This window comes from Amphiura filiformis, chromosome 1 (genome assembly GCF_039555335.1).
Source record: "Amphiura filiformis chromosome 1, Afil_fr2py, whole genome shotgun sequence".
In the NCBI taxonomy this organism is placed as follows: Eukaryota; Metazoa; Echinodermata; class Ophiuroidea; order Amphilepidida; family Amphiuridae; genus Amphiura; species Amphiura filiformis.
Window position 1 is genome coordinate 35,704,873 of NC_092628.1, and position 229,105 is coordinate 35,933,977.

General features: G+C 37.4%; 2 protein-coding genes across 2 annotated transcripts in view; both read left to right on the forward strand.

Moving 5' to 3' along the window:
• Nucleotides 1–8,393: 8,393 nt before the first annotated feature.
• Nucleotides 8,394–172,593, forward strand: LOC140158722 (phosphatidylinositol 4-kinase alpha-like). The gene is given in 42 exon segments (XM_072181918.1): nt 8,394–8,522; nt 46,812–46,937; nt 52,072–52,165; nt 56,082–56,167; nt 65,885–65,957; nt 67,343–67,404; nt 67,406–67,792; nt 68,883–69,045; nt 74,372–74,667; nt 83,884–84,134; nt 85,194–85,473; nt 89,489–89,595; nt 96,889–97,099; nt 100,260–100,368; nt 101,748–101,789; nt 101,792–101,883; nt 102,561–102,732; nt 102,735–102,844; nt 105,249–105,373; nt 107,528–107,903; nt 109,386–109,436; nt 113,375–113,455; nt 115,262–115,454; nt 120,625–120,752; nt 124,306–124,467; nt 126,060–126,319; nt 129,060–129,187; nt 134,749–134,981; nt 136,261–136,442; nt 137,341–137,473; nt 138,441–138,620; nt 140,192–140,312; nt 140,621–140,750; nt 143,068–143,211; nt 143,683–143,878; nt 145,660–145,764; nt 149,470–149,595; nt 155,650–155,770; nt 158,326–158,485; nt 169,110–169,199; nt 169,850–169,933; nt 171,568–172,593. Coding segments are annotated over 41 exon segments (6,210 nt in total). The 5' UTR covers nt 8,394–8,522; nt 46,812–46,823; the 3' UTR covers nt 171,620–172,593.
• Nucleotides 172,594–189,162: 16,569 nt separating this feature from the next.
• LOC140158732 (uncharacterized) overlaps nt 189,163–229,105 on the forward strand; it is a 72,911-nt gene continuing 32,968 nt past the window's right edge. Inside the window, exons 1-5 of the mRNA XM_072181930.1 lie at nt 189,163–189,269; nt 211,929–212,196; nt 215,330–215,441; nt 223,573–224,423; nt 226,631–226,816. Of these exons, the coding sequence (XP_072038031.1) occupies nt 212,137–212,196; nt 215,330–215,441; nt 223,573–224,423; nt 226,631–226,816 (1,209 nt within the window). The 5' untranslated portion in view covers nt 189,163–189,269; nt 211,929–212,136. The remainder of the gene's footprint in view (nt 189,270–211,928; nt 212,197–215,329; nt 215,442–223,572; nt 224,424–226,630; nt 226,817–229,105) is intronic.

Genomic DNA, 229,105 nt, shown 5'->3' on the forward strand with positions numbered 1-229,105 from the left:
TTTTTATTTCCCAGTAGAACTTATGATGTAGAACACATTGACAAGAAAAAAATTAACATTTTTGCAATCAATTGTTCCGTTAGCAGTAATTCGGACAGGGCCTACTTTTCTTGTGAAATCGATTTGTATAATTTCATATCTATCTAGCGTCTTTCATTAAAATCAGAACATGTCAACCTCACGAAGAACATGGTCCCTAAGAGGGCGCAACACTAAATCACTCCGCATTTTATGTAACAACGAAATTCGGAGAATATAGTCCATAGTGAATATGAGATTGTAGCGACCATATCTACCGACATGTTCACTTTAAATCACTCAATATTGGCTCATATGAATTCGACAAGTGTCTTTAATGATAACATGCAGAAAAAAACTGGACAATTGATCTCAAAAGCAATTCTCTGTGGCGGATTAAGAGAAAAGCCGATTTTGAAATGTGAGTGGTGAGTTTAGTATATTTTTAGCTATTTTTTTTTGCACCGCAAAATAGCGAAAAAAGTCAATGGTCATCGATATATGCCGACAAAAGTTTTGGAAACTAGAGAAACAGAGCTTTAATTTGATACCAAATTTATTTTGCCAAGTATTGCAGGGACGCCAGAAATGGCGCTTGAAGTAGGCCGAATTCACACGTTATCCTATGGGACGCTGAATTAGTGCTGCGCCCCCCTAAGGACACCACGCTGTCTCCAGTAGCCAGCCATATACTTTTAACCGGAACTATGCACCTTTCGCGCAGTGATTTAGTGTAATACGCCCTGAACATACTAGACTGGCCCCCAGTCTCGGTTCGGTTCCATCTCTGGATAATGTAACAATAAATAATTACATAATGCCCTATGAAAAAAAATGCCAAAGTCCTCTACCCCCCCCCTTATTTTCTTCAATGCCAAAAACCCATTCCTCTTCATCCACAAATCGACGCAACTAATTACACCCACCACAGTCAACCATGCAGCAATATAGAAATATACTCGTATTATAAGTGAACGCGAAAGTCCATTGAGCGCTGATTCCTCGACTGGTCCAATCTGTTAGAGATCTCACTTCCAAATATTCGTTCAACGAAGCACAGTGATTCCGATGTCAATTACGAAAGCCCCGCCCCAGTTTCAATTCAAATATGGTAGCACAAAGCTATGCCGCGGGATGTTACGCAAGATCGGATGGGACACTTGTCAACAACTGAGAGGTATTGAGCTCAAGTGGCACGCGTCTGATAGACCCATGGTACGCGCAATAATAAAAGGCAACCACTCCACTCGGACTTAGGCCTATTGTCCATATTGCGTATATTATCGCGTGCGGTTTGCAAATGTTTGCACATTATTTAGCTAGGGAAGCCTTTTCAAATATTCCCGCGCTGCCAAGCTGCGTTGATTGGTCGGATACAATATCGTTGTTTAGTCGCTTACACAAACGTTAATATAGTGAAAACATGGACGTGGTATATAGAAAGATTGCGTGACTCAAATCCGTAAAAGTGAACTCCCAGCATTTTGTGGGAACTGGAAGTCAAATTGCTTACAGACTGGGAGGGTCCATGTATTGGGTTGATTTTTAATGCTATGTAATCTACATTACCAGTCGTTCTCCATGGACCCGAGGGAGGGTCTATGAACATACTAGCCTGAATCCTTCCAGGCCCAGAATTGCGGCGCCTTTTATTACTCACAATCCTTCACGTTGCCTTATTTATGACCGTACGAACATACATACTCCACTCTGGTAATCGCTGATTTCCAACCGCCGGAGCGACTTATGAATAATTAATTAAATGACGTATATACAAGCGTTCTAGGTATTCTGTGCAGTCAGGTGGTGTATGACGTGCAGTCCCTAAATTCAGTAAATTTTCATCGTCAACCGTGTAATTGAATGGGATTATTTTGAAATTTTGAAACGCTTGAAATATCACAAACAAATAGGCCTATGTTGATAAATAATATAAATACAAGCTAAAACCGTTGGGGTTCGATAATGAACCCCACAAAACTAACTGAGTATATGGAAAATGCCATACGGCCGGGCGGTTTCACGAGTTGCCGGCTCGATCATGTCATCCGCCGCCTGTGTGCAGTATTAAAATACCGAGATACACGTACACCAGTACATACAGTGTGCATGAACTACCACATGGCACGGGCAATTGTTTATTTGATTGTTTAATGGTCTGTTATTACTTATTAATTATTTTAATTATTTGTTTATATTTGGTTTGTTTATTTGTTTGATTCTTGTTTACTTGTTTGTTTATTTTTTATAACTTTGTTGACTTGTTTGTTTCAACGTTTCTTTATTTATTTGTTTAAAATTTGTATATTTATTGGTTTGTTTGTTAGCCTAATTAGTTTGTTTATAAGTTTGTTAATTTGTTCATTTATTTGTTTATTTTTTGTTAATCATATTGTTTATTTATTTGTTTATAAGTTTGTTAATTTATTGGTTTGTTTGTTTAAAAGTTTATTTGTTTATAAGTTTATTTGTTTGTTAATAAGTTTGTTGTTAATTTGTTTGTTGTTAATTATATTGTTGATTTGTTTGTTTATAAGTTTGTTTATTTGTTTGTTATTTTATATTATTTTGTTTATTTGTTTATTTTGTGTATGTTGACTTGTTTGTTTATTTTTTAAAGTTTGTTGACTTGTTTATTGAAACGTTTTTTTACTTATTTGTTTATAAGTTTGTTTATTTATTTGTTTGTTAATTAGTTTGTTTATAAGTTTGTTAATTTGTTTATTTTTTGTTAATCATATTGTTTATTTGTTTACCTTTTTGTTAATTATATTGTTTATTTATTTGTTTGTTAATTATTTTACTCACTCAATCACTCACTCACTTTTTATAATTTTGTTTATTGGTTTATTATTTTATGTTAATTATTATGTTTATCTTTTATAAGTTTGTTAAATGTTTATTTATTTGTTTATTTTTTTTTAATTATGTTGTTTGTTTGTTTGAAAGTTTGTTAATTTATTTGTTTGTTTGCTTGTTTGTTTATCTTTAGTTAATGGCTTTGTTTATTTGTCTGTATTTTGTTTATAATTTGTTATTTTTTGTCTACTTGTGTTTTTTTTGGATAAGTTTGTTTACTTGTTTGTTTAAACACGATTTTATTAATTTGTTTATAAGTTTGTTTATTTGTTTGTTAATTAGTTTGTTTATGAGTTTGTTAATTTGTTTATTTATTTGTTTATTTTTTGTTATTTATAATGTTTACTTTTTTTTATAAGTGTGTTTGTTTGTTTGCTTGTATGTTTGTTTTGTTAATGACTTTGTTTATTTGTTTGTATTTTGTTTTTTTATATGTTTGTTTAGATGTTGTTTGCAAGTTTATTGCTCATTTGTTTATTTATTTATTTATTTATTTTTGTTAATTATATTGTTGATTTGTTTGTTATATTATGTTAATTATTTTGTTTATTTGTTTTTTTTATAACTTTGTTAATTTGTTTATTTATTTGTTTATTTTTGTTAATCATATTGTTTGTTTGTTTGTTTATAAGCTTTGTTGTTAATTTGTTTGTTTATTTGTTTATCTTTTGTTAATTAAATTATTTATTTGTTTCTTTATAAGTTTGTTTATTTGTTTGTTATTTTATGTTAATTACTTTGTTTATCTGTTTATTTTTATAAGTAAAGTTTGTTTATTTGTTAATTTGTTTATTTATTTATTCCTTTATAGTTACTTTGGAGTGGTGTAAATCGTTTTTATTTAATAAATTAATTGATAACTGTTGCTTGCTTGCTTATTTATGTAGGGCTGTGCAGTAATTATGGGCCTGCCTCGCCCGGAGGGTAAAATTTCAAACGGCTCGCCATAAATTGCCCCCCTCGGCCTGCCAAAATCGCTTGTCCCCCCGGCCCCCTCCCTCTCGGCCCGCCAAAAAATATTTGCCCCCCCCCTTGTACATGCCAAATTTTTGGGATCCCAATTTGCTAACCTAAAATGGTCTATATACATGTTGCGAGCACAGCGAGTAGGAAAATTTGCATATTTAAGCGTTTCCGTACGGTTTTCCTAAGCCTTTTAGAGCGTTTTATATCCGAAAGGCACCCCAAGAATGTGTGCCAAAATCGCATGCCCCCCCTCTTGGCTTGTCAAAATTGCTTGCCCCCTTTTGGCTCGCCAAAATATCTTACCCTCCCCCAGGGCTCATAATTATTGCATAGCCCCTTATTTATTTATTTATTTATTTATTTATTTATTTATTTATTTATTTATTTATTTATTTATTTATTTATTTATTTATTTATTTATTTATTTATTTATTTATTTATTTTATAAATATTTATTTATTTATTTATTTATTTATTTATTTATTTATTTATTTATGAGAAGAGGTGAGCGAGCGAGTGAGTGAATGAGTGAGGGGGTGAGTGAGTGAGTGGTGAGTGAGTGTGTGAGCGAGCGAGTGGTGAGTGAGTGAGTGATTGATTGATGATTGATTGACTGAGTGAGTGAGTGTGGGGGGGTGGGGGTGAGTGAGTGAGTGAGGACTATCTTTTATGTGCAATGATAGTGATTGTTTGATTGATTGATTGAGTGATTGAGTGAGTGAGTGGGGGGTGAGTGAGTGAGTGAGTGAGTGATTGAGTGAGTGAGCGAGCGAGTGAGTGAGTGTGGGGTGTGAGAAGGTGAGTGAGTGGTGAGTGAGTGAGTGAGTGAGGACTATCTTTTATGTGTAATAATAGTTATTGAGTGAGTGATTGAGTGATTGAATGAGTGAGTGAGCGAGTGAGCGGGTGAGTGTGTGACTGAGTGTGTGAGTGGTGAATGAGTGAGTGGTAAGTGAATGAGTGAATGAGTGAGTGATGGTAGAGTGATTGATTGAGTGATTAATTGAGTGATCGACTGATTGAGTGAGTGAATGATAGTGGAGTGATTAATTGAGTGATTGATTGAATGAATTAGTGAGTGAGTGAGCGAGTGAGTGTGTGAGTGAATTAGTGAGTGAGTGATGGATGAGTGAGTCTTGCAATATGTTTGCTTGTTTCACAGATGTGATTTTATAATTGATTGATCTTTCTTGATTGCTCGCTTACATGCTTGCTTGATTCATATAGTTCGAGATGTGATAGGTGATTAAACAAAAATAAATAAATAAATAAATACACGCACAAACAAATAAATACAAAATGTAGATACATAAGTACCATAAGTATTAGACTGGCCCCCAGTCTCGGTTCGGTTCCATCTCTGGAAGCTTCTGGATAATGTAACAATAAATAATTACGTAATGCCCTATGAAAAAAAAATGCCAACTCCCCCCCCCCCCTTATTTTCTTCAATGCCAAAAACCCATTCCTCTTCATCCACAAATCGACGCCACTAATTACACCCACCACAGTCAACCATGCAGCAATATAGAAATATACTCGTATTATAAGTGAACGCGAAAGTCCATTGAGTATGGATGGCGGAAACCTTTAAAATACGCCTAAGAATACGCCTAAGAATACGTTTAACCTTAGACGTCTAAGATGCAATCTTAGACGTCTAAGATGCATTCTTAGGCGTCTAAGATGCAATCTTAGGCGTCTAAGAAATTCGCGGTAGACTTAAATCAACGAATCACAGGACTAGAAATCCCAAACAACCAATCATCTTAGGCGTATTCAATTATTGACCAATGAAATCTTAGACGCCTAAGATTGTACACGCCTAAGAATTCTTACACGTCTAAGATTGACCATTTGACCGTGACTAGTGATGGACGGTATCGCAAATTCGATCAAAACGTACAACGGACGCTGTGCGTTAGAGAATATTTCGAACAATGGCTGGGTGGCGTGTTTTTAATAAACTCCTTTTCTCTCCATAGCCACCCGCGTCAATCCCAAAGAGAAAGGGGTGATGGGATGGGAGGGGGATAACACGTATGCTATGACTGAGCCAAAATACAGTGTTAAGAGACCTCGATACCTCCATTCAACAAGAAAATTAACCTGACGGTGTAGGGTATGATGTGTTTATATCCAATACGTTCAGAGGTCAAGTTATTACTGCACACACATTATAAGGTCAACCAACTATGTCTTTGTAATTCGAACAGCGTGTGACATATTTTCGCCAAGGTCAAATCGTCTTTTATATTATTGAAGGGATCAGATATGCATAATTTCAGTCCGCAAAGTGCAAGAAGACAAGAGGTCAAATTTTCCATGTTAAAAATAGAATCATGGCGGTATATAAATATATGCTAGGCATGTTTGTTCCTCTTTGTTGTTTGTGTATTAATTTTCATCATCATCATCATCATCATCATCATCATCATCATCATCATCATCATCATCATCATCATCATCGTCGTCGTCGTCGTCGTCGTCGCCGTCATCATGCTCATCAACATTAATACCTGACTACTACTAGCCACACCAAAACAGCACACCAAACCAACGAAAATAAAATCAAACCAATTAATCAATTTTGCTGCAAGTCCTCAGAGAAAACCACATTGGTGATACCGTCCATCACTAAAATATCAATCTTAGACGTGTAAGAATTCTTAGGCGTGTAAAATCTTAGGCGTCTAAGATTTCATTGGTCAATAATTGAATACGCCTAAGATGATTGGTTGTTTGGGATTTCTGGTCCTGTGATTCGTTGATTTAAGTCTACCGCGAATTTCTTATACGCCTAAGATTGCATCTTAGACGCCTAAGAATGCATCTTAGACGTCTAAGATTGCATCTTAGACGTCTAAGGTTAGGCGTATTCTTAGGCGTATTCTTAGGCGTATTTTGAAGGTTTCCGCCATCCATAATTGAGCGCTGATTCCGTGTATTGGGTTGATTTAAGCTATGTAATCTACATTACCAGTCGTTCTCCACGGACCCGAGGGAGGGTCTACATAAGTACAGGGTGTCCCAGAATGATTTGTACCGTGTTTGCAAAAATAACTAAAAATAGAAGACGGGCAGTGTATCTATTTTTGATACATGCATTATAATGCTGGACATGTCTCCTACTTATTCTGTGAATTTCAGCACGCTACCTTTATTTGTTTTGGCGTGGCATGCAATAATGTAAAATCAATGAAAAACTGCTTTTCATTTTCAGCGCAAACGACTCGCATCCCCTTGAAAATGGCACGATACGATTAAATAAAGAACGTGGGATGTTTGGCACAGCATTTCGACGACAACTACTGTTGGGGTTGGGCCTTAAAGCTTGCCAGACAGCTGCAATCTTCGCTCTAGTTCTTACAGTCTTACGAGCACCTGAAGCTTCACTCTGCCGATTCCTGACAGTTCTGTGCTCGTCAAACTTCTTTACGTTATACACTATCGCTCCTTTGACTGGAACGCGTGCTCGCGGAAATCGTCCAATGAATCTTCTTTGCGTCTCAACATAGCTGCCGGTTTGCCAGTAAGTTTTTGAAAGGAATCTACGCTGCTGCACAATAAATTGAGGAGCCATCTTTTCTGTACCACAACCAGTTCGACCTCTGCAAGCATTTCAAATTACATGGACCTCACACCACAATAACTAAAACTACCGCCAAAGAGAGAATGGGATTAGGCCGCAAATCCTTAATTCCATGTAATGATTGCTTCATAAATAATAGATAGATATCGGCTATTTAGTGGAAATATGAACAGGGCACAACTAAAATACCTGCATAACTTTTTCCAAATAACTTTGTGCTGAACGGTTAGTAATGTTACAGATTTTCAAAATAGGTTGCGTTGTCAAAACTTAGAATTCACCATTTTTACGCAATCTTCTATAACTTCTACTAGAAACGTCCAATTTTAAAATCTAAAAATCTGAGAAAGCTAAATATATGTAAAACTTAAAATGTAAAACAATATGAACATTTAACATGCCCTTCATACCTAAAAAATTCCATCTTTCCCGGTACAGATCATTCTGGGACACCCTGTATAGGCCTAGGCCCTATAACTTAAATAAATAAATAAATAAATAAATTAATAACTTAATAAATAAATTAATAAATTAATAAATAAATAAATAAATTAATTAATTAATTAATTAAATTAATCAATAAATTAATAAATTAATGAATAGATTAATAAATTAATAAATAGATTAATAAATTAATAAATAAATTAATAAATTGATAAATAAATAAATTAAATGATAAATAAATAAATTAATTAATTAATGTACATCTAGGCCCTAGAATTAATGAAATAAATAGTTAAGAGTTACTCCAGCAGACTATCATGATTGCATGATTCCTGGGGCATGATTGCAACAACACCACCGAGCACCACATCCCCAATAAAGAGTATTTCCCCACTATGCGTTTGATAATACTCGAAAACCTGTTATGTACGTCATCAGATTAATTATTCATGAAGTCGGTCCGGCGGTTGGAAATCAGCGATTACCACAAACTCTTCGGAGGTGCTCTTAATAGATAGGAGGAATATCCATAAACAACAACAACAATAATGGCGTCTAAAGTAGGAGTAGGAAATGTCTTTTCCAGTACACTTTTACACTTATCGCGATCCTCGCGAGGATTAAAGAACCACCATGGGAAAAGGTAAAGATTGGCATGTATGACTGATGTATTATAGCTGTAGGATAAGACGTAGATATTCGTTTGGTCGAGGTTGTTCCATCTAAATTATAATAATATACATGTATAATTAGAAGCATTGGAAGGGGGGCACACTCCCTGTGTGGGCAAGTCCAGTTCCAATAAATGAAACTCCCCGCTCCGACGGGGAGTTCCAACAGGAACAGGTGTATGTATTTGTATGTGTTTAATGTGCATTCACATACACACTTAGCCGTCGGTACGAAGAAATCGTTGCTCCAAAAATGATTGCAAATTACACATTTGTAATCATTTTTCACCACAAAAATCAAAATATGATATGAAAACACAGTCACAGGTGAGCAATGTATGAATATATGGAGAGGTGCAGTTGTAGTAACTACAAATTTCGAACGTTTGAGGACTTGTTCTCAAGTTGTAGCAGGTTCCAAAATGGTGCCCAGTACGTAAATATGTGGGCAAGTTTGCATTAATATATCTAGTAAAATACTCACTTTAGAAACCTGTGGCACTGATGTATAATGTTATCTGTGATTCCTGAACTTATTCTACGTATCAGCTTTTGTCCAAAGAAATAATTACAAAAGATGATTTTTGAGTGATTCTTTGCTCAGCGAAAAGTCCATGGCCATGCCATGACTATGTCGCCGTAGACCAGTTGTCGACCCACTTACGGAGCTGCTTGAGCTTAAACTGGCCCGAGTTGTTTATTATTAAAATCCACATGCAACACATGTGCACTCAGTCACACGGCCGGTTGATGAATTCTTAGAAAAATCTATAAAAAAAAATTTAGATGTGGATAAATTTCCTCAAACTCGATCCACTTATAGGTTTTTATTGTTTTTAAAATATTCTAACTTAAGAATGTACCATTTTCAGGTTGTATATTTAAAGGGTAATGAACATTATTGAAATTTTTATCAAACGTTTTCTAAGACATAAATGAAGATGGCGCTGGATGGTACCTGCAAGTACTGCAACAACTTTCTCTAAAATCCACTCAAAATTAACCATCAAAATTAAAAATTAAATCAAAAATTTCTTTTTTAAATATCAGCATAACCGAGGTTAGTTGAGATACTATATATTTGCTTTTTACAATAAATATTAATTTTAATGCATCAAGTCATTCGATGTCAGTGGATGGAGTTTTTGTATTTTGTTTCAAGGCAGAATGACAGATTACATCAATTCTGCTGGCGCACATGGCAGTCTCTTCAACAGCACTACTACCGTAATTCGAATGGTGATCTGTATTACACATGTAGCGCCCTAAGCTAGGGCTGAGTCTAGGATTCATCCACCAGTCCTTCAACTGCTTACGCACGGTCATCGGGTTGTGCCATGTTTATTGTTTTGAGATCGAGGCCGAGGGACTCAGGCTAGGCTGGGTAATCCGGTAATGTGTCAAAATACATCCGGGAATACATCGCGGATTTGCAACATTAAAATGGTGGAACGTTTGAAGCGATGCTATGCTAGAGGATTTCAAATGTGTGGAATTTTTTTATATTCTGTTACCATTTTAACTGGAAATCATACGGAATCGATGAATGCATATGAATCTTGTGATACTTAAGTTTCATTCCATGCCAGTGTTGGTGAGTACTGACCGATTGGGAAGTCACAGGTACTGTTGGCAAAAATTGGTAATTTGCAAAAATCAGTGAATATGGCGAATACGCTGAATAAACGAATATTAGCATGTACATTCTACCTGAGGTGTGAGTTCCAATTATTGGAACTGGGAGAGGTGAAACAGGTTGTTAATTATTGTCAATATTATTATTTTGCTACATTAATATAATGAAAATAATTAACACTGAAGACACCCTATGGCACCTTCTACAACTTGAGAACAAGTCCTCAAACGTTCGAAATTTGTAGTTACTACAACTGGGGCAAGTCATACTTCAGTATGACTTAGTACAAGGAACTTATATGATGTCCTCATTCACAAACTGATACTATCTGTCCATCGAGACTGTTACCGTACGGCAGTGTGGTAAAGGAATATTACACAGTCAAGAATAGGCTCCATCATTTTTTTATTATGATCCCTCCCTGTCTCCCGAAACATCAAAACATCAAAAGCGTTGCACTTATACTTACTTAACTTAAGACCAGTTGTAGTAACTACAAATTTCGAACGCTTGAGGACTTGTTCTCAAGTTGTAGAAGGTGCCATAGGGTGTCTTCAGTGTTAATTATTTTCATTATAAATGTCGCAAAATATTAATATTGACAATAATTAACAACCTGTTTCGCCTCTCCATATATTCATATTGCTCACCTGTGTTTTCATATCATATTTTGTGGTGAAAAATGATTACAAATGTGTAATTTGCAATCATTTTTGGAGCAACGATTTCTTCGTACCGACGGCTAAGTGTGTATGTGAATGCACATTAAACACATACAAACACATACACAGCACCTGTTGGAACTCCCAGTCGGAGCGGGGAGTTTCAATTATTGGAACTGACTTTTAGGATCTAAAATGGGCGTTTATTGCATTTCGACAGTATTTTTTGGGACATGAGAGCACCTCAGACCTGTCGAATTGCATTCTGAATACGAGCATGTCTTTCTGATATCAAATAATTTTCATTTTTGAAAATCACAATATAATACAAATTTTATGACAAATTATAAAAATTTGATATTTTTCAAATTTTTGATATATAACAGTCCTCGGTAAATTATATAAATCTAATGACATATTCTTAAAGTGTATGTAGCAGGAGGAAAAGCCGACGGTCAATTGAAAATTTTGACCTTTCATATTGAAGATATGGATTTTTTTCCAAAAAGACCTAATTTTTTTTTTTTGTGTTTTTGGGAAAAAAATCCATATCTTTAATACAAAAGGTCAAAATTTTCAATTGATCATCGGCTTTTCATCCCACCTACATACACTTCAAGTATAAATCATCAGATTTATAAAGTTTACTTCAAGTACTGTTAAATATTAAAATATCAATTTTAATGATTTGCCATAAAATGTGTATTAAATTGCGAATTTCAAAAATCAAAATTATTTGATATCAGAATGACATTCTTCGTATTCAGAATGCAATTGATATGTCTGATGTGCTCTAATGTCCCACAATAAATACTGTCCAAACGCTCATACCCCAGCCCTTAAGACTATCCTTTTTCACATAACGCAGACAAAGTAGGGCCAACTTGCCTAGAAATAGTCAAATTTTGACAAGAAATATCTCTGTGTAATCCTATGTAAGTCCCATATCACATCGTTATCGGCGATCGAGGTTTTTTTTTTTGTTGGTACCCACCAGCGTCATGCATGTGACGTGACACAGCTAAAATAATCGACCGGGAATCGGGGATCGTTAAAACGTCAACAAATTTCAAAACACAGAAAGCAGTAAACTTATGGCGAGCGGTCCGAATTTTGAGCCATACAAGTTTACGTGGTGAACTAAGTATGACTTGCCCTGAACTTCCATATATGTTCGGAAGAGACGGATACATTGCATGAGAGCCTGCCAATTTAAGGTGGTATTGGATGCATTTTCTAGAAATTAGGAAATGCTTTGAGCATGTTTTAAACAGATTCATTTAGTAGGGTAAAGTACACTGATCAATATGCCTTTTGTTTGGAGCAGATCGGACATACGGTTTTCAAAATACACCGTTTTATATGTTCTTTGTATCCTATTGTTTTTGTCAATTTTTGTAAATACCCATACTTAGAGCTGTTTTAGCGTATACAATAATGCCTAGAAAAAGGAGAGGCCCTTTTTTATTTCTTGTTCTGGGAGTTACACCAACTCTAATGATCACAAAACCTTCCTAAAATGTTTCTTGTATCTTAACAAGGCTATAGAAAGCATCCCAACTTCCTAGACATATTTTTTGAAAAGTTATAGCTGAATTTCAAAAAATAAAAATATATTTGAGGAAACCTCAAAAAAGGAAGCGGGAGGGGACATGAAACATGATTATTTTTTTATTTGGCCTAACCCGTATTGTGATTGGTTGCAAAAGCCAATCTTTGAAATCGTAAGCCAATCAGTAAACGCGACAGCCTTTTACGGTATTAATTAATGTGACTCGCCAGTAAAGTACGTCTAACCTGATTGGTTTACAAAACTACTTTGATAATTGCTAAGCCAGTCAGTGTGTTTCGATGCAACAACCTCGTGAGAGGTTTTCGAGAGGCGAATTCATGTGGCGTGGTGATCCAGCGATCGAGTATAAATTCAGCTTGACAACTGCTCTCGCGTGAGATCGCAGGTGCAATAACAATACATGGACACAATCACTGTCATTTACACAATGGCATAATGAATTATATATGACATGCATCGGCTGGATTTGTACGAAATATACATTTTGTTATAGGCCTAAAATGTTTACAAAAATATATTGGTCCGTACGTTGTGCTTGTATTCGGTTGTTCGACGTATAGGGGCACACCACCATTGCATTACGCTTCCCATTGAAATGCTATAGCTTACGTCGAACAACTGAATACTTGATCGAGAAATCTATCTACTATCCACGACGACACGATAGTTAATGTGTGAATAGAAGATAGAGATTGCTAGTATAACACGGTCAGTCATCGTAGCGTCTTCAGTTTTAAAACGCAGCAAAACAATTTTTAGATTGTCCAGTTTGGCTTCAATTTAGCTTGTCTAACATTTATGTATCTTAGCTGAAGTGTTTGCTTACTTTTAACCGGAAACACAGGCGCTGAAGTACAAATTCCGACCATATTATGAGTCTGTTTAATTCTGCAACCTTGCTTGATCAAAGATGTTTTGATAACTGCCAACTGCGTCGGTGATTAAAGATTTGAGAAAATCCAGTGCTGGGCAAATCAATCCATCTCCCGATTTGCAAAGGTTGACTTGTCATTGCAAACTGATGGTGATACCCTTCCGGTTCTTGAACAATTACATGTGAGCCCAGCACTACACATGTTGATCACCTATTTACAATGGGGACTGTGCGATGTCTGGCAATCACTCGAGAAAAATTGGCACAAAATGATGTTTTTCGTGAGTAAAGTCATGATGAATTGATGAAGGAATATAGCACATGGTGTCACTAATATGTCAAGAATAATATCCTCATATTTTTGAGACAATAATTAACTTGAGGAAGAAGTTTTTATTCATATGCATATGCATGATATTGGGACCTGCATGCCAACCGTGTACATGTGCCAAACAAGGTACGTTACATGAGCGCAAATCCTTCCACGTTCTAACTTTCGTATCACAAGCTATCGGTTGTTCATACGAAAGTTAGAAATTTTCGAACAACTGAATACAAGCACAACTTATGGACCAATATATTTTTGTAAACATTTTAGGCCTGTAACAAAATGTATATTTCGTACAAATTGTACAACTATAGTTTCTACCCTATGACCTATAAAAGTTACCTGTTATCAAAGTGTCCGCAAAAAACTGGTCATCGCAAGTATCTTTGATGCTGAAAACTAAGGATATTCACGCAGGGACAGGCCAAAAACCTTACCTCGATCGTAAAATCCAGCCGATGCATGTCATAAATAATTCATTATGCCATTGTGTAAATGTCACTGATTGTGTCCATATATTGTTATTGCACCTGCGATCTCGCGCGAGAGCAGTTGTCAACCTGAATTTATACTCGATCGCTGGATCACCACACAAATTCGCCTCTCGAAAACCTCTACGAGGTTGTTGCATCGAGCACGCTGACTGGCTTAGCAATTGTCAAAGTAGTTTTGTAAACCAATCAGGTTAGACGTACTTTACTGGCGAGTCTCATTAATTAATACCGTAAAAGGCCGTTGCGTTCATTGATTGGCTTACGATTTCAAAGAATGGCTTTTGCAACCAATCACAATACGGGTTATATGACGCCCGTCGAAATTTTGCATACGTCAACGATGACGCCATGCCCTAGTGCCACGAGGCTGGCTTTTTCAAGCGGCGAGCGAGTGGTATAAAGTCAGTTTCACACCTGTGATTTAATGGAGCACATCCACAGCGCATTTGACAGATAAAAATGAAATTGGCAATTCTGAGCAACGGGATTCCATGAAATGGACGATTATGTAAGTTATTCTACAGGATCGGTAATAATTAGCAGCTGGTCTGCTGTATTTGAAGTGCATATTGAAGTTGGTAAGTTTGTGACTTCGTATGTTATGTGCAATTGATATTATAGGAAGCTTAAATTGGCAGGCTCTCATGCAATGTATCCGTCTCTTCCGAACATATATGGATTCAGGGCAAGTCATACTGAAGTATGACTTGCCCACACAAATATATTGAAATATGTGCAAAAAAGCCTCTCAGAAATCTCTTCTAATTATTTCCCTGCAATAGATAGAGCAATGAAACTGGGCATGGTTATGATCCTTTTGCACATAGATCGCCAATGTCAGTTTTTTGCAAATTGGACATTTTTACCCCATCCCGTGATTTCAAAGCTGTTGAAAGCGCAATTCTTGGGATTTTACATCGATACATGATATGCACGATTAGTCCGCCAGAACACATTTAAAATCATTTTTTCTACATGTAATTTCATCAAAACCGTTTCAGCTTTAGAATGTCATCAAACAAACGTATCTCAGACACATTATTTGCTGGAAAATGTAACAAAAGCTCAATTTCTACGTTTGATGAGGACTATTTTGCGGGTTACACATTTGGCCGCGGAATCTTATGGTGGTGTGCTCCCTTATATTGCAGATCATTTTTTGCACATATCCACCCTCTGCGACTTGCCCACACAGGGTATACCTTGCTCGAGAACTCTAGCCAAGAATTTGCTCACCGATAGCTTCACATTCTAGGCTAGAGACCTTAGCATTCAAAATCTAGTCGGATTCGCTGAAGCATGACACCGTGTAAAGCAATGGAAGGTCAGAAGTAAACACAGCCGATCACGACAGGCGATTGCATCAAAAATGTTGCTAAAATTACACTTCAGCAAAATTTTAGACTGTCGAAAATACGCAAATCTTGCTCAAAAGATACAGTTGACTCATCGAAATAACTTTCATTCAAATTTCAACTTAAGAATAAATAACCTCCAGTGTAAAAAATTGAACCGCTGTCCGACCGAAAAACCATAGTAAAGTACTCTAGCATCGAATGCGTAACTATCGTGTGCAAATTTGAAGCTAGAGTTCTCGAGCAAGGTATACCTGAGACCATTGTCTCAGTATCCACCATTGTGTCCACACAAGCGGTTAACACACTGTAGGTATCAAAGGCAATATCACAATCAAATTGGTCATCAAACCACATCATTTTATTATCAAATCAAAACCCTTGAGTAAAAAAAGCCAAAACTGAAAACCATTTTGACATACACTTGTACCTTGTAGTTGTACCTTGTTAGTTCCAATAATTGGAACTCACAGCTCCGACCGTGAGTTCCAAGGAGCTACATGTACAAAAAATGTATGTGTATGTGTCGCTGTGATTTAGCGTGTATTCATCACCATATTCACATGTACATATAGTCGTGGAGTGGACTTTTCGTTTCTCATCAAAATCGCTCAAAAATCATCTTTTTAAATATTTCATGAGACAAAAAAGCTGATGCATAGAATAAGGTTTGCAATCACAGATAACATACATCAGTGACACAGGTTTCTAAAGTGAGTATTTTACCAGATATTCTAATGCTAACTTGCCAAAATAAAACCCTAGAGACACCCTACGGGAGTACCTACAACTTGAGAACAAGTCCTCAAACGTTCTAAAGTGAGTATTTTACCAGATATTCTAATGCTAACTTGCCAAAATAAAACCCTAGAGACATCCTACGGGAGTACCTACAACTTGAGAACAAGTCCTCAAACGTTCGAAATTTGTAGTTACTACAACTAATACCATGTAGAAATTCTCCCCGTAGACCTCCTTGTGGAAGTGAAACACAGGGCTGACGAGAGTGTGGGACGCTAATGTTTACTTCTGGTCGTCGTTGAGGTCTGGTCCACTTCTGAAATAGCTTGTGTAAAGGGTTCAGTTGTTTTGATGTCTACAGTCGATTGGGGTAATTGGTTCCAAGATGAAATTGTAAGGGGGAAAAATGATGTAGTGAACTTGCTTGTTGTGATGAAATTAGAGTTGCTCTGGTATTGTTGGTTGTGCGTCCGTCTTGGTCTGTCAACTTTCTTGGTGGTGTATCTATTCAATTCAAGCTCTAATCCACCATGAATTATTTTGTGAAAAGCATATAAACGTTGCTTTTCATGTCTCTGCTCCAAAGTGTTCCAATTTAAGGTTTGAAGCATATTGTTCACACTTGATTTTCTTCCATAGTCTCCTAAGACAAAGCGTGCAGCGCGTCTTTGTTTATTTTATTTATTTATTTATTTATTACACTTTATCACTGGCACAGAATTACAAAAAAATATATAATATTGCACATAAGTTACATAAAAATTACACAATATTATGAAAGGAACAATATTTGTTTTAAAAAGTCCAGTGAATGGCTGGAGCGAACAGGTGCCAGGCACCTCTAAGACCGCCCCACCAAAACCAAAAAAGAAGGGAAGGGAAATATAAATTAGAGGTGGAAAATGCAGGTTATTTACATTTGCCTGCAATTTGGACAATTACAAAAAGAGGTCCAAGTGCAAAAAGAAGTTGCATCAAAGGTGCGAGCAAATTTGGACTGGTAAAACTCCAAAACTTGTTGCTTAAATGAAGCAACAGAATTTGTAGATCTGATAATACAGGGAGCTGGTTCTAAATGGGCACCAAACGCTGAAAAAAGCCCATCTTGTGGCACTCAGTTTTAGAAAGCTGATTTACCAGCAACAAAGGATCAGAGGAAAATCTGGTGGTGGGACGGTCTTTGTTAATACCATTAAAAACTACATAATCATCTAGATTGATGTCATATAATCCCAGATTGCACTTGAAAAATATATTGAGATCAACATATTCTCTTCTAAAACTTAATGGAAGAAGAGTTAGCTCGGTTAACCTTTCTTTGTACTCAGCCTCGGGATAATCTAAAATGAATTTAGTTGCCCTTCTCTGGACCCCCTCAACTTTCTGGATGTTGCGCTTTGAGGTACCACTCCAGAGAGGACTGCAATATTCCAAATCACTACGAACCAAGGCTGAGTACAAAGTCCTGGATACATTACGAGGGGCATTGAAGCCAATGGTGCGTTTAATCATACCAAGTTTTTGTTACACTTTTTAACAACCCTGTTAATGTGATCATCCCAAGTGAAAGATGAGGAAATATCAAGACCAAGATCTTTGATGGAACTAACATGGTCTAGAACGGCACCATTCATTTTATAATCATGACAAATTGCATTCCTACGTCTGGTGATTGATATGATCTGGCATTTAGAGGGATGAAAATGGAGATCCCAAGTTTTGCTCCAATTAAATAATGCATCAATATCACTTTGGAGCATGTGACAATCAGAGACATCAGAGATGTTTTTATAACATTTAGAGTCATCTGCAAACAAAGCTAAAGAAGAATTCTGGGCAACACTGGGCATGTCGTTAATGTATAAAGGAAAAAGCATAGGCCTCAATATTGACCCTTGGGGTACCCCTGAAACAACAGGAAGCCAGTCAGAATTAACCCCATCAATAACAACCCTCTGCCTCCTCCCTGTTAAATAAGCGTGAAACCAATTGAGGAGGTCAGAATGAATGCCAATAGATTGCAATTTGTGAAGCAACAAGCTATGACAAACACTGTCAAAAGCTTTCGAGAAATCAAGATAGATCATACCAACTTGCCCAGCGTTGTCCAGAGTAGAACTAACTTCATGAAAAACTGATAAAAGCTGTGTCACAGAGGAGCGACCCTTGATAAAACCATGTTACAGATGGTATAATTGGTCTTTAATTGCGGGGAACACTTGATCAAAAATAGCTCTCTCCATCACTTTTCCACATATACACAATAATGACACAGGTCTATAATTTTCAGCACATTGCCTGTCAGATTTTTTAAAAACAGGAACAACATTGGCTTTTAACCAGGCCTCAGGCATAATACCAGAACTCAAAGATAAGTTAAAAATGTGGCACAAAGGAAAAACAATTTCATGAGCGCATTCTTTCAAGACCCTGGGAGATATCCCATCAGGGCCAATAGCTTTGGAAACATTTAAATTGCACAAGATCTTGAGGACATCACATTCGTTGATCAGTGAAGGATGTTGAAACCCATGTATTTTTGGCAACTGAGTGTTGGAAGTTGGTTGAGTAAAAACAGAATAAAAATAGTTGTTAAAAAGGGAAGCTTTTTCTCTAGCTGTTGTAGCTGTAATGTTATCCCAGCTGATAACTTTTGGAAGAGATTTGGATTTTGTTTTTGATCTAAAAAATGACCAGAATCTCTTGGTGTTATCAACAACACTTTCACCAAGACTATCAATATACTCATTAAACTTGATAGAAAGCAAATTTTTTAAACGATTACGTAACTTCCGAAAATTGGCCCAGTGGCTAGAGAGATTTGCTTTTTTAGCACGCCTCCACGCAGTTTCCTTTTTGTTTTGGAGATGCCTAACTTCTGCGTCCAATCCACGCTGGGGCGAAGAGTCTTTGATCTTAATTTTTGGTATGTAATCGTCTAAAACCTTGGTGAATATTTCAGAAAATAAATTCCATGATGAATTAACATCTATTGCACAATACTTCACTAATATCAGTCTTTTGCAGCTCACAACGTATGTCATTAAAATTAAAATTAGCTGCTTTAAAATTGCACCATTTCGAGGAGTTTTGTGTTTTCTTTTGTGACTGGATTACATGCTATCGAGGCATCCTCGAGGTGTGGTCTACCCAAGGTTAGATACAGCTTCTCTTTAACACCTTTGGAGCAGTTATAAAAGTTCCTCCTGATGAACTTGAGCACTTTTGTTGCCTTAGTAGAAGAATGTTTTGTCTGCTTGTTCCACTTGAGATTGTTTTCAATATGCACGCCTAAATACTGATGATTTGTAACTTCTTGAAGATGTTCCCCCATCATGGTGTAGTTTGCACTCCCTGGAGTTCTTTGTCTTGATATTCTCATGACATTGCATTTTGCGGCATTGAACTTCATACCCCATTTATCAGCCCAATTTACCAGGCTATTCAGGTCTTGTTGAAGAAACTCTTCATCCTGATGGTCTGAGATGGTACGGTAGATAATGCAATCATCAGCTGAATAATATTGCCTTCGCTTTTACCGAGTCTGTGATGTCATTTAGAGCATGAACAGGTGAGGCCCCACTACTGTGCCTTGTGGGATACCATTCAATACAGGCATCCAATCTGATGTTTTTCCACTCACAACAGTCCTTTGGTGACGGTTTGTGAAAAAGATCAATCCAGGTGAGCGTTTTATTTCTAACCCCATAGTAGTTTAGCTTCTGTAATAGCCTCACGGTGCGGAACTACATCGAATGCTTTGCTAAAATCAAGTATAGCAATATCACTCTTTGAGCCCTTTTTAAAGATGGAAGCTATATTTGCTCTGCGCCAGTCTTCTGGTAAAATACCCTGGTTGTATGATTGTCTAAAGATGAAGCTAAGAACAGGTGCAATTTGTTCAGCAGCCAGCTTTAAAGCTCTGTTCGGGATTTTGTCAGGTCCTGTGGCTTTTGAAATGTCTATGTCTTTTAGCAGGTTAGCGATTCCACTCACAGAAAAGTCAATATCAGGCATGTCCGGAATGGGCTTTATTGCATACTAGGAATATTATTGTCCTCCCTTGTGAAGACACTTTGGAATTGATTCGCTAAGGCTTCAGCTTTCCCTTGGTCGTCAGTCACAGTCTGGTTGTTAATCTTCAAGCTTTGAACACCAACATTATCTTTGCGACGGGTCTTGATGTATTTCCAAAAGTCTTTGTTTCTTGCTTCAGAAATATCTGCAATATGTGCATGCTTGGCTTTCCTTAGTTCTTTGTTAACCTCGGTTTTGGTCTTCTTGTATTTTTCCCATCTTCCAACACCTCCAAGTTTCTTTTGCTTTATTATAATACCTCTCTTTCTTCCTACAAAGTTTTAGGAGTCTTGTTGTGAGCCATGGGACACGAGGATTGCCAGACACCATTTTAGTTGGAACATTTTCATCAATCAAGTTGCACATAGAGTCTCTGAAGGAGCACCAATTTTCCTCAACGGACTTGGACTGTGGTTGAGAATTCAGAAATTTGTCTGCAAAGTCATGGGCGTCCTTCTGAAATTTCTCTTCATCCATTTTCTTCCACAGATGTATCTCTCTTGGTGGTTTTGATGGAATGGGTGCCTTAATATTGAATTCAGCAACAACTGCACCGTGATCAGAAAAGCCTGAGTGCGGCTGGATATTCCTCACAAGTCCCAGAACAAAATATTAATTTCTGACATGATCGAGTTCTGAGTCTGAACTGTTTCCATATGAAAGCTTGATGGCAAATTGGACAAAAGAAGCACATGGACGGTTCTACTTGACAGCTTTTTAATCCCTATTCATGTTATGTGAATCACGCTATTTGGTCACTCCATATTCACATAACATGAATAGGGATTAAAAAGCTGTCAAGTAGAACCGTCCATGTGCTTCTTTTGTCCAATTTGCCATCAAGATTTCATATGGAAACAGTTCAGACCCAGAACTCAATCATGTCAGAAATTAATATTTTGTTCTGGGACTGATTATTCGGACTAGCTAGGTTTTAAAGCATGAAAGACTCACTAGGCTGGGGTCACTTGCAAAAAAAAAATATGCATGCTTGTCGGTGTAGAAAATTTTCCCCCATATTGGCGTAAGGCTTTGTAAATCTTACCCCTAAAATATGGCGTAATTTGGCATTACAAGAAACTAAAATGGACCCCAAATGGCGTAAACTCTAAAACAAACCCATTGAAGTTGAAAAAAGATACCCTAAAAATATCTACGACACCACAAGCCCAAAATTGGCCCTTTTTAGGGGACAAGCATGCATACTACTTTGGTATGCGAGTGACCCCCCCCCCTCGGAAGACAGCATTGTGTCCTATTGTTATTGCATTGGATTATAGAGTATTAGCTGACTACCACAACAATTTCTTTCAAGTCCAAAGAGCTTATTTAAATCTTATTGATGTGTAATATTGATAGAGATTGGATTCAATTACTATAGATGAGTTGACATGTGTTTACATTTGATACGCACTCTGTTGGTATGAGATCAAAACTGTCAGGCAAAAAACACTATAGTTTACATGGAAGAAGTTGGTTTTTCTTCATTAACCTTGGTTTCAAAGCAAATACTATTAAAAATTTTATCAAACTTGTTTACAAATGAATCAAGCTATATACATAGTATCACACAAAACTTCAAAGGTGTTTAAAAGTCGAGTTTTGAAGAGATTTATGTGGTCTGTCATAGACACTCCTGTGTTATTTTGCCTGACTTGAAACAACAGAGGGCGGTCTGAATGTAAACATGTGACATCATAGGTCACCTCATCTATACAGGCCTCCTTTGGGTATTTTTTGACATTCACATGTATGCATTATGAAGAATTCTATTACCCCTGCGACCCATTATTCAAAATTGTGCACTGTGATTTGTTGAAACGCGTCACGTGAAAGACCATTAATTAGCAATAAAGTGGCCAGGGCAACGAACTTTATGTTCTTTTCGCATTACAGCGCAGTATACTGAGATGTGTGGAAGAAAACGTGCAGGTATTATTAGAAATATTAAGGTATAATTTATATTTTCGAGTCATTTTTAAAAAGTCGATTCGGCCACAGTGACTCGAGTCACAAGCCTCGAGTCATCGAGTCGAGTCATTAAATTTCGAGTCGAGTCGAGTCATCGATTCATCAACCCTCGAGTCGAGTCGAGTCGTTGAGTCACCTTGCCTCGAGTCGAGTCATCGAGTCACCAAAACTCGAGTCGAGTCGAGTCATTTCGAGTCGAGTCACTACAAGTCTGTCACTTACGCTTTGGCTATATGCGTAGGCGCTCCACCTTGAGGTAAACAACTTGAAATATTTGGGCAAAAAATGTGATATTTTCTCTTTAAAGCCATAATGTACAATTTTATAATGGTCGCATGTCATAAGGTGGTGTAATTTGTGTTACATGGTCAAAATTGTCAAAAAAGTACAGTAACCACTTTCGGGTATAAGCCCACCCCCTAGAATGGGCAATTTCACTTCAAAAATTGGGGTGGGCTTATAACCGAGGAGGGAATTAATAGTTGAATTTAAAAATAAGAAAAATCTTCCCCATTTGTATATGTCCAATGTATCAGTAATTTCTATCATCTTTTTCAATTTTTTTTAAATTTTAAGTATGGAATGTTAATTTTTAACTGATATTTTTTAAATATTTGTTCTTAAATGTGAAAGAAAAGCATTGATGATTTAAAAACTTAGCCAAAATGACTACTGGGCTTATACCCGAGTGCACCCTTGTTTCCCGAATGGTTTGAGAAATACATATGTAGGGGGTGGGCTTATAGCCGAAAGTGGGCTTATACCCGAGTGGTTACGGTATTTTTTGATATGTTGTAGGCAATGTTACACTCTAATCATTTATACCGATTTTTAGTTACAAATGCCTTTTGGTTTGGCATAATTAATTTTAATGATATTTCAAATGCGTTTTTCTCAAATTGGACCTTCTTCACATAAAATACCCCACAACAAATGTCTGAAGTTGGATTTTGTCCAATGTGCCAGGATATGTTCACAACATAGTGATGCACCAGTCTCACCCTTCAAAAAAAATTATGTAATCATGTTCACGATATACAGGGTGCGCCAAAAAATTTGATATTTTTAATTAAATTTTAATTAATCATTCATATTTTCCAAACACTACCTCCTTACCATTTTCAAAATGCAAAAATTAGTTTCCTTGTGCAATTTCCTTTCAGAAAATGTATCATGATACAGTGGGAGATATGGACCTTTGCAGCTTTTGCACGTGACTGCATTGAAGAACTGTGCATTTAGAGGCAACCCGTGGTACGAAATGTAATGAGAAGTTTTAACTATATTTCATATATCCCAATTAAAATTGGGATATATGAAATTGATCAATTTTGAAGTAAATCTTGTTTTTTTTTGAGTAATTGGCTCTAAAATGAGACAATGAAGAGCTCTATATGACAAGGGGTTATGATACAATAATTTATTCAAACCAACACTACGGAAATCAACCACCTGAGCCTCCACCCCTGATTTTTCAGATTCAAGCTGCTGTTATTATATTATAAATTTTCAAGAGTTTGGATTTGACATGAAACAATGCATACAACATGTTTTGGTGACTAACTTTCAAGTAAAAAAATAATGCTTAAGCTTACATGCACTGCAGTATGCTTCAGTGAAGTTACCGTATCCCTACACTTTGATCGGAGATCCAAAAAGTCATTTCCTGTTCAACTTCATAAAAATATCCAGTTCTGAAGTTGGGGAAATTCCATGGCCAACTGCGGAAATGCCGCAAATTGTTATTGTATTAAAAACATGATGAATAAATCACATGGCAGTGACGGGTTTCCTAAGTAATTTCAGGGCAGGCGGTCTAATCGGGATATTCCATTGAGTCAGAGGGAGGGATACTACATGTATATTATATTGGTTTTAATATTATTTTTTTAAATAATAATAATGTACATTTTAAATGTGAATAAAAAACAGTTTTTTTTCTTGCCGCTTAATGGTCTTACGATCATGCACAAAATAAAAAGTAATTGGGAACATTTGTTCGCTACAAGAAGTAACTGAATATATTACAGAGCAAAGAGTGAACCAGTCCAAAGTGTTACAATTAAACGAGACAACAAAGTCGGTCCCGGTGCACAACCCAACAAAAACAAAGTACATGTAATGTGCCTGGATGAAATTTGAACCTACAAATTTCAGTCTTCTAATTGGACACCTTATTATTAGACTCCTAGCTTTCCCTGATAAATGGTGGTTAGATCTGCAATCTGGGAGGAAATTTGTTGCCACACCAGCATTGGCAAGCCGAGAACGTACTAATTGAGGCATTTTGAGTAAAACAATACACACAGTGGATTGAGATTACGTAATTACACAGTACTAGAACTGGCTCAGTTACCTCTGATGGCAATGTCCAAATAGTGAGTGCAGGGCTCAGTGAGATTCGTGAGCGAAGCCCCTTAAATTGAGGCCTATTGACCCTTGAGGCCTATTGACCTTTACCTATTTTGATGCATTAAAATGAAACATCGTAGATTGTGCATCCCTATCTTTATTTGAATTGTATTGTCAAATTATGAGCATTTTGATTTTTATTCATTCTCCAAACGACAGAAAATTTCAAATATTCAAAACATATAATGATAAGTTGCAAATGCTCATTAGAAAATCAAAATGCAAATACTTCTTTTCCAAGCTTGAGCATGCTAAAAATAATATGACACAAACATGGGAAACAATTAATAATATTATTGGACGAGGAAAGAAACAATCTGCACAGAGCAAATTTAAAGCTGAAGATGGCAGTTCTATTACCAATCCTAAAGAAATATCAAATCAGTTATATGACTTTTTCATAAACATACATTTTGTAGGCCCTAAGCTTGCATCAAGTATCCACGGGATAGTTAGGTCAAAAATGGCAGTTCTATTACCAATCCTAAAGAAATATCAAATCAGTTCAATGACTTTTTCATAAACATACATTTTGTAGGCCCTAAGCTTGCATCAAGTATCCACAGGATAGTTAGGTCAAAAACTTCAATTTGGTGACCACTCTCTGGCTAGTAAGGTTTGATGATTGATTCGACTTCTATGGACCATTTAGAAAAAAATAGCCCCCATGTCCCTCGCGAAAATCCCGGCATTTTTCGCTAGAGGCCAAAATCCAAAATGGCCGCCACCACCATTTTTAAAATTTAAGTTTTGAACCAGAGCACCTATAATCATGCACAAAGACACTCTTTCAGCTATGTCGAGTACAAGGATTCCGATTCTGACATTAGTTTGACATTACGGTATCATTTTCACCCAGAAATCCAAGATGGTGGCCAGCACCATCTTGAAAAATTTAGTTTTGAACCAGAGGACCTAAAATCGTGTACAAAGAGACTTTTTTGGATAAGTCAACCACAAGGATTTCAAATTTGACATTACTTTGACATTACGACCTCATTTTTACCCAGAAATTCAAGATGGTGGCCGCCGGCGCCATCTTGAAAAAATTAGTTTTGAACCAGAGTACCTAAAATCGTGTACAAAGACACTTTTTCCGGTAAGTCGACCCCAAGAAATCCGAATCTGACATTAATTTGACATTATAACATAATTTTTGCCCAGAAATCCAAGATGGCCCCCATTTGGTAGAGCGTAAATGTGATTTTTGAATGAGAGCAGAAGCATAAGTGTGTCATTTCCACCTTATCTGGGGTTCATGTCCCTTATATGGGGTTTAAACTGCCTTATCTTGGGTTTACATCCCTTATCTAGGGATAAGTCGCCTTATCTGTGGTTTAGACGGCCTTATCCTGGGTTTACGTTCCTTACCTGTGGCTTAGATGCCTTAACCTTAGCATATCGCAGTCTAAACCCAGATAAGGCATCTAAACCCCAGATATTTATTTATTTATTTATTTATTTATTTATTTATTAGATCTATCTTATTTTGCCTGGGGAAACCCAATCAGTGTGAACACTGTTTTTCATGGGTGCCCAGGGGTCAAACAAAATACATCAAAATGGTTAACAATTTACAAGAATAATAAATATTATATATTAAAATACATTCAAAATTACAAACTCTGGAACTAAAAGACACTTAGGTACAGATAGCAAATATATATTAAAAATATAAAAATAGCATTAAGATACAATTCTTTTAAAGTTCCAAGCTTGGCTGGAAGTGGTGCTTTAGCAGCAGTTGGAAGGTTGTTGAATGCTAAAGCCCCCCTATAACTAAATTTTTTACTGTCCGATGTGTTGCGACAGAGAGATAGGGCCAAATTTCCCTGAGAACCAGCTCTTGTCCTGTAGCTATGAATGTCAGAAACAGTATTAAAAATATTGCACAGATTTGTGGGTAGACTGCCAGTAAGACTTTTGTAAACCATAATATTAAGGTGTTTCAAACGACGATCACAAAGTTTTTCCCAGCTCAGTCTTCCTAATAAGACATCAGTTGGAAAACGACGTGGAAGACCGAGAATAACTTTACCAGCAGTATTTTGAAGTACTTTCATTTTAGACAAAAGAGTATTCTTGGCATTACCCCATACTACATCGCAATAATCAAAATGTGGAATAATTAAAGATTTGTACAACATGACAAGAGTTTTTGTTGGCAATACATTACGTACCCTTCTTATAAGACCAATACGCTTGTTGACTTTTAAGACCACTTTGTCAATATTTATACACCAGGTAAGTGATGGGTCAAACCAAACACCAAGATATTTAAATTGGTCAATTTGTTCTATTGCCTCACCTCTAATTTGAATGTTGAGCTTATCTTGGGTGCGGGCAAGTTTTTGTTGAGTGCCAAAAAGCATGGATTTTGTTTTTTTGACGTTGAGAGTGAGATAGTTGATTTCAAGCCACTGAGCAACATAAGAAAATTTAGAATTCAAGATTCTGTTAAGTGTATCAACTGTCTTTCCCCTGACGAAGATAGCAGTATCATCTGCATATAAATCTACTCTACAATCAACACTCTTTAGGATGGTTGGCAAGTCATTGATATAAAGGGTAAAATAGAGGGGCCAAGGATGGAGCCCTGGAGGACCCCAAACTTGACAGGGGCCTTACTAGATAAGTGATTATTAACTCTGGTGACTTGAAACCGGTCAGATAAATAGGATGAGAACCATCCGAGTTCCAAACCAAGCACTCCGACACTTGCAAGCTTGTTAATAAGCACTTCATGGTTGACCGTATCGAAGGCTTTTTTCAGGTCGAGGAAAACAGCACCAGTTAAATAGCCTTTACTCATATTATCTAGGAGGTAGTCGCAGACATCAACGAGACAAGTTTGTGTTGAGTGCTTAGGTCTGAAACCAGATTGGTTAGGAGACAGGATTTGATAATAATCAATATATTGATACAACTGATTATGAACAATTTTTTCGAAAACTTTCATACAAGCTGGGATGACCGATATAGGCCTGTAGTTACTTGTGTCCATTGGATCACCTTCCTTAAAGATAGGTGAGACACGACTTAGCTTCCATGCCGATGGAACTATGCCAGAGGAGAGACTCAAATTCATTATATAGGCCAATGGCTGAGCCAGGTGATCGTGACCAATCTTGAGGAGCTTAGGGCTGATGTTGTCGAGCCCTGTGGCCTTACTACCATCAAGATTACTTAGAATGTTAGATACTTCCTTGGCGTAGATTTCACAGAACCCGAACCGGTCCCTATTTGGCATTTGGTTCCATCAGCAAGGTTGGCCTGGTTCGTTGTCACTGGGATGGCATCAGCAAGCTTTTTACCTATGTTTGAAAAGAAAGTATTGAATTCATTAGCAATGTCATCACCATCATTAATTACATCATCATTCATTCATTCATTCATTCATATTTTATTTCCATAAAAATCAAAGACAATACAAAAAAATATATAAAAACACGGTACATATGGAGGAAAAGGCTGGAAGACCAAAAAGGTCTGAAAGTTAGCCTTTCCCTGAAATCAAATGAAATTAACAAAATAAATCAACATTACATAACATAACCAAAAGACAAGGGAAGGGGAGACGGGGGGGGGGGGGGGTGCTCACGAAAAAGATTAATTATATTTAGAGATCAGTTTTGTTTTGAATTGATTACGGAAATGTTTAACAGATTTTGAAGCTTTCAGATTTTTATCTAAAGAATTCCAAAGAATGGGACCTCTTGTACGTATAGCATGATCAGAAAAGACTTTCTTATTTTTGGTTAGATTTAGGTCATTTACATATCGTGTCTTGTAGTTATGTATGTCAGAACGTTTGGTAAAATAATTATCAAATGAACAGGGCAGCTCATTTATAGAGTGCCTGTACATGAATGTACCTAATTCCAGTGTGTACATATCTTCAACTTTTAATATGTTATAATTAGCAAACAATGGCACTGTGTGGTCTCTATAGTGAACGTTTGCCACCGTTCTAATAGCCCATTTTTGAATTTTTACAATTTTATTTAAGTAAGTTTTACATGTATTTCCCCATAAAAGTACTCCATAATTCAAATAAGGCAATATTAACGTAAAATAAAGTGTAAATAAAATACGACTTGGAACAAAATGTTTCAATTTATTCATGACACCGACATTTCTTGAAATTGTTCTAGATACGCAATCTATGTGACATTTCCAAGTGAGACATTCGTCTATTAGTACACCAAGGAATTTAGTTTGATGCACTCTTTCTAAAGCCGTGTGATCTAGTGTGATTTGCAGGTCTTGATTCATCGATGTCATTTTGGGTGTGCCAAGTATCATGTAATTTGTTTTGGTAGCATTAATTGACAATTTATTAGCTTTAAACCAATTGCTTACTTCCTTTAACTCTTCATTAACAAGGTTTGTCTGGCGTTCTACGCTTTTATGGGAGTATAAAATGGTGGTATCGCCTCCAAAAAGGACGAATTCGAGTACTTTAGATGCATTAGTTATATCATTAACATAGAGTATAAATAGAAGTGGCCCCAGGATTGATCCTTGTGGAACACCACATATAATATCGTGTGATTCTGATTCATAAGAATTATAATAAACATATTGTTTTCTGTTACTTAGATAATTTCTGAACCATTCTAACACAATACCACGAAAGCCATAGTGTTCTAATTTATGTAAGAGTATGTTATGATCGATTGTATCAAAGGCTTTTGATAAGTCCAGAAATATTCCAATAGTTGTTCGTTTCTTTCAACTGCTGCAGTAACTTTGTCTACCATTTGCTCTATAGCCATAAAGGTGGAATGTTTTGACCGAAAAGCCAAATTGTTTGGGGTTAAGGATTTGCTTATTGTCAATGTAATCCGTACATCTGTTAAAAACCAACCTTTCAAGAATTTTTGAAAAACACGGTAGGAGAGAAACTGGACGATAGTTTGAGAATGCCTCGCATCATCTTTTTTGTATAATGGTATGACTTTTGCTATTTTTAATTTATCAGGAACAATCCCAGTAGATATAGACAAATTAAATATCATATTAAGAGGTTTGGCAATTTCATTACACACTTTTTAATGATTAGATTGCCAATATTGTCATGGCCTCCACCTTTGTTTATGTCTAATTTATCAATTATTTTTACAATATCGGATTCAACAATAGGCTTCATATACATATTTCTGGTCTTGTTTTCATTGAGATAAGCGAAATATTGCTTTCCTGTGTTTTGGATATTTGATGCAAGCTTAGGGCCTACGCTTACGAAAAAGTCATTGAACTGATTTGATATTTCTTTAGGATTGGTAATAGAACTGCCATCTTCAGCTTTAAATTTGCTCTGTGCAGATTGTTTCTTTCCTCGTCCAATAATATTATTAATTGTTTTCCATGTTTGCTTCATATTATTTTTAGCATGCTCAAACTTGGTAAAGAAGTATTTGCGTTTTGATTTTCGAATAAGCATTTGCAACTTATTTTTATATGTTTTTGAATATTTGAAATTGTTTGTCGTTTGGAGATTGAATGTATTGTTTATATAACATATTCTTTTTGTTAATACTTTTTTAACAATTCCTTCAGTAATCCATGGCGATATTGGTTCTTTTCTTCTATTACCAGTACATTTCTTTAACGGAATACATTCGTCGTAAAAGCGTATTAAAGGTGTCAATGAATTTATTATAGTCATCATTTGCATCAATATTATCAAGAATTTCACCCCATTTAACGTCGGATAGTTTTGTTTTAAATTTATCAATATTCTTATTATTATGATTTCTTTTATATATAACGCTTTCGTTTTACACTTTTGATTTTCTACTTGAGGTTGGTTGATAAAGTAGTTGGAAAGTGGTCACTTATGTCAGTAATCATAATTGTTGATTTGATAATATTGTCATTATTTGTAAGGATATTATCAATAATTGTAGCAGTTGATTCTGTGATTCTTGTTGGTTTATAAATAGTAGGTATTAATGAATAGGAGTAAAGAAGTTCAAGGTAATCATGAGTAGGTCTGTCACTGTCTACTTTAAGTAAATCGATGTTAAAATCACCCATAATATAAATATGTTTTTTATCCAAAGTTAACTTCTTTAAAATAGGGTCAATGTCTGTAATGAAATTATCGATTGAAGTGTGTGCTCTATATAATACTCCCACTAACACATTCTGATTAGATTTACATTCAATTTCAATAAAACAAGATTCAAAATTTGAATTGGCATGACAAAGATCATTTCTGAGTTCATCTACTTTGACACTGTGAATGGGGGTTTGTTGACTACCAGGAATAATAGTTTTAATTGTTTTCCATAATTTACGAGAGTCGGTGCCAGCATCTTTAATTGAGGACTCAAAATATTCCCTCTTCAGTTTCTTTGCCATGTTGTTCAGATTGTTTCTAGCTGCCTTAAAAACCTCCCAGTCTTTTGCCAATTGGGATTTTTGGGCTGTAGATTTAAAATGACGAACATCTTTTCTAAGGGACAGGTACTCATCATCAAACCAGGGTGGAGGTTGGTTTGGAATTTTCATATTTGTGAATGGAGCATGTTTGTCACAGATGGGAGCAAAAAGACCTTCAAAAATACTCCAGGCAGTATCGGGGTTATCAGATACCTCAATGGTGTCCCATGGCACTTTTGAAAGATCATCAAGGAAATTGTTACTATCAAACTTGCGATATGACCTGGCAGTGATATTACGAGCCAGACCCCTAGCACATTTTGCAGCCTTCCTCACAGCATAAACCAAGGAGTGGTCACTGAAAGAGAAAATAGTAGCACCATGATTAGCAAACAATTCAGGTCGGGAAGTCCAAACATGATCAATACAGGTTTTGGAAAATTGAGTTATTCTGGTAGGTACCTTTATGATTTGGGTTAAATGGTGTGTGAACATGATGGAGTTAAGTTTTTTCCAGCTCCATTCATTTGGCTTTAGACCATCACAGTTGAAGTCACCAATACACAGAATTTCAACAGGTGTCTTTGATGTTACACCGATACCATCTACTTCAGTTAGTACTGATTCTAGATCTTCAAAGAATTCAGTACACACATCAGGTCCATACACAATACCAGCAAGGATTGGGCGGGAGCCAGGCAGGGTCAGTTTCACCCATTGGGTCTCTATTTTACCGTGGGTGGACTGAGATAAAGTGACCAAATTGGTCTCGAGCCTGGTGTGAACATACAACAAAACACCACCATAGCCGTCCGCACGATCCCTGCGGTACATGTACATGTTATATTCTGGAATATGGAGATAATGCGCCGTAACCCCAGATAAGGGACGTAGACCCCGATAAAGCAGTCCAAACCCCAAATAAGGCGCCTTAACCCTTAATGAGGAACATAAACCCCAGATAAGGCATCTAAACCCCACATAAGGTGCCTTAACTCTAGATAAGGGTCGTTAACCCCAGATAAGGGTCGTAAACCTCAGATTAAGGCATCTAAACCCAAGATAAGGCGCCTAAACCCCAGATAAGAGACGTAAACTCAGATATGGCAGTCTAAACCCCAGATAAGGCGCTGTAACCCCAGATAAGGGACGTACACCTCAGATAAAGCAGTTCCAACCCCAAATAAGGCGCCTTAACCCTAAATAAGGAACATAAACCTAAGATAAGAGAAGTAAACCTGGGAGAGGTGGATTTAAAAGATCACTTATGGTCGCATGTCATGAATTGGTCATCTTTTGTGTAACATAATGTTTTGTGATAAAAATATCACCGATCTTGATTCACTTCAACACAACTTTTAATGAATACAATTTAGAACATTAAACGTATACATTTCTGGAAAGCTTATATTACAAGGATGCCAAATCAACAAAGTATCATATCATAATACAGGGTGGGTAAGAAATATACAGGGTGGAACATCAACAAAATTAGCATCTTTCGTGTCATGGTAAACCCCCATATTTTCTTTTTCTGAATGCTATGCAGCTCAAAATAAATATGGATTCAGAAAGACATTGCATGGGCCCTTCCAACAAATTAGGAAGAAAGAGTTTGGTATCCCTTGCGTTAAACATACAGGGTGGTCAAAAATTGTAGAATAATTTTACAATTTGTATGACATTATCAATCAAAACTTTTTTCCTCCATGTCTGGCACTAAAACTAATAGCATAATTGAATTCCTCATCAAATTTCCTTGAAAATATGTGTACTTTTGAATAAGCAGGGTGACTCGGGCAAGAGATAGGCCATTTAGAAATGTTGGAGCATTACGTGCACACTTTGTACAGTAACATATAGGGAAAACTGTCTTAATTAGCATTTAATTAGGCAACTAATTAGTTACATCTTTTGATACAGTTGATCTACTATGAGGTAGATTAACAATCCAGGATGATATATGTGCAATTTGTGGTCCATGCTAGTTGTACTTCTTAAGATACAAAGGTTTGAAGTTTGCCATATTTTCACAATTTTGTGTACAACCCTATGGGGCTCACCCGCCCCGGCTCCTCCATTGACACATCTTACATATAATTGAAGTATAACTCTCAAAGTAGTTGTCCAATTGACTTGGGTTTTTTTGCATAAATTGACAAAGAACATAATTATCTATAAAACGACACCAAACTTTCTAAAATAGGTATTATACTTCTAGAATAAATTAAACTTGAAGTGGGAAGAAAGCATTTTCATGTTACCGCTCCTCCATTTTTGGGTGACCTATTTGTGACATGCGACCTTATACACAATACCTTTGTCACACCAATCCTCATAAAGAAAGAACTTCTTAGTTTTGGACTTAATATTTCTATTAAACCATAGACACTGGAAATATCCCAAATCAGAAAAACTTTTATTATAAATATCATGACATGCCCTATCACGATAAATATACCAAGTCCTGAGAGAGTCGGCTAATTGGATATTATCAAGCTTGTTAAGAAAACTCTCAGGAGCATATGATTTCCATAACAAATCACCAAAATGATGATCTATATCAGATAATCAAAAGCTTTTAAAATCCAGTAACAATTTAACCCAAGTCATTTTTTGAGCCAAACAAAAATTATAAGGGTCAATCATATGAAGGCCAGAATGAACAAAATTGTTACGAACAAAAACTCTTTTGACCCTGTCATAACCACCATTCAAATAAATTTATAAAACATCTTATCCAGGAAAAAATGCTAAGGGATTTTAATGCACAAAACTGAAAAGAAATAAAGAAGTTGTGGCAAGAGAAGAGTTTTAATAACACAAATTTTACTGACCATAGAAAGATTCCTTGCACGCCAACAATTTAAAATACCTTCAATTTGTTTTAGTTTAACTTTATAATTAGTATCAAACATGCATGTAGACCGAGTATTCAAAGAAAAGAGGCTATGGCAATATTGGCAATCTAATCATTAAAAAAGTGTGTAACGAAATTGCTAAACCTCTAAATATGATATTTAATTTGTCTATATCTACTGGGATTGTTCTTGATAAATTAAAAATAGCAAAAGTCTTACCATTATACAAAAAAGATGATGCTGAGGCATGCAGGGTATATTCCCATCCTGTGGTTTCTTCTCCTCCTCCTCCTTCTCCCATCAAACACATCATTCTGTCAAGGCTAGCGCTAAAACTACAAGGGCCCAGGGCCCATGTGGTATGCTTATGGGCCCTACCCCGTAGATGTGCCCTTTGTCCATCTCGGCCCCAGAGGTCAAAGGTCATGGGCCCCAGGGGCCCAAATGTAAAAACACAAACCATGCCGTTTCTCATCAGATGAAGCAGCCTCAGGGCCGTGAGTTGGTACACTGATAGCCCCAGGGGTACTCTATAAATACAAGTATACATGAGCCCAGTGTTCGAAATAGGGCCGGTCAGCCTTTCCTGACTAGCAGTCTAGTTGCCGGCCCGACTGGCTGGTAACTTTTTAAAGGTCATTAGTTTAAAAATTTATTCAAACACATAATTCATGAATGCATCTTCAATCTGTCATTATTTTTATGCCTCCACCGCGAGGCATACTGTTTTTGCAATGTCCGTCCTTCCGTGCTTCCGTCCTTCCGTTCGGATGCTATATCTCGGGCATGGATGGGCGGATTGACTTCAGATTTTCAGGATAGGTGGGTCATGGTCAGAAACTCTGGCTACTTTTTTTTGGGTGAGGTTCAAGGTTGTATACTGAGGTCAAAGGTCATTTGAGGTCAGGGGCCCATTTTCCTTATTTACCTCTTTTCTCGGAGACTAGGGGTCGCACGTTCCTCAAACTTGGTGGGTGGGTGCATCTTGACCCCAGGCAGAACAAGTTTGTATTGGTTAGTGGGTCAAGGTCACTTGAGGTCAAATTAGCAAAAACTGTCATATGGCCATGAAACTTGGTATGTACAGTCAACATTTAGAGCTTAATTTTTGGAAGGTCATTTTTGGAAGGTCATTTTTGGGTCATCCAGGGTCACCCAGGGGTCATCTGAGGTCAAATTAGTAAAAACTGTCGTATGGGCATGAAATTTGGTGGGTACAGTCAACATTTAGAGCCAAATTTTTGGAAGGTCATTACGGGGTCATCCAAGGTCATCCAGGGGTCATCTGAGGTCGAATTAGTAAAAACTGTTGGATGGGCATGAAACTTGGTGGGTACAGTCAACATTTAGAGCCAAATTTTTGGAAGGTCATTTCGTCCAAATGTCCGTCACATATTTGAGAAGGCTATTTCTCGGAAGTGGTATGGCATGTTGTGATGCACTTTGGTGGAATACAATTGTTATGCAGTAGATTTCGGCGCAAAATATGCAAATGAAGTATTAGCTAATTTGCATAATGTACAGTGATGGGACTTGGTGAAAAGGTGTATAGGGGTCAGGAAATTCTATGCTTTTTTGAAAGGTCATTTTTGGGTCATCTTAGGTCAAATTCTAATATTTGTCCCATGGGCATGAAACTTGGTGGGTATTGTTACCATGTATAGCCAAAATTTTTTTTTGTCATCCAGCAGGGTCACCCAGGAGTCATTGGAAGGTTGTTTTGGGGTCATCCAGGTGTCATCTAAGGTCAAATTCAGTCTCCTCTTTTAGGCTTGAAGCTTTGTATCAACTTGTGAGTGCCACATCGCTCCCTTTGGTGGATGCATCTCGGTTGACGCTATGCGTCGAAAACCGCGACATCCGAGAACCGCGGTCCATCTAGTTTTAATCACACTACGAAGCACGGTAGAAAATTAATTTAATTTCGATCCAAACATAATCCCGGTCTTGCCAGAAACATTCCAACGGTTCAACGACCGCTTCGACCAGCCTAAGTTCTATTCTGTGTATTACATTTAGTGCCTTCGTATTTTTAGCATTAAGTACTTGATTTGTAGTAACCAACGAGATGCCCGTTTTGAACAGTTGAGTTGGACTCTGACATCAGTGATGTGGATTATGATGATATAGAAGAAGTTACGATCCCGTGGGAGGAGGTGGCGGGTACTCGAATTACATTTTGACAGGGTTGTGCCGCGGAAACTCTGAAACTCCTAAAAATTTAGAGATGTTTTTACCTAAAAAACGCTGATTTGAGAGTTTTTGGCCATTTTTTTACGGCTGATTTGACGACTATTTTTACTGATTTTTCGCAAATCAGGACGCATGTTTAGGAATTTTTTTTCAAATCGGAGCCCATGTTTAGGGATTTTTTGCCAAAAAAGCAACTCGTTCACGCCCCGTATACCTTGCATGCGTGGGTGGTTACGGTGTATATAGGCAGCAGTTTAGACTTTATAACTTCTCTGTTAGTTACAAACTTACAGCTGGGAAAAATTCCCAGAAACGGGGGTAAAACTACACGTAGTAATCTACACGTCCCTGTTCAGAATTAAAATAAATATTATCTGTTTATCATTATAATTTGCTGTTTATTTTAAATATGACAAATATTTCCTTGGTTTAAAACGTCACTATTGAACTTGTTGTAACTTGTAATTGACAGACATTGTGTTGTTATGTGTCCCGGCTTAAAGCCATATTTAGACAATAATAACTGCGCACCATCTATTTTGAGGTCATTGTGTGAAATCGGAGGGTTTTGTTTTGGGCTGAGGTATTTTTTTCCGAGGAGCGGTAGCTCCCAGGAAAAATACTCGAGGCCCAAAACAAAACCCGGCTAATTCTGGCACAATAACCTCAAAATAGATGGTGCAAAGTTATTATTGTCATTCATTACCGTCGTATCTTATTGTGAACAAATCAAAATGGCATTTTATGTTATTTTATGCCATAAAAGCGCTGTTAAATATAACCAGTTTTAATTATTGTTGTAACCTACCCAACAAAAAAATCGACCAGGCGAATATAACATTCCCGCTGACAACAAGAGCTGCCAATCACAGAAGCGCGACGGCATCGCGTAGGCGTGTGTGTTAAGCCATAACGCTTAGCTTATACACACACGCGCGCGCAGAAGTCATTGTTGCGCGTCCGGAGTCATTGTGAGTTTTTAATGACCGCGCACTCATTGTGCGGTGAGGTAATCAATCGTGTGTGTGTCCCCCGCACGCCCGTGTACGTGGTATGTGTTATGAACATCGCATACGCGTTCGACTAATATTTCTATCGTAATAATAAAACGACGGTTCCGGCGGTTTATTCAAAATCTGGATTTTGACAAAACTACAGCACCTAAAGTCTTGATTTTTGCAGAGAATCTTTGTTTACTAAAGTACATGTACATTACAATCGTGTAAAAACCTGAATTAAAAATTTGTTGAGGGCGTTCAAAAAGTTACAGGTATCTGGCCTGTAACTTTTTGAAGCATATTTCTAACACTTTCAGGTGCGGGCTGGTATTTAACCAGAGTGAGGGTATGAGCGCCCTCTGCCTCCCTAGCTCAGTTGCTGAACATGCCAGCTTTAGGGCGGAGGAAACCAGCAGGTTCAACGGCCAGTATGTTCAAATGTCTTGGCCATTTGTTTTTGCTACTGTAACGATGTAGACAGTACAGCCAGCGACAAAATCATGATGAGATATTGCTCCGTTCTTTCTCCTTCTAGTTACTCATATTATGGTGTTCATGGCATTTGTTAGGTTAGGTTTAATACCAGGTCTTTCAAGAGCACTTGTGAGTTATGTTCCGGCCGGCCTTTGTCCTTAAACTGCTGGAGAACAGTGCGGTAAGATCGGGTGCTGTTTTTCTGGTAGGGCTAGTTTAGTTCCAAGGTCCCTTGCCATGAACATCAAAACTCCATCTTCATTTTCTTGAGTATTCTAAGGGGTCAAGGACGGTAGTGATTCTCTTCATATTGGAGTAGCCTATCCCAATGGCTCTAAATCTTCATCATGGGCCAAAGAGCGGAAGAGGAAGATTTACTTCTCAACGGTCATTAGGCTGGTGTTGAACATGTCATCATTTGTCAATCTTCCAACACTGGCCAACATGTTCCAGATCAGGGGCGAACTACTACATATTGGTAGATCTCGGCTGCTGTGTGTCCAGAAATAAGCTGAAACAGGGCTGATCACCCGTAAAGCTGCTGGGACTGGACCAAAATAATTCCCAGCAAAATTCATGATTACGAAAACTACAAGCAAATCTTCGAAAATACCGAGGGTAGATGAGCGGCAGTCTACTGTTGACTTCATGACGGACCAGCGGGAACTTGGCACACCATCACAAACTGTTGGCCCTGATTATTGTCGCCTGTCTACCTTCAAACCTCTTGTAATATCTACTTATAATGTCCGTACTGTAAATCAACAAGGGAAAATGCATCAGCTATTCATGGGCTGTGCTGATGCAGGTATTGACATTGCCGGAATTCAAGAACATCGTCTCATTACACCAAGCCCAACCGATGAACTTTGGTCAGATGATAGGAACTGGGTTTTATTATTCAGTTCTGCTACCAAGCAAAGGCACGGAGGAGTTGGTCTGGTCATTTCAAGCACATTCACAGATGTCTTAAGAGTGTTGAAGCTGTTTCCGAGAGGATACTATTTGTAACATTCCATGGCAACCCTCAGCTCAGCATCACTGTTGTATATGCACCCACTGAGTGTGCAACATCTTCTGACAAGGAGGAATTCTATTCATCTCTATCTGACCACGTGGATGGTATGAAAAGGCACAACATTCATCTCATCCTCTGCGATTTTAATGCCAGAATAGGAACAGACAGTCATCTTTCCCATCCTTGGGTCATTGGTCCACATTGCTACCATGATTCAACAAATGACAATGGTGAGCGTCTGGTCAACACCTGCCAGGAGTACAATCTCAGACCGGCCCAGATGAGATTCCCGCAACCCAGGAACCGCCTCTGGACTTGGACCCATCCAGCTTGATCAACCCATGCACAGTTAGATCACATACTAATAAACAGCAAGTGGGTAAATTCTCTCCGCAACTGTCGAGCATACAACTCAGTAGAAGTGGACTCCGATCAATTATCGTATTGTGAGCATCCGTCTAGCTGCCAATCTGCGAACTAGCAAAGGAAAACCTTGCAAGAGCCCAAAATTCAACTGGAAGAAGTTGCAAGATCCTGATACAAAGGAGAAATTTCAGCTGGAGCTATCAAACAGATTCCAGGTCTTGAGCATGGATGACACCACACCCATCTCTGATAGGTATGAGACCTTCGAAACAGCGGTCTGTGATGTTGCTGAGAAAGTTATTGGAAAGCAAGAGCCATGCGGACTACCAAGTTGGTTATCAGATACAACCATCAGACTTAAACTTGAAAGGGATGAGGCCAAAAAGCGTTACTCCATTTCAATGTCTCGTCAATCTAGAGAAAGATGGAGGAACTTGAACACCAGCCTTAACAACTCTTATAAATCTGACGAGCTTGCTACCCTCAATCCCGGGGGTGCCACTGTAATGGTGAAGGGGGGGTATCAGGCGCGTCCGTGGACTCACAAAAAGCACCCTAAACAAGTATTGCTGAGACTGAAATTTGCACCCCTAAACAAGTATAAGTAGCGTGATTTGCTACCCTAAACAAGTAGTTGTCTTTTCTCTACCCCTATACAATTGATGCAATTATAAACAACACTAAGAAACATGTGCTTTTAACCATAAAATAAGTAAGAAGCTGTTGCCTTGGTCAATTTTGGAAATAACTTGACCACAAACGTGTTTTTGCTTCCTTTATTAAATAAATGCATGTTATGAAAAGCTTGAACACGTTGAATGTAAAAGTGTCAACTTCAAAGGTTCATAACTTGAAAACTGAGCCCCTACGTACATATGAACTGTATCAAGAGATAGAGCTCTTTAAAATAAAGCTTTTCTGAAAAAATTGGACAGAGCTCCGCCGTCTGACAGAGAAATTTAAGGTTTCCAAGAGCTTGCTTTTTAATCACAAGTCACTTATTCACAGAGCTTACCTATAGTACTAGTAGTAGCCTCCATTAAAACAATAGTTTAAGGATGCCAACTATGTTTTCTCAAAATTTGAGTTGGCAAAATCCCTAAAAAAGTAAGTCCTAAATTTATTAATTTATTCAATTTGGCAACTGGCTAAATTGCGAAAAAAACAAACAACCAGGTTTTATATTTGGAGTTAATAGGACATCAGTAAAATGGTCAAACATCGTTTTTTGGTCATTTATCAATTATTAATTTAAATGAATAGGACTGGCAACCCACTAATTTCAGAAAATCATTGATCAATACATCATTAAAACAGTCAAGTGTCAATGTCAATTAGAATACTATGATAAGCAGTTGTCTATGCATGGATAAAGAAAATATGTTAATGTGCCCGTGCTGCACCATGAGAAAGTCACGACAAAACAAAGTCGAAAACCATCTTGTAGGCTTATTCTTTTGCACAAATAGACCTAAATAGTTAACTAAATACCTTCAGAAGACAAAGCATGTGTAGCAGTTAGATAGTTAATAAAAATATTAATGTGCATGAAAAATCGGCAAGTTGGAAGAAAATCATTTCGGAAACCATCTTGTAGGCCTACAAAATCTAGATAGTTTTTTTAATGTGCATGCATCATGCGAAAGTCGGGAGAAAAACAAAGTCCGAAACCATCTTGTAGGCTTTTTTTTTTTTTGGCACTGATAGAGCTAAATAGTTAACTAAATACTTTCAGAAGACATAGCATTAGATGGTTGAGTAAAATATTAATGTGCATGAAAAATCAGCAACTCGGAAGAACATTATTTCGGAAACCATCTTGTAGGCCTAGGCATATAATTTTTTAATGTGCATGCATCATGCGAAAGTCGGGAGAATAACGCAGTCGGAAACCATCTTGTACTTATTCTATTGCACCAATAGAGCTAAATAGTTAACTGAATACCTTCAGAAGACATATAGTATTAGATGGTTGAGTAAAATATTAATGTGCATGAAAAATCAGCAAGTCGGAAGAACATTATTTCGGAAACCATCTTGTAGTCCTAGCCATATAATTTTTTTAATGTGCATGCACGATCATGCGAAAGTCGGGAGAATAACGCAGTCGGAAACCATCTTGTAGGCTTATTCTTTTGCACCACTTGAGCTAAATTGTTAACTGAATACCTTCAGAAGACATAGTATTAGATGGTTATTAAAATATTAATGTGCAGGAGAAAATTATTTCGGAAACCATCTTGTTGTAGGCTACAACAAGATGGTTTCCGTAGGCCTATTAAATAATTTTTTAATGTGCATGCATCAACGAAAGTCGGGAGAAAAATGATGTATATTTTTTCCAGTTTGGTATGGGTTAAGTGTCTAGCGTCGAAAGAATTTAGTCCGTTGGCAAAACCCCCGGGCAAAACTACCCTAAGTACGTAAGAGCTCCAAAAACATACCCTTTTACACCAATTTTACATGGATTTGATACCCTATTCGCGTTACGCGAGTAACGTGCCCTAGTCTGAAAAAATACCCTTTTTACGTGAATTTACGGACGCGCCTGATACCCCCCTTTACCATTCGAGTGGCCCCCCCGGGCCCTCAATAAGCAGATGGAAGACCTGAAGCTGGCCGACGAGATGGGGAACTATACCACCACCTGGAACATTATACACTCGCTACAAAAGCCTTCGACTCCATCAACAGGTCCGTCATGTTTTCAGTGCTGCGGCATTATGGAATACCAAAGGTTGTGGTCAATGCCATCCAGGTGCTCTACAAAGACTCCAATAGTGCCGTTATGGTAGATGGCAGTATCTCAGAGCCTTTCCAAGTAACAAAATGGAGTGCTTCAGGGTGATGTGTTGGCACCATTCCTGTTCATTATCCTGGTAGACTACCTTCTGATGAAATCAACTTCTGGAATTGACGCTGGAATTGTTACCTACCCACGTCGGTCAAGCAGGTATCCTGCCAAGATGCTGAATGACCTGGATTTTGCTGATGATATTGCCCTGCTGGAATCTTCCATAGACCGGGCCCAGTCACAGCTCACTAGGACTGCAACTGCAGCAGCAGATCTAGGCCTTGTCATCAGCGCACCTAAGACAGAATATATGACTGCAAACTGTAACGCCCAACCAGCACTTGAAGTCTATGGTAGTACCATCAACCATGTCACAGACTTCAAGTATTTGGGTTCCAAGATGGGCTCTAGTGTTGGAGACCTAAAAAGAAGAAAAGCACTAACCTGGGCAGCTTTCTGGAAACTGGGCGCCTTTGGAGAAGCCCGTCTTTGCCAATCGAAACAAAAATCAAGCTGTTTCAGACAACGTTTGTTACTGTCTTTCTGTCGGTGCGAGTCATGGGTAATCACCAAGGACATGGAAAACAAGATCAATGCATTTGCAACATCTTGCTACAGAGTCATGTTAAACATCAAGCGTGTGGATCGGATTCCAAATGAAAGCATCTACAACCTGACCAACACCACTCCACTGGTTGCCAGAGTCAAGATTCATCAACTCAAATTTCTCGGCCATATACTGCGTCTTGAAGATGGCGAGCCTGTGAAAGAATATGCGCTTTATATTCCACCACATGGGAAGAGGAAACCGGGACGGCCACGCACACTGTACTTACAGTATGTCCAACACCTCCTGGGAGATACTGAAGGGATGCTGCAGCCAAACAAAATTGTTTCGCTTGCCCAAGATCGCATTAGTTGGAGAAAGCTTGTAGTTGCCTGCTCCGCAGCCGACTGATGATGATTTCTAACACTGCATGAGCCCCATATGTTATATATTATGGGCCCAGGGCCCCAAATGTTAAAAATAAGGGGCAACAGATTGACAAGGCTAGCTCTAAACCTACAAGGGCACTAGGGCTTATATGTGGCACATGTATAAGCCCTAAATTGTAGATGTGATTTTGGCCCTAGATGTTCAAGGCTAGGGGCCCCAAAGACCCAAATGTTAAAAAAAAAGGGCTGGCCGTTTCTCAGCAAATGAAGTAGCTACAGGGTTCAGATTTGGTACACTAATATGTCTCAAGCGTTATATTGTTATATGTATATATGAGCCCCATGTGTCACACAACATGGGCCCCAGGGCCCCAAACGCTAAAAAATAGGGCCGGCCGTTACTCGGTAAATAAAGCAGCTACAGTGCCCAGCTTGAGTCTACTGATAACACTAGAGAATTATACTTCAACATATGTACATGGGCCTCATAAGTCCAATATTATGGGCCCCAGGGCCCCAAATGTTAAAACAAAGGGCCGGCCGTTTCTCATCAAATAAAGCAGCTTCCAGGCTCAGAATTTGTACACAGATAGCACCTGAGAATTATATTGTTACTAACAACACATACCCACCCACCCCACACACGTAGGACTGAACAGACAGATCCAGTATTATAATATAATAATTGGAAATACCAGTGTGAAGCGTTTAGGCTGTTCCAGTTAAATTACATACCCATTGGCTGTTCCATTTAATTTACATACTCCCTCTGAAATGGCCCCAAAATAGGCTGTTCCATTTAATTTACATACTCCCTCTGAAAGGCTGTTCCTTTTAATTTACATACTCCCTCTGGAATAGTTTTCCCCTAATCATATTGCATAGCCTCGCTGTGAATAAGAGAGACTGACAACAGCAATCTATGGAGAGTAAGAGAGACGACTCCCCTGGGAGGGGACGTTTTACAATTTCTTTATTTTAAGTGCTACGAGAGTGCAACCTACATTAAATTAAAGCTTGTGACTTGGACTTTCACTTTTTATACATTTTCGGCCCAATTGGGCGACTTTTTACAATTTCTTTATTTTCAAGTCCTCAGCAAATAAGGACTGTAAGTATGGGTACACCGATAACATGCGGGTATAGCCGTATTTGTGTACAAATATAAGGCCCTCTGGTTTCTCTCTTATGGTGCTTTTCAAAAATTCTTGAAAGATTGGTTTGTAACACTAAACAGATGTACGGATTACATTGACAATAAGCGGATCGTTATTCGTTAACCAAACAATTTGGCTTTGAGTCAAAACATTCAACCTTTATGGCTATAGAGCAAATGGTAGACAAAGTTACTGCTGCAGTTGAAAGAAAAAATGACTATTGGAATATTTGTGGAATTATCAAAAGCCTTTGGTACTATCGATCATAACATACATGTACCCTGTACATAAATTAAAACATTATGGATTTCGTGGTATTGTGTTAGAATGGTTCAGAAATTATCTAAGCAACAGAAAACAATACAGTATGTTTATTATAATTCTTATGAATCAGAATCACACAATATTATGTGGTGTTCCTCAAGGATCAATCCTGGGTCCATTTATACTCTAGGCATGTTCATAAAATTTTGAAATTTAATAAATTCATCTAAAATTGCTTTCATTAAAAAGAGAATAATTTAACTTAAAAAATGAGGGGTCAATCATGTATGTAGGCCTATAATTGGCAATGTTATGAGGAAAAGTATGCTTGCCTGAATGTCCGAAAATGGGCCAAATTGTGTGTCCCAGCATTATCAATGGCTTCCTATGTCATAACATGTGTGTATGTATTTTATGGCTGAATTTTTGAGCACGAAGGGCCATTTTACAAAACTTTCGCAAATGTTTCATGAAATGTGGCTTTCATTACATGATAGTATCAAATATTATTCAAATGCAGTTTTTTAAAAATCATGCTAGGTTGGAGTTTTGAGGGTCAAAATCCAAATTTTGTTCATTTTCCTATTGGATTACACAGTTAAGACAGGATCTTGGTGCACAACTAAGCTTAATGAAGCCCGCCCTCACATGTTCAAAATGTGATCATGTCTATCTATGTCAATGATGCATACTTATTACACATTATGTGTAGTCGATCAGCAAGACCATTCAGTTTATTTAAATGAAGTGCCTAAAGTCAGATGGGTGATAAAGAAGTGTACATCGACAGCAAAGCCTCCTTTATATACTTCAGACATTGGGATAGATGAGAACAATGGTACCACTTAAGTGATTTGTTTACACATGAATTTATTGTGCTCACTTGTTGATACTAGCCTGTTGTGTAAAGCGTTAATATGCTGCCGGATCAGTGACCAATTTAATGGCGGAACCCCTTTATTCGAAACAATGGTACCACTTTTATCAATAGCCTGTCGGAAAATTAAATTGGTATCAAAGGAACAAAGCATTACGTAATCTATTGCCGCTCCTTTCTATATCTAACCTCCTTGTTTTTAACTCCCTAGATATATATCCTTGACCCTGTACAAAGTTCTGTGCCTACATTTTTGTGTGGGGCTAGATTATTATATTATCTAGTCTGTTTGCTCATTGTACTCAAGTGATTACATTTATAAATATAAGATTTGTATTTTGTGCACAATCCCACAATTGGTAGATTTTCCACATCTGATCATTTCAGTGACATTTATTTCAGCGCTGTGGAAGTGACGTAGTAAATCGGATTAACTACCATAGCAATAGATGAATACAATTTTGACTATATCGCCCTGCACTACAAGCAGGTTGCACTCATCACCTGTGTATGCAACCATAGATTGATTACAATACCGCTCTTTTCAATGATACTGATCTTACAGGTCCGAGTGATCGACATGATATGATTCAGTGCATAGGTTCCGTGTGGACGTTGTAGTTCAGGGCGATATAGTCAAAAATTGTATTCATCTATTGCTATGGTAGTTAATCTGATTATTACGTCACTTCTACAGCGAATACTCCCTTTGTTTGCTAGCTCCCCAAGTGTAGTACTGATTTTTAATTGTGCACATGTATGTAAGTAGTAAGTACATATCATACTCCCATGCTTGGTGCTTGCAGTTAGTTCAGTGAGTTAGATTGGATTGATACAAAATGGATGGCAAGTATGATTGATAGCGTCAGTGTGTGATAGGGACAGTGTTAGTGCTCTGTGGTGTCAGTATTTGTTCTAAAGGGACAAAGTTGCTGGGCAAAGTTCTGCTCAAAATTCAAAGTACATAATCATTTTTTTACTGGGGGGGAGGAGGTCGCAATTAACCCTAACAGAACTAGGACTCACTAAAGCTCACTATTAAAACCGCTCTGCGTGCATGCATTCCACGGGACTTGATGACGCAACCAGACCAAGTCATATATACCCAGGGAATCGCTGGCGGGCCAACGTCACCTGTGTAGCTACATGCTGGGGATCTTCTGCGTGGCATGCGAGGGGTCCGAGGTTCAATCCAGGGGTGCCAAGTGACTTTCTTCTTCATCTTCTCTCCTTTTTCGTTCCTTCTTTCCCTACAAAAAAAAAAAAACCACGGGTAGGGTTAGGGTTAGTGACCATGCATATTTTCCCTATATGCCTTCTTAACCCTAACAGAACTAGGACTCAATAAAGCTCACTATTAAAACCGCTCTGCGTGCATGCATTCCACGGGACTTGATGACGTAACCAGACCAAGTCATATATACCCAGGGAATCGTTGGCCGGGCCAACGTCACCTGTGTAGCTACATGCTGGGGATCTTCTGCGTGGCATGCGAGGGGTCCGAGGTTCGAATCCGGGGGTGCCAAGTGACTTTCTTCTTCATCTTCTCTCCTTTTTTCGTTCCTTCTTTCCCTTCCGATAGCCAAAAAACCACGGGTAGGGTTAGGGTTAAACTGGTCATCCCAAAATCAGAATTGTTCAATAAGTGAACCCTCATTATAATTGTGCCAAGATAACTTTTTTATGACCGTTTATTGAAAACATCTGTATAATTTTGAGTTCAACTAAATGCATTCATTATGATTAATTATAAATATTGATAATAAATCTTGTATTGTTTTGTTTTCTTTCATTTCTGTATGTTTTGCAGGTGCAGCAATTAATGCAGATGTGTCCTCAGATATCAGTCCTAGGTAATGGTGGTTATCACATTGATTTCAGACGTCAAAATGCTGTAGTTGCGCTGGGCATTTTTTTGTTGGAATCAAACTTAAAAGTAAGTCCACTCAAAACTAACAATTTTAGTTTATGTTCCTATCTTTGTGATGATTCTTCAGAGTTTGTCATAAGTTGAAATTATGCAGCATGCAATGCTGAAGGCTTAGAAAATTGTATCACAAAAATTTAGATTAGTGGTAGAACAAAGGCAGTAAATATCCTTTCCGATTTTAAGGAAATTGATATTGTTGTCCCTCAAGTGTCAATATTGGGACCATTAGTATTTATCGTTTTTCACCCCCCCTAGCAACGGTCCTGCCTTTTCCCCGATGTCTGAGTCCGTCCAATCAATCGATCAATCAAGCAAATCACATTCAAGCACAAGCCTTACATTAGACAGGCACCAGGCGATTTTTTTACCCAGTGGTTCCACCATTTTAGCTCCTGGTTCAAGTGAAAAATGCATAGACCAGGCGTCACTAAAAACCAGTGTTTGGCTCCTAATACAAAAGCTTAAATTGACCAGTATAAACTATAATTGACTGTTTTTGTGCTCAGTTGGCAGCTCAGCATACATGGCAAACCACTATAGCAGTTTAATAATTCATCTTGCAAGCAACTAAAATGCCCTTTCAGCACATGAAGTATTAATAGTCCATGCAAAACTAATTTACCACTTTGACCTTGTTGAGTCCCAGAATCCCAATACACTTGTTCATTGAAGTTATTGCACTCTTGATCTCAATTTTCTTATCTGGTTCATTTCATGAAAAGAGTGGGTTGCCAGTTTTATTCATTTGTATTATAAATTTAATATATGGATGTTTATATCCTCCTACGATTCTTGAATTTGTATGTGGCCACGAGCTTGCTTCATTTTCAGTGAAATAGTGTGAGTGCTTGGGTACATGGTATTAGGTTTCGATAAATTGTGGTGTAGTAATTAATGGATATTGATTATGCCTCCACCATGAGGCATACCACCGCGAGGCATACTGTTTTTGCAATGTCCGTGCTTCCGTCCTTCCTTCCGTCCGGATGCTGTATCTCGGGCATGGATGGGCCGATTGACTTCAGATTTTCAGGATAGGTGGGTCATGGTCAAAAACTCTGGCTACTTTTTTTTGGTGGGGTTCAGGGTCATATACTGAGGTCAAAGGTCATTTAAGGTCAAATTACTAAAAACTGCGGTGTGGGCATGAAACTTGGTCATATGGGCATGGAACTTGGTATGTACAGTCAACATTTAGAGCCAAATTTTTGGAAGGTCATTTCAGGGTCATCAGAGGTCACCCAGGGGTCATCTGAGGTCAAATTACTAAATATTGTCTTATGGGCATGAAATTTGGTGAGTACAGTCAACATTTAGAGCCAAATTTTTGGAAGGTCATTTCGGGGTTACCCAGGGGTCATCTCAGGTCAAATTAATAAATTTGGTCGTATGGGCTTGAAACTTGGTGGGTACAGTCAACATTTAGAGCCAAATTTTTGAGAGGTCATTTTGGGGTCATCCAGGGTCATCTAAGGTCAAATTAATAAAATTGGTCGTATAGGCATGAAACTTGGTATGTACAGTCAACATTTAGAGCCAAATTTTTGGAAGGTCATTTCAGGGTCATCAGAGGTCACCCAGGGTCATCTGAGGTCAAATTACTAAATATTGTCTTATGGGCATGAAATTTGGTGGGTACAGTCAACATTTAGAGCTTAATTTTTGAAAGGTCATGTTGGGGTCATCCGGAGTCACCCAGGGTCATCTCAGGTCAATTTAATAAATTTGGACGTATGGGCATGAAACTTGGTGGGTACAGTCAACATTTAAAGCCAAATTTTGAGAGGTCATTTTAGGGTCACCCAGGGTCATCTAAGGTCAAATTAATCAAATTGGTCGTATGGGCATGACACTTGGTATGTACATTCAACATTTAGAGCCAAATTTTTGGAAGGTCATTTCGGGTTCATCCGAGGTCAAATTACTAAATATTGTCTTATGGGCATGAAACTTGGTGGGTATACAGTCAACATTTAGAGCCAGATATTTGGAAGGTCATTTCAGGGTCATCAGAGGTCACCCAGGGGTCATCTGAGGTCAAATTACTAAATATTGTCTTCTGGGCATGAAACTGTTGTATGGGCATGAAATTTGGTGGGTACAGTCAACATTTAAAGCCAAATTTTAGGAAGATAGGCCTACCATGTTAAACCAGAAAAGATGCATCTACTCTGGTTAAACATGTCATTGTTCAATTTTGATCCTTGACAAATTGGTTGCCTACTGCATAACATTCATAGCTACCCTGATTACCCAGGATAGCTACATGTGAACAGGGTTGCCAAAAGATTTCAGCCTGAATCGTGGGTCAAATAATCGAAAAGTCACCCAATTTTTCTCTTTACCATTGGTTTCTATGGGTCAGCAAACTATCGGAAGTCGTGGGAGCCAATGTTGAAAAGTCAAACAAATTTTTCTTTAACCATTGGTCTCTATGGGACAGGAAATTGTCATAAGTCGTGGGAAAAATCTTCAAAAGTCGCCCAATTGGGCTACTAAATCGCGAGTTTGGCAACCCTGCATGTGAACTTAAAAAAGACCCTTGATGATCAAAACTGCCTACCCCATTTTCTTTCTCATTAGCATAACAAACATTTCAAGTACCTCTTAGCCAATAAACAGTTCATTTTTACCTGGGTAGAGATGTGCCCCATGTGCAATCAGTACACAACACATCTATTCAGGACTCTGCAGGTATGTCAAAACAGCATTGTTTTTATGCCTCCACCGCGAGGCATACTGTTTTTGCAATGTCCGTGCTTCCGTCCTTCCGTCCATCCGTCCTTCCGTCCGGAGGCTATATCTCTGGCATGGATGGGCGGATTAACTTCAGATTTTCAGGATAGGTGGGTCATGGTCAAAAACTGTGGCTACTTTTTTTTGGGTGAGGTTCAAGGTCATCTACTGAGGTAAAAGGTCATTTGAGGTCAAGGGGCCCATTTTCCTTATTTACCTCTTTTTTCGGAGACTAGGGGTTGCACGTTCCTCAAACTTGGTGGGTGGATGCATCTTGACCCCAGACAGAACAAGTTTGAATTGGTTAGTGGGTCAAGGTCTCCTGAGGTCATGCAGGGGTCATTTGAGGTCAAATTAGCAAAAATAGTCATATGGCCATGAAACATGGTAGGTAATAATAATAATAATAATATTTATTTCAATTGCCGTACAGTCCACATTTAGAGCCACATTTTTGGAAGGGCATTTTTGGGTCATTTTGGGGTCACCTAGGGGTCATCTGAGGTCAAATTAGTAAAAATTGTCATATGGCCATGAAATTTGATGGGTACAGTCAATATTTAGAGCCAAATTTTTGAAAGGTCATCTGAGGTCATCCAGGGGTCATCTGAGGTCAAATTAGTAAAAACTGTCATATGGGCATGAAACTTAGTGGGTACACTCAACATTTAGAGCCAAATTTTTGGAAGGTCATTTTGGGGTCACCAGGGGTCATCTGAGGTCAAATTAGTAAAACTACTATATGGGCATGAAACTTGGTGGGCACAGTCAACATTTAGAGCCAAATTTTTGGGCGGTCATTTTGGGGTCATCCGGGTCACCCAGAAGTCATTGGAAGGTTGTTTTGGGGTCATCCAGGTGTTGTCAAAAGGTCAAAGTCAGTCTCCTCTTTTAGGCCACATCACACCCTTTGGTGGAGGCATCACGGTCGACGCTGTGCGTCGAAAACCGCGACATCCGAGAACCGCGGTCCATCTAGTTTCTATTGCGATTTGTGTAGTGGAGCGTGACAGGGTAGAAAAATGTGTTTTGGGAAGAGTTGATGATTTAATGAATGTGGTGTTAATGAATGTTTGGACTGGTTTTTGTGGAGTTTCAAGGGTTAATATTAATTGGAATTTGCAGTGGGAATTGTTAAAGTTTGTTTAGTTGAACTTGGCCAAATTGTTTGTTTTCAGTTGATGGAGATTAATGGAGAGTGTATTAACATATGGATTGATGAGGTTGTGAATGCACAATGATCCCTTGGGAGTAGTAAAAGGTGTTTACTAGAAGTGAAATACCAGTAGTGATTTTAGGAGTTGTAAGTGCAGCAAGTAATATGATATTGATTGAATGCACTTGAACCGAAGTTCAAGGTTGTAGGAGGTTGTAACCAAATAATTTAGTTACTTTGAACTCAGAAAGTTTTGTAGATGACTTGTGTGATGTAGCTGCTGTAAGGTGAGTGGGTGCTGTTTGTGTTATTCTTAATTGTGCGTAATATGGGACGTTTGTTTTAAAGGAGCTGTTATATTAGTGGCAGGATTGGTGTGGCTGTTTTGTAATGAAGGGAGTGGTGTTCACACTAGCTAAGGGGTGTTCAGTTGTAAGTATGCTGAAGGTACTTTCACACTAGCTGTATTGCGAGAGGGGGGTATTTAACTTTCGAGTAAACTGGGTATTTATACCTCGAGTAAAGTGCCCAGTTGTGGTAAGCGTAATGGTACTGTAGGCTTACCCCATTGACTCATTACAAAACGTTTGTTTAAGAGCTTTAAAGACAGATATTACTAGTACTTGAGGAACATGTCACTAACCATTTGCTTGCCTCATCAGGGTATAGATAGTACCCGGGAGATAGTAAACCTTAGAGGAGAAGGCCCTGTAAGAATGGTTAACCATTGGGAGAGTCTGTTTAATATTCAGTAGTAACACTAACATCAATCCCCATCGCACCAGTTCTTTTGCCCAATATTTCTGTACAATAATTGAATGACCTTTGAATGTGCTAGGTACAAAAACTCTGAGCAATGATTTGAGCAAATTTGAGCAATGATTGGTATTATGCTGGTGAACGATAGCCTTTACGGAGATGGTGTCACTGTACATACCCACAGATTATAGGGACTGTGGTATATATTAACTTGACTTTCTCTGTCAAAACATGTGATATCCGATCTGATCCGATATCGGTAAAAAAAACACCCAAAAAATTAAAATTTAAAAAAGAAAATTTGTTTTTGGTGACTATGGAGAACTACTGGACCTATTCGGACCTATTCGGAAGTGCTATGATCATTCACAGTTAATTTGAAAAAAAGAAAGAAAAAAAAATACAGTTTGTTTATGTTTACCTCTTCAAGCATCAGATATTATAGATGCATAAAAATTAAATCAACTTTCTACTGTTATTTTTCCACAGTATGAGAAAAAGATAATACCCTACCTGATGGAGTTATTACAAGGCTTACCTAATGCACAGTGGACAGATCAGACAGGTTATAAATCAAATGATTGTAAGTATACATTGTAAGTATAGGTATAGATTGATTTTTAAAAAAAATTAAAAAAATCAGATCAATGTAAATTGATTTAATTTTTTTTTATTCCAAGAACTGCTACACCCCATGATAAAGTCAAAAGAGAACAGTGGAATACTGGACATATGTGGAATCATATCAGGTATTTACAAAAAATCAAAACATGTTTTTACATGTGAAATTTTAGGTTGTGCGTCATGAATTGGGGTATTGGAAAAGGTGGAGGCGTTACATTTTTTCATTTTATTCAGGACGTTTTGTCCTAGATCTCAAGAATGGAGAGGGGTACTGAACTAGTTTTGGTCTCATTTTGTTGCTTATTTATCTAGCTCAAATTGTGGAAAGAAAGAACATCACAATTTATTTACTTCTTGAGATATTGCAGTTCAAATGATGTGAAGTCAGGGGTGGAGGATCCTACGGTTGAGGATCCTACGGTTGAGGCATGTGTTAAAGTATAGGGAATGTTGATTTTTAGCGCCTCACAAATATATTTTTTTACTGTAACTTCATAACCCAGTAAGGTATTGGGATGGATTATGTACCATTGTTTTGGTATTTATGTCTAGTTTGAAATGTGACCAGTTTTACTCCAAGCCAAGTTAATTTGTTGCAAGTGTGCTGCATTCTGTGTCATGGGTTCTAGGCTTTTCCTATTCGTTACTGTGTTAAGTATTCATTTATGCTCCGAAATGTTTCAAAGGTCATATTTCTTGAAGGAGTTACCCTACTGCTGTAAATGTTTACATTTTTTGGATGGAAATTTGATGAGGAATTCAAATATGCCATTGGTTTTTGTGTAGGTCATGAAGGAAAAAAAGTTTTGATTGATTATGTAATAAAAATCATAAAAATTATGTACGACTTTTGAACACCCTGTATCTCAGTTGGGCAACATAACTCATCATTACAAGTTTGCTTTTTTGGAAGTCTACAATGTTATTAGCACATCTAAAAAGGTTTCAGCAGAACAGGAATTTTTGCTAGTAAATAAGAGAGGAACAAAATTATATACTTTTTGAACCAAAATTTAACTTTTCCACCCTATATGACATTTGTGGCACCCTGTATATTGACCAATTGTTTGTACATGTGTATTCCTGGTACCCTAAGCTTTACAGTGATATATAATTTTATAGGGTTTTGATGAACAGTTTATGAATTAGATCAGTCTAAGCACAAAAACATGCAAATTGTTCAATTTTTTAGTATGTAACGCATTTGGCCCCCAATTCATGGCGCACGACCTTTAAAGAAAAATGTTTTTGTGCTGATATTACTGATATTTCAGCACAATACTAGTATGTACCCCAGTAAAATTCTCCGAGAGTTCCAAGTCGATCCGAGAAAAAAGTGTTTTTTTGACCACCCTAATATACGTTCATATTAATATATTTGAGAACATGATTTTAAGCTCATCAGTAGACTAAAATGAGTTTATGCTTAATAATGTTTGTGGTGCTAACTGATGATATCCAGGGGATGTAGTACTTACATATATTATAATGAGCTAATTTGCATATTTATATTTTGCAATTTTTTAAGGAAAATACCTTAACCTTTGGTGTTAGAAAGGACAGAATAATTCTGATATACCCTGTGCACAAGTATAACCCTAACCCTAATCAATATAGCTACGGAAAGTTGCTTTTGTAGCATTTCCTTCACATCCAGGGTTTTCTTAAACGCACAAAACACATGTATTTACGCGTTCAGGCACTTTTCTGACTCCTTCATACCCATAGTCCCAAAGTCCAATGCGTACAAAATCTTAAAAACGTACGCGTTCAGATATTGCAAGATTTGAATAGAGAAACACCTGATATTGTGCATTTATTCTCGGCTTTTGGCATTTAGGACCTACTCCCGATATGTAGGGCCCATCACATTTTGTTAGCATCGATCCATGTATGTTTTAGTGATTGCAAGTCTGTAAAATTGTATATAGTGTCAGTTTGAAATCTTGCAAATTGGGTTGGGTCCTTTTTCTGTATAAATGATGCACCAAATATGTCTACAACTGGACTTTAATTTTGCAAAATTTTCCCTCTCAGGGGGGGTGGAACATCCCCCTCAGACACCCCCATGCGTTATGGATAAACAAGTGACCATTTTCGCTTCTGCTTTCGACATTTGCCAATTTTAGGACCTCTTTTTAATACATGTACAATTTATAGGTCTAGTGGGGAAAACATGACAACGAAAGGCTTTATGGACCGTCATTTCACAATTTTCGGCTTTTCAACTGTTCAAACTTTACACAGCAATAGTGCCAAAATGGTCCACCAAATCGCTTCAATTAGGGCTTCATTTTGCAAAAATTTCCAAGTTCTAAGGGGGAACATCACCCTGCGTAGTTGATAAACAAATGGCCACTTTCACTTCTGCTCTCGACATTTGCCAATTTATGTTAAACACAATTTATCAGTTTATAGGCCTACCATAATAGAGAAAACTTGCCGTCCACGAAAGACTCCATGGACTACTCATTTCACAAATGTTCGGCTTTTTAAACTAAAATTGTACAAAATGATCCACCAAATTGCTTCAATTTATTAGGTCTTCATTTTGCAAAAGTTTCTTACTTCTCAGGGGGCATTTTTAAATATTATTATTTTCTTCAAAAATTGCCCCACCCCTTCTGACTGCTCTAGATCCGCCACTGCTCCAAACAGTGGCGTGAGATTTCTTTTTAACTCGGGGAAGAATAAGTTTATGGTACAAAAAAATGTTGCCATTTTGAAGCTAAACTGTTGACATATGGTGCAAAAGTGGAATAACTTCGTGCGAAGCGCGCAAAAATTTGCACTTTGGGGGCTAAAATGGCCAAATATAAAGTTAATTTGGTCAGAAACCCACATACAGGGGTTAACATTGGGGGATGATTGTATGGACCACTCCCTTTGTAGGGAGATCCCCCCACCCCCTCCGGATCTACGCCTATGGCTTCAAAAAACACACATGTTGTTTAAAATGTCTTCAAAAATAATATTATAAAAATACCCCTGGGGCAATGTTTTTGACTCGTTCAGAGGAACAATTCACAATTGAAAGGGTAAAAAAATTTGAAAATACCCCTTCAGCAAAATGCTTAAAGAAAACCCTGTTCACATCTTACAATAAAAGGGAATTCCCCAATTCTTTTTGCATACTTATGAACTTAAATATTTGAAGACCAATGTTCGATAACCACTCAAATCATCTTTCATATTGTTTGTGTGAGTTTTCTTCACATTTGAGAAATAGCCTTGGTGTCCTTCTCAAATTTTAAACAGTTGGATGCCCTTTTGAAATATTACAAATGACTTCAATGGAAGGAAGTCATAATATGTGACATGATTAAGGGAAATGAGTCGGATGTTGCTAATATTGATTTTGAAATATTGGCAAAGAAAGTGTTCAAATTCTTTTGTTTTATATTGCTTTCAGCGATTCATAAATTGATATAACGTTGCAAAGAAAAGTTGAATCAACATGGGGTTTTCAGTTTCTGAAAGCTCTAAATGTCTTCTTTAGAAATATACAGACCTGAAACTTTCCTCTTTTTAGCGGATTTCAGCTTTTTATGTTGATCAAATTTACCATTTTAGCTTTTTTTTTAATTTTTAAACTCATTTCCAAGCAGGGTCGACATGTGACTCATTCCCTTGCCTTGATCATGTCACATACGGGCAGTTTTACTGCTGTGTCACCATTGAATGATTTTTTTAAACAATTCTTCAAGAAAACATTAAATTTTGTACTGAAAACGCTAAAAGGTTTTGTAAAAGTATTGGGATGTATTATTTAGAAAATAAGGGAAACACAACATTTGTTTTTGCCTAATAAAATTTTGAATTAGCTTTACAGATGCAAGGACTAATATTGCCATGTTTGTTGTATTTTTCGTCAGGGCTTCCAATGAGTGAGCAGTTTAGTTTTTGCTTGACTACACTTCTGTCAGACATTATTACCAAAGACTCCTGCTATAGGGACCAGGTATGTATTGCCGGCTTCTATAGTGCAAATCTGCCATATGTGCACTTTTGAAGTTTGAACTTGTACCTGAGTTAGGTGCAAGTTCACTTTTCAGAGAGCTTGCACATTTTCAACAATGCATACAGTCCTACCAGAAAGGACCTGTTTTTTTCTTCCATTTCAGAAGGAAGTAATTGCTGATAACCAACCCTCTAGATTAACACAGAGTTGTAGACTCAAGTCTTGTGGTTTTGACTCAAGTCATAACTTGAGTCACTCACTATTTTTGAAAGCTGTGACTTGACTTGCAATTTTTGCCAAATTCAGGGATGTGAGAGTTCCTCTTTTCAGCTGATTACCTCTTTTTTGTTGCCAAAATTTACGCATTTTTCTTTTATTTTCAGCCCATATTTGGCGTTTTTACCCTGATTTTACGCTGTTTTTAGTGATTTTCCTCGTTTTTTGTCTGTGGCCTCTCACACCCCTGCAAATTACCCGACTTACTTGTGACTTGGACAAAATGACTTGTGACTTGGACTTGCAGAAAATGACTTGTTACTAATGTGTGATGTGCCCTGAGTAATTTCATGAGAGATTGGTTCATGAGTAGACATAGGACAAACGCACGGCGCATGCGCGGCCCGGGAACTTTAAACAAACCGGAAATGTCACTTTTTGATGTAAACAGAGTTCGTACATGGAAACTATATGCTGAAATTTCACCTTTTACTGTCTATAAATAACGCGATCGGATGAAACTAACTTGACGAATATAATCATTACAGTCATGACTTTTATCAGCATTAATGGTTTGGCTTGGTTTGAAAAAATAATATCGAAAAACATCGTTTTACATTCCGCAAAAAAAAAAAAAAAATGAACGTAAATTTTCTCGTAATTTTAGTATAAAAATGTTACCAAAACCATGCCAATGGCAAGCTGAGTTTTTCATTTTAAGACCTGAAACTTAGAAATAATGTTTGGAGGGATGTTTTCTGATTAAAAACTTTTGAGACGGAGGATTGGTTCACTGAAAGTGAAGTTACAAAGCAAAATATGGCGGGCAAGACCTGCGAACAGTGCAATGATTTGCCTTCAATTGTACAGGTAAGCTTAAAAGTTAAAACTGTATGGGACCGTTCACAAACACTTGTTCAGGGGGCCTGATGCAAAAATTTCATCACAAAATTTTTGCTCCCCCTCTTTCGGATCTCAAAAATTTCAGCCTCCCCTTTTGACATGAAAATTATGGGTCAACCCCATAGAAAGGCAAAAACACAATTTTCCCAGGAACATTTGTGGTCAATTTTTCAGGGCCCCCCCCTTAAAGAGGGTCAAAACTTTTAAGGCGCCCATTTTGCATCAGGTCCCCCTAACAAGTGTTTGTGAATGGTCCTTATAATAATGCTATGAAGTATTTGAAACCTTTTCAGTATTTTGGTACAGCAGCTCTATCCAGAGCAGGATTCAGTTAATATTGGGCCAGATGAGCCCGGGCCCAGGGCCCTCAAATTGCACTGTACCCCTGGGGTGGTGAATTATAGGGGAGATTTTTTGGCAGGCCAATAGGTGGGCAAGCATTTTTTGGCAGGTCGAAATGGGGGGGGGGGGGTCAAGCGATTTTTGGCTTACACCCTAAAAAGTGTAGGAAAAGGTTAGGATTAGGAACACATTCAAATATGCAAAATTTCCAGCTCACTGCTAGCTTTCGTACTATGATAAGACAATTTAAGGTTCCCCAAAATCTTGCATGTGTAAGGGGGGGGCAAAGATTTTTTGCACGACAAAAGGGGGAAGGTTTTGGCACGTCAAAAGGGGGCAAAGATTTTTGGCGGGGGGGGCAAGCAGCCAAAAAATTCTGCTTGTGTTGACGGTTTCTTGCACACTGTCACTGGCCCTTCAAATAGCATAGTCCTATCGAAACAAAATATGCCCGTCCTCCTGAAAGTTTTTCCGACGCCACTCAATCTTATATGGAAACCAAAACTTGACCACTTGAGTGCACATCATCAGGGGTTACAATGAGTTTGAAAATTTATACAGGCTTGGCGTGCTACAAATCACACTTCTGGGGCTTGTCAGCTTGGCTATTGGGTGTGCTGTTAAATTGCTCTCTGTAAATTTAGAAATTTTAGCTGTGCTATAAATCACACTCGGGCAGGTGAATTAAGATGTGTGATCACACTGGCATGCCTTAAAACTCAATCCCTGGCACATGCCTTCCTCACGGTGAGGGGCCCAAAAAGGGTAACTCCGGCCCTAAGCCCCGGGAAGGGGAGGCACACCAACTTTGTGGAGGTGATGTGTATGTAGGGCTATTAAGACCCCCTTTTTCAGCGTCTCTGTCACCCAAAGACCCCATATTAATTGTTTTCGAACACATGCCCTGTCACCCAAAGACCCCCTATTTTTCCATTTGATCTGTCACCCAAAGACCCTTAAATTGTTCAATTTGAAGAGCAACTTGGCATTTAGGCAAAATCAACCAGTCAGTACTCTTTCCCCCCAGTAAAAACCCAAAATTACAAAAATTATCACAATTATATTTTACAGGTGAAAATATGTTTTTACAGGTGAAAATTTCAAAAATTTTTTAAAATCATGGAAAAATTTCCAGAAAAAAATACCTGTTGAATTCTGCACCTTAAGATGAATTTTTAGCAATAGATAAAATGACATGATAGAGGCACTGGTAATTTAATTGTAATCAAAAAGTGAGAAGCATTTAATAGTATATATAGTAAAACAGTCAATTTAAGGAAGAAATTAACTTAAATTGATCAAAAATGGTAAAAATGAACTGAAATTGATTAAATCAGTGACTTAAAAAATGATTTTAAATCATGAAAATGATTTAAATCTTGATTTAAATCAATTGAATCAAGCTAACCCTGTAGGGATACAATGTAAAATTTTAAACCAACTCAGTAGTACTCCAACCTTCACTGATCCAACTTGGAATTAGCAGATTGGCTTGCAGACAATTTGCCCCTCAATATAATTGGGTGTGGTCTGTGCCCCAGGCACTCTTATAATATGTTTTAATGTTCACCTTTTAAAATTGTGTGTGTAACATAATATGTTTATCTATAAGTAAAAGAGTCCAAGAGCAGAAATATTTGGTGTCAAACTACATTTGTATAAATTTATTTGCGTAGCAAAATTAAACACGAATTTTCGGTCATAGACCTATCTATATAATATGTCCCTCCCCAACATTTGTATCTCAAACTCACACACACAAGTATGTGAAAGCCATTTTAGCACATAGCCCTACAGTGAGGTAAACATGGTAAATAAGAATTGAAATTCTTGTTGTTGCACACACAGTTAAAAAGATCTCATTTTTACTTACCTGTAGCACTATATGCTGTGCCTTTTGTACAGGCCCTTTAAAAAAAAAGTTATATACATACACCCACCCATAAAACACACCCAGTAGTAGTACTTAGCTTGTTTTTCTAGAAAACAATAGCTTTTGCGCAAAATATTTATTAAGTTAAAAAGTTTTTTTAATGTATTGATGGGACAGGGGGAAATTTTGAAAATGTATTTTCCTTTCACTGCCTACATGTGCATTTAAAGTCTGGTTAACAGCGCGATGCGATGCTATAAACACTGAAATCTGAGCCAGGGTTTTACAAGCTTGGCGGTAAAAATTCTCATCGCGCTGTAGAAATTTCGGTCCGCGATGGAGTTGGATTTTGTTCAACTTTATAGCATCTCGCTGCGATATCGCAGCCGTGCACGCCTGTGATTGGCTGCTGATGGGAGGGGGGGGCATATTATGGACTACCAATTAATGCTACAGTGGAAACTCATTAACACAAAGTTGTGCGAATTCAAATTTTACTTCTTGTTATCAGGAGTTCGTGTTATCCAGTTCTAATAACATGTGAAATGTATGCTTGGGAATGTATACATGTGTTATCAGGAACTTCATGTTAAGAGGGTTCGTGTTGCCACTGTATCTTTACTGCTGACAGGGGCATATTGAAGAGTGTTGGAAACATGGCAGGACCTTGGGCAAGTGTAGTGAAAATTATTACAGGCCAATATGTACACCAACCTACAGGTGATGAGGTTGGTATTTTTTTTTTTGGTGGGGGAGGCAAGTCCATGTTGAGGGGTGGGACAAAGTTAGTGTTCAAAACTGACAAACAAAACTGCATTGGGATTACCAAATCTATATGGTACACACCCGGTGGGGTCACTCAACTTGCAATACTGACCGCACGACCGTTACCAAAATCACGGAAAAAGGGGTCATTTTTAGGGCTTGTCCGTGGATAAAATTGTCTGTGAAATTGGAAAAATAGGGGTGTTTTATCGCACTAATGTCCGCGAAATTGGAAAAAAAAAAGGGTTCTTATTATTTTCTCTCAATCCCGTGGCTGGCCACTATGTATCACTGATATATATGCAACGGTACTACTTGAATTCTGTGATGCCTTGTTAATTACTGAAAAAAAACATTCATAAAAGCCTCGTCCTTGAGATGTTGAAATAGGTCAAAATTGCAAATGCGTCTCAGAATCTAAAAAAATAGGGGTGTTTCAGAGTACCATTTTGTCCTTGTTTTGGAGTAAAAAAGGGGGTAAAATTTCATGATTTGTCCTTGAAATCGACTGCAAAAGGGGGTAATTTGTACTTCTGGTAACGGTCCTATGCGTCCCCCCTGCCAGAGAGTGACCCCACCGGGGGTACACATGGAAGACATGACCTTAAGCTCCCACAAAGGGATTGTAGATTTCAAATGTAGTCACCCATTTAGGGTTCCCTTTTGAAATTCACACTCCCTGTGTGGAAGATTAAGGTCATGTCTTCCATAGGGGGTACTAGTGTATGAAATTCAACTGAATAGCCCATATGATTACTTGGTTTTAAGATCAATGTAATCCTCAGGTACCATGTTGAATGCAACTTTGCAACTATGTTTCATTGTGTGACCTGTGACCCTGTGAATAGCACATGACCCTTGTTCAGTTCATCATGTCATATTAAAGCTATCAAACCAATTGTAGTGCAGGATAACAATAATATGTAGTGCCTGTTATAGTGCGGAGTAAATTTTGAGCAGAAATCTAGAGAACTGTATAGTCTACTTACAGCACCTGGATGGTTTTTTGGAAGCTTAAAAAAAGGCTACTTTACAGGGACTGTCTTTTGTAATTTGCAGGAGAGCATTAAATAGCTCTTCTGGGGCCTTCAAGGAGAGATGTTTAGATCATTTACAATAGAATGTAAGGAGAGAATGGTCAATTAAGGAGAGCTAAAATCACTCTCCTATACCAGATTTAAGGAGAGCAGTGGAGAGCGATCGCTCTTGCTCTCTTCAAAAGGCAGTCCCTGACTTGAGACTCCTTTACTGCTGCCTGGCGAGCCAATATGCCACCCCTTAATGCTGAAAAGTTTTGGCAACACTACTTAAGTCCAGTTTCAAGTCCAAGTCCATGGCTCAAGCTCTACAGCACTGCTAGTGTAATGCCCTGTCAGACTTTCAATCAAGGCTTGTCAATGGTTCATACGTCATGCCGCTTGTCGCAGCGGCAAGACATATCAACCAATGACAAGCCTTGATTGTGTCCGCTTGTCTTACATTATATGTGTGCACCACGCCGCTCAGCGGCATGGTACAAAACCAGCATTAGGCCTATAAATTGCTGTGGTGCATCCATGTTTTTTTTCTCCCAAGCAGTGCATGGAGGATCATCCTGCCACTTTGTTTATGTTGTCATATGGCAATGCATGTGACTTTAACTTTGTGCTTCTCTTGTTGTCTCGAATCATGTACCTTTTAAAATTGAATCAGTGGAATTGTAAAATTGTGTGTAAGGGGCTGTGCAATAAAGTATGGGGGTAATTTTTTTAATTGCCCCCCCCCCTTTGGCCTGCCAACAAACATTGCTTTCCCCCAATCTTGGCCTGCCAAAATAAAATCTTTGCAGCCCCCCCCCCACTTTGCACTGCCCAATTTGCAAACTTTAACAGGCTATCATATTCCTCGAAGGGGTCCCAAATATAGGGAGGGGGTCATAAAATTTTGATGACCACAATGTAGGAGTCACAAGATGACCACAAATAGTGTGTTTATTTTATTCAAAAGACTGATTTCAATACAATTTTAGCCTGTTTAGGGGATGTGTATTGGTGGTGTGGGCTGTGGGGGTCATAAAATTTTTGTTCCCGAAATACAGGTGGTTGTAATTTTATTAACGCCGACCTTTAAAAAAAAAAAAAAATTGGGACCCCCCTTCCGAAGAAAATGATAGCCCCTAAATGTGCTAGAATATGATGGGAGTGTAGCGAGCAGGAAATTTGCATATTTAATATTTCTGCAAGTGTTTTCCAAAAGGTGCCAGTAAATATGTGCCATAAATTGCTTCCCTCCCTCAACCCCTCTCGTCCTGCCAAAAATTGCTTGTGCCCCTTCTCAGCTTGCTAAAAACTTATCCCCCCAATTTTACCCTCCCGAGGGCTCATAATTATTGTACATAGCTCATATAATACACCATAGGCCTACAATATCTCCAAGGACTCTTCAAAGATGCAAAGTTGACATTCAAACTTATTGAAAATGGAGAAAAAATTGCTTATGCCCTTCTCGGCTTGCCAAAAATCTCCCACCCTCCAATTTTACCCTCCTGAGGGCTCATAATTTATATTGTACAGACCCAAGAGGCTCAAAGATGCAAACTTGGCATTCAAACTTATTAAAATGGAGGCTTGCCAAAATCTTTTCCCTAATTTTACCCTTCCAATCCAAAGGCTCATAATTATTGTACAGACCCGTATATATAAAATAGGCCTACAATATCTCCAAAAGACTCCAATGACAATGTCCGACTGCCCAGACTCAAATAGGCAAACTTTCGGACTTCAAACCTATTGAAAATGGAGAAATGTAAAATGCACTGAATTTATTCACATTTTGCAAGATGCAAAGTCATGTAAATAAAAAAAAATCTATGAGTAAACAGGGTCCTTGTAAAATTTGAAGCTTCACTACAAGCTACTAGTGAGTACTACATTTTGATAATTTGTGAGACGTTTAACTTAAGCTTACCTACTGTGCACTGAGCAAATACGGGTCGTTTTGGGAAAATCATGCCCGGCCGTATTTTGCTTTGTAACTTCACTTTTAGTGAACCAATCCTCCGCCTCAGAATTTTTTAATAAGAAAACACCACTCCAAACATTATTTCTTAGTTTCAGGTCCTAAAATGAAAAACTCAGCTTGCCACTGGCATGGTTTTGGCAACATTTTTACACTAAAATTATGAGGAAATTTACGTTCATTTTTTTGACATGAAGGCGGAATGCAAAACGATGTTTTTCGATATTATTTTTTCAAACCAAGCCAAACCATTAATGCTGATAAAAGTCATGACTGTAGTGATTATATTCGACAAGTTAGTTTCATCCGATCACGTTATTTATAGACAGTAAAAAGGTGAAATGTCAGTATAGTTTCCATGTACGAACTCTTTGTTTACATCAAAAAGTGACATTTCCGATTTGTTCAAAGTTCCCGGTCCGCGCATGCGCCGTGCGTTTGTCCTATGTCAAGTTCATGAGTGATGTGAACCCCCTTTCAAGTAATCATGCAATTGTTTGTGTATAATGACATTTCTGGGGAAATCCCCTTTGATCAGAATAACAAATTCAATCATCTGTTATTTGCATATTTATGAATATTGATGAGCTGATTTGCATATTTTGCAAACATTTTCATTAATCCACTCTGCAGCTTAAAGGGCAGGTCTATAGCAAAAACAAGTTTATCTCTATTTGAAGAGAATAATTATTACATTACAAGTTGACACTTGTTGCTATTTTTTGTGTGTATTTCTCCTGAAATTGTGTGGGTAATGTTCAGCCTCATACGTGTCCTTCCCCCGTTTGAAGCGTATGTGTTCTCCCCCGTTTGACTGATGACGTAGGTAAATGAAGCGGACACTTTATCATGCTCTCATCATACAATCAGAATCACTTTGACAAGTTTGACATTAGCAACAATGCATAACAATATGCACGCTATTGTTCTCTTGCGGGAACAAAGCCCACACAGTAATTGTTACTATGCGTTTGCTTTGTAATATTTCATCCAACTGAAACTATAGCATTGCAATATACAGGGAAATTAGATACATGAGTTTGTGGACTAACACGGTTTATATGATAGTCTCAGATAAAATTCTAAGCTCAAATTATGTATTTATTTTTTAGGCCTAATATTTCTCATGATATTGATATACATATGAATTGTAATATCACAATTGTCTAATATATAAAAAAGAAGCGGCTGATTTTATCCATATGTTTAAAAACCATGAAATTTGTAATACTTAATTTGGAATTTTTTTCTGTGAACAGCAACAGTATACATTCTGTCCATTGAGAGCGTTTATAGTCCCTTTTCTCACAGCGGGCACATCTCATTTCATGACGTCACCGGTTTTCTAGGCCAAATCTGTCTCGTTCGAAGGAACTCACCGCTTAAGTTGTTTTTTTATGAATATCAATTTTAAACGTCTTATTTTCTCCAAAAGGAGTCATTTTCATTGTCCTCATAATATTAGCTTGCCAATGATATGATGTTGTTTTTCGCTATAGACCTGCCCTTTAAAGGCAAAAACCAGTCATCTTCAAACTTTGTATTGTGATAGGATATGGTGGGCTGATGTGCTGTATAGTTTAGCGTCATGTTATTTGCATATTTATGAATATTAATGAGCTGATTTGCATATTGAATATTATTTGTATTTACAAACCTTTGTTCATTACACACCATTGTTTGGGCTACCTTAATTAAGAATCACATAATTCTAGTTTTATACAAGAATCGCCTTTTGTCAGCGCATTTGTGCATGTTCAGGGTCCAGCTCATTATGTATTCAATGTCGTCTGTATGACAGACTCAGCTCTTACACAAGGCCCTGAGCTCACACTGTCGTCAGTTTTGTGGTCAAAGTCGTGCTTCTCTTAATTTAGTACTTTCAGGTGCAGCCAAGTGTGGTAGGCCAACACAGGTACCGGGTGTGATTTGTCTGATTTTCCTATTTTTAACAATTTCCATGTGACAATAAAATAACTGGGAAATGAGATTAACAAAGCTTGAATGGTCATGAAATGCAGGTCATAACATCATCACAACGTTGTGAAGTAAAGGGCACATGTTCTTTATTCCTTATACGTACTCATTGTGTAATATGTTTGTTTACAACTGCACCCATCAGAGATATTAAATGATGACTTGGTGCATGGTGGTTTCCCTGTGTGGCGATCCACGATTGTCCGGAAGATATTTTCAATCCAAACCATCCATCGAAAGTGTAACATCTAATTTATTAAAAATCATATTGGAATTAAGAGAAGATACATCATGGCTTGGATCAGATCTTGGATCAAAAACTGAGACAGTCAAAGGAATCTCATCAGATCATCAGCCATTCAAGATCTCCAGGCTTAGATAAGTAACCTTAGCAAAAGGAAATCCTTGCAGTAATTTTAGGTTTAACTCTTGTATGATTTTGTACCTGTGATTTGATTGACAACCATACTGCACTAACTAATAAAATAATCACAAGTTGTTTGATATCATAAACACTCAGTGTGTTGAGTGAACTCAGTAGCAGGTGATTTTGACCTGGGTCATTTTAGTGACCGTTACATAATAATTTATTCATAATGAATATGTTTGGTAGTGTTTGATACTCATTTGCTTTGTCTTTTCAGATTTTGTCAGTTCAATTGGAGGCTTTCCAGACTCTTGCCAGACAGTGTCACCAAATTACTGAACAACCTCAAAGTAAGGCATTGGGGAACAATTTACATCCAATATGTCAGTTGCATCACATACTATTCCATTCGATGCAATACGCTTTTTGAAAAAAATTGCAATTGAAAATTCTGTCACTGGATTTGGCTTAAAAGGGCATTTTGTGATCCATAGCCTCATCCCCCCACTTTTCTCAAAAAAAGTTGAGATTTTTATACCACTGGAAACCTCTGGCTACATAATGTTTATGTACCAAAAATTTCTTGCAGATTAATTCGTTTAGCAAAAATATCATCAAATTTTAAATTACAACAGTGGCCTATGGAGCAGTGTAATACACATAATCATGCATAACTCACAAACGCAAAATCAGAATCAATTGAAATTTTAGCAATAAGCTTTTCTCATGGATATCTACTGAAAAATGTCATAAAAAGAGGATGCTAGGATCACGAAATCCTCCTTTAATCTTATTTATTTCTCAATAGAATATCCTTGACACTGTATTTATATAAAGAAGAAACTGTTGGAAGTTTTATTTTGTGAAATTGATATGTCCATCTTTAAATTAAAATTGTTATCTTACAGTATGGAATAGAGTAAGACAGTAGTTTTACCGGCACCACTGTCTGTGTGTAACATGAAAAATTCTCAATTTTGGTATACTAGTATTGTGAACTGTGACGTTTTTGTTCAAGTTTGTTACGCATAAAATGACATAGGATTATGTTTTAGTTTTTTTTTGTTATAATCATTTTGTTAATTAATTATTTTAAAAAAAAGCAAATAGACCAAATTACATCTCATTAATTAAAAAGAATTGAAGTATGTAAGCTGGTGGATTTGAAGAGCTACACAAAAATGCTCAAAAAATCATAGAACAGTATGTGATGGGACCGACGATTTAACAGTCAGGGACATACCAGGTAAATTTTATAAGTGGAAAAATTGCAAGTTAACTTGGTGAGTTACTCCCAAAACTCCCCAAATTAAATAAATTAAATAAATGCATGAGCTATCTTGTCAAGAATGGTAATAGTGGTATGGAATATCAATTAGTATGAATATGAACTGGGGCAAACTGGTTGTCTTTGGTATGGCGAAACATCCTGTTTCCATTGGGACATGCACTCTAACAGGAATATGGCACACAGTACTAGTGTTGTTTTGGGATGCCGGACCAGACTGCAATTCATACATACCAATTGGCTTGCTAATTGTGCTAATTGTTCAAATTTATGTTGGAATTTTTGTTTTGTTTTCTCACATAGATGCATTAAGGGGACAATTAATATTTGACATTGTATGTAAGTTTGAAGACAATCCATATCCTAGGTGTTACCCCCCTGAATAAATAATAAATAAATAATGATTATGTAACCAGATTATTATCTTTTTCTTCATTTTCATTTTAGTCAAACTGTGCAAATGCACAATACCTGCCTTCCTTGGTATCACCCGAGCTTTAGGTCGCCAGTAGCCACATTGATGATGCCTCTCTGCTCTGTCAAATGTTTCCTCCTTCTCAACATCATGTTAATGATGCTGAGAAAACACCGTTACCCAGACAACTTACAGCACATTCCGCCCAATTATATCGCCTGCAATGTCACATCACTTCCGCCAGTCAATATGAACAAAGACCAGCCAGATAGCATAAGTTATCCGAACAACTGACATATTCACTTAAGACACCTTCTAGAGAAGATCTGACCAAAATGTATGGGTTTGATCCAACTACACACATGTTTTCCACTGTGTGTTCAAGTTTCAGTGAGAACTTGGGACTGGATGCAAGCAAAGATACAAAGCGACACCCGCAGTTGGAATTCAGTATTACTCATCTGCAGGCAATATTGACTGTGGTAAGAATTGGGTCATGTAACTTTACTAGACATTTGTAGTTTCAATAAACATATAGATAGATCTATACCTATAGCTATGTAGATGTATGGTACTATTAAGAGTAGATATGCAGGGTGCTCAAAAATATGTCAATCAACCACAAATGGCATAGACTTTTGTGTGAGTGAATACACAAAAGTATCCTCACTTGTGGCAAATTACCTTGGTTATAACTCATTTAATACATGTATTTAGAAAAGTACAGGTAATGATCTAATCAAGAAAGGTGAGTACATTGTTGTCAAAGCTATCAGCAATTCAGCAACTCTTCCTATACCTTTGTACAGGAGCTAAACATTGTTAATTGCTAAAAATTAGAAAGTGTCTACTCTATAATAAATCACATCGATCATACAGGCCTACATATGCACAATTTTTGGATCGTGGGTTTAGGAAGCTTCAAGCTTGTCAACACTGGCAGGCCAAGCGTTTGCGGCGGTCCACAGGGCTGGCCCCCTGGCGGGGGCCCCTTACATAAGAAAATTTTGTATTTGGTGAACTAAAAATGCATAATTTCAGGCCCTCTTTTAGTCTAAATTCACCAAATTATCAAGAAAAAAAGGGTATATTCGATTTTTTTTTTTTTTTTTCAGGGCAAAAGGATACCCCAGTTCTCTTCCACCCCCACTTACAATGTTGGGGGCATATCTCCTCCATTCCCTGGATTACCTGCGTCTATTCTGATGTATCATAGGCCTGTAATATGGCGGCATACCGGGTACTCTAAATCCATTAAGTGGGGAAAGGGGGGGGGGGCTCAAATATCGTTGGCTATCATTGGCTTTCTTTGTTTCCTTTTCCTTTACTTCTTCCTTTCTTTCCTTTTCTTTCTTCCTTTCTTTCTTTTCTTTTGTTTCTTCCTTTCTTTCTCCTCTTCTTTTTTTTTCGGGGTCCGTGCGTGCGGGGGGCTGAAGCCCCCAAAGCCCCCCTGGACACGCTATATTGCCCCTTTGGACTAAGGAGCTGTAACCAAACTTTCAACATGTAATTTCAGTATTGTTATACTAATGAAAACAGTTATCTGATGTGGATTTGTGTTTCTGTTCACAGGCTAAAAGGCTGATTAACAAGGACACTCTGCATGAGTTGGATAAAGTGGCAATACAGTTCGGCAGTATCCCTGGCTCAAAGAATTATCCCTACAGGTCCTATACTGAGTCTATCACAGTCTGCATAGTGAGTCTGCTAGAACACCTATTGCAACATCATAAAGGTAATACATATAATGTATTCAATGGTTGGTTCATTCATGGAAATAGTAGATGAGAAGGAATCACAACAAAATCGCCCGCCTGTGACTAATCCCTCTTATCTATTCTTCATTACAAAGGAAGAGGACTCAACAAATTCCCTTATGAGGACACTCATATTGTCGCCATCAGTGTGATTTAGTAGCATAACTGGAAATTCATAGTGATAAATCTTTGCGAACAAACAAATTTTGAACCGGTTGTTGTGACCATGGTTGATAAAGCGCACTTTTAACGTTCATTTAGACTGGATTCTATAAACATTTGCAACAAGTTTCTGCATTTTCAGATGCAGAGAAGTCAAAACAATACAAATATTGGGAAATTTAATCAAAACATGTTGTATTTTCGACTAAAGGCACTTTAAAAATAGTTTTACATTTTGTAAGGATAATCGTATTTTTGCTGACCCCAAATTTAATTAAAATGTAAAGGTATAAAACAAGTTATTCCGGTTGTTTCCAAAAAATGGGAACAGATTCTATCATAAGACAAACGGAAAACCAATTTTATCAAATTGTTTTCATATGTGCCCCAGACCTCCCCTATAGGTAAATTTGCCCCCAAATGTTTCAAATATATGACTTTCTACTTCCGATTTTGGTAATACATCCTTCCCACAAGGCAATATTTTTGGCTATGTTATCCCATCTGTCCCATAATGCATTCATATTTCCTGCCCTTTCCTGCTCACAAGGCCTCATTTAGTCCATAAGCAATGGTCGCTTGACTGCAGCCTTAGAATTGAAAATGTCATGTCATAGAAATGTTACGTCACCGATGACCATCGTGTTGGGATATAATCCCGAGGATTATATGATATAACAATAGCTGTTGAAGTGTTTAGAAACGTGAATGTACATGTCGGCAATGTGTTTGGAACTTTGATGATGGTTTGTTGTGATTCCTTCTCATCTACTACAGTAAGCCAAATAATTAAGGTACCAGTTACGTTCACCCCTGTATATCCTAAACAAAGGCAAATATGTCATAATTGGAACCAACAGCCAATAGCTGCATCTTTTAGCTCGAATTTAAGACCTCATTCGTTGAAATTGTTCAAGAAATAAAGACACGACGATCAAAAAACCTAAGGAAGATTCAAATTTAAAAGTTGCAGTTTGTCACATTGCATGCCCTACTGATTTGTACACAAAGCACTTTCGCGAACAAGATGACTAGCGCCGTGCTTTCATTGATTAACACGAAATCTAGCGTCGTGCTTTCATTGATTAGAACACAAAAGTGCAACTTTTTATTTCGTATCTTTATTAGGGTTTGGATCACCGTTTCTTTAATTCTCAACCATTTTCAACAAATAAGGTCTTAAATCAGAGCTAAAGAGTACAGGCATTGGCTGCTTGTTTTAATTTTGACACATTTGTCTTTATTAAGGATATACAGGGGTGTACACAACTGGTACCTTAATTCTTTTGCTTACTGTATTTCCATGGTTCATTCTACATGTATGCAGATGGGTTTTGGTACTAACCACTTTGACAAATAATTGTATAAAGCGCATTTACATGTATAGTGGAAGCAGATGTACCGTACTTTGGCAGATAAATTCTGTTCACTTAGTCATTGTTCAGAAACGGCTGACTACATGTGTAAACACCACCCATATCAGGAATGTACCGTACATCAATGTTCTTCTAAACAGGTGGATATCGGTGCACTATAATAGTTTAGTTGGAAGAAGGGTAATCGTGCACCCTTGGAAATGAACTTCTAAGTGGTCTCTATCAGAAATGATAAGTTACATGTATAGTATGTTGACAAGAGTGTAGTCTACAGGGGTCAAATTTTATACAACGATTAAAATTTCAAAATTGTTCAGATTTTTATCAAAATGATTCAGAAAAAGTATATCATACAATATTCTCGCTAACGCCCAACCTGGTTTTAGAAAAAGAAGGGGGTGTGACACTCAACTTGTCACAACAATCAGTGACGTGGCAAATTCTTTTGAAAAAAATAAGCAAGTCGACGCTGTTTTACTTGACTTTTCAAAAGCGTTCGACCGTGTTCCGCATACTCGTCTGCTTAGGAAAATTTATCACAACTGTATAAGAGGGAAGGAACTTGGTTGGATAAATACTTCCCTTACCAATAGGAAGCAACGTGTTACGCTTGATGGAAAATTTACCTCAGCTGTTGATGTCACGTCAAGTGTGCCTCAAGGCACCGTCATTGGTCCTCTGTGTTTCCCAATTTATATCAACAACATGCCTGAGTGTGTCTCAAATGGCACTAAGATCCGCCTTTTTGCGGACAACGCTCTCATTTATCGGGAAATAAATTCTGTTCAAGATACACAGATTTTCCAGAGTGACCTAGACAACTTCCGGGACAACTTATCCAATTGGGGTCTGATTGGCTGATGTCTTTAACACAGAAAAGTGTTACACCATGCATTTTACATCTAAAAAGTTACCTTCCATCACCCCTTATAAGTTGTGTGGAAACACTCTTCAAGTGACACAAAGCCATCCTTATCTTGGTGTCACCTTTATAGTGACTTAAAATGGAACTCACACATCAGTAAAGTCACAAATGGAGGCAAAAAGGCTTTGGGTGTTATCCGACCTAATTTCAAATCATGTACCCCCGACGTGAAATCAAGACTTTACTTGTCCCTTGTTCAACCTAAATTGGAGTACGGCACCACTGCGTGGTACCCTAGCACCAAGAAAGCTAAATACCAGCTCGACATAGTTCAACGGTCGGCTGCAAGAATGTGCCTTAACGACTACTCAAGAGACTCCAGTGTGACATCCATGATCTCTTCCCTTCAATGGACGGATCTGGAGACTAGACAGATCATCGTAAGACTTGCCATGATGTACAAAATCAACTGTGGCTTAGTGGACGTCGACTGTGAACCATACCTGACCCGACCTACACGACAACTGAAACGCACTCATCCATTTTCTATTCTTCAACCAAGAACCAGAACGACCATCTACTCAGACAGCTTTTTCCCCTGGACTGTTAAACATTGCCCAGAATAATTTACCCCACCACACATTAGACGCTCCGAACTCAAAAATATTTAAATCAAGGCTCCGCGACCTTTTTGACGACACCGACACTACAAGTTATCTGCAGGTCATCCACCTCTGACGTGATGTGGGAACCCGTTTTGTTGGGAGTATTGTACCAGAAACCAGAACCTCCAATAAGGTTGCAGTATTTTGACTTGCAGGTCAATTTTTTTGTCTGATATCCGGTCATTATACACAGGAGCTCACTGGTAATCAGTATTGTTTATTCAAATTTATGGTTAGCCACCATCTTCAGCTTATTATAGTGGCTGTAATCTTATTTACATAATGATGACAATGATAGGGGTCAGGGTTGCCAAACCCACGATTTGGTAGCCCAATTTGGGTGCAATTGGGTGACTTTTGAAGACTTTTCCCGCGACTTTCGACAATTTCCTGTCCCATAGAAACCAATGGTTAAGAAAAAAAATGGGCAACTTCTCAACATTTGCTCCCGCAAGGGACATGCGTTAACATGTAATCGTTAACATGTAATTGTATTGGGGGCCGGAGGAGTTTTTTCTCTTTTTTACTGTGTTGTCCTACAAGTATGAGGATAAAAGTAGTCCATCAGGGCAAATTTGTTTTACTCTATACTCCTACTAGTGGAGGAGGAGGTCATTGTTACGGTCAATGTAATCCTGCAGTAGAAAAGCCCTACGGTTAGTCGTACAGTGAGGAGATTTTACAGTTGTCTTATAGGGGAGATGTTATTCAATGAAGTCCTACTGAGGGACATGCGTTAACATGTAATCGTATAGGGGGCTGGAGGAGTTTTTTCTCTTTTTTACTGTGTTGTCCTACAAGTATGAGGATAAAAGTAGTCCAAGTCCAACAGGGCAAGTTTGTTTTACTCTATACTCCTACTAGTGGAGGTGGAGGTCATTGTTACGGTCAATGTAGTCCTGCAGTAGAATAGGCCTACTGTTAGTCGTACAGGGAGGAGATTTTACAGTTGTCTTATAGGGGAGATGTTATTCAATGAAGTCCTACTGAGGGACATGCGTTAACATGTAATCGTATAGGGGGCCGGAGGAGTTTTTTCTCTTTTTTACTGTGTTGTCCTACAAGTATGAGGATAAAAGTAGTCCAACAGGGCAAGTTTGTTTTACTCTATACTCCTACTAGTGGAGGTGGAGGTCATTGTTACGGTCAATGTAGTCCTGCAGTAGAATAGGCCTACTGTTAGTCGTACAGGGAGGAGATTTTACAGTTGTCTTATAGGGGAGATGTTATTCAATGAAGTCCTACTGAGGGACATGTGTTAACATGTAATCGTATAGGGGGCTGGAGGAGTTTTTTCTCTTTTTTACTGTGTTGTCCTACAAGTATGAGGATAAAAGTAGTCCAACAGGGAAAGTTTGTTTTACTCTATACTCCTACTAGTGGAGGTGGAGGTCATTGTTACGGTCAATGTAGTCCTGCAGTAGAATAGGCCCACTGTTAGTCGTACAGTGAGGAGATTTTACAGTTGTCTTATTTTAGTCACATTTTTTTAGTCGCTGTACAATTGGGGGGCTTTTATTCTTAACGGGAGGGGATTTCTCCCCTCATGTCTTCAGCAATTTCATCTTCATGGCTACAACGTGCAAAGATTTCAAGTAACAACTGACAAATAAAGTCTAAAAATCTATGCATTTACGAACCGCGAAAGATGGGTGATCTGCTAGTTTAGTCAGATATTTTTGGAAATGTGTAATAAAATGTGTTTTTGATTAAAGAATACTAAAAAAACACTTGTGGCTCGAAATCTCACTCTCAAGTTTCTACTACATTAACCTTCCTATCAAACTTTAAAAAAAATCTTTTCAATGACACCAATTGCGTCATTGTCATGTATTGACATAGAAAGTTGACAATGACAGCAAGAGAATAAATGAGGTGTACTTAGTTTGAACACATGTTGCAATGGAAGCCTGTTTTTGAGATATGACCCTTTGATTATGAGTGCACAGTAAGCTTCCACTTCATATTATAGGGCAATAGGGCATGAGATGGAACAGGCAAAAACAACCAATGTGACAGAGTGATATATCGTGTGTGATGTTATGCTGACTGACTGAATGTATGTTATGAATTTGATCATCTGGCAACTATTGTCTATTTTTTTAATTTGTTCTGCTTATTACCAAGTCAAGATCTTTCATTTAGAAATAAAATTATAGTATGTGAAATATGAAATTATGCCACCAAGTTATTACCTTGATTCTGGTAGTGCATTTTTGTATTATTTTATTTTCAGGACTCCCAGAGAGGTTCATGAATGATGTACGCTCATTTATAAGGGAATTATTCTTATCTGGTCAAACCGAGCTCCAAGATAAGAACTTTGATACTGCATATCAAGGTTCATGTAGCTTCAACTCATTTGAGTTAGCGGTGATAGCTAATGCCAAGTGTGTAGAGCTGTTGGTGTGGGCTGCAATGGATGACACTGGGGCAGATAGTCTGATTGGGAGGCTCACAGAAAAGCTGAATGCTGGAAGTGCTGGGCGTAAACTTTTAGCACATATGCCTCTACTTATGTGCTCCCTTCAAGTAAGTGATAAAAAACAAGATGTACATGTAAATATTTCCATTTTGCTTGACAAAACCAAGTGAATTTTTACTCACTACAATATTTCGTCCTTCACAGTGGAGGACTTAACAGATATGATGATACGAGGCGTATCAAAGTTTTGAAATGCCCAGAAGTGAAAGAGCTATTTATCGATGATATTTTGTCAGTGTATAATCACTGGTCCTTATGTACATTTTGGTCCAAATATGGTCTCATAAGAATGTTTACTTTCTTTACAGGTGGGCAGTAGGCGCATAACCTTTTCATGATAAGATCCTCCACTTTCTTGAGTTTCTTCACTGTGGCCGCATCATCCGTAAATGATAGACGTCCACTTCTTGGCTCATCTGTGAGAGACATGTGGCCAGTTTGGAAATTCCTTTTTCAAGAAGCAACAGTGCCATATGATGGGCAATCATCACCGTAGATAGCTTTCATTTCATCATAAATTTTCTGAGCATTGTAGGCCTAACCCTTCAAATGCAGGAACTTAATCACGCTGCGTGCCTCAATTTTCACCATCTTACGGGTTATGCGCCTACTGCCCATCTTGCACCACCTGTAAAGAGAGTAAACATACTTATGAGACCATTTTTGGACCATAATGTACATAAGGACCAGTAATTACACTGACAAAATTTCATTGATATAGCTCCTTCACTTCTGGGTGATTTCAAAAACTTTTGGATCCCCCTCGTATGGTCATCTGATCCACTTTCCCGGGAAACTGGTTTCCGGTACTTCTTAGTCTCTTTTCCAGTCTTTAAAAGAGGATCGTAAACATGACTTAGGAAATAGTCTTGTCCCCTCTTCAACTGATTTCCATGGCTTCCGCACTTCTCTATATTTTTGTCATGCTCCCGCCTAAGGATCTTGGATTCGTCCCAGTTTATCACATGATTTTCTCTGGCGACGGTATCTAAAATGGCTGATTTCGTCTGTTCTTTTTCTGAAGCTTTGCGTTCTGAGCGCATGTATTTTTTATCATTTACTTTTTTCACTTCAGCTTGGTGTTCGACCAGTCTGGTCCCAAACATACGCAAAGTTTAACCTACATATGGCTATGACAGGTCACAGTTTTGGCATTCTATTTCATAGATGCAGTTGTCGCTTTTTTCTTTCACACGTTTGTCTTTTGGATGGCCTAGGATTTTTCTAAGCATTTGGTGGGGCTTCATTGCTGTATTAACCTTGTGTTTCTTGTAAATCCTCTGGATGCTCTCCGAGAGGCCACTGACATAAGGGATCACCACCATACCTTTGCTTTTGTCTTCGGTGGTCGAGATTTGTTTGATCTCAGTTTTTCAGCATTTTGAGTTTTATTTTGCATTTGATCTTTCACCTTATCCATAGCCCAGTCTGGGTAGCCACAAGTTTTGAGGGCTGTACGGATTCTCTCTTCGCTTTGAATTTTGTCTTCAGGTTACGTAACAACAGAGTTCATGCGATTAAAGAGAGTTCTGATAACTCTTTGATGGAGAGGGTGCTCAGAATTGAAATTTAGATACTGGTCTGTATGTGTCAGCTTACCTTACTTGGTACAACAAGAGTTTTATGGTGCCATCTGGTTTCCAGATAATAATAATAATAATAATACGACTCTTGTATAGCGCTTTACACCGAAATCCCTTTCGCTTAAACATGAAAAACAAATTACGAACAATACCTACACAATACATCCTACAAATAATTTGTGCATGTGATGTAAATGAACAAAGTAAACATGAGGTAAATCAATTGTCACAAAATGCTAGAGTAAACAAATGTGTTTTTAAGGTAGATTTAAATTGTACAAGTCTTAAAGTTTTTCACATTATTGATTATAAGGTAAATCGTTCCAAAGTTCAGGAACAGCGAAATAGAAAGATCTCTGTCCATATGATATAGTAGCAACTGATGTAGAGATAGCGTTTTAAGGATGAACATAGATTTCGAGAAGGTTTGTATACCTGAATCAAATCAGCAAGGTAGTCTGGAGCAAGTCCATGAAAACATTTATAAGTCAGGAGAAGAATTTTGTACATAATACTATATTTAACAGGAAGCCAATGAGGTTTGCGCAGTACAGGAGTGATGTGATCATGGAAGCGAGTACGCGAAACAAGTCTAGCGGCAGAATTTTGAATTCGTTGAAGCTTTGAGATGAGAGAGTCAGGAAGGCCATATAAAAGGCTGTTGCACCGATCAAAATGACATGTGATAAAATCATGAACTAAAGTCTCAGTTGATTTTTCATCCAGATAATTTCTAATGCAACCAATTTTGTACAGAGCGTAGGAGGCAGATAGACATATCTCTGCAACAATGGCTCATTTATTTATTTGTTTGTTTGTTTGTTTGTTTATTTGTTTGTTTGTTTGTTTATTTATTTATTTGATTGATTGATTGATTGATTGATTGATTGATTGATTTTGATTGATTGATTGATTGATTGATTTTGGGGTGACCAAACAATGCACTGGCACTGTTCTCCCTTGGTTCCCAGGTGGCACAAGGCCATACATATAATACACAATAAAAACGGCATATAAAACATTATATCATACGACTGCACACATTACAAAAATAACATCAAGAGCAATACAATAAAAAAACATCATTCAAGACATAGGTCACACGATTGCATATTATACCAAAAACATCAAAGAAATATACATAACAACAATAGAGAAAATGGATTTTTTTTTATGACAAAACACAATGGATTAAGGTATCTGGGAGCCAGAGCTGGAGCAACGTCAGGTCTAACCCAGCATATCCAAAAACCAGAACACAAGCACAGGGACAGAACTGAATGGAAAAGAACATCCCTGCCCCCAAGATATGCTACCAGCAGGCAAACATTACGGGCAGATTTCACAGGTTCTACTGGTACACTCGCAATATTAACAGAAGATAAGGACGATGATTTTCTGAACTTCGATGTGATGTGAAGGACCTCTGTTTATCTTCATTTAGCTTCAAGTCATTTGCAGTAGACCATGCTTTTATATCAGAAATGCAGCGTTCAAGTTTGGGAATGAGAGACGCATATCATCATGTTTCAAAATGACATAAACTTGCGCATCATTGGCGTAAATCATCCTTCCAAGAATGTGAGAAGCAATTATGTCCTCAAGAGGAGAAGTCGATCAAGAAAAATTGTGTGATTTATAGTGTCAAAAGCAGCGAGGTAGTCGAGACGAATGAGTATGGCTTCATTACCTGTATCAATAGCAAGCTTTCTTTTTCTTATTTCTCTCTTTCTTATTTCTTTCTTTCTTTCTCTCAGCCTTTCTTTCTTTCCTTCTTTTTCTCAGCCTTTCTTTCTTTCTTTCTTTCTTTTTTCTTTCTTTCTTTTTCTTTTTCTTCCTTTCTTTCTTAATCTTTCTTTCTTTCTTTTTCTTTCTTTTTTCTTTCTTTCTTTCTTTCTTTCTTTCCTTCTTTCCTTCTTTCTTTCTTTCTTTCTTTCTTTCTTTCTTATAGCACGGGTTTATGACATTTTCGTGACACTAGTTTTTGGTTATACTGTCCGTGATTTCATTATTGTGACCTTTTCAAACATTATGCTTTTTACTGAGACCAGTAATTACTCCATTATATAAAATGCGCTTAAGCAACGCAACATAATGGATTTAATTAAATGGACTAAAAGTAGCATAATCATAAAGGCCTACTTATTGATTCACTATGAAGGCACTTAAATTATAGAGCCTACTCCTCAGTTTATACCAAATACAAACTTTATACCTATTGTACCAACTAGATTTTCATTATCATGATCATATGTATAGGCCTAGTAATAGGTCTACTCTTTTCTAATAAAGAAAAGACATCAATTTTAATGAAATCAAAACCACTCATGCTTAATTTTCATAGTACAACATGATTTCTGCCACTAAATATTAGCATAGGCCTACACAATGTCATAATAGACATTGCATTTGCCATTTTTAGAGAAAAACGCTGTCACTAAAAATGGACCAAACTGCAAATGTCAAAAGTTAGGCACTTTAGACCTAAGTTAATTAGGTATGCAGATCCATGTTTCTACTGTGAACAAATATACCAAAATACTAGGTGATCTTAAAATTAAGCTGAGCAAAATGTAGCTGATGAGATTAATAAAAAGATCAACTAAGCCTTGATCACCATTAATCAAACGCGCCCTCGATAACTTTCTATAAGTTTCTCAAAAATAGAGAAACTCAAGTGTCTATTTTCCTATCACGGAATTAATGGCCATTTGGTTGGAATTTCTTCACAACCACCCATATTACAACCTCTATACGCATTTTTGCATAGCAAAAACATAGTTTCTTTTACCTAAAACTTAGCAATGAATTTGCACGAAGGTAAAATATATAGCTATACCTATCTATTCGCTTAAAATATAGGCCTACCGATATCTGAACATTAGATTGCGTAACTCTATCACCCCCCTCACCAAGTAGACATGGAGTAATGCCGTCTCACTACTATAGCAGGGCCTGTATGCATATTGCATTTTTCCACGAAGATCTTCACTTACAAGAGACTCCTGTATTTGAGATGCACAGGCTCTCTCAATTGAAAGAAATTTTACCATTTTTTCTCTTCTTCGGGGGTGAATTTTATGCTATCAGTTTGGTCGATTGTATTGAGGTGATCTGTAAGATTTTGCACTTGTCCTTTGCTAATAATTTTGAGCACATCATCGACATAATGGCATCAGTAAAGTGGCTTGCACTCAATGGGGGCGGTCGCGATGGCTTGTTGTTCAAGAAATTCCATAAATAAATTAGCAATTATTGGGTTGACCGGACTGCCCATCGCGGCACCAAAACGTTGCCTGTATATCGTGCCTCGGAATTCAAAATAAGTGGTGGTCAAATTAAATTGCAACAGTTCAATAATATCGTCGACTTTGAGTTTAGTGCGCCTTTTGAGATCTTTGTCTGTGGCTAGTCTTTGTTTGATATCAGTGAGAGTTTCTTTGATGGGTGTGTCGGTAAAAAGAGAAACAACAACGTGGGAATTTAAAATTTCATTATTTTCTATAATGACACCACTAAGTTCCTCTGCCAAGTCTTAAGAATTGTTTACATTCTTACATTTGTGTTCTGTGTTACCCATGAGTGGATTAAACAAGTGGATGTTTCATAGCCAAGTGAATCAGTGTAATCCACTATGGGTCATATGGGATTACCCTGTTTATGAATTTTGGTAGTGCAGTATAATGTAGGAGTATTGGCCGTGGTGGGATATAAGAGCCTGTACTGCGCTTCATCTATTTTTTTGTTCTTCTTTAGTCTGGAGAGGATTGTGATTATATACTTTGCGTTTGTACTTTGCTGTGGGGACGGCTTTCAAAGTTTTTTCATCTTTCAACATATCCTGTACCGTATCCTTATAATTTTCTTTTTCAAGTACAACTTTGACCTGCCTTTATCTGCGCCCATCATGAGGATTGAATCAAATCATTTTTCTTTAAAGAATTTAAACCCACCCTCTCTTCTTTCGATATGTTTGACTGAGGAGGCTTTGCATTTCTGAGCACACCTACGACTTCTGCTCTCAAGGCTGGTCTATCATTCGCGGAGATGAAGCTACACGCTTTTTTCGGTGCCTACAATGAATTCTTCATTGGGTACATGATCACAACTTACCGCTAAATTCAAGCCTCTTTGCAACAGTTTCTCCTCCGTACTGTTAGTTTATGCTTTGAAAGGTTCGTCACCCATTTCTTCAATTGGTTTCCTGACAGATCTACATTGTCATGGCACTTTAAAGGCGGTATTTTTCTCACATTTTTGTCTTTTAAACGCTCCAACATCTCTATTTGATGGCTCTTGCATTTCTTATTCTCCGTAACACGAGTGTTGTTTACATGGAAATCAATTTGCGATTTTACTTCCGGGTCAACAAGCGTTGCTAGGTCGCCATTGATAGTATTGTGTTTCTTGTCTAGGGAAAATAATTTATTACTGATCATGTGATTGGGCTCCCGTGAACAGAGAGGAGACCATGAACAGAGAGGAGGGGACATATTTCCTAATGTCTACAATCCTCTTTTAAAGACTGGAAAAGAGACTTAAGAAGTATCGGAAACCAGTTTCCTGGGAAAGTGGATCAGATGACCATATTAGTCATACCTGTTGAAGTCCACCGATGTGAAGGATGAAATATTTTAGTGAGTAAAAATTCACTTGGTTTTGTCAAGCAAAATGGAAATATTTGTTTATATCAATAAAAATATGTACATGTATTTTGAAATGGCCATTTTTCTTTCCTGTTTGTCCTAGCTCTGTATCCTGTCTCAATATTGATTTGATAACAAATTTATACAGCACCTATCACATGTGTACATGTACCAAAGTGCTTTACATTTATTCCGCTGTCGTTAGAATATGTCAGCTACCATATAATGGACAATATTCATAACAGCTCCCCATTTCACCCCTGGGTAGAGAGAGGTAAGGTAAAGCGCCTTGCCCAAGAGCACAACATGATGGCACCGCCGCACAGTGGGCCAGAATCGCCTCAAAGTGTGCCAAAATTATAAACGGACAATCAAACGCATAAACACACGGTAAAATGACTATATTAGGGGTTTTTGAGGCTGTAGAATTCAATGGAGGCATTTTCAAAAATGTATGACGTCATCAAAATGCTGAACGGTGATTGGTCGATTATTTTTACAACAGTATTTCAAATGACATATGTAAAAATTTTAATTGAAAAAAGCAAAATAGGGGTTCAAGGGTGCGAAATTCAGTGATGACATTTTGAAAAGCGTGACGTCATTAATATGCTGATATGTGATTGGTCAATTATTCCTCCCACAGTTATTCAAATGCCTGTGTAATAATTATTATAAAAACATTCAAATTGGGGGTTTTAAGGACTGTGGAATCCAATAGAGCCATTTTCCAAGGCATATGACGTCATTAAAATACCGAACCGTGATTGGCTAATTACTCTTACAACAGTAATTCAAATGTCCGATTGGAAAAGTATTAGCAAATAGCATATTCAAGGTTATACGGACTGCAAAATTCACTGACGGCATTTTCTAATACGTATGACATCAATATTAATGCGGACATTTTAATTGTCTAATATAAGCAAGCAAACAAACAACCAACCAGACTAGATGTTGGGGTGGTTTCTCTTCCAAAATTTGTACGTGATTCTTCCTGTCGGACTCCAAAACGTCGCCATTATCTTAAACATAATTTTGGCCTTAATTTTCAACCCATCACTATATACCAATTTCCTTGAAAAAGCATTATTAAAAAACTTATTAATTTAATTCACGAATTTAATATTTAATTAGTCTCTAGTATAATATATAATTCGCAGAATATTAAATTCGTAGATTTAATATTTAATTTATTTAATATTAAATTCACAGATATAACATTGAATTCGCAGATTTGAAATCTAATTACGAAATTTATATTAAATTCATATATTTTATATTTAATTACATAGATTTGATATTTAATTTACAAATGTTATATTTAATTCTTGAATTTAATATTAAATTCATAGATTTGATATTAAATCTCATGTAATTATATATTTCATCTGCAAATTTAATATTTGCTAATTTAATATTCAATTTATGCAATTAAATATTCAATTTGCGAATTTAATATTAAATCTGCAATTAGATATTAAATCTGCGTAATTAAATATTAAATTCAAGAATTAAATATGAAAATTTCAATTAAATATAACATTTGCAAAATAAATTTTAAATCTGCCAATTTAATATTAAATCTGTGAATTAATTAATTATAAATTTAAAATTACTTGAGATTTGATATTTAATTCATGAGATTTAATATTAAATCGGTGAATTCAATGTTAAATTTACTTAATTAAATATTAAATTCTAGGCCTACTAGTGTATTTAAAAGTTTGTTAAACTTTATCCATCTCTATACGGAGGTTGTACGGAGTTTTGTCTCCCACCAAGCTATTAATAGAACACTGTGCATCTCCAGATGTTTGTACACGCTGCAGCGCGGTACATCTCTTTTCACCTGAATTTACGATTTTGTGGCCACTTTTACTGGCACAGGGCCTCATAAAACTGACTCCACTGCAGAAGACTGCAAAAAGCTGCAACTGAATTTGGTACCACCACAAAGATGAAACTTTTCTGAATGTGCCTGTATAAGTTTTAAGGCGGAATCGACGGAATCTAATCTTTCGAGATCAAATTTGTTAAAATGTAATATTTCCTTAGTTTCGAGGACGTTTAAGCCAAAATATTTAATTCCGTGAAGGTTTTCACATTCTTCATATCCTATTGTTATATTCTACAAATAGTTTCTCAAATAGCTGTGAAAGCACAAATGAATCAGAAATGTCAAAACAAAATTATAGAATTTTACCCCCAAATCATGATTTTTCTAATAAGAAGCAGATTGTGGCGATTTCAGCGTGTTTATTATAAAAAATACCAGCTTTAAGAACAAACCAGTGGTGAAATATTTTCAGAAAATATTCTTAGGTTCATTATCTTTCCAAATCACATAAAAAAAATTCGAACATTGAAAGTCACTAAAGTAGGGTTTTGGCACACTTTGACTTTGACCTGGCCCACTGTGCGCCGGGGCTCAAACTCGCAATCCACTTATTACAAGGCAGAGCCTGTACCGCTTCTGTCCTCTCTCTCTCTTAATTGGCTTAGATATAATCATTAGAATTGAACTGAATACTATTATAATGGATGAAACATCATTTGCTTATAAAAATACCATTAATTGTGATTTGGGGTACATTAAGGGGTCTGGTAGCAACGTTTGGACAGTATTTTTTGTGAGAGCACATCAGACATATCGAATTGCATGAAGAATGTCCTTCTGATATCAAATATTTTTGAATTTTTGAAATTTGCGATATAATACACATTTTATGGCAACTGATTAAAACTTTTATAAAGTTTACTTCGAGGACGGTTAAATATCAAAAATTTTAAAAATATCAAATTTTAATCATTTGTCATAAAATTTGGATTATATTGTGAATTTCAAAAAATCAAAATTATTTGATATCATCAGGACATTCCTCATATTTGGAATGCAATTCGATAGGTCTAGTGTACTCTCAGCTCCCACAAAAAATACTGTGTAAATGTTAATATCTGATTCCTTAAAAGCTTGCAAAAATTAATAATTTGTAAAGTGTCATATTATTTACTGCATTTTCATCAAAAACAGGGTTTGGGGACATTGTCAGAGAAGTTTCCAGCATTAGCACACAGTACCATCAGTTCTCTGAGGGACTTCTTGATGGGACCATCTCGTGTCTTGGCTATGCTGCATAAATTGCACTCCAGTGAATGGAACAAGAATACCAACATTAACATCAAAATAAACGAGCAGGGAGGACCATGGGAAGCCCGCAAAGTGGAGTGCACATTGTCGGCTTTTGAGAAACTGAGGGACACTGCTATCTATAATTTATGCAGGTATGAGTATATATTCCTGATGTAATCGTATAATTAAGTCAGTACTGTATGAATGAGAAACTATTTATAGGTTAATGAACGCGTATTACTTGTTGGAAGAGAATTTAGATAAAATTATGCACACACGCTGATGTTGATGCGTCTAATGCATGAGCCCCGAAGAGGGGATTGCGTGTCTAATGCATGAGCCCTGAAGGGGGGAGTGCATTAGATGCATCAACATCAGTACAAGTGCATTATTTTGTGTAATTTCTCTCCCAACAAGTAATATGCGTTCATTAACCTATTTCATACACGAGAAGAAAATACATGATTTTTGCTGTTTTTATAACAAAATCGTCACTTACATGTTGGCAAAATACAAGCAAATGTATATGCATCAACCCGCAAAAAAAATGAACGCGTCCAACAGCACGCGGTACAGTACGCGGATTAGACACAATCAATGCATGGTTTGCCTTTTTGTAACGCTTGCTCTGATTGGTTCTCGCAATCTAAGAGTGTATGAAAGAATAATAACCACATTGTCAAAAACAAAATGGGAATTTAACCCAATGCTAATTAATGTACAGATCATATTGCATTTCAATACGAGCACTTCTGACTGCAACAGGGGCCTCCAGGGTTTGACCATCTCTAAATTCCACCCACTGATTGCACTTTCTTTACTCATATAATTCCATCAAGTTGTGATCACTGTCACTTCATAAAAAATTCTTAAAAAGGCAAAAGTAAATGAAAAATCTGTAAATTGTTGGCATGTATAAATTGGTATTGGGAGTGCTATAAAGCAACATGTTTTTGTTATAATTACTAACTTGGTTACGGTCATAATGGTAATATTGTTGCTATCAGCATTTGTATTAATGGAGTTTTGTAATAAGAGGAGATTTGGAAATTTTTTCTCTGGTTACTTTCAGGGCAAGGCTTTCTAAATGACATGTTATTGTTACTAGAGATAAGGAATATTAGCGTAACTTCAGGGTTGTATTAATCATTGTTAGTGTTAAATTTAAAGTTAAATTTACCATTATTTTGCTATTGTTTTCTAATCTTCAGATGTTTAAAAGCTGGTATAGATGAGGACTCCAATTGTGTTCAAGCATTCCTGGCATCTGTTTCCAATACTCTGTATCTGGCTGAAAATAGTGACCATTCATCTACACTGACCTCAAACAATGCCATACTGACTTTGGGTCATGTGGCTGTAGCACTCAAGGACATTCCACTGACCATGGAGAGTGTGCAACAGATCTTCCAGCAGAGGTTTGGGAGACCTGCTTCACCATTGGATGTGCTTATTGTGGATATGATGGGATGTATGGTACTTACTGGAGAGGTAGGTTTCATTATAGAGACTTAAAAGGGCATTTCATGATCCACAGCCTCATCCCCCACATTTCTCAACAAAAAAATTGAGATTTTTATACCATTAGAAACCTCTGGCTACATAATGTTTATGTACCAACAATTTCTTGCAGATTAATTCGTTCAGCAAAAATATAGTCAAATTTGAATTTTGTTCTGGTATACCAGAACGAAATTACAACAGTGGCCTATGGAGCAGTGTAATACACATAATTAGAGGTTAATAACTGCGCATCGGTTAGTGGGAGGGCATTGTGAAAAATCTAAACATTTTGCCTTTGGAACCGAGGAATATTCCGAGGTCCAAAGCAAAATGTTTAGATTTTTCTCAATGCCCGACATGTTACCGATACAAAGTTATTAACCTCATTCATTACCGTCACTTTCATCTTTTCACTTTACAAAATAACACACAATTTTCCTCAAAAAATAAACAATTTTTACGTTTTGCCTTTCCAAAAATCGATCAGGCTAAAACAGGATGCAGTGGCGGATTTAGAGGGGGGCGCACGCGGCGCGCGCCCCCTCTATTTTGTGCAGATCGGCGCCTGACTCTGTGTATTTTTGCAGAGTGGCGCCTGACTTTGTGTGGGCGCCGAGCCGCGGCGGCGGTGGCGGTGGCTCGGCGCCCCCTCTATTGAGAATTCCTGGATCCGCCCCTGGGATGACCAATAACAAAAGTGCGAATCACAATCTGTGCAAATATGGTAGCGCGCAATCCAAATACGGCGACCGGCGCTCTACCAATTTGTTCGACGCACAACACGGCGCACGTGGAGGTTACTAATATTTACGCTGACGGCGCTGAGGTCCACTGTTGTTTATTAGTGACCGCGTTCAGTGTTTGCGTTTTGCCAAATAAATAAAAATGATTGGATCGCATGTATCGCGTATGAGGTTATACATGAATCATGAATAACTCGCAAACACAAAATCGGACTCAACTGAAATTTTGGCGACTAGGAGTCGCACGTTCCTCAAACTTGGTGAGTGGGTGCATCTTGACCCGAGACAGGCTAACAAGTTTGTATTGGTTAGTGGGTCAAGGTCACCTGGGGTCATCTAGGGGTCATATAAGGTCAAATTATTAAAAACTGTCATATGGGCATAAAACTTGGTGGGTACAGTCAACATTTAGAGCCAAATTTTGGAATGTCATTTTGGAGTCACCAGGAGTCATCTGAGGTCAAATTAGTAAAAAGTGTCAGATGGGCATAAAACTTGGTGGGTACAGTCAGGGTACAGTCTACAATTTTTTTTAGTTTGTGTGGGAGATGTTCAAAGTTAGTCCAGGGTGGGTGGGGGTTGTACTCCAACTGGGTGGTGGGTGGGTTGAGTAGGTATGGGTACTAGGAGGATCGTGTGGTTCGCAAACCGCTATTTTTATTGTTTGTATTGCCTATACAGGGTGTCCCAGAAAAATTTACCTGTTAATTAAATTGGACATAACTTCTCACCTTCAAATGTCTTCTGAAAACTTATTTATTTTGTGTGTAATGGTTTTTATTTGTGCCGGTCACATCTTTGCTTTTTCAATCATTGTGCAATCTTTACACCCAACCCAACCAAAGTTTTGTTTTATAATATATGGGGTGCAATATTGATGATATTGTTGAGAGTGTTGCTTGTAACATTCACACTTTTTGATTTGTCACCATTTAGTGCCTGCAAATCTCTGATTGTATTATTTTGATTATTTATTGTATAATTACTACAATGTTATAGCTTACCTGATTGGTCTCGCTTTTATATTTCTCAGGCCATGGGAATGAAAGTTTCAAATTTGCGTCCACCGCCCGCATGCTCCAAATCTTCCCGCGTGAAAAATTCATTATTTCAGAAAAATTTCATTATTTGTCTTAAAACATAAAAATATGTATATTGTAGGTAGAAATGGACTACAAATGCATTTTTGCAGTTAATATCAAAAGTCACACTGAATCCTCCGGTAACGTGCCAATACCTCTGCAGCCCTCTGACGCACTTTGGACGACACCGGTACAAGGTCTGCCCTATGTGCAACGTTTTTACACACCGCTGCGATATCTACTTCAATAACGTGTTAAAATGTATCCACCACCGCAATATCACAAACAAACTATTCCCATTCACGATGTAGAAATTTAGAGCCTCTATAGCTGCCAGGCACCACTAAACATCACTTCTTACTGCATCCAAATTTTGATGATCCCCGTCGTCTTTTATGAGCATGATGACCTCAGTATACATATCGCTGCTCATTAAATATTCATGAACCCGATCATGATGATCACATGGTCTGTATTCGGTAGATCGGAGTGGTGGGAATTGACCCAACATGCTTTATGAATGGATTTATGACCTTAATATTGATATTGCACTTGTCAAGCTGTGCTCTCTCCCGCGATGTGATTGGAACAATTTATGTGTTCAGCATTTACTGTGGAACCATCCAGTAGGGATCAATAGTCACTTCCATGTAATGCACACCATAAAGACCATACTTGCATAAAATAATGAATAATGAAAAATGGCCGCATGAGATTTGAAAAAACGGCCGAACGCAAATCTGAAACTTTCATTCCCATGGCCTTTTGTACTTGTTTATAATGTTTTGTTTAACCATAGTGTACATTTAAGTGTATTTAAGTATTTTACTGTATTCTATCTTTAATTTTGGTATAATATTTTCTTGTATCAAATGTTAGTTGTAATTTTAAGCTTGCTTTTGGTGTTCTGTATGTAAAGTATAGAAATTACTCTTAATCATTATATTATTCTAACTAGTGCAGCTGTGTCTTGGTGCAGCTACCCAAATTGTGCAAGAAGAGTTGTGATGCCACCACACAAGCAATAGTGGGAAGCTAAACCTAAATGCCATGACAAATGAGATGACACTGTAGCATGTGATCATAGCCAGCGAAGCCACTTTGTCTCACGTAATATTGAAAAAGATCTCAGTTTGACCAATGAATTTGTGCATTGGATTAACAGCGTCCAATTTGATATCAAACTTGGTCATAGCTGGACTATGTATGGTGTTCCCTAACCATACAGACTGATTCAAAAAGAAGTAAACTCAAGCTTGAGGGGCTGTAACTACAGATCTATAAGGAATCCGCTTTAAGGGGGGGAAATGTCATGGGAAAGAGGAGATTGTCAATATTTGGATAAAAGAATTGTTGTTTTTGCTCATAACAAACCTGAGTTACACCCATTTGAATAAAAACACTCATTTTAGTTGCTGCACATGGCTGATTGATTTTTATCATTTCTATTTTGCTGATTCAATAAAAAGTTAACATGATTTATTGTTAAAATGACAACTTTTGCTAAATAATTGATATTCAACAAACAATGCAAATAAACTTCTAAAAACACAAGTAGGCCTACCAACAACATTAAATGAATAAAATTGGTTTCTCTTTATAAAAGAAATGACTTAATGTAATGATGCAGTTCTTGTAACAAATATCGCTCAGTTGGCTAGAGCGTCATGCTAGCATTACAAAGGTTGCCGGTTCAAATCCGCCAGATGCACTGTTTTTCCCCCAACGCTTATGTGTGTTGGCTACTCTGGGGAAAGATTAAAATTTGTTCATCCTATAGCATTTATATACCTTTCACTCTTCTCCAGTGTACCTCTGTGGCTCAGTTGGCTATAAAGCGTTGTACTAGTATTACGAAGGTCACCGGTTCTAATCTGGACAGATGCACTGGTTGCTCTGGGAAAAGGTTAAAATTTGTTCACCTGCAAAATAGTTCATAACAATTATATTAAGATAATATTGCACTGTTTGATTTAAATTGATACAACTAATAACTTAGTGAGCAATTACAACAATTCTTTTTTTTTATTTAGACTTTTAGAATTTGCTCTTTCCAATGATATTTTCATTTACAGCAGATTCCTTATAGATCTGTAATTATAGCCCCTCAAACATGAGTTTACTTCTTTTTGAAGTGACATGTATGTTCACACAACCTATATTTCTGTTTGTTTTTAGTCAACAATCTACAATGAAGTTATGAACATGTTCATACAAATCAGTGTTGAGGCAGGTTCTGCTGCATATACACCTAATGGGGAGTCTGACAAGTCCAACAGATACAGGTAATTGATACATTAACAACATACTTTGTCATAGATGCAGTAACATGATTGACTCAAGCGAGCAACAGCCAATATTACTGGAAAGACTCATTTATCCTGACTTTGCTTTTGAAGGCATTCTTATAATAATATTTACTTGAATTACTTGCAAAAAGCTACAGGGTTTTTTCATATCTGTAACCTCTTCATAGAGTGCATAGTTCATATACTTTATGTGCAGAAGTCGCCATGTATAACCAAAAATCACAATTTTGACCAACAATCACATATTTGTCACAGTCAAGTTAGCTCAATCGTTAAGGCGTTCGACTATGGTGCGAGAGGTTGCGGGTTCGAACCCTGGCGGTGCCTAGTACGCTCTCGTGGAAAAATTGAGCTAGCTTGAAATTCCCTTGGACAAGGAACTCACTGCTAATTTGTCTCGTTGTAACCCGTCATGAAACTCGGGAGCTGATCCTGGTTGCGATGGTTATTTGTGGAATGTCTAGGGTGTGCGCTCTTGAAGCAGCAAAGTCCCTGAATTGTTGTTTAATGGTTTATGGAATGATGTGGGGCCATAGTGGTCAGCAACAACCTGTAAAGTGTGCTGAGGCTTGTGGATCAACGTCTAGGCGTTGTGCCTGTGCGTAGCGCACTATAAATCACTGCGCTTTTTTTTTTTTTTTTTTTTATTTGACCAAAAATCACATTTTGACCAAAAATCTCATTTTTGACCAAAAATCACATGTTGAAAGATGGGGAGTGGGGAAGGGTGAGATATAGGGGGCAGTGTTTACTCAGAGGCTGTATGTCTCAATTTTGGCCCAGTGAAAATTATTTTTGTCTCACAAGAATTTGTAATGCTGTATTACAATAAGTGAATTTGGGGAATTACTGGGCCAAAATTGGGCCAATTTGGGAAGAAAATGTTTCATTTGGCGCACCCAATTTCCAGAGAGAGTAAACACTGATAGGGGGTAGTCTGTACTTCACATATACTGCATGTATGTTTCACTCGCCTCTCAATTTTGATAGAGCACGATTTCAACTGTTTAGTGCAAGTGTGCCAACTATTTTTTTCCTGGATTGTGGGTGATGATTCCCATATATAGGCCTATCACCTAAAACCAATGTTTTTTTCTCCGTGATTATGTACAGACGGGCCATTTTGGATCCTAGCTCCCGCGTTATATGGGTGGCGAAGACAGATTATAATGTAAAATCAAATCAAACCGAATCAAAATTATTTGATATCAGAAGGACATTCCTCGTATTCAGAATGCAATTCGGTATGTCTCATGTGCTCTCATGTCCCATAAAATATACTGTGCAAAGGTTGCTATCCAAGCCCTTAAGGAATTTTTCTTTGCTATGAAACAAAGACAGGAAGCGGATACATGTAATCCTTACAGACCAAGGAGTACAGTACTTGCAATCCTCACAAGAGCAATCTCATCCTTGAATTCTTCTTGGAGAAGATCAACACTAAATCAAATTTGACAAACATGTGGACAATCTCAGGCGGCGAAGTGACATGATGGTCAGAGAGAGCCGCCAAATCGCTTCGGCCGGATGGCATTTTCCATATACTGGTTAGTTTTGTGGGTTCATTATCGAACCCCAACAGTTTTAGCTTGTATTTATATTATTTATTAACATAGGCCTATTTGTTTGTGATAATTCAAGCGTTTTAAAATTTCAAAATAATCCCATTCAATTACACGGTTGTTGATGGAAATTTACTGAATTTAGAGAATGCATGGCGCATACCACCTGGACAATCTCTTTGTTTTCTTCGCACTCATTATAAACTGTCAGCTCACAGACACAAACGTATATAAACATTATGATGTCAATGACGTCAGCTAGCCATGCATTTACACATGTACATCGAGATTGAGACATAGTGGTTGGCAAAAATCTGTAAATCGTGTGATGTAACTGACAAAGTTTGAGAAACAAGAAACTTACAGTAGTGAATGAAATGTTCATTTTTTATAATTGCTTTCCATGAATACTCATTTATGTATCAACTTAAAACTGAGAAAAGTATGGGATTTGTGTAAGCATGAAACTGCCAAATTTGGCCTACTTTACCATGATGAGTATGTGACTATTGCCTGCCTGATTGGGCACACTAAAAAATAAAAATTGTCATGGCCTGATGCATGTTATTCACTTCCTATGTCTTCAGACCTATTTGGGACCGCCATCCATAGTTTTTAGGTCGTCCGAAGGAAAAGACCTTATGGCATCACAAGTCATGTGTCAGTCAGTCCATGTGTCCGTCAACAATTATGTAAGGCTTTTTGCTTTTTGGTCTCATATGATCAGTTCAAATCATATTGCATCCATTATTATGTTTTGATGAATCCAAGTCACGGTTGTTTGATGTATATCTACCAAAAAAACGTTGACAACGTAAAGAAATCAGCAAGTTTAAAAAACCCACCTCGGCTCACTTTTTGAAACTTGGTCCCATTTGTAAAAGGTACTGATTTAAACTTTATCATATTTATATAAATTGAAAACATTTCTAGAAGTGTTATGTATCTTTAATGTGCAAATGCGATATTAATTTGTAAGCTTTCTAAACCGACCTGAAAGGTTATTATCTTGTTCTTGTATGGTAAACCAATATAACCAATATCCTATTGTGTTTTGTTTTATAATAATCATGATTGATGATTAATTAAACGAATAACAAGTTGGCCTGTAATCTTGTTGGAAACGCTGTATTCTGTTGAAATAAAATAAAAACACTGATTTGCTGTTGGTGTTCAAAATGGGACCAAGTTTCAAAAAGTGAGCCGAGGTGGGTTTTTTAAACTTGCTGATTTCTTTACGTTGTCAACGCTTTTTTGGTAGATTTCTTTTCTTTTTATGAATGTAGCCAATCAGCTCCAAGCTTGGAAAGTAATCAGGTTACGAAGTGCTCCATAAAACGAATAAAACGAAAAATTGATGTTTGAGATTGCTATTCTTGATTCATGACAATAAAAAATAAATTAAACAAAACTTTATCAGTCGTTTATTTTTAAAACTTGCTCGTCACGCTGACTGTAATGTTAATATACATTTTAATACACTTTAATTATTCAGGGCAACGTAAATATGTAAAGAAAATGTAAATTATGAACAACACACACCCAATGTTGACAATGCCAGAGAGGCACAGAGAGTAAGTCCGATTTAGGCCTACTTCAAGTCGGAACTGATAAATGCGCATAAGCGCCTAAATGCCCCGACTAGGCAAGATAATCGTGTTTTAATGTTTGTGGTTCTTTGTAGCCCTCGGGCAATTTACTTGGCTATCCGAATTTCGCGGTTTGTGGTTCTTTATGGCCCTGCGGCGGGCAATTTAGTTGGATATCAATATTGAGCGGCAGTTGTTGTTGATCTTTCGCGGTTTGTGGTCTTAATTTGTTGGATATCCATATTTCACGGCTTGTGGTTCTTTATAATCGTTCGCAATCTAGTTGGATATCCACATTTTGCGGTTTGTGGTTCTTTGTAGCCCTGCGGGGCAATCTAGTTGGATATCCCTATTAAGCAGTGGTTATCGGCGATCTTTTGTGGTTTGTGGTTTTAATTTACCTCATCAAGGCCTGTCCTCTATCGGGAGCTAATTTATAGTTTAAGCTTGTTGGATATCCATATTTCGTGGTGTGTGGTTCTTTGAAGCCCTATGGGGCAATAATTGCATATCCAAATTTCGCGGTTTGTGGTTCTTTATAGCCCTGCGGGGTTATCTAGTTGGATATCAATATTGAGCGGCAGTTGTTGGCGATCTTTCGTGGTCTTAATTTGTTGGATATCCATATTTCGCGGTTTGTGGTTCTTTAAATTCGATAGGCCTACGGGCAATCTGGTTGGATATCCAAATTTCGCGGTTTGTGGTTCTTTGTAGCCCTGCGGGGCAATCTAGTTGGATATCCATATTAAAAGGCAGTTGTCGGCGATCTTTCGCGGTTTGTGATTTGAATTTCCCTTATCAAGCCCTGCCCTCTATCGGGAGCTAATTTATAATTTAAGCTTGTTGGATATCCATATTCCGTGGTGTGTGATTCTTTGCAGCCTTCCGGGGCAACCTAGTTGGATATCCAAATTTAGCGGTTTGTGGTTCTTTATAGCCCTGTGGGGAAATCTAGTTGGATATCAACATTTAGCGGCAGTTGTTGGCGATCTTTCGCGGTTTGTGATTTTAATTTGTGACAATTTATAATATTTATTCCAAATATAATTTCAGTCTGAGCTGTGAACAGAGCCACTGATAAATTGTTTGTTTGATGAAAAAAAAATAATAGCACCATAGCAATGGGTGTTCAAAATGGTGTTATTCTTGATTCATGACAATAAATTGGTTAATAAAACATTGAAAAAAAAAGTGGTGGGAAGTTTCGAACTTGAGCAAAAAATCATAACTGGATTAGAAGTCCATGGCCTTAACCGCTTCACGGTGACGCCTCGATATAACGACGTGTAAAAGTGGAGTATTTATTAATATGAATGTATGCTGTGGTCCGGAAAGAATAAAAGAATTGTGAAAAACTTGATTTTTTGGCGAATGGGATCCAGAATTTGTATGGAGGGTATCCAGGAAAATGCTAGGGTATATTTGGAAGTGAATCTCAAAAAGTAGTGTGACATTGAAAGCCATGTATGGCTGTAGCAGTGTCAAAAGATTCTGGATATCAGTATGATTAGCTATGATTTGCCACTAATTTTGGCTATTTAATACCGCGTGAAATGAAGCAAGAATGTTTGTTTATTATCAAACAATCGGATTGACTGTAAGATTAGTGTAACTTTTTGAATTAATGAGTTATTAAAATATTACACTTTGGACAGTAAATAAGATTTAGCATGGTTTTAGATATATTTTGTACCCAGCGAAAAATATCATAGAACAATAGCGTTTTGTTTCGTGTAAATATAGTCCCGCGGTGCATCTGTTTATTCTTCTTTATCAGTCGTTTTTTTTTTAACTTGCTGGTCAAGCTACCGCGTGACTCTAATAGAATTGGCTTCATTATTAACTAAATGCAAACTATAGATGGCGCTATTTATCATAAATCATATTTCTTTATTTGCAAGGATTTGGTGATTAATACCGCCATTAAAACAGCTGGAATAGGTGAAACAAGCAACAAGGAAATTTTATAAACATATTTTATCAAACAATAAAAGGAATTATTTGTATTAAAAGCTTGAAAGGGTAATTTCCAGTAACTAAATAGCGCCACCAATTTTGTCATTTAAGGATACATTTTATATCCGAAAAAGCTTTAAAAATACTATAAAGGTGAATAATTTTGTAAAAGAGGGGAAATTAAAGTTGAGAATGACTCAAAAGCATCTGAATAAATTAGCATGATATCACTTTTAGCTGTTTAGGCCTAAAATTTGGTTGTGCATGATGTTTTGTTTGAAAAATTAATAAATGATCCAATCAAACAACCGTGAAGTGTGTGAAAATATTGGATCCAAAACATAGTAATGATTGGATGCTTTATGCCCAATATTTATTTGTGTCGCTGTGAGTTTAAAATATTTGACTCGACTATGTCTTGTCCAATATTTTTAAACTTGTAGCTCGATCGATCCAATTTTATATCAAAACTTGGGTCATAGCTGCACTATGGGAACCCTCATCTATTGGTGGTGTTCAAGGTCATATACTGATGTCAACTTGTAAATGGGTCATTATGTAAGGCTTTTTGCATTTTGCTTTTTGGTCTCATATGAAGAGTTCAAATCCTATTACAACCATTAATATGTTTTGATGAATCCAAGTGTGTAAAAATATTGGATCTAACACATAATAATGATGATAAAATTGGATGCTTTAGGCCCAATATTTATTGGTCTCGACTGCGCCTTGTCCAATAAACATGGTCTCAATTTATCCAATTTTATATCAAACTTGAGCCAAATCTACATTATAGAAGGTGGTGGTCAATGTCATAATGAGGTCAAAGGTCATCTGAGGTCAACTTATAAATAGGCTATAAATAGGCTGAAAATACAAAATCTGTTCTCACACAAACAGTTCACATCTGATTGTAACCAAACTTGAGTCAAAGCTGCATTATATGAGCTTCCTTGTAATGATGGTGTTCAAGGTCATGAGGTCAAAGGTCATTTGAGGTCAACTTGTCAAATTGGCTGAAAATGAAATTGAAAGGGTTGCACAAAAATGCAAAAATAATGTTCCACATGAATATTTACTTTGTGTAGTGTTCCCTACCCATATTTTTCAACGACCTATCTGGGACCGCCATCCCAATTTTTTACTTCTATTACAAAATGCAATCATGAAAGCAGGCGGTCATGAAAACAGGCGCAACTTGTTACCTTAATTTGTTTGCTATATAACTCCACAATTACGAAAGTAGTTCATACAGTGGAGCCAGAAATGTCAGAAGTCGGCTGTCATTGATACAGCTTATACAGCCGTGTGGCTATAAGTTTTCCTAGACCCCGTCACACGTACATAATTGTGTCATCCGACCAGCGTTTTATTTACCATGGTCCAACTATAGTTGACTAAACAACGTACGGTCACACTGCAGTGTACTGTAGTTGGATAATGATTACTCGCAGTCATACCCACATGTATGCTAATTACACTGCCATTCAAAAGTATTGCTGAAATGCATGATCGGATGACGCATTGTGGTCACACAGGTGTTTTTTTGTACCAATTATGGTCCGACCATAGTAACTTGGGCACTAATGATGCTAATTAGCATAGTTGGGGAAAGATGATCTGACTATAGTCTGACCATGGTCCAGTGCGGTCACACACTACCCGTACCATGGTTCTACCATCTTTATTTGGTAAAAACATCCACGTGTGACTGGTGTTCTAGACATTAGACTAATTTGATTTGTTTAGGGACATTGAAAAGGGTGCTTATTAGAGGGACGATAATATAAGGTAAGTATAGTAGAGTCAGTCTATGGAAACAAAAATCGCTCACTAATTGATAATAGCCCCTCCTAGCCAGATTCACAGCTGGGTATAATCCATGTGTAAATCAAATGTCACTAATCCCCTCTTACTGATAAACTTGCCTTGTACACCAGGGCTGTTAATTGGTCAGTGTCTCAAAGGGGATTTGTGGTAAGACATGTCAGTTTTATCACAGCAGTATTCACACCTCTGTAATTAGGCAGAATTATTTCTCTGTTTAGATACACTGACTCTACTATACATGTAATAACTCTGTTTAAAAACACATTTTCCTGTAAAATCCTGACTAAGTTTAAACTAACCAGAGATTTGCCTTTGATTTGTGCACCATACAGACATTGTTCTATGGCAGTAATGAATGCACTAGCTAATATAGCTGGCTGTATTCATGGACATGAAGAGCAGCAAGAATTATTGATTCGTTGACTTGAGTTATTTGTGCAATTGGGCCTGGAAGGGAAACGTGCAAGTGAGAGAGCATCATCCGCCATCAAGGCATCTAGTAGTGCAGGCAATCTTGGTATTCTCATTCCTGTGCTGGCCACAGTAAGTATTTAAAAAAGGAAAGTAATGATGCAGGGAGGCAATGCTTGCATTCTGTGTATTGTTATTCCTATACTAAGCTGATTTACTGATAAATGAGAGGGTAGCATGTGCCTTCATAGGATATTATGATTGACATTAATGTGATGTTTCAAACATGGCTCACATTTCAATCCAGATGAACAAATGACCAATTTCATTCACATTTCATTGTGAATTGCATGGAAAAACTCAAACTATAATTTTGCGGAGCAAATGAAATTGCACAGAGAAATGGTTGACCCTGGATATGGGTAACAAGTAATACAAGGATAAATAATGTAATGATCAATCAAGATTATAATGTAAACCATAGAGTTCTAGAACTGCAATGGGGCCAATACAAAACCACTAGGACAAGTAGACAGAATGGCACACATTGACACTATGTTGGAACTCTTCAATGCCGCTCTGATAGTTCATTGAATTTAGAATAACTACATGTATGTTTTATGAGAAGTACAAACCTTCCCCTTTCCTCCCTCATTCCCCCTCAATCAATGTTTGGGAGACTTGAGAGCCGAATGGCATAAGTGCTTTCATCAACATTGAACTGGGGGAGAGGGGTGGCTCACAAATGTGCTTTCATCAACATTGAACTGGGGGAGAGGGGCTCACAAATGTGCTTTCATCAACATTGAACTGGGGGAGAGGGGCTCACAAATGTGCTTTCATCAACATTGAACTGGGGAGAGGGGCTCACAAATGTGCTTTCATCAACATTGAACTGGGGGAGAGGGGTGGCTCACAAATGTGAGTGAAGTACATGATTGTTTCATTGCTTGAGAGGTACCAATGCCTTGATTCAGTAATACACATTGTCTGTGAAAGAATATGCATATATTATATACTGTTGAAATAATTCAATCTTTGTTTAGCAAAGTGAAAATTGTGACATTGAGGCATCCAGTGGTGCCTGCAATCTTGGTATTCTAATTCCTGTTATAAATATAGTAAGTATAAGTGCATCTTTGTATTACTTGCATATTACATGCATGGTTATGTATTAATACTGAAAGATTGTGATGTCCCTTATGCCTTGAGCATACAACATGCTGCCGTATGACTACCACTTTATAACTCAATAATGACAACAGCCAGCATTTGATGCAAATCAAATGAAAACTTCTTCCTTAGGCAAATTAAAGATCCTTGTACGTAAAGGCGTATGTAATGCCGATATGTATTATGAATCACAGCGTATGGAATTGCAACCGCTCTATTAATAGATTGACTGCATCTGAATTCAGCATCATGCCGATATGTCTTATGAATCACAGCGTATGGAATTGCAACCGCTCTATAAATAGATTGACTGCATCTGAATTCAGCATCATGCCGATATGTCTTATGAATCACAGCGTATGGAATTGCAACCGCTCTATAAATAGATTGACTGCATCTGAATTCAGCATCATGCCGATATGTATTATGAATCACAGCGTATGGAATTGCAACTGCTCTATTAATAGATTGACTGAATTCAGCATCATGCCGATATGTCCAGGAAGAAGAACAGCAGCAATTATAAACCAATCTATGCAAGACTCAACACATACAAGTACAGCTATTTTCCAAGATCAATTAGGGAGTGGAACGCAACAGGAGAAGAAACAATCAAGGCAAGCACAATTGACAGCTTCAAGAACCGGCTCAACAATACAACCAAACAGAACAATTAGATAGAGACACGCACCATATATCCACGACCATGACCCAAAAAGTTGGTGAACTGCAGCTTAATAATCTGTATCTACCGACTCAACCAAGAAGAAGAAGTAGAAGAATCACAGCGTATGGAATTGCAACCGCTCTATAAATAGATTGACTGCATCTGAATTCAGCATCATGCTGATATGTCTTATGAATCACAGCGTATGGAATTGCAACCGCTCTATTAATAGATTGACTGCATCTGAATTCAGCATCATGCCGATATGTATTATGAATCACAGCGTATGGAATTGCAACCGCTCTATTAATAGATTGACTGCATCTGAATTCAGCATCATGCCGATATGTATTATGAATCACAGCGTATGGAATTGCAACCGCTCTATTAATAGATTGACTGCATCTGAATTCAGCATCATGCGGATATGTCTTATGAATCACAGCGTATGGAATTGCAACCGCTCTATTAATAGATTGACTGCATCTGAATTCAGCATCATGCCGATATGTCTTATGAATCACAGCGTATGGAATTGCAACCACTCTATAAATAGATTGACTGCATCTGAATTCAGCATCATGCCGATATGTATTATGAATCACAGCGTATGGAATTGCAACCGCTCTATTAATAGATTAACTACATCTGAATTCAGCATCATGCCGATATGTCTTATGAATCACAGCGTATGGAATTGCAACCGCTCTATTAATAGATTGACTGCATCTGAATTCAGCATCATGCCGATATGTCTTATGAATCACAGCGTATGGAATTGCAACCGCTCTATTAATAGATTGACTGCATCTGAATTCAGCATCATGCCGATATGTCTTATGAATCACAGCGTATGGAATTGCAACCGCTCTATTAATAGATTGACTGCATCTGAATTCAGCATCATGCCGATATGTCTTATGAATCACAGCGTATGGAATTGCAACCGCTCTATTAATAGATTGACTGCATCTGAATTCAGCATCATGCTGATATGTCTTATGAATCACAGCGTATGGAATTGCAACCGCTCTATTAATAGATTGACTGCATCTGAATTCAGCATCATGCCGATATGTCTTATGAATCACAGCGTATGGAATTGCAACCGCTCTATAAATAGATTGACTGCATCTGAATTCAGCATCATGCCGATATGTCTTATGAATCACAGCGTATGGAATTGCAACCGCTCTATTAATAGCATGTCAAAGAGAGAGAACTGGTGTGTTGTCAGACCTTCACTGACTTCAGATGCCAGTGTTAGTGATGATACCTCAACTTCATCTAAGGCTTTACGAATTTTGTCAGTTTTGGTCTTGAAGAAACCAGCAAACTTACCACACAGATCATTTGCTGAATCATGAACAGAAAGTGATTTGTTACCCCTGTTAAGGTGTTCACAGTAGAATAAAGCTGCTTATAATATTTCCCTTTGTATTTATGTTACAGTTGATGAGGAGACTACCTCCAATTGAAGCCCCTAAGCCAAGGCTACACAAGCTATTCAGAGACTTCTGGCTCTATTGTGTTGTCATGGGATTTGCTGTTGAAGATTCAGGTATTAAAAGAAAAAAAATTACTAATTAAAACCAGGGTATGTTGCATGACTAAGTTTATTGTGTTCTCTAAAAGCTTAAAGAGGAACAAGTGAATTTATTCCAAAAGGCAATACAATACGTGGATTTAGGGTTTCTCTACCGGAAGTCAATTTGTGCTGAAATTCCTTCCCATAATGCAATATGCATATTGCATAACAAAGAATATTGATTAACCTCCGAACTGTATCTATTGTTATGCAAAACGCTTATTGCATTGTGGGAAGGAATTTCAGCACAAATTGACTTCCGGTAGAGAAACCCTAAATCCGCGTATTACACTACAAATTGTTTTACCTCTGTGTAAATGTGACAAGTTGTTGAAATTGGTCTATATTGAACAGGTTTATTTGTTAGCAGAATTTAACAGTGCTTTGTGTACTACATTGCATGTACCACCTCTTCCAATACCCAAATGTGTTTATAGGCCACTGAAAAAATTATTTCACATTTATTTCTTAATATCTCAAAAACAGTTTTGATGGAGTTGGGCCCTTCTTCCACTCAGGTATTCAATTTCCTGCCAAGGCTGCATCATTTCACATTTCAGGTGGGATGGAACCCAGCAATGTCTGTCATTGAATTGAAGTGTAGGAATGTGTGAAATTTGATTTGCTATAGGTTACCTTAACGCACCTTTAGGGTTCCTCTACCGGATGTCTATTTGTACCGAGATTTCTTCGCACAATACCATATGTAAAACAAAGGAGATGGATTAACCTCTGAACTGTATTTATTGTTATGCAATATGCCTATTACCTTTTGGGAAGGAATTTCAGTATAAATCAACATCTGAGAAACTCTAAAGGTGCGTATTGGACATCCAAAAACTAAGTATTTTTTGGTTCACATCAAGTTTGGTCAATATCAATGCTTTTCCATGGTTGCACTGCAAAGCCGACGATCAATTGAAAATTTTGAACTTTTCAGATTGAAGATATGGATTTTTTTCCCAAAACACCAAAAATTTTTGGTCTTTTTGGGAAAAAAAATCCATATCTTCAATATAAAAGGTCAAAATTTTCAATTGATCGTCGGCTTTTCCTCCCAGCTACATACACTTTAAGAATATATCATTAGATTTATAAAATTTACTTGAGGACTGTTATATATCAAAAATTTGACAAATATCAAATTTTAATAATTTGTCATAAAATTTGTATTATATCGTGAATTTCAAAAATGAATATTATTTGATATCAGAAAGACATTCTTCGTATTCAGAATGCAATTCGATATGTCTGAGGTGCTCTCATGTCCCACAAAAAAATACTGTCGAAACACCATAAACGCTCATTCTAGATCCCTTAATAAACTTAAAAAGTTGCCTAATGTTTTGTAGGTTTATGGCCTCGTGAATGGTATGAGGGTGTATGCCAAATAGCGTCAAGTCACCAGTGTTGACTTCCTCATCAGGAGAACATCTCAGCTCAGAGCTGGAGTTTAACTCTGCTTTAAGAAATGACAGCGTCTCTTATGTAAGTAATACATACTAATACTAAACTTGTACCTACAATGTCTGAGAAAACTAATAAAAAGTGCAATGTGATAGTAGAAATGTGTATATGCAATTGTGTGCAAAACGTAGATGCAGACAATTCACATTGAGGTGGGCTTCGATATTCAGGACAAATGCCTAACTTATGACGGCATTGAAAAGTCCTTCAGGCTGAATCTATAGTTTGAGAAGAAAATGGTAAAAAATAATAGTAGACCCTCTAGACTAGTAGTGATCTTACTATGACATAAACAACAAGTTGATAACAATTGAGTACAGAGTTTAAAAAAGCTCAATCAAATGAATACACTAATTGATGATCTATCAGCTAGTATCTTAATTGTACATAGTTGAACATGATAAAATATGATAAATAAACCTATATGCAAATGCTCTTGGCTAATTTATTTGATCATGTGCAATAGATGCAAGAAACAGTATATGTTGGCAAGACAACCACATCTCTCTACACCAGGTTCAACAACACATGTTCAGAAATTAAAGGCAAGAACTCCAAAGTTGGCAAAAGTCTGTCCTCCTTGGTTTTCATGCTCTCTTGCATTTGAAGCAACCGGGTTGATCTTCGCTGGTGTTGTGATCTTTAATTAATTTGACTTGTTACTGTTTTCACCATGGTTGGGTTCTTTTTATTTTCAGAATGAGCTAAATGACCTGAGACAAACCATTTTAACTCTTCTAAGACATCCAACAGATATAACACCAACTGTCAACAAACTCACTTTCGCCCAATGCACTTATCTCCTCTCAGTTTACCGACTGGAAGTGTTATGGGTTAAACAGAAGTCGGACTGTAGTTTCATTGACATGTTTTTTATTTAGAAGACAAGGCAATAATGAAGGATAAGGCAGGGATGTGGCAATGCTTATTGGCCGTGTCTGATGAGGTGGTTAATATGTATGTGGACATCATGGCTAATTCTGTAAGTGTCACAATGTTTATGTGTGTGTGGGTGTATATTGCAGGGGTGCACATGTCAGTATAAAAGTATGTGTTACAAGACTTACAGAATGTTATATGGGCAATGATGCAAAATGCCTCCATACATATTTCTTTTTAATGCAGCAGCCAAACATGTTTTAACAGCACAAGGTGAATAGCGTAATGGTAAACAGTTTTTGGTAAATGAATAATTAAAGTAGGAAAGACTTTTCCAAACCACCCTAATTTCCTAATTTGCATGTGCAAACTTGGCATTGTGGAATGATGCGCATGGGAGTAGTATTTTTTTCACCAAAACATTTTTGACAAACTCTCTGAGTTTAGTAATCTGGGATATTAAATTTGCCACTTAATGTAAAGCTTAGAATCAGTATCCATTTGAAAAAAATCATAGCCATTGTCTATCTCTTTATGCCAAATTTTCCAAAATTAGGTCAAATTGCGGAATGATGCAGTGTGTCATCACATAGAAAATGAAAAGCAGTCCATTTTTGTGAAAGAAAAATATGAATACATTTGAGTAAATTGTGTTTCATATACTTAGCTTATTATGTTAGCTGACAAATATCACTATTCATCCAAAAATATTTATCACAATTTTTTTTATCCGAGAATTTGTTTTGCAAGGTCACATTCCTGAATGTCAACATCTTACAAGTGTAAAATTCTTGGAAGTGAAATGTAGCACTGAATGTTAGCCATAGGATGTAACATAACAACTATCACCATTTATCAAGAAATATTCATCAACGTTTTTATTATGCCTCCACCGGAGGTATTATGTTTCCTGGTTGTCCGTCCGTCTGTCCGTATGTCTGGGTGTCTGTCCGTCCGTCTGTCCGAGTGTCCGTCCGAGCTTGCGAGTGCAATTTCTCGGAACTGGTAAGGCATATAGTGATGCAATATGGGAGGGGTGGCAATTGGTGGTCTCCAAATTTTAGCAGGTTTTTGTCGCAAAATATGGTAATTAAGTACCTAATTTGCATAATTTATGCATATCAAGCAAATTAACCTTGTGCACAGATTATCTGGAGATCTGTACGAGTTACAGTGATGAAACTTGGCGGAGAGTAGCACAGCCAGAGCTTCTTGACCTGATTTGCTTTTCAGCGCAAAATATGCATAATCGCAAGGTCATTGTGAGGTCATTTGGGGTCATCCAAGGTCAAATCGCCATATATTGTTGCAAGTTCATGAAATTAGGTGGGAACGACCACTGTAGGAAGAAAAAAAATTTCAAGGTCATTTTGGGGTCATCCAAGGTCATCCAAGGTCAAATCGCCATAGATTGTTGCAGGTTCATGAAATTTTGTGGGGACGACCACTGAAACAAGGCAAAAATGTCAAGGTCATTTTGGGGTCATCTGGGGTCAAATTGACAGACTGCTGCAGGTTCATGAAATTTGGTGGGAACGGCCACCTGAGTGAGGCAAATAATGTGAAGGTCATTTTGGGGTCAAGTGAAATTACATTGGTTAAAATGGGCATCAAGGGGAAGGCATTGCGGCCGACGCTTTGTGTCGAGAACCGCGCAGGTCGAGAACCGCGAAATTCTAGTTTTATCGTAAATTGTTAAAAAAAATCCTTGCAATCCTGAATCCATGAATTCTTAACGCATTGCAGAATGATGCAAGGGGTTTTATGGGGAAAATGTCACTTTACAATGGTTCAGTTAGTGCTGAAATATCAATAACTGTAAAAATTGTTCTATGCAATGCATTTTAACCCAAAATTGTGTAGGCCTATAATTTTTTCAAACTGGTACATTATGAATTATGCATCATTCTACAACATTGCGGAATGACGCAACTTTAATTGCTTGTTACCACCACAAATTAGACTTCTTGAAAATTATTTTTGTTTCATTGGATAGGGATGAATAAATTTGCTTTGCATTCTAGTTTCAATGAAAATCAACCTTAGTTTAAAATTGCAGTGCTAATAAATAATACTTTTGCATTACGGAATGATGCTTTTAATCGTGAAATTGGTAATCAAACAATGATGATGAAGATACAAGTTATAAAATGTGAAAATTTCATTTCCACATGCATAATTCTTTTCCAAAATTTTACAGTACAGAGGAGCTGCTGTGTTTTAGTTTTGTTGCTTTTACCAGTCAAGAATATGCAAATTAGGATATTTTTCTAACAATGAACACAATTTACTCAGAAAAACGTTTGTTTTCAGAAAATATAGCATCTTAGCAATATGAGACCAAAATCACATACTTGACATGACTTTTCAATTTTGACAATTTGGGCGAGTTTGCTTGTAATTGCCCATTATGATGTACATCTAATGTTAAATTTTATATATAAATGAACGCAGTTACAATTTCAACCAAGAAATGATTAACTGTAACTTTCTGTATTTTACTTTAGGCTCGGACCAAGGCAAGAGAAACAGATCTAGTGAGGCATGCACAATTTTTGTTGGTGAAATTCAACCATGTCTTAAAACAGATAAGAAAAGTAGCTGACAAGTACTTGTCTAAATTAGTTGACAGGTAAGTTTATTTTTGGCACATTTGTTAATCTTTGTGAATTCACTTTTTGAGATTAGAAGTAAAACATAATTATTTGTTATATTTCAGGTATATTTTATTAAAAACACTCAATCAAAGAATTAATAAATAGCTGTAGCTGATACTCAACCGAACTCACCCCAACACCATATCTCAAACACATCCCTGCACACACCCCCCACACACCCCCCCTCCCATACCCATACACACCCACCAACATCAACTGATGCACTCCCACACTTACCTTTGCACAAAAACTCAACCTAATAGAATATCAATGTGACGGCATAATAAAAGATATGATAATATGACAATATGACAGGAGAGGGAATTGCACTTAAGGGCATGGGCTTCCAAATCACACCAGCCCCTCCCATCCATCCATTCGCACACAAAATGATTCAAACCAAATCACTAGATGGACAGGAGAACACTAAGCATGATTCAGGGGTTCAGCCATGTATGGAACTGGGCTTTCCTTGAATCTTTTGGTTTTCCACCTGTAACTATTGACTTTAGGGGGCTTTCTTAGGGTCATTGAGGATGAATAGTCAGTGGCAGGGAACCATCTGGAGAATTTTTCAGATGCATGTGCTTTGGAGGCAAACTCCTTGCAAATCTGCCGTCTCACGGGAGTGTAGAGGCTCAAGATCCAGAGTTGCAAGGAGTCGGAGTAAGATTTATACTCCTTTCCAAGGAGCAGCATACATACACGTTTCTAAATTCTCTCCAAACGGTCCTCCTGGCTCTGAGCGAGACCTGCATGCCATAAGGGGGCTGCATACTCTAACACTGGTCTCATATACTAATAACCTTTGTAGACACAGAGGATTTCACCTGCGTTGAGACCTTCTTTAAGTTTGCGTAACATGAACATTTTTCCATTAGCTTTGGAATGCATATTGTCTACCTGGTCTTGCCATTTCAAATCATTTTGGATGATAACTCCCAGCAACTTGACTTTCTGGACTACTGCCAGGGAGTGCTCAGAGATGTGTAGATCAACATCCAGGGGATTGTTTTTACCAAAGTACACACTCATGGCTTGGCATTTACTTGGATTCAACTTAAGTTTGTTACTGACAGACCACTCATGGAGAGATTCCAAGCACTGCTGTACCTCAGTGACATCATCAATGGCTCTATTTTCACCTATTGTAAGGTCGTCAACATACTTCCAAACCTTCATTCTGTTGTCATCAAACTCAGTGAGCACATCATTGATCATGCCTAAAAAGGCAATAGGGCCAATGATAGTGCCCTGAAGTACACCACCATGTAATTCTACCCACTCAGAGTAAGTGTTTTTGTACTTCACTCTTTGTTTCCTCCCAGAAAGGAAGTCCACCACCCACTGCACAAGGGAAGGAGAAACACCAAGCTTGAGAAGCTTTGTGACTGTGATCTTATGGTCAATTAAATTGAAAGCCTTTGAAAAATCTGTTAGCACAAGTGTGCCAACATTTTTTGATTTCTCGGCCCCTGACATCAAGTGGTGATAGACATCAACAAGGCAGTGGGTGGTAGACAATCCTTTCTGGTTTCCAAACTGTCTTTGGTCTACATGGGGCTGAATGGCATCCACAATCCATTTGCAAACTCTTCCTTCAGCGACTTTCGCAAGGCGTAAACCTGAGGTCCTGGGTTCGATTCCCAGGCGGGATCACTTTTTCTACTTGTCTCCTTTATTATTTGCGATGGCGAACCTGATGAAAAAATAATGTTTATTTATATAATTCCCGTCGATCATGCCACCGTTTTTTCCGTGTTATATTTCCTCACAGGGAGGATGGCAATTTATTTCTCGCATTTACGGCCCTAGCTACTATGGGCTATTTGCGGGGAGGAGATAAGTTAAAGTGACCGCTTATGGGTTCGAATTTCAACCAGCCTAATCATGAAGCTCCCGTGGCCAAGTGGTTAAGGCGTAGGTCTCGTAAACCTGAGGTCCTGGGTTCGATTCCCAGACGGGATCACTTTTTCTACTTGTCTCCTTTATTATTTGCGACGGCGAACCTGATGAAAAAATAATGTTTATTTATATAATTCCCGTCGATCATGCCACTGTTTTTCCGTGTAATAAAGAGTGATTTGATGATGTAGGTAAACATGGTATATTTTCTTTTCTTTGCATAGATTCCCTCAGTTACTTTGGAATGGTGACGTCTTATGGAGCATGTTAGACATTCTTCAGATTTTGTCTCGTCCCATCCAAGAGGACAGTTTCCAGGAAGCATCCAGCTATCATGTCCCAAACACAGACTACACCTTGACTGTGATGGATACCAAAGAGGCACGGGAGAGCATCATGACAGATTTCTCAGCCCGATGTGGAGGTATCTTTCAAGAAGCTGTCAAATGGGCACCTGGAATTACCAGATCACATATACAACAGTACTTGACTCATCTGGAAGGCATGACAGATGGGTATTCAAAGAGAAGTGGTCTGGAGTTTGCCACAGAGAGTGCACTTCATTGTACTGGCTTCACTAAACCTCAGACAGTGTCAGTGGTACGTACACTATCAACATTTTGATATATTTGAGTGTGTGCTTGTGTCACTTATACACATTTAGTTGTCATCTATATGTGACAGACCAAAGTTTGAAATTTTGGAAATTGAGATATTCCTATTGACCTTTTCGGTAAATCCCATAAGCCTTTGCGAGTACACCTGAGAAGTCGTTATTTGACGTCATGCCGACATGCAATGCGCAGTAATGATGTTCGCTAAACGATGTGCGCATCGACGGGATGTGTACGTCAAATGACGACATCTCAGGTGTACTCGCAAAGGCTTATGGGATTTTCTGAAAAGGTCAATTATGTGACAGGAAAAAGAAACCCTGTTCTAAGGGCTGGACCGACCCAGATCTTGTATTTTCTAATTTTTATTTCAAGCATTGATATTTCAGATTATTGCCTGCAATTGTCACAGTGCTCATCAAGGCAAGGATGAGTGGCATTGATCAGGGGCACAACTTTGCATGAATATTTTGATCATGTTGAATGCTATATAAATATTGTGATATGTGCCAGGATATAATTGAAATTCAATTCAATATACTTTTGGAGTTGTTAAATATGCAAAAGTGAAAAACTAAAATTAGTTGTTGGCTAGGTTTCGGTGCATATCTCAACTTGATTGCATGTGTAGGTAATTTTGAATGACAGACTAGTAATTAAGTATATTCCAAAGTAACACAATTAGATGTGTTTCAACCATGTCTCACTTCTTTTGCCGTGCTATTTAAAGACACTTTATGTCATTTCTAAATTCTCATAAATCAAAGTCTCATAAACATGGTTGGAGTGATTGATCTTATTCAGTTAAAGCCATAATGTGTGATTTCGGCCAATTTGGTTAATTTGTTGCCACAATTTATGAATACGTTTTCTGATCATTTTACGCCTAATTATTAAGGTAAAGTGAAAGAAAACCCATTTCCTATCTTGGCCGCTATTTGGACCTTTATGGGGGATCTAATGTCTTGACTTCAATTCAAAATTGTTCTGTTATCCTACAAACAACAAACGTGGCTGCTTCAAATTAGGTGTCATTGTGGACATGTGTAAACATTACAAACGCAGCAAACACAAAACATTTTATAGAAAATGATTAAATGTAGGATTATATAGAGGGTAAAAACATTTTAATATCATTCAGAAGAGATTGTTGAAAACTTGATACAAAACATTTTGGTATTAAGATTTGACAAAATATTTGACAATAATATTTTGAAAACATTTTAAAAATGTTATTATAGTGTTTTAAAAAACGTTTTCATGGCTCATTTATGACATATTTAATGTTTAAAAAATATTTTTGTGTCTGCTGGCAATATGCCCAAAAAATCAGGTTTGAAAAAAAGAACCATATTCATTTAAAAGATTGTACAATATGGCTGTAATGACATATGACCTTGATTAACCTTTGTTTTTTATATCTGTGTTCATTCTTATAAGTATGCACTTTATATATGTACATATATAGTCACGTGATATGCCTTCAGCTCTTCATTCTGTCTTGGGGCTTTATTTGTTTGTAAGTATGTATTCTGTTGAAATAATTTTATCTAATCATGTTCTTAATAGCCTTTCTTGTTTATATTGGACAATGCATTTTTTGGTCTTTGATCAACTACCGTAAAAATTTGTAAATAAGCATATGTGCCTGTTAATGAGTTGCTCGGTCAAGAATTAATTTTTAGGGTAGTTCGTGAAACTTTTTAACAACACATATGTGGGCTTATGTTATCATCCAAATGGTTGCTCGGTTGTTTGTTTCTTTGTTTGGCTGTCCGTGTCCGGGCAGAAGCAAATTCATTAATCCACTGTGCAGCTCCATCGCAATAACCGATAAACTTCAAACTTTGGTATGGTGATAGGATATGGTGGCTTGATGTGCTGTATAGTTTTGTGTCATTTTATTTGCATATTTATGAATATTAATGAGCTTATTTGCATATTTTGCCTAGATTTTCATTAATCCACTCTGCAGCTTAAACGCAATAACCGATCAACTTCATTATTATGTTTTCAGGGTTATTAGGAGTGAAGAAAACCTAATAATGACAATATTGGATGGCTTATTTCGCATGATACCATAACATATCGGATTTGTCATACAAATATCGAACTCGCCGTTGGCTCGTCCGATATTTTTATGACTCATCCGATATGTTATGGTATCATGCTCAGCCATCCAATATTATATCAAACTTGGTTATAATTGAAGACAGAGATAAAAAGACTAGTTTGCGTGTGATGTCACTGTCAATCAAATTCGCTACGATCCTTGATTGGTTAATAGCGCGTAAAAGGAAGGTCGATTTATCTGGTGCTGATCGGAGAAAAGGAATAGCAAAACATGGCGAAAAATCACGTACATTTACAAGGCAAAAAGCAACTTTTCTAGGCATTATTGTTGACATGGTGCCTTCAGGAATAAAAGTTTCCTACTATAAAGACCTAACTTTTGAGACGGTTTGTATGTTTGAAAGTGCAAAATGAACAATAAGGCGCCCGGTTTTACCGCCATGTTCAGCAACTCATATCATCACAACATTTGTAAACAAACCGTACTCGAGTTTGTTTGACAGATGACGTCAGACGCAAACTAGTCTTTTTATCTCTGTCTTCCAGTATAAATGATTAGATATGGTGGCATCATGTGCTGTATAGTTTTGTGTCATGTTAATTGCATATTAATGAATATTGATGAGCTGATTTGCATATTTTGCTTATATTTTCATTAATCCACTCTGCAGCTTAATCTCAAAGACTGATCAACTTCAAACTTGGTATAGGGATTGGATATGGTGGCCTGATGTGGTGTATAGTTTTGTGTCATGTTATTTGCATATTTTTGGATATTTGCATAATTTGCCATTTGCTTTTGTCATGGCTTGTCATGTTATATCCAGGAAACAATTATTTAATTCATTCATTCAATTCATCAGTGATTTCACATTTAATTACAATATTTTCAAAATCATATAGATATAGACAAAATTTAAGCAACAAAACAAATAATGTAATTAAGTAGGTACATAATGAAATGCATCTGAAGCATAAGGCAAAATTATATATGGTATATATTATATTTGCATTATAATGATATTGATATATCGAACATACATTGCATGGACTTCTTAATTAGCCATCATTGCATAGAAAGTTCCTTTTCAGTAGAACTTTATCAACAGGCAGTTTCAATGTCAAAACGTTTCTTTACAAACTGAGAGTAATGTGGAATAAGAGTTCGCAAACGGAATACACATTCCTCAAGAAGAACAAGGATAATGGCTCGATGGATAACTGACCTTTTCTGATGAGGTTAGCAACTTTTTAACACAAAAAGAAACTCAAGGCACACAAGAACCCGTGGTCTGCCAGTTTTAAACGTGATATCTAGATTTGGTATTACGTCTACTTTAATAAAATTCTAATTCACATTTCAGTATATGGCCTATTAGTGAACGGCCAAATAACATGCCGTAACTGTATCATCACTGATCATGTGTCTGTAATGAAGAATTGCAATTTGAATCAGATTATTTTAGTGTCGTTTGTGATGATGTTGAGGGTTAATAAGTTGTAACATCCAGGGTGGGAGTCTCCCATTGACATGGTATATAGATGTTGCCTTTTGGGGTGCTTTTTCGCCAATATTGGTATACAGATGGGTGGGTTTTCACCACAGACAAAAACGCCCAGTATCATTGTGTATTTTGAGAAACATGTTGGTAAAAACACCAAATTTGTTCAAAATTGGTTGCTTTTTCAAGGATATTGGTACATTGATGGGTTGCAAAATGCAAATTAGAGTCAAAGTTAAGTTAAGAGAGTTTTGGAGTCCAGCAGGAACAATCACATATACATCTAGTCTGGCTTGTTATTTGTTTACTTATATTAAACACTTTTGTCATCATTTTATTGATGTCAAATATACTTTATTCGAAAATGCTGTCAGTGAATTTTGCAGTCCGTATAACATTAAATATGCTATTTGATAATAATTTTCCAATCAGACATTTGAATTACTGTTGTACGAGTAATTAGCCAATCACGGCTCGGTATTTTAATGACGTCATATGCCTTGGAAAATGGCTCTATTGTATTCCGCATTCCTTAAAACCCCCGATTTGCTAGTTTTGATAATAATTCTTACACAGCCATTTGAATAACTGTGGGAGGAATAATTGACCAATCACAGATCAGCATATTAATGACGTTATACGCTTTCCAAAAAGTCATCATTGAATTTCGCACCACTTGGAACCCCTATTTTGCTTTTTCAATTACAATTATAATATATGTCATTTGAAATACTGTTGTAAAAGTAATCGACCAATCACCGTTCATCATTGTGATGACGTCATACATTTTAAAAATGCCTCCATTGAATTCTGCAGCCTCAAAAACCCCTAATAATGTCATTTTACCATGTTTATATGCGTTTGATTGTCCGTTTATTTGAGGCGATTCTGGTCCACTGTGCGGCGTCAGCTGAATTCTAATACGCCTAGGGGGCACAGGATGGAAAATTCCTATCTGCTTATTTATTCATCTATGCCTTGAACAATCCATACATGTGCAAATGGCTTCATAAGCTGTGGCATTTGTAGCAGAAGAGGCATTTTAAGGTTGCTCTCGACCTTACATGTGCAGGTGGCATCAATGCGCTGTGTGTTTATGGTAGAAAAGTCATTTGAAAGTATTTGGTATCCAACTGGAAATGACTTTTTACTAACCTTTGACCAAGAATCCTTGAACACCTTGTACACCTTGACATAAAACAGTACACATTGTAAGTGGTGCCATTGTACTATGTTTTTTCTTGACAGACAGAAAAGGTACTTTGAAGATATTTGGTCTAAGCCCAGAAATAACATTTGTCCCCAAATATGTGGCAACTGGCTAATCACATGTGCAACTGACTTTGCCATATTATTTGTGACAGAAGCATTTTTTTGGTCTGTGACTGTAAATTACCCCTGCATGACCTTTGACTCCAAATCTTTGAACACCCCATATGCCGGCACACCATCATGTTGAGTTCACCAAAGCAACTCCCAGAAATTTCATGCTTTCTTAGTGATTGATAGGTGAGCTGTAATTGCAGATTTCCCATTGCTATTCCTGGGAGAAGAGGCATGCTGAGTTGAAATCATGTTTTGACACCCATGACCCCTATGTGACCTTTGACCCCATAAGTGTCACATAACATTACATATGTGGTCATGGTCAGTAATGGATGTGACCAAGTTAGAAAGAACCTGCAAGAAAAAAGACAGCAGTGATTGGGTCATGGCTGTTTAAGAATCTGAAAGAAAAAGGTACAGGTGTATGTGACAGCTGTTAAAAGGAATCTGCAAAACTCAGCTGTGTGAAGTCATGGCTTGGTAATCAGATGGTTTTGAATTTATTATTATTTTCATGAAAAGTAATTCTGTATGTCAATGGTTTTTCTTGTTGCAGGGAACAGTTACAGATAGTGTCACAGCTGATTCCACTAACTTTGTGTCAACTATGCACATCAGGAGCAGATATACTGGAGAGGTTGGTATATATGTAGGCTTAGAGAAAAAACACAATTTTTTGACCAAAAATGCAAGATGACAACTGCAATATGCAAGAAAAAGTGAGATTTATATCCCAAATCAAAAAAATTTATTGATTTATATATTAAATAAAAAATATTGCGCTCTATTGACTCAATTTAAGCATTGCATTGCATGAGCAGACCTGACACCGGAATAACCAAGAATAGACAATATTTTGCTCATAAATCAGCTTTTAAGGTAGGAAACTCGGTTCCTACATGTCAGCAAGGAAAAATTTTTAAAAAAATATTCCCCCCTTCTAGTGTAGTGCACACCTTGAATTTCATGAGTAAACTACACATCCCAATACTTGAAACCACAAAATCTCTCGTCAGCTTTTTCGCCTAAATCTATTAATTATAGTCGGATAGAACTTGCTTATGAATGTAAAGTTGGGTATGACCAACATGTTTTGCTTTAATATTGACATATCGTCAGCCTGCTACGCTAATTGCCTAAGTCATTTTTTGTAATTTTGAGAACAAAGAACAAAATGTGGTTCAAGCATGCATCAGTTATGTAATCACCCTAATTATTTTGGAGTATCCCCTTTCATTTGTATCATCATCATTTGTTCTTGTGCAAAGATTTGTGAATAAATATGTTCAAATGCATTCTTGAACCATATTTTGTACTTTGTTCTCAAAATTACAAGAAATGAAGATATGAGGTATATTGAATAAGAATATAACAGAGCATTCCGAGAAATAGGGTCAAAACTCAAAATTGTTCTGATTTTGTTAAAACCTATTGCAAAATATTTCCCATATTACAAGGATTCAGAAAATATATGGTTTGACCTACCTACGACAAGGTCAAAGGTTGCAATTTGGGCTCCATAGCCTAGGGGTCAAACACAGAAAAGTTACCCAATTTTGTCGAATCTGGTCTCAAAATGTTTGTATTGTTATAATCATTTAGAAAAGAAATAGTTTGCACCATCTACAATGTTTCCATGGTAACACACTAAAAGGAATTACTGAGGTCAAAGGTTATTTGAGGTCAACTTGTAAAATACCATTAAGACTTTTGGTTAAAATTAGGTCTCATATGAACAGTTTAAATCCTAATGCAACCATTGTTATGTTTTGATGAATCCAAGTGTGTGAACATATTGGATCCAAAACATAATAATGATAAAATTGGACTCTTTACACCCAATATTTATTGGTCTCACTATGAGATTATGAGAATATTGGACTTGACTGCGCCTCGTCCAATATTTTAAAACTCATAGCTCGACCAATAAATATGGGCTCAACCGATCCAAATTTATATCAAACTTGGGTCACAGCTGCACTATGGGAACCCTTGTCTATTAGTGGTGTTCAAGGTCATATACTGAGGTCAAAGGTCATTTGAGGTCAACTTGTAAAATAACATTATTTTAGACTTTTGGTTAAAATTTGGTCTCATATGAACAGATTAGATCCTAATGCAACCAAAATTAAGTCGTAGCTGCATTATGGGTACCGTCAAGTATTGGTAGTATTCAAAGTCACACATGGAGGTCAAAGGTCATGAGGTTAGCGATTATAATATATTTCCGAAATTAAATTGGCCCATGGTGGAGGCATCCCAATTGAAGCCTTGCATTGAAAACTGTGACGTTTCTAGTTTGGAAACAAAAGCAGATTTTCCCCATTATTTATTGACAGCTAAAAAAGGGTTGTTTAGGGTTATGTGGAAATCAAATTAAGTCCCCCCAGAAAAGATTGGTGGATTTTTGTGAAAAAAATTGGTTGAAATTGTAATAATAAAGCATTCAAGGCCAGCTGTTTTTTTTTTTTTTTTTGTTTTTGGGATGAAAGCTATTTACTCAGATGCTGGTCCAGGTGGACTAAGTCTTTCCAAAGTCTTAAATGACCAACTCAAGAGAGCATGTGATATGCAGAAAGAAGATGCATTAACAAGTTGTATGTTCAGAGTGTGTGCTCTACTCATTTGTACTGAGGGTAAGGTCACCAGTTTTTATCGCTTTCTATAATGAATAAATATTGTTCACATTTAATCATAACTTTGCTGCGAATGCAGTATTGTTCTGTTTTTGTCCTACGCTATGAAAATTTTTAGATTCACCCTGGTCTGTGTGGGTGTGTGTAAAATAAAAATTATTTTGTTTTTGGTCCCTATTAAACGTGAATAAATGTAATAAAGTACACATAGTTTGAAGTTGTATCATTGTGTGATGTTTTTATTGAAGTTTGTAAAATATAAAAATTATATAGAATTGTTTTATTTTTGATGTTATAATAATTTTTGTTAATTATTTTATTATTTTCTTTAAGTTTAGAAACACTGTATATAATTGTTCCTTGTTTTTTATTTATAATTGAAGACCGAATTAAAAAGATTAGTTTGCGTATGACGTACTGTCAATCAGACCAAAATGCCATACTACGCAGGTCAGTAACCAATCACATCATGTCTTTGCTCTGACGTCAGACGCAAACTAGTCTTTTTAATTCGGTCTTCAATTATCACCCATTTTCTGCTACAACATTCAATGGTTCATTGTTTCTAGTGTTTCAATTATCCCATTGACTGCTACAACATTCAACATTTTGTACAGATGGACGGCTGGACGCCCCCTTCCTTATCGGCCTTCCATAATAGCCCCTTGCAAAATTTGTTTTTCTACACCTCCGTGTTTCCTGCCAATATGGCCAAAGTACTTTTAAGCTTTCTCTCCATTATACTATATCTGTTGGTTAAATCTTGTCTAGGATCCAGGAATTTGTTCTCCTGTCTTTCCATGTCACTTGTAGAAGCTTCTGTAATACCAATCTGAAAAACATCAACTCTTTTTCTGTCATTCTTAGTCATAACCCGCATCGGTAAGTAGAAATGGAAAACTCAGTTGCAAATAGTAGGCGTACCTTGAGGTCATTGGATAAGCCTCTGCTTTTCCATATGCTTGACATGCCATAGTTGTCCTTGCTAAAGACAGTCATCTCTTAATTTCAGTTGTGCTATCACCGATGTTGTTATCATTGAACCCAGGTATTAAATTGCTTCACCTGTTCAATCTATCACAAACTGAGCACTTTTTCGCTATCTGTTTACAACCATTACTTATGTCTTCAGGAGAAGAAGACTTTTTCTTCACTGGCCTCTTTGATGTGCTTCAAAAGGTTAATCAGCTCTACTGCTACAAATAAAAGTGGTATCATCAGTGTACCTCAGGTTATTGATCCTTATACCGCCAAATTTCACTCCACCTTCAAACCTCTCCAAAGAATAGGTTTGGTGATAGTACGCAGCTCTGATGTAAGCCTCTTCCTATCTTGAACAACCTGTGTCCCCACTACTTGTTCTAACTGCAGATTCTTGGTCTTCATATAAGCTGCTAATCAGGCCCACAAGATGGATTGAGAAATCCACCTTCTTTATAGTTTCCCACATTAGGTTAGCTAACACAGTCAAAAGCTTTACTGTAATCTATGAAGCACATGTAAAGAGGAAGTCTATGCTCTTTGCATTTCTCTCATAACCTTCCTGATGTTGACAATTTGTTTCCTAGTCCCCTTCACAAAATCGGTCCCCCTTCACAAAATCCTACCTGCTCATCAGATATTTCTTGCTCCAGTTTGTTCTCCATTCTCTTGATGATGATCTTCACAAACACTTTACTTGCATGGCAAATCAGGCTGATGGTCTGGTGATTGGCACACTCTTAAAAGTTTGCTGCCTTCGGCAGTGGAATAGATACTGGCTTGCACCAGATTCTTGGCCATTTCTTCTTTTTCCAGATGATACAACATAGATGCCACATTAGGTCTATCATAATAATACAAAATACCTCCAGCCTGTCTCCATGTTCATTTCTGATCTCAAGTCCATGTTGGCATATACACCCAGTTTTCTCCTTCATTTTTCCAATCTTACCATTCCAATCCTCCAATACGATCAGCAAGCCTCTTCTAGGTATGTTATCCACAACTCCTTGTACCATCAGATAGAAGTCTGTCATCTCACTCTCTGATGCATCTGATGTTGGTGCATAAATTTGTATGATAGAAATATTTAAAGGATGTCCTTGCAGTGTTACAGTCACCACTCTCTCATTTATTGGATTATATCCCAAAAACACACATGGCTGTGGTTCTTTCTATTGTGAACCCACACCTCATTTCATTCCACTATCTTTTCCAGAATAGATGAACATACTTCCATCATCTGTGGTGAACCTCTCTTGTCCAAGCCACCACAACTCATAGGATCTTAAAGCCATGTTATAACATTTCCATAAAAAAATAGATTAGTTAACAGGGTTGTTTGATTTAAATCACGCCGATTTAAATCATTGATTTAAATCGCGCCGATTTAAATCATTGATTTAAATCATGCCGATTTAAATCACTTGGTTTTTTTTTTTTAATCACTGATTTAAATCAACTTTTTCATTTTTAACCATTTTTGATAAATGTAAGTTAATTTCTTTCTTAAATTGTCTGTTTTACTTCATTCTTGATGTTTCTACAACTTTTGGATACAATTAAAATACCTCTATGATGTCATTTTATCTATTGCTAAAAAATCATTTTCAGGGTGCAGATTTCAACAGGTTTTCCCCCATGATTTTTGCCAAATTTTTCTTTGAAATTTTCGCATGTAAAAACATGTTTTGAATTTTTGTAAATACCTGATAGGATTGCGCATATGTCTAGCATTCCACTGGTCTCTTTTGAATTTATTATGTGGTATAGCAGTTCTTGGAATATAACAAAATCGATTAAAATAAAAAAAATCTGATTTTAAATTTTAAAAATCTGATTTTAAAAATCTGACGCATTAGGGTGACCCTCTGCAATACTTTATTAGGCATTAGGGTGACAATACGCATTAGGGTGACCCTCTGCAATACTTTATTAGGCATTGGGGTGACAATACGCATTAGGGTGACCCTCTTCAATACTTTATTAGGCATTAGGGTGACAATACGCATTAGGGTGACCCTCTGCAATACTTTATTAGGCATTGGGGTGACAATATGCATTAGGGTGACCCTCTGCAATACTTTATTAGGCATTGGGGTGACAATACGCATTAGGGTGACCCTCTGCAATACTTTATTAGGCATTGGGGTGACAATATGCATTAGGGTGACCCTCTGCAATACTTTATTAGGCATTGGGGTGACAATACGCATTAGGGTGACCCTCTGCAGTACTTTATTAGGCATTAGGGTGACAATACGCATTAGGGTGACCCTCTGCAATACTTTATTAGGCATTGGGGTGACAATACGCATTAGGGTGACCCTCTTCAATACTTTATTAGGCATTAGGGTGACAATACGCATTAGGGTGACCCTCTGCAATACTTTATTAGGCATTAGGGTGACAATACGCATTAGGGTGACCCTCTGCAGTACTTTATTAGGCATTAGGGTGACAATACGCATTAGGGTGACCCTCTGCAATACTTAATTAGGCATTGGGGTGACAATACGCATTAGGGTGACCCTCTGCAATACTTTATTAGGCATTGGGGTGAAAATACGCATTAGGGTGACCTCTGCAATACTTTATTAGGCATTAGGGTGACAATACGCATTAGGGTGACCCTCTGCAATACTTTATTAGGCATTGGGGTGACAATACGCATTAGGGTGACCCTCTGCAATACTTTATTAGGCATTGGGGTGACAATATGCATTAGGGTGACCCTCTGCAATACTTTATTAGGCATTAGGGTGACAATACGCATTAGGGTGACCCTCTGCAATACTTTATTAGGCATTGGGGTGACAATATGCATTAGGGTGACCCTCTGCAATACTTTATTAGGCATTGGGGTGACAATACGCATTAGGGTGACCCTCTGCAATACTTTATTAGGGTGACAATATGCATTAGGGTGACCCTCTGCAATACTTTATTAGGCATTAGGGTGACAATACACATTAGGGTGACCCTCTGCAATACTTTATTAGGGTGACAATACGCATTAGGGTGACCCTCTGCAATACTTTATTAGGCATTGGGGTGACAATATGCATTAGGGTGACCCTCTGCAATACTTTATTAGGCATTAGGGTGACAATATGCATTAGGGTGACCCTCTGCAATACTTTATTAGGTATGAGGGTGACCCTCTGCAATACTTTTCTGCAATCATTTCGACCCGATTGTTGTACCTTAGTACTTGATTGTCTAGCACTGTGCCAAACCTGTCTATATAGTGTGTTGTGCCAAACCTGTCTATAGTGTGTTCGCCCCAAATTCTGTCCAGCCGTTAGAAAATTGCAGGATACAATATCCATTGTATTTTGATCCTGCTAGGTAACTGGCTGGCTCACAATTCCCTCCCTTTGTGGTATACAAGGGACCAAAGCGCTCTTGGGACCGGTCCCTCTAGGTGATTGAGATAAGCTACAGTCTTAATTATCGTCACTTACAATTTGGATGCTTTTTTTTCTCCGTTTAGCGGCAAGCAACACTGAACATTTCCCTGTATAGAGTACCGAAGTGTCACGTCATAAAATTTTCTTTTTTGCATTTCAGCATTTTCATGACCATATTTCAGTAGAACACGATGAAAAACATCCACAGTTCAAATTTGGTAAATTGGCCTGGATCATAACCGTTAGAACCAGGCCAATTTACACTGATTTCAATGGGGCTAATTAGGTATCATACGCCATATCTTGGCCCTCATGATCCGATTCCCACCAAATTTGACTGTGGATGTTTTTCATCGTGTCCACCGATACATGGTATTCAAAACGCTGAAATGCAAAAAAAAGTTTTCTGTGGCGTCATCACTTCGGTACTCTATTTAGATGGCATATTCGCAAGTTTTTTTTGTTCCAAAGGCCTGCTTCATACTGATTGATTCATGCTCCCCATCCTGTTGAGGTATCTGTTGTAATCTAATCTCTATCACACATTTTGTGGTAGACCACTGATTCCAGTTTAACAGTGTAGCCTACCATGAAATTATTTTTTAAAGATAATATTACTTGGAATGTGTAACAATATTTTTAAATGTGCTTTCTAAACTACGACAAACTAACCTTTGAATGTGTGTTAGCAGGTTTTTGGACAACATTGTACAATGACTTAATGATACCATATGATATCACATTACTTTATTAGATCTCTTCTTTTTATTTTCTAGGTGTTCAGAGACATTTATTACACAGCATCTGCTGGGCTCCTGTCAATATGTTTACTACTGCTGTCATGGATACTGCAGTGATTTGTTGGGAATGGCTGTTGGCAGCTAGACCAGACTTGGAATTACAAGTAAGACTTCTTAATAACCAATTTTTTCCATAAGTATTTGCATGAAAGTTCAATCTTCGTACAATAATGTTCACTTCCATAATTTTCAGCCATTACTATAATACAGCCTTCTTCAGTGGAATGACCTGATCAAGCACGCTTGAAGTGTGACGTAAAGAATGAATGAAACTCTATTTATGGTCAGGTCATAGACCTTTGGTAACTTGTAGTCCCCATCCTTATTCTGAGAGGGTTGGGTGGCCCTGATGGCTTTCTTAACTCCTCTCTCGGACCAACGGCGCTCCCTATCCAAAATTTGCACTTTGTTCAGGTCAACGTGATGGCCCAGTGACTCAATATGGATGTGTTTGGAAATCTTGGATGAAGTGGTGCTTGGACATCTATGTTCTAGTAATCTGATCTTAAGAGAAAGTTCAGTATTTCTGATGTATGATTCTTGGCAGGTTCCTCTTGGGGTCTGCATGGCATGGAATCATATACACCGGACCAGTGATGTTCTTTTTCCCAGTCCTTTGTCCTTAAAAATAGGCGCAATGTCCTTGTAGGTTTAGATCCCATTCTTATACCAAATTTCTGGAAATTTCTGTGATGTTCTTCCGAAATTCCTTTGATGTAAGATAGCACAATCTGTCCGTTAAATGTAACGGTACTGTCCCTGATCGAGTTGGATTTAAGGTAGGTGACTCGGATAGGCCTACTAAAAATAAGATTTTTGTTTTCGGTAACATACTCTGAAAATATTGGAGCGGAAGGAAGGAAAAAAGTATAATTTTTTTTGAAAAATTTCATATGCACATACTGAAATTTCAACCCCATTTTACGCTTGAATTAAGCCAAAAACGGTGTATGACTCGGGTCTCACAAAAGCTCTTCTCATACTTCACGAGTACTGATCAATATAATTTGGCAACTAGGCTTGTATTATTATCCCTTACATTTTATGTAACATGCATCATACTACATGCATGTACACGTAGAGAGCTTGCGATTTCCAAACTTACATATCATACGCCTGTGCATCTATTCGAAATCACTCTCATATGATGGGAGTTTGTAAGCAAGTATTAATCTATTTAAATTCAACTGTGTTTCTTAATGGTAGAAAGTCATGGAGGAAAAATAAAATAAATGTGATTTCCAACAACTTCATATCAGAATTTCGGCACGGACGACTATTGAAAATTTTTATTTTTTCTCCAAGTGGCATAATTTTTTTTATGGCACCAAAAAACGGGGATGTGCAGGTTAACGGAAACATGAATTTATTTTATTTTGGGCATATTAAACCCTTGCCATCAAATTAATCAGGTTAATCATAACAAAGAAAAGTATTTTTTCCACTCCTGAAAGAAGGTGTATGTCACACTTCAAGAGTGCACGACAGGTCATTCCGCTGATGAAGGCTGTAGTAGTAACAGCTGAAAAATATGGAGTTAAATATATTTGTAAGTATGATAAATCATATATCAGATACTGATGATAGGTTCAGACAGGGAAACAGTTTTACCCAGGTTTTGTCTCGCTGAAGGTAAGAGACTGTGTAATCCCAAGGAATGTCGAGTACTATATACTATAGGATAAGCCACACGTTTGCGCAAATGAAGTCAGTCACACACTCAATGTACTTTCATGCATGTGATGGCGTTCGCTGTGTTAGAGGTTGACCTGTGGAAGAGGTGATGCATGTTTACGTTGTCGTATCAAAAAAAAATTTAAATGGCGAAAAACAACGAACATTTGTTTGTTTCTTTCCATTACTATCATATTGTGAAAAACCAAGTAGCTGAGAAGTTTTGAAGCAGTAGGTTAAAGACCACTAATAGGCCTGGGCGATACATTGAAATACGATGAGGAACTATTTGTTTTCATGGCATTCGAAAAGACTGCCTAGGCTAGGCATTTTGCTTAAGCTTTAAGGTGTAAGGCCTATAGTCACGTGTAAAATAAAACCTAGTCTTTGTGTACACGTTGTCTATGGGCCTCTACAGCATCCTGTGTGGCCTCACTCTATCCTAACTCAAGCCGGAACCCTAACTTGATCTAAGAACTCTATTTTAAACCCATATCTAATCCTCGGACCTAGCCGTATCTCTATCCCTATCCATGAGCCTATATATAAAAACCCTATTCCTAATGCGAACCTGACCCTAATCAACAATTCTAACACTAAACAGCAAGCCTAAATCGGAACACTAACCCTAAATCAATCTTAATCTGATCTGATCGTGCTAGGGCAGGCTACAGATACGAATCTCCAGATATAGTCCTAGGTTGAAGCAAAAACAGCTGAAACAGTCATCATACAGGGTGTCCGAAAATCATTGATATTTTACTCGTCATGCTGTTTTCCAGAAATTTTCTTGTTAAAACATGTATTGCAAATGTCAATGTTTACATTCATGGCATTTTACCCGAGATTGGAGCACCTTTGTGCTTATATAGGTTAAAGACCACTAATAGGCCTGGGCGATACATTGAAATACGATGAGGAACTATTTGTTTTCATGGCATTCAAAAGACTGCATTAAAATCGCTGAAATTGATCAAGTTATATAGCCAAAAAGTACTTTTTAGAGTTTGATGCTTCATAATGGTACATTTTCTCTCATTATATGACATTTTTGATGTAATAGTACCAAAATTCATACGCACGGCTTCGGTTTTTAGTAAATAGTCGCCCTATCTTATTGTAACTTTCAGCTTCGAGGGCGCACTGTCATTTTAAGGTGTTTACGGTTCAGTGCGTTAAAACAAGAAAAGTCTCGGGTCAACCTATGTTGAATTTTTGATCATTTGGCATCTAAATCATATAGTTTCACCTGATATTGGTGGCATTGAACTGTGAGAGTTCTGAATATGAGAAAATTCCACCCGAAATTAGGCATTTTCCCATTAAAACCTGTGTAATACATAATTAGTGGTATTTAACCAGTATGCACAACGTTCGTAGTGCACACATACGTAACTTTTAGCCTTTAAGTAACTGTAAGCGTTACTATGTGTACTGAAAATGCCTAGCAACTATCACTCAAACTGCCGATGTGTCAATCAAACTGCCGTAAAGTGACTTCACTTTTATACAGGGTTTGAATACGAGTGTCACGGCCCTGGTAATCCCCTTTGTGTGGCTGTAAGTAGGGGTGTATGTATATGAAAGTTTTGATTTAATGCTCTCAGGTGAACAGTTCAAATCCTATTACAACCATTATTATGTTTTGATGAATCCAAGTGTGTGAAAATATTGGATCTAAAACATAATAATGATAAAATTGGATGCTTTACGCCCAATATTTATTGGTCTCGCTATGAGTTGTAAAATATTGGATGAGACAAAGTCGAGCATTTGCCACCCAAATATTTTTCTTGCCCCCCCCCCAGTTTGCCCCCCACCCACTTTTGAGGCGAAACCTCCAAAATTTGGTAAATTCCACTTTTGCAGAAATTTTATGCAAAAATTGATGATTTTGTGGTTTGAGAACCGCCTTGTTGTTAATTTAATTTTGTGTCGTCACACTAGTCTTACCAAGATATATTATGTGATCATTCTATGTAGTTCATGCGTGAGATGTCAGCAGCATGGCAGATGACCATTGATAAGAGACTTGGCATGTTTTCTGTTGATAAGAGAGCTCCTAGTCCGTTAGCAGCAGCTAGTGACCAAGACGTACCTCTGCCAAACCCTCCAAATACAGTGCCACATGATATATGGACTCAGGTAAGAGTTTGTGAAGGGGAGCATAAAATCCCACCATAATCTTTCCTTTTAAGTAAACTTTTGATGAGAGCGTAGTGCAAGTGTACATCACAAATTTACTGCATTGATATGCACTTGTCTCTGATTGGCTGTTGAGGTGATCTGCTGTTACTGAGTGGAAATTTATGAATGAACTTTGGGCCGTACGCATCATTAGCTCTGACTTTGCAACATTATGGTTCCGCGTTAGTATGTACTCGTCAAAGGTTTACAGCAAAATATGAGGACAATATGTGACTCAAAGTCTGTACAGCAATTCAAAAATTCTTTCAAAAAACTGATCATAATGAAATTTTTGAAGTAAAGACTAACTCAGAAGATAAAAATTATGCAGAATTTCACTCCTTAGAGGGAGCATTAGCATTTTACTTTAGTGGAAGCATACAGGGGGGGGGGTAATCTGTACAAGTGACCCCATAGAAGACCATGGATAATTAACAAGGATATCCTTTATTTTAAAGACAATCAACCAGGTATTAAAATTTTATTATAAGGTAAGTCCAGTAGGTATTTTTGTAACTATGCCACCACTATCAAACCTTGTAAGTTGTCAAATTTTGAAGTTGAACATTATCATGTGAATTCACGCTTAACAACAGCCTTACCTGTCTTTTCCTTCTCTTTATTATTTCCCCAGTCATTTTCCTTAATATCGGTTTTCAGAAAAATACATGGCAATTGCGGAAACCCTATCTGAGACTCACTGGCTGAATTTGATAACCTATACAAGACTTTGGGAGGCTTTTGCGGCTTGTTTACCCGACCAGTATACCAGGGTCCCCCTTGGAGCAACTCGCCAAATTCTTCCATATTTAGTGTAACCCTTGCATAGCTCCAGTAAAACATAAGATCTGCTGCAAGCAAGTTGGTGTCCTTTGGACACTAGATGATCAGCCATTATTGTTTTTAGTCCCCTGCCTAGAATTGATGAAAGAGGCTATATAAATGCTAGGCAGTGTGTTCAGGGGGACTAGCCCCTGCCAGGAGGGTTACAATGCTTTGCCATCAAGCAAGCATCATGACTCCCCTTGTTTTTGCATTGGGTTTGTCTTTCAAGTGATCTGCCAGTAGTCATTTTGTAGCCACCCAAGTTGTGGCTTTCAGGAGTGTTACATGTAGGGTGAAAACAAATAAGTGCGAAGAAACAGAGAATCTGGCTCAGTGTTGCCATATATATTAATTTTATCTGTTAGTCCATAAACATGTTTGATTTAAAGATGTTATAGGAAGATAAAATTGGATGCTTTACGCCCACTATTTATTGGTCTCGCTATGAGTTTTAAAATATTGGACGAGACGGAGTTGAGCATTTGCCACCCAAATATTTTTGAGGCAAAACCTCCAAAATTCGGTAAATTCCACTTTTTGCGGCAATTTTGGGCAAAATTTGATGATTTTGCCCCCCCCCCCCAAAAAAAATTCTGGTGCCACCACCAATGACCGGCTCAGTGTTGCCATATATATTAATTTTATCTGTTAGTCCATAAACATGTTTGATTTAAAGATGTTATAGGAAGTCATGCATAGTCTTTTGTGTCTGTTCTATTTAACAGTTTTTGTCCCAAAGATTGGAAGGAATCAAGTACAGTAGCATCGACATTATTGAGATCTTCACAGCATTACTGAATCGTTCCATCTCAGCTAGAGCTGAAGCTGAGCACAGTATCATCAGTAGGCATGTTGCTGCTATAGGCCCACGCTTCAGACTACTTAATATGGCATTATCTTTGCTACAAGGAGATATATTGCCTAATACTGCTGGTAAAAATGCACTCAGGGAAAGAATTTATAGCTCTGTGTTTGATTACTTCAGGTAAGAATTACTGGCAGGCAAGATAACATCTTTGGAGATTAATATTGGGTTATAGTTTAGTTGGAAGAAGGGGCTATCACGCACCCTCGCAAATCAACTTCTAACATATGGAATACCGCAGTCAGCACATCCGTTGTCCACCCAAGCATTTGCAAGATTTTGTGAGGGAATAGTAATATTTGTTGCTACAGCTGTAAATAGACTATGAACAATTTCAAAAATTAATATAGAAATCAATACCTTTAAAAGCATATACTAAAAGTAAGTCAAAACCATGTCTAAATGATTGTTTTAAAAGATTGTGTTGACTTGTGTGTACTAAGTCAAAAATTTGAGCGTCAGTTACTGTATCAATAACCTAAACTGACTTAAGAACTTTTCATACTAAGCAAGCTTGTGTACTTTTACTTTACACAAGAGATAGACTAAAGAACTTTTTATGCTAACTGTCTTACGCCTGGCCTTAAGCCAAGAGTAAGATTTTAGTATCAGCCGTGTCTGAAGATCCGTCCGTCCGTCCTTCCTTCAGTATGTGTTTTAAAGAGTTTAAAGAGGAATAAATGTAATAAAGTTGGTATTATTGTGTGACATTGTTGTTAAAATTTCTTTAACATAAAAATGATAGTGGATTATTTTAATTTTGATGTTATAATCGTTTTTGTTAATTGGGTTTAATGTTTTTTGTGGTAGGAAAACACTTCCATTGATACACATATAGCTAGCATTGATACACATATAATAGCTATACTCGCCGTTTGTGTTAGAGAAGTGTGTGTGATAGATGAAAGAAGAAATTGTTTCTAGTTCATGTTGTGTTTAAGGAAAGGACAATGTTACTTTGAATTCAGGAGTGTACGGTGGAAACAATATAAAGAAGGGGACAATCATGTTTCATGTAATTATGTTTTATTATAAAATAGTTTAGTTACAACAATTCTGTTTGGTGATATTAGGATGGCAGTAATACCATACCTGCCAACTGTTCCGCTTAACTCATTTGCATGTGGTCAAATTAGAACACCTTTTCATGCCCAAAATTGATGCATTTTGGTCGATTATCAGACCAGCTTGTTTATACTGATTGTGTCGGTTTTACGTTCAAAAACTCATCTCTTTTTCATCAATGAATATTACCCAAGTAAGAAGTATGTAATGTGTATTAATGAACGATGAACTATTTTAGTCCCAATTTGTAGTGACATCACTCTGTATGTTTAACATACCGAATTTTACAAATTATTCTTATCATACAATGTATTCTTCATGCACATTAGTACCCCCCCCCCATGTGGGCCCCCTCCCATGTGGGCCCCTCCCACATACCCAAGAGTTGGGTGGTCAAAATTTGATGAATCATCGTTTTATATTATGCATTATATATATCAATTTCAGTCATGTAGGCCATGTTATTAGGCAAAAAAAAAAACTTTGAAGAATGTCTCTCATGTACAAAAGTATAGGAAACTGAACATTTAAAACCCCTTTTTTAGGATAAAGGAAGCATTTTTTCAAAAGAGTCTAAAACAGGTTTTTATGTAATAAATGGTCTCTTTTGGGGTGCTTATTGTTAAATCTGCTAAAATCGCCTGGGCTTAGGTACCTAATTTGCATATTTTACGGTATAATTTTGAGAAAACAAGCCAAGATAACAGCCTTGAAGAATATTATATGTATAATAGGTATTCTTCAAGGCTGTTATCTAGGCTGTTTAAAAAAATGGCTTCAAAATCGAAATTTAAAAAAATAAAAACACTTCCATTTCTCAAGATACTCTCTCAAGCCACCAATCTCCTTCCGATACAAACTGCACAACAGTGCATTGCGCAAGCCAGATATCTCCCCCACAATACCAACCGCCGCAAATGGCGTAAGACCCGTTAGGCGGTCTACTTGTTTGACTAATGAACCTTTTTGTGCTAAGCCAGCATGAAGAATTTGGTCACTTTAAAATGACTTCATAAAAGTCAGTGTGCAAATATCATTTCAAGCTTTGAAGTTTCATGAATGAGCAGTTTTCTTGAACATTTTGAGCTCCAGGAGATAGTTCAGAATCAATGTCTTGTAAAAGTTGTTCAATTAGTTGTTGCAATGTTCCAGGTAATATGAACTCTATGTGAATCGGAGAATTGACACCTATATTACACATCCCGTTCAGTGTTCAAAACTTGGTCATGTTTAAATGTCTTTTGTATCATCAAGACTGATCTACAAATCACCACTAGCGCACCATATGCTATAATGTCCACTTGTTCAGCATGTTCTGTTTTTAATTAACCATTTCACTGAGTTAACTGATGGTGCCAGTGTTCAAAATCGGCATGATCAGAATGGTGAATTTGGAAGCAAGTATAGGTTTTCCTGTACTAGCTTCAAAAAACACTAAACAAATATGGTTTATCCTTAGTGTAAGAGAGCATGAAATACTAATAGGATTAGAGTTAGGGTTAGGATTTAGGGTTAGGATTAGAGTTTGGATTTGTTTGGTGTTCTCTTACACAAAGGATACACCACAAATTTGATATTTTGCACTAAAAAATTTCACACGTTTTTTGGACAACTGAAATATTTTGAGGACAAGCAGAATCTATGCTTAGGTTGTCCTCAGGTTGTCCTCAGGTTGTCCTCCAATTTTTCCTTATTCAGACACTGATCCCTTGATAACTAATGTAATTGTTCGAAGGATTATTATACTTCTGCATTACTTATTTCTTATGTATCTGTTTCTGTTGTTGTTTAACAGTATGGGTCCCATGTGTCCAACCCAAACACTGACTGATCTGAAGGAAGCGATCACAGTCCTCATCAAGTTTTGGCATTCCATGTTGACAGAAAAGAAGTACCTCAAGACCACCTCTCCTATTGTGACAGGTAAAAATTGAGTGGTTTGTGAGAATAAGTATGTATGCATCAATAGGGATTCATACACTCTTTGATATATTGATTGTGTATAATGCGTGGGCACGCACTCTGTGTACTACGCACAGTGCTTTCAGATGTGTTCATTTTTCTTTGTATTTATCAACATTTGTAGTGACAATTTGGTTATAAAAATAGCAATAATCATGGAATTTTTTTTCTGGTTTAAGAAATAGGTTAATAAATGTGTGTCACTTGTATTGAGATGTTGATGCGTCTAATGCACTACCCTTTGCGGGGATCATGCATTAGACGATCATGCATTGATGCGTCTAATGCACTCCCCCTTGTGGAGATCATGCATTAGACGCATCAACATCTCGGTATGCATGCATTATTTTGTAAAATTTCACTCTCAACAAGCAATACACATTAACATATAATATATGTGCAATGCTTAGCTTTAATAACAAATAGGCCAAAACACCATTAAATAATGTTTTTGCTGTACAGATCATAGCTATAATTAGGGATGACCATCATAATTTCATGTTGCCCCTATTGCTACAAAAGATTGGTTTTTTTCCACAACAATATACACTACACATAAGAAAAATACTAATGTACTACAAGGGATTTTCAACATAGAAATCCAAACAATCAAGTACCAACATGCACAGCTTTGTCCTGATATCACTTCTGGTGTTTTAACAAAATGTTTAACCTCTATTGTGATTGGCAGCAGCATAAGGTATCTCTTTGATAGCTGATAATGCCCAGCCATTCAGCAAGTGGCTAATAACTGACCTTGATAGGCTTGAATGAATACTGTCATCTGCTACAAAACCATCACACTCTAGGACCCGGTCACTCCATATGCTACAGGGAGCACAGTAGGGTCAGTCCATGTCGAAACAGATTGAGTGTACACCCACCCTCTTGGATTTTGCTCTCCTTTGGCTCAGGGGTACCTTTCATGGATCCCTAGGTGAGGTCACAAGAAAAAATTCAAATTCCATTTCGTTTGTGAATGGCGGGCAATCAAAGTTTGACGACCTCGACCAAAATTGTGAATTTAAGGGGTCCAAATGACAAAGTGCTCTCTTTGAGGGCACTTTCTTCTTAATTGAATCAGTTGTGATCCTCTTTTTGAATGTGGTCACTCACTGGCTGTGTCTGAAATACCTAATGCCAAAAAGATAGATTTCGAATTTCGTTGGGATTTCAGAGGGGTCAAAATCAGCACTTCGTACTGTTCAATCAAATTATCTTGATCTTGAAGGACCCATGATAATGTCACAGTGCACTTATAGGTCCTAATTATGTTCAGAATGGATTAACCATATGCCAATGTCTATGAGCAATTCAAAAAAAGAGAAATTTCTAGACCCTACAGAATTTTAGGCCACCCCTAAAGTGGTTCAGCCACAAATGGCACTTAAAGTCGGCAAATTTTGACCCCTAATAACTTTAGGTGTACACCAGATATGAATTTCTAGTCTTTTGCATCTGAAAGAATGTAGTTTAATGTTACTAGGAACATAAGATTTGTTTTGTATTTTTTGTGTTTTAGTATTAAGTTGACGCTTTCAAAAATAGTCATTTTTGCCTAACATACCATGCATACAGGATACGGTACAAAATGCCAATTTTAGTATGATATTTTTTATATTTTTGATCACTTTATAGCCATTTGTATTATTTATCCTGATATTTCAAGTTGCTCTTGAGTCAAGTAATAAGAAAAACTACTTTCTAATCCTCTGTATGGATTTTTAAGGGGTCAAAATGCACTTCCTGGCAACGATGCACATGCAAAGTACAGGTTATGGGGTCAAATTTTCAGAATGCTCCCAATTATGTCAAGTAATATATCAAATTACTCAGTATGGTCATGAGGATTCCAAAATGTATAGTTTGTTATGTGTCAGACCTTTCAGGAGGGCGCTATGACGAAAAATGTTCATAGGTCAACGACCTTTTTGAAAGTATCAAAACACAAAAAATACAAAACAAATCTTATGTTCCTAGTAACATTAGACTACATTCTTTCAGATGCAAAAGACTAGAAATTCATATCTGGTGTACACCTAAAGTTATTAGGTGTCAAAATTTGCCGATTTTAAGCGCCATTTGTGGCTGAACCACTTTAGGGGGCCTAAAATTCTGTAGGGGGTCAAGAAATTTCTCTTTTTGAATTGTTCATAGACATTGGCACATGGTTAATCCATTCTGAACATAATTAGGACCTATAAGTGCACTGTGGCATTATCATGGGTCCTTCAAAATCAAAGATAATTTGATTGAACAGTATGAAGTGCTGATTTTGACCCCCTCTGAAATCCCAACGAAATTCAAATCAATCTTTTTGGCATTAGGCATTTCAGACACAGCCAGTGAGTGACCACATTCAAAAAGAGGGTCACAACTGATTTAATTAAGAAGAAAATGCCTCTCAAAGAGAGCGCTTTGTCATTTGGACACCTTAAATTCCCAATTTTGGTCAAGGTCGCCAAACTTAGATGGCCCGCCATTCGAAACTAAATTGAATTTGAATTTTTTCTTGTGACCTCACCTAGGGGTCCATGAAAGGTACCCCTGAGCCAAAGGAGAGCATAATCCAAGAGGGTGGGTGTACACTCAGTCTGTTTTGACATGGACTGACCCAGTACTTTAACAATGGAGTGAAAGACTCATTATTGATTAGGCGCGTATTTTAAAAGTACAGCTCCTGTGCGTGTATAGCAGCAAGTCAGTGTAGATGGTATAAATATAAGAAAATGTTTAGGGTTGAGATCAGGTGAAAAATACAACAAATGAGCATGAAACTTCACATTTATGTTCAGAAAGGTGTCTATTTAACATGATTCGAAAGGTGTATGGAAATTCCAAAGGGAAGCTGGTGATTTAATATTTAAAATACACGCCTAATCTTGAGGGCACGGTGGCTCAGTGGTTACGGCCTTGGACTCATAATCTGAGAGCTTGCTTGACGTGCGTGGGTTCGAGTCCCCGGCCACCGTGTTGCGCCCTTGGGCAAGGCGCTTTGTCACGCTTGCCTCACCCCACCCAGGTGCAATGGGAAGCTGTTAGGGGTAGTCACAGTCGTTGTACTGATGAACCCTGCGCCATTTGTAGGCAGCAAACGTGGTTCCGACATATTCTAATAACGGCGGAATAAATGTAAAGCGCTTTGAGGCTGTTTACGGCATAAAGCGCTATATAAATATCTACATTTATTTATTTTATTTATTTAACTCGAGATCTACTTGTCCATTTTTGTAACCTTTTTACAGAGGGTATGATAGAGGTAATAACGACAACTCTGCCAAATTACAGCTCAGTAGGTCAAGGTGTTCACCTGATATTCATCTGAATATTTTGTGCCATTCTGAGCAGTGCTGCACTTGGCCACTGGCAATTAAGCGCACTGTGGCGATAGACCAATTTTGACTCACACTTACAGAAAAACCAAATAAGTTATGTTGCTGTAATTTACAGGATAGTTACAAAACATAATTGGCATTAACATCTCCAATTTTTACAGAACAAATTTGAAAAATAAAAGAATGAGCTCGATTTAGAAATGTCTGTGCAAGCCGTGCACAGTTGAGCTCCCTGCATGTCTATGGGAGTGTTCTAATCAAGTTGATGGTTCATGATGGTCATCCCTACTATAATTGATCATTGACATTTGCATCCAGATAATCGGTGACACGGTATGCCACAGAAATTATAACGTTACTGTTCTACTCAAAACTCTCCTCATTTCAATCAGTACCATGGAATACCACTTTGTTCTTCACTTTACATCCACAATTAGGGTCTGAATTTTGAGAATGCCATAGAATACCAATTTTCTCATTGCCATTATTAGTAGAGGGCACACCTCACTAATGAGTGCATAAACCCCACAAGGCCACAAGATTTCAAGTTTTACTTTAAGTTACTTCTAGAAAATACATTTTAAATTTTGGTTGGTCTAAATAATATTTTTAGAAGTTTGTAGGCTTACTTTTTGGCAGTTAAAGTATGGAGGTATAATATGAATTTGAGTGACAAGTCTCTTAATCTGAAAGATTAAACTTTCTTCATTTTTGTGGTAAAACACAATGATAAGACTTACTGTTTAGCCTCCCAATTTATAGGTCAATATCTTATTTACTTTCAGTTTCATAGCAAAGTTACATGATTTTTTAAAATATTTTAGAGGCAATATATATACTCGTCAAAAGTTATGAGGTCATCTATAGAAAAACGTCACCATATTATGGCCTTATTTCCATTATTTTAGCATGCTGAAATATCGCTTTCTTTGGTTTCAATGTTAGAGGCGTGTATGATATGAGCAATATTGCGAAATTTTACCATTTTTAGGAATAATATAATACAAATTGAGGGTATTTATGTAGGGATTTTTTAGGGGGTCATAGACTAGTAAATATTACCTGTTCTCGAAAACCAAAAGATGGTCATACATGCATGATATCATGATGGTTAAAATTCACATTTCAAGTACACTTTTACAAAAGCACCCCATATGATTCTCTACGTAACTCTTGTGTTTTCTAATCCATAATGTGATAAACTACTTTGTTCTATTTTTGGAGTATTTTATTATACATTAAACTTAAATGACCTTTTTAAATTTTATCCCTTAAAATTAATAAAAAGTATTGAGGGTCAGTATATTTAGGGTAGGTTAGATTACTCCAATAAAACAATTATGTTACATGTAGGCCTTTCCATTTGATGAGCATTATACTGAATGATTATGTTACATGTAGGCCTTTCCATATGATGAGCATTATACTGAATGATTATGTTACATGTAGGCCTTTCCATTTGATGAGCATTATACTGAATGATTATGTTACATGTAGGCCTTTCCATATGATGAGCATTATACTGAATGATTATGTTACATGTAGGCCTTTCCATTTGATGAGCATTATACTGAATGATTATGTTACATGTAGGCCTTTCCATTTGATGAGCATTATACTGAATGATTATGTTACATGATGAGCATTATACTGAATGATTATGTTACATGTAGTCCTTTCCATTTGATGAGCATTATACTGAATGATTATGTTACATGTAGGCCTTTCCATTTGATGAGCATTATACTGAATGATTATGTTACATGATGAGCATTATACTGAATGATTATGTCACATGATGAGCATTATACTGAATGATTATGTTACATGTAGTCCTTTCCATTTGATGAGCATTATACTGAATGATTATGTTACATGTAGGCCTTTCCATTTGATGAGCATTATACTGAATGATTATGTTACATGATGAGCATTATACTGAATGATTATGTTACATGTAGGCCTTTTGAGCATTATACTGATATAGTTGCAATGTCTTACCTGCTACTATTGGTGCTACTATTTCTAATCCATAATATGCACCGATCAAAGTCATTGAATTCTTCACTGTTCAAGATGTATGGCTGATCAATTAATTTCTCACAGATGCCTCATTAATTTTGTCCAAACAATATCACATGAAAGTGTTAACAATCAACCATACATTCTTATCACATTTTCTTCCAGAACCACAGACAGACCGCCATCTGACCATAATGCCAGCAGACCTGAGATCCAGTTCTGAGTTCTCCACAGGTCGATCCAGTGCGCAGTACCAAGGAGGCTGGATGAACACAGTACCGCTAACTTCAATGTCTGCTGCTTCTAAAAGGTCATCAGTGACACAGAAGAGTGGTGAAGTTAGCATTAAGTATCAAAGACAGTACATGAGGAGGAGGAATCTTATCCTGTCATTACTTGTGAGTTATCTTGTCTTCATTTCTGCATCATCAGTGATTTGCCAAACCAAAACATTATTATTCATCCAAATTCAGATTTTCCCCCCATTTTTGGAGCAAGCATCAGATGTGCTACTAGAACAGACAAATGACAAAGATGAAATTTGGCATGGTACAGTACAGATATACGCTAGTAGTGGGCACATTGGACAGCAGTTTACACTTACAGAGCTTGTTATCCATGATTTTATTATGATCAATGGACCAGTACGTAATTGTGGATCATTTGGTGCTGCGGTGGACAAAATATTTTGACCAGAATATATCTGAAAATCCTAGTATTGCTATTTTTTGCTTTCTTGAGAATACTTGTGGTGGATCGATCAGTTCTAGTCATCTCAATATAAAAATAAGGATTGTTTTATTTGTTTGTTGAGAGAACTGTTTCCCTTCCACTATAGATAAGGTATATCGATATAAGTAGTCTGCCTGCCATCAGAATATCAATTCATCACAAATTAAGCTTCTTCAGCTTCCTGGAGCCTTTGGAACTAGTGTCATCAGCATTTATGAATTTTTAAAAGCAATGGTCATTTTATATTGCATGTTCTAATGTTTCTAAATAAGGACAATGCAAAGCTGAGCTCCCCTCCCCCCATCTAATCACCTCCCATCTTTTGTCAAAGAAAAAGTGACCGAATTGCAGACATTTCCATGGCTTGTTATGATCGTGAAATCGCATAGACAAATCCTATTCTAACTTACATTTCCATCTAGTTTATAGTTTACATTATAGTACAAAATCACATTCTTGCATAAAAATGCACTTACATATCTACTTTTGTAGTATTTTCCAATTATATGTGATCCTCGTACAGGTACCGCCGTGTTGTATTTCAAACCGGAAGTCGTATTTTGCAAGCTTTCTGAAAATGTTACCCTTGGGAACATTAATTAGATCGATTACTTCACTGCTACCGACTGTAAATTTGGATTTCTGGAATATAAATTGTTATTTACATTATAAATGTTGCATGCATATAATATTAACAGTTATCATTGTGGTTATATACTCATACATACCTGTCTTTGTTATGTGAAGGCTTTATACTGTCTGATTGTTCAGGAAAAAAATGAAAAATCTAATCGTCTGACCCCCAATTTACAAAACATAGCCACCATGAATAAACTAAGTAGAAAAATGAAACATGTAAACTTGAATAATGAAAGAATTGTAGTTTTTAATATATGAATCTGAAATTATATGAACAAACTTGTTTGTAATTGTTTTCTTAACAAGGCCAATGAAATAGAAAGACTATGCTGTTGGTACAATCCCATGGATGCACCAGAACAGAAAATCCCTCTTGAAGAACAGGTGGCTGGCTGGAGAGTACAACAGAGTAGTGAGAGAACATGGAGGGATTATGTGAGGTTGGCGTGGGATATATCACCATTCCTAGCATGCCATCTACCTATAAGGTACTACACTTTCAGATATTGGAAGTAGTGATTATATTGGTTACTTTGTACTGTGTGCGTATTCCGATCTTTGAATCATCAGGAGTACTTACCGTGACGCGTATACCATATGTCAATTTGTACAAATTGCTCTATTTACTTCATACACCACCTTAGGTGATCTACATATAGTGAAACCCAAAGTGGTACATAATGTCAGTTGAGCAACCTCAAGTGGTAAATGTGCTTGACATTTTACAACATCTACATGTCTATAGCAGCATGAAACATAGAAAAACAGCATTCTGTACAGGACAAGCAGGCTGTATATGAACAATACAGTTGTTATTTTGTCAAAATACATGCAACCACTTCAAGTGACACCACTTCAAGTGATGTCATTTTAAGTGGAAAGTGAGCATATCCATGTCTGCATATTGATATGTATACAGCACTTCACCCTTCAGATGACATGAAGTATATATGCATTAGTCAAGGATAGAGACGACCCAGAATGACTGTGAAGTTGCTTACTAATGGAGGAGGGTATTAGTTTAAAATTCCACCAGGAGCCACAAGGGCACCCTTGAGGAAATTAGGTGATCACAAGGTCACTCACACAAGGGGATTAAATTTGTTTAATTTTGCCATTGACCATTTAAAATTTGTGACCCCTTGTGTGACCTTTGACCTTCAGCGACATCAGCAACACACTTTGAGTCCAAGTTTATCGGGTGCATATCAAAATTATCTGGAGGTACACTATTTGAGACACCACTCTTTGGCTCTACCTCACTGGGGCCTGTATGCGCTGATTTACAAATCATTCAAATTTAATTTAAAAAGTTAGTAAACATTTGAAAGATATTGACATTATGTGGATACTATTTTTAGTTTACTTTTTCCCTTTTGCTTATAGGTTCAAGAATTCCGAGACTCTGATCAAGGAAGTGACAAGATTAGTTCGACTCAATCCTATCATTGTAGCCAACCTTCCTACGGCTATCCATTACTTGGTCAATGAGCACAGTGTGGAGGCAGATGTACCAGAGGTAACTATGGAAACATTAAAACAATGCAGTACTTGTCTGTGGAATGACTTTTGAAATAATGAAAGGAAAAGTGATACTTACCTGGGGCAAATTATGTAGGCAAACTTATTAAACTATAAATATTGGGAAGAACAGTGTTTCAAATAGTCATTACAGAGAACACACTTCTCCTGAATTACCATATAATGAAATAAAACAAATAATCAATGCAGTCAGCTAAGCATTCAAATAGAAAGAGAGAGAGAGAGAGAGAAATGAAAAAAGAAAGAGCAAGAGTGAAAGAAAGAAAGAAAAAAATGAAAGAAAGAAAAGATGTCACAAAGGAAACAGAAAAAGAAGGAAAGAAAGAAATTCAACAACACAGACTCAAACCCATCATATTTTATGTTATAAAGTGATATAAACAACATCCGCAACTTGGCTATTATAATAAACAAACTTGTTGGTCTGCAATTGAACACATATCGATGACGACTTGAACGTCAGAAGCCTCTGTTTCTGCAATATAGTAGCTTCAAGTTAAAGTGAAATTGAAGTGGGATAGCAAGTGGCAGAATGTTGAGATATAATCAAGATGTTGAACGTCAAATTTCAGAATGGTTATGAGAAAAATATGATTTATTATATGATAACAAAAATCTCATCAAATTGAGGGGATGAGGCTGTTGATCAGGTCATACTGTAAAACCTTGTCTACAAGCATATAGAGTGTTTATGAAGAAAGCTCAATTAATCAAGGTGCCCTCCATAAACAAAATTATAACATTATGGAGTTTAAGCAAATAAATTACCGATACAAGCGTATACAAACAAGTATTATTGAAAGACCAATTTGTTGTATTGGCATATTTACGGCTGTTTCGTATTTATTTGGCTTTCATCAAAGGTTTTATGGTAGGTTTTAAGAGGAAATATGTCAAGGAATGTTGTTGCTTATGGGCCTTTACATGTTTTTATCTCACCACAGTTAAGTCACATCCTGTGTTGGTCGCCAGCTCCACCTGTCACAGCATTATCCTACTTTTCCAACCAGTACTCTCCTAACCCATTGACAGCACAGTATGCAACGAGGATGCTCCATTTTTATCCACCTGAAGCGCTCTTGTTTTATGTACCACAACTAGTACAGGCAGTCAGATATGATACAGTAAGTAAATCTTATCTCAAAGCTTTTGAGGACATTGTGAGTGTAAAGTAACCATGTAGTGAAGTTTGTAGCACCCCTTTAGTGGGGTGGGGTGGGGAACACATAAGGCCCTTCCTCCCCCAGGACCCCTTGTGGACTAGAATAAAAGTTAGTTTTCGGCATGATAAGTGATACATTATATGAAAGTAAGAAAACGGCTTGAATAAGATCGTTTTGTTCAACAATTTTGTTGATACATCGATAACCTCCATGTGGGAATCTGTATGTGCATCACAAAGAACAATCCCAATTTCATGTGAGTGGTGTTTTTTTCTACTTGCTTGTGTGAATCAGATAAAATTTACACTAATAACAATCCCAATAGTTTGTTAGTTAATTCATGTACAAACAGACACAGGTTATTTGATCCAACCAGCTTTCAAAATAGACAGGGACCCCACCCAATTTCGGCTTATCAGGTTTGCTGCTGAAGAATGGCTCATGGAGCAATCAAAGGATTTCCATTTTGTTGACATAGATGGTTTCAAGGAAAATTTTGACAGGTGCATTAAGGCAGCTGTGTACTCTAGACATTGTTTCTTTCGCAAAATTGAGTTTTTTGATATGTTTGTACTTTGTTATGTTTTTTTTATAAATACAAGGAATGAAAATCCACATTTGTAAACTCCAACTGCAATATTTTAAGGATTTTATTCCACTATTCCACTCGTGTTTGAAATTGAAAAGGAAAGAAAATCTTTGTTGTACCAGCAGGGTGCATGCGCATAACAACGCATTATGCGTTGTGATCGCGCAATTTGTTGACGCTTACAAATATGCTACGCATACGCCGACGTTTATCTGCCCTCATGTTTCCAATTCCCAAATGTTGGCATATCTGGTCATTGACCCATTCACTTTAATGATCAATTTCAACAGAACAAAATAACGGCCCGAGGGTGGTTGGTTAGAGGTGCACAATGTATTGCCCACCCTTCCTGCTGAAGGGCAGGCCATGTTCATTGTTGCTCCATGTCACTTCTCCTTTGAATATACATACAGGATTGTCTAATTATCACCTATTACCTATGGACACTGTAGCCCGGTTTAAGTACCCATTGTGATGGCTGGATATTAACATTATTGTGGATATATTGCCCATTTTCAGAGGGATATTTTAACCCTTTAGGGTACGGCAGGAGGTGTCAGTTTTCTGTATAGTACCATCTTAAACATCATGGCTTCTTGATGCCTTATACGATTTTGGTCAAATTTTAATTTGGTTATTCTTTGCCAAATATTATAAAATATTATTTGTAACTGTCAGGAAAGTATTTACTATTTTAGCCACTTAAATGTGGTGGTTTTTTTGAGGGGGATTTAAAGTAATTATGACTTTAATTCAAACCCTCTGTTGTCTTCAAAACCCAATTAATTTGGCTGAATCATAGTAGGTGTAAGTTGGGACATGTGTAAACATTACAAATCATGCGAAAAAAAATTGACCAAACTAATTTTAAAAGATCATTATATTATGGCTTTAAATTTGACATTGTAGTAATTGTTAATCAAGTCATTTTGTGTCATTGCAGTTTGGTTATGTGACAGAGTTAATGTTACAACTTGCCAACAAATCCCAGATCCTATCTCACCAGTTGATATGGAATATGAAGACAAATATCTACAAGGATGAAGATGGATTGAATAGAGACGGTAAGGCACATTGGCACTCACCCAAACCTATCTCTAGGTTGTAATGATGATGTGATTCAATTAGCCATTTAATTATGTTATGTACTTGCAGTGCCTGCTTGGAAATCAGTGCTTTGTCATTGAAGGTGCTACCCTGCGTAAAGAAATGTTAAATAAAATAAATTAATACATCGGTGTTAACCCAACCTTAAAGTCATTAAAGTCATAATTACCCCAGCCCTAACTGTATGCTTAACACAGGGCACATCCTTAATACAGTAAGCCCCACTTTCATAATACTCATTTTTGTATAATTTTTGTGCTTGTAGGGGAGTTTGCGGACAACTTAGAAGCCATCATTGAAGGCATTTTTGGCAACCTGTCTGGCCATGCCAAAGCTTTCTATGAGAGAGAATTTGATTTCTTTGGAAAAATCACTGCCATATCAGGAGAGATCAGGTAAGATACAAGCTGTCACATATTACTGTAAAAGTAGAAATTTTCGCGAGGTTCTTATTTTCGCGAATTTCACGAGTGGACATAAAATCGCAAAAATAAAAACTGGTGAAAATAACCTTTTGCATTAGGTTTCTATTGTATCAATATCAAAACCGCGAAATTTAATTCTCGAGCTATTTACAAAATCGTCAAAATCGCGAAAATATCTTCTCGCGAAAATATTGACTTTTACAGTAGTAAAGTTGTTCCTTAAACAATTGAGCTTCTTAAAAGCAATAATTTGTTTCTCCATATTATGAGCTACTTTATTACACATAAAGAATGGCCTAATGATAGTTGTTATAGATCTAAATTTATGTGCAGCGTATGTATGATATCATTGATTATCCAACATTTTGTGCGCTGCCCGTCTAATACTAACTGCAAATTTATTGCAAATAGGGCCTACCCTCAGTTGGCTTAAATCAAACCTTACTAATTGAACAAGTCATGTTTGTGCTATGTCAGACCCCCCTAACACAGAGCTGAACACTTGCTCATGCTTTTAATAACTAAAATAATATTATTTGCTGTTTTAACATGCAATATCACCTGTATGCAGAGAACGCCCAACATAGACTTTTAAGTGTTAGTTAAGTTCCGTATTGATGCCTAATGACCAGCTCTTTTCAAGAATGCATTAAGGAACTCAATATCTAGGCTAAATGAAATAAAGTAATCTCAAATGAACGAACAGAAAACCGATTCTTTATTGACGCTTCTAGACAAAACATTCGGAACCTGAAAACGGGAACCTGTTGTAACCATACTGCGGGAGATAGGCATGTTGCCTATGGGGATCGACGACAAGTGTGGGGTACAATATTGAACTAATAAAATAGGGTAAATAGTATTAGCGTACACAAAAGAGAGTTTATGCGTAAGGGCTTACAAGTTGAACATTCTGTGTACAGTTAGATGAGCGATGTCGCCAGGTCTGAACACTGTACCAGCGTCAGCTGAATTCAAGTACGCTTAGATGGCACAGGCATGGAACATTCCAATCTATAATTTGTAACCATTCAATGCAGGGTTGTCAACTTTTTGGAATTGCTTGGCGTGAGACAGAGGCGTACCGGGATTTGCCGACTACAATGTTAATTTTGACCCGTGATTATTTGAGCCACGGCCCTCGAGAATCTGAAAAGCAGGGGGGGGGGAGGGACAACAAATATTTTTACGATGCGTGAAAATTCACTCATTTTCCAGCTTTTTGGGTGAGATTTACTACCTATGCGTGAGATTATACTACCTTGGCGTGAGACCGTGAGAAAGTGACCCATTGCGTGAGACTCACGACCAATGCGTGAGAGTTGACAGCCCTGATTCAATGTGTCTGTTACCTGTTAACTTTTGGCATTGTCTTTGACCCTGTTCACATTAGAAAATTTCTTGCTTCAACAAAAATGAGTAAATCTTGATTAACTAATGCGTACACATTATGCTGAACGAAGATCGAATGAAGACATTTCATGAAAATTAACGAAGATGAAACAAAGCTTATTATACAGCGATATACTGTTGACCTTCGCTTGTATTCACCAAGGCCAATTCTTCATCTTCTGTGTACGTCATACCGTGTGTATCGTCGGCCATCACTAATTATAACTGAACAAAACAATTTCTAAATGGGTAAAATCCAATGAAAATGTTGAAATTAATACGATGCAAGATAGATTGATACCTTGACGCATGTGATAGAGACTGCTGTGATGCATATGAACTTTGACATTAGCTAGCGAGGGTCACTTGTCACATGATCACTTATTTATTTATTTATTTATTTACTTCATTCTTATTTAACCTGGGTTAACCTTTCAATGCACTGGCATTGTTCTCCCAAAGTGCCCAGGTGGCGTGAGGCAGTACAAATAATATTGCTGTAACACAGTGCATAATTTGTTAAGTCATGCGGTTTGATATTTTGTACCACAGGCAAACATGATGGAAATATAACAATAAGCAATTTACTTTCCAATGACACCAACATTTTTATATTATGGCACTCTAAAAGCAGCGAAACCTGTCATATTGTATAATATTGGATTGCTTTTATTATGTGATACCGCATTTCCCATGAAAATACCTTCGGCTTGGTTTGTATTTCCATGGCTTGTACGGTATATGCTCATATCACACTCAAAGCCTTTCAATATTATATGATATACTTTACTATGCTAATTGATATAGTAATGATATATGACTATGTTGAGAACAACAGAAGAATTGTCAAAATTAGATTTTTTTTTAATGAGAATATTACAACTTCATTTTTCAGAGAATTTCCTAAAGGTGAAAAGCGTAAGAAGGCATGCCTGAAGGCATTGGGTGAGATAGAGTTGCAACCTGGATGTTACTTGCCAAGCAGCCCTGATGCAGTCATAGTAGATATTGACTACAAGTCAGGAACTCCCATGCAAAGGTATAGTACTCACTGATGAAATCCGCTTATTGTGTTATAGTTATTGGTACATAAACATCAGTTAAAATGTGTCCAAATATATACTTTCACTTATAAATTGAACTTAAAAGAAAGTAATCAGTTGCAGCTTTTTCTATTTCAGCTCCAGTGACACCTCATTAATTTCCCTGGACCTTTGAATGCATTGAAATAGGCATTAGCATTTTACAGGGCACTAACATAGCTTTCATGCCCCCAGTGAACATTGGCCTAATCCTACCCAGGAAAATATGCATGAGGTGTCACTGGAGTTGGAACAGATAATGATATTGCTTCACTTAAGAAACTGATGCATCACTGTCAGAACATGATTGCTATGGATGATTCAGTTCTTGACCCTATGATTTTTTATATAGTCTCATCTCAAGTTGAGAGTAACACCATGTTTGATTTCGAAATGGCCGATTTGAATCATGTTTCCTTTTCTTTCAGTGCTGCTAAAGCCCCATTCCTGGCACGGTTCAAAGTCCAACGGTGTGGTATTCAAGGTTTGGAGAACTTGGGTATGCTTGGTGGGGGTGATGACAAAAAGGATGAAAGTTGTGACTATAGCAGTAAATTAGAACGGAAAAGTAACAAGCCAGAATGGCAGGCGTGTATCTTCAAAGTGGGAGATGACGTTAGACAGGTAAGCCCTATCTTTGAACAAGTTCATTTGGATTGTTAGATTTAACTGTTAACATATTTCTTTTTATACAAATCCAATATAAATGAAGATGTTAAACTCACATTTTTAGTGATGTTTCACCATTACACTAGTGGTTTCATCAGACTGGCAAATCATCACATCTGACTGCTTCCTTTTATAGGCAACAGGAACCTCTATTGAGGGTGTGATGAGTTGGGCAAAGATGTTGTGAAAAAGAGATGGAGAAATAGGTGGCTGAAAGAAGCCATCTGGATATGCCGAAAAGGAAAAGACACTCTAAACCAGGATGAGGGGACCTACTCACTCAACAACATCTTTGACCAACTCAACACACCCTCTATAGCGGTTCCTGTTGCCTATAAAAGGAAGCAGTCAGATGTGATGAGTTGCTAGTCTGATGAAACCACTAGTGTAATGGTGAAATGTCACTAAAAACGTGAGTTTAACATCTTCATTTATATTGGATTTGCATAAAAAGAAATATGTTAACAAGGTCAAAGAAGGTTGGTTCTTTGAATAAGGATGGGGGGGCTACAACTTAGCAAGAGTCTACGATCCAGTTCTGATGTCACAAGTCAAGAATCGTCAAATCGATCAACGAACTGGATCATTGTGCTGAAGAAGGTTGTAGTCTTAACAACCAAAAATTTCAGGTGAGCAACTTTATGTGTTGTGAACAAAAGTTCAATTCTTCATTTATTTTATGTTCTAAATTATTGTGATCACGCCCAAATATCTTGTACACGATTTAATTGATTCATTTTGGGCTTATTACTGAAAGCCAGAAGTCGTCAAAAATGGCAACCAGTAACTGCGAAGTATGGATATCCAACTAGTTTGTCCCGCAGGGCTACCAGGAACCACTAACCATGCAATATGGATATCCAACTAGTTTGCCCCGCAGGGCTACAAAGGCTGCAGAGAACCACTAACCGCGAAATATGAATATCCAACAACTATAAATTAGCACCTGAGAGAGGGTAGTGCCAGAAGAATGAGGGAAATTATTGAGAAACAAGTAAAAAGTATGAAATGGGTGACGGGCTGTCGCTAAGTATGAAATGAAAACATCAGGGCTGGTATTCCTGAGGCTGGCGACTCCCATACGACAAGTAAACACTCCAGCAAGAGTAACCTTAATTTCAAAAATAGCAAAAATATCTTACAAAAAAAAAACACGTTTCAAAACGGGGCCAAAGTTTAAAAAATCGTTCCTGTGTGGCTTTTAAACCTTTTTTAAACTTAGTCCCATTTGTGAAAGTTTCTTAAGACCTATACAAAGTCATCTATACTTGTTGGTTTTCTTAGTTGGCAGTATTTATTTCGTAGAGTAAATGAATTAATGTTCGTGCTTGACTGAAGTTTTTCCGTTTAGACGTTATAATGTATTTTGATTTACGAAAAAGTAGTAAAGACTCATTTTGATAAAATACTCATAGTCATGTGGGTTGACAGACAGTCAATTTGCCAAGTATATATAATACTCTACTACTCTTTATACACATGCAGTATAATAAAACACAAACTTTCAAATTCATATGTTTTTGATAATACATAGCCTACTGCATATTGCAAATTGTTGCATGTAAAAATAACATTTATGACCTGTTCTTCATGTTCTTGTGACTTTACTTAATGGGACCAAGTTTTAAAAAGGGTGAAAAGCCACACAGGAAAGATTTTTAAACTTTGGCCACTTTTTATGCTTTGAAACAGGTTTTTTTGGTAGATAAATAGTTTCTTTGTATTTTTTACTCCAGGACATGTTGGCCCTCCAAGTGATTGGATTATTCAAGAATATCTTCCGTCAAGTTGGATTGGATTTATATCTTTTTCCTTACAGAGTTGTGGCTACATCACCAGGGGTAGGTTTCTAGAAACACCCTAAAATACAATGTGCATCAAAATTCAGATTTGTGCATTTTTGGAAAAGCACAGATGTGCTACTGAGATGGACAAATGGCAAATGTGAAAACAATCTGATAAAGGCAAAAACAGACATCAAAATGAAGATAGAGTAAAAGTACAACTTTACAAGTACAAGTGCATTGACTACTTAAATTAATTCTGGTTCGCAATTTCCTTTCTTTGAAGGAATTGGACTGTAAGCATATTAGCTAGCTAGCCCAGATCAACACTACAAACTGTCAATAATTGTGTTTACATTTTCTTATATATCAAGCAGTGGGAAATCCCAAATATAAATATCCAAATGTGATCTTGGAAATTCCCAAGCCTTAATTATAACATTAACCTTTCACATGACATCATTTCCTGAGGGGAATCCCGTGCTGTCATCTTCACTTTACAACCTCAGGGGGGTTTCCAAATATTCCAAATTAGATATGATTCAACTTGTTTTGCTCAATTTGCCCAAAATGTCATCACTCATGTAACTTTGTAAACAAAGATAAATCATCAAATTAAATTACTCAGGGCACATCACAGTAATCTGAAGTTTAACTTCTGTATGATTTTGTTATATGACTTGATTGACAGCCATACTGCACTAATTAATAAATAATCATAAGTTGTTCTATATAATAAACAGTGAGGGAATAAGTTCAATCTATTCAACCAGATTCACGTACCTTGGAGCAACCAACGTTGCGGCCAGTACCACTGACCTTCAGCTGGGTTGTGATGTTAAACACCTTGAGAACCGATGACGTCACCCTGTGACGTCATTTGGCGAGGTAGAGTTCTGGTGGTTCTGTCCCAGGCGTGTGAGAGGTTGTTCCTGAGTCCTCCACCACGGTTGAGGGATGGTTGTTCTGCTCGCACCCAGATGGCTTCTTTCACTCCCGTTCAGTACCACCGTGCTTGGATCGAGGACTTTGACGCGTCCTCTAGGTCCACCTCGTGTTTGCTGGCTTTAAGGTGAGTATAAACCGCTGATTCAGCCGGGCCCGAACTAGAGCGCTGATGTTGTTTTAGCCGTTTCTTAAGGGGTTGAGATGTTTCTCCAATATAAGTGTCAGTACAATTGAAACTCTCCGCGCACTGAATACCATATACAAGTCCACTCTGCCTGCCTTTGGGTTGCTTGTCCTTGGGGTGGACTAAGGCTTGGCGTATGGTATTGACTGGCTTAAAGTGAGTTGTGATATTATACTCTCTGAATATGCGCTTAAGTTTCTCTGATAAATCACCGTGGTAAGGAATTGTAGCACTTGCAGTTCTACCAGAATTACTGTTGGAATGTTTGGTGGGCTCTTTACCGTCTTTTCCACCTGAGTTCAGGGCTTTATCAATTGCCCAGTTCTTGAAGCCACAATGGTGGAGAGCTTTACGCAGGTGATCTTGTTCCGCTTTCTTTTTGGATTCCTTGGTGACAATGGTCTCCGCTCTATGGAAAAGAGTCTTTACCACACCGAGTTTCTGGATTAGCGGATGGTTTGAGTCGAACTGCAAATACTGGTCAGTATGAGTCTGTTTTCGATAAACAGATACTGACAGGGAAAGGTCTTCCTCTACGTGAACGAGACAATCAAGAAAGGCGAGCTTGTTGTCTGATAAGCCTTCTTGGGTGAACTTGATATTGGGGTCAACTTGGTTTATGTGGTTGAAAAACCGATCTAGTTCACAGGCTTTAATTAACACCCAGGTATCATCGACATAACGATACCACTTGGATGGACCGATACCGTCAAACGTCGACAATGCTACGCGTTCAAAGTTCTCCATATAAAGGTTGGAAATGATCGGAGAAATTGAGGACGGTGCAATTGATGTGAAGCTTAAACTTCAATTAAACCCCACAGCGGAAACCATCCCAACATTCTATGGTCTTCCTAAGGTTCACAAAGCTAATGTTCCTTTACGGCCCATTGTGAGCAGCATCGGTGCTGTTACTTACGACATCGCAAAGTTTTTAGCAAAGATCCTAGGGCCGTTAGTCGGTAAATCTGAGCACCATATTCTTAATCCCAAAGACTTCGCTGATAAGATTAGTGACTTATCGCTGGAACCCGACGAGACAATCACATCATTTGATGTTACGGCACTCTTCACCAGTATCCCCCCGGTTGATGCGGTGAAAGCGATACGTGAAGTGTTGAGACAAGATACAAGTTTGCACGAACGCACTGACTTGTCTCCGGATCAGTTGTGTGATTTGCTTCAATTATGCCTGGATAACACCTATTTTAGCTATGGCGGTCAATTTTACAAACAATCGCATGGTTGCAGTATGGGTTCACCAATTTCTCCGATCATTTCCAACCTTTATATGGAGAACTTTGAACGCGTAGCATTGTCGACGCTTGACGGTATCGGTCCATCCAAGTGGTATCGTTATGTCGATGATACCTGGGTGTTAATTAAAGCCTGTGAACTAGATCGGTTTTTCAACCACATAAACCAAGTTGACCCCAATATCAAGTTCACCCAAGAAGGCTTATCAGACAACAAGCTCGCCTTTCTTGATTGTCTCGCTCACGAGAGGAAGACCTTTCCTGTCAGTATCTGTTTATCGAAAACAGACTCATACTGACCAGTATTTGCAGTTCGACTCAAACCATCCGCTAATCCAGAAACTCGGTGTGGTAAAGACTCTTTTTCATAGAGCGGAGACCATTGTCACCAAGGAATCCGAAAAGAAAGCGGAACAAGATCACCTGCGTAAAGCTCTCCACCATTGTGGCTTCAAGAACTGGGCAATTGATAAAGCCCTGAACTCAGGTGGAAAAGACGGTAAAGAGCCCACCAAACATTCCAACAGTAATTCTGGTAGAACTGCAAGTGCTACAATTCCTTACCACGGTGATTTATCAGAGAAACTTAAGCGCATATTCAGAGAGTATAATATCACAACTCACTTTAAGCCAGTCAATACCATACGCCAAGCCTTAGTCCACCCCAAGGACAAGCAACCCAAAGGCAGGCAGAGTGGACTTGTATATGGTATTCAGTGCGTGGAGAGTTTCAATTGTACTGACACTTATATTGGAGAAACATCTCAACCCCTTAAGAAACGGCTAAAACAACATCAGCGCTCTAGTTCGGGCCCAGCTGAATCAGCGGTTTATACTCACCTTAAAGCCAGCAAACACGAGGTGGACCTAGAGGACGCCAAAGTCCTCGACCATGGCACGGTGGTACGAACGGGAGTGAAAGAAGCCATCTGGGTGCGAGCAGAACAACCAGCCCTCAACCGTGGTGGAGGACTCAGGAACAACCTCTCACACGCCTGGGACAGAACCATCAGAACTCTACTCGCCAAATGATGTCACAGGGTGACGTCATCGGTTCTCAAGGTGTTTAACATCACAACCCAGCTGAAGGTCAGTGGTACTGGCCGCAACGTTGGTTGCTCCAAGGTATGTGAATCTGGTTGAATAGATTGAACTTATTCCCTCATTGTATGATTCCCAGATGATTGAGAGTATTCACAAAAAAAAAAATATAATAAACAGTGTGTTTGCATGTGTTATATGGTGTTATATAAATGGTGATCGTTTGGTAGTGAAGTTTGTCAAAATCTCTGATAAGCCTAAGTGGTATCATTAGGCTGTTGTGTGCTAGTATGTTTGCAAATATGTTGATTTTGGCTTATTCTGTTTTCTCAGTGCGGTGTTATTCAGTGTGTCCCAGACACAAAATCTCGTGATCAGCTAGGCAGACAGACAGACACAGACTTACATGAGTACTTCTGTACCACATATGGGGATGAGACTACACAGGCATATCAAAAGGTAACATATTATCAAGATTTCGACATAAAACCATATAAGAAACCTTTGTTATTAAATAAACAATTCAACAACTCTTACGATACATTTGTATAGGAGTCAACTGTTATCAAGCGATGATGTATCCACACTTTTTACTGTAGCATATAAAATTTGTCATGCCTGAACTTGTGTGCGATACACGCTACATATTGAATTCATTATTTTGGAGGAAGCGGCTAAACTTCGCTGTTTTATTCTGTAGTTTTTGCTGATAGATCTTCTTGTAATGTTGAGTGGCAACAACCATCCAACATTCCTCATGAAATAATTATGTGAATTAAACAATCTTTGACTTATTTCCATCCACATAATTTTTATAGCACTCAGGCAGCAAAAGCTGCCCTCGCTATATCTGATGAACCACTGTTTAAGATGATTGAATCCTTAAATCAAAAATTGTCTTTGTTATATAAATAAATAATCTTGTACAGTCATGTGATTGATGTCCTGGCATCTTTTAAGGACTGAGCAATTGCGTGGTTCATTTTCCCAAATTTAAATGTGCTATTATTTGAGGGTAGTAGAAAGTTGTATTGTTACTATATATTATCTACCATATGTGACATGATCTGGTCCATGGGGGCCAAAGGAGGCATTTTTGAAAATTGAGTTACTGTAATTATTACATTATACATACAATAGGCTATCATTTACTGAAAACACCAAAGGTCTAGCATACTTGGTTCTAAACTTATGAAATTTTTTGATGTCTATTTTCTTATGTATTTTATTGTTTTTTACTCCATATTTATACCTTTATCTCAGTTTCAAATTTGCCGCTTTTGGCCCCCATAGACCAGATTATGTCACATATTTACTATATTAAGGTTTTTCCTGTCGTTAGCTGATTCAACTTGATTTAAGCGCCTGTTTTCAATGTGTGCATGGCCTGTTTTCAATGTGTGCATACTCCGCGTCGTGCTCGGCTTTCTTTTGAAGACATGGCAGAGAACTATGTATCGCGCTTCCACTGATAACGGACCCCTACAGATAACAACAGTCATGTCTAGTAGATGGTTATACCCAGCAAACACTAAAATGGGTTTTTTTTAACATTAAATGTTTGTTGGTTTTGGTCAATTCGTTTTATATAACATTTAGGCTTGAATATCGGGTTATCATTATGATTATGTAAAGGTCATGAAAACTTTCCTAAAACATTTCATATGTAAATTGTAAAAATGTTATTGTTTACTATTTTTGGCAACATAGTTTGGCAACACATTATGTTAGAATGTTTTGCAGCATGTTTTCAATGTTCTTTAATGTTATTAAAACATTTTATATCTTTTATATAACCTGACAATTAAACATATTCTGCAAATCATTTTGTGTTTGCTGGTTAGACCTACATGCACTGACTTCGTAATGCATAATTATGATAGACAATACCATCAAAACCATTCAGATTCAAAAAATGTGTCATATATTCACAAAAATGATATAATAATATTGGCCAAATGCTTTTCTACAGAGTAGTCAATCCAGGGCTCATTTCACAAAGATTACCTTGACCTACCTTGACCTATGCCGTTCACTCCAACTGGGGGTTGAGTGGTGGCATCCGCATCACAATGTCCCGCCAAACTGTTCTGTCATCTGCTGTACGGCTGGCATTTACTATGGAGTTTAGGTCGGTTCTTTTGCAGTCAGCTAGCAGGCAGTCTCTCCACCTCTTTGGCGGTCTTCCTCTAGGTCTGACTCCCTGGATGTGACATTCAAAGGCCATCTTTGGAAGGCGTGAGGGAGGCATTCTCTGGACGTGGCCAAAATAATGCAGTCTCTTCCGGGTTATTCTGTCCAAGATGGAAAATTCAACACCCAGGGTTTTGCGGATGATGGTGTTTCTGATCCTGTCTCTCCGTGTTACTCCCATTATTTTCCTAAGGCACATCATCTCGAAAGTGAGCAGTCGATTCTCATCCTCTCTTTTCAATGTCCAGGTTTCTGCTCCGTATAGCAATATTGACAAAACAAGGACCTTGTAAAGCTCAATCTTGGTGTTGGTTTGGATGTCCTTAGCACTCCAGATACTCTGTAGTCTCTGCACAGCTCCTAGGGCTTTGCCTATTCAAGTTTAATATCTTCTGAGCAGGATCCTTTTGGGTGATCTTTCCTCCCAGGTATGTGAACTCCTCTACCTGCAGAAGCTGGGTATTGTCAATTGTGATGTTCAGATGGGTGTCTTCTTTGCATATGGCCTGGACTTCTGTTTTAGCGATATTTATTTTGAGTCCAAAAGCTGAGCTGCTTTGATGAATGAGGCTAACCAGTGTCTGGAGGTCTTCTTCACTGTTAGCAATTAGTGCAATGTCGCCTGCAAATCGTAAGTTGTTCACCACTTGTCCTTGGATGTTTACTCCTATGTTGGTATCGTGCAGGGCATACAACATAGTCATCTCCAGTAGGATGTTAAAAAGTTGGGGTGAGATTACACATCCTTGGCGAACTCCAACCAGGGTTGTAAACCAGTCTGTTAGTTCCCCATTTACTCTGACAGTACTTGCAGATTTATTGTAGAGAGCTTTCAGGAGACAGGTGATTTTGTTTGGGAAACCAAAGAAGCCAAGTGCCTTCCAAAGTCCTTCCTGCCACACTGAGTCGAAGGCTTTTTTCAAGTCGATGTAGCAACAGAAAAGGGCCTTCCTCATTTCAAGATGCTTCTCAACTATTTGCCTGAGGGTGAAGAGTTGGTCTATGGTTGAACGTCCTGGTCTAAATCCTGCTTGGGACTCTGATAGAATTTCTTCAGTTCTTTTCATGATTCGGCGTTGTAGAATAAGTGTAATTACTTTGCATGCATGGCTAAGCAAGCTGATCCTCGGTAGTTGCCGCAATCAAGCTTGTCTTTCTTCTTGTAAATTGGTGTGATGATAGCCTCCCCAGTCATCTGGGAAGATTTCGCTGTCCCATATTTTGGTGCATAGCATATGTAGGATTTCGATCCCTGTGCTCCCAGCTGCTTTGAGTTCTTCAGCTGTGATATTGTCATATCCCGGGCTTTGCCATCTGACATCTTTTTAACAGCACTTTCAATTTCCTCTCGTAGGATGGCTGGTTCTATCTTGCAGCTGGGCATCTGGGGAACACTTTGCGTTAGCTCCTCATCTGTTGGGTTCTTTTTATTATATAGTTCTTGAAAGCTTTCTTTCCACCTATCCTTTACTTCCTCTGATTCAGTAAGAATCTGTCCATCTTTACTTTTGACGGTTTGCATTCTGATAGAGGCTTTTCTTGTAATTTTCTTGATGGTTGAGTACACTTCTTTTGACTTTGCTGCCTGATGTGCATTGTCAACTTTTTTGCAAAGGTCTTTGAGCCACTGATCTCGCATCCCTTGACTTTTCTTTTTTTATTTCACGACTTAAGAAGTTGTATCTACTTCTCTTGGTTGGGTCCTTTATTTTTCTTGCTTTGCTCTACTTCGCTTCGCTTGCCAGTTGGATGACTTCCTCGCTAATCCATGGCTTTTCTTTGTGTCCTTTTTTTAGCCAAGGACTTTTTTGGATGTTTCATTGAATGCTGTCTTGATTCCTTCCCACATAGTTTCAGTATCTGTGTCTGGTTGCTCCAGCAGTGGGGCAAATCTACCCCCTATTTCCACCTCATAGTTTTTCCTGTGTTCTGGGCTTTTTAGCCTGAAGATATCATATTGTTTCGGGTAATTTGGTTTCTTTTTGGCATGGAATTTCAAGCGTAGATTTGTTATCACGAGTTGATGATCTGATCCTACATCTGCGCTAGGCAAGCTCCTCGCATTGGTTACAGAGGTCTTCCATCGGTTGCTGATAATAATGTAGTCTATTTTGTTGTGGGTCTTTTGGTCTGGCGACTCCCATGTCCACTGTCGGCTGTCCTTCTTTTGCTTGAACATTGTGTTGGTTATAAAAGGTTGTTTACTGCACAGAAGTTGAGCAGCTTTTCTCCTCTGTCGTTCCTTTGCCCATAACCATGGTTTCCTATAACGTTCTCCCATTGTGTGCAATCACATCCAACTTTTATGCGTTTAGGTCTCCCATAACAAGTAGGATGTCATTTTTTTTTTCTTATTGATAGTAGTTTGTAGTAGGTCGTAGAATTCTTCTACCATCTCTTCTGAGTCGGCTGAATTGGGTGCATAAACCTGTAATACAGTCATGGCGCCATTTTGGGTCTGGAATCTAGCTGATAAGAGTCTTGCAGAAATTGGGTTGTACCCTAAGAGGGCATTTTGTGCCTTCTTGTTAAGTAGAATTGCAACTCCGCACGATGTATGGAGTCGCTTTCGAGCACAGAATTTTGAATCCTTTTGAAATGAATTCTCCAGAATCAATCCAGTGAGTTTCGGCGATTCCCAGTATTTCCCATTTGTACTTCTCTATCTGGTTCAATAGAATTTCAAAGTTGCCAGTCTGGTACAAAGTTCGAACATTCCATGTTCCAATACCTATAGTTTCTTTGGCAGATAGTAGTGCCGCCGTTCCCAATGGTTTATCAACACCAGCCCGCTAATTGGGGGTCGACTTGGTGCTAGTCCCGCTTTGGTCTTAACTTTGGGAAGACCATCAAATCTTCCAATTGGATTTAGGGTTGCTGCGTCATTCTGTTCTACATGTTGTAGATCCATTGGTAGAAGTGGCTGGTTAATAGCAGGGCTTTAACCCTGGTGCTGTAAAGGCTCTTCATTGTGATGCAGTTTTGCTCAAAAGTAAGCTAGGCGGATGAGCGATCCTCTCCTAGCCACCCTGATCTGTCCGTAACTTCCTGCACTAGTCAGAAAGTTAACAACCCCCGCCAACTAGAAGGTAGATCAGGACGCTTTACTCAGATTCGCACAAGTCGGTCGTCCCCTCACACTATGCTAAACTACATGCTATATGCTACATACTATGCTACACTACATGCTACATGCACTATGCTACCAGGGACGGTCTCCTCCTTGTTGTCCGTCATCATGCGATGATAAGAGAATACAGGTTTAGGGGGTCAAAGATTACAACTTTGATTTAATTGGACTTTACAATTGATGAATCCACTTTGAGATTACGGTTTTTGTGACCCAAGTTCCTATGCAAAAAGGGTAGGTTTCCTCTCGGCACTGAGTACAATGTATAATCTTTTGGGCCTATGCAGGCAAAAATTTCTGCATCTCCCCTTTTTTGTTCAGTCAGGTGAAAGTTGAAAATTCCTCACTTATGTGTAACTTACTTGATAACCTCTTTGGCTCAATTTTTGACGAAAAATTGCAGTATGGGTTTCTTTCTTAGACCCGGTTATGACCACCAAATTAGCATTAAACCTAGAAAAGGTTTCAAAATCATCATTGGGTATTATTATCAATGATATGATTTTATCCCTATATCATGTCATTGGGTTGGTTTAATTATAGTAGACCGACCTCCATCCTACCCCACCCTATCCTCCCATCCCCAATGTCAAACAGAAATATCTTTGTCAATAACATTGATGAATTTGATAGACTAAATCCAGAAATTATTTAAATTATTTTTTCATAGATGTGTGTCATGGCTAGCTGCCAGAGCTGCAAAACACCACTCAATTTGGTCGAGTGTTTTTTAAGACGGAAAAACCGTAAACACCTCCCTTTGATAAACACCCCATATTTTATGAAAAGTGACTTAAATACAGAAATTTCCATTTCATATTATGTAAGTAAGCTTAAAACTTGCACTTACCATGTTTGTAGGGCAAACGAAATTGCTTGGACTAACCCTATTATGAACATCAATGTGAATCCAGTAATTGATTCCCAAGTTATAGTAGAACTTTAATTGAAAACTATTTTGTGTGAAAATACACATACAATGCAAATTCAGAGTTAAAATGTTCCATATTCTACCAATAAACCACTGCAAGCGATTAAATAAATAAGATTTATATCAGCCTACATTTTCAAAATGGTGGACCTGGAAGTAAATTTTATTTCTTCTGTGGATAATCCATGTTAATATTACCAGCAGGATGCCTGCCTGTGCTTTTACGTTATTATTATGATGATGATGTTGTTATTTTCAGGCAAGAAAGAACTTCATTCGAAGTATGGCAGCATACAGTGTTATTGGTTTTCTATTGCAAATCAAAGACAGGCATAATGGTAATATTATGTTGGATACAGTAGGACACATAGTACACATTGGTAAGTGTTACCCCTGCCTGCAGGCAGAATACCAGTGTTGCCAAAACTTGGCAACACCAATGCCCACTGCAACTGTGCAATCTCAAATATGGCAACTGGGTAATTTGAATGAATTATAATCTCCACATGGGTAGAAAAGCACTTTAATGAATATGCTTCTGCGTGTAGCATTTTGTGGCTGATCGATTAAGTTACAAAATGTTTGGACAAAATCTGTCCTCAAATTTGATGCAGGCAGCCATATTGAAAAAAAAATATTGTGGGAAGAAAATTCACATTGCAATTGTATCTTAGAGATAAAGGTCTAAGGATTCTCATTTTATTCTTGTTTTATTGTGAGCTAAATGGAAACTTTTGTTGCTCTATGTGTAATTTTGTACAAGCACCATGTCTTTTTTCAAATTCACTTTATTTTGGAAAGCTTGCTATTAACAGATTTTGGATACACATTGTTAATTCATTTGAGAAATAAAGTTGATATGTAAAATGGCAATAATTGGTTCCTGATTTCTTTACTTGGGGATTTTCAATGCTTCACACCTATCAAAAAACTAATTGGTTAAAATACTTCTATTTTCAGTATTGAGCTATATTTTGTATTTTTAACTAACCACATTATTTACTAAAACCTAATTAAGCCTAATTAAGCCATAGTAAAAATATTCCATGACAAAACTGCAGCAATGTTGAAAAAAAAAAAAGCATTTGCCGTCATGCACCAATACCACAGATTAGGTAGTTTTCATAAGGTTCACTTTGTAATTTTGGTACTTATTCTACCTTTGTTTGTCAAATCCATTTCAACTAGTCATTCTAAAATGTACTCACCATTTACATCCCAATGTATATTGTTATATGCATCATTTGCCATTTGAATATGTATCCAATAAATGACACACTAGACATAATATCAAAATGGATGCCTCATGATATCACATGTTGTTCAAAATGGAGGCCTAAATTTGACCCTGATGCAGGTGACCTATAGCCTGACCTATCATGACCTATCACCTTATAAGTCCAATTCATAACCTCATTAATATACGCAGCAAGTGCGATCCAATCACAGATAATAACTTTCAAATACGCGGATGCAAATGCAGGTCATTGAAAAAGTATAATGACCTCGTCTCGTGACGTAGCTAAAATTTCGCTCTACAATGACCGTGTTACATGAGGTTGACCGCCGTATTTGGACATCGCATGATTGCATGCTGGTGTGATTGGTCGCTAGCGATATTTCCTTATTGGGCTATTCGATTTTTTACAGGGAAAACAACAGATAAAGTTAAAATTGTGTTCTGTTTTCAAATTAAAAGAAAAATGTTACGTAAATTGAATTTAAAAAAAGTGAAAAGTGACGGTTATGAATGAGGTTAATGACTTTGCATCAGTTATTTTTTCGGTATTGTGAAATATCTAAACATTGTGCTTTGGACCTCGGGATATTCCTCGGTTCCAAAGCACAATGTTTAGATATTTAACAATACCCTCAAAACAACTGATGCGCAGTCATTAACCTCTAAACAACACCCCTCATAATAGAAACTACAGAGTATTACAATTGCTAGCATCCATTGTTGAAGAGATTATTTTAGCTTGCATGAGTCAGCACAGAATGGCTGCAGTTTGTAAAGCTCTTAAGCAGTATTCAGACTTTTTATTATGCGTACAATATTGTATGCAACATATCTACGTTGTTTAATCTATTGCCATTCTATTTCCAGTAATGTTTAAGTTCTAACGAATGTTTGATGACGTAAAATCGATAATATATTTCTACTAGATATTACATGTAACATATTATCGATTTTTCGTCATCAAACATTCGTTAGAACTTAAACATTACTGGAAATAGAATGGCAATAGATAAAATAACGTAGATATGTTGCATACAATATTGTACGTACAATACTCGGAGTCTGTGGAGCGCTTTATTCTATCTAGTGCATCATGTGCTATGTAAATTAGTATGTTCAGTGAAGTACAGCATTGGCTCTGAAGGACAATGGGTATATTTTGGGATGCCATGAGCTAACCTACTATTTTTATATACACAAAAATAGAAACTTATATATACAAAATAATCAAAAATGTTGAGCACATATTTTTCAAAGGTTGGGCACATGTTTAAACTATTATTAGAGCCAGAGATAAAAATACTAGTTTGCATCTGACATCACCTGTCAATCAAACTTAGAAATGAGTTGTTTATGAGTTGTTGTGACAAGCCTGGTCAAAAAGTGTAGCTTTTAGAAATAGGACACTTTTTTCCCTAAAAGCACCATGTCAACAATGCCTAGAAAAGGTGCTTTTTGCCTTGTAAAAGTACCATAATTTTTCACAGTTTTCTATTACAAACCTTTGTTATTTACACACCTTTGTGTTGGGGCCACCTTAATTACGAACTGCATAATTCTAGTTGTAATAGGGGATAGATATTTCTCACATAATCACTCCCTGTACTTTTTGTATCAGTTGACATGCATAAATCCTGTAGTTTCAAACTATTTGAAGAAGCTGTTGCTTGTAACTATTCTTGTTTAATGTTGTAGACTTTGGATTCATGTTTGAAAGTTCTCCTGGTGGTAACCTTGGGTTTGAACCAGACATCAAACTGACCAATGAGATGCTGATGATTATGGGAGGCAGAATGGATGCCGCTCCATTCAAGTGGTTTATGGAACAATGCATCCAAGCCTATCTGGCTGTCAGGTAAATATTGTGGATATTATTTTTTCAAAAAAATCAGGGTTATGGCTAGCCCACGTTAAGTGCCAGCTAATCTTTCTATCCAATTAGAGCACTGGCTTGGGGCACACTCTTTGTAGGCAATGGGAGGGATTGGGGAATAGGCTAGGTTTGTATCACCCCCAAGAGATTTTTTGCTCTTCTCATGATTAAAATTCATTTTTTTTTCTCAAAGGTCAATTGAGGTGTTTTATAGTGCGCTACACACAGGCACAACGCCTAGATGTTGATCCACAAGCCTTAGCACACTTTACAGGTGGTTTTCAGAAAGAACAGCAATATCTCATCATGATTGTGTCGCTGGCTGTACTGTCTACATTGTTACAGTAGCAAAAACAAATGGCCAAGACATTTGAACATACTGACCATTGAACCTGATGGTTTCCTCCCCCTAAAGCTGGCATATTCAGCAACTGAGCTAGGGAGGCAGAGGGCGCTCATTTCCTCACTCTGGTAAAATACCAGCCTGCACCTGGGAGCACCTAGTGGGAAATCCAACACCAGAAACAGCATGTTAAAGGTGAAACTCATTGAAAAAAAAATTATATATCAATGGAAAGCTTATGATGTCAGGATACTAAAAACAATTTTTCCGATTTTTTTGATGGTCAATAAAGCTGAAAAATTAAAAAAATGAATGAATTTTTGGTCTTTTTTAAGGCGCCCAAAAAGCACCCAAATCGATCGTCTATGACCTTGGGAATGCTCGTGACGTAAGCTCAGGGTTCACAGTCACGTGATCCTACTCGGAAACATGTAAACAAGACTTGCTTCCTGTACTTTGCAAGCTGCCCGGCAAGTCTGCTTTTGTATGCATTTTCACAATAACGCTTGAAATTAGAGGAATCTTCAAGTTGCTGGTTCCTTCTATATATATTAGAAATAATAGAATTATTGTCAACACATTTATTTTCCATAAATTTTTGACAAAATCACTCGAAACTGGTTGCATATAATTGGGTAACTGAGTTTGAATTTCGCGCTGGGATCAATTCCATGCGCAAATGATTGCTACTGCCATTCATGTCATGGACTGAATATACATGATCGAATAACAAATTAAATACTTGTTTGTGACATTCCCTATTAATAGCAGTAATCAGAAAATTAATAAATTTCATCAAATCCAGCCCATATAAAGGTTTTCATATTTAGCGCATTGCTGTAAAACATTCTTTCCACGCAATCACGATTGAAAGAAACAAATACTTTATTAGATAAATAAATACAATTTAGGCTTGGTAGACAGTTATTTGATGGAATTCTGAAATCTGAATAAAATTAAAATATAGTCACATGTGTCACGATTCTTTAATGATAGTACAATCAGTGTACTGAAAAAGTGAAACATTCATGTTTTATGGATTAGCGAACGTGATGCGTAAATTGCTGATGAATAAATTGCAGGGAGCCAATCAAGGTGGTTATGCACAAATACAGCAACTCGCTTCATCTTCCGGTACTTTGCGCTGTGTGTTTCAGCTGATTTGATCAATCGTTCCTTGATATTTGGAACATTTACAGGAATAAATTTTGCTGATAAAGTAGCAATACCGTAAAATTCCGTCTACAAGCATATATATGCCTCTAAACGAGGTTTTTTTGACACAAGAGACAAGAGGCAGACACTCTTAACAAAAACGTTATTTGGAGTTTGAACAACTATATTACTGATAAAGGCGGCTGTACAAACATGTATATTTGTAAGACCAATCTATTGCAATGTTTTTGAGAAGGGTATTGGCCTTTCATATCTTTCGTTAAAAAAAACCTCGTTTAGAGGCATATATGCTTCTAGACAGAATTCTACGGTATTAAGTTGGAAATATCAGAATGTGAATATCAAATCGGTCATTATTTTTGTCTGCAAGTACAGTACGGTCGCGGATACCGAACACTCGGCGACTGAGTTCATCCCGTACGTATCTACGAGTTAGCCTATCATACATGACCGGTTGTAAAGTTAAGAAAATGTACCTTATTCTATTCCTTCATTTTCTCATTGTGATAAGTTCATCTCAACTTGGTGTGACAATCTGAACTGGTAGCACAGCAGTTATTTTTTGCAGCCTGTTTTCATTTGTGCTGTACTGTAATATTCCCTATGCATATCGTGGATGGCTTGGCCTATCCCAAATCACCCCGGCCAGCACTTTTCCCATTTTTAAATCCACACACTTTATTCAGGAACTTCATTCTTGATTTGATCATGTTTCCTTCATGTTATTCTTATTTTAATGAAGATATTTTTCATGTAAAGTAAGTTGATATTGACTGAGTTCGTGCATTTCCCCGATGCATGCCACAGTAATGCATGGACATTGTGTTTGCAATCAAACCCGGAAGAAACTGTGTGTCCCTGCACTGACGTCATCAACGAAAGCGCCTAATTTGAACGATTTCGCTTTTGTAATTTAGGGGGGTTCCAATATCCAATCTTTGCTTGGAGATTATGTCTAGCCTGGTATGTTTGGCAAATAAAGAATATTCTTTTCTGCTTCCTGACATTATAAGCTTTCCAACGATATATAATTCACTTTCCAATGTGTGTCACCTTTAAGGGCAGAGTAATGGGAGAGAACATGGACCTTTTCGAGCATCATTATTTTTGAATTGTATGTCTAAAGTATATAAAACTATACATTTTTGGAAAGGAAATGAGTCAAGGAATCCCATGGTGACGCTCAGATTTGTTCAAAAATCTCGAGTTTTTGAAAAAATCACAAAATGCACTTTTTACCCCAATTTTTTTGTGACAACTTAAAAAAATTCCGCTCGAGTAAAAAAAATTTAGTTACTTTTTCATGGAGAAGAGACATGAACTTAGGGAAGGTTTTTTATTTTTTTGAAATTAAGTCTTATTTTTCAAATATTGCAAAAACATGTGAAAAAAGCAATTTTCTCACTCTATTAAGCTAAAATTGCACATAATGGTGTATATTTTTGTTTACAACAATAATTTTGAAAAAATGAGAAAACCTTCCCTAGACTTTGATTTGCCCTAAACGATAGTGCAAAAAGTTTACCTTTTTCTTTCATATTTTTCGAGTTATCTTGTCACAAAAATCGTATAATATTGTCAAAAATGAACTCTGAGAAATCGACGTTTTAGTAACAAAATGTCAAATTTATGCACAAATCGTCCTTATATTTTTAAACGGCAAGACTTTCACGCTTGTAAAAGCTGTATCTTGTGCGTGGTCTAAATATGCATCTTTTGCACCAATGAATCTATAATGTCTGCTTTTAGTGCGCCTAAATCCAAAATAATTAAAAAATCTAAGTGGCTTTTTCACTGCAAATTTTTGTTTTGTTTACATCACATTTGCTGGCGTTAACAACATACCGAATGCGCCTTTGACTCGTTGGACATACGCGCAGAGTTGCGCCACACACGCCGACGCGGATCTCGCAGAATCACAATATTTCGCATTCGCGATTTGTGACTCATTATTTCCGCCAATTTACAAAGCTGTCTTGAGCCATGTGACTTTTTAGAGTTAAAAAGAGTGAAATAAACTCAAGCAAAAATACGAATAAATATTAGCAAGTTGTATTTTATCAGTTTCAAGTGAAAGAATACATCTTAGTGTTGATAAATATCGAGAAATCTCAAATTCGGGCGTGGACGAATGTTTCTTCCATTACTCTGGCCTTAAACACTGATTCTTTGCAACCGGGGTTGCAGGTGTTGGCAAAGATAATTTTTAGCTCCCTGACATTGCAGCAGTGTCTCCCTTTCAATTTTGGTCATCTTGTTAAAATACCATTGTTATTTGTTTCTGAAATATTTGCTTTGATAATACAAATGGTAAACGGCTTGCCCCAGGACCCCACCTGCAAGAGATCGCTTGCTACCACCGCTTCGATTCACTCTCCCTGATTTGAAAATAAATTTTTGAAATTTCCAAAATCCAATATTGGAAGCCCTGCAACATGCTGGGGTTCATGGGAAATCCATTGTCCAGACCTATGCAAAATGCACAAACCTGACTAGTTTGATAACTTATTGAAGCTAAATTATATCTGTACATTTTACACTGAACTATATCATACTTGATGTCATATTCAGTGATTTTACCTTTTCATTTGTGAGAGTGAAAATCAAACTTTGTTGTGTGATTGACACTGGCCATACTGATACACTAATAGTAGGGATGACCAGCACAACAGCCCACTCATTTGGACCATGGACATCTTTTGTGTTTACCATGCAGCACTGAACACACACACAATCTGAATGGGGTTGTCCATGCAGAGACTATCTCACTGGACTGACCAATGGATCTAGGTTGAGTGCACACACAGTGAATCCAGTATTATTATTATCAGGCTTTTTGTCAGATAGGCAAAAACATGTTTTGAAAAAGTCCCAATATGCACCCCTAAATATTTATCAATCAATATGTCTATAACTTGGCTAATCAGCTGACAGGAAGTCCCCCTCGAGTTTATGCTCTCAACTACCCATAATTTTTCGTCCATAGCTAGCTAAAGTGAAATCTACAGGTTATTTGTATAAAAGAGTGATTTTACTGTAAATTTTCTCCAAATTCCAAGATATATTAGGTGAGTAAACTTTTTGTATACTATACTATATATATGTATCTAATTCCATGTGCAATTTCATAAAATTTCATTACTATTTAGGGGTGCATATTGGATGATGAAATTTAGACCCTCTCTAATCGGATTCAGAATTATGCAGTACCGTAGGCCTACATGCACAATGTACTCTGCAATGACCATGGTAATCTTAATATTGCACATGAAATTGGTTCAGTATTATTATTATAATATACAAAACTTGACTCATCCAATATAACTTGAATTTAGAGAAAATTTGCAGTAAAATCAAATTTTGATGCAGATATACTGTGTATTTCACTTCAGCTAGCGGTCATTAACAGTCACATAGTTCATATGTCTAACACTCCATGAGAAACTGAGCGCATGGATGAGTCTCATGTGTAAAAAATGTATCACCAAATTTTGACAACTTGTTATTTCAGTAAAAAAACATGTAATTAAGTTGATCTGTAGTGACAAATTTTTAGGCAAGGTTTCCGAATTTTGCACTTTTTTTGGACTGATAATTTTTGGGCCTTGGATGCAAAATTCGGAAACCTCGTCACTACAAACTTTATTACATGTTTTGTGACTTAAATAATAACAAGTTGTCAAAATTTGGTGATACATTTTTTTGGTCAAATTTGTGAGTTATGTACGTCATCCACCAGTGGAGCTCCTGCGCCCCTCCGCAGAACTTCCGGTAGTGGATGTTCTGCGCTCGGGGGCGCAGAGAATCCACTGTCGGAGTTGCTGCGCCGGAAGCAAAATAATAGATTTTCGTATTATAATAACGGTGGATCATTTCTGCGCTCGGGCGCAGAACATCCACTATCGGAGTTCATGCGTCCGGGCGCAGTCCCTTATATGTAACGGTGGATCATTGCTGCGCTCGGGCGCAGAACATCCACTGTCGGAGTTGCTGCGCTCGGAAGCAAAATAATAGATTTTCGTATTATAATAACGGTGGATCATTTCTGCGCTCGGGCGCAGAACATCCACTATCGGAGTTCATGCGCCCGGGCGCAGTCCCTTATATGTAACGGTGGATCATTGCTGCGCTCGGGCGCAGAGAATCCACTGTCGGAGTTGCTGCGCTCGGAAGCAATATAATACATTTTCTTATTATAATAACGGTGGATCATTTCTGCGCGAGCGCAGTTACTCCAACAGTGGATGTTCTGCGCCCGGGCGCAGTCCCTTATATGTAACGGTGGATCATTGCTGCGCCGGGCGCAGAACATCCACTGTCGGAGTTACTAAGCGCCGGAAGCAAAATAATAGATTTTCGTATTATAATAACGGTGGATCATTTCAGCGCCGGGCGCAGAACATCCACTATCGGAGTTCATGCGCCCGGGCGCAGTCCCTTATATGTAACGGTGGATCATTGCTGCGCTCGGGCAGAGAATCCACTGTCGGAGTTAAGCTTTCGCCGGAAGCAATATAATACATTTTCTTATTATAATACTGGTGGATCATTTCTGCGCTCGGGGCGCAGAACATCCACTGTCGGAGTTGATGCGCCGGAAGCAAAATAATACATTTTCTTATTAGGCCTATATTAATAAATATACATGCGTATAATAACTAGTATTAGGCCTATTATAACTCCAAATTGAAAGCAAAATAATACATTTTCTTATTGAAATTACGGCGGATCATTGCTGCCGCCGGGGCAGAAAATCCACTGTCGGAGCTTCTGCGCTCGGAAGTCAAATAAATTATGTTCTTATTTTATTAATAAAATATAATTATGCATGCGTATAATAACTAAACTCGGGCGCAGAACATCCACTGTCGGAGTTGATGCGCCCGGGCTCGGTCCCTTATATGTAACGGTGGATCATTGCTGCGCTCGGGCGCAGAACATCCACTGTTGGAGTAACTGCGCCGGAAGCAAAATAATGGATTTTCTTATTAAAATAACGGTGGATCATTTTCATGCGTTCGAGCGCAGAATCCACTGTCGGAGTTGATGCGCCGGAAGCAAAATAAATTATTTTCTTATTATATTAATAATATATTTTTTATTGTAATAGCTCTACGGAGAAGTTTATTTCTATTAGGCCTATGCATGCGTATAATAATAACTATAATGAAAATTGATAGTGATACCGTGTATAACATTTCATTTGTATCATTTTTTTATAGGAACAAATATTAATATATTAGTAACGCTAATAACGCCGATAAATTGCTTGAATTGCATATCGCCAGGTTCTAAGTTTATTGCAATACGGAAGTCTTATTCTGGCCGTATCCATGTTAAACTAAATGGCAAAAGAAACAAGCGGACAAACGTCATGTAAACATTTAATTAATTAATTAATTAATTAATTAATTAATTAATTTATTAATTTATTAATTAATTAATTAATTAATTAATTAATTAATTAATTAATTAATTATGTATTTATTAATATTTTATTATTTATTTATTTAACCAGCGTATGCGTTCAAAACAACAGCATACATAATTATATACAAAAAGGAATAAAACACAATTAAATGAAGAATGCACAATTATGTCACAAAAACAATTAAAGGAGGATTTCGTGATCCTAGCATCCTCTTTTTATGAAATTTTTCAATAGATATCCACGAAAGTAGGTTATTCCCAAAATTTAAGTTGATTCCGAGTTTGCGTTTGTGATTTCCTTTTCGTATATATCGTAGGCCTTGGTGTAGCCTAGATACCGGCGACATGAAACCACGCTTATCGGTTCCTTTAATCTATAACCACAAAATGACGGCGCATAATTATCCTCATTGATATTGTTCTGTATAATTAACTTATCTGTTGACTAACAAAGGCCGAATTGCAAGTGGTCATGTGTCAATCAGAATTATATTTGAATAGGAATTATCTGAGAGAGCAATTGCGGTTACATGAAAAGTACCGACAAGGAAACGTGAACGGAAAAAAAAGGGAAAGAAAAAAAAGACAAAAGAAGAAAAGAATGAAGATGAAAGAAAACAGAAAATAAATGTAAAATGAGAAAAAAAAAACCATATTATATTATATTAGACTCTAGACTCTTTTTTTTTTTACTACCGAGCGCAGTTACTCCAATAGTGGATGTTCTGCGCCCGAGCGCAGCAATGATCCACCGTTACATATAAGGGACTGCGCCCGGGCGCATGGCAACTCCGACAGTGGATGTTCTGCGCCCGAGCGCATCAATGATCCACCGTTATTATAATAAGAAAATCTATATATTATTTTGCTTCCGAGCGCATCAACTCCGACAGTGGATGTTCTGCGCCCGAGCGCAGCAATGATCCACCGTTGTTATAATAAGAAAATCTATTATTTTGCTGTCAATTCGGTTATACTAATAGCAATAAACTTCTCGGAGTTTAGTTATGCATATTATATTTTATTAACATAATAAGAAAATAGCGTTTATGATTTCCTTATTCGTCTATATATCGTAGGCCTTGGTGTAGCCTAGATGCGGCGACATGAAACCACGCTTATCGGTTCCTTTAATCTCTAACCACAAAAGGACGGCGCATAATTATCCTCTGCCGTGGATTTAAAATTGACATTGATCTTCGCTTATGCTAATATTTTTGGACCCCCTCCGCTTGTTTGGGAATCCAATGGATTACACGGTACACCTACTTATCTGTTGACTAACAAAGGCCGAATTGCAAGTGGTCATGTGTCAATCAGAATTAGGCCTATATTTGAATAGGAATTATCTGAGAAAGCATTTGCGGTTACATGAAAAGTACCGACAAGGAAACGTGAACGGAAAAAAAAAAAAAAGGAAAGAAAAAAAAAGACAAAAGAAGAAAAGAATGAAGATGAAAGAAAACAGAAAATAAATGTAAAATGAGAAAAAAAACCCAAAACAAAACAAAAAAACATATATTATATTAGACTCTAGACTTTTTTTTTTCTTCCGAGCGCAGTTACTCAAAAAAAAAAAAAAAACATATTCAATTGTGTTATAATTTTGTTTCTTGTTTTATATAATGTATATTTGTTGTTTTTGAACGCATCATTGGTTAGGCGTGTGCCACTGATACAAAAGTGTATGTTCCAATGAATAAATAAAATAAATATACTAAATAGCAATAAACTTCTCGGAGTTAAGTTATTATACGCATGCATATTATATTTTATTAACATAATAAGAAAATAGCGTTTGTGATTTCCTTATTCGTCTATAATTATATCGTAGGCCTTGGTGTAGCCTAGATGCCGGCGACATGAAACCACGTTTATCGGTTCCTTTAATCTAAAACCACAAAATGACGGCGCATAATTATCCTCTGCCGTGGATTTAAAATTGACATTGATCTTCGCTTATGCTAATTTTTGGACCCCCTCCGCTTGTTTGGGAATCCAATGGATTACACCTACTTATCTGTTGACTAACAAAGGCGAATTGCAAGTGGTCATGTGTCAATCAGAATTATATTTGAATAGGAATTATCTGAGAGAGCAATTGCGGTTACATGAAAAGTACCGACAAGGAAACGTGAACGAAAAAAAAAGGAAAGAAAAAAAAGACAAAAGAAGAAAAGAATGTAGATGAAAGAAAACAGAAAATAAATGTAAAATGAGAAAAAAAAAAAAAAAAACATATTATATTATATTAGACTCTAGACTCTTTTTTACTTCCGAAAGCGCATCAACTCCGACAGTGGATGTTCTGCGCCCCCCGAGCGCAGCAATGATCCACCGTTATTATAATAAGAAAATCTATTATTTTGATTATATTTTATTAATATAATAAGAAAATATTAGTTATTGTACGCATGCATATTGTATTTTATTAATAAAATAAGAAAATAATTTATTTGACTTCCGAGCGCAGAAGCTCCGACAGTGGATTTTCTGCGCCCGAGCGCAGTAATGATCCGCCGTAATTTCAATAAGAAAATGCATTATTTTACTGTCAATTTGGAGTTATAGTTATTATAATAGGCCTAATACTAGTTATTATACGCATGTATATTTATTAATATAGGCCTAATAAGAAAATCTATTATTTTACTTCCGAGCGCAGTTACTCCAACATTGGATGTTCTGCGCCCGAGCGCAGAAATGATCCACCAGTATTATAATAAGAAAATGTGTTATATTGCTTCCGCGCCCAGTTACTCCAAAAGTGGATGTTCTGCGCCTGAGCGCAGCAATTTTCTGCGCCCGAGCGCAGCAATGATCCGCCGTAATTTCAATAAGAAAATGCATTATTTTACTGTCAATTTGGAGTTATAGTTATTATAATAGGCCTAATTATACTAGTTATTATACGCATGTATATTTATTAATATAGGCCTAATAAGAAAATCTATTATTTTACTTCCGAGCGCAGTTACTCCAACATTGGATGTTCTGCGCCCGAGCGCAGAAATGATCCACCAGTATTATAATAAGAAAATGTGTTATATTGCTTCCGAGCGCAGTTACTCCAAAAGTGGATGTTCTGCGCCCGAGAGCAAATGATCCACCGTTATTATAATACTGAAAAAATCTAGGAGGGCGCAGGAGCTCCACTGGTGGATGACGTACATACATGAATTTGTTCATAATTTTTCTTCCATGACTGCCATCTTGGATTTGTACAAAGAAATATAGAACAAAAAGGCAATTTCACAAGACCAGATCTCCGAATGCATTTATGAAAACCCATATTTATAAATGATTTCTTCTTGTGAGTATTTAAATTATGTAATCCATTTTCAAGGGTTACTGAAAAGGTGTTTTTTAAAAATACTGAATTAAAAACGGGAAATTATTCAATTTTGTGCCATTTTTCCTTAGTGTCCATAATCTGTCCAAACTGCCTATTCAAAACACGCATATAAAATTGGCCATAACTTCAGAACCATTTATCCTATTGAGGTCATTCTCAATGCTCCATTTAATGAGCTCTTTAATATAAGGTTTGTTTCTACAATACAGGAGAAACTTAAAATTTTCATGGTCATCCCTACTAATAGTTCATATTCATTTTCTTATTTGTCAATACCTACAAATTCTGTTTTTTCATTACAGACCATATCAAGAAGCCATAGTGTCTCTTGTAGCACTGATGTTGGATACTGGTTTGCCATGCTTCAGAGGACAAACTCTAAAATTATTAAGGTAAGATTCAAGCATTTAATGTCCCTCAACCAGAGCTTGAACATCCACATTTGTAGACATTCAATAACACATGACAAGGCTAGAATTGCTATGAGAATCTGTGATTAGATTCTTGCAAATATTCTCATGAACATGTTTGAGTGAATTAAACTTGATTCCTGTAAACTTTTGATGTAAACACATTACGGATTAGGTGATAATCAAATGATTCTTGTAAAGAACTAAATAGCAAATTGCACTGTGCAACAAAATTCTACCCCAGGATTATTATTCCCCTCTGGTGTAAGTCATCTCAACCTATACAACTTGTCATAAGCACCAAGATTCCTTGCACTGTCAGAAGAAGATATGATTAATTAATTGATTGATTGATTGATTGATTGATTGAAGCACTTGGGAGAGTGCCCTTTAATGAATGAAGAATGAAAGAGGAGAAACTTAGTTTTTGCATCATTTAAAACAAGCACATTAGAAACAGTACACAAATTTTATATATTTAAGGCAAGCTTTCATTTTTGTCTCTTTCTGCAGTTGATCTATTTCAATTGACAAATTTGATACATGTATTTTAAATGGCTAAAGCTAGCAGAAATTATTTCTAATAAGGTTGAATAGATTTTTTATTTTTATTTTTCATTGATAAATTGCAGGTCCAGATTTTATCCTAATCATACAGAAAGAGATGCGGCTAATTTCATGATCAAAGTGATTAGAGACTCCTGCCTCAATGTCAGGTAAGATTAGTTTACAAGTTATATTATGGAGGTAGCATCCAAAGATGCAAGACTTTCTGCCCATGTTGCATTCACTAATCTACAATCTATCTCTGCAGCAAATCCAATAGTGCAGTTTGAGTTAAATAGTAAGGAATGGGTACGTACATACACCACAGTGGGCGTATGTCAAGGATGCGTAATTTTGCTCAATATTCTCCTTGAACTGGTTTTGCTTCATGCAACTCACAAGATCACCATAGGAGCACATATCCAAGGCCAGCTTATTTAAAACATCCGCTTTGCCGACGACATTGTTCTTATAGTAGAAACACCCAGGGATCTCCCAACTTTTGTGTACAAAGATGTCAAAAATAGCTCCAACGTAGGGCTCAAGATCAACATCTCTAAACCAAGAAGTTCAAGTCATTGGTAGACTTCTCAGGATCAATATTATTGGACAAAACCTTAATCAAGTAAATGAGTTCATCTTCCACGGAGGTCCTATGTCTAACAAACAGAGGAACATGCAGAATTGGTAAAGGATGCAAAGGATATTCGCCGCAATAGTGCTAGTATGATGATCCCGGAGGTATTCACTGGGAGAGGTGACATGGACCCATTGGTCGCTACCCATGCCATAACTGACAATTGGCAGGGTTGCCAAAAGATTTCAGCCCGAATCGCTGGTCAAATAATCGAAAAGTCTCCCAATTTTTCTCTTTATCATTGGTTTCAATGGGGCAGAAAACTACCGGAAGTCGCGGGAGCCAATGTTGAAAAGTCGCCCAAATATTTTCTTAACCATTGGTTTCTATGGGACAGGAAATAGTCAAAAGTCGCGGGGAAAATCTTCAAAAGTCGCCCAATTGGGCTACCAAATCGCGGGTTTGGCAACCCTGACAATTGGCAATCCTTCCCTGGTCCACAGTGCTTGTCAGTGTCCCTCAGCATGCATGCATGCCTGCCATCTCTTTTTTCCCCAACCACACCCATGGTGCTTGAGCATGAAGCACCCTCCTGTTCATCATGCTCATTTAATCCTAAGGCTGGGTGCCTAACACATATGGCACCTGTGATCAACCCCCATGGTGTTATTAGGGCTAATAAAGTGGCAACAGAAAGAAAACCACTTTATTAAAGGAAGGTGACCTGATATATTTGCAAAATCAAATTCTTTAAAACTTGGGTAAGTATAAAATAAAATGTCATCCCTTTCAAGCAAACATGTAAATGTTTTTAGTAAATGTGACTTATTTCTTATGGAATTACTGACATTTATACAGCGTGATGTTGGTAGTCTATGGTGTTTTTATTGATGATAATCATCATGATCATGTAATATATTGATTTCAAGTGAAAGACCCTATTTTTCTCAGTACCATATTGAAATACTCTAATTAGTCTCAAATGTTGTATACCACAGTTGAGACTAATTCAACAGTTTTTTGATGATTTCTTCGGAAATATACCGATTTGGAATGCCTAATTTCAACATGTTAATGAGAAAAATATGAACTTTCACTTGATACCAAAATATTCATTTTGATGGGGTAAAGTGTGGAGGGGGAATCCTTTATGCAATCAGGATAAATGCACTAACAGTGCTCTAATCATTCACAAATATTCTTTCAACTTTTTGTAATCTTTTACAGGACTCGGACCTATGACATGATTCAGTACTATCAGAATCAAATACCATACTAGAGAGCAAATCACTGTGGAGGGATGGATCAAAATAGCAATCAGAATGGAAATGTATTTCTTAAGATATTATTATATGCAACTGGGATGTGTTCAGGCAAAGTGAGTCCCCATAGTAAACACAAAACATTTAACAGAAAACGTTTTTAAACATTTAAAAATGTTGGGTTAAAGGGTATACAATGTTTTAATAACCTCCCAAAACATTTTTGAAAACTTGATGCCAACCATTCTAACCAAAGGAGGATTTTGTGATCCCAGCATCCTCTTTTTATGACATTTTTAGTAGATATCCACGAAAAAAGATTACTCCCCAATTTTCAGTTGTGAGTTATGCATGATTATGTATGTGTATTACACTGCTCTATAGGCCAGTGTTGTAATTTCGTTCTGGTATACCAGAATGAAATTCAAATTTGATGATAATCTGCAAGATATTTTTGGTACATAAACATTATGTAGCAGAGGTTTCCAGTGGTATAAAAAACTTTTTTAGAGAAAAGTGAGGGGATGAGGTTGTGGATCACGAAATGCCCCTGTAAGTGTTAACAAAATATTTTGCAAAAATGTTGTATTCCTTCCACAAGGCTTTTTAAAGTAAAATCCAATTTTGTGATTTATTCAAAAACTGCTCAATTTGGCAGGAACCAGTCATGTCCTTTCTGAAAATGTATACTTTACTTATCATCATTACATATAGAGATTAAATACAAACAATATGTAAATTACTGCCAGTGCCTCAAGGAAGGCATACAGACTATAGCAATAAATATTTTGCAATAACATTTGGACAATATTTTTGAAATGACCTTTATATACATTGTAACCTGACATTTAAACGTTATTAAAACGTTATTAAAATGTTTTTACAACATTACAACATGTGTTTGCTAGGTCATCCATTAAGGGGGTACTACACCCCTCAATAAATTTGTGACTATTTTTGCATTTTTCTCAAAAACTAAGAACACCCTGGTAACAAAAGTTATGTATATTATAGGGGCAAGGAATCAATTACTACACTGGAATTTCAGTGACCCAAGACAAGCGATTCGATACTTGTGATAGAAAATGAGGTACCGCTAGGATGTACCTCATTTCCTATCATATTTACTGAACCGCTTGTCTTGATTCACTGAAATTTCAGTGTAGTAATTGGATTCCTTGCCCCAATAATATACATAACTTTTGTTACCAGTATGTTATTAATTTTTGAGAAAAATGCAAAAATAGTCACAAATTTACCACAGGGGTGTAGTACCCCCTTAAGCAAAGCATTTTCCTGTCAATCACCAGTTTGAAGGCTGCAGAATGCCCTAATTTGGATGATAATGCAGTTTAGAACATATGGCAAGTTTTAATTCAATATGTTCATTCACTACAATCCATTGTGGTAGAGTTTGTCACCAACATCTTAGCTTTTACATCGTACTAAAATGTGTGCAAATTGTGCCAATGTTTGGTGTTTTTAAGGAGTTTATCAATAGTTGGGATGCACTTCTGGTTTTCTTACAGTTTTTGTGCAGATCCTAAGTTATGAACACCTCTCCATATTGCCATAACAGGCAAATAAAATACATATTATTGAAGCATGCCTTAGACATGCTTTAAAATTAGTTTCTAAGCTGAAATTTATGCTGCAGTCAATAGGGACATGTGATTGATGTATGACCAGATTTCAATTGTTTAGGACAAAAGTGACATTTTAGCGGAATGATTGTCTTGTTTTGCTTGATCTCACCACAAAACCATGTTGAGGGTCCAAATGTATGTCAAATATATATGTGTCATTAATGGTGCTAAAAGAAACTCATGGTTCCTCTTTCAAAAAATTGTATAAATTTAATCAAAACATGATTATGAGGGGGGGGGCAAAGTTTTGTAAAAGCAGTTTCCACTCATGTATAAGCTTGGGATAACTCAATTGTGTACAGCAATAGAGAAAATGATATTTTAGTATATAGAGATTCTATAAGCAGTCATTAGCCATTGGCACAATTATTCTTATATATAGGTTGGTTAATATTAATAATATGATAAGGTGGTATTTCATTATGATACCATCAGTAGAGCATCTTCAGTATGACTGCGATTGTATAGTGCAGTTGTTAGCAGTGAGACATACATAAATAACCTGCGAGAGACACAATGTGAGGTAGTGACAAGTAAGAATTAGTTTATTTGCCATTTTTCCATAACAGTAAGTGAATTACAAATTCAAGGATGTGTACACTGAGATTTTATGTACAAAGTATTTGATCAATTAAATTGATCATTTATCATTTAAGGTAGGTAGGTGAATTCATAATAAAAGCTTATGTTATATTAAGTAATTGCTATTGGCATTCTGAATTATATATAACTCTGCAAACTGTGACTGTGTCACATAATCAAAACATTCATCAGAAAACTTGTTTAGTGGTGATATTAACTTCAGAAATCTATCCATGGATTTGGTTTTAATGATGGTTGTCAAATTATTCATCTTGAGGGTAAATTCCTGACCAGTTCGCTGTATTCCATTGGCAGACATGAATTTCAGCGAGTCACATGGTTTCTTTTCTCAATAAATATACTAATAACTTAGATTTCCGTTTATCATTTAGTATGATCTGATTTCTGAAAAACCTTGGGCACATTTACCCATCACCAAGTGCATTTTAAAAACATCAGTTACATCACCAGCATGTTTGAAATAAATAATTTAATGTTATTCAATGATTAATTGTACCAAATTTCGTTAATGAACCGGAAAAAAAAAATCACAAAAAATACCACAAAATCGGGGAATGGCAAGAAATCGGGTAATCTGAGAATGGTCCGCACTGATTAATGGAATGGATTTGAACATAAATTTTGAACTCTCTTTGTATTTACTATTTCTACATGTGTCTTAGTGAGAACACATAACAACTGGGTGAGTTGGAAAATATTTATGATTTTATTACAGTTATATTGTTATTGCCTATTATATTCAAAATTATATTAAGTGAATCATGTATTTAACATAATGCCTGCCCTTTTTAGTTTTGCCTGATCTTTATTGTCTCGCCTGATTAAAGCAGGAGAATATGTAATCACTTTTCCCCGGAATGTATATAGGATCAATCACTGCCCTCTGAAAGGTGATGATACAGCTGCTGATCCATAAGACAGCCTAGTTTAGGCACATTACAGAGTGTCAATATAAGTAATTGGATTGTTTGTACTATGCTTCATCCACTCTCCACATGCAATTCAGTTTGCCTCATCAAGGGAACTTTGAACTTACATAACAAATTGTAGGCATTGTTTACTTGCAATTTATTTTCAGGTATGTTTGGATAGAGTTGGATCAAGTATGAAATTGCCTGAATACTTTCTTACCATACCCCCTCCTTTAACAAGATACAAAATAATGCACATGAATGATATTTTTTTTTAAAAGCACATTGAAGTGGAAAGATGTAATTAGTGTTAATTTAATAAAACATGGGTGAAAGGTAAGGACAAACAGGTGCAAGCACATGTGCCACCAATAGCCAAAAATTAAAGGAACCCCATTCTACCAAAAGCCAGAAATATAATGATAAATGGAAAAGAAGAAGCTTTTAATGCATGCAGTTGGTACAATGACAAAATGAAATCCAGGTACACTAATGATCAAAATTTTGATCAGACTTTTTAAAGATCTTGCGTGGTGGCTGTAATAACAACTTCATGAAGTTGATTGCAGATAGGGACAATACAATGCTTTTTGACCAAAATACCTGCATCTGCAAAGTCCCTGTGCTTTGCATGCTGGACAACTTCCAGATTCATGAGTTTCAATTGTGCATGTCTAACAAATTACGCCAGCGTTGTGTGCCTTCACGATAGACCGTTGCACGTCTTTGTGTTTACGCAAATGACCATAGAACAATTGGCCCCATTAACAGCTGATGCTGGGACTTTACCTGTTGGTGGGTAGTCTGTATAATTTCTCATCTGTGCTTCCAACATTCTGTTGAAGGACAAAGTACAAACTATATATCCCATATTAAATATGAAATTCATATATAGTGATTATTTTATCTGATTATATATTACATTATATACATTATTATATTATATATTTAATGAAGATAATTCCGCATTTTCTATTTGTGCAACTATAGGTTTGGGTGTCATTCTAATAGTTGAAGGGTCCTATCTCAGGAGTGAAAAGATATTAGTTATATGGATTCTATGGATGTTGTTTACCATGTAAGCATAGTGCAAATAAAATCAAGGGATATTTACTGTTGAGAGAATGTTAGTGACTTATGGTGGCAATTCTATTTATCATGTTGACTATGTTATAAGATGTAAAACATGTATATGCAAACGATATTACTATATTCCATGTAAATGTTTCTGCCCAAGAGTGTTTATTTCCATGTAAACCATAGCAAAAGTTCTATATATCTTGTATTATAGGGGAAAACTAGATAAAGCAATATAACTGTACAGTACTTTTGTAATAGATTCTTATAGACAGAGATTATTACTTAGTAGCAATTTTTGATGGACAATGCATTCCTGGTAGATAACTTACTGCAATAGGGTTTATTTCACAAATAACACTGTATTATTGATTGATTATCTATATTATCGGTATGCTTGCTATCATGCATATATATGTAAGGCTTTTTGATAAGGGGAGACACATTTGTCCATGCTCAAATTTGGGCCGATACCAGTTACCAAGAGTCTATGACCAAGCGTTGGGGTCAAGTGTCCAAAAGGTCATTGATCCCAAACTTGGGTTGCCAGTCTCCCGATGAAGGTCGAAGTTACGACCGAAAATTTGAGGTATGTCTAATCTTGTGTTGAGATCAAAAGCTTAAAATCATAAATTATGATGTCTACCAACACAGATGAACTTTCATGCTAGTATCATAAATAATTGTTTGGGCCAAATTTTCTACCCCTTCTAATTTGGTCATATATACCCCATTGCACCCTCAACCTCCACAACACTTGGGGTTTGGGAACTGCCTTGGGTAAATGGCATTGTAAATCAGCCAATTGTCTATAATAGATTTGGCACTTTCAATGAATTGAACAGATTTACTTCCTTGTTAAAAATTAAGATGAATAATGAACTTTTGTGAAATAAACCCTGGATGTGAAAGAGAAAGTGTAATGAAAATGTTTATGTAATATTCCTTTTATCTAGACTTCTTGGTTATTGTAGACAAAAGTGTAATGTGTATTCTTCATTTGTCTATATCATATGAAAAGGGAACATTGTGAATAAAGAGAGAATGAATGTATCATATACAACATACAATTATTTGTGTCATTTTTGGTGGTCTTACCCTGGAACTACAGACACTTTTGGCTTCATAACTGCTTAATTGTTGGTCTAAAGTATATGAAAGTTTACATATTTACAATGGCAAAGACTTGATGAATTTATCTGTGAGGTCATATTTGGGCATAAATGCTCATTTTTGAAGAAAATCCCGAAACTTTTTTGGGGGTGGCCCAAATTTTGTCGGACCACATAACAATTTTTTTTTTCATTGATTTTTAAAAACTAGATAAAAATATCTAGGACCCGAATTTTCATTTTTTTTTTAAATTTTGACCAACAAAATGATAAATTTTGCTCCAAAATCATAAATCATAAAAAAGCCTGATTTTTGCCCAAATTTCAAATATTTTTGGCGAATTTTTTTTTGGTGAAAAAATTTGGGCCAAAAAAACTTTTATTTTCTCCAAAAATTAGCATTTTTGCCCAAATTTGACCTCGCAGATAAATTCAACAAGTCTTTCCCATTCTAAATATGTATATTTTTATATACTTTTAACCAATAATTTAGCAGGTATGGAGGCCCAAAAATGTTCACAATTCCAGGGTTAAGGGTAGACTACATGTAGGTATTGTTGGTCGAAGCCATGCATGCTGTTTAATAGTTTTGAGACTGGGCATGCTATGGGCAGAGGGACCTCCGATAGCCTGGTCACTGGCCTTTGTAGAGGTCAGTGAGTCTGGTACGTCATCTGCTTTAGAACTCCAGCAGTCGTATACACTGCGCAAGTATGCTCCATAACCTTGAAGGTTGACGAATGAGAGCTGCAGTCAATAAAATCTGAATTTTTTTTCTCGTTTTTTTTAATTTCAAAACGCAAGCTTGGTTTTCAATACGCACACTAAAGATTATCATGTTTTTTCACCACATATAATACAAGTGCAAGACATTGGTTTTTATAGAAACCTAAAATAATAGGAGATATTCATTATTTTCTACCCCGATATTCAAAATGCTATCGTCTGAATATCAAATGGCAGATACACCACTATACGCCAGTGCACAACTCGGCTGCCCAATTATTCCCTAGCCCACCTGGAAAGGACAAGAGATGATACTTCAAATTATCTCATTGTCACCATGTGGTTTAGCGTTCAGGAATTCTATAGAGACTGTGAGACACTGCAAATGTGATGCGGGTACCCGTTTATTCAGAGGATAACGTCCAGATCCAGATTTTATTGTCCTCAACAATGTAGGCTTTTTATTCTGTTATTAACAATAGGGTAGTTATCATTGATTAGGAGAGAATCTACTCGATTTGTATATTGTGATATAGCGGCGTGCATAGCAGATACATGTGTATTGATTTAGTATCACACCTGTACAATATAATTATTTACCTGGTGTTGTTGCTGTGGCTCATATATTTACCATCTTAACCTTTGGTGAAACCTCGGCATACCAACTGCACAGATTGTATACAGAATGCGGAAAGACCAATATATCTGGTTCAAGCAGAGGTGATTTTGGGTTGTCTGTTTCATTCTCTGTTTTCCGCTATATTCAATTGAGATATTTGACAAATCAGATTCTGACTTGGTTGAGAAGCTTGGAAACATCCCATACTTCAATTGGATACCAGAAATTAGGTATACAAATGGTGCCATGTTGTAATGCTTTGAGATAAATGGTCAAAATACGTAGAAAAGCTGAAAAACGCAGATCTCAGGCAGAGAACAAAGTATTTTTAATAGGTGAAGGTAAATAAAAATGATTTGCGAGTGAACAATATCATCTACATTTTGTTTTGGTATATGGACTTGTGATTTTAGTAATATGTGACCGTCCACAGCTTAATGAGCCGTAAATTCCTCCCCAGTCAATTTTGTTTTATTTCGTCAAAAAAAAAAAAATAAACATCATAAACTTAAAAATGGTATATCATTTGACTTCAAACGACATCCAGAAGCGGGGTTATGGTTTGTTAAACTTTGCTCCTTCAGCAAAACTATAGCTTTTTACGTTTTTACATGTGTCTCTTTTTCCACATTGTTGGCAATAAATATCAAACAGTCATAATTGGCGGTCATTTCAAATCATCCCCAAGTCAACGAGGTTTAAGAAAGTTCTCTCATTGTTAATTGTTGGTTATGCATACCTGTACAAAATACAATGCCTGGTAACCCACCACTTGAACAGGATTTAGCAATATAAGCAAACAAAGACCAGAGCTATTAAAAGTTCTATAGCCATCTAAGGTAGAAGCTTATTATCCACTTCAACAATAGGATTATTGATTAGTTTTTGAGACGGATGTCGGGCCAGCTTAAGTTACCGATGAATATGACCTTCGTACACATTTTACACCGTATCTCAGAATACAATTTAGGGAATTTACGGCTCATTTGTGCTGCCGGGTCACATATAAATGTTTTGAAAAAACATCTGATTTTCGTCGATATCAGTGGATAGTTACGGTTGTTAATGGAATGAAATAAGAAAACGATCAATGGCGCTTAGGGTACCCTAACGTTTTGATATGGTATTCATTGGTAATATACTAGTAATAATATGTTGTGTGTAAAGTCTAGCATTATCTGGAACATTCTACTTGCTTATAACCACATGAAATAATAAGATCATCCTGAAAATTTAAACGATTTTGTTGACATACAACAATAAATATAAGACCTCAAAACCTATGGTTTGTTTGGTGGAACCTCAAGTATGATCATAGATGGCTGCCATGGAAAATATCTCCATAGAGGAGCTGAACAATAAGTGCCTTTTTTCAAATGAATAGCGGCAGTCTTAAACATTGTTCAATCTTATTAAGGTCAGCACATTTTATCTTCAAAAATGATTATCTACCAAAACATGTTTCAAAACGTAAAAAGGGGCCAAGTTTAAAAAATCTTTCCTGTGTGGCTTTTCACCCTTTTTTAAACTTGGTCCCATTCAGTAAAGTGGTACCGTAATAACATGGAAAATGAGTCCTAATTTCTACATGCAACAATTAGGTTCAAGACTGTTCGAACATGTCGAAAGCGGTGCAATATGACGTAGGCTATGTATTAGCAAAAACATTTGAAGGTTTATGTTTCATTATATTGCGTGTTCATAAAGAGTAGTAGAGTATTATATATACTTAGCAAATTGACTGTCTGTCAACCTGTTACATATTATAGGCCCTACATCTGTACATAAGGCGGAGGATCGCACAAGACGATGAAGAATTGAACAAAGTTAGTATTTGCTACTTTTGCTTAAATCAAAATACATAACGCCTTTTCGGAAAAACTTCAATCAAGCACTAACATTAATTAATTTACTCTACAAAATGAACACTGACAACTAAGAAAACAAACAAGTAGATTAAAGATGACTTCGTATGAGTATTTAGAAACTTTCATAAATGGAACCAAGTTTAAAAAAGGGTGAAAAGCCACACAGGAAAGATTTTTTAAGCTTGGCCCTCTGTTACGGTTGGATAAGTGAAAAGGTAGATATTAATTCTTTTTTTGAGGTAAAAAGATATTGCGCGTAAGTGGTTATTTGTAGCCATGCGAGGGGAAGTAGTTGGATATCAAAATTTAGCGGTTAATGGTTCTTTGTAGCCCTGCGGGGCAAACTAGTTGGATATCCATATTTCGCGATGAGTGGTTTTTTGAAGCTTTGAGGGGCAAACTTGTTGGATATCCATATTTCGCGGTTAGCAGTTCTTTTTAGCCCTGCAGGGCAAACTTGTTGGATATCCATATTTCACGGTTTGTGGTTCTTTGTAGCCCTGCGGGGCAAACTAGTTGGATATCCATATTTCGCGATGAGTGGTTTTTTGCAGCTTCGAGGGGCAAACTTGTTGGATATCCATATTTCATGTTAATGGTTCTTTGTAGCCCTTTCAAGGGCAAACTAGTTGGATATCCATATTTCGCGATGAGTGGTTTTTGAAGCTTCGAGGGCAAACTAGTTGGATATCCATATTTCATGTTAGCAGTTCTTTTTAGCCCTGCAGGGCAAACTTGTTGGATATCCATATTTCACGGTTTGTGGTTCTTTGTAGCCCTCTGCAAGGGCAAACTAGTTGGATATCCATATTTCGCGATGAGTGGTTTTTACAGCTGCGAGGGCAAACTAGTTGGATATCCATATTTCATGTTAGCAGTTTTTTGTAGACCCTCATGGGGCCTATGTTCGATATCCTCATTTCAAGCGGTTAGTGGTTTTAAACGACCCGTAACCACCCCAATCAGCTGCATGGGGTAAAAGAATTATTTAAAAAAATAATAGCTGAACCCTATAGTTCAGCCAGGGACTGGAAACGACATATTGATGACTATATAAAGAGTGTATTCAATAAATAGAGGTTGAAAGAGTCAACAAGCGTCAGAAATTATAATTTGCCAAGGAACTTCGGTCATATTTTATTTGAAATATAACTGGATGTTAGGGTCTGCATGCATGGTATGCATAGTATGATGATATACAGACACTGACCTTTCCCTAAAACTATTAAGCAGCAAGTTGTGTATCACACCCATCATGGGTTCGAACCCCTTTATTGTATTTTATTGTTAAACCTAAATAGCGTGATTACTTTTGAATGAGCGGCAGCACACATATTTTGTTTGAGGATAGCTGGATCTATCTCCTTTTCCTCACATCTTCTCTGCAGTACAAAGCTGTCTTTTTATCTATTGTTTAGACAATGTTTACTCAACCATTGCTACAATGGATGTTGCCATTTTTGACGACTTCTAACTTTTGAAATGCCCAAAATGAATCAATAAAACCGTGTATAAGATATTTGCGGGGATATTTGGGCGCGATTACAAAAAATTAGAAAATAAATGGGCACTTCTGGGTTGGGTATCTATAGAGGCCCTGCATGAAATTATTGATTGACTCCAAACAAAGAATTTGAACCGGTGTCCTTCACCGTAGTTATGGCGGAGTACAGTCCATTCAATCAAATGTTGTCATCAACCTATTTGATCGTAGTGCAGGTTATGTGTGTGAGACGAACTGTCACGGTAGATTGCAATCATGCTTTTGTTGAATGCATTTGAGTAGTCTGCCATATTTACGGGATGATACGTCACATGCAATGCCTTTATAGATTCTATAGAATTTAAGTATGATATATATTTTCGATGGTAATATATTTTCACTTTCAAAGTTTGTAGTTTTCATAATTACAATTTCTGAATATTATATAAAAAGCGGAATAAGTCTATAAATGTAAGAGTATCGGATCATTTTGAATGTTAATAAATACGAAAGCCAAGCGGTGTAGACACCAGCGATATCAGGGATTGCCGCGATTCTTGCAGTAGCTTTTATGAATAGAATACAATAGTGGATACAATAGCGGATACAATAGCGGAACAATAGAGCTCTCTTACGGGTAAATAAACCTCGTCGCGTTTTGCTAAATTTCACTTCTTCTTTTTCATGAACTAACCGTTATTTCTTTAAGTAACCGTTATTTTTAAAACTTGGCAAAACCTCGACGCGAGGTTTTTAATATTTCATCATGATATAAGTTTGGTAACATTAATCACTACCAATTTTGAGAAATTTGCTCCAACTCAAAGGTTACCTTTACTACATTGAGCAATATACTGTGTGTGCATGGAAGCCATGATGTAGCATATTTAAAATGGACTTGGAGGTCAGAAGTGCATAATTTGAGATGGGTTTCGGCAGGCTTAAACATTCTTCAATTTCTTAACATCCTGTACATTTTGTCTTCAAAAATATTTAAATTTTATGAGTATGTAAGTTTGCTTGTCTGAATCAATTCAAATTCGGAGATAATTGCGTTTCAACACCTGATGCACAGAATGGTGTCACTTCAACCTGTTGTAGTTCTCATCTCAGTAAATTTTTCTTTAAAAAAGTTGATCTCTTCATAAAGGAAGGTCCTCTCTATTTACTGACCAATCAGGAAAAAGTTTGGTTAATGTTTTCTGGTGTAATCAGAAATATCTTGAAACACCCTGATATAGGCCTACATTTGGATCACAATAAGTATGTACGCCATTTAACAGGCCTGGAATTTTCTGTATCGATCAGTTTCTCCATAGACAATACATGTGTGAGTGCACGCACACAGTAAATGGGAAATCGTTCTAGTGGCAACTGTATACGCCGTAGAAGTGATGTAGATAATCGGATTAACTACCATAGCAATAGATGAATACAATTTTGACTATACCACCCTGCACTACAACGTTCACGCGGTACCGATGCATATAACCATAGATGTCAAAGAAAGGCTGATCACTCGCACCTGTAAGATAAGTATCTTTGAAAAGAACGGTGTTGTATTTAATCTATGTTTGCTGACATACATGATACACAGGTGATTAGTGCAATCTGTGTGTAGTGCAGGGCGGTTTATTCAAAAATTGTATTCATCTATTGCTATGGTAGTTAATCCGATTATGACGGGGATTATGACGTCACTTCTACGGCGTATTTATTGACAGTGGGCATCCCTAATAATAGTAAATAGTGAGCTTGCAATTTCCAAATGTATGTCTCAAACACCTGTGCATCTATTCAAAATCATTCTCATATGACGGGATTTTGAATGGATGCACAGGCATATCTTAAATGTAATCTCCAACGCAACGTCATCCTACGTCATCAGCCAAACGGAGGAAGAACATGTACGCTTCAAACGGGGGAAGAACACGTACGAGGCTGAACTTTACCCACACAATTTCTCCTTTTTCAGGAGAAATATGCATAAAAAAATTGTAACAAGTGTCAACATGTAATGTAATAATTATTCTCTTCGAATAGTGATAAACTTGTTTTTGCAATAGACCTGACCTTTAATGCAAAATAATTTTGAAACATGATCTTCATCCATGCGTTGTCTTTTTTGAAAGACAAGAAACCATGTTTATCGATGAAAATCATGATTCTTGGTTCCTTGATTGACATAGCAGCTTTTTGGATCAAGAATTCTTTTTTTTTTAAATCAAGACACCAGACTGGAGGATTCATCACTGTGCACGTTAAAGTGTCAGAGCTATTCGAAAAGAGAAGGGGGATAATATCTGCACTCATCTACTCTAGGTTCCTGAGTCCTTTTCGCTTGGCCCTAAAGGTGTTGAGCAGTAGCATAGCCAGCGGGGGCACACTGACAAAAAAATGAAAGAAAAAGTGCCCCTCTGACAAAAAAATGAAAGAGAAAATCAGGAGGGCAAAGGAAAAGAAAAAGGGCAAGGAGCCCTTTTCTAGCAAAATTCAGGGCCAAAATAGTGTAAAATACAAAATTTTTCCGCCACACGAGAGTACATTGTAACAATAAAGCCCTTTTTTTTCCGGATAATGGGCCAAAAAAGTGTAAAATACCATTTTTTTTCGAGCTACGCGCGCACATCATCCCAATAAGGCCCTTTTCGGAAAGCTCGAAGACATACAGTCTCTATGTATTGTATGATGTATGATGTGCCCTGAGTAATTTAATGTGATGATTTATCTTTGTTTACAAAGTTACATGAGTGATGACATTTTGGGGGAATTCCCCTCTCAAATTGAGCAAAACAAGTTGAATCATATCTAATTTGGAATATTTGGAAACCCCCTGAGGTTGTAAAGTGAAAATGATGTAATGGAATTCCCCTAAGGAAGTGATGTAATGAGAAAGGTTAATGTTATAATTAAGGCTTGGGAATTCCCAAGATCACATTTGTCTATTAATACTTGGGATTTCCCATTGCTTGATATATAAGAAAATGTAAACACAATTATTGTCACAGTTGATAGTGTTGATCTGGGCTAGCTAGCTAATATGCTTACAGTCCAATTCCTTCAAAGAAAGGAAATTGCTAACCAGAATTAATTTAAGTAGTCAATGCACTACTACCTGCCGGTGTTGTCGGAGAAGATCTAGCATACGTCACAGACCGTACTTCTTCCAAGATAGGAATATATATTCTTCTGCTGATTTGCTGAAGTCTGGTTAAAGGAGCAACATAACTGTCAAAATAAGTGGGGACAACTGCATCGCAGTCCTGCTTCCTGACGATATTGTGTGAAAGGTGGAAATAGCACCAATTTTGGTGAAAGCAGCGCAAGGAGTTAATTGTGGAGAAAGCAGCGCAAGGAGTTAATTTTGGAGAAAGCAGCGCAAGGAGATTTGTGTGAGGATTTCATACGCAAGGATATTTATAAACTCAAGTGTACACTGGACTTAGCTGATTTTCGCATGACACGTAAATAATGATATATTCAGTCAGTCGTCCAGAACATTGCAAGAACTTTATGATCACCAAGAAGAAGAAGAATGCTGGCTAAGTACTAAATAGATTTGTGATTATATTTGATTATTGTGTATGTGCATTTGTTGTCATATATTATACCAATCATAACGTGCTTTCAATTAAAGACTTAGATTTTGTTAGCTTAACCAAACAGTGTATTTGTGTTGTGCATTCGTGTGAGTTCGGGTAAAAGGTGATTTTGGCCTTGAGTCAAGTACGACTGGTAACAGATGCAACTGCAATTTTTTTCGTCTGTGCCCCAAAATTTTATTTTGCCCCCCTCGACCAAGAAAGCTGGCTACGCCCCTGGTGTTGAGAAGTATTCGACTCAAGGGCGTAAATCCGTTTTTGAAAGTGAGGGGGACACTATGACAATTATTAGTCATCGATGTTTCCGCGCAACAGCGCAGACAGTCGCGCCATAGTGGGGTGTCTGAGGGGAGATGTGACCCCCTGAGAAGTGAGAAACTTTTGCAAAATGAAGACCTAATTGAAGCCATTTGGTGGACAGTTTTGGCATTTATATTATTGTGTAAATTTTTAGTTTGAAAAGCTGAAAATTGTTTCGTGGACAAGTCTTTACTATTATTGTATGAATTATTGCTTTTAAAAACAAAGGGCCAGATATCCAAAGCAGAAGCAAAAAGGGCAACTTCTATATGCATAAGCAGGGGGTGTGTATGTCTGAGGGGGTATTCCCATGTTTGCAAAAAGAAGGCCCAATAGAAGCCATTTGCCGGGGCCATTTGGTGTACGATTTTGACACTAGATCAGTAGCGTAGCCAGCGATGGGGCAGTAGGGGGGGGGGAGGGCAGAGTGCCCCCTGACAAAAGATGAAAGAGAAAATCAGGAGGGAAAAGAAAAAGGGCAAGGAGCCCCTTTTCTAGCAAAATTCAGGGCCAAATATTGTAAGGCCTTTTTCAGGAAGCTCGAAGACATACAGTCTCTATGTATTGTATGATGCAACTGCAATTTTTTTCGTCTGTGCCCCCGAAATTTTATTTTGCCCCCCGACCAAGAAAGCTGGCTACGCCCCTGCACTATATTATTTTATTCATAAAATGTTAGGAAATGTGTGAAATTGAAGGCCCAATTAAAACCTTTTGTAGACCACTTGTTTATGTATACACCAGTGGCGGATCTGAGCAGTCAGAGGCCCAATTTTCGAAAAATATGTTATTAATCATGATGAAAGCATTCAGTTGAACTCGAAATTATACTGATATTTATGACATCAAAATACTAGTATAAAATTGTTATGAAAAAGTTCATATTATTATATTAGTGACAGCAAAATATCATAATGTCATAATTATATTGGGACTTCAATACTGAACAATTCTGATTTTAGAATCTACCAGTTTAAACAAAAAAAATAAAATGTTTGAAATTGCCCATACTTTCAGCCCTTGCAATTTCAAGGCAGTCAATATGAAGAATATTGCCCAATTTGAGTTCCAACATGAGGCTTTACCACAGGGTTCAATGGGAGATTCAAACTTTAAATGATTTTTTCCGGAATTTCAAGTGCTTTTTTCTTGCGACAAAAATTAAATTTGACGTTCAATTCAAGTTTCTATTCGAGGGACCCCATATTACTTTTGAGTTTGGAGATAAAAAAATAAAAAGCGAGAAAAAATTCAAATCAAATTTTGCTCCACAGCCTGTGTACTGTACATACGTGCGTCCGGGGCACTCCCTATCTGAAATGGCAGGGGTGTGCCTCGCCATGTTAAAAGTAGGGGGCATTCAGGTCAAATGTACAATTACAAAAATATGGGGTCATTCAGTACACAACCTGAATAAAATGGGGTCATTCGGTATGAAACTTTGAAAAAAGGATGGTCATTGGGGTAACAAAAAGTAAAATGGGAGTCATTGAGTACAGGATTGCCAAAAGATTTTTTTTAAAGGGGGTCATTGGGTAATAGGTAGGACCATAACACAAAAAGGGGGTCATTGGGTACAAGCCGGTTTGAAAAGGGGTCTATCCCGAGGCACATGATGCATAGCTGTCATGGAAGTGCCCCCCCCCCCGGGCTCATGTGTTGCTAGCTGATACAGTGTGAAATTTGACTGCCACACGCTTGGGCTATTCCATTTGACATGCATACACCCCTAGGAGGTCATGACCTCAATCGCGCACACAGGGGTGTAGATATCAAATGGAATCACCTGTTCAGGTAACTTCATTTGAAATTCACACTGCCTGTGTGGAAGATTAAGGGTATTCCCTATATAGGGTGTATGGATTTCAACTGGAATAGCCCAATGGTTTAATCACCTGTGTGAGTTTCTGCATATAAAATCATCGGCAAGTAAAGAGCCCCCATGTCACTTCGGAAAACGCGGTAAATCACACATTATTTGCAGAATCTCTCCTCTTTTTGCACTATTTTCAAGATTTTAAGCTTATCTGCCAGATTTTGTAGTCATCTTTGAGATTTGGCGATTTTAGCTTTTTTGAGCGATTCTCTCATTTTACCGCGTTTTCCGAAGTGACATGGGGCCTTATTTCAAAGTTCGTTTTATTGGTACAAAACGAAACCTTACACTATTTTCAAGATTTTAAGCTTATCTGCCAGACACCTTACAATGTTATGACAACATGTTCAGAGGGGGACTTATTTCTTTTGATGTGTTTATTTGGTCTTCCCTGCCAGGGCATGTCTCGTTCTTGTTCGTCCCTGTGTTCTTGACTTACATCCTGTTCATCTACACACCTCACCCAAATGCCCCCCCCCCCCTTTTTCTTTTAAATTTAATGATTGTATTTAATTTAAAATCAATTCCCCTCACTATTTTAATTTTTTAATTTTTAATGTATTTTATCATGATTGTATTGTACTTTTATATTGTATGAATTTTGTTTTGTATTGTGTGTTTTTTCTGGCAAATAAAATGAAATGAAATAACAAGCTTATCATCGGGGGCAAGGACCCGCATTCAAGCAATGCCTAAAATAAGGTAAGGGTGGGGCAAAGATTTTTTGGCAGGCCAAATAGGGGGGGGGCAAGCATTTTTTGGTAGGTCGAAAGGGGGGTCAAGCGATTTTTGGCAGGTCGAAAGGGGGGGGCAAGTGATTTTTGGCACAGATATTCTGGGCACCGTTTCTATAATACCCTAAAAAAGGTAGGAAAACATTAGGAACATGATATGCAAAATGTCATGCTCACGCTCGCACTAGTACTAGGTAGGCCTATATGATAATACAATTTAAGGTTTTAAATTCTGGTTCCCCAAAATCTTAGTGTGTAAAGGGGGGGGGGGGGAGGGGGCAAAGATTTTTTGACACGTCAATACTTTTTTGGGGGGGGGCAAAGATATTTTTGGCACGGCCAAACTAAAAAGGGTAAGCGATTTTGGCAGACCACTTTGAGAATTCACCACCCTGGGGGTACACATAATTATTGCACACAATTGACACAATTGGTGGGGGGAGAGGGGGTTGGAAAATATTGGGGGGGTCAATAAAATGTGGCGGGGGGCATTTGATCAAGTTGTGTTCCCCCCCACTTTGAAAGGTGAGAGGTACGTGTCCCCTGTCCCCACCCGATTTACGTCCTTGATTGGAAATTGGAGAAAATAGTAGACCTACACTGTATGATGAGCGGTTTTGCCGTGTCTGTTTAGTCCAGTAAATCATCATCATGTCGAACACCACCTGATCAGATGCGATATCGCTATTTTTGACGTCGCCATTGGATTAACACATAATCATGAAATCTTCACAAACAATTCTAAATTTGTTATGTGGTGTCAAAGCAAAATTATCTTACTCTAAAACCGTTGGGGTTCTGCAAAGTACCCCACTGCAAGTATGTTAATTGTCCATTTATAATCGCTAACCGTGTATTGTGAATGGGGCTGTCAGCCCTGTATCTTCGCCAGCCTCGTACGTCCGTGTTGCGTGTCCTATGCCGCCTGCACCTGATACCTGATAGAGAAAGTGAATAGCGCCCTCTATGAAAGTTTTAACTGGTCCGTCCGAAAAAACAACAACCACAACATGGAGATAAGAGGTGTCTGTGGAGAGGTATCAAAGTAACCATTTTTGTCATTGAAATTGGTTTATCGAATATGTCGTGCAAAAGGAAAGACTCCGGAATGTAAGTAGCAAAGTTATTTAATTCATCACTGAATCTAATTTGAACTACAGATAGATAGATGCCCGGAATATAAAATCGACTCAAGCAGTGCAAGCATGAAATGATGTAGCCCGAAACATAATGGCCGGCCCTGTTCCTTCCTCACTAGGCTTCGTACGGAGAAGGACAGTGGAAATGGTAGTGACGGAGGTGTGAGTACCTCGGGGGCCTCGGGCTAGAAATGATGAACTTATCATAATCATGAAGCCACTCTCTTAACATGTACGGTAAAGCTTCCTTAGTCTTGCCAGCAAGACGTCAGTTAGGGATTCATTCATATATTTTCATGACTATAAAGCGGTTGTTTATGCGGGCCGAGGGGCCGCTTATGCCCGAGGGCATAAACAACCGCTTAGTCATGAAAATATATGAATGAACCCCGCTCACATCCCAGAACATTTTGTGATTCTTATTTCACCAAAATAATAACAAAAAAGTTATTAAAATACACGATTTCCTAGTCACGATTATCGCACTTTCAGTTTCCCACGCGTTTGAACGGGAATTGGATTGCCTACTTTTTCGATGTCTAGTGAGCAAATTTTTTCAATATTTTGAGAAAATGATGTCAAATTTTCTATTCTGTAATCTGTATTGTTTGGTAATAATGTCTTTTGCCAATAGTATGTTTAAAGTTGTAATTTTGTGTTTTTGATCGCAAAGATCGGATATTTTCGTTCCTGATTCAATTCTGAACCCTTCAAGGGTGCCGATTTCGACAGAACTTTGACGATAATTTTGCCTTTTGGACACTAAAATGCTTTTGATCCTTAATTTTGTTTCAACCGAGTCTTAAATTAGCAAGCACAATACGGTTGGTACCACTTTTATATACATTGATAAAATTTTAAAGATTTTTTTTCAAGTTTTTAACCGGCGCAAAGCGTTAAGTGTGTATTTCCCATTGACATCCAAAATGGGAAATACGAGTCTGATGGACATAGGAACGGCGTCCATGAGACTCAGCGAGTCTACGATTTCCCCGGTTCTTACATTATGCAGACTGGCAGACTGTGGCAGACTGGATTGTTGCATGTTCATGAAATACTTTCCATCATTATAAAACTTATTTTTTACAACAGTTGATGTGTAAACAGGTTCATCCCAATGTCATACTTAATAATTGTATGTATTCAATTCAATTCAATTATTTAACAAAATACCCCTATTGTATTGAGCAATATATAATTTGGGTTGACCCTCGTGCTAGGAATTCATCCTCTTGTGTTCCTATAATGGATAATAGTGTCACTAGGATCCACAACATGCTCATCTATTAGGGCACAGTTCTTTAACCCCAATACATTTGTACATTCACTGCATGACAGTCTTTCAAAATATGGGGATAAAAACTCATACTCTGCAACTTCAGGTCAAATTTTGCACTATGGTTGTTTAATTCAGGTTATTGGGCTATGCCATTGGGATACGGTCATTGTGGTCCATAGTGTGTGGTGGCCTAGATTTATGATAAATAGGATGGAAAGTGGTTGTCAAATCTTAATAGTGTTAGTGACCAGGCAGTGACAGACTTTTTATTTGATGTAAAATATTTGATGTACGGTATTTTCTATTCCCATTCTATTTCCAGTATTTAAATGTTTAGGGGCTGTGCAATATTTATGAGCCCCCAGTGTGGGGGGGGGGGGTAAATTTCGAAACGGCTCGCCAAAAATTGCTTGCCCCCGGGGCCTCTCGGCCCGCCAAAAATTCTTTGGCCCCCCCCCCCCCACCTTGCACATCCCAATTTACAAACCTACCTTAAATGGTCTTGATAAATGTTGCGATCGCAGCGAGCAGGAAAATTTGCATATTAAAACGTTTCAGTACCGTACCGTTTTCCTAAGCCTTTTTAGCACGTTTTATTCAAAAGGCGCCCCATGAATGTGTGCCAAAAATCGCTATAGGCCTATTGATTTTATGTCAGACATTTGTTGTAGCTTGTTGTCTCGCTTTCCTTCACACCGATTTTTATGAACTTGCAACAATCCAATTTGAGCCTGTATGACCCTGACATGACCTTGATAATTTTTGTCCACCATTAGGGTAGTTCTAACCTGACATACTACCCCGCATACTACCACTAGTATACCAAATGGTATATTTTGATACTAGTCTCATATTCTAACCCAGTCTGCCACAGTCTGCCACAGTCTGCCAGTCTGCATAATGTAAGAACCGCGATTTCCCTGCATTTTCCCTACCCGGCGATCTCACATCCGGGACACCGGGCATAAACGCTGTTTATGCCCAGCTCTCGACCAATCACGCGCGCCGTTATATAGCGCGTATGTATGAATCTTATATCATAAACATAATGACATCTACGACTACGGACCATCATGACCATAGAGTCTAAAGCGCCCGTCATACTTTCCTGCCGCTGCGGCAAGCGGCAGGGCGTTTCAACCAATGACAAGCCTTTATTGTGTCCGTTTGTCTGCAATGCGCATGCGCCACGCTGCTCAGCGGCAAGCGGCAGGGTAGTACATGTATGAAACCAGCATAAGCCTCCAGCATACTTTCCTGCCGCTGCGGCAAGCGGCAGGGCGTTTCAACCAATGACAAGCCTTTATTGTGTCCGTTTGTCTGCAATGCGCGTGCGCCCACGCCGCTCAGCTCAGCGGCAAGCGGCAGGGTAGTATGAAACCAGCATTACAGTTACTGGAACTACGGTAAAGCTTAATACCCTTGACTTGTTTTTTTATACACATACAAATTTACAATGTACATGATATGCGTGTGAAATACAACCAATACAAGATACAACAGAAGAGGCTTTAAATACAAATGTATATGTCTGGTTCCATACAGCAATACGCAGTATTCTGTATCTGTAGTTTACTACACAACGCTCCCTATAATCAAATTAAGTAATTCTTGCCAAACTGGAACATGCGCGTTGCGTCCATGTAGTGTACTAAGCGTGTACGCAGTGTAAGGCGTGTGTATACTTTCTTCTGTGCCGCGCTATATTCGCGTGTGTTTATCGCGGAGCCACTAGCGTTCACAGTGTTCCAGTTTGGCCAAGAATTACTGTAAACCGTATTGTTTGTAATAAACGCTCCCCTCTAATAAACGCCCCCCTCCAATTTTTCTGTGAAAAATTGACAAAAAATCCATGCTATATCGTGTGAGTAAGCTTAAAACTGGCATCAGTCAGTCAGTCTTAATGTCAGGGACGATCGGTAAATTGCATGGACAAAACCTGTTATGACTCACACTTTCATCCATTCCATTGGCTAATTATGGTAGAATTTCACTAGATTCTTGCTTGATGATGTACTTACGGGTGTAATTTTGATTTATTTACCACGAAAATGATATTTTCCATGGGCGTTGGCATTAGTATAGCCGTAAATTCCTCCTTTCTACAGGAGCACCATCGGGAAATTTAACCCGATATTAAATTTTTTTTCACTGACAATTCACCTTCAATAAACGCCCCCCTTTTGGAAAAATGCAACGCCCCCGGCGTTTATTACAAACAATACGGTAATTTGATTATAGCTGGAACCAGACGTGTAGGAGTTGGTGTGCGCATGGGTTGTTTAGTCGTTTCTTAGGTGTTCCGTCACTGCAGTTTTGAAGCTGGCAGGGTCTTGAATTTGTATTGGGTAGGGCAGATTGTTCCAGGTAATTACCGTTTTGGGGAAAAATGACTGTTTGTAACAGTCTTTGTTGCAGGTGATTACTTAAAGCAGCTGGGTGATTGTGCCATGATTGACGCGGGTTTGGTTGCAGTAAGTCTTCGACCGGCAGGGCCAGGAGGCCCTGTCTTGCTTTGTGTAGAAATGTTACTCTGTTGGCTGTTCTCCTGTTGGCCATTGTATCCCAATCCAGGTCGCTGACTAGTTTAGTAATGCTGGTGGTTCTGTCGTATGTGTTCGTAACGAATCTGGCTCAGGGTCTTAGCTAGCCACCCGTCTGGCCGTCATTTTAGACTGCCAGTTTGCTCCTGGGACGGGCAAAATTAATGCCTTTGACAGATGCTATATGTTTTGAGAAGCTAATTGACCTTTTTAGTAAACCCATTAGTAGAACAACTCTTTGAACCCCCCAATAGGCTATAGATGTCTGGTAAATGTTTTAAAGGTCAAATTAGGACAGGCAATTTTATTCAAATGACGGGCAACCCTCAATTTCTAGCTAAGACCCTGATCTGGCTGCCCTTTTTTGGATTTTTTCAATTTTATTAATGAGTTCTTTCTGGTGCGGGTCCCAAACGGAATTTGCTGTCTGATAAGCAGGTATGAATAATTCCGCGTGAATTGAGACGTCAGAGCAGGTCAAAGTACCGTACTATTTTAGCCTACGTCCCGTATCCTACTATCACTCAAACAAGGAAATCTCTTCACGAATTCACTCACCTTGCGATCCTACATCATCAGTTGAAACAAACGTACATCTAAGTTTCCAAAAACAACTTTGTCATTCCTCAAAACTACAATTAATAAAAAATTGAAATCCTACTATTACCCGTTATTGAAAATTTTGTTCGATTTATGTCAACCAAAAGAGCGCACAAGTCGAGTTCAGTTGACCAAAAGGGTTGGGGATCGCATTTTTAACTATCACTAAATGTTTCGGAATTGAGGTCGGCTAAAAAGTATACAATTTCGGGGACTGTAATTGGCGTACATGTAGATGTCACATTTTGAACAGTGAGCGATAAGTGACCAATTTGGCTTTCAGCACAAGTGTTTGGCCTTACTCTATGTGGCTTTTCCATACAGTGAACAATAAACAAGAAATGAAATTCAATGTTAACATATATCTGCACAAGTGACTGATAGCCTATGAAGTTTCAGGCTTTAAGTTTATAAAAGCCATAATGTACGATCTTATTATATTAATATGAAATTGGTTAATTTTTTTCAAACCTGATTTTTTTTGCATATTTGTAATGTTTGTTTACACATGTCCCAGCTGCACACCTAAATGGAATCGGCCAAATGTGTTGTCTTTATAGGTCAACAGAGCAAAGTTCGACATATTTTCATAATTTAAAAATTATGATAATATGTCCTCCCATAGAACTGCACGTGTTAAATGGCCAAAATAACCAGCGCCAATAAAAGGATTAGGGATTAATCTAATGTGATAATCACAACCAGGCACATGTAGCTTCCACGAGTGCAGAGACAGAGAGAGAGAGCCCAACCAGGCTCAGTGCACCTTAAGGGCACACAACTATGAATCAACTGGCGTAACTACCTCTTTCTCTCTTTTTTTTTTTTTAAAGAAAAAAAAAAGATCACTTTCCTCACAAGGAAGTGAGGATAACACTACTAAACAACTACTACTAACAACTGACTTGCAGAAACCAATCTAACAGCTTATGTGAATGAAGACACTGTTGGTTTAGAACATTCAAAATAGGCAATGTGCCAACAGTCAATAACATCAACAGTTCAAGAGTCTTTTTGTCTGCAATGACAAACTGACATTCAACATGAATGTAAAATGGTTCAAAGTTCAAAGAAGTAAACGCCAGTTCCAGAGTTTTCTTTTAGAATTCCAAATGACATACGTAAATCAGTTCAAAGTTCAATGAAGTGACCATATAGGAGGACACCGATGATGGATTAATGTCATAGTACACAGTGACCTGTCCATTTAGTTTAACACATAGTCTTTCAGGTGCTCAGGAAGTTTGTGAGGGCGCCAGGAACGCCTTTGTGTGAGCAATGGTGGCATGATCTCAGGGCCAACCATACTAGCTTGGGGGATACTTTCACTAACCTCACTGCTGTTACCGGTACATGGATTAGACTGTGCAACCAAACCGGAGGTATTGCTGGAGCGATGACCGCTTTCGCTCAAGGGATCGCGAAGATCTGACTCAGAACTGGGGTGCGAGTGATTAGCATTCCTGGGCAGGGGGTCACAAGTAGCAGGTGTGGACAACTCGCCAGGTATGAAAGGAGGCTCTGGAGGAGTACATTCAGGGACCACTTCAACAAACTCGGAATCCTCGGTGGGTGGAGACGACTTGGGAAAGGGACGAGAATCCAGGTCAGGATAATACTGGACCTTAAAGCACTCAGATTTCTTGATACGATAAGAAGTATTCGAAGCTGAGAACCCACAAATTTGCTGGATGTTGCACCATGGGCCTTCGATAGTAGTGACTAAGTAGCGATCTCTAGCATGAGATTTCTTGCGATCTGAGTAGAGGTAGACAAGATCACCAACCTCCAACTCTGCTGCTGGGGAGGCAGAGGCTAATGGGGCCTTTGAATGAGCACTGTGTGGGTGGTTGGCTTTTCGCAAGGCATGCTGGGCCTGAATCATTTGACAATCAGTGAAAGGAACCTGCTCATTGGTAAACTGGTCTCGCTGAAACCACATCTCACGGGCTGAAAGACCTCGGGATCTGATGCGAGTATTAAGGGCTGCAGTAGCAATGGCAAGTGATAATGCTGTAGCCGGACCACCTGTAGAATCTTGTCTGACCAACTCATCTTCAAGCTCACGAATGGCTTTCTCAGCAACAGGATTCTTGTTATTATTTGTAATACGACCGATCTCAACCGATAGATGGTAACGTGTGAGAAGTTTGTCATTGGCGAGTCGAACAAACCCTGGTGCTGGGTCAGTACGAATGACTGCAGGGGGGCCATCAAGTGGACGAAGTTCAATGCACAATTGAATCAGGGCATCACGCAACGTGCCATGTTGTTCATTCTCGACAATGCAAGAAGCTGTGTAGGACGTTGAGGTTTCGCGCAGCACAAGGACTAGCTGGCGGCTACGCTTCAGGATATCAGCTGCAAAAGAAATGCCAACTGCATCGGGAGGGTCACTTGAGGACTGCTCGATCAATGTCTTAGGGGCATTGGACAGAGAAGCACACTGGTGACAAGTTGATGTCACATGATCAATAGCCTTGTCCATATCAAGAGCATAAAAGTAACGCTGGGTCACCAAACTGAGCTGATGTTTGGAGGGATGGTCAAGTTGGATGTGCAGGGCAGTGAGAAGACCATTTAAGACCTGTCTGGGAACAACAATACAATCGCGAGTTGGGGACAATGGTTGATCACGACGAACAACAAGTAGGCCATCTCTAGCGATAGATGCAACCTGCAAATAGCGCTTCACATCTTTGACAGAAGTAGCTTTCTTTGAGGGGCGAGTGCCCTGAACTAGATGAGCATTTGTTCGTCGCAGATCCGGGCATTCCTGCTGAATAGCATGCCAGGCTGCTTTGCTGGCAAAGGGAGCTTAGCTTTCCGGACAGAATGTCATGTGCGGAAACACGAAGGACAGTTGCTTCCTCTTCACGTTTGATAAAGGAGCATATTTGACAAGTGGGCTCAGTGCAGTCAGGGGCATTACGACTAGCAAAGTCTGAGGGGTGTTAGCTGATCCTGCAAGATGACGAACAGATGCTTGGAAACGACTGACAGTGGAGAGGAATGTGGACACGCGAGGACTGGCTGAAAACTCACCCGGCAGAGCTTTTCATATGCCTGAACACAAGGTTTGCTGTCAGTGAGGATACATGTCTTGTGTTTGGACTGAATAACATAGGGACTGAAGTGCTTGGTGGAGGCAGAAATAGACAGCGCCTCAATTTACAGGGTAACCATGTTGGCTGTCGATCACGCAATTTAGCACTGAAGAACCCGGCGAGGAAGAGTTTGTCATTGCGGAAATATACAATGTCGACCCAATGCTATGTTTCTTCACGGATCCATCAGTAATGATCCAAAGCTGATCATTGGGATGGGGAAGTGTGACTGCCCTAGCGGAAGACAGTGCTGCTTGAGCCTTGTGAAAAGCAGTATGCAGACTATCAGACCATGTAAGCTCTTCAGTTGATTGGTGCCCTGCAATAGCATCATCTAATGGGGCTACCAGACTGGCACAATTCTGAATGACACGGGCCAGAACCTTGTATGCACCGATGAAGGACCGCATGCCACCAACTTTGCTTGGAGGCGAGCAGCTGGAAAGTGTGGCGATGCTATGGGGCTAGCACAAAGGGTTCCATTTGACCAAATCCAACCCAGAATTACTGTCTTTTGGGGGCAAATGACTGTTTTGGAAGCAGAAAGACGTAACCCAGACTTAGACAAAGCTTGCAAAACTTGGCGCCAATTCTCAACAAGTTCATCCACAGTATTACCACCACAGTACAAGTCATCAGCGAGTTTTGCTACGACACCTTTCTCTAAGAGGTCACCAAGGACACGACACATCAGTTCCTCAAGGGCTGTTTCAGAACCTGGCATACCCATGGCACACCGTGTATACACACGCACCCCACGAAAGGGAGTTGCAACACCACAGTATTTCATGGACTCATGGGATAAAGGGATTTGGTAGAAAGCACTAGTCAAGTCAGTGGCAATCAAATACTTCCATTTGGCAATTGAACGCAATGTTGAGTCCACATTGGGCATTAGAGAGGGTTGTGGCTTGCTATATCTACCGACATCAGCAAATGCAGTAACCAGACGAAAGCCTCCATTAGGCTTCTTGACAAGAAAGGACGGGTTAAGGTATTCGACACACACACCGACATCTTCAGGTCTAGCAAAGACGCCTGCTTTTTCAAGCTGATCAAACCTTGATTGCAACTCTTGGAGTTTATCCTGTGCATACAATGGGAGACGACCTTTGCGTTGGGGGGGTTGGACCGGTCCCATATTAACCACAGATTTGAAAGGGCCGACAGCACCATTGTAACCTGGGAAACTAGGGTCAAAAACCTCATCGTACTCATCGAGAAGACTGCGGAAGTTGGATTGCTCACAAGTGCCAAGTATACCATCTGGGTCAAGGGCAACAGCAGCTGAGTAGTTAACCGTGAACTGGGCTTTGGGACATTGACTGATGCTGCTGCAGCAGTGTGTGTTGGCTTAGCAGTTAGTGATGGTGAAAAAACAGTGTGTATCTGGCCAAGATGTTCATGCTTTCTGATGACAAGTGGCACACCAGTATTGTTGGGAATGCTAACCCTGCCTGCAATACTTGTGATTACATCAGGCTTGGGCCAGGCTTGTTTGGGCGGTAGGAACCTACCGAGCGGGGTATCAACACGGGGCTCAATGGCAAAAGTAGCATCTGATTCAACGATGTCTGCAGGGAGATTTACCTCAACGTATGACCCTGGCCATATGGTAGTGTTTTGAGAAGGTCCACGAAGTATATGGGCACGACGAACAGTGTGCTGGGATTTGGGGCTCTTGTTGGCGCCATAAGTGATAATTGTACCATCTGTCAAGATGATTTGGTTCTTAGCAGGGCGAATTGCGACATCATTGCATTTCATGAAGGGAATACCTGCAAGGATTTCTTCGTCAAGGTCTCTAACAACTAGACCTTAAAGACAAAGGAGTGTCTGTCACGAGTAAGGTGAGGGTTGTTTCCCCAACTACCTTAAGAGGGGATGACCCATCAGCTTGACGGGCAGACTGCGAACTCTGATGAATGGGGCATCCTAATCGTTGGACAGTGTTTTCGCGAATGAGATTACCAGTGGATCCACTGTCAATGGTGATGCGGACCGCATGGTGCTTGTGGAATGCATCTACATAGGGAGACTGATCAACATGAATTCGCAGCGCTGTCTGAACATTGGGCTGCGCACTAAGGTCAGATTGGTCAACAAAGGCGCATGCTAAATCTGAGTCGCTGTCACAATCATCAAGGATGTTAAGCTGACGAGCTTGGGCCAGGTATTTTCTGTCCTTTTCAGGGAGGTACGAGCACTCGCTTAAGAAATGCGCATGGTCATGCCGACCAGCTTGCTCACACAGAGGGCAGGATTTACCAAATGATTTCTGAGCTTTCAATTTAGGCATCGGTCTACGCTGACTACTAGTGCGCATGCTGCGAGCAGCATCGTTTGAGCTCAGCTCATCCAGGAGCGAATCCAGAGCTTGAGAAATTTCGGCTTTGATAGAAGCCAAGGTGCGCGGATCTTAGCTCTGTACCGCACCGCTGCTTTACTAATCGGGGCAGATCAGGGTGTATAAGACGCAACCACGTTAACACTACAAAGTTTTCGAGTGTAGGCGTAATCTCCTCATCTTCATCGATGACTTGGTCATGTTGACTGATGCCGCCTCCTTCACGCATGAGGTTGTCGTCGGTGAATGCTACTAGACGCTGGTACAAGTCCTCTGGCCGTTCATCAGGGCCAAGGGTAATATTGTTGAACTCTAGGAAGTGGCCACCTGTTGTTTGGAAGCCAAAATGGAGACGGATGGCTTGCCATATCTTTTTCAGGCTGGTGCAGTTTTTGAGTATTGTATTACGTGAGATAATTGGACAATAGTTGGCTATTTGTCCAAGCATAAGCTCCAATGCAGCATTTTTCTGGACTGCTGTTTTCCTTTGGGCTTCCTGTATGTCCTCACCGTCGTTAGTGAGACCTCGAAGCGGGGAAGTTTTTGACTTTTTGCCCCATACCGCTCCTTCAACCAAGTAGGGAGAAAAGCTTGGGTCTAATGACAGTGTATACTGGAGGTTATGTTTCCAGCTTTCAAATGAGTTTATTGTTTCGTTCTTTGTTAGAGGCCATTGCTTCGGCGCACGATGTGTTGTGGCCATTGCTGATTGTTTTTACACTCGTGTATGGCTCTGGTTTTTTAAACATGTATCAAAAGGCTTAATGACACTTTGGGAGACCCCAGCAGAAACACATGACATATTTCAGGATAACTTTTTACATTTTTATGTAGTGTAGACATAGGCTAATCTCCCATAGCTTAACAAAATTTGTCCCAGTTTTCTTTCTTTACTTGAGACCAGACCAAATGTCCAATTGTTAACGGAAATTTGTCAACCTAACAAAAGTGGCTAATTTGTTTTGTTTGCAAAATAAAACCAGATCAGCTCTGAGTATTCTGTTCAATATTTTATGAACACATGTTAGTACAAGATCCAAGAAATACAAGATTTACCTAAATAATTTCTAACATGAAAAAAATTTGAGCACTTGAAAATTATGTTTCGGACGTTACATTTTCCGTTAACAATCTTGCTCTATTTTTTTAACATGGTCTAAGTGATTGTTTTATCAAGTAAAACATGCACAAATACTTTCATTGTATGCCTCAGGGCAATATAAATAATTGCAAGTGCACATTTTGTATCGGTTGAATGTTTTCAAATTATGGTGAAGCAATACTTAAATGGGTCTCATTTTCCGTGAACAGTTTTGTAACATCCGAAAGAATACATATCAAACTACTAACACAGAGCTCTCGGTCTGTGGGTCTGTGGATATCTCTGTCTTTACTCTAGGGGAGTGAGTTGGCAGAAATATGGCTAAGTGGGTTATAAGGTCAGGAGAGTGAAATGCAGGACTTACTTCTATGTTCAACTGCAGTAGTAGTGGAAACATACCTCTGGCAGTCACTAGAGAAAGAGTTCAAGTAACACATGCATGCACCGTAATGTCTACCCAGAATTCATTGCTGCACATTATTTTGAATTTCAAACTTTGTCCGAATGGTCTGCAAATGGTACAGATTTGTCATTTCTGTCTGTTGGTAAGGGTATGGAAGTGGTTGTGTAAGCCTACCCATAATGCAATGTGAAGTGGTTGTTTACCCATAATGCAATTTGTAAAGTTGCTCCAATTGGGTTGTAACTCGGGATAGACACTCCGGGAGTATAAAACCGCAAAGGTCATCTAAGGTCAAAGGTCAGGTCAAATTTAAAGTTCCTCTGATCGGGCTTTAACTCGGGTAAAATAATCCCTACCAAACTGCAAAGGTCATCCGAGGTCAAAGGTCAGGTCAAATTTGAAGCTACTCCAATTGGGCTGTAACTCGGGGAGAATGATCATCCTCAACACTCGGGGAGTCTAACACCGCAAAGGTCATCCGATGTCAAAGATCAGGTCAAATTTGAAGTTGTTCCAATTGGGCTGTAACTTATGGAAAATAATCCCTGACTCCCGGAGAGTATAAACCCATAAAAGGTCATCCCAGGTCAAAGGTCAAGTCAAAGTCTAATTTTAAGTTGCTCTGATCAACAAAGCTCATCACCAGGGAACAGTTTGGAACATTTAGCCATTTAACATTTATCAGTAGACTATCACCAGGATGTGGCTCTAGTTGTCTTATAATTATGTGAAGAACAATACCAGCTTTGAATTTTCATTATTAAGTTGAAGTAGACATAACAACAAGTATCTAAATGAAAAAAAGATTTTACTTCCTCTTGACTTTATGTAAAATGTTGGTCACACAACATTTCCGTTAACAATGGTAACATCCGAATCAAATGTAACATCCGAGACAGAAAGAGTGACATATTATTGAAGAAATTTAATTTGAGGGAAAATGAAATGGTCAAATGGATTGGAAATCAAGGGCAGGCCATAGTAGAAATATTTTTTACCATACCTGGGTTTGTTCTTTGAGTGTGCAAACCGTTAACATGTCAAGTTTGTTTCGGATGTTACAAGGCAAAATGTTAACGGAAAGTGAGGCCAATGACAGGGCTTTGTAAGAAGATTTTAGAATATACACTTAAATGAATATGAATTTCTAGTAAATATGATGTACATTCTTATTTTCCTAATATTGCTGACTCCATTTCACCTTTAAAAACCTTGCTAGTGGAAAAAATTACAAGTTGTTAGCTCTACAATATCTATTGTTTCTATGCACAACACATAAAATAAAAAGCAATATGATTGATTTGGTTCATTCCTTTCAAATTAATTTCATTACTGACATATACGCATTTCCTAAGAAATTTATTTTAAATTTGAACAGCAATTTACACTGAGTATTTCTCCATACACTAGCAAATTACTTTAATTTAAAATGTGTTTCGGATGTTACCTATTTTTTGTTAACAAGTCCAAAATGAAGTTGTAATTTCAAAAACTTTATAAGATTTTAGCACTAGATGATATCTAAAACTTATTGAAAATAATTAAGGGCTGGGGTATGAGCGTTTGGACAGTATTTATTTTGGGACATTAGAGCACATCAGACATATCGAATTGCATTCTGAATCGAAGAATGTCATTCTGATATCAAATAATTTTGATTTTTGAAATTAGCAATTTAATACACATTTTATGGCAAATCATTAAAAATTGATATTTTTGATATTTAACAGTACTTGAAGTAAACTTTATAAATCTGATGATTTATACTTAAAGTGTATGTAGGTGGGATGAAAAGCCGACGATCAATTGAAAATTTTGACCTTTCAGTATTGAAGATATGGATTTTTTTCCCAAAACACCAAAAAAAAAATTAGGTCTTTTTGGGAAAAAATCCATATCTTCAATATGAAAGGTCAAAATTTTCAATTGACCGTCGGCTTTTCCTCCTACATACACTTTAAGAATATATCATTAGATTTATATAATTTACTTCGAGGACTGTATTATATCAAAAATTTGAAAAATATCAAATTTTTATAATTTGTCATAAAATTTGTATCATATTGTGATTTTCAAAAATGAAAATTATTTGATATCAGAAAGACATGCTTCAGTATTCAGAATGCAATTCGATAGGTCTGAGGTGCTCTCATGTCCCACAAAAATACTGTCGAAACGCAATAAACGCTCATTTTAGATCCCTTAAGTAGCAATTTTATCATAACATTTATTTCAAAATTGAAAAAAATCTGCATTTTCATAAAAAAAGTGATCATTTTAACATTATATACGTACATGTACATGTGTGAGGCCTATATTGGAATCACTATGCACATATACCAGAAATGAAGCAGGAGAAATACTTATTATGCTTCATACAGCTTCATTATGTCCAATAAAACTATAAATTAACAATAGAAACAAATTAACCAACAAGAAAAATACTCAAACAACAGTACAAATTTCAAGGGAATTATTTGTTAACACAGATTTATGAGCTGTTTTAATACACATCAGTTTTTGCATATTTTATATTATGTGCAAATGATAAATGACTGTGCCTTGCATTAAAATATTTCTGAGTGTCCATGGTGGCAACATACCTGTTGTATAATGATCTCATGTTTGTTAATTCAACTTCCAACCATCAAACTTTGTAAAAATGTTAACAGCATGTAACATCCGAATCACTGCCTTTAATTATACAAGTATTTGTACATATTTTGAATCATTTGAATAATTTCAACAGGTTTTCTGATTCAAAGTGATTGATATTTATGCTAAAATAATGAAATATCACAAATGTTTCCCTCAATTAGTTAAATTAGATTGCAAATGCATGTTAACGTAATGTAACATCCGAAACACTCTGAAGTTGGGAAGACATAAACGAGAGCCTGATTATGCTTGTAAGAAAGGCATAGCCCTTTGTATTGCCAACTTAATGCTTCAGGGAGCTAATTAATTTGATTTATTATGATGTCCAGTGCACATTTACAATAAGGATGCGGGTAACAATGTAAATGAATAAATGTGGATATCAGTACATGTATATATCTAAATTTAAAAAATTTCTTCAGGAAGATGAAAGTATCATTTATGATGATTACATTTGCAAGTGATAGGTTTAATCATCTGACAGTGATCATCACTTACATTTTTGAACTAGTATGAGCTTAGAAATAGGGCCAGATGCCTGCAAATAATGCATGTTAACATAATAATGTAACATCCGAAACCCACAAGTATAGAGAGTTACATTTTTACTGTAAAGGCATTATCAAACTTATTTTGATATGTCAGTACTCGGTTATCATTACCTTGTTCACATATGGATTAGCAATATATGTGGATGAAATTAATTACATTTAGAGCATATTTTTGACCACCAAACCTGCTATTTTGCCCATTTTCAGTTTCATATGCCTGAAAAGTTACCTAAAAGTGATCGCAGAATGGCCATATTTGGTCAATAGTAACTTGGACTCATTATTTTCCTATCACAACTAATTTGCTAACTAATAGACATTACAGTAAGCAATATCTAGCTTTGGCAACAGGTTGCTTTTTTAGAAAAAAATCTCATTTGGCTTTAAGGGTCTACAAAGTTTACAGACCAAATGAACAGAATTAAGCTCCAAGTTTTGTATTTTCATAAAATTCAAGTCATCTGCTATGAGAAATGACATATTTTAAGTGTCTTCTGTCAATTTCATTTTTACCCTCTTAGTTCACACTTTTGATACATGTTAAAAAAACCAGAGCCGTATGTGAACCAGAATAAAAGCTAATATGCAGCCTTGCAGGCTTAAGCTTACTGTTTTAAGCTTACTGGTCGCTCACAGTCTTGTGAAAGATCACACATTTAGGGTTCAAGATGACCACCAATTTCGTCAGGAAGGTCAGCTGAGAGACTTCAGAGATGACTGGTTTGAATCCAAGCTGTCACCACGCCAATAAAAGGATTAGGGATTAATCTAATGTGATAATCACAACCAGGCACATGTAGCTTCCACGAGTGCAGAGACAGAGAGAGAGCCCAACCAGGCTCAGTGCACCTTAAGGGCACACAACTATGAATCAACTTGCGCAGTGGCGTTTCTTTCACTTTACCTTGTTATTTCAATCTAAAATGGGCAGCAACCCTTCTCGTCAGTTATTACTAATACTAGCGGTCACCCGTCTTTCGTAAATAAATAAAATTGTACAAAATGCATCACCACCCTCCAAGTTTTAATTTTATTGCGAACAATTTTATCAACTCCCTAATTTATTACCGATTGATCAGTCGTTTTACTTAATTCATTTTAATCAACTTCTTCTTTGTTGCCCCCCCCCTCCCCGTGTTGTCCCCTATCCTCCCGTTCTTTCCACTGTTCCCAGCTCACATCCCTCTTCTCCGCTCTGCCTCTTATCTGTCCGCAGTATCATGGTTTTTGTCTCGCCTGAACATGTTCAGGGAGAGACTTAGTAATCACTGAGAGTACATAATTAAGAGAGGCGCTACATCGATCGCTCAAGTGAGGACAGCGTGAGCTCGATACCTGTGCAAGAGTCTGTTCGTCACGCCACAAATCCTGAAAGGTGATTATGAATGTGTAATGATATGAATGAGAATGGAACTAGTGGTGACTTTTTAAATAAGATTTTCAGCGCAAAATATGCTAATTATGTACCTAATTTGCATAATTTATGCGTATTTGATGCGTATCAAGCAAAAAAACCTTGTGAACAGCTTATCTGGAGATCCGTATGGGGTACGGTGACATAACTTGGTGGGGAGTAGCGGGGCCAGAGGTTCTCGACCTGATTAGATTTTGAGCGCTAAATATGGTAATTAAGTACCTAATTTGCATAATTTATGCGTAACAAGTAAAATACCATTGCAGGGATGCCAACTAGTACGATTTTGCCGTATTTTGTACGATTTTTTGTTTAAAATACGATTTTACGTTTTCCTCTCAAAAAATACGATTTTCCGTTTAGCCTATCAAAGAAAAAAAACACGTAAACGACTGATGTCAATTTCACTTACTGGAGTTAAAATAACCGATACTTTGAAGCCTAGCGTTGTATAAAAAGTTGAAACAAAATCGGGCTTCGTTCCGGCTCCACTGCCCGTTAATCACGCATTCTGCCGACTTTCGGATGATGCATGCACATTAAAAAATATTTAACATGTTTAGTAAGCCTACAAGATGGTTTCCGAAATAATTTTCTCTTGACTTTCAGATGGTTCATGCACATTAATATTTTTTATTAACTATCTAACTGCTACCTATGTAATTTCTTCTGAATGTACTTACTCAACTATTTAGCTCTACTGGTGCAAAAGAATGGCCTACAAAATGGATTCCTACAGCGTTTTTCTGCCGACTTTCGGATGATGCATGCACATTAAAAAATATTTAACATGTTTAAATAGGCCTACAATATGGTTTCCGAAATAATTTTTTCTTGACTTTCAGATTCATGCACATTAATATTTTTATTAACTATCTAACTGCTACATATGCAATGTCTTCTGAAAGTATTTAGTCAACTATTTATTGGTGCAAAAGAATAGGCCTACAAGATGGTTTCCTATAACTGCCGACTTTCGGATGATGCATGCATTAATGGTGCAGGCAGTGGCACATTAATATTTTTTCAAATACTAGTATGCTTCAGCGTTTCAAGCATGAGGTAGGCCACACAGGTGACACTCCCCCCAAGCGGGGGTGGGGGAGGTGGGTGTTTGAGGTCTGGTGGAATGGTCCACTTGAATCAATGAATTATTAGTACGAAATTGTGCATCATATATGAAGGTCAGCCACGTCAATCATGTAATAAAGCCAGTGCAGCGGTTTCAAAAATGCCTTGTACATGGTTAAGTATAGGAAAGTGGACATTAAAAAGTGCTATAACTCGAAAATGGAGCCTCTTTGAATTTTACATTTGAATTTCTTGTTGATACATACCTTGTCCTTGCTGTGAAAAATAGTAATCACCAGTAGCCCCCGGGTGGGGGTGGAGGAGGTGGGTGTTTGACTTCTGGTGGAATGGTCCACTTGAATCAATGAATTATGAGTTTGTAATAGTGCATCATATATATGAAGGCAAGCCATGCAAATCATGTAATAAAGCCAGTGCAGCAGTTTCAAAAATGCCTTGTACATGGTTAAGTATAGGATAGTGCACATTAAAAAGTGCTATAACTCCAAAATGGAGCTCTTTGAAAATTGCATTTTAACTATCAAATTTGTCTTCTGTAAGGGGCTTAAAAGGGTTTTTACAGTGTAGAAACACTCTAGCTTCGGGGGGCTTGGCTCCCTCGACCCCCATCGGGCTGTTGCCCCTGGACCCCACCAGGGGGGCCTTAATCGGCCCCTGGACCCCCGGCTGCATGACGCGATGCACCGGTCGCTTCGCCCCCTAAAAATACAGTTTTGTATGGCAAAATACAGTTTTTGGGGTCTGTGAGTACAGTTTCTTGAGTTGCAAGGTTGGCATCCCTGCCATTGTCTCAGAGACTAGGGGTCGCACGTTCCTCAAACTTGGTGGGTGGGTGCATCTTGACCCCAGACTGAACAAGTTTGTATTGGTTAGTGGATCAAGGTTACCCAAGGTCATTCAGGGGTCATCTGAGGTCAAATTAGCAAAAGCTGCTGTATGGGCATGAAACTGGGTGGGTACAGACAACATTTAGAGCCAAGGTCATTTTGGGGTCATCCGGGGTCACCTAGGGGTCATCTGAGGTCAAACTACTAAAAACTGTCGTATTGGCATGAAACTTGGGGGGTACAGTCAACATTTAGAGCCAAATTTTGGAAGGTCATTTTGGGGTCATCCGGGTCAGCCATGGGTCATCTGAGGTCAAGTTACTAAAAACTGTCATATGGGCATGAAACTTGGTGGGTTCAGTCAACATTTAGAGTCAAATTTTTGGAAGGTCATTTCGGGGTCATCCGAGGTAACCCAGGGGTCATCTGAGGTCAAATTACTAAAAAACTGTCACATGGGCATGAAACTTGGTGGGTACATTCAACATTTAGGGTCACATTTTTGGACAGTCATGTCAGGGTCATTCAAGGTCACCCAGGGGTCATCTGAGGTCAAATTACAAAAAAACAGTCGTATGGGCATGAAACTTGGTGGGTACAGTCAACATTTAGAGCCAAAATTTTGGAAGGTCATGTTGGGGTCATCTTGGGTCACTCAGGGATCATCTGAGGTCAAATTACTAAAAACTGACATATGGGCATGAAACTTAATAGGTACACTCAACATTTAGAGTCAAATTTTTGGAAGGTCATTCCGGGGTCATCCAAGGTCACCAAGGGGTCATCTGAGGTTAAATTACTAAAAACTCATATGGGCACGGAACTTGGTGGGTACAGTCAACATTTAGAGTCAAATTTAAGAAAAATATCATTTCAGGGTCATCCAAGGTCACCCAGGGGTCATCTGAGGTCAAATTACTAAAACTGACGTATGGGCATGAAACTTGGTAGGTACAGTCAACATTTAGAGTCAAATTTTTGGAAGGTCATTTCGGGGTCATCCAAGGTCACCCAGGGGTCATATGAGGTCAAGTTACTAAAACTGTCATATGGGCATGAAACTTGGTGGGTTCAGTCAATATTTAGAGTCAAATTTTTGGAAGGTCATTTTGGGGTCATCCGAGGTCACCCAGGGGTCATCTGAGTTCAAGTTTGCTAAAACTGTCATATGGGCATGAAACTTGGTGGGTACAGTCAACATTTAGAGTCACATTTTTGGACGGTCATGTCAGGGTCATCCAAGGTCACCCAGGGGTCATCTGAGGTCAAATTACGAAAAACTGTTGTATGGGCATGAAACTTGGTGGGTACAGTCAACATTTAGAGCCAACATTTTGGAAGGTCATGTTGGGGTCACTCAGGGTCATCTGAGGTCAAATTACTAAAATTCGTATGGGCACGAAACTTGGTAGGTACAATCAACATTTAGAGTCAAATTTTTGGACGGTCATTTCGGGGTCATCCAAGGTCACCCAGGGGTCATCTGAGGTCAAATTACTAAAAACTGTCATATGGGCATGAAACTTGGTGAGTACAGTCAATATTTTGAGCCAAATTTTTTTACTTTACTCACTAAGATTGAAAAAGATGAGGGGGGGGGGATGAGATGAATATGCAGCGTAACTCTGTGAATGATTAGGTTTGCAAAAGTGAAATTAGCAGTTGCATCACCACCGTTCGAGTTTTTATCATGAAAAGTTTTCCAACTCGGTAATTTATTATAGATTATTTCAACATTTTAAATAAAGAATAACAAAATCAAAATTTAAATAATGAAGAAGGAGGCGGCCTATATGCTTCACCCTGGCAGGGCGTAAGACAATGCGAAACACAAATTAATATAATTATGCGAGGATCGGAAATAAACGATGCAAGCCCGAGAAATTATAATTTAAATGACGTGATTGGGGCTCGAGCAAACTGGCATATGAAAATATTGAGAGAGAAAAATCAGGACTCAGCGGGATTGAACCCGGTCGCTGGATTACCGGTCCAGAGCTTACCACTGTACAACCTGAGTTCACAGTCGGTACTCGGGCAATCTGAACTTAAGTCCCCATGATAACTCTCTCATTGTGTCTCAGCGGCCAATTATATATTAAATAATGAAGAAGGAGGTGGCCTATATGCTTCACCCTGGCAGGGCGTAAGACAATGCGAAACACAAATTAATATATGCGAGGATCGGAAATAAACGATGCCAGTTTCATATGCCAGTTTGCTCGAGCCCCAATCACGTCATTTAAATTATAATTTCTCGGGCTTGCATCGTTTATTTCCGATGGGGGAGTGCATTAGATGCATCAACTTCAGCGCAAATTTTTTTTTTGTGCATTATTTTGTCTAATTTCTCGAGCAACAAGTAATACGAGTTCAAAACCTATTTCATACACAAGAAGAAAAAAACACATGATTTTTGCTCTTTTGATAACAAAATAATAACTAAAAATATTGGAAAATAGAACCAAATATAAATGCATCAACCCACCCCAAAACTAATCAAGCCGACGCAAACGCATGCAAAGCACTACGCGTAGTACGCGGAGTGCACATTATACACAATCAATGCATGGTTTGGATTTTTCTAACGCTTGCTCTGATTGGTTCTCGCTATCTTGATTTATTGTTGTTATATGAGTTATGCATGTTTTACAAAAGTGTTGTTGTTCAGCCCTCTTTACAACAAGTCAAGAACCGCAGGACCTACAAAAGTATATATTGAATTCTTCTACACATTCGCTATGAAATGATCGATGCAATTTTTGCCAAAGCTCACTACTATTCGCAAGATGCTGTGAACTACCAAATCGCAACAGTTTAAAATAGTTGCTAACCTTAAGGCCAGAGTAATGGAAGACACATCCATCCACGCCCGAATTTGAGATTTCTTGATATTTATCAACACTAAGATGTATTCTTTCATTTGAAACTGATGAAATACAAATTGCTAATATTTATTCGTATTTTTGCTTGAGTTTATTTCACTCTTTTCAACTCTAAAAAGTCACATGGCTCAAGACAGCCTAGTAAATTGGCGGGAAATAATGAGTCAGAAATGTGCGATTGCAAAATATTGTGATTACGTGCTGATTCAAGCGTGGCGTGATGCTGGCGCAACTCTGCTGCGTATGTCCAACGCAGTCAAGGCGCATTCGGTATGTTGTTAACGCCAGCAAATGTGGTGTAAACAAAACAAAAATTTGCAGTCAAAATGCCACTTTGATTTTTTAATTATTTTGAATTTTGGCGCACTGAAAGCATTATAAAATTATAAAACATTATAGATTCATTGGTGCAAAAAGATGCATATTTAGACCATGCACCAGTTACAGCTTTTACAAGCGTGAAAGTCTTACCGTTTAAAAATATAAGGACGTTTTGTGCATAATTTTGACATTTTTTTACAAAAACATCGATTTCTCAGAATTCACTTTTGACAATATTGCACGATTTTTGTGACAAGATAATACGAAAAATATGCAAGCAAAAGGTAAACTTTTTGCACTATCGTTTAGAGTACATCAACGTCTAGGGAAGGTTTTCTCATTTTTTCAAAATATTTATTTTAAACAAAAATATATATCATTACCTGCAATTTTTAGCTTAATATAGAGTGACAAAATTGCTCTTTTCACATGTTTTTTTCAATATTTCGAAAAAAGAGACAAATTTCTAAAAATAAAAAAACCTTCCCTAAGTTCATGTCTCTTCTTCATGAAAAGCTAACTGAATTTTTTTTACTCCGAACAGATATTTTTCTAAGTGGTCACAAACAAATTGGGGTAAAAAAGTGAATTTTTGTGATTTTTTAAAAAACTAGAGATTTTTGAACAAATCTGACGTCACCATGAGACTCCTTGACTCATTTCCTTTCCAAAAATGTATAGTTTTATATACTTTGGACATACAATTAAGAAATAATGATGCTCGAAAAGGTCCATGTCCTCTCCCATTACTCTGCCCTTAAGGGGGATACTACATGTACACCCCTGGCCAATTTTGTGTCTATTCTTGCATTTTTCTCAAAATTTATAGTGCATTAGTGACAAGTAAAATATGTATATTATAGGGACAAGGACTACAACTACTGCACTGAAAATTCAGCAACTCAAGGCAAGTAGTTATTGATTTATTGATCAAATATTGTTTTTCCCTCATTTTTGACCGTAATTAACTCCACAACTGTTGTCTGTGTTGAAATAAAATTTCCAGTGCAGTGTTGTAGTCCTGGCCCCTATTATATACATATCTTACTTGTCCCCAATGCGCTATAAATTTTGAGAAAAATACAAAAATAGGCACAGAATTGGGCAGGGGTGTAGTACCCCCTTAATGAGCTTATTTGCATATTTTGGCTACATTTTCATTAAAATCCACTCTGCAGCTTTAAAAACACAATAAACAGTCAACTTCAAACTTGATATTGTGATAGTATACATGTATGGTGGCCTGATGTGCTGTATAGTTTTGTGTTGTGTTGTGTTATTTGCATATTTACAAACCTTTGTTATTTTTATGGATTTTATGTTTTCTAGTTTAGTTGTAGTACTTTGGGTTGGTTTATTCCTTCTTTCCTTTATCTAAAATGTGTGGGTGCATGTGCTGATTTATTCCCCATCAGTTCCGATTTGTTCAATCTCCAATTTTTGTGTTAGTTTGCCAGGTCTTTCTCATTTTAAATGTGTTTTTTGTTTTATTGAATTGCAGATAACAGTTTGTTTTGGAGATCAGTACGTCTAAGGCAACATGTAACAGGTGCAATGTCAGCCTTCAAAGCGACTTCAAGATGATATATGTTCATCTCTTTCATGGGAACTGTCTGAGAGAAGCAGGTATATGGCAGAAGTCTTGTCAGTGTTGCCTAGAGGCTTTGTTGCTGACAGCAGAAGGGAAGGACGGAGAACAGTGATCAAATATGGAAAGCACAGAAGTTATTGATATTGATGAGTTGCTTGGAGATGGACCACCAAAAGAGGTCAGACACCACTTTCAAATTAAGTATAACATTGCAAATGTCATTGGCAATGTAGTGGAAAGATATAGCTATCTCTTCCCCACCCATCAGTGTTGGCTAGATGTCCACATGTGAACAACATAGCAGGATTCAACATTGATTGGGGGGGGGCAAGGGCATGTGATCACTTACAATTACATTACCCCAGATTGAAAGTGTCTCAACACATTTGACAAGCATGGCAGGCTAATGTTACCAGATACCAAATCAGAACCAAAATTGTCATTAATTGGCATAATAAGTGGTTTCATAGTTCAATAAGTATCAGAGCTACCATGTTGTGTGCGGAGGTTTTTCTTTCAGCATTTTGCTGAAGGGTATTTTCACTATTTTGTGGTCATGTTTTTTATGTTGGACACCAGTTGTGTTGCATTTGTATTTTTCAAACAAATCACATGCTTTTACAGGTTTGGTACTATAACTTCAAAAGTTTACATTAGAACCCAATAAAAGTATATATATTCTGAGAGCATATACTCAGACGATTTCAGAAACGATACAATGGGAGTCATTATACAGGGTGACTCATATAATATACAGGGTGTAACAAGCAAAATAAGGATGAAAATATTAGTTCAGTTAGGCTGTATTGTTTTGTGCCATGTTATAATTTGCATATTTATAAATATTAACGAGCTTAAATTTGTATATTGCATATTATTTGCATTTGAAGAGCTTGGTTTCAAAACCCCTTACATCCATCTGAGTCAAATTTTTTGGCCTCCACACATGTGTGGGGCTTATCCCTGGGTTACAAGGAAGAACAGATTCTTGATTGTGTTTTCAACTGATTGAGTGTCCCAGGTTAAAGAAGAAAACAAACAAACAACTGTTATCGTCTGAATGGCTGGTTGCCTCCAAAGGTTGTTTTTTTTGTTTGGCTGGCTGGCTGTCCTGGCGGAAGCAAATTCATTAATCCACTGTGCAGCTCAAACGCAATAACCGACCAACTTCTAACTCATGGTGATTGGATGTGGTGGTATGATGTGCTGTATATTTTTGTGTCATGTTATTTGCATATTTATGAATATTAATTAGCTTATTTGCATAGTTTGCCTACATTGTCATTTTAATTCATTCTGCAGCTTAAAAACGCAATAATCGACCAACTTCAAACTTGCTATAGGGATTGGATATGGTGGCCTGATGTGATGTTTGGTTTTTGTGTCATGTTATTTACATATTTATGAATATTAATGAGCTCATTTGCATATTTTGACTACATTTTCATTAATATTAATCCACTCAAACAACACAATAAGCGATCAACTTCATCCGGGGTCAAATCGCTATAGATTGTCGCAGGTTCATGAAATTTGGTGGGAATGACCACGAAAGCAAGACAAAAATGTCAAAGTTATTTTGGGGTCATTCGGGGTCAAATCATCATAGATTGTCACAGCGACGACCAGGTTCATGAAATTTGGTGGGAAGGACCCACAGAGGTCGGTATACACAAGAGCCGAACCACTGTACATGTTCACGTAACCGCCTCAACTCATTTGCATAATTTTGGAGGTGGGCTGATCGTATTCTGATTCGTCGAACATCTAATTTGCATTGTTTTGGAGGTTTCCATATTTGGGTGTACCTAATTAATTATTAATGACCCGGACGTTGTTTACATCATGACGTCATAGAGCTTGTTACTCGTCCGATTCGAAACACGAAAAAGTCTTGCCGAGATAGTTACGTTTGCGGCCACGAAGTGGTATACAATTAAGCTCATCTTGTTTTACTAAAGTAAAACATCTTTGGAAGGACCACAGAAGAGAGACAAAAAATATCAAGGTCATTTTGGGGTCATTAGGGATCATCCGGGGTCAAATCGCCATAGATTGTTGCAGTTTCATGAAATTTGGTGGGAACGACCACAGTAGTGAGACAAAAACTGGTCATTTTGAGATCAAATCCCCATAGATTGTTGAAGGTTCATGAATTTGAAGTGAGACAACAATTGTCAAGGTCATTTAGGGGTCATCCAGGGTCAAATCACCATATTGGTGCAGGTTTATAACATTGAGTGGGAACAACCCCTAAACATGTTTAAAATATTTATGACCCCAAAGATCAAAGTTTAGGGGTCAAAGGTCAAAATTCAAAAGTGGTCCAATCAAGCTCAAATTGAACAAGTGTGGGAGAGTTGGCGCAGCGGTAGTTCCCTCACCTTGCACCACTGAGGTCCTGGGTTCAAGCCCTAGCCGAGCCCAAGGACTGTGTACTTGGTTTATCCCGATTCCATGTTTATTTATTATTTTTTATTTATTACACTTTATCACTGGCACAGAATTACAAAAAATATATAATAATAATATTGCACATAAGTTACATCAAAAATTACACTTTATCATGAAAGGAACAAAATTTGTTTGAAAAAGTCCAATGAATGGCTGGAGCGAACAGGTGCCAAGCACCTCTAAGACCGCCCCACCAAAAAATAAAATAAAATAAATAAATAAATGTTTGCTCTCACAGGTTTTCTCCGGAATCTCTGGTTTCCTCCTGCTTTCAAAAATCGGTGGTTAGTTGAATTTGGGGAGCTGCACAGATAATTGGTGGATACAATCTAATTAAAATAAATAAATAAAATAACTGTAGATATTGTTATAGCGCTTTATGCCCTAAAGAGTCTCAAAGCGCTTTAAATTTATTCAGCCATCATTAGAATAAGTCGGAACCACATTTGCAGCCTACAAATGGTGCAGAGTTCATCAGTACAATGAATGTAACTACCCCTAACAGCTTCCCATTGCACCTGGGTGTGGTGAGGCAAAGCGCCTTGCCAAATGACGCATCACAGTGGTGGGATGGGGACTCGAAACCACGTACGTCGAGCAAGCTTTCAGATTATGAGTCCAACGCCGTAACCACTGAGCCACTGTGTCCTCCGTAAAGGAGGGGAACCTTCTGGCAATGATAGGTTTGCATTGCAACCGGCCGTGGCCTAGTTGATGCAATCTGATTGTGATGATTCAACATGGCAGTGAAATTACAGTGAGCTTGAATCCTCTTAGATCTGGAAAAATGCTTAGAGACATTAAATCCAAATTTTATTCATTAATTTATTTTAGTTATTTTTTTTCTCATAAAACAGAGCTTGGTGGCTGCAGAGGAATATGACTTTGAAGGGTTCCTAGATAATGCACTTCTTGGATCAAAGACACAGGGAAATGAGCTCCAAAGAAACTCAGCAAGTTATAAAAGTGGTATGTATCACATCAAACATACACATGTACTGTAAAGAACAGTTACTCAAATTTTGCTATATTTTCACAACTTCAAAATGTTGCCAAATCTTAGCTTTATAAAGGTATGTAGGAAACACAAATACTGTATTTCGTCAAATAGTCGCCCCCCTCAAATAAACGCCCCCACCACTTTTTTCAAAGATGTTTAACAAATGCCGATATTTCCATGCTATCTTGTGTAGTAAGCTTACTAAGTTGTCCACATGGTCGTAAATTGCGTCAATAATTGGCGAAAGTCTGGATTGGAAACCCAGAAGTGAACCAGAAGTCAGTGTTTCTAGTTCATAGTTCGTCATTTTAGTGTGAGTTTTAAGTTTACCTAATGATTTTAATGGGAATTATGGTTCTAAAATTGACCTTGAATAAACGAAATACAGTATGTGGAGGTGATTTTTTACAGTAGAGGCCAAATATGCATTATGGGTGTTAAAACTTGATGATTGTGAGGGTGTGTGCACATATTTTCACCATGAATTTCAGGCTCATGAGCTTAAGTTAAATTCTTTAAACACAAAGATTGTAGATGTCCATGGTTTCAAGACCCATTCCAGAAGGCTCTACATACGTACATACCGTAGCGTTTGCCTAATGGCGCATATGGGCTCCTTTGCCTTGGGGGGAATTTCAAGTGCAAATAAAGAGCTCCCTCCTCTGAAATCCTAACAAGAATTAAAGTTTTGTGCCCTTATTTGCTGGTAGGAATTTTACGGGAGGGCACTTTTAGGTTATGCCTAAAATTCCACTTATGTCAAGGAGATCATAGCGCCATTAGGCGAATGTAAACATAAAACCTTTACATGTAGGTCTCCTATTATGGGTCTAATGTCAGGTTCACAGTGTGGCGATTGATTGTCAGATTTGTATATAAAAGACATTGAGCAATGCCATGTACCGGGTGTCCCAAAAACGTTTACATGTAGATTTTTGAAGTTAATGTTATAACAAATATAAATATAACCTTTTCATGACATATTGTACCCTCTATGTCAAGTTCACAACATTAGCCTGCATTCCAGGCATTCCTGACCAAGCTCTTTACGTGACATAATGCAACACAAGGTTCCTTATACCACTGTCACACCCACCGTGCATTTAGCTGGGCACTTGAGTAGGCCCAGCCATAGCATGGCAGATGCAGTATTTTATTCTGATAAACAAAGAATATAACTTGCTCAATTTTATTTCAAGAGTTCAGTCAGAAATGTAAAAATAAACAGCAGCGATTTCAAGTCAACAAAATCCAAGCAAGGCCTAAATACAAAAGATTGTTATTCATTTCACTGTGTTGATGGCAGGAGATACAGCGTGCAGAACTGCTTTCATCAAAACATGTTCTTCTCTAATGTCCATCTTCCTTTATTACCACAGTGAGTCAAGAAGCTCTATAACCGATTGATTTTCAGTGTGCAATATTTAATTTTTCAATATGTTTTTTTTTTGCGCAATAAGTTCAACAATGAAAAATTGATGGTTAGCCACTTTTGACACCCCTGTCATCTTGCGCTCATAAGTTCAATTGCTTTTAAGATATGGAATTGAAACTTAGCAAACAGTTACAAGACACATGAATAAATAATATCTGACAAAATGCCATTGTTTTGTTGTACCATGTGACAGACAGCTTGTTTTGTTGTACCATGTGACAGACAGCTTGTATCATCACTTAATCCAGGTTGCAACAAAAATGCAACTTTCAATTTGTTTGAGGTCTAAACAGTTTCAAATTTGCAACAAAAATTCCTGTATTTAATCTAAAGGAGAACTTCTCATTTACATGTGCAGGGTACCCCACACTCTCCATTTAAAGTTATTTTTAAAGGGAAATAGTCAATACAAAAGAAGTGTTTCATTTCAATCCTGAGTATACATGTCGAAAGTGCTCAAATTAACATCTCTAACATGCCAGTTTGCAGTGGAAATAATCTTCACCTCCTGTGGTGTTCCTGTGTTAAACACACCATTATTTTAACCAGGAAATGCCACTATGGGAACATCCCTGGTTAAACCATAACTTGACAAATCTTCATTTAGGCAAGTAGGAAACACATGTGGAGGAGGTATAAATGAGATGAATTTCCACAATGCATCAAAAAACCTTATGAAATGATTTTTAAAACACATTCACAGTGAATGAAAAATTGTGCGCCAACATTAACCCAATGAAATTAAAACAAACTTTGAAACATTCAGTTGGTCTCATAATAAAATTTTTGAAAACATTTACGATCTTATTTATGCATCACGTTATCTTTAATGAAAAGCGCCTTTGTGCCATTTATATGGTCTTATCTCAAAGCACCATTAAGATCCCATAAAAATAACAAGTCTACGTGAAAGAACAACAAGCACATTGGTGCACAGAGATGTTAAAGGTCAAATGTTACTATTTTGTTACATTTTCATACTGTCATGGAAATGTAAGTTTTTGCTATCAATTACACCATTTATACACAAGAATGTGGCAGCTACAATCCAGGAAAAAAAAGTTGGCACACTTTGCCTCAATTGCCTGTCTTTTGGTATATCTCTGCCCCCGCTCTCCCAATTCAATGTTGGAAAGATGGGGAGTGGGGAAGGTGAGATATATGGGGAGTCTGTACTTAATTTTGGTGGGTACTGTCAACATTTAGAGTCAAATTTTTGGAAGGTCATTTTGGGGTCATCCAGGGGTCAGCTGAGGTCAAATTACTAAAAACTATCGTATTGGGCGTGAAACTTGGTGGGTACAGTCAACATTTAGAGCCACATTTTTGGAAGGTCATTTCGGGGTGACTATGGGTTGTTGCAGGTTCATTACTTCTATCAAAAGTAATCACGAAAGCAGGCAGTCGCGAAAGCAGACGAGACTTGTGGTTTAAGAACCGCCTTGTTTGATGATATATTTGGAAATACACCGATTTGGAACTCCTAATTTCAGTATGAGTATGATAATGAGAAAAATAGGATCTCATTTGAGTTCTAATTTATTACACGAATCTCATTAATAAAAACACTGTAGTCTATATTAATTATGATTATCACACACGCTGTATAAATGTCAGTAATTCCTTAAGATTCTGTAAGAATTAGTCCCATTTACAAGAAACATTTACATGTTCTTTTTGAATGAATGCTTGGTTTTCCAAATATGTGACCAGCTCCAACAAAACCCGGAACAAGTTGCCAGGTATGTTTTTGAGTTATAGGCCTTTACAAATTTTGGAATTCTTAATTTCATGGTATTTGACTGTGTGACTAAGTGGATTTTCAAATCCTTACTTATTAAAACGAGCTTTATTTAATCAATAAGTAACATGTATGATAATCCCTATTCAATCCTGTGTAAGGCAGGAAACTAATTAGCCCAGTACTCAGATTAGCAATTTTGCAAAAATATCAAGGTATCATTTACAAAATTTTCCACATCTTGAAAAGTATTGATGCTATGTATTTAATTTTGGTATCATTTTAAAGCTTATTGTCTAGTGCTTACATTTTTATTCAAATCATGTGTGATGCACCCTGTATATTTATGTATCATGAAATAGGGGAATTTACCTTTATAATCATGCAATAGTTTGTTTATCAAGACTTTCCTGGAAAACCAGTATAATAGAAATAACAACAAGGGGAAAATCCCTGAGACTGTAAAGAAATAATGACATCATGGGAAAAACCCACAGGAAGTGATGTAATGTGAAATGTTAATGTTATTAGAACATTGGGAAAATCCAAGATTTGCTACAAAACATCATGTTGGTAGTAATTCTTGGCAGACCTGTATCAATATGATTGTAATATGAATGAATGTAAAAGAGCAATTATGTTAACCAGTTAAAATCAGGATACTCAAGGAGTATTACTGACTGTGGCCATGGAGATCATGAGTTTCCTACAGTGCTATTTAAAACAGCCTCTGAGAGATGAAGATGGATAGATGTTTTCACCGACAAGCTGGAACGCAGCGAATGTGCTCCTCCTCATCAAAGGATTAAAGTTCTTCTGTCGACTTGCTGGAGTCTGGTATTTTAAAACAACACATCTGTCGAATACAGCAGAGCAGTGTTAAAGAAGCCCGTTTCCTGGAGAAAGAAACCAATTTTGGAGAAAGCCGCGCAAGGAGGTATATCTTTGGAGAAAGCAGCGCAAGAAGATAAGTGATTGGAGAAAGCAGCATCATTTTCGTGTGAGGAATTTATTCGTATGGATATTTGTATGCAGATGTACAATGGACTTTGCTGATTTTCACAGGACAAATAAATAAGGATACATACATCAGCCATCCAGAACATTGCAAGAACTCTAGAAGAAGATTGCTGGTTAAGTACTGAGTAGTTAAAATATTATTGTGATTGTGTAATTATTTTATATGTGCATTTGTTGTCATACAATGTATATAATTGTACCAATCATTTTGCTTTTTTAATCAAACAGTGTATTTGTGTTGTGCATTCGTGTGAGTTCGGGTAAAAGGTGATTTTGGCCTTGAGTCAAGTACGACTCGTAACACATGAAATGTCAAAAATGTGACTTGTTCCTGTTTTGTCAGAATATCTTGAAAAGCATTGATGCTATGTATATAATTTTGGTATCATTTTAAAGCTTATTGTCTAGTGCTTACTTTTTTATTCAAATCATGAAATATCAAAAATGCTACTTTTTCCTGGTTTTGTCAGAATGGGTCACATATATATCAGGTCACCTTCCTTTAATAATTAATTGAATTAAGGGCAAGGTCACCCAAGGTTAAATCACATCAAAGAGAGGTCATCCAGGGACAAAGGTTATATGGGGTCAATGGGTCAAACATTCTCGCTATCATGCTGCTGGTCAATTGGGACAAACATTGCATACATATGGTAAAAGCTGGACTTTGACCAAAATTGATGGTGCAATTTCTGTGAAATCTCACAATGCCTCTTTAACACTTTGATACCCCTGAGTTAGAGAATAAATGATAGGAATCTTTGTTATTATGCGCCGGCATCCACTACTCAAAATATTGGGCCTGCCTGTAATCTATCACACAGTAGCGGATAGTAAAAACAAAAATTCCTATCGTTTCTCCTCATTCTTAAAACTAGTTTTATATAGGAACAAGGACCGTTGGTAACCGTAAGAGCGGTCGCTCGGGACAAGGAATTCAATTTTGCAGTTATGGTGTCTTTGAAGCAGGTTTAAGTTTGACCCTATTTTGACCTGTAACCCTCTGTGAGCTTAACCTTTGCCAGAAAGGGTATTTCCATCCACACCAAAAAAAAAATCAAAATTTGAAAAGTTCAGAAACATTTTGAAAAACGTGTACCGTATTCGACGTAATAAATGCCCCGGCGCTTAGGAAAATCATCAAAAGGGGGCGCTTAATAACTACCAAATTTTGTAAATCAAAAGTGTTCAGAAACCGATTTCGGACACTTTTGATGTCCAAACGATTTTCGGGAAAAAAGCGTCTTGACACCAAAAGTGTTCGGAAACCGATTCCGGACACTTTTGATGTCCAAACAATATTCGGGAAAAAAGCGTCTTGACATCAAAAGTGTTTGGAAACCGATTTCTGACACTTTTGATGTGGCCGTGTGTCCTGAACTCGCCACCCTTAGCGTTACATGACAAATATTATGAATTTTTACACCAACCGGGTTTCTAATTAGATTATCTTGACAATCACCAACCCTAAACTAGCAAAAGTATACATTTTTGGAAAGCTGAAGGCATAAGCAATTCAAATATATACATTTCAACTCATTATACAGGGTGACCTGCAAGTTATACAGGGTGGAATGAAAAAGATTTTGATAAAAAATGGGTCACTCAATGCATTGCTTATTACCAACTTACAGTAATAAACTGGAAGTAAACAACATTCATTTGGTTAGAGGATATGGAGAGCCAACTGACTTTGGAAGAAACCAAAATCACAGCTGTTTGGTAATCTCGGAATATAGGGTGTCCCAAAGTATGTTAGATTTTTTTACAATTCAACATATTTTGAACCTAAACATTTCCCCCTAACCCATACAGAAAAAATATGTCCATATTTAGATTCCTCGTCAAATTTCCCTTCAGAAAATCTATACTTTGACTATGATAGGATAAGTAATTAAAATTTTACAGTAACTTTTAGATTTTGAAGACATCTGCATTACTTACTACAGTGTTTAATATGACAACGGGTAGTTTTGTATGGAAAAGTTTGTATTTTCTAGACTAAAGCAATCATAAATTATTAAAAACAATTAGTAGAATTGTTTAGCTGTAAGGCCATGAGTGTTTTAGATGCTAAATAGAGTCCAAATCCAATTTACAACCTTTACAGAAGCAGATTACGCACTAAAAATACCAATCCCATAGAGTTTGTGTGTACCACATCCCCCACCACCACATCCCCCACCACCGCCACCATGCCCATTCCGAATTCTATGAAGCACAGTGTTAGTATTAAACAAGTTCAAGTATTTCTTTTTACAGGGTTGAAAGTGCATTTTATTTAGCAATAAAATGAGACCACAAGCATGACAATACCTTCTTGCTTGACAGAGATATCATCATTTGTTTTGAGTCGACTTTGGCAAAATGTAACGTCGCCACCTTTTTTTGGTGGCGAGCTCAAGACACACGACCATGTCCAAACGATTTTCAGGGAAAAAAGCGTCTTGACATCAAAAGTGTTTGGACACCGATTCCAGACACTTTTGATGTCCAAACGATTTTCGGGAAAAAAGTGTCTTGACATCAAAAGTGTTCGAAAACCGTTTCCCTTAATTCACCTGAATTTCCCTCAATTTCCCTTAATTCTCTTCAATTTCCCTTAACTTTACTCAATGTTCCCAATTTTCCCTCAATTTCCCCTCATTTTCCCAAATTTTCCTTAACTTCCCTCTATTTTCCCAAATTTCCCTTAATTCTTGTCAATTTCCCTTAATTCACCTGAATTTCCCTCAATTTCCCTTAATTCTCTTCAATTTCCTTAACTTCCCTCAATTTCCCCTCATTTTCCCAAAGTTCCCTTAACTTCCCTCTATTTTCCCAAATTTCCCGTAATTCCCCTCAGTTTTCCCCAATTCCCCACAATTTCCCTTAATTGCCCACAATTTCAATTAATTCACCTGAATTTCCCTTAATTTTCCCAAAATTGCCCTTAATTTCCCCCATTCCCCTCAATTTCCCTCATTTTCCCCACTTTTCCCAAATTTCCCTTAATTGCCCTCAATTTTCCCCAATTCCCTCATTGCCCACAATTTCCCTTAATTGTCCTTAATTTCCCTTAACTTCCCTCAATTTTCCCAAATTTTTGAGAATCGTGTAATACCCCTTTAATTACATAATTAGCATATTTCCAGTATGGGGCCGGTATAGGCCATCTCCCTCACCAAGTACCATAGCCATGCGACAAACGATGTTGATGCAAAAGCATTTTTTAGGAAATTAGAAAATATCAGCAAAAAAATTAATACATCATGTCATACCTCTTTAATTCATTTTGTGAGCTTAACCCTTGAGGATGCCCTTTAATTCATTTGTGAGCTTAACCCTTGAGGGCGCTCATTCTAAAATAATGCGAGTATTTGCATCCAAAAAATCTAAATTTCAAAAATGCAGAAAATTGTTGAAAATCGTGTAATGCCCCTTTAATGACCTACTTAGCATATTTCGGAATGAAACTCTTTTCCAGTATGGGGCGGTATAGGCCCTCCCCTCACCAAGTACCATAGCCATGCGACAAACGATGTTGACGTAACAGCATTTTTTAGCGTTTGTTACTAACGGACAGACTAACGGACGGACTAACGGAGAGACACGGTGACTTATAGAGCTGCTACCCGCAGCGGCAGCTAAAAAATAAGTTACAAAACTTAAGGTCATGAATGCTCCCTTCATTCTAAAAATGAACAAAACCTGCTTACAAATTTAGTTAGTTCATTTTTTCGTTATTTTTCTTTCATTTGTTGTATTTCTCTTGTCGTTTTTCTTTTCTTTCTTTCTTTCTTTCTTAGTTATTTTATAATTTTGAGAAATTGTTTTCATGTATGTTGTTTGACTGATGCTACAAAACAATCAACAAAATGACATGTTTACAATTTTGCATGTTAAAATTTTTTATCTTTGATAGACAAGGAGCAAGAAGACAAGCAGGCTTCCAACCCCAATGGCAAACCAAAGTTGAGGACCAAAGCTTCCTCCAGCAACTATAGCAACTCAGAAAAGGATCTGCTGTCTTCTGAGAAGGCAAGAACTACCACAGTAGGAGGGAGGATGTCTATAGATAGGACAATGACCCCTAATAGCCAGCAAGAAGCTATGCTAGATGTGCTATCTTTGAACAGTGTTTCCCAGGATACAGCAGTATCAGAAGAAGTTCTTGTTTTTGATGTCAACTCAGAAGAATTAAAACAGTTTATCTTGGAATTCCAAGAGGAGAGTAAAACATCTGCAGGAGACTTTTCTCCTGATATCACAACTAGAAGTCATAATTCACAAAGAGACAGTGACAGTCTCTCTTCTTTGAGCACCTGTGAGTCGCATGATGATAGTCTATCATCAAGCCTTGCATCTGGTGAAAATCACATTTCTCCTGACAGGGTAAAATTATCAAAAGCTTCAAAAGGGAAAAGTATGCGTGTCCTTATGTCAAGTCTACTGAATAAGAACAGGACACATCAACCTGATATGTTGGGCTCAGGCGATGATTCCAAAAGAGATAGACAGAAAAATAAAAGCAAAGCTATCAAGAAGACAGACAATCAACCAAGGGCTACACCATCCACAAGAAAAGAAACAAGTTCCTCAACAGAAAAATTGAGGCAAATACTTGGGGAAGGTGATTGGGAGAAGAAACTGAAAGTTAAAGGGCTTCCAAGTTCAATTTTTTTGCAAGCTGAACCTGAAGGGACTTCACCTAGGGAAAGCTCTTTGCCAAAGCAGGTATTACAAGCTGCTATCAAAGGAGATCAGCAAATACTGGTATGGCTCAATGTTAATTCACTCCTTTTGTGTGTTTGTGTATTTTGTTTGTTTGTTTGTTCAGGAAGACAACTTTCTGTCTGCATCCATCCATGCATCTGTCCATCAGTTCAGGGAGGGGTGCTTATTAGGTCAAAATGCAGTAATACAGTTCTGCACCACATAAACCATTGTATAGTGAAGCTTAAATCCATTCACAATAATGTTATTATGTCTTTGATTCAAAAGAAAAGTGACTCAAATTAGCAATATTTTCCATTGATGGATATTCAAAATTATCATGATTGTTTAGAAAGGTCATATCATAAGCTTTCAACAGATTTGATCAATACTATTCAATTCTACAGCCATTTGAACAAAGTAGTCTAATTTTGGAACTGTCCCACGATGACCTGTTCCCACAAAATGATAGTAAAGTCACAAGTAGGTAGCTTGAGACGTTCCAACTGTTCAGTTGTTGGTCTTTGCTTGCAGACACATGTATTGACAGGGGTATGTCCTTTGTGAATGTGGACAGAATTGAATACAGAGTACAGCATATTATGTCCCATTCACAAAGGACATACCTCTGTCTTCAAACAAAGAACAGCAACTCAACAGGTTTCAAAACCACCAACTTGCAACTTAACACTTATTTCGTGGGGGGAGGTCAGAAATGTTCTATGCACAAGTGCATGCCATCTGGCCAAAGTCATGTTTGATTTGCAGCAAATTTTCCAACATCTCTTGACAGCCCACAGTTACTCATTCAAAATACATACAAATGCCTTTGTGCCACCTGGGAACCAAGGGAGAACAGTGCCAGTGCATTGATTGGTCACCCCAGGTTAAATAAGAAATATTATATTATATTAGAAAGCAAAATTAAACTTGTATGCTATTCAAATTTGGTACACACACTGGAGCGAGTTGTGTGTACCAAATTTGAGTGACATAGAAGTTTAATTTTGCTTTTATTTACACCATTATATATATATATATTGACGACTAACATGAAAGTGGAATATTCAAATGCTAGGTAAAGACACAACTAAGTAAAAATATGACATGCCTTGGATCAATACCTGGGCCTCTGGGATACTCAAGTTTTAATTGGTTTGGGTTGGGAATTAAGTGCCACTGAGAATCTGAAAATTGACCCATCAATATACCAATTCCCAAGAAATTTTAGGCCCATCGCTATAAAAAAGAAAAAAAGTTTTTTACAACTTTTCCACAAATTTTTGCTAATTAAAAAGCTAATTTTGCACAAATGACCCATCCATTACCAAAATTGGTCTTGAAAGGGAGGGTCATTGATATACCAAATGGCTGAAAATGTGACTCATATTTGTGGCACATCCTGTATGGTCATTTGTACTGAGTAACCCCATCAAAAATTATATGGTGACAATAATGGCAATATTGAAAATGAACAAAATTGCTATGCTTTTTCGATTAACTTATAAATATCAAATTGAACAAAATGTTTTGAACGATATCATAATTATTAAACAATTTTAGTTCAGTTTGTCAGACGTATCGGCAAAAACTGCCGTACTTTTTTTAAATGGTTGATTTTGGTGCTTTTTGTTACTTACTTAGTTCTTTTTTGTTCTTCTTTTTAATTCATTTTTGGTAATGATAGAATTATTGAACATTTGGTTTAATTTCATAATCAATGTTGAGCAGGATAACATTTATTGAATTGGTTGCATGAAGTTTAGAGTGAAATTTATACAACTGTTTACAGTTTTATATTCAAGCTCTCTTAATAAGAAGGGCTGTGTGCAAATTAAGAAAAAACTGGATGACCAGGACACCAGGTCATGAAATCTGGTCATCCGCCAAAATGTTTGGTCATCCGTATATATATTTAAAATTTAGAATTTTAATTTTTTTAAAGTTAAATTAGAATTTTGCAAATTAAAAAACTCATTTTTTTTAAAAATCAACCATGAATGATCCTAGCAATTAGCTCTAGGTCAAGCACACTCCAAAAGTGAAAATATTAAATTTTTGTTCATAAAGTATGGGTGTCCGACGGATAACCTGCAGTGAATTTCTGGTCATCCGCCAGCAAATCTGGGCTTCAGGATGACCACTTAATTTGTACACTGAGAAGGGGTATATATCATTGAAGCATATGAATATTTTTCTGCAGGTGATAATTTACTGGTTTATGAATGACCAGATATTATATATTGTATTTCTGATATTTTGTGCAGGAATTTTTATTGCTAGCTAATCGTGAGCTGTCTGTGGTGCGTGATGGTAGGGGGAATACCCTACTACATACAGTTTGTAAACATGGTCATTTGGATTGCCTTAAGTGGCTCAGCACTGGTTTCTGTGCAGGATTACTCACCATGGAGAATGATGACTGCTTCACGCCAGCAGACTTGGCTGTCAAGGTAACATTGACTGCATGTAAACTGGCCTCAAAAAGAAACTTATAATTTTTCACAAGGTCATATCTTAAAATCCTGTCAATAAAAATGAACAAAAATTATACACATGATTACTTCAGTACTCTACTCTAAACACATGTCAGTAACCAAGCAGTTGTCCAAAAAAAAAGATTATATTAAAATTATGTCCCTACCGGTTGACACTCCTCATGGGTCAGAATTCATATTTGGGTCCTTTTCATATCTCGAAATGCCAAGAAGGTATGACCCCCTAAAGTGTGAAATGAAAGAGGTACATGTACATCATAACAAAACTAGAGCTGTTACCGCAACATAGCTGGACCATGTGGCCTTGCCTTTTTAAAAATGTATACTTTTATATGCCTTGCGTGAATAATCCATGGCTATCCGAGCCCTTACTTACTTTATTTATTTATTTATTTATTTATTTATTTATTTACCGTTACCACTCGGGTATAAACCCACCCCCTAGATGGGCAATTTCACTTCAAAAATGGTGATGGGCTTATAACCGGGGAGGGGCTAGTACTTGAACTTAAAAATAAGAACAATCATCCTCATTTGTATATGCCCGATGTACCAGTAATTTTTTATCATCTATGTCATATTTAAAAATTATAAGTATATGGAATGTTAATTTGGTATCAACTGATATTTTTTATATGTGATGCGATCAAGCAAAATCAGTCGGAACTTGGAAATATTGATTTTGTTTCCTGCTGTTTTGGGAACTCTTTAATTGCTCATATCTTTGGAACTGGTTGTTCAATTTCATTGGGGTTTTCTGCAAAATGCAGCATTGTAAATGCTGTTTACTAGCAATTGAAAATATAATATTGTCGTGTTCCGACCGATTTTGCTTGATTGCATCACATATTTGTTCTTAAATGTCAGAGAAAAAGCATTGATTTGATTTAAGAACTTAGCCAAAATTACAAATGGGCTTATACCAGAAGTCTCTAAATAGCAGCACAGCATCCGCACCAGCACGTTTTCCTGTATTATACACCTGTTTGATGGCACCCGTCTCCTGAGTTTCTTTATTTCTGCACCTTAAGTTGACACTGCACCGGCCGAGAGGTCATCGGCAAGTTACCTCCTAGTTTAGCCTTCAATTCAAGGCTGCTATTTTGGAGTAAAGACTGAAGACTGAAGACTGAAGAGTGCAGCCTAGTTCCCCAGCCTGCCTCCTGAGTTTTTATTTCTGCACCTTTTGACAAATAGGGGTGGGCTTATAGCCTTCAATTCAAGCTGGGCTGCTATATAAGACTGAAGACTGAAGAGTGCAGCCTAGTTCCCAGAATGTTTTGACAAATAGGGGTGGGCTTATATTATATCCGATTGTAGGTATTTATTTATGAGTAGAACTTGCAGAACTAAAAGTTGTAACTTGGTTTCACGCTAATGCGATCATCAGACAAACTAGTCTTATTATTAGCTCTGCTTTAATGCATCGAGCACTCTGCACGAAGATAGTCATCTTTCTCTAAGTATTTATTTATTTATTGATTGATTGATTGATTGATTGATTGATTTACGCATAACAGTATCCTCCATAATGACTAAATTAGTGATTACAAATTGGGATCTCATTTCATAAAGTAACAAAATACACAAGGCAGCCATATTGTATTTAGTATGAGAACGCAAGTAACTATGTTCCTATACTATGAACGTATAGATTCTTCCTGAATATATACTATGTATTGGCCATTAAACAAATCAATAAGAAATACATAACTGGGGTATTCCTTCCAAATAACAATATTGATCTCTGAAGACACTTTAATGACACAATCAATGACAGAAAGTACAATAACATTTAAATGGAAATGGGGCACAGTGAAATGGGGTATTGAAATATTTCTCAATCAGGGTTGCCAAACCGGTGATTTGGTAGCCCAATTGGGCAACTTTTGAACATTTCCATAGAAACCAACATTTGGTTAAGAAAAAATGAACAACATCAGCTCCATGTCTTCGATAGTTTCCCGTCTCACAGAAAAAATCTCAATTATTTTACCTACGATTAGGGCTGAAAATGTTGGCAACCCTGACAAAAATGCATCAATATCATCAAAAGTGAAATATTATAATAATTTTGAGAAACCTGTTAAACTTGTTATAAGAATATTGTTCATTGTTTTAAGAGATTTGCATTTACTCAGGATAATATACAATATAGAGCTGAGTGTTGTGGTATTTGTATTGTGTGTAAATTGCATTTTTACATATTGTAAATATTTGTTTTCATTTATTTCAAAAAGCATA